General features: G+C 39.8%; 14 protein-coding genes across 31 annotated transcripts; 6 read left to right on the forward strand and 8 right to left on the reverse strand.

Annotated features, from left to right (window-relative positions):
* Positions 1–6,347: 6,347 nt before the first annotated feature.
* Positions 6,348–14,875, reverse strand: LOC117405627 (uncharacterized). The gene is made up of 19 exons (XM_059029501.1): positions 14,641–14,875; positions 14,433–14,554; positions 13,098–13,390; positions 11,719–12,836; positions 11,516–11,637; positions 10,533–10,743; positions 10,313–10,434; positions 10,024–10,219; positions 9,827–9,948; positions 9,635–9,734; positions 9,293–9,415; positions 8,904–9,076; positions 8,591–8,688; positions 8,264–8,391; positions 7,810–7,990; positions 7,275–7,419; positions 7,068–7,143; positions 6,668–6,832; positions 6,348–6,498 (listed from the first exon to the last, which is right to left on the reverse strand). Exons 1-19 carry the CDS (start codon positions 14,816–14,818, stop codon positions 6,413–6,415), a joined length of 3,759 nt encoding a protein of 1,252 aa, XP_058885484.1. The 5' UTR covers positions 14,819–14,875; the 3' UTR covers positions 6,348–6,412.
* A 44-nt stretch (positions 14,876–14,919) lies between these two features.
* On the reverse strand, positions 14,920–27,548 carry LOC117972726 (uncharacterized). Its single transcript, XM_059029628.1, has 17 exons — positions 26,417–27,548; positions 26,222–26,340; positions 25,805–25,958; positions 25,278–25,402; positions 24,801–24,990; positions 24,447–24,571; positions 24,100–24,346; positions 23,599–23,723; positions 23,185–23,389; positions 22,950–23,071; positions 21,925–22,123; positions 21,715–21,839; positions 20,400–20,634; positions 20,194–20,318; positions 15,530–15,788; positions 15,325–15,449; positions 14,920–14,946 (listed from the first exon to the last, which is right to left on the reverse strand). The coding sequence occupies exons 1-17, from the start codon at positions 27,546–27,548 to the stop codon at positions 14,920–14,922; spliced, it is 3,639 nt and encodes a 1,212-aa protein (XP_058885611.1).
* A 1,912-nt stretch (positions 27,549–29,460) lies between these two features.
* LOC131737814 (ragulator complex protein LAMTOR1-like) lies at positions 29,461–34,975 on the forward strand. Its single transcript, XM_059029511.1, has 5 exons — positions 29,461–29,719; positions 31,098–31,246; positions 32,206–32,283; positions 32,707–32,830; positions 33,237–34,975. Exons 1-5 carry the CDS (start codon positions 29,678–29,680, stop codon positions 33,327–33,329), a joined length of 486 nt encoding a protein of 161 aa, XP_058885494.1. The 5' UTR covers positions 29,461–29,677; the 3' UTR covers positions 33,330–34,975.
* On the reverse strand, positions 34,330–41,217 carry LOC117972792 (leucine-rich repeat-containing protein 51-like). Of its 2 annotated transcripts, none has more exons than XM_059029510.1 (5): positions 41,104–41,217; positions 38,534–38,622; positions 37,968–38,173; positions 37,470–37,618; positions 34,330–36,405 (listed from the first exon to the last, which is right to left on the reverse strand). In XM_059029510.1, the coding sequence occupies exons 2-5, from the start codon at positions 38,610–38,612 to the stop codon at positions 36,267–36,269; spliced, it is 573 nt and encodes a 190-aa protein (XP_058885493.1). In that variant the 5' UTR covers positions 38,613–38,622; positions 41,104–41,217; the 3' UTR covers positions 34,330–36,266. The 2 variants fall into 2 exon arrangements, with proteins under 2 accessions (XP_058885493.1, XP_034778911.2); XM_034923020.2 differs by lacking the exon at positions 41,104–41,217 and adding an exon at positions 40,015–40,095.
* A 77-nt stretch (positions 41,218–41,294) lies between these two features.
* LOC117406012 (nuclear mitotic apparatus protein 1) lies at positions 41,295–59,580 on the forward strand. Of its 3 annotated transcripts, XM_059029502.1 has the most exons (27): positions 41,295–41,451; positions 43,145–43,211; positions 43,395–43,480; positions 43,962–44,044; positions 44,436–44,524; positions 44,847–44,927; positions 45,106–45,196; positions 46,290–46,419; positions 46,764–46,900; positions 47,173–47,275; positions 47,383–47,500; positions 47,788–47,928; positions 48,104–48,226; positions 48,507–52,352; positions 52,504–52,545; positions 52,891–52,959; positions 53,154–53,264; positions 53,701–53,910; positions 54,150–54,319; positions 54,414–54,663; positions 54,775–55,018; positions 55,768–55,901; positions 56,291–56,581; positions 56,889–56,993; positions 57,191–57,427; positions 57,613–57,652; positions 58,326–59,580. In XM_059029502.1, the coding sequence occupies exons 2-27, from the start codon at positions 43,170–43,172 to the stop codon at positions 58,394–58,396; spliced, it is 7,044 nt and encodes a 2,347-aa protein (XP_058885485.1). In that variant the 5' UTR covers positions 41,295–41,451; positions 43,145–43,169; the 3' UTR covers positions 58,397–59,580. The 3 variants fall into 3 exon arrangements, with proteins under 3 accessions (XP_058885485.1, XP_033865539.2, XP_058885486.1); XM_034009648.3 differs by lacking the exon at positions 57,613–57,652; XM_059029503.1 differs by lacking the exon at positions 52,504–52,545 and having other exon boundaries at positions 41,296–41,451.
* LOC131737815 (interleukin-1 receptor type 2-like) lies at positions 59,574–70,679 on the reverse strand. Of its 2 annotated transcripts, none has more exons than XM_059029513.1 (6): positions 65,980–70,679; positions 64,496–64,561; positions 63,408–63,455; positions 63,051–63,183; positions 61,470–61,606; positions 59,574–60,410 (listed from the first exon to the last, which is right to left on the reverse strand). In XM_059029513.1, exons 1-6 carry the CDS (start codon positions 66,011–66,013, stop codon positions 60,373–60,375), a joined length of 456 nt encoding a protein of 151 aa, XP_058885496.1. In that variant the 5' UTR covers positions 66,014–70,679; the 3' UTR covers positions 59,574–60,372. The 2 variants fall into 2 exon arrangements, with proteins under 2 accessions (XP_058885496.1, XP_058885495.1); XM_059029512.1 differs by having other exon boundaries at positions 63,408–63,458.
* A 552-nt stretch (positions 70,680–71,231) lies between these two features.
* Positions 71,232–83,306, reverse strand: LOC117972765 (E3 ubiquitin ligase RNF121). Its single transcript, XM_059029509.1, has 10 exons — positions 83,284–83,306; positions 81,565–81,754; positions 79,933–79,970; positions 79,146–79,287; positions 78,205–78,359; positions 77,311–77,418; positions 76,186–76,306; positions 73,531–73,664; positions 72,913–73,014; positions 71,232–71,610 (listed from the first exon to the last, which is right to left on the reverse strand). Exons 1-10 carry the CDS (start codon positions 83,289–83,291, stop codon positions 71,490–71,492), a joined length of 1,119 nt encoding a protein of 372 aa, XP_058885492.1. The 5' UTR covers positions 83,292–83,306; the 3' UTR covers positions 71,232–71,489.
* LOC131737813 (short transient receptor potential channel 2-like) lies at positions 82,467–89,646 on the forward strand. 4 transcript variants are annotated; one of them, XM_059029506.1, is made up of 9 exons: positions 82,467–82,976; positions 83,808–83,946; positions 84,456–84,611; positions 85,082–85,245; positions 86,246–86,334; positions 86,966–87,189; positions 87,568–87,658; positions 88,287–88,447; positions 88,774–89,646. In XM_059029506.1, exons 1-9 carry the CDS (start codon positions 82,929–82,931, stop codon positions 89,004–89,006), a joined length of 1,305 nt encoding a protein of 434 aa, XP_058885489.1. In that variant the 5' UTR covers positions 82,467–82,928; the 3' UTR covers positions 89,007–89,646. The 4 variants fall into 4 exon arrangements, with proteins under 4 accessions (XP_058885489.1, XP_058885490.1, XP_058885488.1 ...); XM_059029507.1 differs by lacking the exon at positions 82,467–82,976 and adding an exon at positions 83,289–83,346; XM_059029505.1 differs by lacking the exon at positions 82,467–82,976 and having other exon boundaries at positions 83,355–83,946.
* A 2,804-nt stretch (positions 89,647–92,450) lies between these two features.
* LOC117405757 (short transient receptor potential channel 2) lies at positions 92,451–109,663 on the forward strand. Its single transcript, XM_059029504.1, has 13 exons — positions 92,451–92,719; positions 95,266–95,967; positions 96,310–96,510; positions 97,047–97,211; positions 98,675–98,849; positions 99,646–99,846; positions 101,709–101,871; positions 103,663–103,755; positions 104,063–104,255; positions 105,550–105,677; positions 106,253–106,325; positions 106,518–106,650; positions 107,152–109,663. Exons 1-13 carry the CDS (start codon positions 92,705–92,707, stop codon positions 107,550–107,552), a joined length of 2,643 nt encoding a protein of 880 aa, XP_058885487.1. The 5' UTR covers positions 92,451–92,704; the 3' UTR covers positions 107,553–109,663.
* A 1,792-nt stretch (positions 109,664–111,455) lies between these two features.
* Positions 111,456–125,109, reverse strand: LOC131737848 (protein sel-1 homolog 3-like). The gene is made up of 23 exons (XM_059029629.1): positions 124,622–125,109; positions 124,160–124,286; positions 123,778–123,899; positions 122,701–122,816; positions 122,288–122,346; positions 121,642–121,807; positions 121,315–121,453; positions 120,376–120,519; positions 120,003–120,205; positions 119,696–119,875; positions 119,200–119,319; positions 118,820–118,960; positions 118,616–118,678; positions 117,809–117,982; positions 117,451–117,578; positions 116,528–116,611; positions 115,641–115,731; positions 114,950–115,037; positions 114,379–114,488; positions 113,954–114,081; positions 113,702–113,804; positions 113,143–113,277; positions 111,456–112,639 (listed from the first exon to the last, which is right to left on the reverse strand). Exons 1-22 carry the CDS (start codon positions 125,079–125,081, stop codon positions 113,176–113,178), a joined length of 3,048 nt encoding a protein of 1,015 aa, XP_058885612.1. The 5' UTR covers positions 125,082–125,109; the 3' UTR covers positions 111,456–112,639; positions 113,143–113,175.
* A 4,674-nt stretch (positions 125,110–129,783) lies between these two features.
* Positions 129,784–144,601, reverse strand: LOC131737816 (ribonucleoside-diphosphate reductase large subunit). Its single transcript, XM_059029514.1, has 19 exons — positions 144,422–144,601; positions 143,518–143,606; positions 143,164–143,341; positions 142,971–143,071; positions 142,821–142,880; positions 142,579–142,618; positions 142,225–142,387; positions 141,538–141,679; positions 141,084–141,167; positions 138,722–138,883; positions 137,735–137,814; positions 137,396–137,597; positions 136,970–137,119; positions 135,510–135,731; positions 135,163–135,239; positions 134,433–134,568; positions 133,707–133,802; positions 133,155–133,343; positions 129,784–132,103 (listed from the first exon to the last, which is right to left on the reverse strand). Exons 1-19 carry the CDS (start codon positions 144,438–144,440, stop codon positions 131,921–131,923), a joined length of 2,373 nt encoding a protein of 790 aa, XP_058885497.1. The 5' UTR covers positions 144,441–144,601; the 3' UTR covers positions 129,784–131,920.
* A 153-nt stretch (positions 144,602–144,754) lies between these two features.
* Positions 144,755–167,455, forward strand: LOC117972645 (sodium-dependent proline transporter-like). 5 transcript variants are annotated; one of them, XM_059029520.1, is made up of 16 exons: positions 144,755–144,842; positions 148,195–148,482; positions 152,689–152,914; positions 156,214–156,345; positions 158,845–158,993; positions 159,841–159,893; positions 160,781–160,919; positions 161,586–161,720; positions 162,393–162,496; positions 162,681–162,805; positions 163,133–163,245; positions 163,748–163,885; positions 164,203–164,302; positions 164,458–164,576; positions 165,137–165,310; positions 166,183–167,455. In XM_059029520.1, exons 2-16 carry the CDS (start codon positions 148,342–148,344, stop codon positions 166,336–166,338), a joined length of 2,004 nt encoding a protein of 667 aa, XP_058885503.1. In that variant the 5' UTR covers positions 144,755–144,842; positions 148,195–148,341; the 3' UTR covers positions 166,339–167,455. The 5 variants fall into 5 exon arrangements, with proteins under 5 accessions (XP_058885503.1, XP_058885506.1, XP_058885504.1 ...); XM_059029523.1 differs by having other exon boundaries at positions 144,769–144,842; positions 148,302–148,482; XM_059029521.1 differs by lacking the exon at positions 144,755–144,842 and adding an exon at positions 146,248–146,399.
* Positions 167,456–169,340: 1,885 nt separating this feature from the next.
* LOC117405689 (stromal interaction molecule 1-like) lies at positions 169,341–227,385 on the reverse strand. Of its 5 annotated transcripts, none has more exons than XM_059029515.1 (13): positions 225,523–227,385; positions 212,349–212,479; positions 207,758–207,872; positions 202,888–202,999; positions 202,645–202,760; positions 192,344–192,521; positions 186,174–186,351; positions 183,815–183,982; positions 183,227–183,327; positions 182,534–182,766; positions 179,941–180,021; positions 175,927–176,305; positions 169,341–173,874 (listed from the first exon to the last, which is right to left on the reverse strand). In XM_059029515.1, exons 1-13 carry the CDS (start codon positions 225,647–225,649, stop codon positions 173,331–173,333), a joined length of 2,463 nt encoding a protein of 820 aa, XP_058885498.1. In that variant the 5' UTR covers positions 225,650–227,385; the 3' UTR covers positions 169,341–173,330. The 5 variants fall into 5 exon arrangements, with proteins under 5 accessions (XP_058885498.1, XP_058885501.1, XP_058885500.1 ...); XM_059029518.1 differs by having other exon boundaries at positions 176,242–176,305; positions 225,523–227,376; XM_059029517.1 differs by having other exon boundaries at positions 176,242–176,305; positions 179,935–180,021; positions 225,523–227,376.
* Positions 227,386–230,611: 3,226 nt separating this feature from the next.
* On the forward strand, positions 230,612–247,062 carry LOC117962431 (rho-related GTP-binding protein RhoG-like). 3 transcript variants are annotated; one of them, XM_059029526.1, is made up of 2 exons: positions 230,612–231,303; positions 242,914–247,062. In XM_059029526.1, exon 2 carries the CDS (start codon positions 242,940–242,942, stop codon positions 243,513–243,515), a length of 576 nt encoding a protein of 191 aa, XP_058885509.1. In that variant the 5' UTR covers positions 230,612–231,303; positions 242,914–242,939; the 3' UTR covers positions 243,516–247,062. The 3 variants fall into 3 exon arrangements, with proteins under 3 accessions (XP_058885509.1, XP_058885511.1, XP_058885510.1); XM_059029528.1 differs by lacking the exon at positions 230,612–231,303 and adding an exon at positions 242,123–242,259; XM_059029527.1 differs by lacking the exon at positions 230,612–231,303 and adding an exon at positions 242,404–242,692.
* Positions 247,063–251,238: the final 4,176 nt, after the last annotated feature.

Genomic DNA, 251,238 nt, shown 5'->3' on the forward strand with positions numbered 1-251,238 from the left:
TTGGTTTGTGAACTGTACACACACTGTACGGTAGTACAGTAAACAAAAAATATAATTATAACACACTTGGACAGATGTACAGTAGCACACCCTCTTGACCAAACACATGCCAGTTGCATCTCAAAAAGGAATCATAATGAAACATCATTTCAGAACGTTAATGCCACAGGAACCGAAGAAGGTATGAATATGCTAATACCTTTATCATTGCATGTATTGCCTGCATCTTGGCTCTAATAGTGTAGTTAGGCTATGTGAATGTACTGTACTTAATGCTTCATAACTATTTCAAAGAATCAGTGGATCCCCTAACTGAGCATCTTTACAGTATTTTGTGGTGAAGTAGATAAATACCATTAACTTTGCAACTGTTATCTAATAACTTTATATAGCACTTTTCATAGTGGACCACCATCACAAAGCACTTTACAGCGGTAGGCTGTGAACTGTACATTATATGCAGAGCCACTTACATTGATTTAACATCTCATCCGCAGGATGGAGCACAAGGTTAAGTGACTAGCTCAGGGTTACACAGTGAGGTAGTCAGTCAGTGGTGGGATTTGAACCAGTGACCTTCTGGTTACAAGCCCCTGGACTTTAACCACTGGACCACACTGCCTCCTTGTAAATCTATCAGGGGCGGAGCGTACACTGAAGCAGCCGAGGCAGCTAGGTACATTTTTTAAAAAATAAATGTACAAAAATATATCTATAGATTTTTTTTTAAATTATGTGCCCACTTTCATTTTTAAGAGCGTGTGGCAAAGTGGTTAAAAGTGTGCAGGTGCAGGAATGCAGCTAGTGATCAATGAACAGACAGACAACGGTAATCCAGGTGCAATGTTATTTATTTTTATACTCCAATGTCTGATGACAAAACGGCAGTAAACAATAACAATGAGAAGTAGGCAATACAACACCATTTATTGCACTGTTTTAATCCACGGGTTGGTCCCGAAATAATAGTCCCGATCTTATACACCCACACGTAACACAAAACACAAACACAAGTCCACAGTGAGTGCTAAAGTGCTCGTGGTGTAAATACAGTTATTCGTGAAACAAAGTGCAGTGTAGTCCGGATAAGTGCTGGCCTTTTGTGACAGCTCCGGATCGTGTTAGCCGTGTAAATAACAGTATATTTAATAACGACAAAACAAACAAAACACTCACGATAATAACACACGTCTTTCCTTCTGGTTCAGCTTAACCATAACAAGGAACAGATCACTTCGCTGCTCCCCCTTTTGTACCGTAAATCATGACCCCTTGGTTAACTAGAGCAACTGCTCCTCCAATCCACAGCTGCCATGTCGTTTCCCTTCTAGGTCGATGATTTAGTGTATCGTAGCTCCGTCCCCTTTTTAGATGACCGACTTCCTTCTAACCCTGGGAATAAATAGTCTGGCCACCCAGTCGGCACTCTGTTCCCTTTACACAGCGCTCTGTCAGGTCAGGAGAGAGATTTATCACCAAGAATCATTCTGTGGCAAAATCGACATGTTTTTATCAGACCTGTCAACTCTCCCTTATTTGCCGGGACTCTCCTGTTTTTTGGACACTTCTCCCGAACAACTCACGGGACATATGCTCAGAACTACTGTTTAACCCCTTTATGTCAGCAAACCTTTCATTTATTTTCTATTTCTTAGCAGACGCCCTTATCCAACTCAATGTTGACAGGAATGTTTTATGTTTTATTTTTTATTCGTAATATTGTTGTGATCTCAGGCTGTATACAAATTTGACTGCCAGGGTATTGAAACATCGTGCCACACAGACATCTTCGCTTCTCATTGGTCAGTTTCCCTAGTTACGCCACTTGTAGCTCCAGAATTGGATCAAGATTAGTGATCATTGGTGATCCGCATTAGTACAAGACCTTCTTATGATCCGACTCCAGTGAATTCGGTTCCGATCCTGTTTTTTGTTCTCTTAAGTACAACCGGCCCCCGGAGCAGCGGGTAGTCCAGTATATTATTTAGTGGACTGTTTGGTACTGTACATACCAGATGAAACGAAGAAACCAATCTATAACGCATTTCTTTCAGAAGAAGCCAGCTTTAGAGGCATGTTTACACAGAAGCAAACTGCCATGTCTGTGCCGGCACTGATGCACTATCACTGTCATTGTAAACGGGAAATGTCGGTAAAAACCAGTCACACTTTATGACGGCACTGAACCACCTCTCCAGGCGGTTCAGAGACCATTCTGTGCCGGCCCTAAAACAGCTTTTCTTCAGTGTAAACTGCAATGCCACCACTGACACTGCATTTTGCATTCAAGGTGGATTTTCTTCTCAAGTAAACGCAATTTCCTGTTCCGCCATGTGTTGATTGAAGAAATAAATCCATCAAAATGGCAAGTGACCCAGGCAGTAATTGGTCTGAAAAAGAAGTAAGGGAGCTTTTGACCATCAGAGCAGAATAAGAGATAAATGCACAACTTGATGGAACTGTGTGAGATGCTAATGTATATTCCACAAGAGTAGAAAAGTTAATGACACGCGGTGTTGTGCGTAATAAAAAGCAAGTGATGGCTAAATTCTCTCTGTATGTCTTCCAATCTTTTCATTAGTCTATTGTGATATTCAGAAAGTATAGTGAGAAATATCACGCCTACCACGGCAGGTACCAAAGGCATCATTGTTTTGATCACGGTACCGAACACTAGCAAAATTATGCTTACGTGAGAATATCCGCCTTCTGTGTAAATGGGGGTAAGCCGCCAAATTGCCGACACTGAACTGGCAATATTGTTGTGTGTGTAAAAGGTGAATTTAGAAAACGAAGTGCGGCATCATTGTAAGCACTGATCCTGCATTTTCTGTGGGAATACGGCTTGGGTAAGAATGTTTAGTGATTTTATTTCTTATATTAATGTTGTTTTTCTGCTGACAGTCCTGTGTGATATTTAGCTGCGATACGTTTTGATAAATCAATGTTTTTCTGGCGCAATGGCAACTCCTTCCCCCTCCCCCGTATTAAATGATTCATAGCTGTTAGTTTTTAGTACTTTTAATGTATTGTATATTTGTACGATGGCCCCCGATGCCATGGGCTAGAAGAATTTGAGGTAATTCTATCCATACATTCACTGTTTGGCAACAGCAGTTTTTAAAAATATATATTTTCCTAATGTTTTCTTTAGAAGAAAAAAAAATCCAAGGAAGTACTGTTTTTAATACTGATGTGTTGTAGAAAATGTGTAAATCGGGCAGCTGAGTTTGCTTTATTTAAATGGGTAGATTTATTTCTTGTCACTTTAACTGCACACTGGTGCTCTGTCCAGGTATTGCCCTACCTGGCGTATGTTTATAGTGTTATACAGTACTGTGTACTGGCGAATGGGCCTGGTGTATTTGGCACACAGGCCGACTCGCTACAGTCCCAGGAGTAGCAGCACCAGTCTTACCAGTTCCATCTGTAGCACCAGTCTCAGCATTAACTTCAGTAGCAGTGAACCAAATGCATGTCTCTCAATGAAGGTATAACCCCATCTACTTAGTCATATTTATAAGTTCTATTCTTCTTGTCCTTTTAATATCACCTATTTCTGACTATGTGAATAGGGTCATTTTAGGTTGGTGTTGTTTTGCCAGGGAGACAAAAAAAAAAAATTTCAAACATCATCCAAGGTGGGTCACTGGCTAAACAATTAGCGACGTATATTGCTTTGCAGTTTGCATTAATAGTCTCCAGGCTTTATACAATTGTAACTTTTACCTTCATAACATATGCAGGGTTTTTTTTAGACAAAAAAAAATCTATTTCTAGCTACATCCCTGTATGTGTGTATATATATATATATATATATATATATATATAGCCTGTGTTACAAATACATTCCTTTTAATATTTAAATGTATTCATTTACGCAGCATTACAAACAGGGTGGGACAACCAAGTTTGTCTTATGACCCAATTTTGTTTCACAAATTTCCTGCAAATGCTATAATTGTACTTAACAAAATGTATCCATTTTTGATCACTGGTTCCACTTCTATTATAGGAATATCAAGAACAGAGGAAGGGCCAGGAAATTCTGTGACCTTCCCCATCATATTGCTATACTGTGCTTCGCATTGCGTGGCTGTAGATACCATCACTTACTGTAGAATAGTGCCAATAGGCGCATGTGCATATATACTTGAGAACACGTCGTTTTCTGAGACAATGCACCCTCCACAGCTGAAGAGAAGTGTAAATGCAAAAGGTGGGGGCTAAGACATATATATACACCTGCATGGCAAGTTGCTACGGTAGCATAAATATAAAATACCACAAAAAAGCCTTGTAAGTGGATTTATAATCTATTTTATCCTGTATTGGAGCACTTCCATACATAAGCTCATGTGCCTATTTGTGCAGTTACAGTGTTAGAACTAACGGTAGCGCTGCAAAGAGAGGCCTTGCATTGTTGCTGCCCACGTCATCCTTCTGCTCTGTGTATCAATAGAAGACAGGTTTATTGTTTTCAAACTGTTTCTTATTACAAGTGCTACAGATAAGTAAATAAAATGTATCTTAAACTGTTTTCAATATGTAGTTGCAGATGTTGCATCATTCCCCCCCCAATACTTTGAGTAACTTATTTCTGTGAAAAGAAACATTTGTAATAAACCGTTAGTTAAAACAAAAAGGCGCTAGCTTTAATTCACCTATACCTTTTACAATAGAATACACAAACAGCTTTATAAGGACTATAATATTTACACAGTATGCAAATCATGTAATGGTCTGAAACTTGTACAGCTGTTGGGTTCAGTTAATGGTTTCCACTGGTTAGAGAGTTAAAACAAACTGTAAAGACCTTAAAGACTCTGTCAATGAGTCTGTGAACATGCAGCCTGGGTCTGGATTAACCTTTGCTACTTTTTCCAAAGAAGGAGGAATACATCCGAGCCATTCTTGTCCTTTAAAATTACCCAACAATAAATTAGTGTAATTGCATACATTATATATAGAAAATGCAAGTGATAATTACATTAAGACACAATCGAGTACATTACATTTACTATTACATAGAAATACATTCTATATCTCATGTAACTTGTTTACCTTTTTAGAGTGGTCACTTATACAATGCATACTTGATAATTTTAGACATTTTCTGTAAACTGATCCAAGAATCACAGATGAATACATAGTTAAGGTAATCGTGTCTTGGCTCTGATTGCATCATTATACAGTTTCCTACAAGAGACCATTAAGGATATATGTAATGAATTCTTTGCAACTGTTCAGAATCAAGTAATTCCACCTGGTGTAGGTGATTAACACTCAATGATGTCCCTCTCTTTAATTTGCTCATCTGCCTTCCCATGAGGGGCAAGGGAGCATATGCCATTGTAAACCCAGACAGCATAGCACGCTGCTTGCACCAAGCAGACAAACACAACCCATCTTCCTAAATACACTATACCTTCTCCAGCAACAGAAAAAATGCATGAAACATAAGCAGTGTATTATTTCAAGTAGAGACTTGCATATCATTTTTAGAACATTGGTCTTTTTATTGTTGAACATCATATTGAAAAGTGACAACGCACAAATACAGCCACTGTAAAACTAAAAATCCCTAAAACCATCTTGCAGATGTCTATTGACAAAACCTGTTTTAACAAATGTTTTGTTAAGGAGTGTTGAAGACCATTTTGATTACATGAATCACACATGCAGTTCCTAATCCTTTATGAACAGTTTATTTTTTTTACTGTTTTTCAAAGCATTAAATTTACAACAGTTTTGATTAGGCCCCATTGACGCCAAGTGTATTTATTTTGTCTCATTTGTAGAGACAAGGATTTCTATTAAATTTAAACAGTGCAAGTATAGAGCCACAGCCATTTCAAATATACCAGTAATGAAAGTCTGAGGGTGAAGTATTGAGACTACACATCTGATTAGGAATACAAAAAAAAAAAAGCAAGACAGGAGAACATTTGACAATTTTCAAAGGGAGGCCTGGCCAAGTGCTGACTTCAGTGCTGTAAATGTTGCAAACCCCCGAAGTGGCAAGAAAATGTCATCACTGTTCCATATGAATTTCAAAGACTGATGAAACACTAGTGCCACATGTATTCCAGCTGAATATGCCCACACAAGATCATATGTTCCAATTGTTATAGATCAGCAAGTCAATGTTTCTGGTGGCAATGTACCGACTCCTTTACTAGCCCCAGATGAAGCGCTCTAAAGATAATGCAGCAGTCATTTAAAAAAAAAAAAAGTCAGTTTCTCCAATCCTTCTTGACTTAATGTGACCCCCACCCCCCAATAGTGCAGGATTTTAAAAGTTAGTTGGCAGGGGAAATAAACCCACAAGGAGGAGACAATTTCAATACAAGATAAAGGTTTATTCAAGTTAGAGACTGCTTCTCTAGGACCTGGCCATTTGCAAGACAACCTATTTGAGGAAGAGCATTACAACAGATACCGAGACCAGCAGAGCAAGCAGCCCCAGGAGACCATGGAAGTGTGTCCAGTGCTTCTCTGCAAGAGGAAGAAATAAAACAGTTACTGGCAAAGCATTCTGGTGTTCAAGTGAGGAATAAGCTTCAGGTCTGGCTTTGGCCCAAAGAGGGCAACCTCCATCTTCAAGGACGGAATACATGAAAAAGGGTAGTACTGCTTTAATCCACATGATCTCAAAATCCCTTACCCATTTGTTCATGGGGCACAGGCTCATCCAAAAGGAAGGTTCCTTCACCGACAGCGATGAGGCCAGTATGACCATGAGCAGCTCGCTTGACTACATTGGATTTCACAGGACAGGGCTTTCCTGCACAGCGCCCTCCCACACCAAGATCTACTGGAACAGGCATATCTGTGGAAGGAGAAAGTTATCTGGAACATTTTAAATCAAGTGGTATAACGATCGCCCAAATGTTAGTCAGGGGAGCAGAACGTAAATACTTCAGGGGAAGTCAAAAATTACATTATATATAAATACATAATGCAAGATGCAATAAAATTTAAGGCTAGACCTAAAAATAGCCAAACTTCAAAAAGGACTAACATCCTCAGAAACTGTGGGTCTAGAGTGCTTTTCAGCAACATACCTCTCCCATCAAAGCATCCTTCATTACAAACACGGTGTTCTGGGGAACACACTTCAGTTGAACACAGAAAATAGATCTAAAAAGAAAGTAAATGGCATTAGAGCAGCTGTAGATCTGCATTTGTCTAAAATATACCATTTATGACTAGGCATTTGGAGACAAGCTTGGAGTACATGATTGGACCACTATTAAAACAAAAACACTCACTTCCTCATCCAAATGCTGCTTGGTCTTGTAGTCCAGGAACTGGAAGCTTTGTATTTCAAAGCGTCGAGTGTGCTTGGATACAGGCATGTTATTGTATTTCACATGGAGGCCAGCAGCACTGCTGTAATCCAGGATGTTGGGACAACTGTGGGGTAGAAATTCAGAAGGGAGTCCGACAGCTGCCAGCTAGGAGGCTTGACGTGCATGGCAGCCATATTACCACACTTCTAGCAGCTGCGACAGCCTAAATAGCGTGCAAAGATTTACTTCAGGTGTTTGCAGCCAATAGTATTGGATAATCTGAGCCACTCCCTTAACCTGTTGCCGAAATTACAAATCCTCTATAAAAACAGCTGTAATACAAGTAGGTGCTGATGCAGCCGTTGAGTGGGTAAGAGTATGAAGGGTTGACTTCAGAAGGAGAGAATAAAAAAGGTCAGCAATTTGGTCAGTAGTCTCATCTGGCATGTTGCTTTGTCCAGACAAATGGAGACATCAGGATACTTGAACACTGTCAATGATGCAGGATACTCACCCTTCATAGAGGATCACCCAGGCAGCTTGAGAGGACTGGGGATAGGCGATGCAGTAGTGGACCAGCAGAACTACATTGGGGTTAGGAGGGTTGACAAGCTGCACTTCCAGATACACCTTGCTTCCAAGCAAGAAGCTCAGGGGCAGATGGGACCGAGGGTAGAAGCTAGTGTAGCTGGTGTCTGCAAGAGACAAGTGCTTTAGAATAACTGGACACCAGGTACTCCATGTGCATCTCTTCATACACAAGCCATTGAAAGAGGGACTTCAGCCAGTCAAACCTAGCAGTCATTACGGGACATGATGCCCAACATACGGCTACAGCGCCACAAGACCAAATGGGAGGAGAAGTTCTACTGACATCCACGACCCTCTCATCAAGTACACTACAGTTCTTATTAATGGAATCAAAATAAAAAATAAAAGGTTAGACATCATGCATGATGTTCAATTACCTGTGGCAATCCTTAACCTAACCCCAAGCGAGCCAAAAGCCAAGGCTGCTGATGGAAGCGGTGGGTTCACCACCAAGTAACCAGTGCTGGCCAAATGCCTTTTAGAATAGCGACATTCCACCTGGAAACTGCAGTGCAGAGAGGAGACAGTGAAGAGAAAGAATCAATGTAGTTACCAGTTGGCAGAGATGGTCCATTCAGTGACAAAACCCATACTCCGATCATGGGGTCCCAACCCACCCATTACAACCAGCAAAGTATGCTGGAAAACAGGTGTCTTTCAGCAAGTGGGTTAACCGACACTTCCCAGCTCGTAAAAGAAATTACCGATAAGGGCCATCTCTGGTAATTTGTCCATACATCTGCTGGTTCCCCCGAACCAAGCCATGAACTTCAGCAAGATAAATTGTAGTCTCCGCCACCGTCTACAGAAACAAAAAAGCTTGTGGGTGAGAACTGAAGCAGATGGGAGGAGGATTGGAAAATCAACTGGGCCAGTGCAAAACCAGTGGTATTGCATTAGATTAGCACCCTACCACCACCCTTTAAAAAACATATGGCTACAAGGACTGTAGCCTAAAATCCTAACCTTTGTTGTAGGTGACAAAACTAGCAAACCCCAGAGGAGGAGGGAACTTACAAAGACATGTGTCCCACAGCCAGTCACAGGAAATTTGAAGATGGCAAAGTCTGGAGTGCAGATTACTGGGGCACATGATCGGTTTCCTGCAATTACTAGACTGCCAGGATCGATTTCTGGCTTAGTTGAGGTGCGGTCTACGGAGAATACAAAATGGCCATCTGCAGTGCATGCTGAAAAAGTAGAAGCAAAGAATTACATTAATACAAATGGTGAAGCTTGTGAAAGTGTTTACCTGAAGGACCAGGTCTCCTGTACAGCAAGATTGCAATTGAAGTCAATTACCTCCCCGCCCTCCCCAAATACTCCACAAGTTTTCCTATACCAGCTGTTCAGTTAATCTGGATTGCTCATTAGATGAGCAGTACTATATTAAAACCAAGCCATACCATTCAAAGGATAGTAACACCGGGAAGTTGTTGCATCCACACAACATCCATTGGCCACACACAGTTGTGGATCAGCATTAGGTGGACCACAAGCAACCTGCCGACTTCTTGGTATCTTGCACCCTGCAAAACAGTACACTTAAATGTTTCACATTGTATAGGGAAGACCCTGTAGTTTAGGTTAATATCTTGGGTAGGGAAATCCGAGACTGACGTCGTCAAGAGGCACACGGCATTCAAGTAAAACAAACATGATGCAGCAACCGCAGATTTGGTAGATGAGCAGCACCAGACTTGAGCATTCCTGCATTATGAAGAAGTGTCCAGTGAATAAACACTTACCCTCACGTGGTACTAGACCAGGAACAGGACACTTGGCCTGTATATCTCCTCGCTCCCCAGTAAGAGTGGTGTAAATGACTCTCAGGATGTAGAAGTTATTCTAGAAGTGGAAAGAGAGTTGCTCATTCCTGACAGTATTTTGATCACTCCCAATACAAATGGGGATTACAGCTGCAATTGCCCTCCGCTTACCAGTATCTTGACATTGCAGGCCTTGTAAGGAGCGGTCAAGATGTTCTTTCCGTTCCCCCTCACCAAACTGTAGCCACAAATCTTGGGAGCACTGGTAACAGCTACCAAGTTGTTGGATTCATCTACAACAGATGCCACATTTAGAGCATGCTTTCTGTTTTACAGCACCCAAATTACTGTGTACCAAGCCAACTCACCCATTAACTGGATATCTTGTAGCAGTCCCCCAGGAAGTTCCACTGTCATGCAAGTATCACTGCAGAGGACAGAAACCCCAAAGGGAGGGAGCGGCAACCCTGTTGGTAAAGCTGCACTGGTTGGACATTTCATCTGCACCAGTACCCTTTCCCCAGCAAGGGTTACATATGCTAGAGTCAGGACATAATTCCCATTCTGGAAGAGAATTAAGGGAAGGGAGAGAACAAGTGAGCATATGTACATGCTTTTAAAATTCATATGCAACAGTACAAAAAGCTAAATATTTACCAGCATCTTCACATCACAGGCTGTGTAAGGGGTTGTGAAGATGTTCTTTCCTCTCCCATGCACCAAGCTGTAGCCACACTTTCTGGTATCATCTTTGACAGTTACCAGAGTGTTGGATTTATCTGCAAAAGGCAAGGATGCCATGAAATTGGGTTTCCAGGGTTATCCTCATTGCCAAGCAATTTGGATGGAAAGTTACCTGGGCCAAGGCACAACTTACCTATCAGGGCTACTTGTTCAATTGGTCCTTCAGGCAGCTCTAGTGTCATGACGGAGGCTTTGCAGACAGTGGGTATTGGTGGTTTTCCAGTAGTGGATGGAGAGGAAGGCGTTTTTGTGGGTTCTCCAGCACTGGTTGGGCATTTCATCACCACATACCCTTTTATGCCACCAGTTGTCAGATACCATATCTTCAAAACATAGTTGTTATTCTAGAACAAATATATAATACCAATATTGATTTCCATGGTTAATCATACAAGATGGAAATATGAACTTAATTTAACAGAAGGACAAGAGGAAAGCAGAGCAAGTTGGGCCAATCATACCATTGCCTAAACTTTATATACCGAGCAACAAAAGAAACTGCACTATTACAACATTTAAAAAAAGTTTAAATTGGACGTTGACAAAATGTTTTTGATCACTTATTCTTGACCGACATGTTGGTGACTGAAACACACTTAATCCCCCAATTGGTGAGACAGTTGATTGGACACTAAATAGAGTCATTTCAGCCATTGAACTGCAAGCTTGAAAAAGGAAGAATTCCAGAAAAGCCATAACAGTCAAGCGCAGCACCTTCATGCAAATCTGCGTGTTGAGGGCTGGACTAGGCTCACCGTCTTGGGTGCTTACAGCCAGCAAATTCAAACCTGGCAAGGACAGCAGAACCACACACCAATGACAGGCCACAAAACTGGGGAGACCAAGAGTCACAACACCTGCCCAAGATCAGATCATTTTGCAGCATCTTCGTGATGTCAATTGTTAAATCAGCACAATAAAAAGTCACTGCACCTGCTCTAAAACAGAAGACATTTTTCGATCACATTTAGTGAATTTTATCCAAATACAAAAGACACGTTTCTTTTGATGCTCAGTATATGAAGCTTTAATGAAAGCACAGAAGTTTGGTTGGAGGGGAGAGAAGGCACACAGTACAGTGTTGAGTAGCTAGGTGAGCTTGGACACAAGGATTACCAATATCCTGACATCACAAGCCGTGTAGGGGGTTATGAAGAAGTTCCCTCCCCTTCCCTGCAACAAGGTGTAGTTGCAGTACTTGGGGGCATCAATGACAACTACCCACTGGTTGGATTTATCTACAAAAAAATATACATAACAATTAGTCTCCATTAGTGTCACTCAAAACCCCTCAAATACCCAACAAAAGCTTAACTCACCTAGAACCTTGACCAGTCTTAGAGGTTCATTGGGCAGCTCCACCACCATACTGGAGGCAGTGCAGACCACAATTGTAGGGGCCTTGGTAGTCTTCCTACTGGTGGACCTGGTAGTCCTCCCTGTGGTGGTCCTGGTAGTCCTGGTAGTCCTCCCTGTGGTGGTCTTCCTACTGGTGGTCCTGGTAGTCCTCCCCGTGGTGGTCTTCCTACTGGTGGTCCTGGTAGTCCTCCCCGTGGTGGTCTTCCTACTGGTAGTCCTGGTTGGCTCCCCAATGGTTGTTGTGGTCTTCCTACTGGTGGTCCTGGTCGTCCTCCCCGTGGTGGTCTTCCTACTGGTGGTCCTAGTTGGCTCCCCAATGGTTGTGGTAGTCTTCCTGCTGGTGGTCCTGGTAGTCCTCCCCGTGGTGGTCTTCCTGCTGGTGGTCCTGGTAGTCCTCCCCGTGGTGGTCTTCCTACTGGTGGTCCTGGTAGTCCTCCCTGTGGTGGTCTTCCTACTGGTGGTCCTAGTTGGCTCCCCAATGGTTGTTGTGGTGGTCTTCCTGCTGGTGGTCCTGGTAGTCCTCCCTGTGGTGGTCCTGGTAGTCCTCCCTGTGGTGGTCTTCCTACTGGTGGTCCTGGTAGTCCTCCCCGTGGTGGTCCTGGTAGTCCTCCCTGTGGTGGTCTTCCTACTGGTGGTCCTGGTAGTCCTCCCCGTGGTGGTCTTCCTACTGGTGGTCCTAGTTGGCTCCCCAATGGTTGTTGTGGTAGTCTTCCTGCTGGTGGTCCTGGTAGTCCTCCCCGTGGTGGTCTTCCTACTGGTGGTCCTGGTAGTCCTCCCCGTGGTGGTCTTCCTACTGGTGGTCCTGGTTGGCTCTCCAATGGTTGTGGTGGTCTTCCTACTGGTGGTCCTGGTAGGCCTCCCCGTGGTGGTCCTGGTAGGCCTCCCCGTGGTGGTCTTCCTGCTGGTGGTCCTGGTAGGCCTCCCCGTGGTGGTCTTCCTACTGGTGGTCCTGGTAGGCCTCCCCGTGGTGGTCTTCCTACTGGTGGTCCTAGTTGGCTCCCCAATGGTTGTGGTAGTCCTCCCCGTGGTGGTCTTCCTGCTGGTGATCCTCCCCGTGGTGGTCTTCCTGCTGGTGGTCCTGGTTGGCTCTCCAATGGTTGTGGTGGTCTTCCTACTGGTGGTCCTCCCCTTGGTGGTCTTCCTCGTGGTGGTCCTGGTAGGCCTCCCCGTGGTGGTCTTCCTACTGGTGGTCCTGGTAGGCCTCCCCGTGGTGGTCTTCCTACTGGTGGTCCTGGTTGGCTCTCCAATGGTTGTGGTGGTCTTCCTACTGGTGGTCCTCCCCGTGGTGGTCTTCCTCGTGGTGGTCCTGGTAGGCCTCCCCGTGGTGGTCCTGGTAGGCCTCCCCGTGGTGGTCTTCCTGCTGGTGGTCCTGGTAGGCCTCCCCGTGGTGGTCTTCCTACTGGTGGTCCTGGTAGGCCTCCCCGTGGTGGTCTTCCTACTGGTGGTCCTGGTTGGCTCTCCAATGGTGGTTCTGGTAGTCTTCCTGCTCGTGGTTCTGGTAATCTTGGTTGGCTCCCAAGTAGTTGTTGGTGCTTTTGTGGGTTCTCCAGCATCGATGGGGCATTTCATCACCATATACCCTTTTTTGCCACCAGTTGCCAGATACCAGATCTTCAAAACATAGTTTTTATCCTAGAACGAGAGGAAACATCTTTAATATACTATACCCAACTGATCAACGCTTTTAAATTGCATCACACAAGATGCGGATATCCAATCTGATATTAACACTAGAACCTGCACAGCAGCCATTTTGACAAGGCTTTCAAAAGTTAAGTAACTCTGCATGGCTGAATGTTATGCGGTTGTCCATTTAGGACTCACTATATGCATTAAATATCCAGACAGTATTGGAAAGGCAGGATCACAAAAGGGAAGATCCAATCCCTCCCACATAGAACCGCCGGCAGTTATTTTGACTGCCTTTTACAATACATGCTTTTTTTGTTGTTTAATACAAGCCGGTTATCTGTACTAGACCTGACAGCCACCAATTCCTTCATTTTGTACAAGGAATGCACTGGGGAAAATCTCTCCTACTGATCTTTCTTGAAGCTAGCCACAGCGCTCTGGCAAAAACATTGATCAGAGAAATGGAAAAGCAGCAGGCTGCTGCAGTTCATCCTGGATTCAGTGCTACACAGAGGAAACGCATGTTACTTGCGTTTTAAAAGTAAACACATTTGTTTTTAGTATGTACATATACCCGTTTACACACTAGTTTCATTTAAAAGTAGTGCTTTATGGCACGCTAGAAAGGTACCCCTTATGTTGAATTGTTCCTTTTAAATAGTGTTTGGTCATGCAGATGTTTGCTAGGACATGCTTGAATAAAAGTTGTTGTATCATAGTTGCCTTCCATTTTAATACGGATGTTTAAAATGAAAATCATAAATACTGCGTGCGGTGGTTTTAGGTAACTGCAGCGGTTCTAGTGTGAAGTCACAAGTGTTGGAGAGTCACGACAAAACCTGGACAAGAGGGAAGCAGAGAAAGTTGGGCCAGTCACACCACCACTAAACACTTCAGGAAGCTTGATTTAAAAGAATGCTCGACACGGAGAGAGCAAGTGTCTTAATTACATTGCCTTTAGGCAAAGGCAGAAGCCATATGGACTTGATAATGTGAAACAATTGGACAGGGTTCACCACCTCCAATTACACAAAAGGATTACCAATATCCTGACATCACAGGCCGTGTAGGGGGTTATGAAGAAGTTCCCTCCCCTTCCCTGCAACAAGGTGTAGTTGCAGTACTTGGGAGCATCAATGACAGCTACCCACCGGTTGGATTTATCTACAAAAGAAAAGAGAAATTTGCCATAAAGACTCCCCCTACAGTGTCAGACACGATGCCCCTCCAATATCCAAAGCCTAACTCACCTAGAACCTTCACAAGTCTTAGAGGTTCCTTGGGCAGCTCCACCACCATACTGGAGGCGGTGCAGACCACAGTTGCAGGGGCCTCGGTCACCCCTACAGTGGCGATACTGGTAGTCTTCCTAGTGGTGGTTCTAGAAGTCTTGGTTGGCTTGGTAGTGGTTTTTATTGGACATCTCATGTGCACGTAGCCTCCCTTAGCAATGGTTATGTAGAGTAAGGTTAAGATGTAGCTTCCATCCTGCAAGTGAAGGGACAGAACTAGTTGAATGCAGAAGGATGTTATGCCTTTGTTTTTCCACTGCAGAGCTACCAACGTCACACGCAGTGAAAGACAGTTACTGAGTTAGTCAAAAGCACAAACTGTTCAAAAAAAACCCAACAGTACAGCTGTATTGCTATAGTTTCTAAATATTTAGGAATGTCTAAATTGATTTAGTTAGTTTTGTTGAAGGGGGGGTTTAAATAGGATTTGACAATGATCTCATTTAAGGATAGTCATCTAGTTTGTTTGGGTGCTAAAAGAATTCTGTGCAGTTTGGTTCGGCTTGAGAAAGCCAGTTGAGAACTACCTGTACCCGTACCCTATCGAGCCCTCGCAGGTCGGATGTGCTAGTGGAGAAGGGTTATCAAGGTTGTAGTATTAGAGATTAATCTTCAGATTAGCATACAATGTACAATTCCTACCTGTACCCGGACATCACAAGCCCTGTAGGGGGTTGTAAAGAAGTTCCTGCCGCCTCCTCCCTGCACCAAACTGTAGTTGCAGTAACTGGGAGCATTACTGATATCTACCCATTCATTGGATGGACCTATACAAAAACAAAGTTACTGTACCTACCAAGATGGATCAGTTCCCTCCCAAAAGTGTTTGGGCCAAATTCAAACTCACTCAATAGTAGAACTTGAAGCAACTCAGAGGGCAATTCTACAGTCATGCTGGAGGCTCTGCAGAGAGCAGTGTCAGGGAGAGTAGGCATTGTAGGTTTCCAAGTAGTTGTCGTTTCTCCAGCAGTAGTTCCGGTCAGCTCCCCACCAGAGGGGCTCGTAGTCTCTGTTGGCTCCCCACCAGTGGTGGGACATCTAATGTCCAAGTACCCTCGTTTATCAGCAGCAGTTATGTAAAGCAAGGTCAACATGTAGTTTCCATTCTGAAAGTGAAGGGACACAACAAGTTGAAGACTGGAAGGACTATTCCACGACAGTGTACATCATCTCATCTGCTTCTCAACTCTGGGAGGCTTCCATAGCTGGCAACCATCTTGCCTCAAAAGTGGAGTTTAGTGTGTTACAGTAAAATTTAAAAATGTACTCCAGCTCTACATCCCACCCATATTCATGCTTAAAATGTGTCTAGCATCAGCAACATTAAATTGTGGTGCCAGATTAGATAGCCATGCACTACATTCTAGCGCCATCATAACAAATTTGCACCACTGGGATAGCTTAGGCTTGAACACACCAATGCTTTCAAGTGTAGTCCTGCTGTGAAAAAGGTACCAGAGACATTGAACATATCAAAATGCATTGCGAGACTAGTTAAACCTAAACTGTCCCAGTGAACACATTGTCATACGAGGACATGAATGCATGCCTGCCACAGGCATAACCTGGGTCCTAAAAAAAAGTGCGACAGGCAGCAATTGTGCTGCAGTAACAGATTTTTAGAACCCGAAACATTGGAGAGAAATTACTTTTGCAAAAATGCAAGTTTAAAATATGGGAGAAAAAAAAAGAAAAAAAAACAGCCAAGGAGAAGGGCCTAAAGTAAGGGAGACGCCCAGTAAAAAGGGGAGTCGACAGGTCCGAGTGCAGGTGAAATTGCTTTTAACTCTGGGAGGGATTAAAGAGCCGACTGTATTGCTTGGAGAGAAGGAGACAGGGGATAATACGGTTATGTTTATGAAGATTTGCTTTACAATAGTCAGTTGTCCAAGCTAATTGGGACAAATACTAGTTTGCATAATCTATTCGTATGGATAAGCAAACAGGTATTAATTACTGCAACTAATGTAACGTTTACACAAGTACAGATGAACCCGTTTCATATCACCTCGCTTATCACGACTTCAATCCACCACTTGCCATACACTGTAGGTTCTTTGAGAACTTTGAATATCTTCACAAAGCTGCTTCGGTCACATTTTGTACAGCCGGTCAAATGCTTCATGGCTGGGCTTTACCAAGTAACCACAAGGGGATGTCAGTTCTTACACACCCTACAACAAATCATCTCGTTGCCAAAATCCATCAAGTTATACAAATGCACACACAAGAAAGCGCAACACCTAACTGATGGTGCAGTCGAATTCATGCCTTGTATAAAAAGACTCATTCCAACCAATGACACAAATGTCCTGTAGTACACTATGCATTTGTTTAAATGAAAGAATGACAGGGTACAGTATTACACACCTAATTCTCTATCAAACTTTGAAAATCAAATTTCAGTACAACTGCCAAATTACACAACTTCAGGAATCATTAACTTCAAACATTTAGTAAAAGTGTTTCTATAAAATTGCTGTTAAGGCATTGGAAGAACATGCAATTAAACAAAAAGTTCTTAGCTGCTCAAATACAGGATCTCCAGCCCCTCCTGACAGGAAAGAATGACGGGACGGTTTAAGTTTGCTTAACTGCAACAGTTTAAAAACACACTATAACCCATCTAAGGTTTTGGCGGTCAGAATTCCTTAACTGGCATTTGCCTCCGTCTGATGCGCCTTTTTGGTAGATAAATCTCAGCCATGTCTAGCAGTAGAAGCTGTGTGCACCACACACCTATACAATTCACCACGAGACTACTGTACAGAGGAACCGTTTTGAATTGCATATTTTGGACTGGGTTTACAATTTCAGATTGCAATTTACATAGTTTCAAAACGAGGGACAAAAGGCTCAGCCCTTCCCCAAGAGAGTTAGGACAAAGTTTAGTTAGGGCTCAGAGGGAACTAGGTTTTGTTTCCCCATTTGTTATAAAAGAAAAGTGTGTGCTGGAACACACTTCACTGTGTTGGTATCATTGAACAAGTCCTGGCAAGAGGCTAGCAATCCTTCTGCGTTCCCAAATTACCTAAATTTTTAGGATTGAGAACACATAGTAGGCAGCAGTGTGGAGTAGTGGTGAGGGCTCTGGACCACAGGGTCGGGAGTGCAGTCTCAGATGGGGGACACTGCTGCTGTACCCTTGAGCAAGGTACTTGACCTAGATTGCTCCAGTAAAAACCCAACTGTATAAAAGGGGTAATTGTATGTAAAAAAATAACGTGATATTGCAAGTCACCCTGGATAAGGGCCTCTGCAAAGAAATAACTACATAGTAAAACTTCACATAACCGCCGGTCTCCACTAAGCACCAGGGCTGCTGTGAAATAAGGTAGATAGACGCCGGGTGTCTTAAATGGCAAGTTATGAATACTGAAAGACAAGAATTTCACAAGCAAGAAATGTTTGCTAATAAAGCGTTCGTTAAATCTGTAAAGTTAACGTGCCGGAAAATAAAAGCGCAAACATTTATTGCAGCAAAGATGGACCTTCAAGGCCATTAGCAAAGTGAAGCTGCCGCAAGAAAACAAACCTGTTCCAGTAATAGAATGCAAGCCATACATTATAACGTTATTCATTTTAAAACCAGTTGAAGCTTTGAGCGTGCTGAAAGCAATTCAGAACTTGTTTCCCAATATTAACACTGGTGCCGTGGTGTATTTGTAGAACAGTATTTTGTGCATTTGAGTCTTGCAACATATAGTATTACCCCTTTTCCAGCGGTTTATTTATGTACACGTTATAAAAACACAAATTAATCACTTTTGCTTGTGATGAAACTGGTACTTGAGTTTACTGTGAATCAACAGTTTGAAGCATAGGAGTGTTGAGCCAACAGTATGAACTTGTTTCATATTAAACACAGTATTTCATGTGGTTGTTTTGCAATGAAGATTCTTTGCTGGTTAATTTCTCAGAGAGTCCATGCCTACCAATGTACACGTTTTGTGGGTTAATAAATGGGTTAAAAAGATACCAATTAATTTTAGAACCATGTTTGTGCTGCAGGCCTACCTTAATACACAGTTGTGTTCCAATATTCACAGGGTTCTCTAGTGGATTTCTGTTTTTATTAATACTACAACACATTGTTATTACCCACTTACACGAATGCATCTGTGTCAGCATGAAAATCAAAGGACACAGAATTCTATTAGGTACAGAAATATACCACATTTGAAAAACACCAGAATTCACTTTGATTGAACTTGCCTTTTTTTTTTTTTAATTCAGCAAATCAAGAGCATTCGTTGTTGAGCTGTGGTACAGAATTTAACGTAGGCTTCAGTTTTATTCCTGAAATGTGTTTAGCACATCCTCTACAGTTTGTCATTCATTGTCAGTCAAATTGACTGAATCATCATTTAAAAAAAATAATAAAAAGGTACAGGGCTAGTTTTAAAAGGCTACAATGTATAGAGGTGTGCATATATGTGGCCATTTGTTCAGGAGTATGGGCCCACAAGCGTATGTGTGCCTAGGGCCCAGCAATAGGTTAATCTGGCACTGCATGCAAATCAAAAGAAACTACAATATATCAAAGTCCATAATACAGTATTTCATGTTACAAATTGAAATGTCACGTTTATGAAGTATATGGAAACACATATAGTGCCATGTAATTCCATAGCTTAAAAGTAACATTGAGCAGGTTTCATTCAACTTCATGAATGAACACTGGTTAATTCTATGGGGGGGGGGGGGGGGGGTGGAGATAGGTCACAGCTGTAAGTCTTGGAATTGGCACATCAAGATTATGTAGTTGGGTACAAAGCCACTTCCTCTGAATTTCAATTCCATTTTCTCCCTTCAAATTAGTGAAGATTAACAGCAGTCATGCCCCTGTAGTGGATTATTTTCTTATAAGGTATTGCCTAAATGGCATTAAATAACTCAATAAAGCCAGGACACAGCATTAACACTACAAAGAGCTTATAGATGGAACAATGAGGGTAAGAACTAGCCCTGCCCGGTATCTCTAGGACACTGGGAACTGAAGTGAGATAGAAAAAAACAGTTTGTGCATGTTTTCTCTTTATTTTATATACTTTTATAATAAGGATGTTACAAAGTGTCTTTTGGCACCACGCCACACTCACAGCCGGAGAAGGTTCCAGAAAGTCTGCCCGGTAACAACCAATCAGGCCTCAACTAAAAGTGGAGCAATTGCCCCAGCCAATCAAATGTGGGGTAAACAAACTTCTGTGGGTAACCACAGAAGAGCAGACGGAAGAAGAGGCGGATCTTCTCTCGGCTGGGTTGGGGGTGCTAAAACTATATAACCCGCACCAAATTAAGGGTGGGTGTGCGATTCTAACTGACTGCTAACAGACTGATGCATGGTTGAACGCTCCCGATTGCAATCAATAAAGGTAATCTATTTTGTTTTACTCATACTGCCTCCTGTCAGTTTCTAATAAGTCTATTCGAGGAAACGATTGAATTTCCATCACACCCCCCAACCCCACCACAGATCAAATGGAGGATTACCATACAATGCATTCCTACCTGTATCCGGACATCACAAGCCCTGTAAGGGGCTGTAAAGAAGTTCCTGCCGCCTCTTCCCTGCACCAAACTGTAGTTGCAGTAACTGGGAGCAGCATTGATATCTACCCATTCATTGGACAGATCTACAAAGAAACCAGATTGACATGAACTACCAAGGACTACTCAGTTCCCTCCAAAAATGCTGGAGCCAAACTCAAACTCACTCAATAACAAAACTTGTAGTGACCCAGAGGGCAGTGCTACAGTCATGCTGGAGGCTTTGCAGACAGGAGTGGGAGGGAGAGTTGGTTTTGTAGGTTTCCCAGTAGTCACTGGCTTCCTAATAGTTGTAGACCTAGTAGTAAGGGATGTTGTCTCTACAGCTGGACAAGTCATTTGCACCATCCCTCTTACCCCAGTTGCAGTTGTGTAGATTACAGTCAAGACATAGTTTTTATTCTGGAAAGAACAGGGTAGACACAAGAACATCGGCACCAAGAGATTACAGTGGGGAACACTTCTCAACTTTCATTTAGTTGAAATCAAATGTTCTACGTCAAACATTCAAAGCCTAACTTACAGATACATGCAAGAAATTACTAGTAGACTTAAAGGCCAGCCATATGGCTCTGCGATTCTTCTAGTTAAGCCTTTAAAAAGGACCTGGATAGTGTGAACACGATCATAATGAAGTGGGCTTTTAGGACCACGATCATGTAAAACACAATAAAAATAAAAAGGTTTCTTGTGAATTTATAGGAAGAGCGTCAACTACAGCCAAAAAGCACCTGGTCCTGGGGAGTGTCTCGCGTCCAGACTACGGGGCGCATCCTGCACTCTACTCAAGTGCTTTTACTGGATGCGCCACTCAGGAGCCCCTGTACAAGGTTGCTTGAGGTACCTCAAAGCTGTCATGTTTGAAGGAGTAAGTATTCCTTGTCCCTGTAGTTGTAGTTTTTTTTCTGGTTCACCAGCACCACTTGGGCATTCCATTTCCCAAACGCCCCAATATCCCAGTGGATGCAAGAATATCGTTAGGACAATTGTCCTGGCTATAGAAAAGTTGGGATTAGGGTCATTTCTATTTAGAACGTGCATCCGTTTCCACAAGTTATTCTTGGTCGCCATAGTCTATCCTCACAAGGTCCCCCCCCCCCCCCAAAAAAAAAAAAAAAAAAAAAAAAAAAAAAAAAAAAAAAAAAAAAGGTGCTGGCCCAAAGTTGAAGCCATCAAAGTGGAGACCTAAACAATAATCAATTCTCTTACCACAATGCAATACTAGAAGTTCCTTCTATTTTGGTTCTTTGATCTACATATTGCATATTAATGATCAAATACAACCGGTCCGAATGCAGGCGCTTACTCCTGAAGTATCATTACAGCACATGTATGCTTAAATAAAAGCCAGGAAAAAACCCAGCAAGAGGCTGCCATAATCTGAATGCCTTTCTTCATTACATATGCACAGTGCATGGAACCCAATACCATGGGCCCTGCTCATTTATATCATGTTGCCCAGATCAGAGGGTTAGTCATTACCAGTATCCAGACATGACAGGCCTTGTAGGAGGTTATGAAGAGGTTTCTTCCTCTTTCCTTCATCAGTGTGTAGTTGCAGTTCTTTGGGACATCCTTTACAGCTACCCATAGCCCATTGGAGATATCTACAAAAGTAAACCAGTTTCCATGAGGATCATCATAACCATTATATATACACAATGATCATAAATATAAATAAAATATTCTTACTCATTATCTTGACTTGTTCCAGAGGCCCCTCAGGCAGCTCCACGATCATGCTGGAAGCGCCACAGACAGGAGTTGGAGGAATGGGTTTTGTAGAGGGAGGGGGTTTTGTTGGTTCTCCAGTGGTAGGGCATTCCATCTGCACTGATGCAAAGTCTCCAGAATAACTTGTATACATAATGGCCAGGACATAGTTTCCATTCTACATGTACAAGGGGAGAAGGAGGGAGGACAGTGGCAAAGTATGAAAGCATTAATTGGACAAAATGCCACTCTAAGCTAAAGTTGATTTGATGCCATTAATATAATTCATGGAGGGGAGGCCATTTGGCCCATCCAAGCCAATTCAGTAGTCAACCACCCAAAAACTGTTGCCACTATAAAATTCAAAATAAAATGTTGTACCAATTTTGCTATGAAGTAGAAGTAAATTTAGGATTAAAATATATATTTATCAGTCTCATCACAAGTTGTGTAGGGGGATATAAACCTGCAACGTTCGCCATCAGTTATGGAAAAAGTTGATTACCAGAACAGTATGTACAGAACGGGGGGGGGGGGGGACGGACGACAGACCTCCAGAGTCAGATGCAAGGGACATGCACATGAACAGACACATGGGTCCCCAGAAACTGATACTCAAGCTAAAATGTTAATACCACCTTCCATGACAATTAGACAAGGGGTTCTCCAGACATGCAAAACAGTGATAGGTAGACAGCCACCACCATCCCCCAGTGTCTAGTCCCTGTCTGATGCTACTTCTGAAAAACGAACAAAAGACTTCATCCAAGAATCAAATTGAGATGATTTTGTCAGGACAGTGTTCAAACTCTAAAAATGCAAGTGCTGACTGAAGGTAAACATGCTTTCAAAATTAAAGTAAGCCAGCCCCACTTTACCAAGACATTTCATAGCGTTACAGGGTTCCAATATACCCCAAAACATTGGTGCTTTCAAGTTATTTTCAGCAAATACAGAGTATTTGCCTATATAGTGGAGAGTACACAAACACTGAAGACAATTACCAGGATCTTGACATCACAGGCACTGTAGGGAGCTGTGAAGAGGATCTGTCCTCTTCTCTCCACCATGCTGTAATTGCATGACTTGGGCGCATCAATGACTTTTACTGGCCTGTTGAGGTGATCTGCAACACAAATGTATCCATGAGTTCACATCCAGGATAGGACTAGTCCTTGATAGCGCAAGTACCCCACCGCAAAAAATGTTCTAGTATCCAAATCTATCTTGTAAACACACCTAGAACCAAGACTTTTTCCAGAGATCCTGCAGGCAGCACCACAGTCATGTCAGAGGACCTGCAGACAGGAATGGGTTTCCCCACAGTGGCTGGAAGAGGAGGCAATTCTGTAGGGCTTCCAGCACTGGTTGGGCATTCCATCCGCACAGACCCTCGATTCCAAGTAGCTGTTCTGTACATTACAGTCAGGACATACCGATCTCCCTAGTAGGAACATAAATGACCAAGGCATGTAAAAGCATATACAATTTTACACAAGTACCACTGCCATGCAAGGATGTACAAACAATGTCCAGTCCCATTCAACTTGATGGATGACAATGTTAGCTCAAGGTCAAACCAAAATATTACACATCAAGCTAGCCCCCAGGTAATCATGAAAACTGTTCTAGTGTCACGTGAAATGTACTTACCACTTGCTCAACAAAACAGCCAGTGTAGGTAGTTGTAAAGATTATTTTCTCCAGATGCAGAGAGAGATTGTAATGGCATCGTTCTGCAAAATCACTAGTCACAGTGATCTCTTTGCCAGAAAGATCTGCAATAAAGGAGACATCATTACAGCAAGTACAAGACTATGAAATGCCACTACAGCGTTAAGCCAAAAAAAAAAAAAAAAAAAAAAAAAGGGATCACAAGACACATTCACCATGCATTGGTTAATCAAATACACCAGCTAAAAAGCAGGCATCAGTACTCCGATAGTCACCAGTTGTTTAGATCGCTTTCCAAGAGCCAAGAATAGTGGACAACATTGTGATAATCAGTGCTGTGGAATGCCCACCCTAAAGGCACCAAGGAGAGTGAATGAATAAATGTGAATCTGTATGTATGTGCCTCCATTAGTCAATTCACAGGAGGTTTTGCAATGGGGGGGGGGGGGGGGGGGGGAGAAAGAAGAAAATAGGTCTCACCTTTCACTCTAATCCCCCACCAAGGACCATTGGGTAGAACTACTGTCATGCCATCCTTGTTGCAGATGGTAGCAGACACATCCACAGGAATTACTGTAGACAGTATACTGGAAGTTACATCTCGAGTTGTAGGAGTATCAGGTTGGGAAGTTGGTTTTGGCCCCCCACCTGCATGGCAAAGCGCAGAGAGCTCTCCCATTACACGATCAGCATGCTGGAACTTGATATTCAAGGCAAAGCAACCATCCTTAAAAACAAAGAAACTGCACACTCAGTATTGCTTGTACTAAAGCAGTTTACTGGAAGCATGCAGCAACATTTAATAATCATGGCCGCAATATTCTTACCACAAACGCAACTTGACAGCTTTGGAAGGAAGCAATCAAGATGATGTGTCCAGTCTTCATTTGAAAGAGTTGATAATTACATTTCTTGGCAATACTACCGACAGCTATTGCCTTGCCAAAACCATCTGCAGAAGACAAATTCCATGAGTTCCCTGCACAGCAAGTTTTTCTAAATGCTTATTATACAAGACAGTGTTTGAGGCTTCAGTTGTACTACTCCAGTAGTAGCCAGCAAGCCAAGAACCATCTGCAATTGAACATGTGAATGGTTCACAACTTCAATTTCTATGTCCATCAGAAAGGAGGGGGTGGGTTGACACAATCAGAATTCATAGGACCATAGATGCAGCTCACCTATCACTTTGACTGCATCAAGACGTCCCTTAGGCAATTTGATTATCATGCCAGACTTGGCACAAAATACAGACGGCAAAGACGCTTCAGGCGGGACTGTGACATTAATTCCGGTCCTACAAGACATGACTGCCTGTCCTAGCTTCCCTGGAGCCATTTGATAGTAGATGTTATAGAAGTAACGATCCATCTAGGAGGGTCAAAACAATAAATGGCATCACTGGGAGTTTTAATCTTCACATTACTCTGTTCCTATGGGTAGGAAGGCTCTCCTAGTTTTAATTAGGAAAGTGAACAGCCAAATTGAGTGCAACAATTCCAATATTTATATAGGAAAATAAACCCATTATATATGTCACACAATTTGTATGGGCACACAGGTGAAATACTGTATTGGTCCATTCTTCCTAGGTTACAATGCAGGCTGTATACAGAGCATAATGTTTTCTATACTGGTGGAAAGCAGGATACACATACCGATCTCCTCACGTGACATCCATTGTAGGAAGTAGTGAAAGTGATCCTTCCCTCTGAATCACGCAACAGTTGATATTTGCATTTAACAGCAACTTGGTGAATGGATACCCATTTGTTTAATTTATCTACAATTGGAAGAAATTTAGAGAGATCTATTAATAGGCAGCATTTCTCAATTGGCTACACAGCAGCGAGAGGAACTGGCTACAATACACATCTTATTTAGTTACAAGAAACCGCTACAAAAAACCCCACCATCACCTCCTCACAGATCCCAGTATCATCCATCACTGAAGTGCACCCAAGACTGACCACCACAGTACTTTAAAACTGAAATCTAAAATGCTTTTGAAAAGGGTGCTATAGTCCTTTTGTTCAAGGACATTTACTACTTTAAACATGTACTGCAGCATATTTGCAACAGTTTCAAATGCATGCAAGGAGTTGCAGCAAGGTATATGGTGAAGCAAATACATCCATACATTCCAAAGTAAGATGTCATTTAGTGACAGGCAGGAACAACTCACTTTTTACACGAAGTGCTTCTACTGGTCCTGCTGGGAGTGTGATGGTCATGCTACTCGTACCACAGATTGTAACAGGTTTATCAGGTGTAGAAATTGGACAGGACATATGCACATAGTGGTTTCTCCACATCAGGGTCAGGACATATTGCCCACCCTGCAAGAAAAGGTAAGAAGTCAGGTTGAATGGGAATGCTATAGCCAACATCTGTGATTGTAAAGTCTCCAAGTTGAAAGCAGATACACTGTAGTTCACAAAAAAAAAAACTTAATTTCTTAAATTTAATTTTAATTGTATACATGGAACAGCAGTCCCATGGCATTTGCTTTGTCAGTTTAACATTTATACTGTACAAGACAAGCAAGTGCGTATCTGATGGCATAGTAGCAGACTTTTGGAGTTATTAATCCAACTCTTACCTGTATCTTCACATTGCAACCTTTGAAGGCAGTTGTAAAGTGGACAACTCCATTTCTCTCAAACACCTTGTATCTGCACCTCTGCGGAATCTTGCTTACTTCAACAAATATGAAGGCAGCTGTGGGAGAAGTTAATGAGATTTGATAACCGTACCTCTTCCAGAATTAAACAGATACCAAGTTAAGAATCCTTACCTCGCACTTTGAGGTCTGTCAGCCTTCCACCAAACAATTTGATGGCCATATCTGCAACACTGCATGTAGTTGCTGAAGCCAGGGTGGTTGGCTCTCCTGTGCTATGAGGAAGGGGGTTTGGCGGGGCAATAGGTCGATTAAATGTACCATAGGGCCCTATAGAGGCATCATAGATGCTGCTGGGCACCCTGGGACCTCCGGAGAGATCAGGAGAGTTGAGTGCACTGGCAATCTTAAGAGCTGGAGAAAGAGCTTCATCCAACTCCAGATTTATATCAGTAAGTACAGAGCGGTCAAAAGAAGAAACATGCATTTCATTAAGGTCACCAGTAACTTGGTCCTTACGATGATAGGAATGCACACCAGGATGCAAAGCATCAGTGCCTTCCTTTTCAAGATCTGCAAAGGCAGCAGAATCATAGCCTAGGGTTTCAGAATAGGTACCAGACTTGTGGTCAGAAGAATCCAACTCTTTCCCAAGTTCACCGATACCCATTTCTGCTGCAAGATTAACCGAATCATTGAGATAAAGGGTAGCGGTATTAGACACATTTTCTTTATCTGAAGTAGCTAAATCAGCATATGCAGAGACTTCTGGGAAGTCATCAGGGTCATTACTCCGATCAGTAAAAAGTGCATGTTCCACATCGCCTTCAGAGTCTGAAGCCATAGGGTAGTCGTCAGCAGCAAAAGGAACAGAGTTCTTGGTCAAATCAGAATTGAAGTCATCACTATCTGGATTGGAAAAGCCAGGCTGTTCAAGAGCATCCTCATCATACTTATAATGCTGGCTGAAATCAAAAAGCCCATCGTTTGTAGAATCAGACTCAGAAAACACATGATCAAGAGACTGCTGGTTATTCTGCAGCTCAACAGAGGCAATCTCAGAAAGTTCACCTTTTCCATTTGGTGAAAAGTAATCCTGTTTAGAAAAAAGGTCCTCAGCATAAGGAATGGCTAAATCAGTAGCTAAGCTCAAGTTCCCTCCACGATCCAAGTTTCCTGTCCCTGACATGGAATTTGCAGCCGCTTCATCCTGCAGGCGATCATGAGCTAAAGCAAGAGCTTGTGTGAGCCTCAAGACCCAGGTCAATAAGAAGAAAGGCAGCATCGCCTGCCCTCTCCGTAACATCGTTATTGTAAATAAAATATAACCAAAAAACAACACAAAAAAGCAGTCAATATGTGTGGGTTCTACGGGCGCGGGTATTTAAGTTGTGAGGCTTAGTGTTTTAATTGAATTTGTAATTGGCAAGCCAATTGCTGCCGTTGAATTATCAGCATTCTTAGATCATTAGTAAAGCACTGCTAGACTAAATTCTGCACGAGAGAAAATCACCTGATTTAATTTTCAGAAAACGTCAGTATGTGTATGCTGAGAAACGTGTGTAGACGTGCCCTTTACTTAAAAGATGAAAATAGCATTGCATTAGATATAGAGATGAATGTAATGAAAGAAATACTAAAAATGAAGAAGCAATGGTTCTTGTAAGCGGTAATCATATAGATTGCTCCTGTTCCAGGCTAAGTCCCAAATTCTCGGCCGCTCTGGTTTTCAGATAACGTCCCAAATTCTGGGCCGCTCTGCTGTTCCGAATTCAACGCAGTTTTTGGGATGTTCTTCTCTTCCAGATTTCAGGTCATGTTCACTTTACCATAAACATGTACACCAGGACTGGATCGTGAATTAATTTAAGAGTAATCCTAAGTACATGAATCAAAGTTAATGTATTTTTTGAGACTCCTCAGAATTCTTAAAAGAAGAAACAGAAATCAAATTTAAATGTTTTTTTTAAAGCTTATTTCTTTATTACAATGAACAAACTACATTGCATTGAAATAGATACATCAAAATGCACGTGTTTATTTATCAAAGGTTAATATTGATACACATTTTTGAGAAGGAACACATTAAGTCAATCTCGCTATTAATTGATATGATTTTTTTTTTTTTTTTTTGATGGGAATATACGTCAAAACTACCAAGCATACTTATAATGTCAAGCTGTTTAGAATGACAGGCATTTCCATCTGTGGACTATTGAAGTAGGTACTGCAAGAAAGCATCAATCTAGACAGTGACACAGGTTAATACATTTAACCTGTGGCATTATATCACTATCAGGACTGCCTATGGGTTGTTAGAAGTATCAGCTACAACAAAGCATTAATCTGGCATGACGTAGAATACCGATCGGGTGCTTAATCAAGGAGATGCAGATATTACAGAATACACGTCAGTGATACCTTTAATTTCACAACCTACGAATCACTCACGAGGGACAGCACATTTCCACATTGTTTTCAACCTGTGTACCTAATACACTTCAAACCTAAATATTTTGTAAGTATGGTAAAAAAGAAACAAACAAACAAAAAAAAACCTCGTAATTAAGGCAGCTTGATACAGTCCCAATGTTCTCTTACTAGTGATGTAGGCATCTTAAATATTAAGGCCTGTGTACCTAACACACTTCAAACCTAAATATTTTGTAAGTATGGTAAATAATAATAATAATAATAATAATAATAATAATAATAATAATAATAATAATAAATAAATAAATAAATAAATAAATAAACTCGTAATTAAGGCAGCTTGATACAGTCCCAATGTTCTTTTACTAGTGACGGCATCATCTTAAATATTAAGGCCTGTATTCAGTATTAAGGGCACCATCAGCAGTCCCAAACATATCAATCCTGTTAAATCAGCACTACAATGAGACCAACATGCTGTAAAGTATTTTTTGTTTTACTTAGATGCATCATGATGTTACTCATTTACCCCTTTGACTTTGACTACAAAAATCCATACATTCATAAATAAAAAACCTAAAACAGAAAACTAAAATAAAGTTACATACATTAGCTACAATTGAAAATAATAAAAATCATATGGTATAATAGTGTTATTAAGTATGTATCTTTATATAACACCAACGACTATTTGCTTGATTAACAGTAAAAAAAAAAAAAAAAAAAAAAAAAAGGTCCCTATCACGTGATAAGGGTGGTTCACTCCCCCGAGAGAGCTTCATGTTCACCGGATATTATAAGTTGTTGCCCCAGAACAGCCGTCATGTGATTGGATTCTCGTATTTGCAGAAAAGAAGGGTGGAAGAACCCGAGGAAAAGGAGCAGTTATTTCTCCTTCAGAACCCGAATTAATTTTTTTTTTTTGTATTTGTTTACCGGGAAGAAAGCTGGATATTGAATTCGTTTCGCTTGGCAGATAGCCGAGATCCAACACCGGACACCATGGGTTGCTGTTACAGCAGCGAGACTGAGACCACGGAGCAGGTATTGGGACACACAGACAAACAGATAGATAGTTGTAAACATTAATTGGGTAATATAGACTAGGAGAGAGAGGAGCAAGCTGCAAGTGACGTGAGCTGAAGAAAAAATAGGTATAATAAGAACATAATGTCAAGGAGACGCATGTAAACAACGTCGGCGATATAGAACACAGACAGGGAAATATCATAACACGGCCTGGGTGAAGGGTGCACAGTAAACAGCTACTGGGGTGAAACTAGCAACTTTGCGATTATTGGACAGCAGAAACACAAACTAATTTTACAACATGGACTTGAGAGAGATAGAAGGAGATAGATTTGGGCAGTTAAGAGACACACCAAGGGTTGACAAGACGACAGTTGTTGAATGTGTCATTCACTGTTACGACCTACGTCGCACGTTACTGTATTGTGGTACACCCTGTGACATTCATTGGGTGGCGGGGGGGACATGAATCTGTCACAAGAGCCCAACATAATCACACAACAGATAAAACCACAGAAGTGATCAGTGCATCACAGTCCCATCCAGATTTGAAATGTACAATAAAAGAAGACAGTTATCAAATACATTTTAAGCACTTTCCACAATCCACGTTATGGTTGCTAGGCTACATTTTTTAACTGTGAGCCACAGAGCAGTCTAAAAACAGGAACTTACAAGTCAACTGCACCCACCACAGTGTGTCATGATATAGCCCATACAAAAAAAAGGAAATTGAACTATCACATGTTAGGACTGGCTGATTTTCATTGTATATATGATTTTGAAATAAATTGATCAAGGTTTAAAAATGCTTTTGCCAATATTGTCTAACTGTAATTGCTTTTGTAACATTGTCTGTGCATCCCTTATTCTCCTGTTCATCTAGTATATTTTCCAAAATGCTGATTTGTGTCGTTTTGTTTTTAGTTTTGTATATTTTGTCACAACAGCTCTGTACAAGCATAATTGCAAATATTTAACTCTGCCAGTTTTAAATTCTTATTTAAAAAAAAAAAAAAATACTTATACTTTAGCATTATATCCACTGGCCATTTAATGCTGAGACCGAGAATATATCAGCATGAACTACAAACCACACAGCTCCTGTAGCTGAAATTAATGGCACACATGTTCTGTCTTGTGCTCAGGATTATCTATGTCAAATAATACCTTGTGTAATGGCCAATTATAGTGCAGTCACCTGCACCATCAATAACAAAGATTCATAGAGAACCACAATGACTTTCATTCTCATCAAAGCAGTCATGAGAGTGTTGCTGGCTTTAGTGTTGCAGCTGAAAATGAGTTTGACCCAAACAAGAGAATCATGTAAATGTAAGTGCAGTAAATTATAACAATTAAGGTGTCTCTTCATTTATCTATATTTCTTTAGGATCGAGAAGAGCGAAAGCCACTACTGAACCCAACCTCTAACCCACCCAGTAAATCCACCAATGGGACAGAGCGGAATTCAGCAAGCCTTCCCTCTGCCCGGACAGATGAGCAGGCACTCCTCTCTTCTATCCTCACAAAGACAGCACTGTAAGTATTGATCTGGGCAAATTCACGAATACAATACCGCTCTTATTTTCACTGTTATGATGAGTAGATAGTGCTAGAAACGAGACCCTCTGTTCATCCATAATAAACAGATGTAGTGTCAACTCTTAAAGCACACCCACACATAGTGTTTTCATTGGTCAGTTGGAGCACTATCCGCCCAGTTGAGAGGAGCATAGAGAGTGTGTCTGGGAGTTTCAAAGTGTGCTGATAATTCTTTTGCTGTTGTAGATTTAAGTATGTAGGCATTGGACAATGTTTATGTGTGTCTTTTTGTAGCTAATTAAAAGGACTGAGGTTATTCAAAGCCCTTATATTGTCTTATGTAAGGAAGGAATCAATAAAGTTGAAATCAGTCCTCTTCAGTTGTGCAAGCATATTTGTGCCTAATTTTATTTCTAAATAGCATTTAACAAAAACAGTGAGCAACCTTAATGGTTTGTAAGTCAACTAAGCTTCAACCTAATTTAATGTGTTTTTTTTTTGTTTAGTTTTTTTTATAATTAGAATCACTTTTCCCCTTGTGCTTGCACTTCAGTTCTGCATGAGAAATCCCTTCTTTTTCCATTAGTAAAGCCAGAGCTACACTTTTCTCAAATTGAGGTGACCTAGAGCTGAATTTGGTTATCGGGTCAGGCTCACATGGCAATATATAGCTTTAAAAGTAGTAAAGAGTAGAAAAGTAGGTTATGTTAAGGCTGTCACAGCTTATCAGAAATCTAAATCAGGGACTGGGTGGAAGTTTAATTAGTTGATTTAAATACAAATGTAAAACAGGGATGGAGCAAAGACCAGGAGTGGAAAGCCCAAACTTTGGACACACGGACCTAAAGTATGGCTAGGTATTTCAAGATTAGTGCTAATCAGGGTGAATGAATCAAGTTGATAGAGAGGAATGGGCTGGTTCTAGTAAAACTGATTTTCTGTGTGTCCTTTTGCAGGAATATAATTGATGTGTCTGCAGCAGACTCCCAGGGAATGGAGCAGCACGAGTACATGGATAAAGCCAGACAGTACAGGTGAGCCTGGCTTCCAACATTGTGTTAGCATGTGGAAGAGCTTTTAGCTGATTTGAACATTTGCTCTGAAAACAGTGCAGAGTTATATTACATTCTATAGTTCTGTGATGCAGGTAACCACTTTTATCACTCCCACTCTTTAGCATTACAAATAATTTCAGCAAGTAGTCTATCAGTAAAATCCTGATTTAAAAAAAAAAAAAGGTTTAGAAAAAAAAAAACACCACAAAGAGCAAAATTCAATTTTTGTACGGAAAGTACAGACCATAAATTGGAGTTCAGTTCACTGGATTGTTAACCTTTTGCTCATCTGCAATTAATATTGGAGAATATATCTTTTTTTTTAAATTGTTTTGTCGCACAATCTTTATATATCTTTATTTCTAAATCGGTTTCAGTTCTGTATATTTCTCTTTAACACAGTACAAGACTGGCAGTGCTCAGTAACGGCCTGTCGCAGAAAAAGCCGGCTCCTATGCCCTCCTTAACCAGCCAACCTCATCAAGTGCTCGCCAGTGAACCTGTGCCATACTCAGACATACAACAGGTACAACCGCTTCCTTAGTTAAGAAAGTTTTGTATTAGTTGTCAGTTGCGCTGCTTACCAGTGATGTTCAGTCCCTCCTATAGGTGTGCTTGGAGAGGTTCCAAATGTGCAGTTTTGAAAGACGCATGTTAAAGCAAATGCATGCATTTTCATTTTGAAACATCAAAACTCTCAGTTCCATGCCTTATTTTCAAGTTGTGTTGAACTTCTTGGACAGTGAACTGTTTATTTCCTGACATTAACAAACCAGCTGCTTCTCCTATTGACCAACATGCTTTCTAGCCTGTAACATGCTTTGGTACCAATTATCATGTTTTTAAATCAAAATGCAATAACATTTGACACCTCTATAGCCAGTGGAAGTGCAAGATGGGAATTCATCTTTTTCTCTCTTTTTTTTGTGCAGGTTGCTAAGATCGCTGCATATGCGTGCAGTGCACTTTCACAGATAAAAGTGGACGCGAAGGAGGATTTGGTTGTGCAGTTTGCGATTCCCTGATCAGCTTGGGGAGACTCTTCTTACTCTCCCTCAATCCCTGTCCCTTTCTCTTCCCCCACATATCTACCCATCCCTCCATCTCTCTCTGAGATTCCAGCAACACCACCACAGTGCATCAACAGCTGAAGACTTGGAAACTATAATCTCTGCTAACTAGAGGTCAGCTCGTACCGATCATGACCCACAAACTCTTGAGCTTTTCAGGACTTGTGTCATAAAGGAAAAAAAACTGGGGACTGCTGCTGTTCAATAGCATTATTAACCAATTTAATCTTAAAAAATAAGGCTTGAATTTTATGTGATTATTCAACTGATTTTTCAGTGCCAGAACCTAAGAATAGATCGCCTCCAGTGAGTAGTTTATTAAAAAGTAAAAATAAATAAATAATTAGGAGTGACGGCTAGGGGGTCTAGTGATGCCTTTCATCTAATAAAGGATGAGCCTCAAATCTATCAAGGTGAAATTAGTTTGGTGCTCTCATCAAAGCTCTCAGTGGACAGCAGTCATCACAAAACCACCACACTGCTCAACACAATTTGTCACAACACAGAATGGAAGGCATGGTTTTTCAGGTCAGGATTATTGAGGAACCTGGGCAGTTCTTTGTGGAGGAGTTCCTATAGTGTTAGCCAGTGTCATTTTTCCCTTCACCTTGTGTAAGCACTAATCTTTCACACGCACTAACGGTTTTGCTGATTTCTGTCACTAATTCCTCTCTGCGCTCATCGTTCAGTATCGCCACCCTGTCCCAACACAAAATAGGAAATAAAGCTCAGATCATTTGACTCATGGAAGTAAATTGTAACGATATGAAAAAGGCCTTTGTTAGGTTGTCAGTTTTGTAACTTATGAGCTAGCCCTGTTTTGTTTAAGCTATATGTTTAAAGTGGTCTTCAAGTGTTATTCTCTTCTCCATTTCATTATTTTTCAGTAAACTGAATAAATAAGCCAGTAAGATTGACCCCCCTACGCTTATTTTGTTTAATCACAAATAAATGAGAGACCAAACATAAAAAGTGAACAATTCAAGCCCTAGTTTATTACATTTGTTTTATGTATGGTAAGATGATTTATAGCTTTTTATTCAGAAAAGACCACCTGGAACACTACCTATATATGAACACAGTGTATCAGTCTCTTTCATTTTAAAAATCCTACACGCAGAACTATAGAAGCGATGTTAATGGAACAAAAAACACATGATCCGAACTCAACTCCTAATCACCTATGGTAAAAATGAGCAAGTGGTGGATTTTGAAACAGTTTAGTTTCTAAATGAATATACTTGAAGAAATGTAGATGTATTTCTTCATTTTTTCTTTTAAAAGTATTTATGGACACTTGTATTATGTCTGTACTGGTGCGAGCAGATCTCTAGTGCAAAATGAAGCACTTTTTGGAGCTTTAAAGGGATGAACCTTAGGACTTCTGCAGACATTTTTATTCTGCTTCTTGCTGTGTGCTATTAGTTTTTTTGTTGGTTTCTTTTTTGTTTTGTACTTTAATGTAAAATACTACCTGAATTAAGTTGCCCATACTCTTAGGCTAACAACAACAAAAAAGCATTTATTAATAAAGGATTCAGTTACTATCATTTTGTTTTCTGTTTATTGTAATTATGCATTAAAGAAATATTTGTAAGATATGTTGCTATACGTCTTTATTACTAAATAGGTACATGGAAATGCATTCAGTTTTCCTGAATAACTGAACTCTTACATTTATTTGAAAGAACAAATAAATGGCTCTCTTTGGCCAGCCCAGTTAACTTAATTAGATGTTTCTTCAATACAGTGCAGCATTTACTTTGCACAAACCCCTTATGTGTGCAAATGCACTGTTGACACTAGATTGCGCCATCAATGCTTTTTTTTTCTCAGTTTTTCCAAATGCACCAGCACAACCTGTACAAAATACATTTATTTCTTTAATTAATAAAGGAAGAGCTGTACAGCAATGATGTATTGTAATGTATGTTGCAATGTGAAATGCTGTACATTAGATTTGTACATCCAAAAGGATCTACAATCACATTTCTCTAGGTTAAAAACTGCAACATTTCATGTTCAGTACTATATCATCTTATATGGATATGCACCTCCACTGTATTACACGGTCCAAGACTGGTATAATGTATGTGTTTTTGTCATCTGTTGCAAGTTTATCCAGGTAGACATTTTGGGCCAGGTTTATTAAGGTCTTCTAAACTGTTTTACACATCATTATATGAAAATAAAACCAGTGGATTAATCAGTGGGTGTTTGCTAGTAATTTTATTTTTAATTTTCCCTTTGGTGAAAGAACTAGATAAATGTGACCTTATCTGTTCATAGGTAGCCCTTTATGAACATGCAGGATTTCAAAGACCTCCTTTGTGGGCTGGTGTTAACACTGTATTGTGCTTCAATGGGGTTTAGCCTCCTTACAAAGGAATTCAAAGATATATTCAAATAAATAGTAACTCAGCTTGAGCTTTTTACTTTGATCTCCTAAGTCCACATGTTTTAATAAACCTTTTTTTTGTCCTCCAAGGTAACTCCATGTATCTTAGATTTTGCAGGGATATCTAACAATAGGGGTACCAGAAAACAAACCAAAATAGTTCACAAAATACAGCACCTCGCAAAACAACAACTGGGGTTAGGCATTATACTGTATGTCTAAAATGTCACACAGAGCCACTTGACAAAGAAATGAGTATGCAGAAATGTCTGGGAGAAGCTGACATTAAAAAAGAATATTTGTTTTGCCATTTGACACACTGATTCAAGTCTATTTAATTAGGTGTTAAAGTTTAAGAAACGTGAGTTTCTATTAAGTCATAAAGCCAGCATGTCCCCATGCTTTAACCCCCTTATTCAATCCATGTCCTCTCAGTGTAGTTTGAGGTGTTGCTTTCTGATTGGTTAAGTGGACGAGATGGTCTGTGATTGGAGCTACACATCAAAGTTCCTCTTGGGTCGTTTCTGTTGATTGAAGCCTCTCCTCCATATCGCTGCAGTGACCCGGTCCTGCTTGGTCACAGCACTGAAGTCTAATGTTTTTAACTGGGGCAGTGCCGACATCACATAGTTCCTCAGGTCACAAAAGAGACACAAAATCAATAAATATTTAGAGAACAGGAAGACAATATTACTAAGTACCAGCTTTCTAGTGATTTTATTTTATGGTTTTATGGTTTATTCTCCACGGCTACAAAAGAGTATCTTTACAAAATAACACCAACCAAATTTGGGATTAAAATATCCCATGAACAAATGCAATGATCAGGATTCTTTCACTTTTAAATGTTTCTTATAGTTATGAATGCATCCCACAATACATAGAAAACAGCCACTAAAACAGTTTTAAAAAAATCTTAGTTTAAACAATTTTTTCTTAATATGTTGAAATGTATCCTACCTCGGTTTATATGTTACATTGGTCTATTTGTTAAACCCTAGTGGAGAATTACTCTGAACTCAATTTTCTTCGACCTTTTTCATATTATATCAAATGAAAAACATAGAAATTGAATATTTTGAGGTATAATATTAACCAGAAGTTCTCAGAGGTTTTATATTGAGTACGCACTGTTGATCAGATTCCAAGTCCGTTTCTCATTTTATCACTTGTAGATGCAATCTAATACTGCAACCTTACTCTGAGGGCTTGGTCGATTTACAATGAACTAGTGTACGTTTTATAAAAGTGATTTCAAAGGTTTCATTTCTAAAATAGGTTACCTGAATTACAAATCACTGTTGTAACAGCAGTTGATTACTGTCATATATTAACAATACGTGTTTTCTGTAAATCTGTTCCTATATAATTGTAGAATACCAAGGGATTTCCTGTTTACAGTACAGTGATTTTTTTGGCAATGAACTAGGACACATTGTAAGACAGAAAACTACAGCAAATGTCTGCTTTAGGTGCACAGCACTGCCCCATTATGAGCCTACACAACCCAAATTATTATGTAAAAAATTAGTTAACTTACAATATGGTTAATCTATTGCCAGATAATCAACTGTACTGTTTTGATAAGTTTTCTTGTATGGGTGTTTGTTTGCTTCTTGGAAAGCCTATAAAAAAAACCCACTGTGCTAGATGACCTTCCACACTGAAAATAAAATGCCCCCTTTACTCTTCCCTACCTGTATCCTTTCTCATTCTCCATGGGGTTGCCGTGAAGCGTCAGGCTAAGCAGGTTGGGTAGAGCCACCAGTTTGTCCACTTCCCCCAGTGTGATAATACTGTTACCATGGAGATACAACACCCGCAAGTTCTTGTACTGAGTCAAGACCTGGGGGCAGACAGAGAGGATGTGTGACTGAGTTCGTTTTTGGGACTGGATATTCTATAAGGGCTCTGTACTCCTAAAAACACCTGATTGTATGACCAGGTGGTGATTTTACTGAGTGAGTCACTGCGGTACCATTTACATGTGTAAATGGATGACCGCTATATTAAATAGAATTAAAAAGAAACTATAACATGGTTTCACAAGATATCTTTGTGAAGGTCTTCTGTGTTATACGAGCTAATTAGTAGCAGCTAATTACTCATTATGCAGAGAAGTGTAAGAAGTACTAAGATGTGTAAGAATTGTACACATTGGTGTTGTTCACTGTAGCTGACTACGCTGCACTTACATTGTCGATGGTGGAGAGATCGTTGAAAGACAGGTCGATCCAGGACAGCTGGCTGGTGTCTTTTATAAAGTGATCAATAGCCTCATTAAACCCGCTCAGGTCTGGTAGAATGTTGTTATTGAGACGCAACACCCTGCTGCAGACTTTCCCTTCTGGGGTATGTTGTAAGCGCCGTAGGCCTGTGCGTGGCTCCTCTGCCATCGCACCTGCAAGGTGACCGTTGGCAAAACAGGTTAGAGGGACATGTTACTGTTGATTGCAAGTCTAACACACCGTCCTACTTATATGAATGACTTCACATGACAGACGTTAATGTTACCACAGTGTAATGCAGCTCACTGTGCTAACTGATACACATCCTAGGTTTTCTTTTGCTTTTAGTCATTCTGTGAAACAAGCTTTCTGAGTGATAACAGAGCTTAAAGATTAACAACAGTGTAGAAAAGTGTCATTCATACAAAACTTTATTTATTGATGTTTTATTTGATTTTAAGCTCTAAGAATAGCACCCTTCTGTGTCCCTGGCTTAATTACAGTCAGAACACCCCCAGAATGGTCTGTGTTACCTGTCATGGAGTTGATACACTTGAAAGACAAATCTAAAGGGGGGGCATACATGGTGTCTTTATTGACTTTTCCAGCCATGTAGTATTACCTGTAAAAAAAAAAAAAAAGCTAATTATATTAAATTAATACTAATGTCAAATACCATACTTACAAGTATGTTCAAACAATTTTTGGGGGGCTTATCAAGCACTATGATCTTTTAGTGTATATATACTTTATATAAAAGAATTCAGAACCACCTTTCGTTAATTAGAAATAAAAAAATGAATGAACCAATAGTACAGCACTTCACCAGTCAGGGACATGACATAAATGATGTAAAGTTTGTAGTATTAGAACAGCTGAAATTAGACAATGCGACATATAGAAGAATAAAAGAAAGTAAATGGATAAATAGACTGAACACGATTATGCCAGCGGGACTCAACAGAAAAGAATGAACTAATTAACTTCAATAAATATATAACATTTAAATAAATAAACAAAATTCATTCAAAAGTTGTGCATGCTGATGCGCTGGGGAGGCCAAATCTAGACTGATCCTCAGAGCCAGCATTGCATGACATAATAAAAATATAAGTTTATGTAAAGTAGTGTTAATTGGAATTAATACAGATTCAAAGATAGAAGTAAAAATGATGTCACAATATATAGAACACCATTACATCATGTAAGAATAAATCATGAATTTGAATGTAAACAATAACAAGTAGTTGTCATGCCGTCAAAAACCTATAAATACCTCCAATGTTTGGATTCAAACACAGGCTCCCTTGAGAAAGATATGTACAACATATCGAAACGTTGGGCAGCTGGCTCTTTGAGCTAATATATATATATATATATATATATATATATATATATATATATATATATATATAAGAGATTGATATAAAAAAAGCATTAAACATGTTTCCTGAGATTTTGTTTTAAAAATAATAATATGGTAAACTTCCTTTTGTAAAAGTTATAAAGTTCACGTTTGTTTTTTGTAACATTGTAATGTACATCTGTACAAGTAGGCTATGTAGTTATTCTACCCAGGAATGGCTCATTGAATCAAACCCATTGGGTGCGTTAACTGAGCGGCTCAGAGCGAGAATTTTTCAGATCACCGATGAAATCTGCTCTGCAGCGTTCTGCTCAGAGGAAGCGGAACTGAGCATACCGTTAAGAAGGTTATTTCACTGCGCTGCCCTCGGCGGCTCGCTGACTTAACGCGCCCACTGTGTTTACAACACACATACTGTGAGATCCCCAAAATATGCACAGAATGTTACACTTTTCTGTAGTTGTCTAGGTTTTTTTAAAAAAATAAAAAATTCAAACCTCATAACAACATGACGGGTTTTCACAGAAAACAGAAATACTTTTTTTCCGTTAGGTTTATCTTTTAGTTTAAACGCCAAATTCACTGCATATTATTTCACTTATATCATTTCTTAAAATATCACCTTAAAATATATCATTTTTTTCTTACCCCAATTGCACAATGTTCTCTCACGAGCCCCAGTTCTAGACTAACAACAAAGCTCGTCTCCTGGCAACCAGTGGTAAGATGGTTGTGGGAAATGTAGTTTTATTCTGCGCGTAAAGCCGCTTGGGAGATGTTTAATATTATTTGATTTTCATTTAAAAGAAAACATTGAACAAAAAACTAACAAACATACAACAAATAAAATAAAATAAACAATACAAAATGATTATAATAATAATAAAAAGAAGAGAGAGGGGGTCTGTACTTGGACTTTTTATATTGCAGAGGTAACATGATTTAGCAAGATTACTGTGATGATGTCACACTATTCTGACGCCATGGGTAGCAGCGATATTACGATAAGTGAAAATAAATGACACCATGCTTTACTTCTTCATATTTGTAATTATTCTGACACCTGGTTTTAGCTAGTAAAAGCTATATCTTAGAAAGCATTGTTCCAGTGTAGCGCCAGAAAGTGGTACCTCGTCAGAATGTGCACGCTGTGATTCATTGACTACTGCACAAATCAATACAAACAAGACCAACTGTAGCTGACCTACAACATCGTATATGTTTACAATTGTAGATAACCCAGTCTGTTGCTCATCAGTTAAAGTCGCTTTGTTGTATTATGAAAAAAAATGACATTAAAAATAACTTTAAGGGCCAAACTCAGTGCATCGTACCCCGTTCAGATGGGCTTTACTTGTTTTCTGAGCTAAAATCATTTGCACAGCCCGCATAAGTGCAGTTACCCGGTGTACCACCTTTTAATACGTACCACAAAATAACACAACACCTGCTTTAACGCCTGTAATGTTGCTGACACATGTTGTTTAGAAACTTGGCAGAGCATATGTTACATACCTTGTTCACCTTTTGCACGGTGGTAATACAGTAGCAGACACTCCTTACAGGGAACAATTATACATCTATCTAGGTTATGTATACACTATACCATAAAGGATGCTGCTTTTTAGTACTGCAATATATTCTGCCCATGACATTGCAAACATCTTCTATTTGTTGTTGTACTCTGGGATCTTGTAATATTGTTATGCTTCTGTATCACCTCATTTTCAAACTTACTTTTTTTGTTTTGTTTTGTTTTTTAATGTTCAAACATATGAATACAAAGCCGCGATTGACGATCACTACTTATAGAAAGCCTAGTGGTGTGTCACAAAACCCTAACTGCCAAAACTTGGTCTTGCTAACAGAACGGCATCTCTTTACAAACAGCTGTATCATTTTATCTACCGCCACACCAGACTTTGGGAGCGTACTCTACGCCTGTGTACGTAATGCCTCGTAGTTCGCTGTGCGTGGCCAATGAACGAGCTGGTTAAAGGCAAGCGCTGAATTTTGAAAATTATCACAACCAGTAGGGAAGGGTGAAGTAGATGGTGAAGAATAACTACCTAGGCGATTTCTAAGGTAAGACTTCATTGAATCCATTTTATTTACAAATACATTAGTTATGTGACTGCCAATTGAGTGTATACTGTAATTGTTTTTTTTTTTTTTTTTTTTTTTAAATCAAATCGCAAATGGGTGTAAACTGAACACTTCCTATAGTCACAGTCGAAGTTGCTGTCTCTCTTTTGCTGTTGTCGTATAACTTAACTACTGTATATCTGTGTCTGTTTTTATACAGTTCTTTCTGTAAGATCACGGCCAGATCTGACAATTGGCTGTAATAAACATTCCTAGTCGCGCTTATTTACGATACATTACCTACATTTTTCGTTGCATAATGTTTTAAATCTTCGGCGATTGGACAAATAAACCAACCTAACTATATAAGCATCGGCTACTTTTAGTCTAAAACAGTCTCCTACTTCAAAGAATAATATATGAATCTCTCTTTTATTGTGTAAATAAATACTGATGTAGAATATAGTTGTATTTGTGAAAAAATGTACGCTAACATACGGTAGCGTTTTTTTTTTTTTTTTTTTTTTTTTTTTTAATAACTTGCTGTGTATGTAAATGTAGCACTCATGTCATGTGTGATCCAGTCACAATCATTCTTCATGTACCTGACTGGGTAAGAGGGTAGGGATCACGCAAAGTTAAGGACACTGAAGTCGGTCAAAGGACCAGCATGGCGAGAGAAATTCTGAGAACCTGGCCAGGAACAAGTGTAGTGTCCAGTTTCATCAATTGCAGCACCGTGTACTGTAGAAATGTGATTTATTTCTTGTATGGACGTGCAATCAGAGTGCAGGGTGTGTCCTATCAGATGGATGCATGTTTCTCTGTACTGGCTGAAGTTTGAAAGCTAATTACACTGAGCCATTCGTCTAGTTAAGCTAATCTTTAACAAACCCTAAGGCTGTTTATATAAAAAAGGGGTGGGGCAGAATTTGAAGTTCAAACAATGATAACAATCGTTGCACAAAAAGCAGTTAAGTCCAAATGCGGACGCTGTTGCAGTTGTGTGTGTGTGTTAATATTTTTATTTACTCTTTTCTACTCTAGCTGTAAAACTGTAGAACCAGACAGTGTTAATAGTGATGCACACTCCTCTGCCTAGGCTATGTGTGACACAGAATTTCATTAAATCTGCTTTTTGTGTAATGTGTGTGTATAATCTCCTACAGAATGTTAGTCTTTTAATACTACATAATTTGCTTTGGAACGCTCCCAATGTTGCTGCCTTTAAAAAATCATGGTTAAAAACCAATTTTTATAATCTAGCTTATATACTTTAAAATGTGTTCTTACCCTTTCTTGCTTATTTTATTTTCTGTTTTGTTCATTTTTACTGCTTATTGTTACTTTATGTAATATTTATTAGTGTTTTTGATCCTTGTAAAGCACTTTGCAGTGATCTATCATGAAAGGCTCTATATAAAAAAAATTGATTGATGTTATGGTCCTGATGGGTTACTTTGTATGATTTAGTAATAGGATCAAATAATCATAAATTAAGGATTACTGGTATTTTAAGGCAACACTTAAATCAGTGAGATGGGGTAGCATGTATTCATGCTAACTATATGTTGCATACAGTATATTCATAATTCAAGAACCATATAGTGGACTAGTAGCTATGCATGTAGAGTGGACCAGTAGCTGTGCATGATCACTTAGCAATAATACTTTATCTTTATTTTATTTACAGGAAAATTGAGAGCAAGTTGGTATAAATGGCTCTCCACGAAACAAAAGAGTTGGCACTGTTAATGTGGGTAAGTGTCCTGGTTTAAAGCTTCGGTGCTTTTAAAATGTTAACGTTGGAGGAGGAAAAATGAAATTTCAAGTTTCAAAATCTTAATTATTTTAAGATCAACATGTCAAGATTCAAAATAAAATAGTCATTACACCATCCATGTGAATAATGTCTTTCTGGGTTTTTTGTTGTGCTAAAACAGATTAACAGCCTCAACATAGAAGAACCAATTGACAAGATCTCCAAACTGCAAGAAGGCAGTCTATTAGTCAAGCTGATCTTCAGATTGTGAGTACTGTTTCCTACTTCAAATGAATTTAAGCCTAACACAGAAATAGGAGTGTGTAGTTTCCTCCTGAGTCGATGCGACTGATGTGTAGCTGCAATGCCCTCTGTACTGGACAGAGCCCCTTCAGTGTAAATATTGAACTCCTGTCCTTCACATGTCCCACAGTTTGGGCATGGCATAGCATATATTGACTTCAGTGCTTTCTTTTCCTGAAAAACATTAGAGGCTGTATTGGGTGGTAACATGGAGGAGGAGATGACAAGTTTGACTGAACATTATGTGTAGCACAGATAGTACTTGCACTAATAATTTTCTTTAAACCGCTATCATCTGACCTTGATGGGGGATGGGACGGGACGGGACGGGGGATTGGACAAAGGTTGTCCCCAAACTGTGCTGAACAAGATGAGCTTGGTGACTTGGTGAATAAAGCAAACTGCACTCTTCCTTTATTAACTATGAATCTTCCCATTTGAACAGAAATGGGAAAGAAGACCAAGTCCAGAAAACATTAGACCAACCCCTCGAGGGAAGATGGAACTATATCGCTAACTTCTTACAAAGTAAGATATTATATTTTTTGGTAGTTCTTATTTTGCACAGTACCCATGAAGATATATAGTTAAAGGGTGACACATATTGTCATATACACTTGTCCAAATTAGCGGTACATTACAGTGCTCACTCATTTGCCTTGTAATGCCATTCCACTTGCATCTGCATTCTCCTTGAAGGCAGGACGCCAATAGCATTAACTGTGGCTCCTGGTTACAGTATAAAGTGAGAGCACTGTATTAACATCCAGACTACACGAGTTCTGTCAAAGGATTCTCAAAGTTGAACTAGAACTTCGAGTGGTCAAAATGGAACTATTGTTTGGAGATCAAATGCTTGACTTGATGATGATGATAATAAAGAGGTTCATTTCTTATTCTCTTGTCCTTTTTGTAACAGGTCAGTGCAAGTATAACCCTGATTTAGGAACCATTGTCTCGTGGCAGAATATACTAAATGGAAAGAGCCTGGATGTGGAGCTGTCAAAGGTAAAGTACCAAACCACCAAGATTGGATTCTCCTGTGTCCCAAATTATAACTAATACATGTAAATATAGTCACATATGTTTAAATGTGCTTCCTGTATATATATTGATGGTCCTTGTTTTCTACAGTTGGCAGTTCTTTCATCTGCTCAAGCTGTGTTGAAAATATCACATACCTGTAGATCACTCAATTATTTATATGTTTATAACTGAAGAGTCGCTTCTAAACTTGTACTCAAAACATTTATGAACTCTCTAAGTAATCAAGCCCAGTGTCATTTTTAAAGTGTGATATCTTATAAAATTCCCTTTTGTTTGTTTCCAGGTCACTGTCCTTCTCCTGTATTACTCCAATATGTGTGGGAGACATGTGCAAGAGTTCGAGAAGTTAAATTATAAGATCCAGGTACAGCACTGCACGAACGTGACCACACACTGGACAGTCGCGTGTCAGTAAAATGTACAAACGTCTGAGACTGCAGCCTTTTTAAAACAATCTCCATTCTATGATTTGTTTTTATTTCAGACAGTTTGAAGTATGAGCTTGTATTTAAATGCCAACTTGACTTCTGTTTTCTACCCAGGCTGAGTTGGCATCTGTCCTTCGGTTTGTTCTTGATAATGAGGATCACCTTTACCTGAATAACAATCTGGAGCGCTTCCTGAAGAGACAAGGTGTGCAGGCATAGTTTTGTGCAATTCATGTCTGGATGTTTGCTCAGGTGTTCCATTTTGTTTGGAAGGGTCTCTGCATGTTATTTTGTACTTCCTAAGATCAATGGTTTTATAGGTTTAAATATGTCATGATCCAAAATGCAAAACACTCTGGCCCAATAAGTGTTTTAACAAAACTCCTTTTGGGGTTCAATTTAGACAACCTCAAATTAGAATCTCTGTATAAAGCCATGGTTCAAACAACATGGAAATATGTTAATTCTAAATCGCATATCAGAAATCCACCTATCACAGTGAATTATCTTCCAAAATTCTAGTATTGTATCGTAGGTACAGATGTCATCCTGTACATAGAGCATAACGCCTAAATATTCAAAAATCTAAACGGAGCAAACAAACACGTATGCCTGTTACCTTCTTAAAAAAATATTACAGAAATTGCAGATATAGAAAAGCAAGAAATGAAATCGCTTCAATCTGAACAAGGTAAAAGACTTGTAATGCTACTGGCACAAGTTTCTCTGACTGTTTTTAATCAATATTCTCAGTACGACACGGCACCTGTAGGCCTACAGTTTATTATGGACTGAAGCATTTCATGACCGGGAGAGGAGGGGGATAAAAGTATTGTTTTACAAAAATAAAAATATTTTCCGTTTTAAAACTATTCCTGAGTAAGTACAATCTTCATCTGTGTGATTTTATAAAAAGTTAATACGTCCTGTGTCGGGTGTCTCTTATTGTATGAAAGACGGAATTTTGAGAGCCAGAACCGCTCAGCTTCGGTTTGTGGTAATCTCGCCCATATGCACTAGATGACATACAATAAGCGACACCCTACACACAACATATTAACTTATAAAAGAGAATAAGCGGCACAGCAGTATCAGATACATGCAATGACAATTCAGTTGGGAACACCCAGTCCTAGGGATGCCTTTCATTATGAATAATGTTGATTCACACATTTGTTGTAGCGAGCTAGGGTTCGTGTAAAGAATAGTACAAACATATTGACTTGGCTTTACTTCAGAGTAGTTTGATTGGTGCACAAGAGCACACTGATTCTCTTTCCATGTCTCTTTCTCCGCAGTGGTTTTCCCCTTATCCAGTGTTTCTAGCATGTCCAGTGTCAGTGATGACGAATCCCCTATATTCAAAAGGAAGAGGAGAACCGAAGTGCAATTTGTTGACTTGCACACAGTAGCGACTTCCTCAGTCAGGTAATAATATTTAATATTCAATGATGTCATCAAGTCTTTCCCACTGTCTGATTTTGAAAATACTGTTGAGGGGATACCATCTTAAAGGGGTAATAACCAAGGCTGAAAAAAATCTTACTCATTAGTATTGGACTTTATTTTCACTTGGACTCAATATAGTCCCGTTAATGTGGCTCCCTTTGCTGCACATACTGTAGGAGACTTTGGGTCGGAATACAAAATGTATTTTTATAAAAAAATAAAAAATGTAACTTGCTGGGTATTTCTGTATATCTATGCATTGAAAATTATCTGTCTGCTTCATTGTAGTCCTAACTAGCTTTTAAAATGCGTTGGCCCTCCAGCTCTCCAATACAGGATGTCCTGAAGACCCCACAGTTCCAGCTACGCAAGATGCGGAAACAGATGGCCCTTGAGAGAAACATGAGGGATGACCTGGAGCTAGAGTTGGCTGCCAGCTGCAAAATAATCACAGAGAAGGGTAAGTCTCTGGAACTCTGGTGCGTATTGCAGATCACTAACTAGGGGGGAAAAATAGCCATTCTTTAACTTGTGATTTGAGAAACATGTTTCTATACTGTTGGCCCATGTAGAATATACAGTGATGTGAAGGGATGAAACATTTTAAGTGCAGAGATGGCTTAACATGGCCTCTAACCTAATATAAAGAAATAGTGTTATTGTTAATGTATTTGAATTATAAGTAAGCAGTTTAGCTTGACTTGACAGCTTGCTCCACTTTTCTTAATGCAGAGACCCAGCTGTGTCTGTTGCAGCAGAGACTCCAGCGGCTGGTGAGGCAAAATGATGAGCAGGAGCCCAAGGAGCTGGAGGAACTGAGGGATAAAAATGAAAGGTAACTAAATTGTGGAAGAAGAAATACTGTTTTTAAAGCTTGACAAATTACTTGGATCTCTGGGCTCTCTGCCATAAACACTGTTTTATTTATTTTGTTCCCACCAGTTTGTTAAAACGTTTACAAGACACGCTAAAACAATGTCAAGATTTAAAAACGAACAAAAGCCAAATGGAGAGAAAGGTCGACCAACTAACTGAGGAAAATGGAGAGCTCTCATACCAGGTACTGTTTCCAACAATCCTTAAGTACCGACACATACTAGGGCCATTGTGCAACATTACATGCTCTTTCAGAAAACTGATATCTTACTAGCGTTTGTCCTTTTTATAGCAATAAACCATTTATAAGGCATTATGGCTGTGAATCCCATTTACCGCTAATATAGTACCATTCACAGAACACAATCACACAGCCTCTTAAGGAAGAGAAGCAGTATTGTAATCTACTCAACATAAGTACATTGCTGTATCAAACTTTTTTGTTTTTATTGACGTATCCTATCTTTTCAGATGCGTGACGTTGTGGTTCGTCTTACTCAAGCCCAACATGCTGTTGACATGCTGTCTGATGAGCAGGAGGCATCAAAGCGGGATTGGGAGTCCAAAAGGACCCAGCTGGGGAGTGAGCTCTCCCAGGCCATTGCAGACAAGGTTAGGGCTGACAGTAATGTAACTGGGGTGGGTTGGGGGACACTTCCACAACAGAACCACCATCTTCAATGGGTTTCTTGTTAACCCTCTGAAATATTAGTTTGGGATAATGTATAGCTGGGAAGTGGGTAAGGGCTTCAATTCATATTATTTTTATGTATTTTTATGGAACCAGGAATGTTTGGAAGAGAGAATTCTGATTCTTCAAGGCAAGATCTCGTTACTTGAGGAGCAGTTGAGGAAGGCGATGGAGGTTCAAGTACAAGAGACAGGCGAGGTCATGGGAGACATACTGCAGGTACTGAGCATTAGTCTTTTCATGGCTTTTACACAAATGGCTATCCAGTAGAAAAGCTATGGGACAAATTAGCTCTATTTTTTACTGAGACTCCAGCTGAAGCATTCTGGGAGCGAGTTTATTTGATTATATAGTGTTGGGTAGGTAATGGGACTATGCAGTTCTGCTCTTGGCTTGTGTGAGATGGAACATCACTCAAGATGACAACATTTGGTTAGCTTAAAACATGAATGTCTCGCTAGTATGGATACACGACTATTTCTTTTCTTTTTTTAAACAGCTGGAAGGTTTGAGGCAAGAAGTAGCTGAACTGAACACAAAGTTATCCCAACTGCAAGCTGTCATAGCTGGACTAGAGGATGAAAAATCACAAGTCCTAGCACAGCTGAGTACGGAAAGAGCCCAATTTGAGAGTGAGAAGTCCCAGCTCTCGGAGTTAATCTCCGGACTGCAGCAAACCCTGTCTGACCTCGGTTGCGAGAAAGAGGCCCTGGAGTGTGCTTCTTTGGAGCAACAGGAGACGTTTTCTGTCCAAATAGAGACTCTGAATGTGGAGATCTCCAAACTCAGTGAGCTGGTACAGCAGAGGGAACTGGAGCTGAGTGGCCTTCACAAGCAGATTGAAGAGGAGAGGAGGCAGAAAGGTCAGCTAGTGGAAGAAATGGAAAAGCAAGAGCAATCTGCCCAGGAAACCATTCATAATCTTAGCCTGCAGGTTGATGAACTTGGCAGTGCCTTAAAGGTCAAAGAGGAAGAAGTGATCTCCAGCACTCGACTGTGGGAGGTCGAGAGGGAGGAAGGAGCACGGGCAGTTGCTGCTTTGCAAGAGGTGTCCGCAAGCACTGCCAGTGAGCGGGATGCAGTTTTGATGGAATACCAGGAATTTCAAAAGGCGAAAGAGGAAGAGATTGGTGGGTTTAGCCAACAGATCCAGACCCTGGAAGAAGACCGGATGGTGAATCAGAGTCTTATTGCTGAGCTACGAAGGGAAAAGAAAGTGCTGGAGCAGAGGGTTGCAGAGTTGGAGGCTACTGTAGTTGAGCTGAGAGCCAAATGCCAGAGCCTGCAGTCTGAGAATGAAGCTCAGAGCTGTAGCCATTTGGAAGCCGTTGAGTCATTAACTGCATGCCTGCGGGAGGCAGAGGAGGCACTAAAGGAGTATGAAGGGAAGTTAGCCCATCACTCTGGGGTCCTTGAGGAGAACCAGAACCTCCGTGATCAACTGGCTACCATAGAGGAGACTGTAGCAGGCTTGCGTATAGAGCTGGAAGCTGAGAGGCAGAAGTTTGAAGAGGCTCGTTCCGCTGAGCTTGGGAAGGTCTCCCGGATGGGGCAGGAGGTTCAATCGCTTGAGTCCAAGACCATGGAAATCTCAGCTGAGCTGGAGCTTGTCCGCAGGGAGCTTCTGGAAGAGCGGGAAGGAAAGGTAGCAATTGAGTCCTCTTTGGAGTGCCTGAAGGAGGAGGGCAAAGAGAGAACAAATACCCTGAGGTTGGAGCTTGAAGAAGCCCTTTCCGCGATCAAGGAAAAAGAAGCAGAAATCGGGAAGTTAGACTTCGAGCTGGGAAAGCTCCGTGATCAGATGGCAGTTGCTCAGGAATTCAAGATTCGAGAGCTGGCTGAAAAGGAGGGGGAGATTGCAAAGTTGATCGGAGAGACAAAGCAAACTCTGGTAGAACTAGAGGAAACAAAGAAGGGAAAAGCGGACATGGAGGCTTGTCTCCAAATGAGCATTGGGGAGCATCAGGATCAGCTGTCTGCACTTTGTCTGGAGCAAGCCAATGCTTTATTAACCCTGAAGCAAAGAGAATCTGAACTGGAAAGCCTGCATGCTGAACTATCCTTGAAACAAGAAGAGCTTAGAAACCAACAAGAGAGTGTCCTCCAGCTGCAGAAGGAGGTCTCTCTGATGGAAACGCTAAGAAATCAGGTAGCTGTACAAGAGAAGGAAACCCAGCAGTATAAACAGGAGGCTGAAGTTCGCGATAATGAGGTCCAAAGGCTAAACACTCTGCTAGCCACAAAAGAGAATGAAATAAAGAGTTTCCTGCAGAGAATTGATGATGGAGAAGAAAAAGCTTCTGTAGTGCAGGCTCTCCATCAACAAAGGGAAGTAGAAATCCAGACCCTGAAATCAAGAATTTTGGAGCTGGAGCAGGATTGTTTGGAGCAAAAGCAAGCCATCTCTGTGCTGGAAAAGGAAGTAGCAGATGCCCGGATGCTGTTGCAGAATAAAACCACAGCCTTTGATACTCTTGTGAACAAACTGCAGGATCTTCAGTTAGAGCTTTCTCAGCAGCAAGAGAAGACTTTTTCATTGGAATGTCGACTGGAGGCATCGGAATCTGCCAAAAGTGAGCAAGAATCGCTAGTGCTAAATCTCCGCAAGGAAGTAGATGAGGCACGTTCTTCCAAAGATCTCCTTGAGAAGACATTGAAAGAACAAGCATCCAGTTTTGAGCAAGAAATTGAAAGGCAGAGTGCAGTTTTGGCTAAACTAAAAGAACAAGAGTCCACTAGGCAGGAAGAGCAAAAGGAAAGGGACATTCTGAGGAGCCAGGCAGTTGCTGCAGAGGAAATGCATTGCAAAGAGCTGGAGAAAAATGTAGAGAAGCTCCAGGCTGAAGTCAGTGCAGCGTCCACTCTAGCTTCTCAAAAACAACTGATGGCTGAACATTTACAGAAGGATCTAATAGAGAGACAAAAGGAGATGGATGCCCAGATAATCCAGGTATGTGCCGCAAAGGAATTGCAGTGCAGGGAGTTGGAGGAAACCATTGAAAAGCTCCAGGCAGAGGTGCGCTCTACATCCTCCATTGCCTCTGAAAGAGAAAAGGCCTCTGAGACATTCCAGAAGAAACTTGCGTTGCTACAACAGGAAATGGAGAAGGAAAAAGAAAGGTACATCCTGAGAACCCATGCATCTGCTACAGAGGAATCTCTGCGTAACGATCTAGAAGAAACCACTGAGAAGCTACGTGCAGAAGTCTCTTCGGCATCTGCCCTTGCTTCAGAAAGAGAACTGGCAGTTGAGATGCTTAGGCAGGAACTCTCCTCCTTGCACGAAGAAATAAATAAGCAAAAAGATCATTTGAGATCTGTAGCCACTATAGAAGAAGCCCAGCGAAAACAACTTGAGGAAACCATAACAGTTCTGCAGGCCGAAGTCCGTGCAGCAAATGACCTCGCAGCTGAAAGAGAACAGTTGGCAGAGACTTTGCAGAGGGAACTGTCTTCCCTTCAAGAAGAAATGAAGAAGCTAAAAGACGAGGATATTTTGAGAAACCAGGCAGCTGCCACAAAGGAAACCCAACACAGAGAGCTGGAGGAAAGTATAGAGAAGCTCCGAACAGAAGCCCTTGTTGTGTCCTCCCGTTCCTCTGAAAGAGAACGGACAGTGGAGATGTTACAGAAGGAACTCCCCTCCCTGCAGAAGGAATTGGAGAAGCGGGCAATTGAAGGGGAGGCCCTGAAGAAGGAAGACACAGAGAAACGCCTGAATGTAAAGCTGGAATCTGATCTTGCAAGCCAGAATGAAGGAGAGCTGACAACCCTGCGCCAGGAGCTGACAAATGCCCAAGCCCTTATCGGGGAGTTGATGCAGTCCAAGCGGCAATGCCAGCAGCAGCAGTCTGAGCTGTGTCTACTTCAAACCAGACACCAAGAGGAACTTGAGCAGAGGGAGAGGATAATGACCACCCTGGAAGATGAGCTCCAGCAGGCCAAGGATGAACTCCATATTCTCAGACCACTGAGGGAGAAGATCAATGAACAACAGAGCAGCCTCCTGAAGTTGCAAGCAGAGAACAGCACTTACAAGGAGCAGGTGTGCAAGCTCCAGCACGCAAACAGCCTGCTAACCAGCGAGAGCCTGGAGATCTGCTCCGACTCCACCCAAGGGGTCCGCAGGTTCGATGCTGAAATGGCAAAGGCAAGAGAGGGCCACTCCCTGGAGCTGGAAAAACTGAGGGCAGAGCATCAGAGGCAGTTAGCCATCCATAAAGTAGATGCCCAGGACTTCAAGAGTGGACTGGACACTATGTCTAGGAAGTACGAGAAAGCCAAGCTGAAGATACTAGATGATCGGCAGAAGTTCCAGGAGGAAAGGCAGAAGCTGGCGACGCAGGTAACTGGACTTTTAAAATGATCTAATTTTTTTGTTTTGGTGTGATTTGAAATTGTAAATATCCTGAACAGAGACATTAACACTGGAGTGTTACTGACTTTGGTTAGTCTTGGTGCAAACTTTTATTTAAACTGACCCCTCCATTGTGCAGGTGGAGGAAATGCAGAAGCTTCTGGATATAGAAACACAGAAGGTAAAACTTTAAACCAAACAGCAAGCACATTAACCGGCTTTAAATACTTCTCTGATCGTGGTTTTCTAACTGTTTTTTTTTTTTTGCTTGCTAATTTTCTTTTGAATTGCTACATATGTATCCCGCGGACGCGCAGCTTTCCGTTGGGGCTTAGCGAACGATTAAACAAAATGTTAATTGACATGCATGAGGGAAGAGGCAAATTAACCTGTTGCTTTGCAAATTGAAATTTACCAGTGAGACACTGCTATGCAGCCTCTTCAGTCTTGCTTTTCCCATGGTGTCGTGCAAATGGTACTGACCTAAGAAATGTGCTTCAAACTAAAATGTTTTTGTTTTCTACAGTTAGATGAGATGACTAAAAAACTTGCTGAACATAAAGCCACAGCCATTTCACAACATCAGAAAGTCAAGGTATGTTTGCTGAAATCATGTGCTTTTACAGTTTCAAGAGTTAACTCTATCGAGACCTATACTTTCATTTCAAACAAAAAGCAAGACACACTGTATCTCTCCCCCTCCCCCACTTTGGTCTGCTTGCCTTGTAGACGGTATCCAATATTTGTTTTGATTTTGTCCACTGTGGACTCTCATTTGTTTGCCCACAGGTGATAGAGACTGAATTCCAGGAGGATGTAAAAATACAAAGGAAGCAGATCTCTGACCTCCAAATTCAATTGACCCAGAAGGAGCAGACCCTCGATCACTACAAGGCACAGGTATTAATTGGCCATGCATGTTTAAGTTTGCTATAATACTCGATTTAGTTAACTGATTTCTTTTAAATGGTGCTAATGTGTTCAATAATGAAGGATATTTATTAACTTAAAAAAAAACACATTTCCAGGTGGTTTCACACACCCTGATTAGCAGTTATCTTGGATTACTAGGTCATCCACAGTTTGATAATTTGGGGTCTGTGAAACCAGCCACATGTTAAAATATGTTGTAAAACAAACTCTGTTGTACTTAGAAGTCCCATTGTTCAGAAAAACATTTAGACTTCTCGTTGAAACCTTTGTTAATTTGTATTTACTAAGGTTTTTTTTTCTTGTCTTGCATTATAATATTAATGTGTGTTAAAACCCTGTCCATCTAAGCTAGAAGAATGGAAATAGAAGCTTTTTTTTGTTTGTTTGTTTTCTCTGGCCCCAGGTTGAGAAGGCCAAGGCTCATTACAATTCCAAGAAGCAACTGCTGCAGGAGGCGCTCGAGCAGGTACAGTCCCTGGAGACGGCACTCGAAAGCAGCCAGCGAGAGAACAGCCATTTGAAAACTGAGTCCAAGCAGCTAGACATGGAGCTACAGCAGTCTCAACTGAATGCCAAGAACCTGGCCGCCAAGGTCAGCAGCCTGCATGCACAGGTCAGTGGACGCAGCTTTGAGCAGGAAAATGTATTTTTCCTCTAAACCAGCCCTTTCCGGTTGGTTCATTTTAGTCTTCTTTTATCTGTATGTAGTGTTGTTTTTCTGTTGTGTTGCTGTGAAGCAAATGGGAATTGGTGATCTTTTCACTGACATGAGAATTGTGTAGGGCCCATGTACAGTACAATCCAGTCCAGTCCAGTGTAGAATACAATGTACTAGACTTCTTTCTCTGGCAGGTTGACTATGCTGATAGACAGCTGCGTAGTCTTGGGAAGTTCCAAGTGGCCACAGATGTCTTTAAGAGCCGAGAATCACTTTGTCCGAATATCCCAGAGAAGGACGAGGATGTGAGTAAGGATAGCCTGGACCTGAGCCATGATGATGCAGATATCTTCAACTCCACCAGGTACAATCTCCCTGCTACACCTAGCTTGTTCAAATCTGTAAGTGTACTGTTCTTGAATTTGGTTTTTACACAATGTTTTTATTCTCGCTCCCAGGAAGCCAGTCCCTCCGGTGGTGGCAGTGACCCCTACGGCAGCGAGGAGCTCGGAACGCCTGGCTGCACAGCGTCGGACCAAAAAGGGAGAGTCTATGGAGTCCTTGTACTTCACCCCCCTGCCAGCCAAACGTGATGCCAATCTGGAGAGCAGCATTGACTCCCTGGGGGAGCTGACTCTCAACTCTTCCAAGAAGACGCGCTCCGCCCGCCGGCGGACCACCCAGGTCATCAACATCACTCTCACAAAGGTAAACCACACCACACTAGGGTAGGTTTTTCAGCTGGGTGCTATAGTTTGTCATCAATGTAGTGTACATTGAATTTTCTGGATGGCCCATTTGGTTTTTAATTACTTGCAGAAGACTCCAGGACCTGAGCCAGGTAGTGCCAACACCTCCTTCCACAGCCTCCAGTCAGCCCAGTCCCACCCGAACCTCTTCTCCCAGAGGGGACGGCCTGTCTCCACCAGCTCCTTCTCCTCCTGCCACTACAGCTTCTCACAGGAATCGCTTGAAGAGGGCTCTGTTACCGAGACACTGCGCAGCCTTCCTGGGTATCGTCAACCACCTGCCACTGTCATCACTGCTGCGCCAGACCGGAGGAGTGAGTATTGCAGCCAGGACACCCTTTTTAGACTGGTACTGGATGTGTACTGTACTAAAAGTCTGCTACAATTATTGCAAAACAAAGCACTGTCATACAGTATTTGGCAATTAACAAACGTGCATTCCAAAAACAGTTCTTGCTGTGTTTTTTCTCAGTCTATACCAAGGTAACCGGACAGGGGTATTTGATTTTTTTTTTGCCCTGTTAACCTGAGATAAACCACAACAAAAAAACATGCACACAAACTGGATTTTTGGAGGTTGGCAAAAACATATAATCATAATTATATTAATCTCTTGTTTTCTTCTGTTGAACCTGGGCTGACTTTTTTTTTAGACCCGTAATAACATGTGCATTGGTCAGTTTCCATCTGTACCGTTCAGTTGTTGGCAGCATGTGCAAATGACACATGCCAGAGGTCCATTGGTTATTCGAGGGTACTATATCTTACAGGATTGGATATGGTGGGCTCTGCTGTGTTTAATACAATATTTTGGACTCTTATTAATGTGTAAACCGATTGTTATAATGCAGCTTTGTGGTTCACTTTTTGGATCTTGCTACAACTAATGGTCCAAAGATTGGAATTGCAAGATCCAAAAAATGTATTTGTTTTTGAGGCAACGTTTGAATTCTCCATTGACACATTGTGAAACATGTTAAATGTGTAATTTACAGAGGCTTTACCACTTCATTTACTGGTAAAGATACATTTTGGCTCAAAGTTCTGGTCTAAAATCTTGCAGGTACCAACTCGTTCATCATTGGGTCTCAGAATGAACCAGAACATACTGATGACTGGATGCGGATTGCAGAATTACAGGCCCGGAACAAGGCGTGTCTGCCACATCTAAAAACCAGCTACCCACTGGAGTCCAGAGTAAGATTCGAATGCAAAATGGATTTCATTCAAATTGCTCATTTTATTTAAGCCTGTAAGCCCAAGCATTTTTTAAATGAGAAAAGCTACTTTATTTATGTAACTAGATTCCGTTTCTTTACAGTGCTAATTTATTTTACACACAGTCTATTTGAATATATTCTTTACATTTTCATATAATTAGCCAGTTTGTATGATTGTCCAACCCTAGCATTATATGTTTTGGTATGGTGTTTAGTTTGTTTCTGTTTCTGAGGGTATTTTCTGTCCATACTGTCCTCTGTTTGATTGTGATTCAGCTTCAATCAGGAACTTCACTGCAGGCAACCAACAGCTGCCCCTCTTAAGGATGATTGTTAAACTGTAAAATGAATTCTTTTTACCCACAGCCTACCGCCCACATCCCATTCAGCATCTCTGATGAGGATGTGAAACTGGGAGACCCCACTGAGACGATCCGGCGTGCCTCGATGCTGCCTGGTCAAATCCGCGATAGCGTCTCTTCTCACCGGTTCTCTATGCTGCCTGGGCAGATCCGTGAAGGGGTGTCCTCTCATCGTCAGTCCCTGCTGCCAGTGCCTGCCTTCGACCCCAGCTGGCAGAGCAACAGTGGAGTCGCCACCCGCCAGCAGACCAAACGTTCCTCTGGTGAACCACACAAGGGCGGAGACACACCTGAGGTACTGGGGAGGGGGTACAGATATACACAAACTCCATAGGCATAGGCAGTTGGTCCCCAAGGTAAAAGATGGCACACATTATATATTTCTATCTAGAAGAACCTAGAGGTATTTACAAAGCATGTCTTTCAGCTTCTGCTTGTTTTGTGGTACCTATAGTTTCACTAGAAGCAAAGCTGGAGGGAACACAGGCCTCAAGGTGACTGGGCTGTGTGCAAAACACACTGGCCACCTATCTACACACAGATCTAACCACCAGGGTGGTTTCAGATTTTATTTTTAATTTTTTCCCATCCTCTTTCCTTAGTCTAAGAAAATGGCCAGCTGCTTCCCGCGACCCATGACCCCAAAGGATAAGAATGACCGCCGCTACACCATGCAGAACTCCCAGAACAAGCCATCCAGCTCCCAGGTAAGTATCCACTGCTCTCCACTCATAACACACTGCCTCATTGCCAATTGGGTGGGTGCCATTCATCGCACTGCTTTCATTTCTGATTTACTGTAGAAGCTAAACCTTGAATTTATCCAGGTGCTACATAGATTTGTTTAGGCTAAATCATTAAGTGACCACATTTTAAATTGTGACAACTCTCTCTCTCTCTCAAGGCTGACCGGCGCCAGTCCATGTCCTTCAGTGTCCTCAACACACCTAAAGGCAAGCAGGGGAGCAACATTCTGCAGAGGGGACTTAACAAAATGAGAGCAAGCACAAGGAAATCTCCCAATTCCTCTACAAATAAAACTCCCCTCCGCTCCGGCACCAAATCGCCTCTCGCTACCAGCACTAAATCACCCCGGGCCACCAGCACCAAGTTCCCTAAAGTTACTGCAAGCACAAAAAAAGTAAGAAAGATGCAGGAAATTCTTCCCTTTCTGTCTGTCTTTTGTCCTCCTTGCTGTGTGTATTTCTAGTCCATGTTCTGTAGTCTATCTGTGTAACAGTAGGTTTGTAAGTGCATACTAGTAGCTTGTTTTATTTCATACACACTTTCTTGATTTCGTTGTCTTCTGATCTCTCCCTTGTCCAGAGAGTGGAAGGGGTCAGTCGGTTCCCAAACGGGAGAAAAGGTTTTACTTTTGGCTCATTTCCCTTCTCACTCCACACCTATCCCGGCAATATATTCCAACTCACCCCCCTTCACTCCTTACCTTTCCACTTGTAATAAAGGTGGTTTAACCTGGGGGGGCGAAGCGACCAAATCTCAGTATAGGCATGCACAGGGATCACGGTTGAGGAAATATTAAGTTTTAAACTGCTGCTTTTTGGGGCCTCACTCTGGCAGACTATGGGAGTAAAGCTGATCTGCAACATATCAGTATATTGTACAGGGTTAAAGGGTAAGCAGCTTCAAATAACATTTATTTATTTCATCCTTTCCCTTTTTATGGTGTTTTTGAAGTCCTTGGTCTGAATAATTTGTTTCAATATTCAAAATCCACCTAGCTGTGCCTGTAGAATCCTAGTTGCCAGCTCCTTTTTAAGTACATTGATTGTAAAGAAAGTACATGACACAATGACATTTAACTCTGCAAGCCCCATTGTGCTGGCTTTAGGGCCAGCAGTGTTGCAATGGGCATTACATCACGTGACTTATTTTTAATTAAGAAGTACTTGAAAGAGGCAAGAGACTACAGTTCTAGAAGCAACGATCATTCCAGTGGATTTTTTAAAATTATTATAGAAGCCTTGGTTATCGCTGCAGGTTGGATTTGTGATTTGTTTCTCTCTATTTATTTACAGAGCACCGGTCGCAAGCTAATGAAAAACATGAAGTTATAAAAATGACCACCATCAAGGAGACGAGAAACTGACTGGAATTGCACATGCTCTGGTGAATGGAAAGGGACGCTTTTACAGCTCCACTCTACCCTATTATATTTTATAAGAATGTATAAATAAATGTGTAATTATGCAGCACTATTTTACTGAAGAGCACTCAATGTGTACACTGGAATGTGCACATATACTCCATCTTTCTTGAACAAGGGGTTCCTGTAAAATGTACAATTACAAAGCTTCATTTAGAGAGCCCTCTGCTTAATCATACAATAGTAGTGTGTACAGGTTCTGCATTTCTACGCACACCTTTTTTATATATAGTGTATATGTGAACCAACTGTTTAGCTTAGTTTAAATAAACACTTTTGCATATTCATTTTTATTTTGAAAAATGTTGACATCCTGTAACTTGACTGGAATTGACTTATTTTAAAAAAAAGATATATATATATATATATATATATATATATATATATATATAAATATAATCAATCTCCAATATTTTTTAACAATTTTAAAATTGCGTCTGATATTTCAATACTCTTGACTATTTGATTTAAGGATCACAGCAAAATAAAAACTACCACCATATGACTTTTTTTAAAATTTTTTATTAATAATCTGTGTTTCTTATCTTTGTCTTTTTAAGCAGGGATGATCAATTTAACCATTTTCAATTGTGGACCAAAGACTGAAATGCCAACTTTACCGATCCCTGTAGTTAAGAATGCAAGTCCATATTTTGACCATTATGCAATATGCATTTGGGCTTCAGTTGGGGAGCCCCTAGATGTACTCGATTTGGATTCATGTTTGGGAAACTTTTGTTTCTTTCTGGCAGAATGACAAGGGAGGGGCTGTCTTCCGTTTTGATATTTCATTCATTGTAGAAAAGCAGTCCTTAAGAATCACAAGGTGAAATATGAGACACACAAAATTAAATTGGTTTTGGAGCGCAATTATGTGTTTTTGCAAAAATGTTATTGGTAGTGTTACCGAAAGGTAGTAATTGTACACTTCACATAGAAGGCTGCACTGTAATGCATGTGTTCTGAGCAGCACTGGAAGTCCTTGCCTGAGTATTGTGCAAGTCGACCCCTCCTTGACGTGTGTGGTTTGATATGTTGCACACTAATCTAAGTAGGTGTTTATTTGTATGTTTGTTGTGTTTCCTTGTATATTTTCTGTCCACTTCAATAAAAGACATATAACAGTATTTTTGTTGTTGTATTTAATGGTTGGTTTAACTTACTGATTTTACACTATTGCTGGACTACTTAATGTTACCTTGGGTAAGGTGGTCCAAGATTAGTGCTAATTTGGGATCCATGAAAACTGCTGATATTGAACAGAATTAGATTACTCCAAGTAAGTTCATTAAATATGGCAAACTGATTGTGTGAAGACATTTATTTGGAATTGTAGTGTACTGAACTTTCCTGTAGAGGGAGCTATTGCTGTCCAACTTTTGGATTGATAAAGCTGTAACAATAAGGTGTTCTTATAAATACTGACAGATAGATATTACTTACGCGAGAAAAGAGACTAACAAGTTTAGTTTACTAAAACCAAATAGCTGTCTAAATAGAAGCAAAGACATTTAATAAATAAACTGCACAAGATGGCTTCAGTATGTTTGGTCATGGTCATGTTTAATCAAAATAGATTTTAGTACCTTCAACTATTGTGTCTGGGCTCACTAAAAGATGGGGAAGAAATTTCAAGAACCAATTGGGATTACAGGCAGGTTGATTTGAGCTTGTATCCCCAAACTACTTGAAAATAATGAGCACATTTATTTAAACATGGTTATAGCATAAACACTTATTGTACAGTAACAGCATAAAATAAATATAATTCTTTGAAACATGTGGTTTTTTCAATTGTTTACACAAGGGTCCACTGCACAAGTTGGGTCTCCGTGTTTGAACTTCAAGGCAGATGCTGTGCAAGAAGTAATTCCTCTCTTGTCTGGCTTGGGGAAAGGGAACGTGGGGAGTACAGATTCTTAACTGCTTTTGTGTCTTCTCTGTGATCGAGAAGGGACTGTGGAAACAAAATAAGAGCCTGAAGAAAGGGGGTCATTCTTTGACAGATATACCTGCCTTTTTGCAGTCACTCATGTTGTAATTTCTAAAGGTGGTTTAAAATATGTTTCTGGATTTAACCAAAATGCTTTTAATGAGCACCCCTGGGGACTAATGAATACTCTTTAAATTTTTGACCAACAAATATTAAAAAAAAGGGTTACCACATTTTCTTGCCTCCAGGCACAATGACATTCAGCATTTGACTGAGGGCCCCACCCAAGGAATCCATAGAATTGTGAAAGCATTTGACTGAGGCCCCCCACCTGGAGTTTAGATTTTGATCCCTTCAGTGAGAAGTTGTGTGTTTGTACTGTGGCTTTCATGGTGGTCATTGTTATTTCTCGGACGTTTGAGAAACCCCTCTATAATTACTGTACTCTGTTGTAGACAAACTACAAATGCACCATAAACCTGGCTGTAGAGGTAAGCAGGAGCAGTATAGTTTATATTTATATAAGGAGTAGAAAATACAATAAGAACTTCTATTGAAACCCCCAAACACCTAACAGCAAAGCTTGGGTAAGCGAATTGATCCCCTGGTCTGGGGAACGTTACTTTGGTCATTTGGGAGAAAAAATGTTTGTATGTGCTACAGTACCCCTGAAACCAGCTCACGGACCCCAGTTTGGGAATCCCTGCTATAGAGGATCTATATGTCCCTGTGCTAGAAAGGGAGCAGGTAATGTGACTCAGATGTGATTGCTCGTAGTTCATGCCTTTTTTTGTATTTCCAATTTTCCCCTCTACAGTACCTCACTAACAAAAATGGAGGTTGGTTGGATCTGGGATACAAGGGAGTTCCACTAAAGTAATCAGTTTAACATATTGGGGGTATCCAGGATGAAAAGGGTTCCTGTTAAAACATACTCAGTGTTTTAGAATTTCTTGTGACGAGGTGCTGGTATGAGCGAATGAGTCATTTAAAAGGTATTCTCTCGAATTGAACACTCTTGGGCACCTAAAAGCAGCTTGAGGAGTAACTTCACCCTCGCTGGACCCGCACCGCTTCACTTACCTAAAGTAACCTGCATCTTATCCATACCAGCCGGGTTCATTACCACACAGGTGAAGTTGGATTTGAAATCTTTCTTTTTTGTCCAGTTAAATGTCAGATCTCTTTGAATGACAGTTTGTCCTCCCACTGTGTATATCCTAAAAACATATAACAGTCACAATTTCAATCCATTTTATTAAAAAAAGAAGCTTTTTTGTTGTTTAAAAATACAATTGAGTATAAGTAGGTATTTTACTGCAGTGTAAAGACCACCTTTAAAAGGACAAAGGTCTACTAAATGGGAATTTAGCCCACAAGTGATGGCCATGAATTAAATATTTACTTTGGAAATGATTCCCATGGAACTATGTTAGGGTGTATTTGTAGGCATTATGCTGTTTATTGACACTTTCTTATTTTTTATGTCAAATCCTACGTAGGCACAAAAAAAAAAAAGTGAACCTACAAGGGATTCAATACCCATGGAGAAAATAAGAATGTGGCAACAGACAAATTCAGTTTTACAAATTCACCCTGCTATGGTAGCTCCATTAAAAGGTGAAACAACTTCCATAGTACATTGTTCATTTTTGGCCATCACTTGTAGCCAAAGTTCCCATCCTGTGAGACCCTTTTCCTATTCAGAATAGGTCAGCACTTGTTTCAAACAACAGTAAATCAGAAACATTTTTATAAATCTCATTCCGGTAAACTATTTCAAAATGATTTAATCGATTTTATAGCAAGAAAATATATCCACCCCAAACTGAAGTAAATGACTCTTGCCTAGGATGTATTTTTCTCAAAACTTGTGTTTACATCACTTGACAGAATTCCTTACAGAAAAACTACCGGAAGTGTAACCACATTTTTGATGCATTATTCAAATTTAATTGTACAGCTGTGGCCAAAAGTTTTGCATCCCCTATTAGTTTAGGATTGAGACATAATTAAAAAAATAAAATAAAAATATTTAACATAATTTGGGTCTTTTATTTAACATAATGTAATCAAAGAAACTACAAAATTATATCACAAAAGTCTACCGGAATCCATAATAGTAGTACAGTATTTCATGTTAGATTTCGAAATATCACATTTTTCAATTTTTGTTAAATATGAGGAAACTACAAAGCGGTATGTAATTCAATATGTTAACGTAACATTATTCAGCAGGCTTCATTCGACTTTATAAAGCAAAATTGGTTAATTCTGGGTGATGCAAAACTTTTGCCATACCTGTACATGGGCCTATTAGAGTCATTCTTTTCTGTAATTTAATGTTTCTCTAGAAAGTCATGTAATAAGTAATTAATTGCTAACATTAGATGAATAATGCTATGGTAAAGCAGTGTTATTTATTATACGGATTACAATTTGCTGGTAAATCAGACAGTGTAGACGTTCAGCATTTTGACCAGCAACAACATTTGGTACACACAGGACTTATTCTTGCCTACCTAAGGAATGACAGGTCCAAATGCGAAAGAGTATCTTAATAAAGTATCCATCGAGGTTACATAGAATAGTGGATCTATAAAACAAAGAGTAACAGAATACATGTTTTCACCCAGTTATTATCGGACAGCACTAGAGTCTTACTTCTCTTGTTTTTCCTGGATCCTTTTTGATGGGTAGGTTGTCTCAATGAAGGTGCAGTTCACCAGCCAGTAGATGATGGTGAAGTCGTCTGGGAAACCTGGAAATGCCTGGCAAGGGATAACCAGCCTTTGTCCTGAGAAACCAACAAGGAGGGACAGGTGTAAAATCATTGATCTGTGCAAGATATTGAGGATGGACCAATACATGCAATACAACGGTTGTATTTTTGTTAGCTCCAAAGTCTTGCTCACAGTTATTTCCCAGTCTAAAGAAAAACAGATTATTATAAACTGCAGTACTGTAACAGGTAGAAAAAGTTTAAAAGATTTAAAAAAAAAGAATACAGTAAAATTTTACCCAGTGTTGCCTGTCTTTGTTTAATTGGGTTGCTGATCCTGGGGGAGCCTACTGGGGGAAAAAAAAGAGTTAACTTACAAAGTGATGTTTGTTAGAATGCTCACACAACTGTAACAGAAGAACATTAGAATGTGACACAACCTTTTTTTTGTAGTGAAGTGAAAAATAAATTAGTAACAGATGACCCCACTTACGGAAAAAACACATGTGATTCACATGGGAAACACATGTTATCACATGTGAAAATAATTATTCACATGTGTTCATATGTGACCACATTAAAATATAATTGATGATCACATGTGATTATAAAATTCTCAGCTGAAACATGTGAATATGAAATTCACATTTAAACACGTGAATATTTCCTGATCACATGTGATTATACCATTTTACATCTGATAATATGCGATAAGCTCATACAGCAAATTAAACTTGTTTGATCAAATAAAAACATGTTAAGTTAAAAAATTATAATAATGGATACAATAAAGAATAAACCTAAGAATACAAGTATAAATTAAAATAAGCCTAGTATTATTACAATGAGTTTACAGAACACCACGTATTTTCGCTCTAGCCTGATCAGACCTCGAGACCCAATTTGAATAGGATATGTTCTTTGTAGTTCAAACGGTTAAAACAGTTAAAATGTCTGCAATAGAAAATAAACACCACCGGTATGTTCTCATATTCTGGGTCAAATCAAAGGAAATTAGTATCAGTGAAGAGAGATTTGTACAGGACAAAAATCTCCTCTCTGATCCTGAGAGAATTGGACTTGTGATTCATGGGTCAAAAAAAAAAAAAGGAACCAAAAGATGGATGGAAATAGTACCCGGCCCGAGTCTTAGCCGGCAGAGGTAAGTACGTTTTAACTATAAATTGTATAGATTAATAAATTAGTCAGACGCATTAAGTTTGTGAATACAAGGGTTTTTTTTATAAACAAATATTATGAAAACAATTTGTGACAACAAACTCTTGTTACTTCGCACTGACTCGCTCTCTTCCTTGACTTTATCTTACTCCGCCCAACACCAAGATTAACCAACCCCATTTTCTGGACAATTACGCCTCCTACATACCTGCTTTCACAACCTGGACACAAAGTAAACTGCAGAGCGTTGCCATGGCGACCCATCGACAGGCTCCTGAGGAGAGTAGAGAGGGGAGTGAGGGTTGGCTATTTGTTACATCATCAGATGCAGACAGGAAGGGTGACATCAAAATATGTTAATAAATGCATTCAGGTTTGATATTCCTATAATTACTGCTATTTGTTATTATTTTGTTCTTTAGCATTTTAAATTTCAGCCAGAGAGAGGTTGTGCTGAGGTCTCAAGCAGTTTAACAGGGAATTGGCTTGAGCTTGACATTAACATTAGCCCACATGTAAGGATTGTAAACCAATTGCAAACAAGATCACCTGTATGTTATTCCACGATAAACTATAGCAAGCAAACAATACAATAATAAAAGGCAGCTGAAAGGTTCCTTCAAAACACATTTCACTGATTTTCTTGTTTAAGAAAACAATGTAGATGTCACTGAAAAATGAATTAAACAATCCAATCTGGCTTTAAGGTACGCAAAAAACTATGAATTCAAAATATACAACGAAACTCCCTGAAACCCAAACAAATAGCCATTTGACTACAAGCTGAACATTGTTGATGCCATAAGAAAAACAGACATTATTTTAAACAAAACACATACTTGCTATGCAAGTAACTGGATGCACTGAAAAGTGTTGTCTGCAAGTTACCACTTTATTACATTGCAAGAACCAATTACCACATTTGTTAAACAGTCAATATATTTCATTAATTATTCCAATAATGAACACATGCAACCACTCTGGTAAGGTTTATTATTGATATTTTTTAATAATAATGATTAGTGCGGTATGTTTCATTAGTAAGGCCTTTAGTAACGGAAAACAAAGTCAATAACATAAGATATTGCAAAGAGATTTTTCTTGTTGTTAAATAGAAATGCATTGTGAAATATTAGGGTTTTAAAATCTTCAAAAGAAACTAAAAACAAAGTTTCAAACCGTTCCAAATGTATTGACAATACTGGACCTGTTGTGTCTACAGAGATGGGGAGGTATCTTTTCAGATTTTTTGATTATGAAAATATATTTGATACACGCACAAGGTGTAATTATTCAATCAATCTCCTTCATTTCTGAAGTACTGCTTATTAATCTTTTTTTTTTTTTTTTTTTTTGCATCACAGCTCTCATATTGTTATTTCTGTTTATGGGGCTAAAATGTTTTGCCCAAAAGTACATTCAGTTAAATAGATTTTATTTATTTACTCAAACGCAAACAATCTGTAAATTAAACCAACATTTTGAATATATAATGATAAGCAGCTATAACATGCTTGTTTATTTCTTAATTAGTTCTTTCATCCATACTAACTATACAGAAATGCAGTAAAATAAAGTTATTATAAAAAAATAAACGAATGAATTGCAAATATTTTACACTTGTTAATTTAAGCAGCAATCTGAGATGACAAGACAGCACACTGTACAGTATGCCAGTAAGTTTTCTGTTACCTGATCGGGAGGCACTGATTTTTCCAGAGTGCATACTGCTCCTTGATGTGGGCACAGCAAATGTCTGCTGGTCACTGAATAAGTGAGGCCCTTTTATACTTCTTTTGAATTTAAAGAGGAAGTTAAAGGTGCACGCTGTATATGATGTTTCACTTCTAAGAATGACTTCCCAGAAAAGTCACTGTTTATAGTAAGCCTTTTGTTCTACAGTCAAATTCGGTTATGTTATTTCTATTGGAATTCTATTTGTGGTCTGCCCTGGTCATAGTTTTTTTTCTGTAAATGGTTCATATGACCGCATTTTAACATTTTCCAGCAATCCCCGCAGAAGGTCAAAAACACCACATGTGGTGACGCTTATAGGAGGCTGTGTGGTCCGGTGGTTAAAGCAAAAGCTTGTAACCAGGAGGTCACTCACTTAACCTCATTCTGCTCCGTCTTTTGGGTGAGACGTTGTTGTAAGTGAATCTGCAGCTGATGCATAGTTCAAACACCCTAGTCTCTGTAAATCGCCTTGGATTAACGGCATCTGCTAAATAAATAAATAAATAAATAAATAAATCTAGAAGTATCTCACACATACAAAACACTCCCTCCAATAAAAACAAAAAATCATTAGAATACATAAGCAGGACCAGACAAGCCTCAAAGTTTAATTTGTCAAAATGCCTCTCACCTTTTTCTAATTCACATCCTACTGCAATTACGCAGATATCAAGTTTTTTTTTTAAAACTCAGGTCAAAGCACCATACACGTCTAATGTTATGTACTAAAAAAATCATTTTAAAAAAAATGTTCATAATTCTATTAAACCTGTTGGAAATGTAATCAATGGCTGACACTTTTTTCAAAAGGACAAACTACATTGTAATATACAGTCGCAGACTAAAGTATTGACGCCCTACACTTAATATAAGACACTTCAAGAATGTTAAATACAAGTGTTTACTGAGCATTAGCCACTGATTAATATGAAAAAAACCAACATACACCATTTCGGATAGTTTTAGAAACAATCTATAAACAGTACTTAAGTAATTTCAAATATTTGTTCATGGCAAATGTATTGGCATCTTTAGATTAAAAGGCTGAAAAAATGGAATAAAACAAATTAAAAAAATATATGCATTGGAGTTGGATTCACATTTGAGAAAGGCACTCATAGCAATCTATAAAAAAATGGCTACGGAACAGTATCACAGAACTATGGAATACCAACACCCACAATCAGAGCAATAACCACAAAATTCCAAGATTAACAGCCAAGGAAAAATGTAGAAGAATTAGCTATAACAGAGCACAAAAGAACTGTGCAAGGGCACCTGAACACAGATGAGCTGTATGACTGTAGACCTCACTGCAAACAACGTTTAAAGAAAAGTTTAAAGAAAAAACATCTCAGATAAGCCAAGGAATATGAATCTGAAGCATTCTTCAACAAAATTCTCTGGTCCAATGAGACTAAAATATAACTTTCCCCCCAAAATGGACCACAGTATGTTTGGAGAAAAAAAGTCTTCATTGAAGAGAACCTTGTACTTACAGTTAAACGTGGAGGTGGTTCAATCATGATATGGGAGTGTTTCAGCAGTTCAGGGACTGGAGACATTTATGTGATTGATGATTGAATGAATGCAGCCATGTATCAATGTACAATGATACCATCTGCTCGTAGGCTGATTAGCAGACAGTTTATATTCCAACACGGCAATGACCCAAAGCATACGGCTAAGTCAACTGGAATTCTTAAAGAAAACAAAGATAATGTTCTGGAATGGCCTTTGCAATCACCAGATCTCAATCCAATGGAATGATTTGGGCTGATCTGAAAAAAGTTGTAGTCAAGCTTTGTGTATCGAATCTGGCTGAGCTGAAGGAAATATGCAACACAGAATGGGCCCCAATTTCACCAACAAGATATAACATACTGGTGAAGAATCATCATAAACATCTGATAGCCATAATAAAAGCAAAAGGAGGACACATGAAACACTAAAGCTGGGGTGTCAATACTTTTGTCATGAATCAATACTTTAAATGAAGTAAGTTTGTTTGTTTTTTGAGAAAGATACGAAAAATTGCGTATTTTGCTTTCTGTTATATTACAACTTGGTTAGTTTACTAAATGTTTGTCCTTAATCTTTTACCTAGAATTATAATAAAGGGTGCCAATACTTTTGTCTGTGGCTGTAGATGTTTTACTCTCTTACCTCTTTACGATGTCATTCCAGTCATTCTGAGTTCTTGTTGCAGTTACTCATTTTGTATATACTCTATATCAAGTAACTGGGCTGTCTACACCATGTATATCCAGTTACTTGATTGTTTACTGTCAGAATGACTTCGTTTTTTTCTTAAGACCCCATCCCTTTACAGGAAGCACACAATAAGTTTCACTTAATCATAGGGCTGCACAGAAATGATGAATTGTAATGCACATGATGTCAGTAGAATTGAACCTCTAACTTCCTCAGAATAGCCATCAGCTCTGAAGTAGTTTCTGAAGAATGGGTGGTGAGCATTGGCATTGATTTCTTGCTGGAAATCCCAGGAACTGATAGTAGTGAATTTTTTTTTTACAATACCATTACTACAATACTATGCTTACCCGTGGTTTACCATGCTTTTACCACAGCATACATGAGGAAACTTTTTGAGAATTTTGTTTTTTATCTTGTCACTTACGCTGTTGTAAAATCACATCATAATTATTAGCAGTTCAGGACTTTTTAAGCAGGATATTTCAATGTTGTATATAAAATGTTTGCTCTTAAATAATGATTTACCTCAGGGGTGTCCAACCTGTTTGGCAAGTAGAGCCATATTGACCATTAAAGTGCCAGGAAGCCACAAACATTTAAAACTTTTAAATTGCACAAAATCAAACCAAACTATTTACACTTACAGACTGTAAAATCAAATATCTTAGCACTTAAACAGTAGGAAAAAATAATGACCAGTGGAATGAACTCTTGAAATCAGGGTAAGCTGCATCCTTTCAGCATCAAATAAATAAGCCCTGCTTCCAAGCATTGCGCGGGCCTCATCAGTTGTCAATGCCACTAGTTTTCCTGTTCTGTCTGGTCCCAGTGTGCTTTTCTATCCACAGCAGTAGTTGTTTCATATGCAATAGCAGCAGGCCCAATAATTCTTCCTTGGAGCAAAAGTAATTTCCATACCAAACACAGGCATATAACTGGACTGTGTCTGAAACAGAACATGATTCATCAACAGCTGTAAAAACCCACCAGTTTCTTATTATGCAACATTTGCTCAAAAATGTTTTTGTCAATGTCCTATGTGTCAAGTTACTGTATCCCTGCCTAGTGTCACATCCGTGACCTTTTGCACAACTGCATATCTCTCACCTCTGCACACAGTCTTGACTAACAGTTGCAGCTTCCTTAATTAGCAAACCATCAGTAATTGGTTCACTCGATCTTATAGAAGCTTTGGTTAATAGTGCATTGCCCTGAAAGGACAGAAGCAACAAACTAAGTTGATTACATAGTTTTTTTTTTTGTTTGTTTTTTTAGCTCATGAACTGTTATTTTTTGTAACTTGGAACAGAAGGGGAAACCGAGAAGCATACATTGAATGTTTTGTCTCAAAATGTTGTGGCAAAGCTAACTTTCTAAATCCCTGCTCACAAATCAAACAAAACGCACATGAAGCAGTTTTGCTTTCTGTGAAAAAAATAAAAAGTTCCTCCCATTTGACATTAAACAATCGTAAGGATTTGCAATGTGTTTACTTACTAATAGAAGGGAAATGTGTACCTTTTATATATCAGTAACTTTACAGAAGTAACTTTTGTATTCCCTTCCTAAACCATAAACAAGAATAATAATAACTTGTATATGGCTACCTATCCTCTGACTTTTAAAAACACGGATATGGTTTCTACTGTATTAAGATGGAGATACCAGCTTTTGGTAATCTCACACACAGTTAACAAAACAGAAACATACGAACAACGGCAGGCTCCAGTCATTTGCAATGGACTTTTTTATTTTATTTTAACTAAAACTACATGAAATTGGATACCTAACATCTAACTAAAAAGAGCCATATATGGCTCGAAAGCCATCGGTTGGACATCCCTGATACCTTACTGCAGGAAAGAGGAACTCAGAACAGTCAGAGTTTCAGGGAAGCACAATAAAAACTAAAATAGGAACTATAAATGGTGAGCCTTGACCTATTTCTGACAGCACAAAATGACATATTTACTTATCAGGGCAGTGGCATCTTAATTCTCCCTGAAATATTGATGTACAGTGGCACATCTTAGAAACAGTTTGAGTTAGTACCTGTGTGACAAAGCCAAAACAGAATCCCCCCCATTTATAAAGATTTTAGGTTAAGGTATTTCTCAACTGAGATTTGAAAATGACAAAAATGTTTTTTTCCACAGTGTATTCATATTAATAGCATTGTCCAAGTTTGACAAAGATCAAGAAAAGGCATAGTTAAATAATTATATACAATGGAGAAAATAAAGCCAATATAAAATGTATAGACTTTTTGCAGAACTTCCATAGGTCAAAAACAGGCCCTTTCTATATGGCAGATGCAAATATTTCCTTTTTAAACTGTTCCCCCTCCTTTTTAAACTGTCTTTGGATAAATCATGGGCTTCCAGTGGTATAATACATGAGGGGGAAAGTGAATAGAACAAAAAGGCACAAATAAAGAAATAGCACTCAGGAACTCAAAACAACGAGTAGAACTCCACCACGGCTCTTTCCACCTAAAGAATATTTTGGAAAGGACATTGCCAGCATGTCCCCTCGGTTCTCTTTTGTACACCTGTTGTACTGCACAACACTTTGTACAGTAGATGTAGGAGCATTTGACAATGGATGACATTTTATTGGTGCTGATTGGTTCTTGACAGAAAGCTATGTTAAACAGTTTAGGAACACTCAGGAACTCAAACATCATTGCAGGTTAGTTTTACTAAATTAATACGTTTGCACTTCCAGCTGGTTTCGCAGACCCAGATAAGCAAAAGATTTGACTACCTGATCTTACCTTAGGTAACTGAAGTCTGTCAACCCAGCGGGTTCATTAAATACAATGAGGTGGATAGAGGAGGGCCGTGTGGTTTTTTTTTTCCCCCAGAAATGTAGGATGGATATCCACGTTTAAAAACTAATTGTGACAAATGTGCAGTTATTTCAAAGACTCTGTGGCAAACTTTTAATAAAAGTTTCCTATACGAATGAGTCCAGTAGCATTATCTGTAAAAAAAAAAAAAAAAAAAAACACACCAAAAAAAACAAATATGAAACCAAGTTGCTGGTAAAATCACTATCCAAGCATTCTTCTTTTAAATATATATTTATGTACATATATATTTATATTCTAGTTCATTATTATGTTTCCTATTTTCCACCAATGTCTGTTGCAGTTTCCTGGTAGATGAGCCTCCTGATTTCTTTTTCGCAGCCTATACCCTGAAGACACAGTAACCACCAGCTGTGTGTCCTCTTGGGATTGCCTACTACTCCAGTCCCAGGACGTAGTTAATTCCCTGAACAAGGCCGATGATCACTGGTTGCCAGGCGACCAGGTAGCGCAGCCAGTCCAGCAGCTGCCCATACATCACATGAGGTTTCTCCCAGCTAGGTAAAGAGCATCAAGGAAACAACAATGACTTGCCTCCCTTGCCACAGCTGTAAACACAAAATTAAACTTTTGGGATGATGAAAAAGTAGATTACTAGGACCTATCTCTCTACATACAGAAATATACAGATGGAAAGACAGAAGGACAGTTTCCTCCATACATTCATATATTGTAATACTCTCAATAACTTCGGGTAAAGAACAGCAAGCTTGGTCACAATTGCTGAAGCGGTTTCAAAATGCATGCGTTACACACAAAGTTGACCACCATGTGCTGGTGCTGTGGAGCATCTGGGGAACACAGGTTCTTAACATCTGAATTAAAATGTACACTTTAGATAGTGCAACTTTAGTACTTCATATTTTCAAAAACTAATTTAGACCAAAAAAGAAGAAAAAAAAAATCAGAACGTACAGGGTTGGGTGTGTGTGCGAGGTGAAACAAGCGTGTCAATGACCGAAACTGGACACACTCTGCCTCTCGGTTCCTTTCATATAGAGAGGAAATGGCAAGTAAGGGAAGTGCGGAGCTTCTACAACTGCTATTGTTATGGGAAAAGGTCAACAAAACAGCACAGTCACTATTCACTTGAACTAAACACGTGGCCAGTGAAAAAGATGGTAAAGCCAATTAACCAGGAATACAAAAATCAAAGTCTAGTAGTTTGCTCTAAAATGGTGTTCCGTTAAAATATTTCCTTTAAAGTGGCTTTCCGCTTGATAAAAATGGTTTTGTTTTATATAAAATAAATTTAAAAAAACTACTTAAGCTCAGTAAAGCCAGGGGAATTTTGATAAATATGCACCATGAGCTCAATATTCTAGAGTAATAGATAATACAGTACAACTCTATCGTGTGCTATTTGAGTCGGTTGAGTAAGACTGCCCACAGCTGGAGGGATGCTATGCAACAAACCACGTACCCAGCCCTCCTGGAACAATAAATGACTTTGAGTCATACGCTGACCAAATTCAAAACACCATCCGTCTGCAAACCAGGTTCATTAGCTTCTAATCACATATATTTCTTGTATACAGGAGAACCTCCAAAACACGCTGTCTCAATTGTTCTTTGTTGCTGTATGCCCTTTCATGAACTTTCAAATTAGGTATCACTTCCCGTTATTGCTTTTTAGGACTTATAAAACAGTGGAAACGTGCTAGCTTATTCAAAAATGACATTCAGCCCACTGCAAGTGTTGCTATTGCGACACATGTGAACGCATTTTGAAACCAACTGCCTCAGTTTCCCCAGCACACATCTAGGGTTTAGTAAATTCCAATGAAATACAAGGATACGGGTTGCTGAACATCCTCTGGAGGTCCACCTTCTCCTTGCAGTAGGGGCAGGTCTGCTTCTTTCCCACAATGCACCAGCCTCGTATACAGAACTCGTGGAATCTGGAGAGGGAAGGGTTAAGGATACAACCAGCACCTGGAGAGTCAAGAGGGACACTAGCACAGTGCTCAGGTATGGCTAGCTAGAATAAATACCAAACTCACCTTCTAAACACCCCCCAATGCCAGTAACAAGCAAAGCGTAATGCACTTACGCAAAATACATTTTTTTTTTTTTTTTTTTACCTAAGTAAAACCTCACACATGTGGGGTAGAGATAAGGTTGTTGACTTGCAGCTGTTTTGCAACCTTATCTCAAACACACAGACCATTGTATTTTCTATTTCTCTTCTATATGATTTCATGGTGGTCATTTATGATCATGAAACTATCAAATTGTCTTTAATCCCTGTAATATTGTCTTTTTAAATGGCCCAGGCTAACGTCAAGCATTGTGCTTACAGGTGCCACATTGTAGTCTTGTATATATTTATATATATATATATATATTTTATTAAATAAAAATATTAAGCCTTTTTTCTACAATACTAATAGATATAAAAGCCCAGTGAAGGATACACATGGTTACAGGACAGTCTGAATGTGTTCTCAATGATGCCCTCCTCACTCACGTCCACCAGGATCTGCTGCCCACATACGGCGCAGATGTCATCAGACAGGTGTTTGGTGGGCATGCCGGACGCACTGTAGTACTGAAACAGACAGCAGCAGAGATTAGGGCACTGCACTGGTATTGCTACAGATACTGGAGCATTATGTACATTCCTGTTCACAGGAACCTTCTCCTGCAGGTAGCACACCGCCTAAACACAGAACAATACCCGAAATTGTATGAACAACACAGATAAAACAGGTACACACAGCTGTAGCATTGTTAATAAAGCTTCCCTAAAATATATTTAGATACACTGGCGGGGTTTCCATGGACTAAAATAAAGAAGTCACCTTTTTCGTACGCTAGTTTTGATAGTACCTTGTTTAGTATTTTGGGTTCCCATGTAGTTTTCTTTTAGGGAGAGAAATGTCCCTTCCAAATGCAAATAACCTAATTAATATTAAAATATGGGAGGGTATATTTAAATGTTTCTGTCCGAGCTCGAATTTGGCCTTGCGTGACGACTAATATCGTGCAGCTTTCTAAAACTGTGTTTCCACTAAGATTTTAGTTTGTGTTGAAGGACCGCAAGTGCAGCCTGCTTCATTTGGCCACCAAACAAATAATAAAAAAGCACATGAAACAAAAAAACGTTAAACATTCCACTAGAAAGCTCTGTGTACTAACCTGTGTATTATTTGCTAAACATGTTTTGATGTATATATATTTATTATAAATCTCACACACTTACATATATCACATGTACAAGTTTTCCTACAGGACTGTAGCTTCAGCAATTCTGATGCTCTACGAACAGAGCTAAAAGCCAGCACTTCAGGTTAACGATATAAAAATGATCCAGTCAAAATGTTTAGAAGCCTACAATACATTTTTTAAATACTGGTAATAAATCTATTATAGGCTACCCTACTCGCCCACATTTCCCACTACATAATAATAATGCTAAATACCCGAATTCCACAGGGACAATACAAGACTCTCGCCAGTAGAATGTCGTTTTATATATATTTTATATATATTTTTTGGCTGTTTATTGGGCATCCAGTATACCGGTAGTCCAAACGAGTTCAACACATTTCTCAGTAGATGCTAATCAACCTGGGACTTTCTGGAACTTCGTTATGTCTTACAGCAAGCCCCGCAGTTGTGTTTTTGAACAAGTTTCTTTCATGTTTTTGTTGTTCTAAAACAAATCTTGCTCAATGAATTAAGAGATTTTACTCTCATTTTACTCTTAACTCTATAGGTGGTCGCACCAATTCCCAGCTATGCTAATTTAATACATTTTGGGGTACAAACGTGAATTTTTTATTCTTGGTAGGTACCAATGACTACTTAAGACTAGTGTACAGTGTATTAGACCTTACTGCTAAGGGACAGAAAAGTCTAAGTTTGAAGCAATCGGCTATTCGATTACCAAACACGAAGATAACAAAGGGACAAAAGAAACATCTGTGCTTTGCAAATGGCTTCATTATTTATTTATTGCAAATGGCTGTATTTTTGTTAAATGTTTAGTAGTTTCAGTATTTTTTTTATAACCTTGCTTATCAAACACTAAACGAAAGCACTATAATTTTGAGTTAAATGGCAATATATTGAAACGTTGAATAAATGGTGTCACATTAAAAAAAACAAAACTGAATGAAGAGGTCTCTAACCCCCTCGTGCCAAGGCTGCTTCCAGCAGATCTTAGTTGTTAATAAAGAAATTCTTGGGATGGCCTTTAGTTACAGTAGGAAGTAGTGATGTGATCTTCATGGCTGAAGTCTGGTAAGCATAAGGTATGGATGGCTTTCAGACATGTTTCCATGAGTTTTTGGTCAATTGTAAGGCTTTTTAGCATGAGAAGGCGATTTACCCACCCTTTAAAGTCGTACAATGTTTTGAAGTGGAGAGAGAATTTGGAGTTACTAAACTGCACGGAATCTGAATCGCTTTTCATGCGATCCTGGTGTCTGAAAGACGAACATGGGGGCAGCTTTTCAATGCATGTGTGTACAAAAATAGATTTAAAAGGTCTACTTTTTAGACTGTAAATTCATTTGAATGAAAGGAATTGTTAGAATACAAATCCTCAAAAACAGAATGTACAATGTGCATGCCAAAGTGTAATTATCATTGAGCAAATTAACCCCTTTCTACATGCATGATCAAGACTTTTTCAAATATGTCCAGTGGTGAGAACGTATTGATTTATAAGGCTACTGTGCTTCTGTTACCCTTTCAATACACACCAGAAAGCAGATTGAGGCTGCTTACACAGAGGAGGCAAGGCATATCTCCACTGTGGTCTTTGCAAAACAGAGACCCATTGTGGCCATAACAGTTAAGTTAGTTGGAATTCAAATACATTTAAAGAGCCAGTGTTTTAGATTCAGCTCTCACGTTTAAGGAGAGACACTTCGGCAGTCAAAGTATTCCATTATAGATACTCAACCTTATTAATTCAGCAACTTCATCAAGAAACATGTTTTAACTGCTAGAAATGTGTCACTCAATACAGGTAAAACTGTTACAATGTTCTTACAAATAGGGCTTGTAGCATACACCCAATGCCTCCTGCCATACAGTGTCTGTCCCTTTCAATTATTTACCCCTATAGTGGAAGCCATGAAGTCTGCACACATTTCAGCAAAGTCCCGCCCCAATACTCCATAATAGAGACCATAAAAGAGGAGTGAAACGCCAAAGTCCATCGCATCTTCTGGCTTTATTCTGAAACACAAAACAGCAGAACAGCTTGCACATTTGACAACACACTTTAGAAACACTTAATTCAGAGGCTGGGTCAGGATGCTGGGCTGTTTAGAAAGTAATGGAGTTCCAGGTTGAACCTCTAAGCAGTGTAAGCTAATGTAATTGTGTGCAGCAGAACCTGTCATATCCAACCTGGTAAGTTATAATACCTTCTATTAACCGATGGACCCCTGGCATTTACACAGGCTGCTACCAACGGAGCGGTACTGATGGAAACTGATCAATGCACGTTTATTATGAGTCTAAAACAGTGAATTCAGCTCTTAGCAGGACAGAATGGATTCAGTTGCGGATAAAACAATATCAAAAAAGATGTTGCGTTTGGGAATTCTGCTTCACTTTTTATATGCTGTCACTTCATGGAACCGCCCAGCTGAACCAGGTTAAATAAAACAAAACAAAAAAGCAAGGGTTCATATACTGTACCATTAAATTTGAAAAGCTGGTTTGGGTTTGAGTTCACGCTGCTTTCTTCTTGTTGTTTCTGTCTTGGGTTAACATGCACACCACAACAAACGGACTACTTTGGCATAGACTGATAAAGTACGAGAAGATCTGTTTTTGGAATGCTACTTTGTATATTGCCAAATACACGTACAGAGTACGTGCAGCACCGCACTTTGGTATCTTACCACTGATGTACCCGACATTACAAACTAACAATGCCCCGACGGTAATAAAGCAACTACAATGTAGTAGAACGACTCCCTCCGAGATACAATACTTTCACATATCCAATGGACCCCTGCAGCCAATTAAATCGGATATGACAGGTTCTACTGTATTAGCGTTTTTAGTCCACTCCATACATGCTATATTAAAAAAAACAAAAAAACCTGTTGGTTGTTTCAGTTAAACAAGACAGAGGAGTGATAACCCCTTTCATGTTACCAAAAAAAAACAAACTCAATCAATCCCAGTACATGCAAAAAACACACCGCGAAACAGAGCATGATACTAACCTGAATATTAAATTAACGCCAAACAAGGTAAACATGATAGCAGAATAGCCCACAATCCCAGTGGCATAGCTCATTTTGTAGAGCAATAAAAACCATTTGTATACCAGTCTGTAAAACAAAAAACAAAAAAAGATGAATTCAGGTATGGTCAGAGGTGGGTCTTTTAAAACAAATCAGGTCTATTTTAATGGTCTTAACAGAGTCAATTAAAACCAATGCCCGTTAAACCCATTAATCCCACTGGTATGTCGGATTAATAGGTTTATATATCAAATACAGTGGAAAATGGTCTGGTTGTCTGCTGTACAGATCACAACCCTTACTGTGTGCATCCAGACAGGTCCTGTGGATTCCCAGAGCCATTCTCCTTTTGGGGGAGGGGTTTTATGGTTAGTTCCTGTAGGTCTATTGCATCGTACTGTATATGTCTTGTGTTAAGTAATATACCCAAACATTTCACGATCTGGATAAACTGCGACCCTTACAGGAGGAATTATTTTTCCCCCGGGGAACGCTCCTGAGTAAATGTTGAGAAATGTATTGCCCAGTTGATTTATAACTCATGATCTCAAAGTCATTAAAAATAAATAACTACAATTTATTGATGCCTTAGTGGTATCTGAACTACCCTACCCCTGAGTGTTTGCAGCCCTAAGCTTTGCGCTCAGCAGTGGTATTCATTCAGCTGTAGATATTCATTGTGTTTCTAGTAGTCACAAGACTAATTTAACATTTAAAAAAAACGTGAAAAGCAATGCTACAGTATGAACAAATTGCAATTCACATCAATTTCTAGCAGGTGCAAATAGTGCTTTGCATTTGAAACAAGAGTGAGGCAGATTATAAAAACATAAAGCGGGCCAGGCAGATCGGAGGAGAGCGGCCGGGCTTTACCTCGGAGTGGTGCGCTCCAGCGGCTTGCGGGTCGCTCGGAAGGTCACGAAGGCTGTGATTGTGGAGAACAGCAGCCAGGTGATCAGGAACCTCCACCAGTGCAGCTTGGTTGTGAAATACAGCGGCACCACCCACATCTGGAAGAGGGTCACCAGCTAGAACGGGAGCACAACGAAAGCCTTGAGTATGAGGCGTGCACGGAGCTCATCACACACTGGTTCATCCATACAGCAGAAACCTCAACCTGCTGGACTGCTATCAGTATGTGCAGCTTCAAATCTCTCTTCAATGTCCTGAAGCACTAAAGCTTTCAGGGTGTAATAACTGCACATTATTCAAATCTATTTCATACAGCATGCTCACTACCTGGATTCAGAACATAGGTTATTGTGCTTATTGATGAAAGCCTCTCAAATTCAACAAACCTCTGCAGAAGTCTTCCCCGATAATAGTAGCGGGCCACCCAATTTCATGTTGCTTTTCAATTTTGATCAATCTGTAACACTAAAATAATGGGAGCATATCCATGGAAGAGCTGTTATTCCTTTGGTGCACCACTTGATTTTTCTGTATAAAGTATTCTGATGTTGTACTGGGATTTAAATGCATTTTTAAAGTGGTTTACAAAGGTAAAAGCCACTATGCCTGGGCTCCATTGTACAGACACACCGTGTAAAGGATGGTTCAAAGGTCACATGACTAGTTCACAGACACGCATGGCAAAATGTTTAGGAACAGCATGGCACCTGCATGATAAAGAAGAGTAGTCATAGCAACACTGGCTTGCAGATGGGCCTACATTAAAAAATATGCAAACCACTGGGCCCATAAGCACTAGCTCTTCAACTATAAACCTACCTGCAGCCCCATCTAGTGGTCACATGGTAAACTACAACTCCGAGACAATACACATGCTCTGCTATTTACAGCGGCGCTCTCACATTGTAGGACTTGGGGTGCCTCTGTTTCCACTGCACCAGCAGGAGCTGAGCAATCACCAGGGTGGCGATCAGAATGAGGACCATCTCAGCGTGCATCGCCTCGTGGCCGCGGTGTTTGGCGTGCATCCGTGCATGTTCCAGTCTGCAACACAAACACACAGCTCAGGCATGTTCAGCAAGCATGTTGACTCCTAGCCTTTGGGGTGAGCCACTGAAAACGCAGTGTACATATCACTGAGTAATGCTGCAGATTGGCTGAACCATTCCAATTCAAAATCATAGACTTGATCAAGCTATGGGAAAGGCTCTCTATATTCAACTGAGAACATGTAGTTCAGCCAGTATTTCAAGAGAAGGACAGTCTGCAGTGAGTGGTTCTGTATACAGTACAGTAGCTTAAGCAGCCACATGATAAACTATATAGAGTTTCCATGCTACCAGATTTTAAAATCTGAAATACATAAAATCCTATTCTACTGCAGGGCTTCCCTTTTGTCAGCTAGTTATGTGGGTTACAAGATATTTCTCAACTTTAACACATGCTATAATACACCCTTTTTAACTGCTAAATGTGTTTCACAAGAATATTCAGCTGCCAAATCCTTCAATGATGCCTGGAAGACAAGTGTATTTAGAAAAGCAGTCACCTTTCTTTTATCCTTTGGATTAGAACATTAGACCGATAGGACTTACAAACAATTTCCTGAACCTTTATTTTTTTTGACATGCAGACCCCATTATTTCTCCACATGTTCACAAGCAAGTGGATATATCTTTCCTAACTCACCTCCACCTCTCTTCTGGTGACAGCTGGGACATGTCAATCTGTAAAGCAATTAAAAGCAAAATCAGCAGAATCTGACGATAAGTGGAAAGCGTGTACAAGTGTTTATAACATTCATATCCCGGAATAGATCATATTCGACAAACAGTTTCCAAGACATATCCTTCATTAAAAGCAACGCAGGTCACCAGGAGCTAGCTGAAGCCGTGGTAATGACCCTCCATACACACTTCATCCAGCTGAAGGAGCTGTAATCTAGACATTCAGTATAGAGTATGATACAGAAATGACAGAACACGTTACATGTCAGAATTCATGAAAAAAAGCAGCCAGGTCAACCTCAATTCTGATTTTACACATTTAAACAAGGAATCTGCATCACACGCTTACAGAAGACCAAACATGCCTGAATTTGGACTGTTTTTTAAACACCTTTTCTTATAATGATCATACAAATTAGCTTATGATTCACACTTGACTTCTCGAACTCTCACTCTTTTAAAGTTAAAGCGTGGGGATATTTTACACAACTCTCAACTGACTGCTGGTGCACTGCTATGACCCAGGTTTTTGTGTTTAGGTCAAATTGTTTTTGTGTTTGTTGTATGTTTAGATTATTTAGTATTGTATTTGCCTGAAACGTGCTGTCTTTCACCCCAGGACCTTGCTGTAAACTAGGCCTTGGTCTCAGCGAATAACATCACAGTTTGAAAAATAAAGAAGGTACAGTTTTACACAGTCTGATGTGCCTTGACACAAACAAACAATCAGCACTCATTACATTTCATATCAGACACTGTATAGCCATTGATATACTACTAATGAGATGAATACACTTGAAAACAAACTCAACCTCATTTGACAATCAATCCCTCAATGTACACACTACTGCCCCCAAAGGACACAAAACCACTCCACCACCCCCCCTCCCCCCCATTCAAATCCTATCTGATTACACAGCTCTGCTTTACATAGACCTTTCCTGGGTTTCCCTAGAATAACCTTAAAGCTAGTCAGTGATGGAGAGTCGTTAGAATTGAAGCATGTTGCAGTAGACTTGTGACCCTTGTGCTATGTGCCACATCACAACTTCTGTCATGATCAGAAGTCTACTACAGCTGGAGCATTACATGAATGGCTTCTAAGATCAGGTATGGAGAAGATACACACAGAAAATCGCCATAACCACAATTTAGATCTAGTTTGTCTCGTTACAGATATTCACCTAGTGAAAAAACACATTGCATGTATTGTATGTGAATCCCATTGTTAGCGAGCTTATTTGTGATTATTTTTCGTCCCTCTTTAGGTACTGGGGTCGGTGTAGTGATATTAAGCCATGGCCTTAGAATCGGAAGCAAAACAAATATAATTTATGCAAACATTATACGCACCCCACATTTATTTTTCAGTGACTTGTCGGTGTTGTGCACTAGATATTTGTAACTTATTGCAAACGTGGCACTGTCTTCATACGTGCTCCTCTCAATATTATAAGCATAATGCTCATGAACTGAGAGCTACCAAATGCCCAATCTCGTCACGCTTATCACCAAAAAGACATGGAATTTAAAGTGTACTAATAAACTGCATCCAACACTGTCTCTCTGTAATTATAAATGATGACGCTCAAACCTGCTTGTCGTCTTCATGGCCCCCGTGATCGTGATGAACCCCATCAACCTCCACCTCAAACACACCCGCCATCTTCAGAGCACTAGCAGGCAGCAGCAGCAGCTCACTCGCAACTTCCGGGTTGGGGGAGGGGTGACCAATCAGACCACGCATATTGCATGTCAGTCGACTCTCTGATAGCCAATGAGATCTGTGGAATAGAAAGCGCAGCTCAGTTAAAATAACAGAAAAAATATTTCCGATTGTCCATTCAAAACACGACGATAGGGAAGAACAATTCTCAAAAACCAATAAGATCAACAGAGTAAAAATGATGCAGGGGGTGAAGCTGGTGGATGGAATGGCGAGGACGGGTCACCTGGGAGCGGGGCTGGGCTGGGTGGCACCAGGTCAATTACTGCATCTGCCAAGGGCAGCCAGGCTACCGTTTAGGCTTACAATGCTTAATTTTAATCAAATAAGAGGTATTGTACTGTTTTGTGGAAATACGACAAACTAAAACTGCTACTTACTAGAAATTATATATATATATATATATATATATATATATATATATATATATATATATATATATATATATATTATTTATTTCTTAGGATTAGAAAGTAAGTTCAGATATATATATATATATATATATATATATATATATATATATATATATATATATATATATATATATATATATATAATATGGAATTTACATTATTCAAACTGCAAAGTCTATGCTAGGGCTAGAAAGCAAATGTGAATCGCTGTAGCATTGAATAATCGTCGATTTAACAAAAGCCACACAACCCTTTGAAAAACAAGAACTACATTTCCCATAATTCCATGTCTCCAAAATGCCAATAAAAAATGTTAAATCCTTCCTCCCGCAAAACACTTTAAAAAAAAAAAAAAAAAAAAAAATCACTTTCTATTCCGTTGTATCGTAATCAGTGTAATGATACATGTCAGTAATAGTGGATTTTAAAATCCCATCGCTGTTCTGGGGTGAAAGGTTAGAGGTTGGCGGGAGAGAGGAACAGCTGGGGTTCTGTTATTGTAACAGGGAAGTTATTATTGGTTAACTGATTAAACTCGCAATTTGGGAGCTAAAAAATTAATCAAAATACAGTACGTTGTGTAAAAACATTTTGAATTGTAAGAGTGAATGTAGTTTTATTTTCTTGCAGTAACTGTACAAATGTGGAAATGTAAATACAAAATGTATTTATTTAATTTGTAAACGTGGATTTTTAAATAGGAATATTGTTGTAATTACTAGTGATGTATACAAATATTGTTGATTTAAAAAAAAAAAAAATCACAGACATTATGAGGAAGAGCGATGGTGTTTTTAGGTAACTTGTAGTTCATAAGAAATGATGGCTCCAGTGAAGATTAAACACGTGGTATCATTCAGTTCCCAGGTATGTAAGAACGGTACATTATTATTATTATTGTTGTTGTTGTTGTTGTTGTTGTTAATAATAATGATAAAAATAATAATAATAATGAAAATAATAATAATAATATACATGATAAAATCTTACAGTTATTATTATTTAACAGTTATTAGTATTTTTCCACATTGAAGTGTTATGAAGAAGAAAAGAAAAAAAAAACACTCCCGTTGTGAGAAGACCGATCCACTCCAGGTTTTCTCACTGAACTCGTTGCAGCTGTAGCGGAAATCCCGAGTGATGAATATAATTGCTATTCATTAATATTCCTTACCTGAACATTATTTAGTTACAGCAATGCATTGAACAGACAAGGTGTTCCTAATGTATCCTATTGGTAAGCAACTGGCTCATGCCAACGGAATCCAGTTTGTGCCAAATTAAAGATTATCAGAGATAATATTGCACGACTAGTGTTTACACCTGTGAGCCGGCATAAACCTGTTTTGAATCATGTGTTCGGCCTACTTGATAACAATTCTGATTGCATGGGATCTGATAACAGAGAAATCCCTGAAGGCATGTAAACACACCTGGAGCTTGTGAAGGTTATATACAAGATGATTAGAAAGTAAGTTTACCACATCAACGCACCATAGTATTGATGTGGCAAACTTACTTTCTGATCACCCTCTGACATACTAAAGCTCAGAGGACTAACAGGGTTTTTTTGTTAAATAAATGTACAAGACAATGTTGTAACTGCCACCTTAAATACATAAAAACGTTCAGATGTGTGAGGTAAAACACCCTGAAGAACAGTTGCTCTCTTGGGTCACTGTTTTCTATGTGTGTCAGGACCCCAAGCATAGTGTGGACACTCTGCTGGCCAAGGAGGCTGTGCGGCCCTGGCTTTGTGCCCCCAAAGATCACAGCGGTTTAATGAAGGTTGAGCTACAGCTGGAAAGGGCCAGTGCTATTGGATACATTGACATAGGTGAGAAGGGCTTATATATATATATGTGTGTGTGTGTGTGTATGTATATATGTATTGCTCAGCGCACTTTGCATAACTGGATGTCTGCAGCAGTTCCAGTCACACTGTCTGTGGGATGGAAACAAGACTTCCATTCTAAAGCAATTTGAGCCTAAGAGCCATTCATCAGCTTCTTAAAGTTGGCCATAAAATTATTATTATTAATGTCCATAGCTTTATACAATATAGTTATGTAAATATAAAAAGTTTGCTTGTGGCCGTCTGCAACAAGGTTTATTACTTATTGTCTTCTTGTTGCAGTGTACTATGTTATTATTATTGGCCATTTTACATTTACACTAATTGGTTAATAACTGCGTGGCCTTTCACGTGTGTTTAGGTATGCCACCTACACCAAACTGCAATAGAACTTTGGATATCAAAACATATGCATACGGTATGGAAGAATATTTTGTGCCACTAAGAAGTATGTTAGAAATGTCTCACTATCTTACCCTTTCCATGCACAGGAAACTGTGGGTCTGCGTTCATCCAGATTGATGTGGGGCGCTCCTCGTGGCCACAGGACCAGCCGTACATGACTCTGCTGCCCACTGCCACGCTGATGAGCCCTACAGAGTCCAGACAGGGCACCAACCGCACCGGTGTGCGCATGTTCAAGGAAGGTAAGCCTTTAATCAGGCCATTTAAGAGCTTGTTCATAAAATCTGAGAGAAATGTAAAGAAACTGAAGCCCATGAAACACAAGGCCACTTTAGTAAAGCTATTGTAGTTGTTAGTAACGTTTTTGTCGACTAGACCAAAAAAGTTGAATTACTTTTATTAATGTGAACCTTTCTCTGGGGCCATAAAGGTATACTGTATACAGTATATAACTGGGGTTTCTGAAATATACTGCTGAAACCTGGGTGTATCAAATTAACAATCACTTCTAGCAAGCTACAAATAGTATTGGGCCGAACATGGGTTTTTTGTGTTCGAATGTAACTTCAAAATGTAAACAGATATCCTGTGCATATTCCACCAGTACTGAGCAGTTTGAGATGCTGCATGTTTTACCATGAGTATCCGTGTTCTATGACCCCCACCTCCAATTCTGACTCCCACCCCTTATCGTACTGCTTACCCCTCCCAGGTGATTTCCTCTCTCAAGGGGATGGCGAGCTCTGGGACCGGGTTCGAGTGACCTGCAGCCAGCCTTTCAACAAGCGTGTTCAGTTCGGCCTGTCCTTCCTCCAAATCCGAACCCCGCTGGACCAGAACGAGAACGAGGTGCTGTCTGACGGCACAGAGACCCAGGTGTGGTGCAGTTTATCAATACAAGATCAAATTAGCAGTAAAAGGGGTGGGTGATCCACTAATGAAAGAGAGACATGCGGTTGCAAACACCCCTCCGGAGTGCAGATTCGTCACCACTGAGCTACCAGCAGTGGCATTACTCAGGGTGGTGGTATTACTTCAGAGAAGCTGGGTGAATATCAACAGTGGTAATCACCCAAGCAATTAGACAACAAAGTATAAGTACAAACAATACAGAGCAAAAAATGAAATACAAGCCCTGAAAAAACACAACTAGAAAAAGTTAGCCGTATCTGGTGGTAGCTTTTTGACTATCTATGCTGACGTACACCCTCATTATATAACACCTGTGTACGTCAGCCGCTCCGTTTTCAAGCAAGGCTCACCGCAGAGGCACTCCCACCAGCCTGTTGGAGACAAATACTCAAGAAGCTGGCAGGCTCGCCTCCTACAGACCGCCTCGCTGCTCCTGCAGGTACATCTGCCTCTAAAAGAACAGTGACAAGGCTAGTGACAGAACCGTGCCCCTGTCACACAGCAATGTTAAGATCTTAAAATAGACCCTGGTCTCATTTCCAGCTGGTTCCCACTTACGAGAGCTCTAGCCTTACATTTAACAACATGACAGGCCAGAGTTCTGACTGATCACAAGTTGTTTCCAGGTGTACTGCAGCATGTTGGCCAAATTTAGGAAGCTTTCAAGTGAAATAAGCACAAAAATAAATTTGAAAATAGCAGCTGTGTGTAGGACTGCTTGATTTAACATTCAAAGTTGTGTTTATGTATATATAAATATTTGTAGTTATTAAAATCTAAAAGTAGAGGAAAATTGCCACTTCATATGATTGTTATGCTCATGTGACATTATATATATATATATATATATATATATATATATATATATATATATATATATATATATATATATATATATATATATATATATTTACACACACACATAATATATTGTTTTTGTTTCTGTTATTTTTTGTTAATGCAGGTGTCTCCAGGCCAACTGGGAGCAAGCCAGGCAAGAGAGTGGCTTTCCAGCCCAACTATCCAGAGTACCTTCTTTGGACAAACACAGGGGTACGTTTCTCTTGCAGGGTGCTGTGTGCTGTTAAATGATAATCCATAACTGACTTGCACCTTTATGGTATGGGAGCCAGCTGTCTGTCCTTTTTACACATTAAAAAATCTGAAATACGCACTAAATTGAAATTTAATGCGTAACAATACAATTTTGCTAAAACTTCCAATAACAACTACATCTCCCAGAACACAATGTGTTCAGTTACTAGGAAACTGTACACAAGAAAAAACAACCCAACAAACATTATCCAATCTGTGGCTAGCCCTGTTGTCTTTGCAGCCAATCACAGTAAGAATAAGAAAAATTCGAAGCTACACAGATTGAAGCGTAACCACCCCAGTCTATCTACAAATCCAACTGGAACCATTGTCAGAGGCAACCGCTAAAGAAAAAGGTGCCTATAATATTAAACAAACTGTTTTATAAAATATTAATGCATTTCCTTATTTTATTTATCTGTGTGGCTTTATAATGAAGTTTGAACATGTTCACTAAGTAAGAATTTAATGTTAAAATATAAGTAATGTATGATACCCCAAATTACTTCCCCCGGGGTGGAAAAAACACTCCCAAAGATAAGACTGTGAAATGAGAATTGAAGCCCCACTCCTCCCTCCCCTGTTGCAGTGGATGTTCCGCAGAGACGGTCCAGGCTAGACTGCAGCGAGTGGACCCCAGTTCATGCGTGCGGTTTAGAGACAGAGTCTGTCTCAGCCGATCGGCCCGCATGGTGATTTCAGCGTCGCAGTCCAAGAGACGCCCACCTGCATGTCCCTCAACAGACACTGCCTCCTGCAGTGAGGGAGGACATCTTGAAGGGACCAAGCAAGCAACAAAACAAAGCCACACAGGTTTGTTTTGCAAGTTTGATCGTATGTAGTAGCACTACAAAGAAAAAAAAAAGAAAAAGTTTTTTGATAAATACTGCATCTGTTTAAGGTTACCAGAATGCTTTTTTTAAGATTAAATGCACCTTGCCTTTATTAAAAAAAAAAAAAAGTTAATAAATAAGAGAATGACCCAGGGCAGACATTTGAGTTAGACTGATGTACTGTTAAACTAAAATATCTGAATGGGATGATGCATGAATGCTTACAATGCTAAGCCTGATATTACTGCTGCCAGGCTGTGTGAAATATTCAAGTCAGCAACGCTATCACTTAGGGCTCCTGCTTGAGGGTTTTCAGTGGTATCCAGGCAACAGTTTCATTAAGCTCAATGACTTCCAGATCCAGAAAGTAAGGTTGCTGATGTCACTCCTGCTGTGGCAACCAGAAAGAGACCAATCAAGCGGAGGTGTCCCCGGGGCTCTGCAGGAAGGTACTCGCTTATTAGGTTCCTTGAAGGACTTTTGAAATCCGGCCTTCTTGCATGTCTGATTGTTTGTGCTTTTTGTTCTTGCAGGGTTCTAGAACAAGGCACAGTATATAATGGGCTCAGTAATATTTTAAAATTTCCACCAAAGCTTACAGTTGTAATACAAGACACACCGTTTGAGGTCTGCTCGATCACAGAGACCCATTGTATGTATACCCTTTTTAAACCAGATCACGCTGTTATTTTGATGGATTATGTTTGAAAGGGCAGAATTGTGATGAAATGCTCGATGGCAATTGAAATGCAATTTCTAATTGAAGGTTCTGAAACCTTTGTAAATCATGCCGACATCATTAACCATTCGGAGCATTGTATTTCTTTCACAAGAGGGTCTTTTTTGTGTATAGGTGCTTTTGACACTGTACAGCTTATAGTAAAGCAGATCCAGGACCCTTGAGTGGCTTGTGATGTCATACTATAGAACTTCAGCCATACTGTGAAAATGTATTTCTGTCCACAATGATATAGCTTCAGAAGGTGACCCAAGTTTCAACTCACAATGACAACAGGCTTGTTTTTGACTCTTTACTATGAGTTTAAATACTATACAGTACAATATTTCCGTCATTAGCAGGTCTACTCAGTCCAGGACCTCTGGTGTCGCCAAGAGGCAGAGGACTGTGTCTGACAAGGGAACAGCTTCACCCCCTATTATCAGTGGGACCCCAGAACTCCCAATTGAGAGTGATGTGGAGACCGGAGTTCCTGAAAGCTGTTGTCCCATTTGTGGAGGTGAGATAATATGGTGTTGCTTCTTTTAATAATTCTCTCAGTTGACAAGCCCAACTAATATTCAACTCTGCAGATTCTGTTTTAAAACTGGGGTGGGATTTAATTAACCCTCCAGTCATCCTATTGTGTTGATTAATCTACATGTAATGTTTTTGTACACAATTACTACAAGGAAATGCAGCACAGAATCAAGAATCTGGTTCTAGCATGACTGGAAAATATATACGGATTACAAATGTTTACAGTTACATACGGTGAGATTTACTGTGACTATTACAGACAGGCTTATGTGTACTAAATTGCTTTGTACCTCTCTCCCTCTGCAGATCGCTTCAGCCTGGATTACCTACCTGTCCATGCCTCATCCTGTCAGGGTGATGAGTTTCCAGTCCCCCTTGATGTAGAAAGCAGCTACGGGCCCACGCAAAGTCCACTGCGTAGCTCCCCTGAGAAGTTGCCCTGCCCACTGTGTGGCTTCCAATACCCCCTTTCTGAGATTGAGCTCCACGCCAGCAACTGCGGAGAACTAACCTACCCCAGTGGGATCTGGATAGACTGAAACAAGGCCTGAGAGAACTGTGCGCAAAAACGCAAGAAGTCCTTCCGCAGTCAAACACAACTCGGACGCGTCTTTTCTGGGACTGCAATGGTGTAAACACTGGCTACAGCAGCAATACAAGAAATTGAGAGAGACTCGTGGAATATGTTCCAGAATAATAAAAAAAACACATTAGCTGTGTTTATTATTATTATTCATATGATTTCAATAGGAAAAGCATACACTGTAATTGATCATTCATGCTTTTAAAAAAGATAATCCAGCGATTTTATTTATAAATCATGTTATGCCCTGAAGAATATAGGGGAGGCCAATTTAACTATTTTGAGTATCTCAGTATCTAGGTCATATCTTCATATCGGTCAAAAAAAAAAAATAATAATAATTTGATACTGCTGATTTCTTGAACAGCACTTGTCTCCAGTAACTTGGAAGGGGATTTATGTTCTTGTTAATTTGCAACACTTCACATTGAGTTCAGTGCAGTAAACTCATATATGAAGGGTGATCCTGCTGAATATTCTGCAAATTGTTCTTGTGTTTCCAGAAGATTAAATGTGGCAGTTACTGCAATAGTTGGCTTGAAGAAAGAGTAGCATGTTCTGCTGTTAGAATTAAACTTGGATCGTGTAAAAACTTACCCTCTCAGTGATCTTAAATCCTGGATGTTGGGGGTTGGGGGTTGGGGGTTGGGGGTTGGGGGTTGGGCTGGGTTTAATTGAAAGAGTTTGTATACCAGAATTTGGCAAAGTGTGGTCCACATACAGTTCAAGATGGATAAATAAGTTTTTTTTTGCGATTTAAATAGGAACAGCTTAAATATGTATTAAAACATATATACACTTGATTTCGAGATCACCGAAGTGAAAATGAAGTCAGAAAATGCTTCTCGCATTGTAGTGCTGACCTACAGTCAACACTCAGCTATCCGTTACCCAGATACACGTCAGTTGCGTTTTACCGCCCTTGTATTAAGAATAAATTCAATCTCCATTTTTTATACAAAGCCCATCTCTTCAATGTTGCAATGCACTGTTTATCTGTCACAGCCTGTGGTTTTTTTCTCGCATGCCAAGTCTTTTATTGTGCAGTTACACAGCGCTTCCTCCAATTTCACATGAAGAAAACAAAGCAAATGAAACAAGCTACGGTAATGTAAAAGTGAATCATTAAACCGTTTTAGATATTGTGATGCATTTTTTTTAAAATCTGATCTTGAGTTGCTTTTGTGCAAGTGAACTGTGACGGGCCTTATCGAGCACTATATTCTGCAATTTTGAATACAGACTAGATCCTGTTTGAATTCTGGAAACTGGTGGTGGTGTTTTTTTAATCTTTCGTTAAATTGCATTCACAAAAAACTGCTCAAACACGAAACTGACACCCAAACAGATACCGTTCTGGTCTGCCCAGCACGAGTAGCTATTGCTTACTTTTCTTTTAGGGATGGGGCGGAAGCCTCAGCTGATTCAACCCCACATGAACCAATTGAAACAAACAGTGTTACGAAGCAAAGCTTCATGTGGTTCATTTGAACCACTTTTTGTCAACAGTGCAGTCAAGTTGAAAGGATTTTTTTTTTTAAATGAAGATGCAGTTTTTTGTTTTATATTTCATAAACATTTACATATATTTTTTTAATTTAACAAACAAAAAAAAGCATTATGTACAAATAGCGCTCTTTATGAACATTATTGGTAATTATTGTGTATAAAGGATACAGAATTTCTTTAAAAATGGAAACGACACTGATTCGAACCTACTATTTTCCACCTTTCTAATTTATAACTGGAGATATACTACATGCGCCACCGAAGAATCTGCTTGTAAGCAAATCAAAATATCCTACTTATCACTCCATCTTACACACTACGGGTGCTGAAGTCTCATGAAATTACGCTGTCTCATTTCAAGCAACAAGAGCTTGTTTTTTATTGTGTTATTTCTAGTGTGATTATTTAAGAAGGATTTATTGGTTAATCGCGTGTGTGGTTGATATGTAAAATAAATATTCCAGGCAATTTCGAAAAAAGCAGCAGCCGAGCTCTGAGGTGTCCCTTTACACTGCAATGACTGTTTAAATTATAGATGCCCAATTAACCGAGAAAATGAAATTGCTTGATATTTGTATGTCAAATTATGAAATGTCACTATATAACACATTGCCTTCTCTGAGCATAATTGTCCACTTTACTAAATGCCTTCTCTGGAGATAGGGGGCTGTCTTTACTCTCAATGTAGTTGTGCAGATCTACCGAGAGATGGCACGGAAGAGTGTGAAGCGCTTCATGTGCTTCTGATCAGTGAAATTTTTTGCCAACCAAGTGATTCAGAGGGTTCAGTGGTTCAGGAGGCTTCACTTTTCCCATCACTACTTTTTACTTTCGTTTCGCCGGCCATGCATCCCCACGAGCTCTGGCAGAGACAAGCTGCTAACACCGCCTCTGCCAGACCACATTCAAACCAATGATAAACACTTTTTTTTATAATAAACAATGCATTCAAATCATACTTATTATTATTATTTGTTTATTTAGCAGACGCCTTTATCCAAGGCGACTTACAGAGACTAGGGTGTGTGAACTATGTATCAGCTGCAGAGTCACTTACAATTACGTCTCACCCGAAAGACAGAGCACAAGGAGGTTAAGTGACTTGCTCAGGGTCACACAATGAGTCAGTGGCTGAGGTTGGATTTGAACCGGGGACCTTGTGGTTACAAGCCCTTTTCTTTAACCACTGGACCACACAGCCTAAAACAACACACAAGCCATTCTTTTAAATACACACACAAATTCGCCTGTTCTAAAATAAACAAACAATACATTTTAAATCACAATACAATAAACGCATCACATTTAATTTACATGCAGGGCTTAGGCCTGCTCCCTCTCATTATGTGAAGGGCTTTTCTTCTGCCCTGCCACAGTCGGATATGTGAGTGCTGACTGGAATTAAAAATTATCAGAAAAATAAATAAACGTGTTTGTACGTCAGGGTTTGAAAACTATGCTCCACTGGCTTACAAAACACATTATCACACTTTGCCAGGGGGGTATGTTTAAAGTATTAGTCTATTAAATAAATACAAAATAAATAAAAAAAATACAGTACAAAAGTTCCAGGTTACAAGAAGCACAGCAAACCTCTTTCATAACATCTCAGGGTGCTACTATATGAAGTATGCAGACATCTTTAAACACAGTTCTTACAGGTAGAGCTATCGTGCATTGAAAATGGACCAGCAATAAGATGCAATAACAAGCACCTAAATCTTCACTAACACATTTTGCACCTTAATTGGAATGGTTACTTCTTAAGCAGCCGGCTCCCTCTGGGCCGTTCTCTCGTTAGTGTTCCTTTGTTATTAATTCCAGGCTCTGGAGAGATGAGCTGGCAGCAGGTGTGCTCCTCTGTTCAGTTACTCCAGAGCAGAGAGAGGAGCACAAGACTTCCCTGTTATCGGACCAGGGAACATACCGATCTACGCTTGGGGAAACCTTTCTAAACAATTTAGTATTTTATTTAAATTTGTATTATTATTATTACAGTTTTGGTGCTATCTGGTAGATAGACATTTTATTGAGATGTGACCATGAGATGGTGGTTTTTTGGAGTTCCTGAGGATCCCTGTGTTGGTCTAAACACTTTTTCACATCATCTGATTTATTTGCCTCTACTGCAGGCAACCAAAGAGCATGGAGAACCTCACGGTGAGAAGTGTGTTATATTTGACCTGTCTGACTTTTAACTGTAGGGAGCTACGTCCGTGCCTTTAAAGTTAAAATGAAGAATTAATATTCTGTACTTCTTTTACAGTAACCAACAAAGGGTACATGGTTTGTAAACTACAGCCCAAAACTACTGTATATCCGCAATCCTGATTTACAAACAGCTTTTGTTCTGCGTGACTGGTAACAGGTAGTCAGTACCCATGTGCAAATAGGTGAATTTTATACATGCTGCTCTGGGGAGAAAAATGGATTTAAAGGATGTCCTCTCTGAGGTGTTCTGTAATGTATCTTTGTGAAAAGACTGCATTCTACTGCTTTTACCGATGGTTTCCATTGCACTTGTATGATACAGTGCCTGCGAAGGTAGTATTCATGATGCCCATCCATTTTTTACTACTAGTTTATAGCTTAGGTTATTATGCAGTGCTCTCTGTCTGTCTGAAACAGTGAGCTGGGCTAAAAGGTTCTCGATTCTTATTTTAAAATCGTGCAGTGGTATTCAAAATGCATTGAAGGGAATCAAGCAACGGCCTATTTTCTCGATAGACTTACACTTGCGCTCCATTTATCTCTCAGTATTATTATTTATTTCTTATCAGACACCCTTATCCAGGGCGACTTACAGTTGTTACAAAATATCACAGTACAAAGTGTCGCATTATAAAATATCACATTACAAGTTATCACATTATAAAATATCACATTACAGAATATAATAATGCAGTTATGAAAGTACAATAAGAACAAATGTAAGTAAGAGCAAAATAAAGAATACAGTAAATTATAAGTAAGAGCGAGTTTGATTAAGAGCAGTTCAAACTTCTAGTAAATATTTGCTTATATGAGTAAAGTCCAGTAAGAACACGTAATAAGTATGATAAATGGATGAGAATGATTTCAAATAAGAGCAAATACAAAAAACATGAGTACAGTTACCTATTAGAGTAAAATCAGATATAAGATACAGTTATAGTTAGGAGCAGTAGTTGAATGCAGCACGGTATGGAGCAGTTCAGTGCAGGTACAAGCTGATGCAAGAACTGGTACAGTTGGTTGCCACATAGTCCAGTATGGTTGAGACTTGAGGTTTACAGATGCTGTCTGAACAGGCGTGTCTTGAGGAGGCGCTGGAAGGTGGTCAGGGACTGAGCAGTCCTGATATCCGTGGGTAGGTCGTTGACAGTAAAGAAAAGGGTGTTGCCTAGTTGTAGCTTGTGATGTGATCTAATCATTAAAGAAAGACTGCCCTGATGACTGGGAACTAACACTTTCAATGACAGGATTGATATTTCTATTTACATTATAGGGTCTCCATCTTAGGTTAAGGCAAAGGCTGATTCAATTGGAATGCCTGTAGCTTTTTTAACACTCAGTGTGAGGAACGGTTTCAAAGCACAATTATAAATCAAAATATTCATATGAACCATATGAAGACTATGCAACCAGCACCATGGACATTGTCTTAGATTCATGGAAAGATGGTGTGACTGCTGATTCAATACAGTACATTACCTCTGTTTCTATTTTTAGTTCAACCTTTAAGATGTATCAACTGGATCAATACAAAATAACTACCGTACCATGGTAAAAATCTGGATTATTCAGTTCCCTCTGCCAGGCGTTTTTTCTTTATAAGTTTCATAAATAGGTTTTTATTGAGTTAGTTCAGGTTTGCCACAAGGTTCTAGAAGGTGTTAATCCACTGAGTTATTAATATTTCACAGAACTAGTGCAGAGGTAGGCCTTGAATTGTGATGAAGAAAAATGACACAATGGTGCTGCAGCGATCATTTGATGAGGTTTGGCGGGCCAGTGGTTAAAGAAAAGGTCTTCATACCAGGAGGTCCCTGCTTCAAATCCTGGCTCAGCCTCTGACTTACTGTGTGTGACCTTGGGCAAGTCACTTAACGTCCTTGTGCTCTGTCTTTTGGGTGAGACGTTGTTGTAAGCGACTCTGCAGCTGATGCATGGTTCACACACCCTAGTCTCTGTAATCTCGACAGCAAAGCACTGTATTGAAAGAAATGTCTCGAAACCCCTCTGCTGTTTGGGATTTTTTTTGTTAAATGTATCATGGAGGCACAACCAATCTCTGGGGTCACTTTTGTAAGTTTGTAGTATTATTATTATTATTATTATTATTATTATTATTATTTTTATTTTTTAGTAGTAGTAAAACTGTGACTGATAATTTGTCTGGAACGGTTAGTAACCTTATAACCTTCAAAGACCAAAGAGTGAGAGTTTCAGAAAAGCTTTATCTGACAAAAAATATCACATTTACAAAACCATCCAAGTTTAAATAATCAGCTGTATAAAGATGTAAAATATACTATAAAAACATGGGGCTAACTTATCCAATTCATATTTAATAAATCACCTCTCTGATTGTTTATTAGATTTCTTGCTAGTGACATCTCTTCATTCAAGTTTATTAATAACTAAAATGACAAGTCAATATCTTTATATTGTTAGGATCTCTAACTTCTAAACTTTCTTAACCCTCCACCTCACCCTCTTTCCAGCAAGCGCAATGGCGGGAAATTATGAACAAGAAGATGCGTTTCCCGCCGACTCTGATTGCGGCAATCCAGGCAGCGAACGTGCTGCAGGTGTCCAGGCTGCTGGCAGTCAGTGACGGGATCCTGCGGCAGCTGGATGAATCAGAGGACCGCTTGTGGAGGGAGGCCCTGAATCTGGCCATCCGGCTGGGCAACGAGGACATAATAAATGTCCTCCTGGAGTGTGTCAAGTTCGACTTCCGTCAAATCCATGAGGCCTTGCTGGTGGCCGTGGACACCAACCAGCCCACTGTGGTCAAGCGCCTCCTGGACAGGCTGGACCATGAGAAAGGGGTTGGCAACAACAAGGTGGACATCCGTTCCTTCTCGCTGGCTATCTTTGACCACTCCATCGACAATTCACATTTTGCCCCCGGGGTCACCCCGCTCACACTGGCCTGCCAGAAAGACCTGTATGAGATTGTGGAAATGCTGACCAAGAAGGGTCACGTCATCCCCCGGCCCCACAAGGTCTCCTGCACCTGCCTGGAGTGCCGCAACGGGCGCCAGTATGACCTGCTGAAGTTCTCACTCTCCCGCATCAACACCTTCCGGGGCATCGCCAGTCGTGCCTACCTTTCCATCGGCAGCGAGGACGCCATGCTCAGCGCCTTCCGCCTCAGCCGCGAGCTCAAGAGGCTCTCCAAGAAGGAGCCCGAGTTCAAGGTTAGAGCACCCTTGTGGCACCAGCCTTGTCTGTGTTACTGACCTTTCATGTTCGGCCTGCATGTATTGGTGTTTGTGTGTGTGTGTGGGTCATCCTTTATATAACATCATAACCTAAACATTCATGCATTTTCTCAATGTAAAGTGATCAACTAGTGTAGAATGAGTAAAATAAATATCAACAAATCATAAAAATAAACAATTAAGCATTAATGGCTGGCGCAATGGCCATTTATTATAGATTACTTACAGTGGTGGTAGTTAGGCGCCTCAAGCCAAAGGCTGTCTAACTATCTGTGTCTGTCGGTCTCCCTGCCTCCCTGGTGTGGATGTGCACCTCAGCCTCAGTACTTGAGCTTGGAGGACCTGTGCCAGGAGTTTGCAGTGGAGCTGCTGGGAATGTGCAGGAACCAGAGTGAAGTGACGACGATTCTGAACGACTGCGGAGACGACAGCGAGGAGGAACTGGACCAGCAGACCTTCGAAGAGGGCATCCCCAACTTGGCTCGGCTGAGACTCGCTGTCAATCACAACCAGAAACGGGTATTCCCTTAGAGATTTCTACGTTCCAACACATGCCACACTATATGCCCCAGAAACAGGGAACCCTCTCCCTTGAGATCCCTGCTCCTGCTGTATCTCATAGATGCCAGGATCACAGGTTTTACTCCAGAAACATCAATCTCTTATCAGGAGTACCCTTTTACATTAATACTGGTAATGTAATTGTGTATATTTAATGAACTGTAATATATTATGAAAGCAATGACACTACAGGGTGTTCAAATATGGTCCAATGTCTGCATGCCTAGGGCCATAAAACAGCCTGTCATGTGTAATTGTGCTTCTAAAATAGCACTACCCACCCCACCAAAGTGAATTGGATGACAAGTGAATCAGGCAGAAAGGATCTAAAAGTTCCAATCTGTGTTGATATGATGACATATTTGCACAGGTTGAAATGAGATTGCTCCCTCTATTCTTACCATTTCATAATGGGTAGTGCTGTCATGTCTTGAAATGGAGTATGAAAGCTTGGGTCCACAGTCTCACCCCTCTCTTTCTGTCTTGTTCTTCAGTTTGTGGCCCATCCCATCTGTCAGCAGGTGCTCTCGTCGATTTGGTGCGGCAGTCTGTCTGGCTGGCGCGGCAGCAAGACCGCGTGGAAGATCTTCGTCTCGCTTGGGATCTTCATCACCATGCCTGTGCTCTGTCTCATCTACTGGCTGGCTCCCAAATCCAAGGTAGGCTGTGCTGCTTCTAACAGGAGAACAGCTGTTCCTTATACCTTCCCGCCCATCCTTAAGAAACTTAGCTCCACCATGTCTCCCCCAAGGAAGCGGTCTTACAAGTCTACGCATTCCCACGGCAGCAGAGAGATGCACCTACGAAACCAACTGAAGCCACAGCGTAGATTCCAGCCTGCGCTGCTTAGCTGCCTCTTTCCCAGATCACAATCCAGTGCCGAGGGGAATCTGAAGACCTAAAACAGGCTTGGCCTCCACAGCCTGTAGCCCCTGCGGCGGTCCCTGGTACCTAGGCCCGTTGAGACAAAATGGAAGAAATCTGCCTCCTCTGTGCCATATCTACCTACAATAGATACATTTTACAGGGTGTCAGTAGGCCGCAAAGATTACTTTTTTAAATGCCCTAAACTGAATACAATCCTGGCTACACCCGCTGTGGGTGCATCATTCAGGTCCTCCACACCACATCATGCCTACAGACATATGGAGAGAAACTGTCCTCCTGTTTCTAATTTATTATCGTACCTCAGCCACCTGCTTCACAAGGGTCTTTCCCTATCTTCCATCAAGGTTCATGTCACCTGCAATTGCTAACTTGCTACCTGGCTGGGAAGGTCACCCTGTAGGTTTCCACCCTATGGTGAATAGTTTCACTAGTGGGTTTAACCATCTAACATAAGAACAAAAAAGATTCAAGAACGACGAAAGGCCATTCGGCCCACCTATGCTCGCACGCTTTGGTGCCAGCGTGATCCGTTAGCACTAAGGCCCCTAATGAAGCACATCGTCCCTCAATGAAACCTTAGCCTGGTATTCAACAATCTATGGGACCACTGTCCTAACCCATGGCTACACGTGAAGAGAAATATTTCACTTGGAAAACAGTATTTTAGAGGCAATGACCTCAGCAAGAGGGCTTACAAACCCGAGGTAAACCTGTCTCCAAACAGACAATTTCAAATTGCACATCCTGCTTTGAGTTCTGTTACAGCCTGGAAAAGAAACCACCTCCAGGATCCATCAAAGCCAACTCGGTAAGGGGAATGGCTACTACAGGACCAAAACTAAAATCTGTCCCAATACAGGACATCTGCAACATGGGCCTCCTTCGAGACCTTTATTAAGCATTATAACTTGAATGTGTCTTGCTCTCAGCCTACTTTTGCACACTGTGTTGTATCTGTGACTTTCTCTACTAATGTCTAACCTACCACCCTCTTGTCTACATCCTTTGGTATAGCTCACTTTGTGTGTGGAGTTCATCAAACAAGGTAAGAGTACGAAAATTACCTGTAAAATGGTTTCTTCGTAGGATGATGAACTCCACACACCTATATTCCATCCACTTTTTTCTTTACTGTCTTCTTTGAAATTTGAACAAATGATAGAAACCATATTACAGATAATCTTCATATTATGCTGTCCTAACCCAACCATTTCACCTCTGTTTTTTCCATAAGATCGGAAAGATCCTGAAGATCCCGGTGATAAAGTTCCTGCTACACTCTGCCTCCTATCTGTGGTTCCTGATCTTCTTGCTTGCGGAGTCCATCATCATGGAGAGTGACCGGGAACACTTCTCCACGCGCAACCAGAGCATTCTTCAGAACTCCTTCCACATGGTGTGGGTGGTGGGTACGTATGATCTGCAGCACTACCTCTCTAGGGTCACAAGCTAGTGCGAGGTCATGCTGAGGCTCCGAGTGTGTGCGCATGTCTTGGGTGTTATGTGGCCTGTCAACTATTTAGAGCTGGCTAGGGGGGTAAACCCATTATGAAGCTTACAGCTAAACAGCTAGGGCGATTTGGTTGTGCTAGTCCCATACTTGGATTTGCATGGACTGCTTGGGTGTGCATTGGTTTGTGATGAATCAGTTCTGGGAGGGCCCAATACTAAAGTAAGACCCTATGCTAGGTTTTGTATGGGGGTTGCTTGTCCGATCCGATGGAAGAACAGGGGGAAAATGGTTGGGTTAGGACTGCAGAAATGTCCCTTTAATATACAGATACTGCTAGGAAAACACACATGGGTTGGTTAGGATTGGTTGCTGAGTGTGCTTGCAACTCTGATGCCAATGAAAGTGACAGGACTTTTGGACCGATATATAATTGGTATGGGCAGAGCTGGAAGATGATGGAGATAGGCAGCAGAGAAGAATGTGTGTGCAGGACAGTAAGATCTTCTTGCGCCACATGGTCCACCATAGTGACATGCTCAGGGATGTGTGAAATCTTTTTTTTTTTTTTTAAATAGAAATATCTGTTTGTATAACTTTTTTTAGCCAAGATATCCTGGTTAAAGTCTTCAACATGGGTTCAATTGAATAATAATATTTTTTTTAAACAAAGACCCATTCAACAGGGTAGAACCTGCATCAGCCTCCCCCTCCCTTATCTTTTATATGCAGTAAGCCAGTTTTTTGTGCCCCAGGCTTCTTCTGGCATGAGTGTAAGGAGGTGTGGATTGAGGGTATGCGCAACTACCTGCTGGACTGGTGGAACTTCCTGGACATCATGACCCTCAGCATGTACTTGGCCGCCTTCAGCCTGCGCGTGCTCGTCGCCCTCAAGGGCTACTTCTACTGCCTGGAGTCCGAAACCACACTGGAGTGCGTCTACTTCACACAAACCGGTAAGGAGGCCCCTTGGGTACTTATTATACAAGCTGCATGGTCACAGAATTGGGAACAAATGATCTGTAAAATTGTGAATTCAGAAAGACAGAAAGGTTCACATTCGGAGACAAAAGTATTGGCACCCTACACTTAATATAAGATCATTCAAGAAAACATGTTAAAACAAGCATTTAGTGAACATTAGGCACAAATTAATATGACAAAGACCAGAATACACAATTTCTGATAGTTTAACAAACAATCTTTATATATATATTAAAAAAAAGCACTGAAGCAATTTAAAATATTTATTCATGACAAAAGTATTGGCACCTTTACATTAAGTCTGTAAAAACTTTATAGAACTAATTAAAAATATATATGCATTGATTGAAAACCATAACAAAGTAACTAAGCAGCATTATAAAGCCAATAGCCAGAAAAAGAGGTCATTATTTCCAACATCTGTTAAAGATGAAGTCTTTAGCAACACAGCAGATGATGGTCAAGACAAAGGAGTTGGATTCACGTTTGAGAAAAGCATTCTTAGCAAACTACAACAAAGGAAATGGCTACAGAACAGTATCAAAGAAACATGGAATACATGGAAAATCCACAATCAGAGCAATAATCAAGAAGTAAAACAGAACAAATTCAACTGAAACACTTGAAAGAAGTGGACGTCCAAAGAAAATTATGGGTACAGCCGGTAGAAGAATCGTCTAAACAGCTAAAAAAAAAAAATCCAAGATTAACAGCTAAGGACGAAGAATGATTTAGAAGCATCAGGCATAATAGTGCACGAAAGAACTGTAGAAAGGCACCAGAACACAGAAGAGCTGTATGAATGTAGTCCTCACTACAGACTGACTCATATTTGCAAAGAAATATAAACAGGACTCTGAAGCATTCTTCAACAAAGTTATCTGGTTCAATGAGACTAAATAGACCTTTTCCCCAAAAATGGACCGCATATTGGATCATGATATGGGGTGTTTAGCAGTTCAGTGACTGGATACGTTCATGTGATTGAAGATCAAATGAATGCAGCCATGTATCAAAACGTTCTACAACATACAATGATACCCTTTGCTCGTAGACTAATTGGCAGACAGTTTTACTTCCAACATGTCAACTGCTAAGTCAACTCTGCAATTCTTGAAGAAAACTAACATAAACGTTCTGGAATGGCCTTCACGATCACCAGACCTCAATTCAATAGAAATGCTTTAGACTGATCTGAAAAAAGCTGTTGCCAAGCATTGTGTATTCAATCTGTCTGAGCTGAAGGAAATATGCATGACAAAATGGGCCCAGATTTCACCAACAAGATGGAACATACTGGTAAATAATTATCCTAAACGTCTGCAAGCCGTAATAAAAGCAAAATAGGACACATGAAATACTAAAGCAGGGGTGCCAATACTTTTGTCATGAACTAATACTTTAAATGAAATAAGTTTGTTTGTTTTTTTGCTAAAAAGTATTTGTTAAATTACTAGAAATTGTGTATTTTGCTTTGTGTTTTATTAAAAAGGTTAAAGTTTACTAAATGCTTATCATTAATCTGTTACTTTTGTCTGCGACCTAAAAGAGTAAGTTGTGGGGTTCTTAAAAACTCTACAGCGTTACACGTCCCCACATGTTGCTACAACTCAATAACGTACCTGTAATTTTTATTTTCATTGTTAACATCCTGACAACGTTTTACACTTATAACTTTAAAGTCTGTTTTAAAGCTTTTTTCAAAATGGCCGCTTATATACCTTGGCCGTTACTTACTCCTTAACTATGGTGAAATTTGGGGTGGATATGCAGTTGGAAGTCGGTTATCCCAGCCTGAGTAATAACTGAACATCGGCTCCCCTCCCCCACTCAGGACGAGAGGGGTGGCGTCAGGAGGACCCCCAGATCATTGCTGAGGTACTCTTTGCTGTGACGAGCATGCTCAGTTTCACACGGATGGCGTACATCCTACCTGCCCACGAGTCTCTGGGAACAATGCAGATCTGCATCGGGAAGATGATTGACGACATGATGAGGTAACCTGTGGGGGAGGGAGTGTAAGATGATTGACGACATGATGAGGTAACCTGTGGGTTGAGGGAGTGTAAGATGATTGACGACATGATGAGGTAACCTGTGGGTTGAGGGAGTGTAAGATGATTGACGACATGATGAGGTAACCTCTGGGTTGAGGGAGTGTAAGATGATTGATGGCATGATGAGGTAACCTCTGGGTTGAGGGAATGTAAGATGATTGACAGCATGATGAGGTAACCTCTGGGTTGAGGGAATGTAAGATGATTGACAGCATGATGAGGTAACCTCTGGGTTGAGGGAGTGTAAGATGATTGATGGCATGATGAGGTAACCTCTGGGTTGAGGGAATGTAAGATGATTGACAGCATGATGAGGTAACCTCTGGGTTGAGGGAGTGTAAGATGATTGACAGCATGATGAGGTAACCTCTGGGTTGAGGGAGTATGGTGGCGATATGGGTCGCAGTAATCTCGGAAACCCCTTCTTTTGTTTTTTTTTGTTTTTTTTAGTAAATTGACTGCTGGTTTTCCTTTCAGACATTTGTGTCCTACTAGTCAGAATTAAAATTTGTGAAGGTAAGGTATATTTGCATTAGGGATGTGACAGCCCTCTGTGATAAAAGCATGCAGATTAGATCTGTCTTGCTCTTTTGGTATGATTAGTTACTTAACAACCATAAAAGTACTTGGTTAAAATATTCACTAATGGTTAAGGATGCCTGTCCAACTACATAGTGGCTGTATCGCAAACTTTGCAGACATTTATTCTGTTGCTTGTGTTTACATTATATATATATATATATAGTATACAGAAGTCAAATGCATATTCATGAGTATAAATCAGAACACAGCCAAACAGCCTATCAAATCGACTGGTCAGGCGAAAAGCTCGAGCTGCAGCCCTCGTTGGTTATGATGCACTTACGCAGCTAAACTCTCTCCGTCTTGTCAACCCGTTTAAGCTAATTTTATTGCTGAATGTGATTTTATAATTAATGTCACACACAACTTCATGTACACAAGCACTCTTGTCTTCTCGGTATTTGGATAATGACAGCGCTGTTAAAATTCAAATTTGATAGACTAGGATTTAAAACTAAGTATACTATCTACAACAAATATTCTGCCATTGCTACATTTCTTATTTTCTTTTAGACAGAATTTGAATGTTGCAAAGATAAAGCTACCTATTTGCACTGTACAAAACCACACAGGTCCTGCAAATTTAGAACCTCAGGTACTCAAAATTCTATAACAGTATCTTATTTAGAAAAAAAAAACAACTGTTAACTAAAATTTTGTATTTAAATAAAAAACGTATAATCACGTCTTCACGTATTTTTTCTTCGTGAGTGGGGGAGGGGGTGTGTGGCACGGGCAAGTGCCTCTGTCATTTTTCAAGGCTGGCTACGGCCCTGTACAATGTCTTTTTTGTCTCTTTCATGCGATGCAATGATCTGCTATTTCAGACACTGAATGGGACATTTCCAAGATTATTAACCCTGGCCTGTACCACATGCTGTTGCATGAAGGCAACAAAATCAGGTTGCAGAGGCACTCAAAGCTGAATCGGTATCTCTGTTTCACACCTGCAAGCAATTGCTCTCTGGAGTTCCACACCAATTAAAATAACAAGTAGAGGGATGGCTCAAGCTAATTTCCTGCCCAAGGGTAACAATCTTTGCTGTACAGAAACAATTGCATTCAAACTTTTAGTCATGCAGTAGAGGGTTAAGGGAATGTCTGCTGTACAGAGGCTGACGCTGTTTGTCTCTTTATATCTCTTTCTAGGTTCATGTTTATCCTGATGATCATTGGAACAGCCTTCCTCTGTGGAATCAACAATATATATGTGAACTACGTTGTATCCCCACGCCTAGGACAGTATGGCACACCTCTCTTACTCCATCTCACAGACCTTAAGATACATTATCCCTTAACTAGGGCATTGACTGAATGTATTAAGCTGCTTTCTGAAACACGTTTAAAAGGACAACTTAGGGGAAATGTGTTATGCACATGACCACTGATCAGCACCTGTTTGTATTTACTGCCTTGCCTGAAACGTTTGTCAATTATTTATTTTTATTTTTTTTGCAGTATATTACAAGCTACATAGAGAATAGGGCAATGCTAGTGTGATGAAAATGACACTACAAAGTGCCTCCCTAATTGCCTCCCCCTTTCCCAGGTTCAATGAGACATTCCCGTTCCTGTTCTGGACCATGTTTGGGTCAGCGGACCAAAGCGCGGTGGACATGCCTGAGTATGTGGTGGCTGAGTTTGTGGGGCGGGTGATGTACGGGATATTCACCCTGGTGATCGTCATAGTACTGCTCAACATGCTCATCGCCATGATCACCAACTCCTTCCAGAAGATAGAGGTGAGGGTTGGGGGCTAGGGCTTACTGTATTAGTTGGCGCTGCTTTATTGGGACGCCTCAGGAGGAGTAAAAACATCCCGAATAAGCAGCTGTCCCAGTTAAACGAGAGACATTTGAGATGGCCTTAGTCACACTTTTTTGTTTCTAAATGAAGAGAAAAAGAATGAAATCACACCACATTATGATTAAATGTTAAATACATAATTTAAAATACCAGTCAATTGTTTTTTATTCCTAAACAAAATGAATTGTTTTTTATTTCTACATGAAATAAAAAATGAAATCGCATCTTATCGATTAGGCGAGGCACCTGTGATGTTGACACACCAACTTTCTTTGCAATAGCAGCCTGAGAAACCACAGGAGACTCCACCTTCTTCAAGAATTCAACGTGGTTTACGCACTTTACTCAAGTCTCAGCGTAATCACGTACTCACTGCTCTGTGCTACGTGACCTGTCTTGCTCTGAAAAGCGATCTCCATTCATCCTTTGAAAATACTGTATATCAATTAAACGAAGCGATGTCCCAATTAAACGACATAAATAGCATTGGGAAGGACCATCTCCCAGAGTTGTATCCATTTTAGGCAGAAATCCCGGTTATCAGTATCCCGATTAGGCAGCGCCAACTGTACGTTCAGTTTGAAGTATACGTGTTCCTCGTTTGGTCCATACTCCTCTGTCGGAGTACAACCCAATTGTTATGATCATAGGGATATCCTGGTTTTACAGGACAACCACGATATATTGCTTTGGTCATCCACAGACAGTTAAATCTTGAACATTTCAAATCAAGCCTGTATTATTTGTGTTTCACTGTCGTGTCTATGAACCATGAATAAAGCTTGAACACAGCTCACAGATCTAACAAGGATGACCACGGGTATCCATGTGAAACACTGTGTAGTCATGAAACGGTGGAGAACCTTTAAGAAGGGAAGCGCATCACGCTGACATAAGAGGTTGGTTTCAAAGGTTTTTAAATCTCATTTTGAGTTTGAAAAGGGCCCTCTCCTGTGTCTAGGAGAGTAACTACAGGATACCAGGTTTATACAGTGAAGGGCACCTGGCTCCTCTCGCCAACAGGAGACCCACAAGACAGTGCCTTGCCTGTTCCAAGTGTGGTAGCTTGCAGGTCACCTGTTCCACAGTAATTACTTAACAATATTGTGGCAACTGCAATGCCATGAATAGAACTGTAATAGTGAATTATGTTAGCATTACTTCGCAGCAACTTCGCAATATTAGCTTAAACTTGCCTTCCCTGTGTGAGTCACTGATTGTTTCCCGAAGGACGACGCGGATGTGGAGTGGAAGTTTGCACGCTCGAAGCTCTATCTCTGCTACTTCAGGGAGGGTCTCACCCTGCCGGTCCCCTTCAACGTCATCCCCACCCCAAAGTCCTTGTTCTACTTGCTAAGGTGAGACACCTGAAAAAAAATAGCACTGCCCTGGCTGGACTACATAATGTTCCACAAACTTATAGAGCTGAAGTACTCAAAGACAGTGTAGTGCAGGGCTGTCAAACTCCAGTCCTCGAGGGCCGCAGGGTCTTCTGGTTTTCATTCCAACTTAAACTCTCAATTAACATAATTGATCTAATTATTTGTTGAATTTGACATATTTAATATTTTTCAAGGTCTTTTACAGTTGATGGTTTTAAAAATGCACTTGATTCAAGGTACACTACCTATGAAACATTTTGAGGCCTGAAGAGAAGTGTTAAATGTGTCCAGTTAATCAAATAATTAGGCTAATTAAGTAATTGAGAGCTCGGGTGGAACGAAAGCCAGAAGCCAGAAAGACAGTGAGTCTTAGTGGTTAGGCCCGAGGTATTAGAAAGTCAGTGTGGTCTTAGTGGTTAGACGTGAGGTATTAGAAAGACAGTGTGGCCTAGTGGTTAGACTGGGTATAGCTGAGGACAGGTGTGGTGTGCTCTTAATGGTTACTGGAATTGAAAGGTCATGCTCATAAGGATCTATTTTTTCTTCCACAGGGGCATTTTCCGGAAGATCTGCTGCTGTTGTAAAACCAAGCGATTGCCGGACTACCCACCTATTCCCTCAATTGTGAGTTCCCCCAAAGTTCCTCGTCTTCCATGACGCATTTGGTCAACCTTCTTCCATGCAGTGGATTATATCAATTGTAAGGAATAGGCTACTTCATGACTAAAGACGGCTCCTTTGCACATTAAGGGCAAAGGAGACGTTGTCATACTTCCCATCAACAACCTCTCCGTTTCTCCTCCCCCTCTCCCACAGTCAAACGCAGTACTGCAGGATAAGGATTTCCCCATGGAGAGTCGTGTGTCATACAGGCTGCAGGTCATCAAGGCGCTAGTGCAGCGATACATTAAGACAGCCTGCAGGGAGTTCGAGGAGAGCAAGAGGAAAGGTAAAGGAAGGGGCAGAAGGGGGTCGACTACCAGTTTCTTCACATTTGAAATGTCTCTGAAGGAACAAAACTATAGAGCTGTCCTGTACTCCATGTAAGTCTGTACCCATGAATGTATCTATGCTGGACTGAGATGGTCCCTTCAGAACACAACATTATTTTTAATACCTGAAATCAACATGGCGGAGACTGCTTTCAGAGATTATTTATTAAAGAAAAAGGACTAGAAATTACACTTTGAATTAAACCAGGAACATGCCTTTTTAAACTCTAAAAAGGGGTGGTTTCACAGATCCCGTTTCACAGATCCTTTCTTAAAGTGGCATTAGGTATTCCACGATCAGTGCTAATCAGGGCCTGTGAAACCTTAGGCAAAACTTTTATTGTAATCTGATGATAATCACAATACACAATCTAGCATTTGCAGCAAAGTGCTGTGTTTTAAAAAAGAAAAACAAAAAAATCCACAGTATGTATCTTCACTGCTGACTCTCTCCTCAGATGTTGGCAATCGGATTACAGAGCTGAACAAAGTGGTGGGGCGACTCCACTCTGAAATGAAGCAAATTCGCAAGAAACTCACCCAGGGCACTTCCATTTCCGGAGAGGAAGAGGGCGCTAGCATACTGGGCAAGTACATCCTTGGGGCCAAGACCAACTTCCGGACCTTCGACCAGGACTCCCTGGGATCCGAAGGGTCTGTAAAAGTCACTGTGCACCAGAGAGAGAGAGCGGGGGTGGGTGAGGGTGAGGGTGAGGGTGAAGGCCAGTGTGTGGAAGAGGAAGGGTGTGAGAAGCAGGCAACCTCCCCCACTGACAGCAAGTCCTCTGAAGACACGGATACGGGGTTTGGATCGCAGACGGGAGAAGAGTTGATTGAGGGAGGCGAGGAAGTGAATTAGAAAATCTCACGGGGGGGGGATACGCCATAATTGAAAAATCAACAATGTAGTACTTTATAGTTTTTGACCACAAAAATACCAATAGAATGTAATATAGGGTTCTGTAGGATACATCAGCATGTTTCTTGCACATCACCCGACAATATATAAATATATATATTACTATATATTTTATATAGTATAGTTACTTTCAGATAATCCTTTTGAACTTCCATCCAATACAAACTATCTTATTCAAGCCATCTGAGGCAAACAGTCTGATACAATGAAATTACAGATGGCTGTATCACATCAATATCAGGGTCTACAATATATTAAGTGCATAGAGTTCAAGATCCTGTATCTAATTTTCAATAGTTCCCATTATCGATTGCCTGAATGTGTATTAGTAACATTTTAGCATTTGTGTTAGAATTGCACATACCTGCACCGCACGTTGTTTGAGTTAACTCAGAGAGCCTGTTAAAACTATGTATTGGAGAGATTATATATTTTCTTGTAAAGAAACCTATTCTGCTGCTTTCTATTACAAAGCTGCTGCTACAGACAAGGCATAAACTCTAGAAACATAAAGAAATGTTTTAATTAATTGTTACTGTCTATTGCAACAAAAAACAGGCCCACAGCTAAGTAACCTGGCACTACATTAGTAAAATAGTATCTCAGTTCTTCAAATCTGGAGTTGTTAATTTCTCGTTTTGTAATTTGGTGCAGGCTTCACTGCTAAAAAGGTTTGAACAAAATGTGGGCGACTCACCATTCATCTCTTTTGTACTATTTTATGTTAATGTAGCCTATAATTCAGCTCAATAAAAAAATAAGAATACGTAAGTTTAAAAATAAATACATTAAATGTGGACCACAGAAAAAAAACAAACAAAAAAAAACGTTGTTTGGGTTATATTTAGTGCGTCTGATTTACCGGTGAAATATTTTTTCCAAATTCGGGTGAAAGCTTTTTTAAAAATCAGGTAGAATTATTTAATGAAAAAATCAGGGTGCATTTTTTTTATATATAAAGAATAAATATTCGGGTTGAAAATCGGGTTTTATTTAGAAACAAAGTTGTCGTCAACAGTTTAAATCAAACGTATGTATATTTCCACACATTGGGTGTGGTATGCAAACTTTTGACGACACCTCTCTACCTCTCTCTCTCTCTCTCTCTCTCTCTCTCTCTCTCTCTCTCTCTCTCTCTCTCTCTCTCTCTCTCTCTCTCTCGAGGAGTTTTTGGGTTTAACACGAACGCAGAAAAAAGCATTCGGGGGCGGGGAGAAATCGGGTTAAATCGGGTAAAACCCGAAAATCAGACGCCCTAGTTATGTTACATACAGCTGTGCTTCATCTTCAATGTTTGTTTTTCAAGGGCTCCCACAATATCGTAATACATCACTCACCTTTAAGAGTAACATCATGAAATCTGTTAATTGTGCAATGGGTAGCAGACATTTTGATAACTAATGCAATAATTTACAATGTATTCTTTGCTTCTTATCAGCAGCTGGCCAAATGTGGCCATGATGGAGATACTTAAAGAGTAAGTAGTGGGATTCTGAAAAATATAGGGTTATACATCCCCACATGTTCCTATAACTGTTTAAATACCGTACCAGTAATTTTTCTTTTCATTATTAATATCCAGACAACTTTTTACACAATTTTAAAATGTGTTTCAAATCTCTTTTCAAAATGGCCGCTCTAGTACACTGGGGTTTGAGATCTGTCCTCTAAATCACTGCAGAAAGAGCGATTAAAAAAAAAAAAAAACCATAAGTGCTATGGCTTTTCTTTTCCTACCACATCGTTTATCGTTATTGCTGTTACCTTACACTAGTGCACTAGAGCGGACATTTTGAAAAGATCTTTGAAACAGACTTCACAGTGTAAAAAGCTGTTAACAATGAAAAGAACTATGACAGATACGTCATTTAGCAACACGTGGGGATGTGTTCGGATCCCCGCTGCTTACTCTTTAAGTAGGGTGTTTGGGTTGGGTTTTCTTTCTTTGGGAAGCCTGTACTTGTTTAATCATTGATGCAAACTGAATGTAACACTTCTGCATCTTTGTACTGTTCAGCTACTAACCTCTTGCAATAAAATGGTTAAGCCAATGTTGTTCTCTTTCTTTGGATCCATAAAGTAACTATTACATTTTATAAGCTGTAGGTATGCTTTGTTAACTTTGTTTTATTACCACATACCTAGTTAACAGCCTGCAGGAACATGAATAGCACATCGCTAAATCAGTAATTTCTTCTAGCCTCACCCCCTTTCATTGTGTCCATCCGATTTAGTAATACTTTCCATGAGGAAGTAGCTCCAGAAAGCTACCCAATGGTGTCTTCCAATTCAACTTGTCAACATCTCATTATCTTTGAACAGTTGTTTTTTTAATTAATATTGTGGCTTTGTGCTCCCATTCCCCTGCGCTCGTGTATTCAGGTTCCAGCATGCCCAGTGCAAGCTGTTTGTGGCAGGTTACACTTGCCTAAAGGGTTCCCTAAGGCCCTTATTAACAACCATTATCTGGCACAGAGCTGTACGCTTCACAGGTCACAAAGGGAAATAAGCACCCTGGGGAGACCAGTTCATTAGATTAAATCACAGTTGATATGTAGGCGTTGGCATTACCTCTTATGTTTTAAGAATTTTCTTCTCAACTATACATACAAATGTATTTGATAAATTAATTAACAAAAAATGACATTGTAATATATTCCTTTCTCGCTTCCTCAGCATCCCAACATGTTGCTTTCACACGTCAAGGCTCGTTAGTTTACACTTGTGATTTATTTCCAATCCTGAATGGCTGTGTAGCAACTGTCAAGACTGGTAACCATGTCCAGTTGTTCTGAATTTATTTACAATGAAATGGCGAGGAACCATTATGAAATGATATTAAGCGAGGTAAATCACAGGACATGCATGGTAAAGCAAAGGATACACAAGTAAACTGCAATATTACTGTATTAGTTGTCACAAGGGGTAGTATGTAAACTCTTTCAACAGTTATTTCCTACTAAACTGCAGTGAAAAGTAGTCAGACATTTCAAGAACAGGATATATTTACAGTATATCTTTTTTTTTTAATCGGTTGATTTTAATACTGAATTTAAAAAGTGGCTCTGTGGGTTAACAGTATGTGCAGCTAGACTGCTTAGTGACACAGAACAACATTCATTCACAAAACAATGAAGGCATTAGTCTACCAAAACATTTGCCATTAAAATGGTTTTAGTTATTGAATAAATGAATTTGTGATTTTACATTTTGTACTACTGTAGCATTTCAAGTTTTATATAAACAGGCAGTAACAATTAACAACCAGAGTTGGTAACTATTTTTTTTTTTTTTTTTAAGTACTTGTGGCACTTATACTGCAGACTTTTTGATTATGTAGCAGCGGTATTGAAAACACCTATAATGATACTGCATTCAAAAGTTACAATCTCCAAAATACTGCAGTGTATTTAGTATAGTGCAGTGTGTGTTTAATAAACAGTAACACAATAAGGTTAGGACAACAACCCTGTATTTTTTGTCTTCACATTAAAATTTCTGCAAACAAAGTCTTCTATAATCGTACACTTTCTGATTTCTGATGGTCTAAATTCTTCTTTACTACATGCCAGCAGATAGGCTTGTATTGTATTTGCTTACAATTGTAAGTCGCCCTGGATAAGGGCATCTGCTAAGAAATAAATAATAATAATAATAATAATAATAATAATAATAATAATAATAATAATAATAATAATAATAATAATAATATTGTATTTCTAATTACATGGGTTTTTTGTCTTTTTTTTAATGTGTTCAGGATCAAAGCCTAAAATGTGTAACAACTTTTGACAAGTGAGTGAAAAAAAGGTTATGAATATAAATAGACTTAATGAGTCTTAATAAATTAACATCATTTATTTTGCCTTTGCAGTACTGCTTTTTAAACACTGAGTTTGATTGTCTACTACTAGAGAAGTAGAGGAAAAAAATAACTGGAATACAGCAGCACACAACCTGGCTTGTGAAAGGAATAAAGGCACCACATCATAGTTTTTGAAATGACAGACTTTAACATGTACACTGAATTCTGGAATCTCACATTTACAAAACACCCTGAAGTTTACAACAAACACATTATGGTACTTACAAACGCATTATCCTGTGTTGTACATATTGTGCTGATATACTTTCAACACGATCACATTTGTTTTGTATTCAAACATGCTGGGATGTAACCCAGCTGGGGAATGAAACCAAACACGATGTACACAGTCCTCACTGGTGACATTTCCACCATTGAAAACCAGAAGCTGGCTTACTGGCCACTGTCAATATTACTTGCTATTTAGTTCTTAATTGCACAAGTCCTGCAAAGCCATATTTAGGATGTTTATACACCAGTCTGCCAAGTTCTTTTCTGTCTCATTTTTCACCATGATGTTTAAAGGGGAAGGATCTTCAATCTGTGGTGGGACAGAGGCACAAAGTGTTAATGTGTTTGTCTTACACTAGTGAGTCAGCAACTGAGCTGGGACTGGACCTACAAGAAGCCCAGTTGATGTTGATGGTTTGGACACAGTGGCCCAGTATTGGTATTGGTTTGTGTTTCCATTGATCAGCGTTACTGGCATCAGATACAAATCCATTATTTTGAGCCCCTAATTCAAAGGAATGGTGTCAATTTCCCCAAGTAGAATATACCTGCCTCAATGTAAAAACTGTGCTCAGGACAACAGGCTGATAATAAAGAGATATCATGTGCTGCTTCCCTTTAGGGTGCACATTAAAAATGCACTGATAATGTCCGTCATTCTGACACACCCATAGCTGGTAAACATGATGTAGACTGAGATCATGAGGACCCCTCTATATGTGTGTTCACTAGTTTGAGCCTGCATTTGTGACTCTTCGTTAGCCGCTGTCTTTGAGACCTGAATAAACCCATTTGCAGAGAGCGCGCTCATCAAGAACGACTTCCTGAATCAAACTTGAAGAGTGTGTCTTGTTTCTTGAGTCAGGGTTTTTAATGGGAAAACAAAAGTCTTCTGTGGCAGCCATTCCATAATGGATCCTCTTTTGTAAACCTGTGAATGTACATAAAAACATTGCAGATCCAACATGTACTTTTGAATGAATATTTCAATAAGGCTGTTTGTATGAATAACTGTGCAATTCATCCACAATTTTTGAATGCTTCATTCAAATTTACTACATAATAATACATCATTAATGAAACAAATTTATATGTCAATCAATTAATGTAGCTGTTTCTTTATTCAATCAGAATACAGGAAACCTACTGACAAGACACCACCTAACAGTCATTAACAAACCTTAAATTGATGAGAAGCAGGCTTTTTAAACCAAGCTCTGGAAAGCACAGCTCCTTCAGTTTTAATACATGTAAAACTTATGATTAGCAGGAATTAGTGTTACATCATTTTCCAGACAGTACAATTACATTGAAGTTCACTGCTGTAAACCATATTGCTGTTCTTGAATGAAAAAAATAAATAACACAAGTTTAAATGTACAGATCCTGCACTTTCAGTTGTGCTGTCTGTACCGGATAATCCTGATACCCTACCTCCTGCGCCCCAGCTCCACTCGGGGGTGGGGGTCACACTCTCAGCCCATTGTGTGATGTCAGGCCCCTCAGCCTTCCCAGGGTCGTGAGGACAGTCACAATGGAGACGATTGCCATGCCAATGGCACTGGTGAACTGAAACATAAGAGGATGCGATACATGGTTAGACAAGGGTTCAAATCCTAGCCCAGCCACTGACCTACTGTGTGTCTCCCCCAGACACATACGCACGTTTGATGCAGCCCATATAAAAATAAATCCAGTGACAGTGTATTCATTATTTACTGCAAATAACTTCACTGTATTGACACAATTTAGAACCTGGGGAAATACAGTAAACAAGGTAGGCCTCCTGTCTGTGATCTTTTTAAAAATGTTGGTTTTTACTAATACAGTACAGGGAAGGGTTAGTTAAATACATCGAACAACACAAGTATGTACACATAATGTCCCTGTGGTGAGCAACTCTAAAACCACATTTTAGCCTTTTGTCAAAAGTACTAGGGAGACCATAGAAACATACTGTCCAGAAATCCTTATCTGCTATATTGTTAACTACCTTTAGGGCGGCGCTGTGGTGCCTCAAAACAAGCTGCAGCTGAGCATTCAGTAGAGCCAGACTGCAGGGCAGGTAGGACTCTGCATTTTCATGGTCTCTGCACCTGAGGGCAAAGAGAACATGAGTGCTAAAGAGAGAAAAGCTTCTCAAAACGTATAAACAGACTCCAGTCACCAGTTTTGTCAACTTTCACAAGCAATATAAAAAAACAAACAAACAGACTCAAGTCTATTTCTCCTAGGGAGCGTTTACCTGCGGAAGAGCTCAATGAGGACGCTGTGGTTGTCAGCTCTGAGGGGCTCCTCCAAGCCCAGCTCTGTCAGCAGGGCTCTGGGGAGCTCCACCCCCTCCTGGACCAGCAGCCCCAAACTGTACCAGCCCTATAAAAGGAAGACAGACAATGGGTCAGACAAGAAGAGGCTCCACAATGAAGTCAACACAAAAGACAGTGGCCCTGCTATTGTAGCACACTGGTACTGATCAAACAGGCCCATCAAAACGATACACTTTTTAATGATGACAGTGATAAAGGCACCCTGTATTTCACCTGCTATACTTTAACATACAATCACAGAGTTTCAATAATGAAGCCAACAAGAAATGATTCAGGAGTCCAGGAGTCCAGGGATAAAGGCATGTAGTGCCGACTGCAACAGCCAGCCCCTCGGAGATCTTACCTGGGCCTCATCCCTCAGTGCAGCCAGTTTGTACATCTCTGCAGCCGCCTTCACATCTCTCTTCCTCTGCTCGTGTCCAGCATATAACAGATCCCCCATTTTTATCAACGCTGAAATGAGAGAGATACAAGACTAAAGCTAAAATACAAAAGAATGTTGGCTGTGTTAGCCCTGTTGTGGGGAAGCAAAAAGCCATACTCGTCTACATTATAAAATGGGGTGGGTTTTTTTGTGATAAATGTTGGTAATTGTAGAGGACAGTGCCATTATCTGGAATGAAACCCAAAACTGAATGAACCGCTGTTACTGTTTGGTCTTGTTTTACACGCCTATTTACTTTTTTGGATTGTGAAGCACTTTGAGATTGCTTTGTTATGAATGCTACTATATACAAAAATGTGACTGACTGATTGATACTGCACCACCTAACCCTTCTGTTTTTTTTCCTTCACCTCTGTTTAGTACAAAAATGCGAGTGACTCTAATTTGAAACAATTGTGCACAGTTTGTAAACTTGCTGTTTTCATAAACCCAGCGTATCTTTGAACAATGCAGCTAGGAATGCACTTACCATAGGGAGCTGGGTCCTGACTGTATGTAGACAGGTTGTAGTATCTCCAGACACACTCAGAACGGAAGGCTGGACTTAGGAGGCTGCCCTGTTCAACAACACAATAAACACTCTATATGGCTTCTGTTAAACTGCTGTAACAATAAGCTTCAGCTCAAAGCGTTTTTTACGTACAAGCAAGCTGCAGGTTTAAGCACTGCTGCGCACTTATTTACAAATAAACACGAAACAAAACACAAAAAACACATTAGCAAATAAAACGGCATAAGGGCCAAAACAAAAGGTCTCTACCAATCTTACGGACATACAACAAACACACAGCACAGAACAGCAACAAAACCCTGACCAACACCAACATTACTTCTGTATTAACTCCAAACTAACACCCCAGAGCACCTACTTTATACACCTGTGGCTTATTCAATTGGTTCCAGCGTAATTTCCCACATGTTTTGACAGGGAGAAATGTAACCCCCTCCCTGCCAACCCAATATTCCACACAGACACACCCACACCCACATATGACACCGGCAGGGCTAATGCCCTGCCAGTTTGCATTATCCATTAGATATACAAAGCATTTCCTGCGTCGAAAGGTCCAAAGAGTATCAAACACTTCACGTACATCATGTATTGAAAAATAAGCGTGCAATATAATAATGAGGGAAATGATCATGAATGCCCTACTCACCGCGTGCTGCTCACACAAGTACCCCAGATTGAACTGTGCCACAGCAAAGCCAGACTCGGAGGCCATCAGGTAATGAATCAGGGCTGAAGACCTGGAACAATCACAGAAAGCACAGAAACCCCTCACCGAGCTGCAAGCTTTCATTTACACAAAGCCTGTACTAATTTACTCCGGGTTCTATTATCCTAACCTGCTGTCTCTGGTGCATCCTTCTGCACCCAGGACTGCGTATTTCACAACTGGCTATTTTTAACATGTACACGCAAGAGGCTTTGCACATTAATGACAGGTTGAGGTAAGTCACTTCCCAGGCAAATCTAGTAGTTCATCTGTTTGCTTATTAAGTTGTATTATAATACAAGTCTACATAAAAAAAACATGATACGTAATACACACTTTTTTGTAACTGGGCTTTCCCCCACAGTACTGATTCCTGTATTATGCAACTGGAGTCCCTGACATTATATAGCTTTGTCATGAATAAAAGCTGCATCTCCCTGATTCAAGCCAGTTCCAGTCACCATGGGCAAGACGACGGGTTCTCACAATTTACAGAGAAGTATCAAAAGTGAGAACTATATGGACCACTCTAGGAAACAGACTTTGCTGCAGATTTCCAACCCCAACATCGCAGAAGGAATTCAAGGTGGTAATAATTAAGAAATGGCCCCTCCAGAACAATCCGAACACTTTCAGGACTAGTCTTGTTGAACCAGTACTGCCCTGACTGTCTATAGTGGCCCTCCAACCACTCATTTTTGAGGCATATCAAAACAATATAAACAATATGCAGCACACCAGTGCCAGAAACATAGTGAGTACTGAGAACATTATAAAAGTGAACTCTCGGAATTATTATTATTTAAAAGTGAATGGGATTTAATTACCAGTCCTGGTGAAGGTAGGCTTCGAGGGACTTCCTCAGCAGAGCTCCCAGGTAACCATTCTGCTCTGACGCCCACTTGGTCCACCTGGAAATCCAGTAAGCAAACAGAGCGTGAAACAGCACAGCTCTGACCTGGCAAAGCTGTCTCACGCAAGGCATCTCCCTCCGAGGTGTGTTGATTCAATATGTTTCTATATTTGTGTCTATCTAGCTTTCAGTGAAGATCACTGCTGGAGGTGGACTTCTACATGTCTGCGAAGCCTTTGATTTTCTTAATTTCAGAAAGTGATGTGATGCTTGGACATTTCTATTGTATAGTATAGTGTGGCATAGAGCAAGTGGAGCCAACAGAGTTGAAATGTCACACAATTGCAGACTGACATTCTAGAATGAGGAAATCACAGGCTGGATTGCCAGATTTTCAGCAATTCACCCCCAGCACTGAATCCATCTGAAAGCTAATTACAGACACTAACAGAGCACAGAACCTCTCAGAATGACTGTAAACCTCATAAAACATGAAGAAAAACTGCCACAAAAAAAAATAGGATTTGAATGTATTGTCTGTGTAACATGGAGTGCTTCATACTCCATAGAAACCAATGCTTTCAAATCCCAGCTATCAGCAACTAGCAACATTCTCATGGGTGTCCCTTTTCTTGCTTGCTTGTCTTACAGATTAAAGAACTAAACTACTTCTTCCTGGTACCAACTGTGACCTACAGCACAGGAAGCGATAAACCTTTAAATCTATTGTTTGGTACTAAAATCTGCATATTAACCAAAGTAAAAAAAACACAGAACTCCAGTGTGATAAGACGTTGATGTTCCAGATGTTAATAAGAAGATAGACATGACTTTTAAAGCCTTAACACTCCTTTAACAAATATCCCGCTTTTGACCGGTCAAATGTTTAACCCTTACAGCACAGCGTCCAGAGGCAGCCGGGGTACCAGGCCAGGAATCCCTCGGATCCACACGTCAGCCAGTCGGATCGCCCCGTCTGTGTGTGCTCTCCTGGCAGACTTCAGGTAATATTTGTAAGCCATAAACTGTGGGAATGATAATAAAAAATATTATATTGGCACCAAATTTCTTTAAAGTACTATATCAAGTAACAGATGACTTGGGAGACGATTGGTTGAGTAAAAGTTCAAACCCAAACCCCAAGAAACAACAGTGTTTCATTTTTAATGCTTAAACAAAATGGGCAGTAAGTGCTCTTCAAACATTCACGTCTAGGTGTCAGACATTCCTGTAGGCCTGATCGCGTGGTGCTGACCTGGTCAGCACGTTTCCCTGGATACAGCCCCAGGGAGTACATGACCCCTAGGTTGAAGGGTGCCTCTGGGTTCCCCATCTCGTCAGCCTGCTCCCAAAACTGCACCGCCCTCTCGTAATCCTGCTCGAAGCGCTCGTAGTACCAGCCCAGGGCGTTGATCGCAGGGACGAAATCCTGTATCGAGAAAGAGGGAGAGATCACAGGTCAGGAATGTGATGTACTGAGGTATACTAAGCTAAAATGTGTATATTTTGAGAGTAAAGCCAAACGCAATGTGAAACATCCATAGGAGTCTATGAAAACCTGTAAACACAGTGTCAGACACTCTAGCACTCCAGCATATCAGTGTGCAGAACCGATAAGTCTGGTAAAGCACGGTACTGTAAGACAAACCATGGTGAACTAGGGCAAATGCAGCACCAGCACAAGCAGGGCAATCCTGGAAGGCTTTGCTTTTAGCAAAAACTCTGCTTTCTACAACTTGTTTTTTATTGTTGTTTTGTTTAGCTGCTATATAAAAATGTCCTGGATAAGAAGAACTACACTTTGTTCATTACAGTGTCACAGCCTCCCAAATACTGTTAGCCTATCGATTGGATTTCCCTGTCACCCCATGTGTTTGTACGAGACTGATTGAACTATGTTTAACAATCCAAGGTTATTTTTCATTAGCAGATGCTAGAGTCTAGTCAATTGATCTAAATACCACTGTCATTTTTATCATTAAATATAAGCCTTCCTGAGCTTTACATATTGTACAGGCAGAACGAATACCCACACAGACATGCATGCGGTGAAGAACAGTACCTGCTTTGCTGCTTTGTTAAGGAATTTCAGAGCCTTTGGGATATCCTGCTCCACTCCATGTCCCTGAGAAAACACACATCATTGAAATCTGTGGCGACTTCACATTCAGATGGATGGCTCTATGTACAGTACATCTAAATGGAAAAGATGCATACTCCCGTCCCCTATAGCTACTATGACTAATAATAATAACAGGATCCTGACCTTGAGAAGGACGATGGCATAGTCATACATGGACACAGGGTTCTCTTCCTTTCTCGCACCTGCCTTGTAGTATTTCACAGCTGCCTGTAGATTGGGGGACACCCCCTGTTGACCCCAAAACAGCATCCGCCCCAGATTTTGCTAATTTAAAAACAAATACAAATTGGCTTAGGTGCTTTCTTTACATATGCATTTTGACCGCGATAACAAAAGTATTTTTGAATGATTCAAGTACGCTGGTAACGTGGTCGTCTTCATATGCAGACATGCTGTATACTGGATTAAGGAGGGGTATCGCCTTTCCGGTGGCAATAATAGACATATAAAAAGAACTGGTTGCATGAATGGTTCAAATGAAAGTGCCCTAGGGCAGAACGTACCTGGGCATCTGCCACGCCTCTCCGTGCTTGAAACCGGAGCCACAGGAAGAGGTCGTCATTCTCGCTGGTCTGTTGCTTCAAGACCTCCTCGTCGATCAGACGAATCGACTCCACATATGCCTGCAGAGAGAGAGACGGAGAGGTGGAGTCTAGCAAGACGACCCCACACATGTTCTACATCTAGGCTCAGGGATGTTCTGGGCAGTAGGTGTGGAATATTTGCTGTGTGGCAGGTCACACTGTCCACCTGCACGAGATGCTGCCCAAACAAAGGCAACAGCCTGGTGTCTAGGACAGAGCCGTATTCAGACCTCCTTTGTTAAACACAAGCTTGGTGCTCCCTTCAAAACAAGCGGCCAGCGCATGAAATGCAAAAAAGGCTTCCATATGTCCTGTACACTGGAGACGACACCAGGATATAAAGCTAACGGTAATGCATAAGAGTTAAGATCAGCTGGGATTATTTCAGCTCCTTTAGGGGTTATCTGGCCCCTACCTGTCCTGGGCTGGGGTGCTGCTTGTCTATCAAGGTTTGTGCCGCCATGTTGGAGTAGTAGGCATAGGCAAGGGCATGGTCAACCGGAAGACCGGACTCCCCCAAGTGATGCAGGTTCCCAAGACGCAGCAGAGCCAGACGGGAGTCCTGCTGGGCTGCCAGGAGAGACAGCAGCACAGCCTGGGGACACACAGACGCAGAGTGGCACAGACAATTCACAATAAACAAGTTGTTAACAAAATAGGGTTGGGTGTTAGTGAGAGCGTGTGCACGCACACACACACACACACATACACACATTTATTACCTTGCCAGGTATTTTGTTGACTCCAAAACCAGTGTGATAGAGGACTGCTGAGAGGTAGAGGGCACTGTGGTCCCCGAGACACCCAGCCTGTAACAGAAGTGGCATCAGGGGCCTAACTTTGGCTATCCCTCCATCCTGCGTCACTCTCCTCAGGAACAGAGTGTACAGTTTCTTTCCCACCAGGTCCAGACGACCTGTTCCCCCTGGATGAGACACAGAGAGAGAGAGGCAGTGCATATGGCTGTCAGACTGACATCGCCCCTTATTGCAATTATTATTCCACACTTTATTATATTATTGCATTCCATCTAGAATGAGTCAGACACTTTATTTAATGTTGTTCAATCTTTTTGTACGATCTCCTTAAACTTACCATTTCTGGCTGCCATTTGCTGGATGAGCCTGGTGACAGGGCGTCGTCGAGGGTGAACTGGCGCCTCCCACTGGAGACACTGTGGTAGTGGAGGGGCTGGATCACTCCTGGAAAACCATTCTGTGTACACATTACTACAGCTGGCTAAAAAAAAATGAAAAATACAATGTTGTCAGCTTAGCTAATTCACAGACTTACTAAACTATATTTCTAAGATGTTAAAGCATTTGTCAAATAACACATTACAAAACAAAAATCATGCTCACGGTTCCTTATACCAATCTAACATATGTGACTGTTCTGTACAACAAAAAATACCTTCACAGTCAATAATGGACATTTATCCTGTAAATCCTGTAAACCCCTGGGACAGGTTGAATGAGGAATACTTGACAAAGCAGACTGTCACTGACTTCATGATGAAGTGCAGATCTGGCACCACCCAGTGGACACACGCTGGTATTGCTTCCTTGCTGGTTCACGATAACACAGACTTTTGATAGTATATTTATTATACATTACTGTGTGGGGCATTTGCACGTCTTTGATCATGTTATCATTTAGGGAAAATTAGCAATATATGACCCAATCCCAGCTTTTATGCATTTTCTTCTGTTACAAAACATGTTGGACGTTATGGTTTGTGATTTGACATGCATTCACGTAAAATGAAAACCTTTAACAAAACAATTTGCATTACTGATAAGTGCATTACTGATAAGTTTATTTTGGATAATCATGCAGAACTAACTGAGAGGAAGAGCATGGTTCCTACAAAATACCAAGCAAATAGATCAGATTGCTGGTTCTGGGTAAGGCTCATGAATATGAAATGTCTAAACCTATTATTTTGTTAGTATACTGGACACTGCCCCTTGTGGACCCAAGGTCAGTGACTGGCAGCTAGTAGACATGTGAACCCAGTAGATACCGTCTTACCAGCCTCTCCCTCCAGCTGGGCTCTCATCGCATATCCCCTCCTCTTCTGTAAGAGCTCATCTTTAAACGCCCAGCACGAGTTAAACCAGCCAGCGAAATCCAGAGATCTGATAGGCTCATGGAGGCTGAGCTCAGACAGCTAGACAAAAAGACAAAGTCTAAATCAGAGACACTCCCTGCAAATGGAAAAGCTTCCAGCTACTGAGGGTAATGCAGTCCTGTGTTCCAGGTGAAAGTTTAAAATGAATGGAAGGACACCCACTGCCGTGTTATAATATCATTTTTATTAAATCTACATTAATAAATATTGCAGAGACGTCTTTATAGACTTGTGATACGGGGAGGGTCAGGGGAGCACACCTGATGGGCAGAAGAGAATCCATTGCGATGGTAGACAGACGGGCCGTAAAACCCCTCTATACCCCGGACAAACCGCCCTCCTCCCAGCACAAAATAGCCTTCTGTGTCGTCCAGCTGGATAACCCCACCAAACCTGTCGAGAAAGACCAGACTGTAAATACAGGGCTTTTGCTTCCATTGTAATTAAGGCTTTATCAATTATTATTAACAAAACAGGTTGCTAACAGCTGCCTATTAAACCAATTCAAATTACATTTAAAAAAGTGCTTTAGAACATATCCAAATGAAATAAATGTGTCTGGAATGCCTTCGAAAACTCCTTTAAACACAACTTCCATGTACTTCGATGATCAACAAACACATTCACTGCGCAATGCACAACCATTGCACTGTTTTTTTGCCTGCTGTTTCAGTGCAATACAATTTCAATGCAATTACAATACAAAGGATGTTCGGGTTGAGCAGGTAAAACCAGGGAGTCTTTAATCAAAAAGGTTGTAATTGTATATTGTATAGAGCCCATGTTTATGTAATCAGTAGTTTAGAAATTGAGCTCCAACTTTCCTGAGCCATCTACTGTACGGCCAGGTTCAAGAGAATGCTGTGGACTTACGTGTGAACCGTGCTGTGAAGTGTTTTTTGATCTCCTACACACACCATAGTGACGTTGACCTGGAGGGGATAAAAAAAAAAAAAAAACAGCTGTGTCATTTCACCGGTGGATGGGGCTGCTCTCTGATCAGCAGTCCTCAAAACCACCACAAAATTTATCGTAATTGTTCCCAACAAGGAAATAGACCCTTGACTTTGGATACACTGGAAGCTCTCAAATGCCTGTCTTGCACTGCTCCTGACTGCTAGTGCTTGTCCCTCATAAATACTAAAATTAAATTTAAAAAAATATTCGTAAAACGTCAAAGTCTGAACCGATTACACGCTGTGTAACGGCACAGAGACTACCAAACGGCCGTGCCTCTCTGCTCGGGTGAGGCCCATGGCTAAACAGCAAAGTGTGTACCCACTCACCTGCTTGGCTTGGAGCTCCGTGTCAATGCGACACCACTGGAACAGGGGCACCTTGAACTCACTAAGAAGCGCAGCAGATTTCCCAGAGACTTGCTGCATCTGAATGTGGAGCGACCCTGCCAAACACATCCAGACACACACACACATTTTACAAACCCTTACAAAAGCTTGGTAAAACATGGTAAACACATAGCATAGTGTAGCAAAGCACAGTGGGAACTACTGTATGGCAAAGTGCAAAATGAACGTGCAAATACTTAGTGTACAGTTCATAGTTTTACCACAAAGTTATAGGGCACAGTATTGTGCCTCAAGCTCCAATATAATCTAACTCTACAGTTCTATACTTAACAATAGAGAGGTCCTTCAGACACAATCAATTGACAAATTATCACAACTTACACAATTTAGTAAAATGTGTTTTATGCATTATCTTCATACACAGTACTACATATTTTGTCATGTATAATGGTTGTATGTCACAAACACATTGTTAAATGTATGTGACAAATATTTAACATATTTCTAAGTTGTAGGCTTAACATAGTTTTGACCTACTTAAGCAACAATGACTGACAAACTGTTGATTACCTGCGAGATGATTGGCCACAGTGCCAGTGAAGGATCAAAAGCTGAACATCAGTGCACTTTAAAAGGACAGGGTAAATATCTAGCAGGTCATGTTAGCTGTGGAGTGTATCAGTGCGATCATAAACTCAGCTACCCTGAAACAGACTGGCGACCCGTGAGGTTTAGATAGAATAACCTTTCAAATCCCAATGACGGTCTCAGCCAATCAGGTTCCCAGCAAACAGTCATTCTGAAGGCGTGTAAGATAGCCAGACCATAAGATAAACTAAAAAAAACATTAAAAAAAAGATCTTCATACAAAGAAAATGAATATCCTCTGCATCGGTCATAGTTAACTGTGTTTTGTTAAGTGCTCATGGCTTCCGCTGAAGGCGCCTAGCTGGCACCATGGTCAATTATCTAGCAGGTAATGACCGCGCTGCATCTGACAAAAATGTTTAAAAAGTCAATAAAATCTAAACTGAGGTAAATGAAGAGTGTATGAACCTGTGTGAGTGATGAAGATGGCCGGACTGGCATAGTTATTGTTCCAGTCCAGGTGATGCAGAACCCCACAGAAGCGCCACCTACAGGACTGGGTCAGGTATATCCACGTGGAGAAGGTACACCTGCAGAGAGAAGAGAACGAGTGTTGTCGCACTATTCCTTCACTTGTGTAGTTCTGCTATGCAGAAGTGAGCAGCTTGGCTTCTTTTACCTCTTGAATCTGACCCCAGGTTGTTGTGAAAGGGGGCGGGGTTAGCAAGATTTGCAATGTAAACCACGTTACGCAACTGTAAAGGAATTCAAAGCTACGGCTAGAGATCTAGTCTGCATTCAGATCTCGAAGACACAGTGAGGCCAGATTTATTTTGCTTTGTTAAATTACCTTGGAAATGTGGTAGATCTTTGCCTCATTTGCTCCAGAGCCTTGTTTCCATAGGGATTTAGTGTCCTCACAATCCCAAAGTTCTCTCCGGATGAGGCGTAAACAAACTTCAGGAAATGGGCAACCTCTGGTTGAAGGGAAATTGAAATGGTCAAGATCTGTGGGGTTTTAGCGTATTGTAACTGCCTTAGTTTAGAAATCGCAAACACTGCATAGTTCTGAGAAACAAATGACCATTGGCGTGAAATGATATATTCAGCTGTTATAGTCCAGCTCCCATATTTACAGAGCCACTGTCTTCCACCCCACAACTCAGTGCTCAATTCAAACCCACTATCTCCTATACTGCAGTACAGGAGTCTAACCACTGTGGTACCCTGTACCTGTTACCTTCCACATTCCAGCCTATTAGGCTGAAAACTGAGCGATATCAACCACCAAACATGCCACGCTGCTTCCCACCTGGCTCTGCATTGCATTTTGGGATGGTATCCTTGTTGAGCCTCCAGAGCAGCTCAACATCCCAGCGCGGGCAAAGGCTGTGCTCTTTCAATGGGCGGCTGAACGGGGGCAAGGGCTGGAGAAGGACAATCGCCCTGGCTGAGGCGCTGGCGTATGACTCATCACCATCACTGGAGACCCAGGCTCGGAGCATGGCGCTCAGCAGCCACACCGAATTCCTGATCTTCCAGTCATCCCGGTAGATAATCCGGTCTGGCAGATCCAGCTGGATGACCTTGATCCTGGGATGATCCACCACACAGCGCCATCGCCGTCTGAAGATGTTGACGCCAATCCTGGTTTCTGAAGAAGCCAGCACATCCAGGTAGACGACAGCAGATCTGGAACAGGAATACTGGACTCGGAGGGAGTGTGCAGGCACAAGCTCTTTTGGAGGATTCAGAAGCATGACGTGGTCCATTGGTGTGCTGGATATACATCTGCACAGGGTTATCTACGTGACAAAAAAATAAAAAAGAATTCTTAATGTGGGTCATTTTATGACTAATCATAAGGTGGATTGACTTATTTTTTAAAACTATAAATCATTTCGAAAGCTAAGGAAACTTAAACTAAACAAAAAATTATATATATCTCTGTTATCACAGCAACAGATTTAATTAGTAAGTAAGTTAGGTGAGGGCCAGCTAATGCATGAAATATAATACTGCCCCACCTTGATCTAGGCGTTATCTCCCTTTAGAGCACCAAACCCTCCATGACATGGAAGCATTACATTCAATCACCTTGTGTGCCAAAAAAATGTTAAAACAGAATTCTTTTTTTTTTATTATTATTCTACCTCAGTTTCAGATTAGTGTCAGACAGATTTGTTAAGGGAGCAGTACCTCTACTCACAACCATGATTATCAATCTCATTACCCCTGCATTCAGAACTCAATCTCTCAGCAACCATGCTTGTCTATAACTTGAAATATAATAGTAGATAAAGAAAATGACAGTGTTATGAAGAAGTTGTTAGCCAACACATTTGTCTACTCAGTTTCTTATAGTTTTTCCTCACACACATTATATATATTGTAATGGAGTGGGCTTTCTTATTAAAGTTATAGAGGCTTTAGGACCCTGGGGATTAGGAGAGGACACTCCATCTTGGTAACACTGAAGTAACAGGAGGCCATTTTGCTAAAGGCCTCCTAATTGGGTTAAATTATTTGTTAATTGTTTTGGCAGTGGGTGTGATTGGGGTAAATTAGAGCCAGCTGCCCACACTTATGACTGTGGGGCATGAAAAAAAAAAAAAAAAAAATTCTTTTTTTCATCATCAGCTCTATACATACATAAACACACACAGTTGTAATCAAAAGTTTACATAGCCCAATGAAAATGCATTATTTCTAGAAATCTCTCAAAAACAAACAAATAAGAAAAATCTTTTGTAGCAAAAGTTTTGCTTTTGTGGATGAGGGAAAAATACTTAAAAATAGAACACAATTACTTATTTCAACAATTTATTGAAAAACTCTGAAAAAGCTAATTCAAAAGTATTCAAACCCTGACAAGGAAAATTAAATTAATATCTAGTTGAGGCACCTTTAGTAATAATAATCTCTTTTAAACTATTAAGATATTTGTCAATGAGCTTTTGGCATGATTCTTTAGTGATGTTTGGCCATTCTTCAACACAGAATTGTTCCAGTTCATTCAAATTCTGAGGACTTCTCTCGTGCACAGCCTTCTTCACCTCATACCAAAGATTCTGAACCTTGATTTTATTCTTCTTTAACCATTCTGAAGTATATTTTGATGTGTGCTTTGGATCGTTGTCGTGTTGGAATGTCCAGTTGCACTTTAAATCAAGTTTTGTAGCGGAGGGTTTCAGATGATTAGCCAATACCTTTTGGTATGCTATGGAATCCATTTTACCATGTACTGGAATTAAATTTCCTGTGCCATTAGTTGAAAAACAGCCCCATATAAGGATATTACCACCTCCATGCTTGACAGTAGATATGGTGTTCTTTTCTTTGTATGCCTCACCAGACTTTCTCCAACCGTAAAGATTATCAGCATGACCAAATAGCTTGATTTTTGTTTCATCACTCCACAAAACCTTTGACCAGAACGCCAATAAATCAGTCAAATGACGTTTTGCAAACTTTAAGCGATTGTCCTTGTGACATTTTCCTAAGAGTGGCTTTTTCCTTCCATGCAATACTTGACCTATGGTTGAATCCCAGTCCCACTTGCAGCCAATTCACTTTGAATATCTTTGGCAGTCAATCTCGGATTGTTATTAACCTTCCTCACAATTCTTCTACTTGTTCTTGGTGAAAGAGGGAGTGTTGTGACAGTACCATGAGTCTTGTACTTCTTGATAATTGCAACAATAGTTGAAATTGGGATGCTCAAATGCTTGGAAATCTTGTACCCTTCTCCAGCTTTATGACAACAAATAATTGTCTGCCTAAGGTCTTCAGATAGCTCTTTACTTTTTCTCATATTGACTTATTGGTAATGACAGCAATCATCCTACGCCTAACCCTTTCATACTCTCTAAGAATGTTCTCCTACAATCCAGCATTTTCTAGAATTAGGTTATGCATTATCATATTGAAATTTCTAGCACCTTGTAGCATCATATTATCATAGCATCAAAGGGTATGAGTTTTGCAAAAAAAATTGCTGAAATAAATAATTGTAGACATATATTTCTTGTGACTTCTTTTCCTCATCAAAAAGGTTTTTCCTAAAATTACACATTTCCCATTGGGGTATGTAAACTTTCAACTACAACTGTATATAGGTTTTTGCTCAAAATAAACAACTTCCCATATCCATATATATCCACATTATATATCAGTCTCTGGAGTTATAGATTCCAAGATGCTACTACCATTAAATTAACAATATAAAACTATGACTAAAAACATGTAATGATATAATGGTCATGAAATGAATAATTGTTGGCTATATCTTGGGAAACACTTCTACATGATGTGGAAATGTCACGGAGACATGCTTTTGCATGTTACTTTGGTACATGTACGGTCATGAATTGCATGTGGCCTGTTAATGTTTCCACAATAATGCGATGAAAATGATTGGACACACCAGAGAGACGAACCAGAACTTCATCAGCAAGTCACAGTTATCCAGGTAGAACGCCTTCATTTTCATACTAAATCCATGAAAAAAAACAGAATATAAGTATTTGTTAACACTTTTTGCATTTGCAGGCTCTAGGTACGCCTTTAAAGGTTTACAGCGCTAAACCGTGGTGAAAAATAAATAGATACCAGTACATACATTTAAAATAGTCAGTGTAAGCATTACAAAACGCTGGGAACGATGGTAAAGCTCGTTTAAAAAAATTAACAACACAATACAGTTACTGTGCAAATTGTAAACTTTTATATAGGCATTGACTGTCGCTGATACATGGATTTATACCAAACACCGAATAGCTAAATAAACACTTTTTTTTGTGAAAGTGTATATTATATATATAATGTACAAAAGAAATACAAACTTGTTACGAGTTCAGTGTTCTTATCAGTCACCCCAAAATATGCATTTAAATATTATAATAATCGACAGAGGAGCGTTTGCTTTAAAACACACGTCCTTATTCAAACTTTTTTTTTTTTTTTTTTTTTTTTTTTAACGGTGTCTGGAATTAGAACATCCTCTGACCACTGGGTTTTACGGAAACTCTCAGGTGACATGGTGTGAAATAAATGTTAATATCTCATGCGCAAGCCGAGATATTAACATAGACTACTTCAAGTAAATTAACTGGGCTAAAGAGATGCTTGTAGTTGACGGTCCTTATGAAATGGTCACCTTCGTTGTACTGTATTAAAAATGCAAAGTCAGCTTCCTTATCAGTAAAACAATAATAATCATACTTTTTAGTAACATCGCACGACCACACTAATTTATTTTTCAAAAAAATATATTAAACATAAGAGTGAGCCATAATTTTAAATCTTACCTGCTCAAGACGTATCTGATCTGACTTCAAATGAATGAAAAAGAAATCCACTTTAGTGTTGCATGATTGTTTTTTTTAATGTCAACTTTAAGACAGAATTCTATTTTTTTTTATGAAAAGCATTACAAGCGGACTGTTCTACCACTTCTTGTATCAGTTTTGTGTCTTCTTTCACACGTCACTCTCTTGGATGTACAGTAACCACATTTTTGAAGCAAGAGGAATAGCGGTTCAAAAACCCGGAACCTAAGATCCGGCTGAAAACGCCATCCACACTCTTTTGCAAACACTGTAACACTGGCACGCCTGTTGTACACAATCTTAACAGATAAGGGAAAGCCTTTAAAAATGACAAACTGAGAATATTTACACACAGAACCTTCTACTTAATTTGTCTTACCTCGGTTTCTACTGTATTTAAGAATAATAGGCTAATGATTCCAGAGCTATCAGCTGTGTAGGCATTAACCTGGGTATTAAAATAATTGATAAACAGAAAGACGCTAGCACATAAAAAGGAGAGCTATGTAAAAAACAAACAGCTAAGTTGTGGGTCCTTGGTGAATTTTATAAATATAAAACAGTATTCATTTGTTAGACCACATAAACACAGTGATTTTAGTTAAGATGTGCCTAAATACTGTATAGAAGATTCTGGACTGAGAAACGCTATGTATTCATTTGAATACAACCCAGACAGTCAACTTAGGGTGTGGGGATTAAAATGTATTTCAATAATTACTGTTCTCTGCTGATTTGAAGCCACTTTCACAAAAAATTATAACCCTTTAGACCAGGAGTCTCCAATGCTGGTCCTGGAGGGCCAGTGTCCCTCCTGGTTTTTGTTCTAACTGTACACTACATTAATGAATTGAACCAACTAAGCTTCTAATAAGCACTTAATTGGTCCAATTAAATAACTTGGGGTACAGTTGGAACAAAAACCAGTAAGGACACAGCCCACCAGGACCAGGATTGGAGACTCCTGCTTTAGAACAAAAGCCCATATAGTTCCATCAACACAGGGCAAGTATTCCTAAAGATACATCTTTAAATAGCTCATCCAAATCAGCTGTTGAAGGAAGACATTGTACATGGAAAATACATTGTGTGTGGAATAACTAGCATGTTTCATTACAATAGTTAATGCAGATGAGCCAACACATGGAATACAAAAACATTTATTCCATCCCTCCCTCAGTTATTACAATACAGCAAACAGACAGGAAATATATATTTTCATTTATTACAGACGAGGGAATTTCACAATACATTGAAGTTTAAAAAATGACCTTGTGCCCATACCTTGTTTTAACTAGAGTGCAACCTACAGATATGTGCATTTATGCTCTTATACCAGTGGTTTCCAACCCTGGTCCTGTGGACCCCTGCATCTTCTGGTTTTCACTCCAACTGAACTCTCATTTACTTAACTAGCCCCTTAATTGAACTAATAATTAGCTTAATTAGACCTTTTGAATTGTTTTCAGCTCTTAAAACAGTTGCAGCTTTCAAGTTAGCTAACATTTTATAAGTAACTAGAACTATAAAATAAACGAACAAACAAACCGTAGGTACTGTACCCTTGTACCCACACCGCTTTATAACAACACTAGTCTAGAACCAGTTAGGAGACCTTGTTATTTGCGTTAACCTGTATTACATAAAAATGCAGATGTAATTTGTAGTCCGCTTTCTAGGAAACTACAAGTTTGTATCAGGATCAGATGGTAACTGACCTTAAAACAGTAAGGATATAGTTTTGTTGTTAATCACAATGTATACCATCCAATTCAGATTCTTGGAAAAAGAGAAAAAAAAAAGTTTAAGAAATGTACAAATCGGATGATTTAACACTAATATTGGACCACCTTTTCTAAAGTACCTTTAGGTAGTCCAAGATTAGTAATAATCTGTGAAGATAGAGATATATACACTGCTGTGCAAAAATCTTAGACATGCTGCATTTTTCTACTCTGATGCATGCATTATAAAGAAGGAAACACATTGACTGAAATAGCTTGCAGGACTCAATTTTCAAGGTGTGGTATCCGAAGCATAATCAACAAGTACAGCGAAACATCATCTGTAATTGACAAACCCAGGACTGGTAAGACTCAAAAAGCTGTCTAACAAGGATGAGCAATACTTGAAGTCGTTGTCCACCCATGAACAGTACGAAGGTCACTCTTGAAATCAGGACTTAAAGGATGTGTTGCAGTAAGAATACCTCCGTTAAGAAAGGGAAACAAGACTAAAGATATGCACAATAACACAGAAATTGAACTATGGAACAATGGTCAAAGGTTGATGGATGGACAACGACACCTGTGCCTTCTGCCAGTTCTGTTGTCAATTCAACGCTTGTCTTCTTTATATTCCTTAAGGTATTATCTTCAAGTATTGCTCATCCTTGTCAGACAGCTTTTTGGGTCTTCCAGTCCTGGGTTTCTCAATTACAGATGATGTTTCTCTGTACTTGTTGATTATGCTTCGGATACTACACCTTGAAAATCAAATGATACAAGCTATTTCAGTCAATGTGTTTCCTTCTTTATGCAAGTCAAGGTTGCTATAATAGTAGAAAACACTAGTGGAGGCTTTAACTAAATTGTTCATGCTCATAATGCATCAGAGTAGAAAAATGCTACATGTCTAAAGACTTTTGCACAGCAGTCTAATACCTGCAATCAAACCAACTCATTATTTATTACCTCGAAACATTTAGGTAACTTTAGAGAAGTACAAGTAACGTTGTGAAAAAGATCAAAGTGTGTGTACGTATGTATGTATATATAAAAAAATGTACAAAAGAAATACAAACGAGTTCAGTGTTCTTATCAGTCACCCCAAAATATGCTCAAATTTTGAAATTACTGTTTAATTATTTAACTGTGACAATACTGTAACAGACAAGTGCTTTATGTGGACAGCCATATGCCTACCCCTTTAAGTAAAATTGTACAGTAAGCAAGCAAGCATACATACATACATCTTAAGCAAAGACCGCAGGAGGCAGTCATCTTTGCAAAATGTATTTACTGTGTTTGTGATTAACACTGCAAACCAATAGATCCATCTTAAATCAAGCAAGAGCTGCATTTACTCTTGCAAAACAAAAACCTGTCCCTGTCACCAAATCACCTTACTGGGTATACAATAGTCACAATTCTGTTGATGGTGGATATAGAGCATGTGCAGCAAGTATTGTAGGATTGTGCCCCTCTCCCACATCCAAGGTTTAGGTCACTGAAAATGATTTACATCCGAGCAGTCTGGTAAGGACAAGCCAACGGGGAGATTTAAGAACCGCACATCAGGCAGTCGTCTCGGTTCTCCAGAGAGCACACCATGGCTGCCTTGTTCATCTCCATGGTATCAATCGTCACAGACTCGCTCTCCTTTAGCTTCTCCTTGTTTAACGTGAACTGGATTGGGTTAGCAGCTGGCTTTGTCCTCAGGTAGTACATGCCAGTCTTTAACCCCTAAGGAAGAAAGAGAAAAGATACGAGTGACATGAGCCTCTTTCTGCTGCTGTTCCTGACCAAGTGTGTAGGTATTCCACTCACAACATGGTTGCTTATGACCATAAATACAAGAAAACACTACTTAAGGTAGAGCTACGGAAAGGCTTTAAAATAATTAAATTGATGATATCTTCTCACCAAATCATTATTTAAAATGTCTAAAGTAAAATTACCAATAATTCATTAAGACTGGGTCATTTTATATGCATTCTGGAACAAAATAAATAATAATAATTAAAAAAAATCAAAAAAGGTCCAAATTTAGTCTTGTATGGCATACAAAGAAATATGGTGACCTTTCCATTTTCTAGCTTTAAACATTTCTATACATCTGTTCTTTGAAACAAAAATAGCATATTCTCTGGAAAAAAAAGATACAACAAATTATATGCAGTAAAAAAAGCACTCTGGAGTAAGGCCAGTCAGCACAGAGAGTTCTTACAAGAAATCAGTTTAAGAATTCAAAAATGTTCCGTCAGTGTGCCTTATAGTTACTCTGTTTTAGAAGCAATGTTAGCCCATGTTGTATCACTTTACACTTGCATGCAGCACATCTCATGTTGACATCGTAGCAGGATTTCTGAGCACTGCCTGCTTTAAGGGGTGTCCCCGTTATTCCACAAAACAAAAATAAGCTACATAATTAAATCTATTAAGTAAATTGTTAAATCATGCATGGCATAGACAGAAGACAATGGTCCTCTGCAGGAAACTCAAACTGCATGCAAGTAAAAAGCAAAAGCAAAGAACAGATTATTACTCTTGTTTAGGTATTAGGTTCAATTTGTTAGCCAAGACCTAAACCCTGCCCAAACGTGGCCAAAGAAACGTGATGGAAGTTGTTTTTCTGAGACCTATTTAGGAGGTCTGCAGTGTTGAGCGTTAAAACTCAGAACCCAAATTAGTGTTTTAAAAAGCCATGGAGATGAATGCAACTGGAATACAATTTTAGCTAGCGAGGCAGAGTTTCCGAATTTGCACATTTCAAGCCTGATTTATGTTGCCTTACCTGTTTCCAGCCATAGAAGTGCATGCTGGTGAGCTTGCCATAGTTTGGCTCTGCAATGTGGATGTTCAGCGACTGGCTCTGATCAATATATGCCCCCCTGTCAGCCGCCATCTTGAGGATGGTTTTCTGAGAGATCTCCCACACGGTCTTGTAGAGCTCCTTGATGTCATTTGGGATTTCAGAGACGGCCTACATTGGAGAAATGGTACACTGCCTTTGAAAATCTCCTCCTTGGTAACCACCATGTCCTAGCTGCCTGTGTTTCTTGCATGCATGGCACTTCACTGCAAATCTACACATGCATATAATCCTTTTCTGTTGGCTCTCAAGTCACCAGTAGTATATATTTAATTGATCACAATACACTTCTTTTACATCATCTTTATTGCTACAGACTGACATTGAAGTTTGCTTACATGGACTTGACAAAGTAAATTTACATAGACCCAAATTTGCTTTGAATTTATGCCATGTAACAAACAAAATTAAGTTAATTGGATTATGCAATTCAATAAAATAAAAATCAACACATTCTGTCCACTGGGCACCAACCTGAATGGATCCGTTCTGAGAAATGATTTGATTCTTCATCTCTTCATTCCAAAGCCCTTGTTCTGTCAGGTCCTTCAGTAAGTGTGGATTTACAATCTGAATACAGGAGAGAGAAACTTTTCTGATGCATCCCGTTCAAATATTTGCAGTGCTCACCAAAAGCACTTTTGTAGTTGATCCTAGCCTCCAAAATAGTTATATATATTACAATTGGCTATGAGCTATGGACACCAAGCCCCCTTCAATAAATAATAAAAAAAAAATAACCAAAACACCTATGCACGTAATGAAACCACCCAGAATAGCTGTAATTGATCAAAACTGTTATAGAACAAGTGTTATGCCTTGTTCACATTAGATTTTTTATACCGGTATTGTTACGGAACCATGCTGCATTACATAACAACGGAACCATTGCTAACAGATGTGACAGCGGTTATCATGGAAACTAGTTCAGAACCCGAACACTGTTGATTTAAAACATACATGAATGTGGACAAGTATATCGCAACTGTATCGGCATTAAAAAGAGTTGGGACAGAAAGTGGTTTTGTACCGGTATATTCTATACCGAAACAAACTGTATTAGTATCGTACCGATACAAGTGTAAGCAGGGCTTTAATTGGCATCACTACAACAAATAGACTTTTGGAAAGAATAACTGAATTTGATAGTGCTTTGGAAGAACAAAATAGCAGGTCTGTAGAGGGGTGGTATTACAGTACCTGGAACTCCCCAGAGAGGACTCTGCGGGTGTAGATGTTGCTGGTGTAGGGCTCGATAGACTCATTGTTACCCAGGATCTGGGCTGTGGAGGCTGTGGGCATGGGAGCCAGCAGCAGACTGTTGCGTACACCATGTCTGCAAAAGAAGCTTAGGTTAGAGGAACTTTCAAGAAATCCAGGAGAATTTTCCATTTCCTTCTCCCTCAAGAGCCAACAATAAAACAGATCTCAGGTGAATTTAGAAATACTTGTTTTTTTCTTCGTGTCTCTCATTAAGAGGCAGCAACCTATTCACCGCCTGATTCTCCTTTTCACCCCATGATGCTGTGAAATACCAGTCTTATATGAATATAAAAAAAGGTTTCAATTGTGTACACGCTCAAGTATAGTTTACAAAAACATTTGGCCACTCACTATTGTTTAACTCAAGCCAAGATTTATCACAAGATGCTTTCAGCCCTGTATTCATTCTCATTTGTTTAGTACATTCTGTATTGCTTAATTTAAACTGGGCGCACTGTCAGTAATGCAGACAATTACCTGATTGCATGAAATGGCCCCTAGATTGTGTTTCTTTGTGAATTTGGCAAAAATGAACAAGTGTCTAAGTGTAAACAAGTTTAGTTTGCTGCTGATGGTGTACAGCCCTGTATTTCCATCCATAGATTTTAAAAGTGATACACTTCCAGATATGGGCAACATGCAGTAAAAACAATGTACAGTTGCTTACTTTGCAATCTTCTCCTTCAGTGCTTTCCAGTCATAGAGGTCAGTAGGGGTTTTCTCCCACATGTCATACTGTAGAATCTAAGGCAAGCATACATACACACTTAAAACACAGGGCTCTCCATAGAACAGAATAGCTAATTTTTCAGCTTCCATGGATAATCCCATTTTAGAAAAGCAAGGACTCACATTTGAAAAAATGGATTTCACAGGAACTACTCAAATTGGTCAGAGCACTACTGATACAAAATATATCAATGTAATTTTTATATACAGAATCTTGCTCTTCTACAGCAAGTCCCTAAAACAAAGATTCTCTCTCCTATATAACCTGTTGCAAGGCAAACTTACCCCTTTGCTGACTGGGGAGCCCTCATAGGTGTCATAGGGCCCAAGCTCTTTGGCTAGGTCACAGCTCGCCTCCAGCGCGGCGTAGTAAATGGTCTCAAAGATCTGAATGTTGAGGAGCTGAGCCTCCGCACTCTCGAAGGGGAAGCGCATCAAAATGAAGGCGTCAGCCAGACCCTGAACTCCAATCCCAATAGGCCGATGACGCTTGTTTGAGTATTCAGCCTGGGAAACAGTAACATTTAAAAAATTGTGAACACACCAAATACAGTTCACTTAACCTTTAGTATTTTCAGCAATGCAACGGACAGTCTCGTCCTACTTGTGTACATATGAGCTGTTAACATTCAGTGAGTTTACATGAGCAGAAGAATTCCGATATTTTTCGTAAAAACTAATTCTGATATCAAAGTCAGGTAAACACAGTTATCGAAAAACGTATTGGAATATTCCAAAAGTCAGTTTTTGGAAAACTGCACCTAGAAAATTTCCGATTAAATTCTGAAAACTAACTCCGATAGCATACTGCAAATGTGCAAACTTTGACCTTCATTCCTGCACATGGTTTTAGAAAACAGAAAATAATAATAATAATAATAATAATAATAATCTGTAGTCAGCCTGCATGCATCCATTTGTCTAGTTAGGGATAAAGTAATACATTTGTCCGTATGTATATTAATAGCCCATACTGAAGCAGCAAATGTTTTCCAGCTTTAAAATGACGTGATCATTTAAAATGTCGTCTACAGAATAAAACTGGTAATATAGAACAGGATAAGCTGTTGGAAAGGCTGATTGCACATTTTGGGGAATCTGAATAGTTATAGGATAGTGATCTTTGAATTTAAGACCCGACACTTTGATAAAGCACTTGAGTTACTGGATTAGTCTCCGTTCTATTGCAGAAATGTCTGGTGTGGTCAAATCGTACATAGGCTACTACAGTACTTTGCATGCGAAAATATCCTGCGTTTTCCGAAAAAACTTCAATCCATGTATACAGTTGAAGTCTAATTAGATTTTCTATCCTTAGTCATGTAAACACAGAAAAGTGACGTTTTAAGAAAATCAGTTTTCTGATTCAGGTTTCCAAAAACATTAATTTCTGGAAAACGCGTTGTCATGTAAACGTACCGATTAAGAGTACAAATGCTATATCAATTATTGGGAAATTAAGTCATGAAGTTATAAAGCGAACAAATCAGCTCCCTCCAATGTGCAGGGTCTGTACAAGCCATTTCATTGAGAGATCAAACTGAATTTCAGTTAGTCCCATATCCCCTCTGTATACTTCAGCTGAAGAACCTTGCTATTTTAGTAGGAATTTACTACTTTAAGGAAAAACAAAACAAACAAAAACAAACATTTCAGCTTCATGAAACTGCTTTAAAATAACTATAAAATGTTCACTAAAGCAAAAGCTCACTACTTGTATGGGCGAGTAACAAAAAGCTACATACCTCAGGGATAGGGTAGAAGTTGATTTCGATAATTTTGTTCAAGTTCCTCACAATGACCTTTGTGACAGAGGCCAGTTTTTTGAAGTCGAAAGTGCGTTCAGGCGTGACGTACATGTTGAGAGCTATGGAGGCCAGGTTACACACAGCCACCTGCAAGAACCGATGAGAGAGAGAGAGAGAGAGGAGATCAGATACAACCTTTGTTCCTAAAGGTTAACCAGAATCATCCAGTAACATTAAATCTTTGCGTCCATAACCTTGCAGGATCCTTGGTAAGGAGTTGTTAAACTCTACCCCCAGCCCCACCCCGACCACCAGCCCCAGCCCCACCCCTTTTCCTACATCAAGTAAGCTTCCACTGCAAGATCACATTGGTCTCCGGTGGGGCTGGACTACTTTTATTCCATTTACCATCATCCTACTCACCTCATCCTGGCTGGTGTATTCTACAATCTCAGTGCACAGGTTGCTGCACTTGATGGTTCCCAGATTCTGCTGGTTGCTCTTTCTGTTGCAGGCGTCTTTATAAAGCATGTAGGGCGTGCCGGTCTCCGTTTGCGACTCAATGATTGCATACCACACCTGCTGAGCCTTCACCTTCTTGCGGATACGACCCTCCTTCTCATACCTACATAGTGAACACAAGAAACATAAGAATGCAATCCACATTCTGTGACTACAGCTCAGATATTACATTATATGTCGAGTAATGCTTTTCTTGTTCAAGGAATTTATGAAACCTGAAAACAGAACAGATGACATTACCTGGTGTAGAGTTTCTCAAACTCCTCTCCCCAGCACTCATCCAGTCCTGGGCAATCACTGGGACACATCAGGGACCAGTCCTGTAAATGTGGGACAGGGTTTAGAGTTAACATTACAGAAAGGGTCAACCGTATACCATTTAGGTAAAAAACATTTGGAAAATAATCACACAGGTCACAAGGCCTCTTTACAGACACTGCACAAATATTAAAAAGATATTCCCTAAACATATATACCAGACAATCACATGATATGGCAACATGCACTTTAAAAACTGCTATAACAGTGAAATCTATCTTAATGGAATAACTGGTTAATTAAATCAACTGCATATTGTCACCTATCACTGTCTTGACCTTTTTGCTCCCTCCTATCCCCAGACTTATTTCTCCCTACACCCCCCTCCGCAACCGGAAGATTAGCTGTACCCCTCCTCCGCTCTCAGATATCCATATTCATGTTTTTGGTAACTGCTCTTATTTGAAATTGTTCTTATCCATTTATTGTATTCACAATGTGCTCTTAAATGGACTTTACTCGTATAAGCAAATACTTTTACTATAAGTTAAGTGCTCTTAGTCAAACTCGCGCTTCAATGTAATTTACTGTATTCTTTACTTTCCTCATTTTAATTTGATCTTATTTTCTACTGATTTTATTGTGCTTTATAACTGCTCTTAACTGTACTGTGATATTTTGTAAGGTAATACTTTGTATTGGTGATATTTTGTAATAATCGTAAGTCGCCCTGGATAGGGCGTCTGCTAAGAAATAAATAGTAATAATTGTAATCAAAAATTGCATTCCCTCTTCTATTCAACCAAAACATACTGGCATTAAGTTTTTTTTTTTTTTTTTTTTTTTACTGTAATGTTCTGGATCTGCTGACCTTGGGCAGTATGTGTTCATTTAACAATAGTTCAGGGACCTAGACTAATGATCAGCAACTAATTGATTTGAATATGAATAAAATCAACAATGTCCCACCTCATTGTCCTCGACTCTCTTCATGAAGAGATCAGGGATCCAGAGACCGTAGAAGAGGTCTCTGGCTCTCTGCTCATCTTTTCCTGTGTTCTTCTTCAGCTCCAAGAAATCAAAGATGTCAAAATGCCAGGGCTCCAGGTATATGGCAAATGCACCGGGTCTCTGTAACAAAAGGGCATATATTTCTATACACAGTCCAAAACAGTGTTTAAACTAGTGTTGGGATGAACACAGGATTTTCATGTTCGGATATTCGCTCAATTTAAATATTAGTTTGTTTTCAAAAAGTAATAAAAGCCATTATTGCTCAGAACGCAGGCAGAGACCACATAGCAGCAGGGGCAGGGGGCGTGGCCCCCTTGTTTTACAGCAAGATGTTATAGTAACTCGTCAAAGTAGAAAAATATCATAGGAGTAAAGAATATGTGGTGTAGACCTTACTTTCCCCAGTGAATTAACTACAAAACAAAGGATGCCAAAATAGCAGTTCAAGTTAAATGCTGTTTTGTTTATTCCTGAAAAATAGTACAAAGTTGACACTGCATTTCAGAGGGAATGTTTACGCAGAATTCTGTGTTATATACGCAGGGCATTTTAATAAAACAGCAGTGTGTTTCTAAAACAGATGTAAAAGACCACAGATCCCCTTATCATCCCAATCCAATAATTTTGTTTATATTACAAAATAGTTTTATGCAAGGCAGTGTGTAAAAATAGTTCCACTGCTCCCTGAATCCTCAAAAAAAAAAAAAGCTGAGGTCTCAGTATCCCACGTAGCACTGCGCACGTCCCTGGTATTAGAGTGACTCAATAATCTGTATCAGAGCATCTTACCTGTTGACACCGTCAGCCAAGAATTTGAACAAGTAAAACCATGACATCTTTCCTGCTTTCGCAAAACTTGCAGCAATTGCGATACGTGTATCTTGTGTACCAGCAGAACAATGTGCTGACCAGCAAACACTCATTTACGTTGGATCATCTAAAACATGACAATTTCAAATGGAAGCTCCTGAGAATTAAGACTTTGATTTGGAAAAGGCAAGAGTCATTTTTTGTGCTAAAAGGTTCTGATGTTGACAGCTACCCGGAGAGACACTGGTACATGTTCTACAACACTGATTTTTACACTGTGAATGGGATTTTCAAAAGAAAACGTTTCATGGTAAGCTTGTCTTTTTGACTATTTCTACTACCATTATTTATATTGTGTTTTGCATGTTAACTTTGTTCATCTGAAATAGTTACACTGTAAAATAATATAACTATGTTGATGCAATATGTAAAAACACAGATGTTATGGTTGAAAACGCAGATTGAGATGGCATGCATTTTACAAATGCACATTTAAAGGCTAGTGTGACCTCTGCCGCATTTGATTTATTTTACTACTTTTTTTTTTTTTTTATTCCCTGCCATTGCTGTTTCTTCACAGTAAACAGTGGACATACACGTTTTCATAAAGTAATAACAGGTTTACTTGTGCCTTTTTGTAGCTGAACGAAACCAAACGAAAACGAAAATTTAACTTTAAGCACTTCAAATAAAGCAAAATGTGGAAATGGTGTTGTAAAATGAAGAGGAAAAAGACGCACCATTTTGGTTCCAGTTTTACATTTAAAAAGACATAACAAAAAATATATAATACACAATCTATATAATGATCACTACACAACATTTCCAGCAAGTTGGGCACTGTTTTAAGCGAGGCATTTGAGAATGACATGCTTCCCTTTTTTCTGTCATGAGATTCTCATGCGTGCTAAAGCTGCACAACGCTATTTTGACCCAGATAGCTTTCCATAGAAATCACTATGGTTGCACGCACATAATCTGGTTTGTTTCCTTTTTGCCGTCTATAACTTTTAAATAGAGGCTCAAGAGCTGCTGTGTTGATCCTCTGTTTATATATTTGTTTATTATACAGTATAAAACTAATATATATTAATCAATCTTGCATATCACACAGACCTCTCATTTGCCATGTTTGAAACTGTACCGCAAACTTGGCGAGGTGGTAAATAAGTGCAAGGTAATTTAGTAATTTCTAGCAAATACGAATCTGAATTTTGTATCCGAAATATTTTTTTGTATCAAAAAATATTTGTTTAAATATTTGAATATTTGTTCCAGCACTAGTTTAAACCAACATATACCGCTTTTTCAGCAACCTCTATATAGCCCACCATTACCATCTACAGCAAGACAGCTCAATTATGAAAAACAGGCAGGCAGTAAAAATCCCTCTCATGTGCCCACTCCAACGTATTGGCAAACAGAACTGGTGTGTTTAAATCCAGATAACCACACAGCATTTAACCAGGGTTTTAATTTACAATTCAGTAATCCTGAATATGGTTACCTTGTTGCCTCCCTGATCCACGTAACGAGCAGTATTGTTATAAACCCTCAGCATGGGAACCAGACCATTAGAGTTTCCATTTGTCTGCAATGAAAATAAAAAATGTTGGTCAAAGATCTTCTGTATTAAGATACATGGGCCTGTGTTTTCCACAACAGACAACTTTTATGCAAATTGCCCACTCCATAAAAAATATGATGTGGGCATAGGAAAACCAGGCCCATAGACAGCTGGTTTCACAGAACACTTACAGCACAAACCTTCAACTACCTAATGTTATGGTTGTGAAGCCAGTCATAACTGTATAACAGTTGTACACTCGATGAGGATTAAAAGAGACTGAGGCAAAAGGAACTTACTTTTCGGTGGCTCCCCTCTCTCCCCACCACAAAGAAATACCCAATAGACCGTTTACAATTGCACTACCTATCAATTAATTTCCTGCAGTCCTCACCCCAGCAATGTAGCTTCCAGTGGCTCGGATGCAGCCGACAGCCACCCCTATACCCCCGGCAGATTTGGAGATCAAGGCACATTGCTTCAGCGTGTCATAGATCCCTTCGATGCTGTCATCCTTCATACTCAACAGAAAACAGCTAGGGGAAGGGCAAGGAAGTCAACAACCAGACATGTCACTGCAGACACAGTATTCAGCTCCAGTATAGAAATCAGATAAACTACATGGCTGACCATCACCTCAAGTGTTCACAGATCTAGGCTTTCAGTTTGTTAAGGTATTTCATTAAGAAGTTAAGGTACTCAAGTTCCAAGCATCTCTCTGGGCTGATCTGAATGACTCTTCAGGGGGTCTTAAAGGTGAAATGCCCCATACAGGCTATAGTTTTTATATCCTAGAAATTTGACAAGACCTACAAATAATCAGCCCGGTCTAAACACATTCATAATAAAATTACCTTTTATTACTGCTTGGATGCTTTAGCTTATTCCAAGTGCTGTTACTTTTGGTAACCATGATTCAGTCATCTTGTGGTAACCACAGTAAGTAGCAGTGCACATGGCTAGAGAACTGAAGTTATGTTTTTGCTTAAGCTAAATGTGTACTAACAATTTGGAAACTGGATTGATTTATTCTGCCCCCACAGTTCTCTGTACTGACTCCGCTTACTGAGTGTGAACATACCTGGAAAGCTGTGGTCTGTTAGTTCCGGCATTGAAGAGGGTGGGGGAGGCATGGGTGAACCACTTTTCAGAGAGGAGGTTGTAGGTTTCAATAGCAGCATCAATGTCATTCTTGTGGATCCCAACAGACACCCTCATCAACATGTGCTGGGGTCTCTCAGCCACTAGTGACAGTAATCAAATTATCCTTGAATTAACTTTGTTAGTATGACTGATTCATCTTCAGTAGGTCCACTAAGAAAAGATGTTAGATCGAACTTATGTCATGAATATAACACTAACTACAACCACTGGGGCACCACAAAACAACAACAACGTCACTTCAAAGACTAACAGATTAAAAAAAAAATACTACCTTTGCCATCAATCTTTAAGAGGTAGGAACGCTCCAGTGTCTGAAAGAGACAAATACAGATTTAACTAAACAATGATGGATTTCCTTACTGAAACAGTGGTTTATTTGACTTTGTTCCATCTCAACAGCACTGTAAAACCACATAGTTGTCAGATTTAGGACAGCCTGCAACGCAACCAACATTTATAGTGTTCTGTGAATATCAGTCTTGCAACTCAGGGAAAAAAAAAGTTTCTTCTTACCTTAAACCCAAAGAAGTTGTAGGAGAAGTCTCTATCAAAAATGATGGCAGAGTTAAGGCGCTGCAAGAGGATAAGTTTTACATACAATGTAAATGTGTGATAAAACGCCATCAAATCTACTGTAACGTCAAAGAAATGACAGACACTTACATCCTTGTTTGCCAGGACAATGTCATACGTCTCCTTGGCAATCATGGGAGAGTGGCGTTCATTCAAGGGGTTGACGTAGTTATACAGATCCTCCATCACCTCTGCATGTAGTGGAAGAATAAAATACATATACATAAAGATCTGTTTGTGGCACACATTAATTACTTCAATTCTCAGGTTGTGGCACACTCACCGCTAAAAACCTTCTTGGTTTCCTTGTGAAGGTTGGAGACAGCAATCCTAGCTGCCAGGATGGCATAGTCTGGGTGCTTGGTTGTCAGAGTGGCTGAAGTCTCAGCTGCTAGAGTATCCAGCTCCACTGTGGTGACTCCATTGTACAACCCCTGGATTACCTTCATGGTGATCTGGGTCTAGGGAAGAGACAATATTTGGGTTAATATGGAATGGAAGACAAGTAATTGCAAGACCACCATGACCTATATGTCTAAACCTTCTAGCCTGTATCCAGAACGCCAAGCAGTTTACAAAAAAATTGACTTTTGACCAAGTGGTTTGACCACAGAACAAATATACATTCCTTACTTACAGGATCAACAAAGTCTGCATTGAGCCCATAACAGAGCTTCTGGATGCGGGAAGTAATTTTATCAAACATGACTCGTTCCTGCCGTCCATCTAGAAATAATAAATACAAAAATAAAATTAAAAAAACTGACCTTAATAATCTTCTAGCCATGCAACGCAAGCGTTTGTTGATTTGCATCTATACATAACCGTCATGTTTAGCGTGGCCAAAAAATATCAAGCGACCTAGTTTATACAGTCAGTTAATTACACGAGGTCATGCAATGTAAATCATAATTGCTATTTGGTAAAATGACAATGCTTTCTCTGTCAAAGCGTGTCACAGTTCTAAGATTGAAATGCGTAATTTATTCAACGGAAGTTTGTACATGCTCGGCTCAAATCCACCTTTCATTTTCAGTAACATTAGACAAAAAAATAATAATACCACAGAATTTAATTTTTAGAGGCGTTACCACAGAGTTGCTCCAAAAAACAAAATACACTCAATTCAGAAAATACTTGTGCAAGTTTTGTTCATATCCCGCCATGACACCCTTATTAAAACTTGTGCAACATATATTGGCGCCAAGACTTGAAACAAAGGGATGGGAATATTCACAACCGTAAAAAACACAATAATTTACACAAGTGAGAATTTACATAGAAATCACAATTATGTGTATCTGACATTTTAATGACAACAGATGTCACATAATTTAACAGAAATACGTTTGGTCTTTTTGACTTGTTTTCGGTCAGTACAATTAAAACAAAAATGGCCCCTACAATTTAAACCTTAATGTAATTATTAATAAAATACAAACATTTGTTAATGACGCTAACAGTTATATAATTAGTAAAGCAAAGTATCTTGTTATCAGTACATTCTTTCAAGAAGGAACACACAAAAAAAAACAACCCACCTCTCTTAATCACGTGCATCTTGACAAGTTATTGTTTATATTAAAATTGAAATAAACTGTACGTTAAATAGAATAAATACAACTTATTCACTGCTGTCTCCCTCACAAAGAACTATAACCTTCTCCCAGAAACACCAGAGTAACCCGCGCGCACCTTTGTGCGCCAGCAAGTATAGGACTGTCAACCAATGGGAAAGCGAGATGGGAGTAAAAAAAACACAAGGAAGACGAAAAAGCCTCCAATCACAGTACTTCACGATGTGTGCAAAGAATCTCATTGGTGTGTGGTGGGCTCAGGAAATGGGTCATTAAAAGCCCTCTCTCCTTGCAGCTCTTAAAACATTCCTCCTTGTGAGAGGCAGGATCCAATCACAGAGGTCTGTTGTGCAACAGTGAAACAAGGCCGCCCAATCAGATGCAGGTAAGAATACTTTGTAGCATCAGGCGCGGAATTTGAAATTACGGCTGCTTTTTTTTGTATTGTTTGTGAACCAGAGCAGTGTACGAAAAAAAGACCCTTCGGTTTGACTTGGTAGCAACTATGGTAGATATGTTACAAATGTACTTTGTTTGGTACAGTATATTGGTACACCCGACCTTATGATGGAGCGTTTAATATAAAGTTATTGAAGCACTTCACTTTAGAGATGATGTGTATTCTGTTAAATATGGAAGATTAACCAGTTCATCCTGACTGTACATGCTTGCTTCACATCCTATTATGTTATGACAGGTGTCTTTTATTTTTGTGCAACCTAGCTGAGGTTTTCCATAGTGTTTAGAGGAAGAACATTTTTTGAAACGCTCTATACTGATGTATAAACTCCACATGTATTATTTATCTTTTTAACTGAACTGTTAACAGATGCAACCTGGGCTATAACAGGTCTTGAAGATGCAGCAGAAGCACAGCTACGCGATTCAATTTGTGGCAATATTGAACAAATTACTTTCCCACATGGATTAATAGCGACACCTTGTGGCAAACAGGTTGTCTGCAAGGAACGCCTGCTGTATACCAGTTTATAACCCCTAGCTGTCATTGTTCCACTATCGAAAGACAGACTAGTTTTTGTGTAAGAATTTGCATCTTAATTTGACAGTGTAATTGGACTATAGATTTAAAAATTAAACACATTTCTGGTACTGTACCTTGAAACCAACGCTTAGGCGATCACCAGCTGCAGGCGCTTCTTTCCCGTCAGTCCATACACACTATGTGCACAAGGGATTCCTGTAACGATGCGTTTTGAAGGATACTTTCCATTGCAAATCTTTAACAAACTCACAGTTTCATCTCTAGTCTGCCCCAAAGAGGTGATTTTTACACTGATGCCATTACTTGCTCAGGCTTGCTCAGACTGCCCCAAAGGTAAAATATCTAATGACTTTATAAACCATAATAAACATATTATTTATTTCTTAGCAGACGCCCTTATCCAGGGCGACTTACAATTATTACAAGATATCACGTTATTTTTTACATACAGTTGGGTTTTTACTGGAGCAATCTAGGTAAAGTACCTTGCTCAATGGTATAGCAGCAGTGTCCCCCACCTGAGATTGAACCAACAACCCTCCAGTTAAGAGTCCAGAGCCCTAACCACTACTCCACACTGAGTGCAGTAATCCGAGATGATTAAGAACACATATGGATGATTACACAGACCCTGATCATCACTACTGTTATACTGAGTAAGGTCATCCATGATTAGTGCTAATCAGTGTCTGTGAAACTTGCCCATATATTAAATATCATCCAAATGTACAGGGTATAAAAAGTTAAAATAGACCCTGGTGTGTTTAAATACAGCTCCAGTCGCAACATGAAGCGCGTTCTGTAGAGTGTTCATTCCCACTAGCTAAGCTAGACCAGTTGCTCAAAGGTCATTTGCGTTAAGAAAGAATATAAGAAAGTTTACAAACGAGAGGAGGCCATTCAGCCCATCTTGCTATCAATGTCATCCGTTCAGTTCAGGTATTTAAAAAGACGATTCTGTTCACACAGTATGCCAAGGCAATCAACAGCTCTTTAAAAAAAATAAAATAAATGGCTCCCGAGTGTCGCATCGGGTAAAGGCGCTCTGTGTGGAGTGCAGGATGCGCGCTATAGCCTGGACGTCGCCGGTTTGAGTCCAGGCTATTCCACAGCCTACCGTGGACGGGAGCTCCCAGGAGGCGGCGCACAATTGGCCGAGCGTCGCCCGGTAAGTAGGGGTGTTAGGTCGGCCGCGGTGTCCTCGGCTCACCGCGCACCAGTCCCCTGTAGTCTGGCCAGGCGCTTGCGGGCTTGCCTGTAAGCTGCCTGTAAGCTGCCTGAGAGCTGCGTTGTCCTCCGACGCTGTAGCCCTTGGGTGGCTGCATGGTGAGTCCGCAGTGTGAAAAAAAGCGGTCGGCTGACGGCACACGCTTTGGAGGACAGCATGTGTCCGTCTTCACCCTCCCGAGTCAGTGGAGGAGTGGTAGCGGTGAGCTCAGCCTAAAAATAATTGACCATACCAAATTGTGAGAAAATAATAAAAATAATTGGTAACGACTAAATAAAAAACTGTCATGAAGCGGGGGATACCTGATACGAAACATACTGTTAAAGTAAACAATATTTTGACATTTTTAAAGAAGGGGGTCGGCGGTCCAAACTCCAGTATACTTAGTTTGTAAAACACACCCTCAAGCTCTGAAGCTCTGCTATAGTTCAAAATAATGAACTAACATTTTAGTTGTTGCAATGATAATATTTGACAGGAAACACCTATATGTTATATTTTAATAATATTTTCTAGGGGGCACATATTTAATTTGTTTATAATTTTTAGCAAAGAATAATTATTACATATAATCATTTTTTATATAACAAAGATATATTAAAACTGTAATAAATACAATTCTTATACAAAAGCTTCACTGAGTAGGGCAGAGGTACAGCACTGGACAAACGCTGCAAAGAAGCCTGTTGGGAGTGGACAGAAATTTAGAGGGGGACACCTGTGCAACCAAGAAATGCTTGTTAATGTTACCTGACTCTCAACCTTTCCAAGACCATAACAAATTCCATGACATGGGATCTGAATACATTCTGTGTAGGGCAGGACAAACTGGTTTCTACATCTGACTAACACTGAAAACAGCCTGGGAAGCAAAAATGTCAGTAGCAACAGGGAAGTGAGAATGTTGTTATTCTTATTGTGTGTTCCAAATCCAAACTCCTGCTGGTCATTGGTAGCTGGCATTTTAAACAGTGAGCTGTGAAAGGGCAGAGGGGTTTGGAGAGAGGGAGGGAAGGTGGTGTTATTTCAGTCAGTTTTTTATTAATTAAATAACATATAACCAGCATGTGTTCCTTAAAAACAGCCTAGACAACTTTAAATACCCTTTTATCTAAACAAACTGTTAATGCATTTAAAAAAAAAGCCTTGGCCTACAGTAACCACACAAATAACCTAATTGAAAGTAAACGCTTCAGATTACTGTAAGCACCTTGAGGTACACTGAGGAGTGTCCTGAAAGTATGGCTGTAGTATTAGCTTTTAAATTTAACAAATGCAAAACATTGTTCTATTTTTTTTAAAAAAAACAAACTGAAAAAAAGACAGCATGAGTGAAATGGGGGAGCATGCAGCTATTGGGGGAGGGGTGTGGGTGTGGGTGTGGGTGTGGGTGTGGTTTATCTGCATTCAGGTGAGCTTGTTGTTTCAGTTCCCGGCAGCTGGAGCTCTGTGTTTAACTTCTCTATCTCTCTCTCTCTCTCTCTCTTGCTGCGGCTCTGTGTGTAGTTCCTGTTTGCTGGCAGACGTGATTGCAGCTTCTCTCTAGACACTTGCCCACCCGGTTGCTTTTATTTGGATTTGTCTGGTCCATAACAGTCTCTGTTGAAACACAGCCCTTGGATTCCCTTCCTCCCCTACCTCATCCTGCTCTTCATGAAACCCTTACCCGAACAATGGCACGACCAACAGAAGAAGACTGAGCCCTCCCAGGAGGAGATGACGGGTGATGAGGCGAAAACAAAGACACCTGGAATCACCGCAGCAGGAACAAAAACACCAACACTAGGCACTCAGGTAAACCTGCCTTCTTAACCCAGCGAATCAGTCTGCGACCTGCACCCTAAGACTTATATATCTGTGTGGTGTAGGTACTGGGAAATCTGCATTTTTTTAAAAACACCTTGAATATTTTGGTTATTTTAGTTTCAGAATAGAACAAAAAAGTTATGGTTTCAAAACTAGAAATACCCTTATGTGTTTGTTATCTGATTTGTTAAATCAGTCTGTGGTTCCATACTGTTTGTCTTGTTTAAATATTCTAATATCTAGTCCAGCATGCTGACATTTCTTACAAACCAGTGAAGTCCATTTCAGGAAACATTGCATTTACATGTTAGAAAGAGTTCCCCTGAGCAACTGCTTTATATATAGGCCTGACATCAGCAGAAGAAACGTATAGCTTGACAGCAGATCTTTTTGGTTGAATGGAAAGAATGTTTTGAAGGAAAAAAAAACAACGGTATTATCATATTTTTAAGTTTGACCTAGAGAAAAGGTAAAAACAATTGTGAAAGAGTCCAATTATAAATCAACAAACTTTTCCACACCCTTCTGCACAGAGCAGAGGAATCAGCGTCACAAATACTTTCCTAAAGGGCATTGATTGTTTGTGCAGCGCCCATGGTGTCTGTCATGAGTGTATCATCTGTGTTATTTTTAAGCCTGAACTATTTTGAATGTTGTATAAATCCCTAAAAAGTTTAAAGATCAGGGATACAAGCTATGTTCTGGTCATTTTTTATTTTCTCCCCAATTTGGAATTTTGGAATTCACAGTCCATGTGTAATAGGGCGGAGGCTGGGGCATGAACCAGCGACCCTGTATACCACAAGTGAGCATCTTAACCACAATGCAAAAGACCACAATGCTTGCTGTGCGCAGGGTGGCTGGTTCCTGCTCAGCCTCTGCCCTGTTACACGAGTGCCAGCTCACAGCTGTTCCACACGTGCCTACCTAAGCACTGTAGATAGATGGAAGTTGTTGCGCAGTGAGGCAAACTAACCACAGCCGATTTTCAGCTGAATTACTTTCCTAATCCAACTCAGAACTTCAAACCCAGCAAACTCTAGAACATGACAAACCCTGTCTGTGCCTTTACTAAGTGAGACACTGGGGAGCCTGTGCTGACCGATCATGAGAAGTCTGTATTGTATTGTGACTTTACTTTAATGTATGTGTATATAGAGAAGAGTTGCACTTTACACAATGATTAATAGTATGGAAATGAATATGGAAATAATGTGCTACTGTACTTGTACTAACATTTTTCTTGCTGTATGCCTGACCTGGGATCTGTTTCTAGTGGGATACAAGAATTGATGTCTTTGCGAAAAGACGTAGGTTCTTTCTTATTGTGGCTTCAAAACCTGCTTTCCAGCTTCTGACATGAAACATATCTGGCATGTTTCCAAGGTTAACGCCTTCATGAATTTGTAAGCAGATTGGTAATTCTTATTATTTTAATTCTGTGCACAAACCTTTTCAGGCAGTTATCATAAACTTGAACTTGGAGAATCAGCGGTATTGTTTTGGGGCCTCCATTTTAGAACAGTTTAAATGGGGGGGGGGCAGACAGGTATGTTTAGTTTAATAGAATCACAATAAATTAATGATTAAGAATACAAGCCTGCTATTAAAGAACGGTAATACACAATCCTAACTGAAATCGCATCAAAATGTTCTGTATGTTGTGAGTTTATTTAGACACTGAGTGAATCCTGACACAGAGGCTTAAAAGTTTAACAATTGTATTATTGCCAGTTCACTTAGTCAGTATTGCCAGGCAACCACAGAATTGCGTTCATGCGATTAGTCTATCATAGACTTATTTTTATATCGCTGAATGTCACAGGCAATTCTTGGGCTTACCACATCCTAATACAACAATAAGCTAGCACAGCGACACAAAGGAACAGTCAGTGTTTTATATCATCGCAGTATAATGTGAACCCTTTTACAATTTCTAGGTGTTGACCTGTAACAGGACATTTATTTCCACTTTTAATCTGAACAAGAGACCTCCGTGGTCTTGAAAGCTTGTGTGTTTTACATATTCATCTGATCCTAATAAAATATATCACTAAAAATATATATTTGGAGAATTCCTGCATGCTACTTACCGGTTGTCTTTTGTAGCCTTCTTTGTATTCACTTTTTTATACAGCGTAGTTCTGTCTTGTGTTTTTTGCCTGGGTTGTATAAACCAGTTTGTACAGAGGTGAGTGATGATGACCATATTATACAGTACATGAGATACGCGTTTTACAAGGGCTGTAATGTGACGTTGTACCTGTTATCTGCTTATAGTACAGTTTGAAAAATATTTCCTGGACAATGCATGCAGATGAAAAAATAATACATAACACAAGAATACATTTTAAGTAAACTAAAGCCATGTGCTATAAATACTTTGCTGTCTAGAATTTCGTGTTGTGTAACTCAATGCCGCAGGTTTCTGGTAGTTATTTGGTCTTCCCTCGTCATTTGGGACGTAAAGCTGGCAGAACTCAATATTCCAGACAGCAAGCTTTATTTCAAACGTCTCAAACGCTTTCACGTCACCGAATGCTCCACCGAATGCTCCACAGTGTCCCTCGTCGGGGTCATGATGACCTGGTCTCAAAGGCATTTGCTAAACAAATTCAAACGCACTCATTTCGGAATGACTCTACCTACTGTATGTCATTACTGGCAACCAAACTGACTGCTGTGATCTCTGTCAGACGTTCTCTATTAGGAAGCAACCTGGTCCCATCAAATAATATAATGATATTAATAGTCATAAACACATTTTTCTTTTTACTTCAAATAATATAGTTTGGACTCCTGAAATACATGACAAAAAAAGTTTTTGGACTTAAATCAAAATGGTCTATGGCATTAAGACTATTCCCAGTGCTGTATTATATAAATATTCACTGGAGGTAAGGCTTACTGTATATTGGAAAACTGTTGCTTGAGAGTTGAAAAAGGGAAGGACTGTGGGCAATAATGGTTAATTGCTCACTAGAGTAACCCTCTCAACCCAAGGGTCAATATCTGTTTAATAACTTTTAATTACTGTTATTCTGTGAGGCTGTGGTTGGTCCGCCGTTTTGTTAGTTTCAGAGGGCACTATTGACCTATCACCATAGACCATTTTTTGGGCAACAGCACAAACTATGTTTGGTCATGTGTATCAGCATTAAGCCAACTGGGATGCAAGTTTCAAGCAAAGGGTTTAATAAGATATGTTTCTGGTTTATTAAAGTGAAAAGTGCACATGCAAATGAGGACAAAATCAAACAGAGAGATCCTCATTTGATCCTTGAACCTGTGATAATACTTAATTTGGGTCAACAACCAGTACTGTATACCAATGAGAGACAGTGTAGTCTAATAGTTAGTAATGCAAAAGGGAATGGACAGGAACTTATCCCTCTTAAAGCAAATGAGAAAACATGTAAAAAGGAATGTATGTACTACAGGAAGTTTACAGACCTCAATAATTGGATTTTGCTTTATTTTTGAGGAATAACCTGACAAGCGTACATGTTAAAGAATGTTGTACGAGCTACAAATACGTGACTTCACTACTCCCAAAATAAGAAATATGTCGCTGCTGATCTTTTTGCCCACAGAGATATAGTGGAGGTGCCCACATGTCCCACTTCAATTTTAGATATATCGAGGGAACCAGCCATCCCATTGAGATAAACCCTGGTTTGGACATTCATTGACTTTATTTCTTATGAGCATCAGAGTTTTGGACATGGGACCCTGTCTCTTGATTTGAAACAAGCTTTGCATGTTCATACAATAACACAGAGGATATAGGCCTTAGGTCCTACATGGCATTCCTGCATTTTATACCACATTTCTGAGAACACAGTAACTTCAAGGATTAATAACGAAGGCTTTAAAATTGTATTAGGGTGCACCAGCAACATTATCAGTGGTTCATATTGGTGATTTTTTTTAAATTTTTTTATTTTTTTTTAACTTGCTAATAAGGGATAAGGGGACCAGAGATAACCTTGATGATACTAATGAGTGCTATGAAAAAATTGATTAGCCATTATCTTTAAGCCCAAATTCTAGAGGTTACAAGAAGTTAACCATAGTTAAATATAGCATTATATTTTCTATTAAGCCTACTAATGCTTCGATGATAAATACTTATCAGTGATACGAATTGATGATTAATGATCCTTAACTCTTTTTTGTATTATTGTGGAACAGAGTCCGGTGCAGTTGAATGGCGTGACTCTGCAGTATGATGTCGGGGATTCCACCGCACAGCCTCAGTTTGAGTCCCGACCTTCGTCTCCGTCCCCGAACCCTGACCTCCCCCCTCCACGAGAGCAGTGGGGCGGGAAGTATGAGTTTCTGCTGTCCTGCATCGGCTACTGCGTGGGGCTTGGGAACGTCTGGAGGTTCCCCTATCTCTGTTACCGCAATGGAGGGGGTGAGCATTTCAATATGTAACTCTCAGAAACCAAAGTAAAATGAACTGAAATATTCTTATTTTAATATTATTGGAGACTGGCTGTTTAGAGATATATGGGTTAGAAAATAAATAGGAAACGCCTATCATACTATTTTGTCTAAATGGACTAGCATTTTACAAATGCTAGTCCATTTCCATATGTAAAGTTATGCATATAGTATCCATGACTGACTTTCACAGAGGGTTGAGGGTAGCAGTGTGGAGTAGTGGTTAGGGCTCTGGACTCTTGATCGGAGGGTTGTGGGTTCAATCCCAGGTGAGGGACCTTCGTGCTGTACCCTTGAGCAAGGTACTTTACCTAGATTGATCCAGTAAAAACCCAACTGTATAAATGGGTAATTGTATGTAAAAATAATGTGATATCTTGTAACAATTGTAAGTCGCCTGGATAAGGACGTCTGCTAAGAAATAAATAATAATAATAATAGTATAAGCATCCAAAACACAATAATCACGTTAAAATAGCTTTCAATTTTGTGCAAAATCTGAAGGATATAAGTAAAATAGTTCATTAAAAAAAATAGTAATTGAAGTGATCTTAAAAGCCTTAAACTGATCCGAGCTGTAGCATGCCTTGTGAAGATTAAAGTGTTCTGTGAGTGTGGGCTTGTGACTCACTCCTACAGCTCGTACATAATGGTTCTTTTGTAACTGCTCCGCACTTCAGTGCAGTGGAGTCCAGTGCCTTGTAGATGTTGGAATAATTGGAATTGGAAAATGTGGCTATGAGAGTAGCAGAGATTCTGATTCTTCTGCTACAGTTTTGTAGCATGAGACAGGCTTTTTCTTTTTTTCTTTCACAAAATTGTCTGGTAAAATATTCTATAAACAGCAATGTGGTATGTTTATTTCTCTTTTGTTACCCAACAACTCTATATCTTTCTCTTCTGGGTTTGTTTTAAAAGGCTTTGTGTCTCCACTCTGCTCTTTATTTGTTTTGACAGAGGTGATTGTTAGAATGGTTAGAAATGCAAATTTTGAGGATGAATTTGAAATACATACAAACTAAACTGCTTCCTAACTTGTGTCTGCCCTTTCTGTCATTGGTACATGGGGATGAGAGCCGGGGGCATGGCTTGCTTCATGTTTATGCCTTCCTTGTGTGACAAAAACACAGTAAAACAGCTCCATGACACGCCCTAAGGTCCCGTGCAGATTCTTCAAACATGTATCTCTGAAGTTGCCACGGTGATACAGATTTGTTTTTTAGGCTAGTCTTTCAAGACACACCCTCACTAAATTATAAAACTGGTCCAGCCACAGGAGTTCCACAGGAGTTCCAGCAAGTTGGAAGAGTTATGTAATGGCTGGTAAAGGAAATTGACAGGAATTCATTCCCAAACCAAACACTGGTCTGTAGTTTGTAATGTGTTCATATAGTAAAGGCATGAAAGCCTCTGTTTCACAGTGCATTGAGATACACTGTTGGTGTAAGGTGTTAGAAGCATTATAGAGCACACTGTGACACTCTTTACTGTTGCTTCCTCATTTGGTACATCTTTTTATTGCTCAATGTATGCATTGTAACTGAAACAGCTGCGTGCAAATCGGGAACTTTTGTTCACCTCAACCAAGTGGCTGCTTTTCTGTAAAATGCAGTAAAAGTTCAAACAGCTTCAGTTGTAGTACAGTTAAAGTTGAAAACGAGTATACACTGCAGTTGTTTAAATCCATTCCCTGCCTTTTTACCACAGATGTGGCTGTCAGCTTGCTGCATTGTGTCGAACACCACAGTATTTTACAGATTGAACGATGATGTAATTGTGCACTACTGTATGCATTGATTTTTTTGATGGTGCTACCATATTGAAGTTTCAAACAATATGACGACAAACACCAAAACATAATTAAAACCTTTCCACATGAACCGTGCCGGTAGACAAGCAGTAGCTAACACTGACAAAGATATGATTTTGTTAAATTCCATGACCTGTCTGGTCCTGCCTCGCATGCTTGCCATAATCTCTGAATGAGAACACGTCCCAGGTGATGCAGTCTGAAAGTCAGGCGTTGCTTTACAGCACAGAACTGTAGGAATACCGGAATGTTAAGGAGAATAAACTCAACAGTTATTACTGTAGCTGGTCACAGGGAAATGGCTGGGACGTGCGTTTGTACCGTATGTCACTCTTTAGAGGTTTACATTTAATAATAGGATAAACTGTGCAGCTGAGACGTTTGTGATCTCAGAAAGCTAGTGTATTTTAAATCAGTTGATCAGATTATGCTTCACTTATATCTATAGAACAGCTTAGCCAAATATATTCAAAGTGTAAGGCAGTATATGGAGACGCCCTGTTTGACTGTACAATGCTCCACAAACCCTAAAGAATCTGCAATCACTAAGCCCTACCTACTTCAGGGCATGCTTTCCTGAAAATTTACAAACATTTACGAACTAGAGGAGGCCATTCAGCCTATCAATGCTCATCCAGTTCCTGGTAGCTGGTAGATCTTAAAACATTTGTCAAGCCGTGTCTTAAAAGATCCTGATTTAGCATAAACAATGTGGCAGGCAACATATTCCATACCCTGTGTCCAGCGTCGGAACCACAGCTGACCACAGCTTCTACCAAGGTCAAACTAGGTTTCAAGCTATAGCTGCAGTATTTATAAGATTGCTTGGTATTTACTATTCAACCTCCAAATTTATGTTACACGGCAAACCAACAGAGAAAATTAAGGAGTCTTTTGTACTTTAACAGAATCTGTACATGAGCATCAGCATTGATTATGCAAAAAAAAAACAACCGAGGACACAACCTAGCGAGACATAGCTAGTTACGGCCTGTGTCCTCTGGTCCTGGTTTCTGTGCTGCACTGAAATTATTAGCTAATGTTATCCCCTTTCTAATATTTTTAAAGACTTCAATCCAGTTCTCTTTCTTTTAGTTCCCTCTACCTCAGCTCATAATAGTAGGGTAATATTAGTCAAACAATGACTCCACAATGAATAGATTTACCTATTAACCTTTTGTATGCAGCATGGCCACAGTTGCAAAGGAAATTATTTTCATTGTCCAGAAAGTTCAAAACAAAGAAGAAATCTCTGCACGGTAGTTTCACGAGTTTCAGCAGATGATTATGAAATGATCACAGCCTGTGTTCACATCACTTCTCAAATTACATCATTAGCTTGTTACTCCAGGATCCAGCACCATGACTTATACTGTATACTGCCTCCAAATTAAGAGGCTGTTTCCAGAGCTGACTCCCGGCCCCTGTAGTAGCAGTACAAACTCTGTGTGTTGTTCCAGGTGTGTTCCTGATCCCCTACTTCATCATGATGCTGGTCACCGGCCTGCCCTTGTTCCTCATGGAGCTGAGCCTGGGCCAGTATGGAGCCGCAGGGCCCATCACTGTGTGGAAGTGTTGCCCCCTCCTCAAAGGTGAGTGCCCCCAATCAGGAATCTCAAACTGGGGGAGCCCTTGTGATCAAGCAAGGTGATTCTTCACTCCAGTCCCCTGAGACACTAGGCTTTTGTGATTTGAACGCGTTTTTACACAAGGCCTTTTAAAAACATTGTTAGAGAACAGTTAGGAATACAGTACTATCGCTCATCCGACCCATTTGAGAATGGACCCTGATAATGATTGTAATGTGTACCGAACTAAAAGCAGTAACACGCCTTTGAAATTACAAATTGTCATTGCTTTACACATTTTTCACAGAATAATAACATTTCATTATGGCAGCATGGCTCAGATGATTTGGTCTTCCAGGGATTGTGTTAGTGAGAGTCTACTTTATAAGGAATCACCCAGATAAGTTGTTCAAGGCTCCTGTGGGTCAATACCAATATTCTCAATACAATTTGAGAGGGAGCCAGTGTGAACTTGCTTTGACAGGAGAGCTTCTGTATAATTTCAGTAAGAACATTACTATCGTGTTAAAATCTGTCTGCAAAATTGGCTGATGTGGTTTACAAAAAATCCTACCTGAAGATTTTGCTTTGCAAAGTAAGCAAATTGCAGACCAGTGAATTAAGGCCAGTAGGCTGATGAGCCAAGGGACCCTGAGCAGCATTCAGTTATGAAACAATGGTGCATGTTCCAGTGCCATCTATGTACGATGAAGGTCAATATCAGTTCAGGGTCGGACTGATAGTACTGTTACTCCATTACTCAGCATTTCTCAGTGTCTGAACCCATTCCAGGGAGCTCTTCCAACCACTAATGTTGCCTCCCTCCATACAGTTCACAACTAGCATGGTTTTGTAGCACAACATTCTTTGTGTGGGTTAAATGAGCCTACAGGGCTAAAACATACTTTGGGCTGCCACATTAAATTTCTCCTTTTGAGCATTTGATAAATTCAAGTCTGTTCTTTGTGAGCAGATTTAAATGTAGTTCTCTTGAAAGGGAAAACACAATGGCTACAGTCTGGCATCCCTGCAAACAATTACTTTAAATTGTAGAATCAAAAAGCCTGTCCCTCATAAATAATAAATATGAGCACTGTGGAAACCAGGGGTGTAATGATATATTATTGTCACGATACAGTACGTATTGCGATATGCAGGTTGCGATCCGATGTGTATCGCGATACATGTGGCGGTCCTGATTGGCTACTTGGATGATGCATAATAAGATCAAATGATTATTTCATGATATATTGTAAAAAAAACAAAAATGTAATAGATGTAGGGAGTGTGTCCATTCATACCTACTGTTTAGTGAACTATAATGAGCGTTGTTCTGCTGATTCGTTGATACACGATGAATTGTTACACCCCTAGTATAAACTTTGCTTTTGCCCCTGGCCCTTTTCACTGCAGTGAAAATACTCTTTGCTGTGAGATTTCCACTGTGCCACCCAAGCCAGAAAGAGGTATTTTGCCTTACCGGTCCATGAAGACCGCAGACAAGTTCATCTTGATAAACATGATGGATGTTTCAGGAAAGAAGCTTTTTTTTCAAAATGAAACAGACCAAACAATAACAACAAAATGTATATGGCCTCTTTCATTCCATATTTTGTACTTGACAGTATAAAATTGCGCTTCATTTAAAAGGGCACTTTTTGATTTTCTTTACTGTTGACAACTAGCTTACTGACACGGTTACTAACATTGTCTCTGAACTCCCTCCCTGCCTCTGAACTCCCTCCCTGCCTCTGAACTTCCTCCCTGTCTCTGAACTCCCTCCCTGTCTCTGAACTCCCTCCCTGTCTCTGAACTCCCTCCCTGCCTCTGAACTCCCTCCCTGCCTCTGAACTCCCTCCCTGTCTCTGAACTCCCTGTCTCTGAACTCCCTGTCTCTGAACTCCCTCCCTGCCTCTGAACTCCCTCCCTGTCTCTGAACTCCCTCCCTGTCTCTGAACTCCCTCCCTGTCTCTGAACTCCCTGTCTCTGAACTCCCTGTCTCTGAACTCCCTCCCTGCCTCTGAACTCCCTCCCTGCCTCTGAACTCCCTGTCTCTGAACTCCCTCCCTGCCTCTGAACTCCCTGTCTCTGATCTCCCTGTCTCTGATCTCCATGTCTCTGAACTCCCTGTCTCTGAATTCCCTGTCTCTGAACTCCCTCCCTGCCTCTGAACTCCCTCACTGCCTCTGAACTCCCTCACTGTCTCTGATCTCCCTGTCTCTGAACTCCCTGTCTCTGATCTCCCTGCCTCTGAACTCCCTGTCTCTGAACTCCCTCACTGCCTCTGAACTCCCTCACTGTCTCTGATCTCCCTGCCTCTGAACTCCCTGCCTCTGAACTCCCTCACTGCCTCTGAACTCCCTCCCTGCCTCTGAACTCCCTCACTGTCTCTGATCTCCCTGCCTCTGAACTCCCTCCCTTCCTCTGAACTCCCTCCCTGTCTCTGAACTCCCTCACTGTCTCTGAACTCCCTCACTGCCTCTGAACTCCCTGCCTCTGAACTCCCTCACTGTCTCCTCTCAGGTATTGGCATCGGGATGCTGCTGGTGTCCTCTCTGGTCTGCCTCTATTACAACGTCATCATCGCCTGGACCTTCTACTACCTGGGCATGTCTTTCCAGAGCCCCCTGCCCTGGTCCTGTGATGCTATTGCTAATGCCAGGCTCTGCCAGGTAAGACAACCCCACACTGGCCAGAAGCTAGCCAGCCAGGTCTCTGCTTGAATGAGAGGGGCATAACCCTCTGGACCAGAACACAGGTCAGCCTGGTTACAGGGGGGCACCTGTTGTGTTTTTAAGTTAAAAAAGGACCTGTCCTATCTGCCTATTCAGTAACAGAAAGGAGTATGGCCCTATTCTAAATGCAATACACCACATTCCAGTATTGGGATAGTACTACACGAATATATTAGACTATTTAAATTATCTCTGCACAACACAAGGCAGGGGACTCGCAAGCTGTAGATCAGGATGATTAAGTGCAGTGCCCTTTTTATTGAATGCCACGCTACACAGACTGCTTGGAAATAGTCATTATGGCTAATGCTTGCATTCAATAGTTATACTGTAATATAATGATTATTTATCCAACTGTATTATTATTAATCAGATGTACAGCTATGGTCAAAAGTTTTGCATCACCCTAATTAGAATGAACTAATTTTGCTTCATAAAGTCGAATGAAAATATGTGACATTTCAAAATCTAACATGGAATACTGTACTACTGTTATGGCTTCTGGTAGACTTGTGCGATAGTAAAAGTAGTTTTATAGTAGTTTCTTTGATTACATGATGTTAAATAAAAGATCTAAATTATGTTCATATGTTTATTTCTAGATGATGCAAAGCTTTTGGCCATAGCTGTTCTAATTGTACATGGACATGTCAATCACTGCTCTCAGTGAACCAGCATGTAACCAGTGGTAAACCAGCTGTGTGATCTGTTGAACCAGCTTGACCGGAAAAAAAAACTGGATCGTCTTTAATTAATGACTCGTTGATTTATCATTTTCCTGCAGATGAATGTAACAAATGGGAGCCATCATTTGAGTGCCAGTGAGGTGTTTTGGAAGTAAGCTGTTCATGATTTTTTCATTCACAAACAGAAGAGATTTGTATTTTATTTAAACTGTTTATACTTCCCAGGCAGCACATCATTCATTTATTTTTTAGTTCTGCTCCAGTAGTACCTGCACATAAATCTTATCGGCGAGTTTCACAGACCCTGAATAGCTCTAAACTTGGATTAATTGAGCTAAATCAACACTGAGTAGTTCAAAATTAGAGATGAGTGCTCATAGGGGTCTGTGAAGCTAGCTATATATCACTATTGCAGTAAGCCTTTGAATGCAGGGGGTTGTGTCCTGGGAACACGCTTAGTGTTTAATTTACCAGATTATTAACACCAGACTGAAGAAATTGAAATTGTATAACATTTATTTATTAGCCTTCAGTTCAGAGAAACACGGAATGGGTACTTGTTCTTACATTAATAATTGATAGGAGGATTATGAATTATGAATTTAGTATTAGTGTAGATACTTCCGGATATGCAGATGTTCCTGGAGCATTTTTCACTGGACAAATTGACAACCTGCGTTTTTAGATAGTTTTTTTTTTTTTATACAGGGATAGGTAGGTGTCATCATTGATAACGTATGATTATACATACATAAATAGTTTAAAAAACACATGAAAAGATACTTACTTTAAATTGCTTACCAACTGAATAGTACCTGACCACAATTTGGTATGACATGCTCCTTTTTTGTCAGGAAAAAAAGGGTATTATCATAATTGTATAAATTTTTTTCAGGGAATGACTTCTAGGAATTGTATATTACAGCATTTGGGTAGTTTGGAATAGATGTCAAAGTTGTGCCCTGGTAGAATGAGTATATAATCTTTGAAGGAAAGGAATGCCTTGCCATTCTAATGCTGTGTGGTATCTCCTCACAGTGAACAAGTGCTGGGAGTGGTCCACAGCGAGGGACTCCAAGACCCTGGGCCAGTCAGGTGGCAACTAGCCATCTGTCTGATGGTGGCCTGGCTCATCATCTTCCTGTGTATGTTGAAAGGGATCCGCAGCTCAGGCAAGGTGAGTCCAGCACAGATCATCCAAAACTTTAAACTCTGAATAAAACCAAAAGGTACTTTCTTTTTTAAGCTTTCTGTCTTTACTTTTTTCGTTTCACATCAGAATGCATCAGGGTCTTCCCATCAAAATGCCTTCTGAATTCACAACATTGGCGGCTTCAATCCAACATGTTCAATCAGAAACATTTCATTGGTCCCCGACTCTCACAAAGTGCAGCATTTTGATTGGATAATTTGTCCATCACCTTTGCCAGGATCCTGCCTGAGGGGCGTGAATTCAGAAGACATTTTGATGCGAAGACCCAATGCATTCCAACATGAAACCCAAATGGCTTGTCAAAACTGATTTATGACCAGATATGTTAATACAAAAAAAACAATCACAATTCTGTTGAAAAAGATGTTGTAGAAATTACATACCAAAAGCTAAGTAATGAGTTGCGTTTCTAAACCCTACAGCTCGATCAGTAACACTTTAAGATGTTTAAAACAGACCCTCCCTACACTTGAACAGACAGCACCTGCAATCTGGATTTTTGAGTAATAATGAACTATAGTGGTCCTGTCTAAATACTGAGCGTTTGCATGTGGTTCCATGGAGATTCTTCCCTCCTCGGTGCTACTATACCCTAACCTTGTGATCCCCTCACCCCCGCTAACCCCCCAGATTGTGTATGTGACAGCCACCTTTCCCTACCTGGTCCTCATTGTGCTGATTATCCGGGGTGCTACGCTAGAGGGGTCCCTGCAAGGGATTCAATTCTACCTCACCCCTGACTGGCAACGCCTACAGAATGCTCAGGTAAGCCACCTCTTGGGACCCACCAACTTTTTGTAGAACATTAGGGCACTTCAGTGTGTGTTGTGTGATGTGGTTATTTGGTGTGGGAGTTTAACTGAACTATATCAAAATGTCATGTATAATCTAACCTTTTTTTCCTCTAAAAAGACATTTGTTGCAGGGGATGATCAGTATCAGACTACTGGCAAATCCAAGGTTTTTTTAATGATCAAACTTCTTTGTGCTGGGATGAACCATTAGTCGTATATTCATGGCCATTTCAGAGAATGGCCATGCTTAATTCTGCCATTGTTCCTTCTGCTGTAATACTGTAATTATCTCATGTAAAACTTTTTTTTTCACCCCAAATACTATTTTTCATGATACATTTTGTTTTTATATATTTTTTTTCTGCTGATCAAGTGCTATTGTCCCGATGGAGAATACACCCAACAATTTTCAGCTTTTTAGAACCTCTGATAACTTGTGATTTTTCTTTTGGAAACTCATACAGTAAGTCTTCTTCATCGACATTAAAAATGGGCTGGATCTTTTTTTAATCTACTGCTGTTGGATCTGAAATTCCAATTACCTAAATACAAGAGCTTCAACTCTGTCCTCTGGCTATATCTTTAGAAGCCGGGATTACTATTCATTCTGCGTTCTTTTTTTCATGACCTTTCTCCCTGGCAGGTGTGGAACGATGCTGCGTCTCAGATTTTCTACTCTCTGGGTATTGGCTTTGGGGGTCTGCTCTCCATGGCTTCCTACAACAAGTTTGATAACAACGTCATCAGGTAAAGTGCCTGCTGATTATGCAGCAGATATACGGGTGTTTTATGAAAATGTAATTTAGCTTATGAAAGGTTTTTCAATGTTGCTGTTTTTAGTGAATGAAGTAAGTATATTCATAATATAATGATATACCAGTAAGGAGCACACCTACTGAGTTCCATTATCCAACTCTCTCTTGTATTCCAGGGATACTATTGTTATTGCTGTTGGGAACTGCTGCACCAGTTTCTTTGCTGGTTTTGCTATCTTCTCCATTCTGGGGCACATGGCCTGGAGGAAGAACGTGCCAGTAGGAAAGGTGGCAGACTCAGGTAACTATTGCTGTCCACCCGGAAGAAACAGCATCTATATAATTGTTGTCATGTATCGGGTGAAGCTGGAGACTCATACTGCTAGAGTACACAAGAATAGTCATTAGAAAAATGACCTATGACAAGTCAAGTAGACACATTTTTTCCAACCATTTTTAAATATAAAATATAATTCTTTTTTTTTTTTACAGTAAATTTATATCATATTACAAATTTTTATCATATTAAAACAAACCCTTGTTTTAAAGAGTCTTCTATAAGTACATAATGGAAATGCTGCTCCAGATCTGCTAAACTGTAACTGATTGTGCTTGCTCTTGTTTCTAGGTCCTGGGTTGGCATTTGTGGCCTACCCAGAAGCCCTTGCTCTTCTGCCTGGTTCTCCCTTTTGGGCCATTCTGTTTTTCCTGATGTTGTTCACACTGGGAGTTGACACTCTGGTAAATAAACTATGTTTAAATGTAATTACAGTTATTGCTGTCGCCTCCATCTCATGTGGGTTATCTGTTTTATCCAATTGCAAGCTATTTCCCTATATGGTATAAGACATGGGCATCTACAGTATGTTTTCTATTTATCCTACTTAAATCAATATTTTTTTTTAAAAAAAACAACAAAGCTTTTTTTGCTTAGATGTCAGCAGTTTAATATAGTACCTGAAGAATTTATATTTTGAATACATTTGCCACTTAAACAACTTCTCTTGGCTTGTGTTTGTCTTCTCACAAGCTCACATGGAACAAATATTAATACAATTTTATAGAAAAAAGTTGCCTTGATTCCAAATGAATCCCAGTTTTACAGTTTAAGGACAATTGACGTGTATAATCTCCATATATTCGGGTGTCTATAAAATAACGATAGAAATTACTTTTGTTTTGGGGTGGTGGTTGATTATTTAACCAGCAGTCTGCTGGACTGTTTCTCCCTCTCTCTCTTCAGTTTGGTAACATGGAGGGCATCACCACGGCGGTCATGGATGAGTTTCCTGTTTTGCGGGGTGACATGAAGAAGAAGACTCTTTTTCTGGCTGTGCTCTGCTTTGGATTCTTTCTTCTGGGCCTACTCCTCATCACAGAGGTATGAGTGCCTGTCTGCAATGATGGTTTGCATCCTGGCTGTGCCAACCTGCTGATCTTAGCCTCCCCACGTTACAGCTCCCCCTAGAAGCTTGCAGGGCCGGCTTTTTTCGCTGATGACCAGTGTCAAACTCCTAAAGAGCCAATTGATTTGAAAACGGTCACCGACCCTCGGTTCTCCTGAGCTGTTGTTGAGAGATAGTAAATTAGCGAGAAACGTTTTTAATGTATTTAAAAATAAATAAATCGGAACATTTTGGGGAGTGTGGCCTGGGTTCTCCGGGTTCTGAATCGGACTGCTCTCTGTCTTCTCCCCAGGGAGGGATCTACTGGTTCACTCTGATAGATTCCTACGCCACCAGCTTCGGCCTCATCATCATCACCCTCTTCATGTGCCTTGGCATATCCTTCTTCTACGGTGAGGCAACAGCTGAAACTCCACAATCTGAGGAGAACAACGGAGTCTCAACATATCATCCCCGCTGGAGTATGGGCCACTGCGGAGAAAGCTGGAAAATGTAACGCATGACGCAACGTATGTCTGTTTATGATGATGTGTTTTTTTGCTGACAGGGGTGAACCAATTCTGCCAGGACATCATTGATATGATCTGCACATGCCCACCCTGGTGCACCAAGGTGCTCTGGTACTTCAAAGCATGCTGGGTGTTCTGCACTCCTTTGCTGTTGCTGGTAGGTGTCCTTACCAAACGCTCATTAGTGGTAATCCATGGCAGTGCCATGGTACCGTGTCCCATGTGTTTTACATTGTGGTTCCTGTTCTGGTAACTCTGCTGTCTGCTACTGCTAATAGACTGCTAGCATAATGGTACCCAAGTGGGATTATTCTAAGTTTTCTGTAGGGTGGGTGGGTTGGCCTAAGAATAACAAGAAAAAAATACTGTGATTTGGGAGCTAGTTTGTTCCATGGTTCCTACGTGGTAATAAAAAGAATCAAATACTTTAACTGACTTAATATGGTGTGGAGTATTATTGTATGTAGCATATATCTAGCTTGTTGTGTTAGTATTCCGTCAAGTGATCAAATTAAGGCATTTGCAGGCTATGGACATTTCATCATTTCAATCAGTGTACCAGCAATACATACATATTTCTGTGAGTGTAATTGTAATTTCACTCGAGTTCAAGATGTGGACTCCTCTTGACATTGACTCTGTTAGTGAGTGAACATATGCACAAGATCCAGAGCACACAGCTGTTTAGTAATATGGCTCTCCCTGCTTTGCTTTCAGTTCATCCTCATTTACGTTTTCATCGAGATGTACAACACCCCTCTACACTATGGCTCCTATGAATACCCCCGCTGGGGGAAGGCACTGGGGGTGTGTATGGGGACCCTGTGCTGCATCCAAATCCCAATCTGGGCTATTGTGGCCATCTGCAAGGAGTCTGGCACACTCAAGGATGTGAGTATAACACAGAAGGCAACTGGCTGTCAGTCTTTGTATTGCCAACATATTGTCTCAAACTCTCTTTCTCCAGCAAAGTTCTGTGTAATAATGTAAGGCGGGGATCTAGCTCTGTTACATCATCATGCTTTGGTATTACTGAAGTACAGAGAGCAGCAGGGGATATTGTAGGGAATTCCAGCTGCTCCAGCTGTTTCTCTCAGGTGCAGTAGGGGGCGCTGTGGAGAAAGCTGGAAAATATAATGCACAGCAGAACAAGCAGGCCATTTTTGTAATAGTATTGTTTTTTGTATGGGGTGGATAAGTGTCCATCAGAACTTATTTCACATAGTTCCCAGGCCAGATAGAAACTTGAAGGCCATTGTCTAAAGAAAATTCAACTGACAAAGCACATCTTGGTTTTAATATGTGATTTAAAGTTGTCAAGATCAGATGATCATAATCACACCGCATCTGAAAGGTTACAAATATTTATTTACAATGATGGGTTATATCCAACTGCAATCCCAAACATCTAGATGGGGGGAGTGCATGATACAGGTTTGGTGACGATTGGTGTAAAATCAAGGCAGTTTTCTAGTTTACCATGTTCTGTAGAGTGTGGCAGATACAATTTTGGAATGGGGACCCTAAATAAAGAAAAAATGCACAGATTTAAATAGCTAGATAACTTTACCCTGTAAACCATTTTAAAAAATGTATGAGAAAATGTGTTTTGGATATTAACCATTCCTTGTAGGGAAATTCTCCAAACTTGGTTGCTGTTTTAAAGACCGCATTTTTATAAGTGAAAAAGTCTTAATATGTACAGTACCAAAAGAAGTTGTGGAGTCCACTGTTGCTAACAGTTTCTCTCTGTATTTCTCCAGAGGTTCAGGAAATCAATCCGGCCGTTGAAGACGTGGCGTGTGACCAGTGGCGACCAGTTTGTGACTCCACAGATGGTAGAAGTGCCATATACTGTGAATCTCACTGACGCTGACTTCACCACCCAGCAATGGGAGAATGGGACAAGTGATGCATGAGTCTTGCACTGCTGCTGCTAAGTGACTGGAAGCTGGAAGGACTTGACTTGATGATTGGTGATGTCACAATGCCTCGGAGTGTAACAGTAACGCCAGCATTCTAAGCAGACAATGGTGCACTGTTTTGATGCTCCATTTAGTCGCCAAAGTTAACGGGAAGTAACAGATTTTTTTCAACTTCTGTAAAACGAGATGTTACAACACATAACTTTTTGTACCTTTGTACTTACTATATACTCTCCTCCCCATGTTCAAACACTCACTCCAAACCTGCTCTAAAGTAGAATTTATCAAGTGCCATGAGCAACAATGTTATTTTGAAATGTTGAAATCTATGTAATCTGGTCAACTGGCTTCATCGTTAATAGATGAACAGAGACTGGTGACTCTGAATGGAACCCTTCTGCATTGCAAGAGACTGCACTTACATACGTAATGAGGGTTTTAGCATTCCTTCTTTATGTAGCTCGAACATTTCCGTCCTGTCCTTTGAATATAAGTCTTGAGAAAAGTGCCCTTTTAGTTTCATTTCTCACAATGTAATAATTGCCTCCTCATTGCTAAAATGTCACACAGTACCTGTAGCCTCCTGATTAAATATTCAAGAGATTGTGTATCCTGTGTTGATGTATTATTAGGTGTTGTTTTTGCATACAAATGTTGTACTATATAAGAGAATGTCTACCGTTTATAAATGTGGTTTTTGTGTTACTACAATCAGACCTAGACACACCAGGCTTGATTTTTCCACTGTCACTTAAGTTGTGTTGAAAATGCTCCTTTCTTTTAATTAAAAAAAGCCCAGTGTAAGTGACATGCAATATGACATTGTTATTTAGGAGTAAAAGGACACTATGAAACGGGTGATGATAGCGTCATATTTTCAGTGGAAATAGGGCCCGCTGTGCCTCCCCTGCAAATTAACATTTTTATTTTAAAACGTCACAAGTGCTACAAGGAGCAGGGAAAACAAAACACAACACTTTACATTCAAGTGTTCTTTATGCTGACTTCTGTGTACATAAAAGCATTTCTTAATTTAATACACCATGATTCGATGCATGTGTGATCTGACATGAGTTGCATGCTGTTATTAAAGAACAGCCTTTAAATTGTTCCCCTGCAGTCTTCTCCATTTTACATTTTAGTTAATATTGTACTGGAAGTATTTTTTGTCTTATCGGTGCTCCCTCGTTATTTCGCCAAGTGAATTTCACTTGAATATTCTAAGATATTAAAGACAGCGAATTAGTGAAGGACCTCACACAGTATAGTATGTATGCAATGTAGTGTCAACGCAGTCCAATGAAATACATTGTACATTCTGAAATGGTACGGTTACATTGGACTGTCAAAGCACGTGTGTGGTCAGTCATTGTTTTATTAATTAAATATTTGTACTGAAAGAGTAATTTAAATTTTACGTCAGTTGTGTGGTTTGTATGTGTGTTAAGTAATCTCTCTCTGTGTTGGTGTATTTATGGGGATAACCGGTACAGCTGTGGTTTACACATGTTTGTACTACTTTTCTAAATGTTTACATTAACAGTAATCGACACTGTTCAGTTAAAACATACACTGTACATATTGGCTGTGACCAAATAATAAAGACACGTTATCAAGGAACATCTCAACTCAGGAATTGTGTGATTTAGATCATTTGCTCCACATTTAGTTATCAATAGACAGTGTATTTGTCCAGCAATGACAAGACAAATACATTACTTGCTGTAATGATCATAGAGGCTGATGATATATTTGAGTTTAGTTAATGTTTAGTACTAGCAGTGTGATGTTGCACCTTCTTATCTATTATTATCATCCTCTGCACATACAGTACTTCAGTATGCAACAATACAGCATGTCTGAACACTGCTGCTGTAGTCTTCGTTTTCTGACACTAGATGGTGCTATTAGGTCACCCCTCGCATACAGAGCATGTGCAACACCATGCAGGCACTTTCAATTTGTTTCTTATCCCAGCAGGGGCTTGTAACCACCAGTATCCTTGTGGTGCAGGGGGCTGTTCACTAGAAGCTACTTTTGGGACTGAGATACAACCATTCCCATGTTTGGCTGCGTGCAGCTGTTCATTTTCTCTATGAAACTGACACTGGCTTGCCTGCCTGAAGTAGGACTCAGAACCAAGGTTTTTAATAGGAGTGCTTACCAAGCAACATAATCACTGCACCCCTCCCTTGCTTGGGATATCTACATACTGTGTGTGATGTAGATCAAACTCATACAATCTTCTAGCTAAATGCAGACCGTGTGACCTGCAGTAAATGTACCCAGATGCAAAAGACTTTCTTTAGTGTTGTGCACATGTTTCAAAATGCAAGTGAAGAACCAAAAGATTCTTAGCACAACACAAATGGGACCAGTAATAATGTTAACAAGAGGAGTGAAAATGGGCTTTTAAGGACTGGTTGGCATCACAAACGAGCTTAAATAGATACATATTTGTAGAGCTGTTCATCGAATCACAGAAAACACTATGAACTTAACTGTGAATCCACTCATTGGCACACACACAGGAGTGGCACATTTTAGCTGCTTTTAAAATTGTGAATCCACGCACTGAAACAGCAGGCTTTGCCATGGCATTTTAGCTTCTTTTAACATTGTTTGGGGGGTAAATAATTACAACTATTCCATATTAGGTACTTGTGGGGCTAGATAATGAAGCAATATATACAGCACATACAGTCTAATTGTGCTGTGTCACTCCTGAGTGTGACAAACAAACAAACAAACAGATCAGACCCCAACCTTAGCACCTGAATACACACATTGCGTTTTATTGGTTAGATCAATTCTGGTCTGGATGCTGTTTCATCATGGCTCAGAGGGAGGACAACATGAACCTACTTCTACATTTGAGCCCACTAATTGGTTCTGAATCATAGCTGGAATTATAATTACTGTTTACCAGGACTGTCCAGGATCCACCTGGGAATGAAACGGTTGAAACAAACTGCTACAAAATAAAAAGAAAAAGATTTCATTCAAAATAGTTTATTGCTTCATGCAGGAGTGCCAAAAAGTTCTGGAGACTAGTGTCCAGAAGGTTACAGCAGATGCAGAACTTGGTACAAAGTTTTACTTATTTCATAAACATAAGCAGAAGGGACAACAGAAAACAAAAAAATAAAAAAATAAAACACCTGAAAACGTCTTTCCCTTCACCCTGATTAAGCCAAGACAGCAGGTAGCATGCGCTGACAAAAAGCTTCACACCACTACCAAGAGAGCAGCCTGGTGATGGTGACAGACAGGAGAATAGACAAGACAGACAGCGTCAAACATACAACTGGGTCTTTACACACACAGTTAATTGAGGTGCTCCGTGTAACAGTGGTTCAACCCATATTCTATTCATTTCCATGTAAAAGTGAACTTTCAGACAACCCAGACTTACTATTACTAGTATTCACTGGCAAACAATGGCTCTTTACAAAAATGTGACTTGCAGAAAAAAAAAAATATATATAATTTTGATTCAGGGGAGAAAGGGGTTGGTGAGACACAACTCAGTACATGAACACATTCTTAGAAACATCAGTATGTACAGTACAAACAATAAAAAACAGCTCTTTTCCAATGTCAAATGCAGTACGCAGCATTATTTTGGTTTCAATGTGGTCTCCAGAGTTACAAACTTTGAAAGCAAAGTTTTGGGAACCAAATTACACTCTCAGAAGGCACAGAGAAACTCCTATTCAACACAGGATGTGGGTACACAGGAGTATATATAGGGACACGTGTGTAATTAACTGTGAGGGTATTTCTGTGAAGGAATCTCCATTTCAGTAAGTAGCCCCAGAGACACTGAAGCCTCCTGTTTGAAGCTCCAATTACAGCAGCTCTGTGCGCGTGGAGACACGTGTGTGAATATGAGTGCGCGAGAATGTCTGGGTAAGAGATCTGTGCAAGGTTATGCACCTATGTGAGTGTAGCATGTCAGCTCACCTTAAGTAGCTCCAAAACCTGATGAGCAGATTCAGATTGAAATGTTGATAACCTGTTGGCAGCCGCTCTTTACAAGTGTCTGTGCAAGAGCAGTGACACTATTTTCTGTGTCCACTTATTTTCAGTGGTGACTTTAGTATTTATGGCCAATTTTCCATGGCTGCTATTCACTGTCCACTTTCTCAAGTGACACTTTGCTGGGGGAGGCAGGACTGAAGCAGCTGCAGACATTTACCTCTATCCCAGTCTCTACTGCCTGTCAGTGAAGCCTGTTCCTGGCTCAGCCAGTCTGGGGCTTCTAAAGCTCTGGTACAAATGTGCACACCAATAACAGCTTGTTGTCCTTCCAAAAGGGTAGACTTTCAGACTGATCAAGGGGAGAAATGGGTCTTTAATTCAACTCAGTACATTAAAACCTTTCTGACCAATGAAATTACCAGTAAAACGGTTTTTTTTTTTACATTTAAAGCTGTTACAAGTGTACAATGAAACTGAGCACTAGAGAGACGTCACCTGGCATTACAAGAACCATGCACTAAAAGGAAATAAAACCAGTAAAGACCCCCTGTGCTGGTACAGTATGTGGATGCTTGTTTCAGTTCAAAGATAGCAGCTCAATGCTCTGCGGGAGCAAATACAGTAGTGCTATCAGCAGCCAATAATCCTTCGATTCCCAAGGGTGCACGGATTTACTGTTCAGGAAGGCCGTTGGAAATCAAAGGGTTAAACAGCGACAGGGCATGCAAACAAACGTGTGGACCGTCGTGTTTTTTGCAGGTTTTCCTTGATCCATTTCTACTCCATTCTGACCACACTATCTTACAAAGTTAGCTAGGAAGTGGTGGGCCTGGGCAACAGCTGCTGAGCTGCTAAGGTGTTCCTGAGCAAATTAAGTGTGCCGGGTGAAATGACACTATTCTATACCGTCACACAGGAAGCTGACATGCACCAGCGTCTGGAGTTTCTAACACTTTGTGGATCTCTTAAACCAAGATATTTCAGAGGACACCAGAGACAACTCTGCCTAACATTCTTAAAGAAGGGTTGTGTGAAAACAGCATAAAATGATACCTTTTTGTGTATTTTAGGTTCAGCTCTTTCACGTAGCCCTTATTTTGACAACTCTGTTCAAACAAAGCTTTCAAACTGTCTATTTTTACTGTACGGGGTTATATTAGTCACCTGCTATGGGGGAAAAAAATACACCTTACCACACTGAATGGTGACAATAAAAAATAAGTTAATGCCAGAACACATTATTATTGTGGTAATTTGTCCTCATAATTTGATTATTACAACTTGAAGAAACATTTTTTTTCTGACAAACACATTAAAATATATTTAACCATTTTCATACATTTCTGATTTTACAGTGTGCATATACACAAACACACAAAGATATAATGTATACTGGATTCAGATCAGGCAAACAGCTGAGTCAAGAATGGAATTTAAATTCCTGTGCTGTACTTTTCAAATCAGTCCCAGAACCGTATTTCAAAGTACTGTAAGATGCATTGCACAAAGAGCTGCCACGATTCTCAGGTAACCATGGAAACTTGGCACTGTCTGACCCCGACTGACAAAACAAACGGACGCATCAGACGTGTGAAGATCAAACAAAATAAAATAAAAATGTTTTCCTAAGATCACCTAAACATTTCACTCCTCCACTGAGCTCTGGATTGTGGGAAGACACTTTGATTTCAATCCATTAGATCATGGGCGTACTATGGTAAGCTTTAGCAGGCAGAAAGTTGGTTGCTGTCCAATGACCCAGCACATTCTGGGTCATTTGACAGCTGTGCTACAGTTGGTGGAAGGAAGCAACAGTCTGGTAACCCTTAGGAATGATTTTGTAAATCTCAAATGACCGGATTATTTGACTAATGCAGACAAAGTTCAGCAAAATGAGTTTTTGTTGTTGTTGCTAACTCATCCCTCCACCTGAACTAATAGCACAGCATTCACCATCCTCAGGAAGTTTGTTTTCACGAGATGTCAGTCGAGTTCACTCCATTTCAGCTCTCCCTGACAGCCGTGGTACACGAGAGCACCGTTGAAAAAGGTCCCTGGTTTTTATTGAGTCATGCATAAAAGAAACAACACAGCAAACACTGGAGCAATTTCAGCAGTTCAACAGTTTCCGTTTCAGCTCTGTGTCCTTAGCAGTGCCACTCTGTCAACTGCAGGCAGTATTTGAAAAGGCAGAGAGACAGGAAATCTCCCAATACAATACACAAATACTGGCCGTTGAGCATTCATATGGGCACTGTTCCCTGTTTTGAGACCAAATTTAGGTTTAATGAATTATCAGCGAGAGAAAAAAAAAAATAACCTAGCCCTCCCCCACCCCACCCCCCCCCCGCTTTTTTTTTAATCTAATTTGGAGCTGGAGATTTTCCTCCGACAAAATGTAAATTGATTTGTTTGAATTTTAATGACATTCTAGGTTAGACCCCTTTCTAATCAGCTACAGTACACCACAAGATACTGCGTTAAACATTGTCTGATTACTCTTAAAAGAGAGATTCAGTAATAGTCTGTTTTTTTTTGGTCTCACTAATATTGAACGCCCCTCACTAACAAATTGTATTTTTCTGTGCTGGTTGTTAAGCGAAACACAACAAGAAGCAAGCAAACACCCACTGCGTCAATCACAATAAAAAATTAAATAAAGGCATGCAAACAAAAAAATGTACTCAAATGAATTTAGAACCGAACCAGGGCATTAATTTTCCCTTAAACTTGTAAAAGACTGGCACCAATTCCTGCAGAATAAATAGCGCTTTACACTTTGCACCCCTCCCAAAAATAATTTCCTAGTTTCTTTCAGCTCCTCAGTACAAGGACCCTCAAATCTCATCAAGACAGTGTTCCAGCCGCTACAAACCGGCCATTTATATCTCGCAATAAAGTTTGTTTTTTCATCAACCCTTCTTTCTCTACATAAAAAAAACAACAAACAACCAATAAAAATAAAAACATAACCCCTTTGCCATGTGAAATTCTGAAACACGTTACTTCTTCTGTTTCTTAAATATCTTGAACGTGTGTTTCTTCCGGCTGACGTTGGTGTCGGTGTCTTCTCCTGTGGAAGCGCTGTCCTCCTCCAGGGGGCTCTTCTTAGTGGAGAGCTGTGGGATGCGGCTTGTTTTTCCAGAAGCCTCCTGCTTGGTTTCCCCAGTCGGGGAGGGAGTGTCGGGCTCAGTGGAAGTGGGGCTGAGTGACCGGGAGGACTCGGATTGGGACATGCCTGCCAGAGCGTTGTTGATCTCTCCCAAGCTGGCCGATTTCTCCATCCCATGACCGTACACCTTCTTTGTTAATAGCGGGCTGTCGGCAAGGCTCTTAGAACAGGTCCCTGCCTCGTGGATGCGGTTCCCGCCGTTGGGGGTGTGACCATGTGCGCTGGCTGATTCCTCTGCCCTGGCAGGGGCACCGTGGAACAGAGAGGCGGGCTTGATGGGAAGGGATTTGAAGCCAGAGCCAAAGGAACTGGAGAGCCGCTGCTGCTCGCTAAGCTGGGAGAGGGAGGAGTCTGAGTCGGAACGGTTCAGATCCCTAAGGGAAAGGGATAGAGAAAAGAAAGCAATGAGGGCAAGTGTGCAGGGAGAAAGAGGAAACTGTTTAAACTGTTTCATACACACACACACACACACAAAGTTACAAATATTTAGAGGCATTTCACAGTGCCTCTTTGGAAAACGTCCATTCACAAGTCAAACTGAAGGTTAAAGGCGCTGCAGGCATCTGTGGTAAAACTACTTTCAATCTCATCCCTTAGGTCAGACGTGGGTTACTCTGTTTGTTGGAACAGTTAAACTGGTTAAGTGAGCCTGTACAATCATAGTTGCTGGCTGCTTTTAAGGGTAATAGATAGGGGGTAGAGGAGATACATGCAATTAATGCAAAAATTAATTAAGAGCAATCGCTGGTTTGTGTAATTACTTGAATAAAGATTTATACAAAAAATGTTTGGTTTTGTTTAAAATAAAAAGTGAACATTTAGAATAACACTTATCTTAAGGGTACTCTCCTTGTTAAATAATGAAGGAATGCTCATTTCATCAATGTATTTAATTTGCTGATGGCAATAACCCTTAATTATCACATGGCACAATCTTCTACCAGCTAGGCATAAAAATAGGGAATCAAATAGAAAGCATTTTAACATCTGTAAGAAACTACTGAACAACTTTGCCTTTGCAGGCTTCTTATTTCGCTATCTGAAATGCTATGATTGTGTCTTTAAAGTTATGGACGAGGCATTTGCTTTGGACAACTTGCGCAAGAATAAACTGAAGCCAAAATTCTTATCTTAAGGTTTTCTTGCACCACCAGATCATTCCCCTTTGAACACCACACTAGTTAGCAATGCAGACTCGAGGGAGGGGGCTTGCAGGGAGAAGCAGCTGAGCAGAGGCAGGAAGGACAGGACGGAGAAACACAACATTTTGGGAACAAAATGGGACAGGTGGGGGGGGGAAAGGAGAGTGGAAACAAATCCATACCGTATGAGGAATTTTCACTTGGTTCTCTGGACCTCAGATAAAACGTTGCTATATCCATCTCACTCATTATTAGACCAACACTCTTACAAAAATTCTATTCATCCTGTTCTCACTGAAAGGTTCTGAACCCTAGCTATTTATAACATAGGGGTGATTTATTTGAAAGTTTTAAAGCTCACTGTTCTAATATGCTATCCTGTGCCTCACACAGGTACTGCGATCAGCAGCACAGTTTGTAATAAAGACTCTGAAAAGTTTGCTGGTGTATCTCAAAACAAGTTTGCTGCAACGGAGAGCTGCACATCAACTTGGAAAACAACCAATCAGGAACAGGAATGTCCTTACCAAGTGCCATCACAACTGGATAAGCGGTTCTATAGATATGTCTATAATATATAGTAGACCCCGATATTGCTGAAATGTCTTTATCAGATAGTTTCTACCTGATGGCTATACCACTTAATTATTCATGTTTAATTATTGTAAAAGATAGTGACAAAGCAACTCCTTGGGCATCAGCTTGTATCGTACAGCACCCTATACACTATTCTATATATTTATGGAAGTGTGACATATGAGCACCTTCACTGTACAAGATATGTCTGGATATTTACAAAAGCAGGTTCTATCTTTAATTAAATAACTATAATATGTTTACAGCAACACATGACTCCAATACATCAATTCCAGTCTTGTAAATGAACCGCACATTTTCACTGCAATCTTACACTTCCTGTGCTGAACTTCTTCCATCACTTCTGCAAGAGTTCAACCCTATCTTACTTCCAATTAATAATAAATCACCAGCTAATACAATTGAACTTCTTTAAGTGGATAAAAGGGGGAAACTAAAAATGTCTCCAACTTAAGTCATGATGATTGATAATTGTTACAACCCTACTTAATGCCATAGGGCTGTACCTATACTCGCTCTGAACTGTTTTAAGTGCAGAACTAATAATGCAAGGGAGGACTGTAAAATATTCATTTCATAGAAAAGACTAGTAAAACGAAACACTGCAACTCAAAGAACAAACAATTAAAACCAAACCAAAGACACCCATATGCCATGCATGCAGGTTAAAAATACAAACAAGAATACCCCAAGCTGTCGGATCGCTGGTACACCCCAGAGGTGATGTCCGGAGGGGCGAGGTCCGGAATGGTGTCCAGGGGCTGGAAATGGAGGGAGGGATGGAGGAAGACAGAATGAGCAGGGGAGGAGCCACATGAGGAAGAAGAGGAGGCAGAGGAGACGGAGGGGTGCGAGGGAGCAGAAGAAGTGGGAGGGGGGGGCCCGAAAGCCTCGAATTGTCCGAACGAGTGACTGCGAGCTTGCCGCAGGGAAACCCTAGTCCTGGTCTGGTAAAGGCTGCCCTCGCCCTGCTGACCCTGGACATAACAACCCTCTACCAACCTCTGAGAGCCCATTGCCAGCTGAGGGTCGATGTGCCGCTGCCGCAGGGACATCATACTGGGAGCTGCAGAGACAGAGAGAGAGAGACAGATGAGTGAGGGAGCATGGGAACAAAACATACCATTCTTATGTAATCCAGGTCTAACTTCTACCACTGATGTCAACAGCTAGAATGAAAGTGTTAAAAGGTGTGATCGTAATGTGAACAATCAAAGAAAATATTGTTATTGCTAAGTCCAGCTAATATTAAATTTAGCTTGCGCACCATCACTATCGCTGTTTTTTTTCACACTACTTCCTCATTCGTTAATCACTTCAAGAAGATGTCTGCACAGGATCCTTGCCCTGGTGAAACAACAAATACACTATTTATTAATCTTTATTTGGTTCTTCACTGACCACTGTGCTCAGATGCACCCTGAATATTATTTTCTGATTTGGAAAAGGTATATAAACTTAGTAGCTTAGCTGTTTTCTAGCTTTATCTCAAATAATTCAGACTCCTAGCTATGACATATGTTTCATCCTTCTCTCCAGTGATGTTCTTTGTAACGCACATTGCGAACCCTCTACATACTTCAACTTGAGAAAAACAAACAAAAACAGTACATGCAAACCCCATAATCTGTCCCGACATACCCCGACTGTCCTGTTGGGTGACTTCAACATCCATCTCTCCAACCCCAGCCACTCTGCTGGATTCCTCCCTCTCCTGCACTCCTTCGACTTCTGTCTCTCTCCGTCCCCTCCTACCCACAAAGCTGGCCGTCAACTGGACCTCACCTTCTCCAGGGCCTGCTGCCCCTCCACCCTCTCTGTCACCCCCCTGGACCTCTCTGATCACTATTTCATCTCTTTTTCTCTGTCTCTCCCCCCTCTCCCTGCTCCTCCCACCCCCACTGTCACCTCTCGCCGTAACCTCCGCTCTCTCTCCCCCTCTGTCCTTGCCTCCACTGCTCTCTCTCACCTCCCTCCTATCGACTCCTTTTCACAACTCTCCGTAGACTCTGCTACCTCCACCCTCTTCTCCTCACTCACCTCCTCCCTCGACTCCCTCTGTCCCCTCACCTCCCGTCCTGCTCGCCCCTCCCCTCCCCATCCCTGGCTCTCCTCTGCGCTCCGCTCGGCAAGAATCGCACTGCGATCTGCTGAAAAGAAATGGAAGAGAACCAAACTCCCTGCTGCCCTAGACCTTTACCGCACTCTCCTCTCCTCCTTCTCCTCTACTCTCTCCTCTGCTAAATGTGCTTATTTCCAATCTGTAATCCAAGCCTCCACTAACAACCCACGTAAACTATTCTCTACCTTCTCCTCCCTCCTTAACCCTCCCCCCCCTCCTCCTCCCTCCTCTATCTCCCCTGATGACTTTGCCTCCTTCTTCTCTTCTAAAATTTCAGATATCCGCAAACTCTTTAACACCTCTCCCTCCCCCGCACCCCCTCCCGCTCCAACTCCTACACCCACTGCAACCCCTACTAACTCACCCTCCTTCTCCACCTTCTTGCCCCTCTCAGACTCTGACCTCTCCTCCCTGCTCCAGGGTCACAAACCCACCACGTGTGCCTTGGACCCCCTACCCACTCACCTCTTTCAAGCTGCTGCTCCTGCTCTACTCCCCTTCATCTCCTCCCTCCTCAACACCTCTCTACTTTCTGGTATCTTCCCCTCTGCCTTCAAAAAAGCCTCGATCACTCCCCTCCTCAAAAAACCTACCCTCGACCCCACCTCCCTCCAGAGCTACCGTCCTGTCTCCCTCCTACCCTTCCTCTCCAAAACCCTCGAGCGGACTGTACACCGCCAGCTCTCTGCTTTCCTGTCCAACCACTCTCTGCTTGACCCTCTCCAATCTGGCTTCCGCTCTGCTCACTCTACTGAAACCGCCCTCCTGTCTGTCACCAACTCACTTAAATGTGCCCGAGCTGCCTCTCTCTCCTCTGTCCTAATTCTCCTCGACCTCTCTGCTGCCTTTGACACTGTTGATCACTCTATTCTACTATCATCTCTTGCTGACCTGGGGATCTCTGGCACTGCTCTGGCCTGGTTCTCCTCCTACCTCTCCAACCGCACTTACCAGGTAACCTGGCGTGGAGCAACCTCCACACCTCACCCTCTCTTAACTGGAGTCCCCCAAGGGTCAGTCTTGGGTCCTCTCCTGTTCTCTCTCTACACCCGCTCCCTGGGCCCCCTCATCGCATCCTATGGTTTCTCATACCATTTCTATGCTGATGATGCTCAGATTTTCCTCTCCTTCCCCACCTCTGACTCCACCATCTCCTCCCGTATCTCTACCTGTCTGTCTGCTATTTCCTCCTGGATGCACTCGCATCACCTCAAACTCAACCTCTCTAAATCTGACCTCCTTTTCTTTCCCTCCTCCTCCCCCTCCTCTGATCTCTCCATCTCTGTTCCTCTGGAATCTACCACACTCTCTCCCTCTTCCTCAGCTAAGAACCTTGGAGTCACCCTGGACCCCTGCCTCTCTTATTCCCAGCACATCTCCACTCTGGCACGCACTTGCCGATTCTTCCTGAGCAACATCCGAAGAATCCGACCCTTCCTCACCAACTATGCTACCCAGCTCCTGGTCCAGGCCCTGGTACTCTCCCGCCTAGACTACTGCAACTCCCTCCTGGCTGGCCTCCCTGCGTCCGCCACCCGTCCGCTCCAGCTCATCCAGAACTCTGCTGCCCGCCTAGTGTTCTCTCTGCCTCGCTTCGCCCACGCTACTCCACTACTCCGCTCGCTCCACTGGCTCCCGATCACCGCTCGCATCCAGTTCAAGACTCTTGTACTAGCCTACAGATGCCTTGACCAGTCTGCACCCAGCTACCTCCAGACCCTCATCTCTCCCTACACCCCCACTCGACCTCTCCGCTCCGCCTGCACTAGAAGACTAGCTCTACCACCGCTACGCTCCCCTGCCTCCAAAGCCCGCTCCTTCTCCACCCTTGCTCCGCAGTGGTGGAATGACCTTCCTACAGATGTCAGGACTGCCCAGTCCCTGACCACATTCCGGCGCCTCCTTAAGACTCACCTCTTCAAAGAGCACCTGTAGAACTCCTCTGTTTGTATCCTGGGACACTATCACCCTTCATGTAAATGTGCTTTATTTTGCTCTTATCAGCCCCTATTTTACTGCATTTAATCCTGTACTTCAGAATACTGTAATCTGCCAAGTTTTTAACCTGTAGTACTTTGTATTTAATCACATCCTGATGTAACTATCACTATTTAATCATATCCTGATGTAACTATCACTATTACCTGCTGTATTATTGAATTGTGGTTTGTCAAACTTGTACTTTACTTGTTTTATTGTATTTCTTGCTCTTATTGTATTACTTGTATTGTAACGCTTGAAATGTTTTTGCTTACGATTGTAAGTCGCCCTGGATAAGGGCGTCTGCTAAGAAATAAATAATAATAATAATAATAATAATAATAATCTAACAGAAAGAAGGACAGTTGTGATCGTTAGTGACTCAGCTGTGAAGGGGGTTCTGCTTAGAAGAAAGGAAAAAGGTGGCGAAAAGTCTTTATAATGGTTAATAACTTCATAAATGCAGTTGAACCCACTTCCTCCCACTCCACAACACAGCTGTCGCTAAAAATAGACCCGTTAATGTTAGGTGCTCTTTGTGGCAACAGGCGTGACTGTTAAAATGTGTGGGAGGGAACTGAACAAATGAATACCCGAACCCGGATATTTCCACAGGGAGTTATTCTCTGAGCTGATTGGCCAGTGATCACTGGATTGCCGGTCCATCAACCAGGCTGCATCTTGTGTCAGCCAATCACACGACAGGAACAACAGGAGGCGGAGGAAAAAGGGGTTAACGATTGTAACAAGTTCAAGCAATCTAGGCGCACACACACACACACACACGTTACTGTGTTTAACCACTTGACTGCCACTGTACCATGTACGTCCAGCTGGAGTAATGCAAAAAGATTGGAGTTTCTGCTCTCCTTTAAAATGTAATGATTTCCTTTGAATTAACCTTGAATGTTTTCATTCATTGACTTGTAAAGGAACGGGCACTCAGTTAAACTGTGGTTGTTCTCTCCTATCAGTTCAACTCTCTAGAATTGCATCCATTGCTTCAAAAGTGGTTTTAAACCTTATATGAATGCCACCATGTAGCATAGTGACTACTATATATTCTATCTATAATATATTGTTTATTTTACAAGAAAATGAATTCCTATTCAACCACTGGTTACCACTCAGTTTTCATTGGTTGAACTAGCTGCCAGTTCATGGTGCCGTGTATCAAATTTGATTGACACATGACTTTACCAATAAACAATTGAGAGATGTGTAGCAATATGAATGAAAAAATATATAGATAAAATACATTTGCTTTAATTTAAATGCATGGTGGTGGCATTCTGAAATTATTTGTCTCCACAGCTACTTTTGCAGAGCGGTTTTGCTTTGTTTACATGGGAAAGCCCTGTCTCATCGGGATGCACAGCACTTGAACTGACAGGAGACAACGAAGGTGATAAACTTTGTGTGACCGTGTACACAGGTGATCCACTTTCACCTTTATAGTCATTTTACATGTTAATCAAAACTAAAAGAAATCAGTGTAGACTTTAAAAGGAAAACAAAAGGATGTAACAGGTGGCAGTCAAGGGTTAAACTTGTACACCCACAAACATCAGTTGTTGGGTGAACAATTCATTTTATAAATGAAATGCACAATTGACAGCACTTGTTACTAAACCCTTCTGCAGATGCAGTTCTGAACTTTCCCATGCATGCACAATGTGCTGCAGCTCTGGCCTGGAGATCCACTCCTACTCTTAATGGGGTGACGTTCACTCTGAAGATCCCATGTAGCTCTTGACATCTCCAGCTGGCAGATGGGATTGCCTTTTGATCAAGAACTCGTCTGCTATAAAATTGAACTCAGGACCTTGCGGTGAACAGCTCAATGTCCTATTTTCCAAATGGAGTCATTCAACTCTTCAAAGCTAATCTAGAGATCAGGCCAGGCCAGTGGATAAATGCACGTTACAAATCTGTCCTTAAAAGCACCCTGACCCAATGTGCTGTAATGACATGACTGGATGTCTGACAGAACTTTGAAGTCACATGAACGCTTGGCTTGGAGATTATACTTAATTCATGAATTTCCCTGGATGAGGCCTTTTAACATTTTTATTATCTATGTGTTTGTGTGCTCCTTGTTTCTGTATCTAGTTTATATGTGTAAAATCTTTTGTATTCTGATTTGTAAAACAATTTAAAAAATACAATAAACCAAAAAATGAATACGAAACCAAAAGGAACCCAGACATCACTTATAAATAGTCTTAAATACATGATTTTCTTTTAAATCTTAAATAAATATATATTTTCATAAACCCTAAAAAATCACATCATTATAGATACATGTTTGTCAGTGTTATCACTTCAGAATCAGTCTTACTGATTCCAGTAGTGTGAAATATGTGCTTAGCCAGGAAATAGGACACCCAAACACCAATGAAAAAAAAAGGCTGATTCCCAGTTTGTATTCATTCAAAGCAGGAGCAGTAAAGGGCCGTGCTTGATGCAATGCAGTGCTACGCAGGCAACATGTAATTCAGAGCTTTCATTTGTTTAGCTTGCTTTAAATTAGAGCTATCTAACGGCTACACCACACCGCCATATATATATATATATAGATATAGATCTATATATATATATGGTTCTATAGTATAGTTTCTTTAGTGTTTTTTAGAAGATATTGCTCCTTAATATTTCATTTTAGAATACCAATATTTATCAGTTGAAGATGTTATGTTAAACATATTGGGTTTTTCACAGACACACAAAACTAGGAATGGCAAAAAACAATGTCAAATGCTGTAGTAGTACTACTGATTAGGACACCTGAAATGTATTTTTTATAATTATCTTTTAAAGTGTGTTTTTTCTATTGCTAATAAAAAATAATTAAGGTGGCATTGATATATATATATTTATATTTTAGCTCAAAGAAGCAGCTGCCCTATAATGATTCATAATATATTGGTCGAATATATTTTATAGAAGAAAAAAAGAAATATATTAAAAACTTTGTTTTGTTACTTAAATACTTTTTGGAGTCACATTCAGCACACATGTCAGGAAATTGAAAACCTCAAAGCAATTTTACAGCTACATTTTCTCAAAAATGCTTTGATTGGCTGTAACCTGCTGGTTCTCACTGGAACATTAACAGTACATCACTGTTCATCGACTTGTATGGCATAATGCCGGGCATACCTAATCCCATTGTATTGTGTAATCTCTTACATTGGAGGGTGCCAGGAGACATCATTTCCTCATCCATATCATCAACGTCGTCGGTCATGATAAAGTGCTGGGGCGCGGGGCGGCCCCCCAGGAAGCTGGGGTCCAAGTTCAGGGCGCAGGCCAGTGTGGGGAGGCCGGGGTTGTTGACAATGGCGAAGCCGGTCAGCATCTCAATCTGCTGCCAGCGGTGGAGTCGCTCTCTTAGGGTGGCCGTCACCTCACTCAGTGCCTGCCTGGGGGAGGGAGAGAAGATATTGAGAGAGAGAGCGCGAGCGAGAGAGAGAAGAGAGAGAGAGGCAGGCTTTCTATTCTCCTGCATGTGAGCCACTTGGATCAAGAGCTCTCCTACTTGGTCATTTGGTTTTACTTACTGTGCCACAAGAATTGCAGCAGCTGCTCCCAGCTGAGAGCCTAAATATATCCAACACCACTTCATTCACCTGTTTGGGAACTGAAGCACATAACTGACTATGGGCACCATTGCAGACAGCCTCAAAAGTAGAGACCAAGTATTGGATGGGCATGGAGAACTACTCTTCCTTTAAGAGGGTCTCCACCAAGAAAGGCTTGAGGCTCATGGGGCACTGTGGGCAGTCTCTCATCGCCACTGCTTGGGCTATTCCCTGCTTAAGCTATTCAGTCCACTACTGTTCACAAAGAAAACTAGGGTGGACTATTTCAAGACACACTTACTTTGCAGTTAAGATTTTATGGTCGACATCATCCAGCGAGGAGCTGTGTGCAACGTGGAACGTGCCAAAGAACGTGTTCCTCTTCTTCTTAATCTTCTCAGCCTAGTAAAGAACAAAATATGTGAACCCCACTGCTGTTTGACAAATGCAACACGAGCCAGTCATTTCTTACCACAATCACAGCCATGCTCCCCATAATTGAAATACTGGTACACACAAAGGACCTCTGTGCAGTATTATCAATGTGTACAATATGTTATCCATTTAGCAGTCGGCATGACTATTCGACACAGACTCTGAATAAAAAGATTTCCTAAAAAGAGGATTTTTTTCTTCTTGTCCCTGAATTAAAGAGAGACACCTCCAGTAGAACTGAAAACTAAATGTCAAGCAATGCTGGGTTTTACTAAAATCTTAAACAGAATGCTCTACAGATCTTGGGACACAATTTCTAAAAAACAAGCACAGAATGGCATTCCTGGGTTGGAAGAAGATTTTTCTGAAGCGATGGCAAAAGACTCCAACGCATGTCCATTAATGAAGGGTGGAAACGAGTGCTGGATCCCTTGATCCAATGGCCTCCACTCACCCCCTCTTTGGCGATCAGCAGTTGGCGCTCCGCGTTCTGCTTCTTGATGTTGTAGTACATGACCTCCACCTCATGGGTGAGCTGCAGCCACTTCTGCAGGGACTCTGGAGGAGACCAGCTGGAGCGAGACTCCAGCTCCTTCTCTGCCTTCCTCAGGGCCATCCGCACCTACAAAAAAAACACAAATGTGTTTTACTTGAACCCCTTTAGTAGGGTCGGATTGATTACTGTGACATCATTTATTTGTTCCGTTTTGGTTATTTATTGTACTCAATACTTTGTTTTTGTCAAATGGACTGAATTGGCAACAGCCATGTTTACAACAGTCATCTAAAGATAAAAAGGACAAGCGCCGCCGCTCCCGAGATGTTTTGCTCTTCTCTCTTCCTGTAGACAACAGATTGGTCCATAAAGAGTTACGGGGTTGGGGGTGCGTGTTAAGTGCTGTGTATTTAGTCTGGGAATCTGAAAATTACTTTAAATGCAGTTAAATGCAAATCAAGCAGCTGTTTCTTCACTCTGAATGGTAGCCCTCTCAACACCAATGATCCTCACCCGACGTCAGCACCTGTGGAAAACTCAATCCAGATAATCACATAATCTGTTCTTGCAGCTCTAGTAACAAGGCCAGATGGGTTCCCATGAAGTGTCCCGACCTTGATAACATGTGTAAAGTGTGGCGGAGTGCTCACTGTGGTTTACTTCCTATGTGCTGCTGAGTCATGAACACTCTGCCATTGCTTACCCCAGCCACAGCTCCACTCAGGGAACACATCTCTGGAAGGATAATGTCACAACCGCTACCAACTGTTCTTAAAATCTAAATATTATTGCTGATGTAACTTTGTTTTCGAAATAACGTCCCTGTGACTGCAATTTGAGATTATAAAAGTGTGTTTAGGGGTTCTGGTAGAATTTGTCCTTGATAAACTTACAAGAAAAGTAAATAGTAGGAGACCTACAAATTAAATGTAATGGGCATTTGGACTGGAAGCCCTTCTTTCAGCAAGTGATACATTGGACACAATTTCTGTATGGACCGCAAAGTGTTTTACATCATTTGTTATATGGGTCCAATTAAATGTATCCCTTGGCTGGTAAATAACCTTCTAATTGAAGTTACAAGCGCACTTACACTGTCATTTATCTATGTCTGTTTCTACAGTGCTTTCATAGTACCAAACTATGTACCCAAATAAAATCAGGAAAACCTATATTAAAAAAAAAAAAAAAAAATCAAAACAAAACACGCCACACTTCCAAGACCAAATACGAAAATCAGTTCCATGAGCTTGGACTGAAAACACTTTGGCCTTCATTAACCTCTGAAACAAGTAACATTTTCATCACTGAAAATAAATATTGTCCAACATACCAAAAACAAATTGAAAATGTAAAAGTCTTTTTTACAGTTTTCTTTGGAAAAATCCTTTTTTGGCATGACTAACATCTTGTGATGATCCTGCTGTTTAATGAGCCATTAAAAAGCATACCATGTGAACATAAATTGTACTAACACTTGAAATGTATTTGCTTACGATTGTAAGTCGCCCTGGATAAGGGCGTCTGCCAAGAAATAAATAATAATACTGAACATAAGTGCTCCAGTATGTCCAACCAGAGACAGGATTCTAGCAAGTTAACCACAATCTTCAAATTTTACTCTCAAACTCAAACATAGTGATGTTAGCAGCCTAGGAACATACTTCAGGCAAATTCTCAAAACATTTCTGAAATACTCAAAAGAAAGTTTGTTTTAAGAAAGCATTAACCCCAAAAGACAATGTTAAATCAGACTTGATCTACCCGAGGCCAACTGTAATCCTGCCAGACCGACAGTCTCCCGAAGCAGAAACTGCTTACAGGAAAACACATGATCATACAAATCCACATTAAAATTCTATTGCTTGATAGAACTTGCACAGCTTCAGATATCTGCATACAACATTATGCAAATCCCAAACAACCCACCTTATACAGCACTGAGAAATATTGTAAAATCAAATTGAAATGTAAATTAAACAAATACGTCTGTTTTAACCTTTGTAAAAATCTATGTGTGTTCCTGCTAGCCATACAAGATAATTATGCCAACCCTGTGAGGCAATGGAGATTGTTTAGAAGCAACAGTTGACCATGGGGGAAAAAAGGACTATAGCTTGCATCAGATGGCGACCATTGGAGACAAAACTCTTGACTACTGGGAGTGCTTTAGGACTCGGGTTAAGAATCACTGTCCTATTGCAGAACTAGGGTTAGAAACATTGCCTCTGCCGTACGTCGTCTTCTCCCGAGTGTAATGCCGTACCATTCCCTCGCCCTGTGCGGTGCTAGAACCACAGCAGAGCTTGTGCTGTACCTGATCAAGCTCCTCCTCTGCATATTTCTGCCGGCTCAGCTCGTTCTCAGTCCCCTCCCTCAGCTTCTTCAGTCTCTGGGCTTCCTGCTTGGCACAGTTGATCTCGTTTCTCAGCTTCTGTTCCAGAGTTACCTTCTCCACCTCCACAGTACGGTGCTCCTCCTGGGCGATCTGCAACCTGGGGAAACAGAGAGAGAGAGACAAAGGGTCTGAGTCCACAAAGACGAGAGAACAGGCCCACTGTACAAAGGAAAGAGACATTTATTATTTTATGTGTGCTGGGTCACAAAACCAGAATTCTGAACAGATTTTAAACTCCAAACAGACCGCAAACATAAAAATAGTCGCATCCTCCTTTGCTACACATATACATCTCTTTCAGAGTTACATCTTGTGCAAAAAAATGTAATAAAATTGTGATTCTGTTACTTGATAGAACTTGCGCTAGTTCAGATATCTGCATACATTACACAAATCCAAAATAGTCCACATTACACAGTACAGCAACATCTTGTAAAATGAAATTGAAATGTAAATTAAACACGTACAAATCTTATTATATGCTACTCTGAATACTATTGTCAACAGAACTAAATAACACTGTTTACCACAGTTATAAAGTCAAGCTACACTGAAGTGCAAACTAGTTTTCTTCTTTTGATCATTTTAAAAACAGCTACAGTTCCGAATGGACTGTCATTTCTATTTATACTGGCACTGTAAGACACCCACTGATAGTTTAGCAGATACCCGACTGCACTCTGCACCAGATGCTTTGTATGTAATGAGGGATAAAGACCTGATAAACGTCCAAACCCCCTCTAGATACAATGGATTACATACGAGTCTCACATGCTGCTGGCTTGCTGCCGGAGAGCTCTATATAATAAGGAATATAAGAATGAACGCATATGGGACACACAGGCTTGCATGAAGGGCACATGAGCCAGATCTACTATATAAAATCAGGGGATTGGGGACCAACAGGCTGGACCTCCTCCAGTGCATGACACAGAGGACATCCGATCCTCACCGCCGCTTGAAACATTTCTAAATAAAGAGGAGTGAAGTCCTGTAAACTGGAACTGCAGCAGGCTCCAAATAGGCTGTCCATGAACCACCTCAGACACCCTGTCCCTCCTCACCCTCCTTCAACTCCACTGAATGTGATCCAAACCTTGAACATGAACACCAAACCCACCATACATTTCCTGGGACTGATTGCAGCACAACAGTAAGCTACATTATTTCCTTCCGAATCAGAAGTACAAAGAATAACTTTTACCCTGTTATTTATTATTAACTGGTCTAGTATTATAGGAAAGATCAGTCTACACAAAACAGCAGACTGGTAAACTAATCGAATGTATTGTCCATTTTGAATTATTTTTTAGTGTATGACTCAAACTACTTCATTTGTTATTTTATGCAAGTCTTTCTTTAAGTTAATTTGTGCTGGATTAGGAATTGGAACTATATAAAACCAGTAATGAAAGAAGCTACAGCCTTTTTGGTTTAAGATAAATGGTCAATGTAATTCAATGTAAATCCCATCAAAGTGGATCAAAGAACAAGCTAAATTCAATATAGAAAAGTACTGCAGATCTTGGTGCAAACAAACTATTTGACAAGGAATGAAGTAAATGAGGGTGCAAAATTTGCTAAAAGTTTAATGGGAGAAAGTAAGAATATTTGGTGCAATACCTGATTCTCACCTCAAGGGCACCCCTTTGTCCATTCTGTGCTGTACAGAGAGAGAAACCCAATGCTGGCAATGCAGAGGGCAGGCTGTAAGGTGATCTGGGTGTTTGTGGTGGAAAATGTTGTCCGACTCAAAATCCTGCTTAGGCCCCCAGCCCTGACCCCTGCCGTTCAGATCCCTCAAGTGGATTTACTTTTCATTCATACACACATACATAATATATCTGCCAGGGAAGAGACTGAACCAGCACTGCAAAGCTGGAAGTCACAATGGAAAAGTTATTGCTATGAGTAAATATGATCGTACGGTACTTTAGAATAGGCCAACAATCAAATGAGGCACACTTTCAAATCTACTTTGGAAACTATCAATTCTCATACAGGTTACTATAGAACATGTTATGAGTATCCTGCCAAATGATGTAAACACAAAATCGATGTACCACCAGATTATACGTGTTGGTACTATGTCAAATAAAGTTACATGACTTACACCTCCAGCATGTGGACTACAATCTCATGAGATTCTAGATCCGTGGTTTGACATCATGAGTTTACTGACAAAATCTACAATACTCCCCTTTATAACCTTCTAGCCAGGATTTTCATCTCCAGCGAGAGATTACTAAAATGGTTGCAATCACTTTCCCTTAACTTTCAAACCTTACAGTAACTTGCAATCAAATCTCATATCCAATAGAATTGACAGCATTTAAGTTAATGTGTAGGCGTGTCGTTAGCTCATGCGCTCACACGGTGTGAAATTGCTTGTAAAGTATCTCTTACAACAAGAGACACTTTAGAAACGTTGCTCTCAAAAACTGCTATTCAAACATAAAAAGTGGTGGGTTTACTTAACCTTTTAATTGTGCCTGATGTTCTATGCATGGGATAGCATCTGTAAATTGTGGATAGCATGTACTGGAATTTTGACAAACTCGTAAATGCCATTGATCTAATGTACATATGACTAAAGTAAAATCAATCCATGCACGACACAATAAAGGATGGCTAAACAAGGCAGTCGTTGGTTTTGAATGCAATCCACAGTCCATTTTTCAGCCTTTTTATCCTGGATCCCCCTAGGATACAACTTAATTAGCAGTTTGCACATTAGTGGGACTGCAGATGATTGAGCATACAGCAGAAGCAAGGTTAGAAAGGTTATTAAAACACATATTCTGCTTGCTATGAAACTGTAGCACAAACTACATCTGTAGGAGTGTTCAGGATAAAAAAGTGTTAACCTCCAGGCTCGTGGTTTCCTCAGCTTCCTTCCTGGCTTGTAGAGATTTCCACCTTTGCAGCCACTGTTTTATTACTTTGATGACTTTCATCACAGGTTTTCATGCCTTGGGTGGCTGAAAATGAAAACCAGACTACACTGCTAACTACCCTTTGTAAGAAGACACTCTTAAGAATTAAGAGACCTGTAAAAGAAATGTAATATGCGTTTAGTTTCAGAATTTCACAACCAAAGTATTAGGTCACACTTCATAACCAAATGTAATTGAGTCAGCTGTTCACTACTTATTTACGAGGTCCAGGAGAGGGTTTAATGACCTTCTGTACTTCAGTCCCACACCACCAGGTAAGGACAAATGTTAACTGCAAGTTTATTTTTAGCTATCCTGAAAACATAACTAGGGCTTGATTTTTTTTCTTTCTTCTTTATTGTTCCTATTGTAAAAGTGGTTTGTGATGGTGGTCCACTATGAAAGGCGCTATATAAAATAAATATTGATTATTAAAAAATCTGTTACCAAACCAAATGCAGGCAATTTTAAGCTTTCTTTATAGGACTTTTCACCAAATTCACTTTTTTCCTTTAAATACTATAGCAGCTAATTTGTTTTAATTTCCTCAACAATACAGCTTACAACCCTGCTGGATAAGCAGCTATTAAACAGTGTGGCAAGCTTGGGTCATGCCCCAATGGCTGCTGTCAGCTGTGTTCCCCCATGAGCCCTGTAATACGGTACATGGCCAGTGTTTTGGTCTAAACACATTGAGGGAATGCCATAACTTCAGTACATTCTTTCCACTCTTAGTGCTGTAAAACCCAGCCTGACAAACACTGTGAAAGTCCAAGGTTCCAGGTAACAGTCACTCATGGCAGTAGGGAAGGGAGATCAGCTGCTCAATGGAATGTCAGAAGAAGGTGTTGGGTTCAAGTAGCTCAGTTTAAGGTTTCATGCGAGCATGACTAATATGCTAAAGAGGCACCAGTGTTGTATCAAACACACAAAGCTGGAACTGAAGACATTTAAAACCACTACAAAAAGATAATTGACTTATTTTGGTAACTCTTTAGTTGAATTGGACACTATGTAGCATTCATAACACCTTCATAAAGTCTTCATGACACCATATACACACGTGACACACGAGAATGACATCATATAACATTTTTGTCAAATGTGGTGTCATAACATTTGCTGCAATACCAAATAAATAAATTGCGTAACAGTAAAAGTTATAAATGACTACACATCCCATAATGCATTGGATTTTTTTCTTTCAATTACAGTATATTTGCTTTGTATTGCTTTCAAAGAGATTTTGAATGATTATGCATGTAGTTAGTGTCATGTAGTGCTGTGTTATGAATGTTACATACTGTACAATTCAAATAAAGCCTTATTTTCGAGAGATTGTTTAAGGTTTCTAACAGACATCCCAGTTTCACCCTTTTGCCTCGATTACAAGAAACTACAGTAGCATCCATTTGCTATTCAGTTTTATAATGTTACAATGTAGAAACAGGTTTTATATAAATACTATTTTTATATTATGAAATATTACGAGTCATTTAAGTATGGGTATAATTTTTTTTAATGTGACAGAGCTAAGTGTTCAGCGCGGTGGGTTTCAGTGTTATGCAGTTGAATGGAAAGCGGAATTAAAAACATTCATTTCAATTCTCTGTAGGACGATTGTGGTGTATTAACTGAGACAGAGACAACCCATTCACAAACACACTGCTTTATTTGCAGCCTTGCAAAGCCAGTACGCACAGCCCTTCTATTACATAAAACAACAAAACATGAACTACGGCAAGCCGTGAGTTCCAAGAACCTTCCAAGCACACAGGAGGGGGGCACATCATAGATGAATATCTCAACATACTACACTGATAACCACAAACTATCAATTTATAAATATTTCCTCATTTCTTTTGGTTGAGAGTACTGCTGTATAGAGATGACGTACAGTAAGGGATTAGAAATTGCGCAAACAAAAAGTGAGGCCTTTACTTGGATATAATACCAGTTACCATATCAGTAGTATCCAGGGAAAAAACGTGTTAATCTCAAAACAAATCGGCAGGAAACTCGCACGGCATGAAATTGAAACTGTTATAACCTAGTAAACGCCTCCAGCTTGATGGCACTAACCCATTCATGTGGGTTGCAAATCTGTACTTAACACAGCCATCTCTGCCTCCAGCAGTACACGTCTCTCCATGGAAAATGCTGGGGGTAAAGGTGCAAATGAGCAAGGCTAAGACAGGGCCTAAGAATGGAATCAGAAGACAACTTAAAACATCAGTCTCAGTGCTGCGGTATTTCAGTCTTCAACTTGGGCAATCAAACAAGTATGAAAAAATGACAAATAAGATACAGAATACATTTTTGCTATGGGTGGCTATTGTAAGAATGTTGCCAAACATCTAAGAAATAACTGGCAGACTGGGACTCAAATAACATTTGTTCTACAAAAAGTACTGCAAACTTAACCTCGTAGCAAAAGCTTTGTAAATCAGACCTATTACCTCTGATTGGATCAAGACTGTTGTACTGTACAAGACTGAATGCCATAGCCCTTACTCACAGGCTATCTGATCTACTGCTGTCTCTCATAGGATGCAGCTGTACACTTAGTCACTTATGGGCTATCTGCTTCTATAAAGCTACAACCCACTCCACACACTTGAGCTCTCTTCTCTATCCTGCTACCAATATAAAGTAAGGCTGCCCTTCATTTACCATCTCTCTGTAGCTGTTTCCACTAACACATTCTCCGATAAAGGGCACTACACTCTCACTTTAAGGCCCTTTGTTGCTGTCCTCACCACCCTCCCTCAAAAGACTGTTCTCTAACACAGCAGTTTGTGAAGGCTTGTCTATACATTCATATGGTCCATATGCACGCTCTGCCCCCCACCTTTTCTGGAAGCGTACAGACTCCATATACTAAACACCCCTGCTGTTGCTCACTTGGAGTTTCTGTAACCTTGCCTTTTTGGAAAATGTGAACCCTTGGAACCGATTGTTTCAGTCTATCACACTGGACATGGTAAACTGTACAGAATCTTCTCCAAACATTTACTATAGACTCATACAGACCATTATTTTGGTGTAATCTGATTTTACTGTTTTATATAGATATTCCCAAGAACTGGAGGCCCTTTCATGTGCAGCGGTCACACAGGATCTGCCCCTATATATATCCCCACATTGACTCACTTCTGCTGCAGGTCGTCCAGACTCTGCTCTGCCCTCTGGAGCCCCTCCAGGTCCTTCATCATTTTCTTCATGTGCTCCTTGGAGTAGCGGTTCTGGATGTAGGCAAACCAGCAGCCGCCTATCCCGATCACAATGGACACCACCAGCATGAAGTCCTTCAGGTGGTTGTGACGGTTCACTGGAGAGCAAGAAACAAAGAGGCCAATAAATAAATCGGTCCGAGAAAGCGTTACCTGGCCATACGGTTTGGGTTTGGATTTCAGGACCCAAATCTGCAATTCTAGTACTGCTTTAATGAGACTCATTGCCCTATAAAAACAATGCAGGGGTTCCCGAAGTCAGACATGAGAGGCATTATTGTTAATATGGCTGTTAAATGTCTAAGCAGTGGGAAATGCAATCATAGTTTCGATGTGTGGTGCAAACTGTCAGCAGTGTATGGCAGCCCGGTTTAACAGAGAACTCACTTAAGGCCTTATTTAGCACGTTATTGAGTGTATTATAATCTGGGGATATACAGATGCCGTCTGTCTGTATAGTACCGGTATGTCACACAGTACTAAATACAGAAGGAACCTCTTATCCTGCTACTGCATGTTGCTGAATCATTTTTAAATGAGCATTTTGTAATTCAAATGTAAAATCATGTACATTGTTTTTTTTTTTTTTATTATTTATTTATTTTTAATTGAAAAAGTCAAAATTGTCCTGCAGAATCTGATGCTTAATAGAACAAAGATAGTGACAGTAAACAGGAGGTAGATTTTGAGAGAATGGTTTGGTCGTCAGGTGTTGTAACAGTCCGGAAATCTAAAAGATAAAAAATGCCTCACCCCTGACCTTTGAATTTGTTTTATGTATGCAAATGTATGGATATTTATATGCAGCAGTTGGTGAGTTCAAACAAGCAGACTAGTCAACTAACAAGGAAGTCAGCCAGTGGAATTGAAATGTCAGACCTAACAGCCTGCTGATGTAACACTGATTCCGATACAAGCTTTGGTTACATTTTCACTCTAAACCTAGCTGGAGTTTGGTGAAACTAAAACTCATCTTGTAAAAAGGTAAATATTTGCAGGTTTGTATACTTTTGAAACATAAGACGTTTTTTCTCCCAATCTAACATAAATGTGTTTTAATTTAAAATCTCTTTTTGATCGAAAGTACACAACAACCTTAATCCTTTCTCTTTTCAGTTTCTCAAAGTAAGGAATTACAGGAGGTATTTATCTTTATCTACAAATGCATGTCTATCTTTTGCTCTGTTAGAATGGTAATGTTTTCAGTGGATCCTTTGAGGTTCTCTCTTATTGACAGGAACATGTGAATAGCTGTGCTGGTCCACATACAAGACAGAAAGAGAAGACTGGTGATGAAAGGGAATGCAAAGTAGAAGAAATCGATGAGAAAATAAATTGAAGTAAAAATATAGATACATAAAGACATAAGATAACTAAGTGTAGGGGAAGTACCTCACTGCAATGGACACATCCAATTCAGCATTTCCATGGAATTCATAAAATCTGTTTGTAAACTTTGCTGTGTTACAAGATGAGATAAATCAAACCTGACCTAAATAATCATACACCACAGCTGTCATATACCGCCAATCTCCTTTTCTCTTCCAGCTGCCATTGAGGTCTTTCCGATGGATCCACAAACAGCTGGGCTGAGTGCCCAAGATAGAGATAAACCAAGATTAGCACTTTCTATTTCAATCCAATACCCAGCTAGTACTGGCCAGCAATCACTGAATGTTCGCTTGGGCAACGTGACATTTACATGAGACACAAGGAATCCCACACAGACGCCCTTTCAGCCTAGCGTGCGCTTGGAGGTACAGAGAGCTTTGAGACGCACAGTCTCTGCCAGGCAGGGACGTCACTGCACTGCAGTATTGAGATGCACTGCAGCCAGGGCCAAGTATACAGATATTGCTGCAATGGTCAGGAGACTGGTGATGGATATGGGTTAGGCATAGAGTACAGCTCCATATTGTTGTAGCCAAGGAAACTGTGATGAATACAAAGACTGTGGAAAACCTACACATAGGGCAGCAGTGTGGAGTAGTGGTTAGGGCTCTGGCCTCTTGACCAAAAGGTTGTGGGTTCAATCCCCAGTGGGGGACACTGCTGTTGTACCCTTGAGCAAGGTACTTTACCTAGAGTGCTCCAGTAAAAACCCAACTGTATAAATGGGTAATTGTATGTAAAAATAATGTGATATCTGTATAATGTGAAATAATGTATAATGTGATAACTTGTAACAATTGTAAGTCGCCCTGGATAAGGGCGTCTGCTAAGAAATAAATAATAATAATAATAATAATATCACAGTACTTCTGTATTTCAAACAGCATCCTGTGCCTTTTGCCTTACCAAGCAAGATTGTTTCTCTAAATCTGCAGCCATTGCTTGAACAACTGTTCTATTCACAGACAATGGTCAAGGTTCCAACTCTGTGAGTGTATGTATGCATGCATGCATGCAAGTGTTTTTTTTTTAAAAAGACCAAAAAAAATTAAAAAATGCCCAAAACATATTGTGCAGGTTGCTATTAAGTTATTCATGTACTGTTCCCTTCTCTGCTGCAAAGAGGCTTTAGAAACCAATGCAAGAGTCTGCCAAGTAATTGTTTTAAACTGTCACTGCTGCAAAAAGGAACGAGTGCTGCTGCACTGAAGAGGCTTTGAAGTAGAAGAGAGGAGTGCTGCAACGATCAGGAATGAAAACAAAACTAAAATCAGCCCCACTAAACTGCAACACTGCTTTTTGGGATATCAGCAAGTTAATGTAGTGTCTGTCTTATTGTACAAATCAGCTGCAGTTTGGAGTCCTGGCTGCTCAAACGTAGTGCAATGTCCTCTCATATAACAGGACACCATACCTTCATGTATTAACTTATCATAAATCATATAAACACAGATTTCTATGCTTACTGTGTTGCACAGCAACACTGGTGTATCCTTTCACCTACAATACATCATCTCCCAGACAGAAAATTCAACAACTTAAGTAGCACTTAAAGAAACCTGATTGTCTGCCATTAATTGCTTTCATTTGACCTACAATTGGATTAACAGTGCATTTGAACAAAACTGACTAAACACAGGCCTCTCTCACAATGAGATAGAAACCCTTACCAGCACATATAGCTATGAAATGCAATCTGCAGCAGCAGTACCTTCTTGGTTCAAGATAATTCCGGTATCAACCGCTTTTGATCCCTACTATGCAACAGAAATCTTCTAGTCATTTTTTGATCCATAATACATCATAGTGCTGGACAACCATGTATTTCTGCTTTCAAGGTAGGCTCTCAGACACAGCTACTATCTGAATGGCTGAGGTTTTTCAAAAAATTAAAAAAGAAAAATCCCCCCAAAAACGTAAGAAAACGGTTTACAAATCGGTTTGTATTATATAATCTACTTAAAGTTAAACTTAAAAGTTGGAGGCATGTTTGGTCCCATTCTAAAAATGCAGCCAGCCTCTACTGTATTTAATCATACATCATCATAATTAATATACATTTTCAGAAGTCAAGTGAGTTCAAGCTCCCACACATTTTATTTTGCAGCTTTCCTGGTTTGTACCGCCACTGCAAGATCATTTTGCCAGCAACGTGACGACAAAAAAAAAAAAAAAGTATTATATATATATAAATATATATATATATATATATATATATATATATATATATATATATATATAAATAATAATTTGATGGCATATCCACCATTGCACTTTTTTTTTCCACAAAACCTATGAAAAGTGAGGAATTTTACAAGCTATGAATTTTTTTAGGAGTAAAATACTTTATAAGCGGTCTTCTTTACTTGCTATTTATTTTTAAAAGTACTGTGTAACTACATTTGTCACATATGCTCATCAGTTATCCTGTTCTTGAAAGGGTTATGGCCGTGTTGTATAAATTGTTATCATTTGACTGCAATTAGAAGGAGGCCAGTACAATACTTGAAACTAAAGAGTCTGCCGTCTCCTGAAGGTGCTACCTTACAAATGAGATCTACAAACACACCTTCTAAATAATAAAATCGGTATCTTGGAAACCATTGATCACGAAAGTCCCCGCTCAGTAAAATCTGGCAGCAAATCTTCTCCCCTTTCACTAGTCTCAATTCACTTATCCCAGTTCCTCGCCCCCCCAAATGCTGTCACCACCAGCCTGTGCCCCCACCCCCCCCAACCCACCAACAATACCACCACGAAGGTCACTGTACGGTTATGCTTTCTGTACAAGCTGGCAGAACGAACAGCTGTGACTCTTAACTTCCTAGGACACACAAAAGAACGTGTCAGACTTGACGTCTGCCATTCTTATTTTACCTTCCCTTTTGTGTTTCTAATAGCAACGCATTCTCTTTGATCTGTTCTAAGAGGCACCCCAAGCAGCTGTCCAGCTGAGTGCCTGGAGACTGTCTCCTGTTTCCCAGTTTCTTGTTTTGGTTGCTCAGTTCAGTTTTTGATCTTGTTAAAGGTTCAGTGAAGTCCCTGGTTTCCTACAATCTCCACGTCATCCCCTAAACTCCTGGCACTTAACAGGAGGGTCCAAATGTGGCCCACGTCATCATTTTGAGTGGGCCCCCACAATGGATACACATTTATTAATTAAGATGTGAACAACATACAGTTCATTTATAAAAGGCTTGCAGGAAAATGACAGCTGTTAAACTTTATCAGTCATTTAGTTAGTGGGTTAAACAGTGAAAATATACAGCATATTGAAGTTTCTATTAAAACCAGATATTCATAACAATCAATCCATAAGGTACTTAAATAATTGTGACCTGTGTCAGAACATTCCCATCAAGAATTGAATACTCACTGCAGTACTGGCAGATTGTAAAGTTTGCACATTTATCCCTAAACGGAACTACTGAACCATTGGTGTTATGTGTAATTCCTCCTTGTGAGGATGGGTTTCTAATTTAATACAAGTGGGTATGGCAACTAGGGCTGCAACGAAGGGTACATTTTGACCTTCGAAGGTTCGGAACACATTACCGAAGGAAGGTTCGAACCTTGGTTGGCACCAATTTGCATAATTTACTGGTGATGTCACCATAGCTACTTGTTTATATTTGATTGAAAATCCTATTATTTTACAGATAATGCATATAAAAATGGAATAAAACATTCACATGTAGTTCAAAAATACATTAGAACAGTAATCATGTTTTTATAATTTAAAAACATAAAAATGTACATTTATTTACACGTAATTAATGCTGCTTGTGATATAAACAGTAAGCTTGCATTGCAGCAGCACCAACTGCAGCGGATTCAGGCAAAACAAAGCTTTATCAACAGTTACCCTTCCAAACAGGTTATCAGTCACTTTTACTACTCCTAATAATAATAATAATAATAATAATAATAATAATAATAATAATAATAATAATAATAATAATACAAACTTATGAAAGTGACCCAGGAGGTTGGTTGTGCCTCCGTGATACATTTAACAAAAAAATGCCAAACAGCAGAGGGGTTTCGAGACATTTGCTATCGAGATGAAGAATGAAGAAATTAAAGGTTTGCCTCTGGATAACACGAGCTGAAGGGTGGAGGGGCGGACGGTGCTCAGTTTTTGAAATTATTGGTGTTAGCGTATATTTTGTATGTTTCAAACATTCTAACAAGCACTGTTTTATTTATTTGTTTATTTAGCAGACACCTTTATCCAAGGCGACTTACAGAGACTAGTGTGTGTGTGAACTATGCATCAGCTGCATAGTCACTTACAATAATGTCTCACTCGAAAGACGGAGCACAAGGAGGTTAAGTGACTTACTCAGGGTACCCCTAAACAGCACAAACCTCAACCAGCATGCCAAGCTTAATTCTGACTGGTTTACAAGGACAACCAATGACCTCATTAAACAGGAAAACTAACTTTAAAACTAGAAGACTCAACCTCTCTAAATCTGACCTCCTTTTCTTTCCCTCCTCCTCCCCCTCCTCTGATCTCTCCATCTCTGTTCCTCTGGAATCTACCACACTCTCTCCCTCTTCCTCAGCTAAGAACCTTGGAGTCACCCTGGACCCCTGCCTCTCTTATTCCCAGCACATCTCCACTCTGGCACGCACTTGCCGATTCTTCCTGAGCAACATCCAAAGAATCCGACCCTTCCTCACCAACTATGCTACCCAGCTCCTGGTCCAGGCCCTGGTACTCTCCCGCCTAGACTACTGCAACTCCCTCCTGGCTGGCCTCCCTGCGTCCACCACCCGTCCGCTCCAGCTCATCCAGAACTCTGCTGCCCGCCTAGTGTTCTCTCTGCCTTGCTTCGCCCACGCTACTCCACTACTCCGCTCGCTCCACTGGCTCCCGATCACCGCTCGCATCCAGTTCAAGACTCTTGTACTAGCCTACAGATGCCTTGACCAGTCTGCACCCAGCTACCTCCAGACCCTCATCTCTCCCTACACCCCCACTCGACCTCTCCGCTCCGCCTGCACTAGAAGACTAGCTCTACCACCGCTACGCTCCCCTGCCTCCAAAGCCCGCTCCTTCTCCACCCTTGCTCCGCAGTGGTGGAATGACCTTCCTACAGATGTCAGGACTGCCCAGTCCCTGACCACATTCCGGCGCCTCCTTAAGACTCACCTCTTCAAAGAGCACCTGTAGAACTCCTCTGTTTGTATCCTGGGACACTATCACCCTTCATGCAAATGTGCTTTATTTTGCTCTTATCAGCCCCTATTTTACTGCATTTAATCCTGTACTTCAGAATACTGTAATCTGCCAAGTTTTTAACCTGTAGTACTTTGTATTTAATCACATCCTGATGTAACTATCACTATTTAATCATATCCTGATGTAACTATCACTATTACCTGCTGTATTATTGAATTGTGGTTTGTCAAACTTGTACTTTACTTGAACAAAAGTTATTGTATTTCTTGCTCTTATTGTATTACTTGTATTGTAACGCTTGAAATGTTTTTGCTTACGATTGTAAGTCGCCCTGGATAAGGGCGTCTGCTAAGAAATAAATAATAATAATAATAATAATAGAAGAAAAGGAAAGCATAATCAAATGAGTACGTCATATGAGATTGTCTGTTTCATTTCTACTGGACACAAACTGTAATGGAACCTTATTGAGAGACTCATAGAATATAAACTATAAAGAACCTACATCATGTGGTCTGGTCAGAGGTTAAAGTGCTGGTGATGGAACTTAAGACAATCAAAGAACGCATCTGTGTACAAACATATAGGCAGTAACATTAAGTGTACTGCCTCTATGCAGCTGTAACACAAAGTGACCTAAAGTGAAGAGTGCCATTACATTTTCACTCAGGAGTTTCCACAATACTGAAATCAACTGCAGCAGAAGGTTTGAAAACTCATAAAAGGAAAAATAAATATTCAAGCCAGCACAAGTGGTACAGAAAGCTGTGCCTACTCACCTTGTGGTTTAACTCATGCATTTCCTTTGTGTTGCTTAGTGACACACCCTGCTAAATAAATGTATCAGTAACTGCCATAAGGAGTTATTAATGTTTTAAAGTATGGATTCCAGGAGAAACAGGGCACAGCATGGTTGCATGGAGCTGCTGGCTAATGTCAGAGGAGGTTAAATATTTGAATAGAAAGGAGGCCTGCACGAGAGCTAAACGGGAGGGAAGGCTTAGTTCTACAACGGGGGCTGCATGTGTGTTTGAAAAACAGCAGAGTTGTGCGCCAGTACGGTGTGCCTGGAATACAAAGCAGGTACTTAAATTCCATCACCAGACAGGGATGAAAACAGGACTCCTACTTCACAGCAGTTTCACCCATTGCTTGATTAGCCCCAGTGTATCAGTAACAAGCTCAGGTGTGTCTTATTAAACTAGTAAAAACAGGAATGGATCAAACCGAAAAGAATGAGTTTTATTTCCATCCCTGCATGACCAGTTACCGTACTTTGGCCCCCTTATAGAAATGGAACCATGTTTTGACAAAAGCTGGTCCAATGTCATACTGCTACAAAAGCACTGTTCAATCCATCATCAAGAGATTAGTCAGCCTTTTAACAGCCTGGTATGTGGTTGCTTTTTTGTTTTGTTTTAACATGCTTGCTGAATGCTGTAGGTTGTTTGTCATCTTATTTAAATGTCAAACATTGCCAACGAAGCGTCTCTGTGACTGAACAAGTTGCACCGGGTTGGCCTTGCATCTACTGTAGGCCTGGACACACCTTTTGACAAAAATACTTACAATGCTAGCTCCCAAAGGTTTTGCTATGTTTGACACATATTTCTCTCAAGAGACCTCCTGTTTGAATACAAACAGTGAAGGTATTTAAAAGACCTATGACGGCATGGTAACTTTTTGGCTTATTCTCAGTTATTAATCTGGGTTCATACGTACATTAAGTCATTTTGTTCACCAGAGCTCACAGCATAGTCTTTCATAATAAACAAACATGAATAAACGGACGGATAGAGTCATATTCCAAGAAAAGCAAATTGTCAAAAAGGATTAATTTGCTTTTCCTGGCTAGCTGTTTCTGTTTTCATAACACGACTACTTGACAACAGAGCAAGAACCTCCCTCTCTTTTTTACTTGCTGCAGGATTTATTTCAACTGCCGCTTGTAGAAGTCCAGACAAATTTTGAGGGATGACCCATTTTATTAGAAAACCCAGTTATCACCCAATAAATCTATTGGTTTCAGCTGTACAGCACATTTTCCTCAGTGGTGTGCAAAGAAACTTGCTTATGTGCCAGGAATTACCGTAAATAACAATGTGTGCCAGAAGCAGTGTGTTATACAAGCCAGACAAAATAAATAATTACGATCCAATTAAATCTTTAAAACTCTTACAAGCACTTACACTCAGGCTCGTATGATTGAGCCAGTGGAAGAGATGTGATCTCAATCATCTGCTCTCTTGCCATCATGAAGCATTCTTGCAAATCATTTAATTTAATTGAGTATATTCCTTTTTAAAAATACATATTTCACTTGAATGTTAGTCGACCATTCATAGAAGGGCCCTAGGAAGAAGAATTGTAATGACACATTATACAGAGAGGTCAGGTGAAAGCTCTTTCCATGGAAATGAAATTAATGAATTACAGAATGGACCAAAAAAAAATAAATCAACAACATGAACCATGACTTTATGCTTAATCCCTAACAGTCAGCAACATGTAAAAAGAACAATACCAATACCAAATGCTAGAATATGTATATGTAAAAAACGTGTACTGTAAAAAAATCAAAAAGTGTGCTTGAATAAGCGGTGCTCTAGATTTAGGAGAAAATGTAACAGTGGCAAGTGTATGTACACTTTGTTAAACAATTTAACAGAAAAGAATGGAGAGAAATAGCTGCCCAGTAATTACACTTCATTGTGTTTGCTGAAAGGTTTCGTTTACTCAGCTGTTCTTTCCCATTAAACTGGCACAGTGGCTGATATTAACATGTAACACTTAGACATGCCTCCAATGAAACCCCTAAATCAGCAAAAACCAATCAGCCAATTAAAAAAGAAAATAGCAATACAGAAAAAAAGACTGTTGCAAAACAATATTAAATAAATGTTTTAAATTGGTCTGTCTAATTATTAGGGGATTTTCCATGGAGCTGCCTGGACAGTAGTGGAGTTTTTCTATACATGTATTATACAGGTTGAAACTCCAAAACCAAACACTGCTCAATATACACAACCTTATTGCAACCCTACCACAAGTATTTGGACAGATGAGATATGTTGCTCGCCTTTCAAGACAAGCCCTCCCAAAAAGCCTTGCTTGTATTATATTTGTATTCTAACTGGAATTATTCTGCAATAAATTAACAGTGTGTTCTCTTAATTTTTTGCAAGCCACACAATGAATTTTCATTTGTCTTTTTGAAGGAGCTGTTGGGTCTTTGACTAACGTTCTTGCTTAAACAGGAAAACCACCAGAATTATCACAGCAACGCTTACAAATACTTCTTCTGAAACACACTCCCACACTTGCCACAACTTTAATCTCCCCTCCTCCTCTTGTGAATTAAAAAAAAGAATAGAAGTATTTTAAACATGCACAAAAAGATAAATGAAAAACGTTACAGAATATTTCCGTTAATAGTTACATCCAGCTATTTGTAAATTGCATTTATCTTGGCAGACCGTGTAACCCCATTTAAAATGGGATGGGGAAAAGACCTTCTGAAGTAGTACAGTTCACAACAAGAACAAGCATGTCAGTGACACGTCTCCTCCATCACAGCTATAAACCAACCCATCCTCCCACCCAGTCAAAGAGTAGCCAGGAACCAGCAGGACACTCACTCAGTGGGGGTCCAAACAGCACAGTGTCCAGTGCCTTCAGCTGGAGCTTCTGCATGTGGCTGCGATCCCCTATCTTGAGAACAATGCCAGTCAGTGTTGCATTCTTTATAGCCAGCCTGCAAGATATGTGAATCAGACATCATAGTTAAATGCTGCCTTGGACCTGCAGGGCTTGAAAACATCACATACATGCTGTAAATCTTTACAACCCAAAAAGATCATGAAAGAGGCGTTTGTACTCACCTCGGCATGTTGCTTCCGTTGAGCATTAACTTCCTGAATGTCTCTACATACTGGGGTAACTCCACATAAGTGACGAGCCATTCCACCACTTCATCCACTGTCCAGTTGTACACTAAAATCACAATGTATAAACAGACAGACAGACAGTCAGAGTCCTTTCTAATCCTGGTACTGCTTTCTTGGCTTAGACAGCTTGAATAGGTATATAACCTCCTACTGCTGTAGTGGTACACTGGGCTCCTGCCCAAAGCTAAAACTACCGCTGGAGAGTGTAAACAAACTGTATTATCAAGATGATAATAGACTCCAAAGAGTGGAATAAACTGCCCTTCAAACATTTGTTCTGAAGAGCAAGACGCTTCTTTATTGTCTCTCAAGTTCTCTTTCTCTGCTGCTTTTATTTCTGAGATCAACTGCAAGGCTTGATGATTGTGTACAAGCCCATCCAGTCTGATGACAGTGTTGACGTTATTATTATTATTATTATTATTATTATTATTTATTTAACTTCTACAAAAATGCAGACAATCTTATAAACAGTGATTAAAGTGGGGTGGTATGAGCTGGTATGCATACCAGTAAAAAAAACCAAAAAAACACAAAGACGGTATGTTGGCAAAAACAACAAAACAAAAAAAAAAAGATACTTGAAAAGTATACTACTACGGCAAGACTTCCTACTTGCGCCTTATTTTCCACAAAAAAAGCCTTTGTGTTTCTGCGCGAGTATGCTTACCTTTTTAAAATGCATTTTACATTGATCTTTTAAATTAAATATTTTTATTGTAATATAATTTAACATTTAATTTCTATGGACCTTTTTCGGACGCATAATCTAATACGTTTTCACAATAACACTTTCTGTACTTTATATATTTTTATTATTTTATTTCTTAGCAGACGCCCTTATCTAGTCAATTGATAAAGTTAAATAATAAAATATCATGATGATATCAGTGACCCCCCCCCCTCCCCCCCAAAAAAAAAAGCAGCTGAGGAGAGGAAAGGACCTTTTCTAATTTGTAGAGCAGCTTCCGAGTCTCAATTGGATGAATGATTACCCCAATTAAAATGTAAAATAAACCGTATCATTGCACTTTGTTTCTTTCTTTTTTCTTTAGTTTGTAAATACCTGGAGTTAGCCATACTATGTCATGGCTTTGCACATCGATGGGCGTGGGTGCTGCAGGTTGTGAAATATTTCCTGTGGCCAGTATGTGCATTTTGTGGCACTTTTTTTTTTTTTTTTTAAAGTAACTTAGCAAATGAGATTAGGAAACAATGTATTTCCTTTCGGAATTAGGTCTTTGAGAATGACCAAAAAATACAAATATTGCATTTTTTCATCCTTCATATTTGGTTATTCATTTGCATTTCCTGACACAACACATGCACAATCATATAGCTTACACATTAATCCAGCTTTTGATATGATTGCCAGTTAGTTTATCTGCAGGGATCACTTTGATGTGACTGCGTCTGGATATTATCATAGTGAAACTCATGTGCTCCGCCGAAGGTCTGTAATAAATGCAGTGTTCCAAACAACAATGTGTGGGCATGTATGTATTACTGTAACGACACAATTAATAATACATGATATGGCAGACAAGTGGCGAGGTATTATAAATCATGTACAAAATGCACATACTGGCCTTGGGAAATATTTCACAACCTGCAGCACACCCGCCCATTGATGTGCAAAGCCATGATGAAGTAAGGCTAACTCCAGGTATTTACAAAGTAAAGAAAAAAGAAATAAAAAGTGCAGTGATACTGTTTAATTTACATTTTAATTGGGGTAATCATTCATCCAATTGAGACTCAGAAGCTGCTCTACTATTAGAAAAGGTCCTTTCCAGTCATCAGCTTTTTTTTTTTTGTGCGAGGGGGGGGGGGGGGGGGGGGGTCACTGATATCATCATGATATTTTATTATTTAACTTTATCAATTGACTTTTTATCTATATATAAAGCATACAAAGTGTTATTGTGAAAACCATTTAGATTATGCATCATAAAAAGGTTCATAGAAATTAAATGTTAAATTATATTACAATCAAATATTTAATGTAAAAGATCAATGTAAAATGCATTTTAAAAAGGTAAGCATACTTGCGCAGAAACACGAAGGTTTTTTGGGGAAAAAGAGATGTGAACAGGAAGTCCTGCCGCAGTAGTATAATTTTCAATTATTTTTATTACCTTTTTTTTTTTTTACTGGTATGCATACCAGCTCATACCGCCTCACTTTAATCACCGTTTATTATGTATTGGTAATACATACCACAACCACTAACACAGCACATACACCATGTTTGGCACACAGAGAAGAGTGATTCTACACGGAGGTCATATAGCTTAAACAACGCTTCATTGGGCATGGGCCGGTACATCTGACAGTACATGCAGAAGTCAACTTTTCAGGCTCAGAAGAGGTGCTCGGGAAGAGTGATTTTGGACATTAGCAGTGTGGCATATGCAGCTGTTTGGTCGCATATAGATTATTATACAGTGACCAAATACATTGGGAACAACAAGGTGGGATAGTTTATGTTTTATTTGTCATGTACTGCTGATGTACCCTTTAAGCTTCATGTGCCGGTGGAAACGTATTTAACTTCATGTTTTGTGAAGCAGCGAGCACGTCCCTGTAAGTAAACAGGATAAGGCATTTGTGCTCTTGTGTACATTTGGTCTTCCTCATTGTAACAAAAATAGATCTTCAATTTTGGGTTTAGTGTGTGTCTCTTTCTTATGACTGATTATTCAAAGTTATAGGGGATACATACAACTTGACTGTCGTGTGAATTAAGGAAGGTTCAATGAAATATCATATAGGTCACCACCAGAGTAAGGAATAAAATGAATGTAGTTATGACCATGTCTAGATAGTTTCAAAACCGTATACTAGGAATTAAAACTAACTCTGGTGACATTTGCTTGGGTAAATAGGTGATAATATCAGCCTGCACATAATCAGGTTTGTTGGAATGGTGGCTAGTACCACTTGTGTTTATTATTTTTATTATTTGTGACCAGTTATTTTCTCCCCAATTTAGAATGTTCAAGCTTCTTTCCCCCCTCACCACAGAAATTCCCCACACAGCTCAGGTGAACTGAAGGTTCAGTGAGAGTCCCGATCCCATGACAGAGCCGGCTTCCTTTTTTACACCCAGGAACTCGAGAGCGGACGTCCACAAGTTACCAACCTCTATGACTCACCCTGCGCAACACACACAATTTTTGTATATGTAACAATGCACTACTTCATTTATTAAAAAAAAAAAAAGTGGAATGGCCTATTTTATGCCCGTTTAAGTTCTTCCAGGCACAGATTAATCAAGATGACTATGTGGTTGAATTGTTAGAGCCGAGGTACTGAGGAGTAGTGTGTGTTTTTTTTAATGCTAAAGTTGACGAGATAATGTAGAAAGAAGTTCTTGGGAGACAGGGGCTGGGCTAATATAGCTGACTGTGTTTATCTGAAACACTACACCAACAATATAATTGAAAACCTTGCTTTCCTATTTAATCCTTGCTTCAAAAACAGACAAATATCCCAATGACAGCTACTGCATTCAATAAAAATCAAAAGAGCCCTGCCCAAGTTCATGGTAGCCTCTCAAAGTGCTTTGTGCTCAGTTAGTTTAATGCAATGCTTGGTCATTCTGGCACACTGCCTAGCTTTTGTGGTGTGCAATTTAATGGTGGCAGAGTTACAGCTTGGATTGGAACTGCATTGCAGTCAGCAGAATAATTTTACTGCAAGGCAAGTTCTAGAGAGGTGATCTTAGCAGACTTCCGGGCCTCTTGGGCAGAACACTCCTGCCCAAACCAGCCAGGTCTGCTGTTTCTTTCCAGCTGTAAAGCAATATGGAGGCATGTTTAAGGGCAATGCTTCATGGCAGCTCCAAAAAAGCTGTCCTTGGGAGGCCCAAGGTTAGCCCCCCCCCCCGCCCCGCCCCGCCCCCCAAACAAGACTGGGCTGCAGAATCTTGGAACAGCCAGCAATCTTGGGACCAGACACAAGACAGTGACTGGCAGGGTACACGATAGAAAAGCAATCTCATCAGAGGCAGCCTGTGAGAGGAGCGCCTTACAGTGAGTGTGGTGGGATTAGAGTGCATAGCGAGCTTATTCCAGTTGACAGTTTTAAAGCACTAAAACAGAGAGGTCTGCTGGGGAAGCGTGAACAAATGGATATTAACCTTGTATTAGTGACAAAAATCAGCAAAGAAATCCCTTGGCCAGTCTGTGCTTCACTCTGTGGTAACATTTATATAATTTCTACTCCAATATCAGCAAGCTGGAATACCAAAAATTAGATCTAGCCTGGGCTGGTTAAAGGTTTACTGCCACATATGATTTTATATCGTTTATACATTGTTACATTATGCACGACTCGAGCGGTGGAAGTATGATGTATTTCCTAAAAAGTGTTATCCATGGGGGAGAAATATAGTAGATGACACTCATAACTTTGTACTGCTACAGAGGTTGCAGAAGTGTAACCAGCATTCTAAAATGAAGAAGGTAAGGCGATTGAACAAGTGCACTACTCATTCTGGAAACCATTTAGAGTCAATCAGATTGTGCCAGAGAAACGATGGAACTAACTTGATGTGCAATGCCTTTACAAGGAAGCTTGTGTCCCAGCTGCTACAGTATAACTACCTTTAACATACAGGAATGTAAAGCCTTTCGATTAAACTACTGTAGAACACACATCAGGCTAATAAAACAAAAGGAAAACAAGAATACAATAAAAATGTATTGTGAGACAGTACAGCTTTAAGCCCCCCTAACCAATGAATTGGTTGGCCGGCAAGTAGAGGTACTAAGAAGCAGCCTCCACAGTAATTTTGTACCTTCGGATGCCTTCCAGGAGTTCCACAGGTCCTCGACGCTGATGAGCTGGTCCTCTCTGTGGAAGGTGTTGTGCTTGGCTTTGGGGTCGTGGTAGTTCAGGTCTTCCCTCAGGAACTGTGGAGGACAGAGAGAAGAGATTAAGCTTAAGCATAGATCCTGCAGAAATCAATATTAAACACTTTAATAAGGCCTTCGGTTACACTCTAGCCTTTGTTTTATTTTTATCTTATTGAGTAACCCTGACAGTGACAATAAATGACTCCTAGATTCTTTGATTATTTGTGGTACAATAGCAAGCACTATGTAACACAATTTTTGTTCCTGGGTAGTAAGTGTTATTTCCTAATTGCTTATGCCTCAAAAGTATAGAAAATGGCTATTATTCCCTACAAACTTTGTTTTTGTGACCAGGAGTGATATTTTGAAATTGACCTAATTCCAATGAGAAAACGGGCGAATTTGTGTCTTTTCATTCACATAAAGTCAGAAAAAAACAACATATGAATCCAAATTAACATGTATTTATACTAAAGCAATACAAAAATGACTACAAAAGATTTAGAAGCGAGTAGTTTTTCGAGATTTACGATTATACTGTAAATCACTTTCACGAATCAGCCCCCAAATGTAGTCTCCCATCATGTTCTCATTATACTGTCCTTCATTGACAGCTCATCCAGGAGCCTCAAAGCCGTGCTGCTCCATAATGGAAACAAGTAACCGCCTCTTCCCCTGGCTCACTCGGTGCACCTCAAAGAGGATTACAACAGCATCAAGACCTTGCTGGATGCCTTGAAGTATGATGAGTATGGCTGGGACCCCCGGAAGGTGCTGCACATCAAATTGGGCCTTATGAAACAATTTGTCAGAGCTCTAGATAAGGAGTCGGCAGCCTTCAGGTACCTTCAAGACTTCTTCCCTAAGCTGTCTGAGGCAAAGGTCAAAGACGGTGTCTTCGTCAGACCACAGATAAAGAAGATCCTGGAGTGCAATGAATTCCCCAAGAAGCTCACTAGTAAGGAGAAAGCGGCTTGGAACAGCTTTGTTGCAGTGGTTCGGGGCTTCCTGGGCAATCACCAGGCCGAAAACTATGTGGAGCTGGTTGAGACTCTGGTGAAGAACTACGGCACAATGTGCTGTAGGATGTCCCTCAAAGTCCATATCCTTGATGCTCATCTTGCTAAATTCAAGGAAAACATGGGAGCGTACTCGGAGGAGCAAGGCGAGCGCTTCCACCAGGATATACTGGACTTTGAACGCCGCTACCAAGGACAGTATAACGAGAACATGATGGGAGACTACATTTGGGGGCTGATTCGTGAAAGTGATTTACAGTATAATCGTAAATCTCGAAAAACTACTCACTTCTAAATCTTTTGTAGTCATTTTTGTATTACTTTAGTATAAATACATGTTAATTTGGATTCATTTTTTCTGACTTGTGAACGAAAAGACACAAATTCGCCTGTTTTCTCATTGGAAATAGGTAAATTTCAAAATATCACTGTCCTGGTCACAAAAGCAAAGTTTGTGGGGAATAATAGCCATTTTCTATACTTTTGAGGCATAAGCAATTAGGAAATAACACTTACTACCCAGGAACCAAAAAAAAATAAAATAATTGTTACACGGTGTAGTTTGTAAATTTTTTGTTTTGTTTTAATGAAAGCAATGCTACTCTGAGCACCTGCCATGCAGAGGAGTGTCGTCAATGCTGGATGACATCTGACCTCTGAGAGTCTCCCATTGTTCAGAACTGAAATAGCCCTGTAAACTTTCACCCCTGCAAACTCTAGCCCACTTCAAGTGGAACAGCTAATGTAACAAGCACACTACAATGACATAAAAATGAGCAGTGTAGAATACCCAACTGTGATGGCAGCAGCTGCCTGTCTGCGTTTGTGTGCTCTTACTTTTTTATGCAACTGAATTGTTGTATGACTGTACAGCTTGTTAAACCTAACTTGTACAGAACTTTGAGCCAGTCCAACTTTCATAGTTGGGGCTCGAATAACGGTTTGAAATATAAACCATCCCTCTCTCATTTGATTGTAACGTCTTTCTTTTTCCAACTTTTGATTTAATTTGCTTTTATCTGTAAAAATATAAAGCTCATGCAGACTGTGTACCTTTATAGGTTTGTTAAGTTATTTTTAAACAGACAATGTTGCCCGGCAACCCTTAAACATTGACAAAGATATCTTAATGGGTTCCTATCCTAGTTAAATAAACACACTGAATTGCTGTTTAGAAGCATGGCTTATTCTTAGACCAATACCAATATAAACATACAAGCTTAAGTTCAGCCAGGCAATTTGTGAAGAAGATGTAAAATTGAGACCCTGTTGTCTCCACATACCTGCCTAAAACCATTTGGGTATCAAATGATCCAGAGGCCAAGGATCTAGGTTTTAGGTTCGGGAATGTGCAAACAACAATTTGTTTGAGACTAAACAAACTTTTCTTGGTTTAAAAAGTTGGGAAACAAGGTATTAGCCTCAGGACAGACCCCAGAACCGGATCCAGTTACATAGCAGGGTAAGAGAAGTCTGTTCTTAATTATCTTGCTTCCAGGGGTGAGAGAGAATGTGAGAAGAAACAGAGAAACGAGAAGCAAAGCAAGTATAATGGAGTCAAGCTTCTAGGAATAGTAAATAGTGACATTCAAGACCACAGAAAGATTTTCTGATGTACTGTACCAAAAACGCTCATCACAGAATTGTAAAAGTAAGCAAGTGTCATTTAAATCGGGACAGTATGGTACACATTGATGGCACAGCACCGTTGGAGAAACCAGTCAGTTCTGTATGCTAGTGGTTCTAATGAAATTTCAGGAGGTCTCGGTTCAGCCACTGACTCGCTTTGTGTGACCCTGAGCAAGTTACTTAACCTCCTTGTGCTCTGTCCTTCATATGCAACGTAAAAGCAGAGGTCTTATTGTAAGTGACTCTGCACCAGCAGTTGTTGATGCATAGTTGATCCCCTAGTCTCTGTGTCTCTTTGGATGAAAGCTGCTAAATGACTAATTGTTGCTGGAGGATATTTCTATATTAGTTGATTTAAGCCTACCCTAGGATAACTAATTTAATAGTTTTGATGTCTTATACTGAAAACAATAATACAAAATGGACACAGATACACATTAGTATATTACATTAGCATACTAGTGGTCTTGAGTCATCTTCTCTATACTGTAGACCCACGTTAATCCATGCAGATTGGGACCGATTTAAACCTGAATTAAGTGAAAAATGCAGATAAGCCGAAATTGAGTTTACTGTTTGGAATCCCTGCGCTATTAATTGAAAACTCAAAAAATGAAATAATACAAATAAAATATAATGTCCCAACAACGGTCAAAATATATACTGTCCATAAGCCGCATTGTTCAGAGGCAGAGAGAGCTGGTTTAAAAAAGCCACTGATCTTGCTCCGAGTCTTTAATTGTCATAACTGCTCTTCATATTCAGACTGCCAGGCTAAGAGAGTCTTACATCTGCTTTCTGTTCGCTTGTCGCTGGTTTCAGTAACTACAATGCAGCACTGTCCGTTGGCTTGCACTATACTGTACTCCATTTAATTTAATTAAATGATGAGCTTCCTCTTCCTCGTAGATCAAATGATTTCTGTACGAATACATTTTGATAAGGTACTGTATTAACCCTTTAAGGACCGGGATCGTGTTAGCACGATCATACTGAAGTGGACTTCTAGGACCACGACTGTGTAAACACGATAAAAAAAGCACTTTGTTTTGATGACTTACAGGGCCACCGTACTTTGCAGTACAGGCTTGAAACACATATCAGTGGATAGGGGAGGGACTGAAGTTCACTCCCTGGTATTTTTTTTTTTTTTGTGTGCCGTCACTGAGAGGGGCATTTGGTGTCTAAAGGGCAGAGACAGATTACAGCAGCCAGGCAGAGACAAAAGCAGAAACAAATCACAGGAACTTGTTTAGAACTAATAAAAAAGTATTTGACTTAATTATATTAGAACATTTGACTAGTATTTAGTATTTGACTTAATTATATTAGAACATTTATTCTGTCTCATGTGTTTTAATATATATGTTTTAATATCAAGAAATGAGTGGATATAAGCATATACTATTTCATGAACTAAATGTATCAGTTAAGTTTGTTTCCTTATTACTGATAATAATGGAATGAATAACTATTATCTTATTTCTAAATATTTATTTTGAGAAAATAAATTGAGAGTAGTGTCCATTATTGCTTATGAAGACCCTGAGAATAAACGTGTACTATGTCATTGCAATCACTCAGGTGAAACAATGTCTTGTAATCTGCCCAAACATCAATATTTTTCAAAACAACTTTCAGGAAGTATTGCAAGGTCCCTCAGGTCATAAATAACGTGTTTTTACACATGTATCTCTAAGCAGAATACATAAAAAAATACTAAAAAAAACAGCACAAAATTAGTTTAATTTGTGACCAGACTCAATTTCAGGTTACCAGGAGCAGAAAAGCTGCCAGACTGACCCAATGCAAATTTAGTTTCCATGATTTGAATGGGACGCCTTCGTTAATACAGCGTGGATGCCTCCTCGCTGAGCACACTCACCCCATCGGTCTCCACCGCGTCCACATTCCCATTGGCATCGTCGTCCATCTGCTTGTGGATGTTGCGGATAGCTTCGAAGCTCAGGGTGGCGGCCTCATCCTGGCACAGAACTTCATCAATGCGGCACAGCTCTGCAAAAGAGAGAGGAGGCACTTAGAAAGGCCTCTGCTGCCAGGGACATGGTCAAGGCACTGTTGGTCCTTTATTCCATTTAGATGTATAAAAAGGCCCGTTTAGATAATACTTTCTTGCTCATTGCATGCATTCTCTAGAAATACACTGTACAGTTAAAACACGATTATTAAAGTAAATCAAACGTGTGTTTTACTGTATAGTAATGCTTTTCATTACGGTCATGCTGAAAGAGGTTGGTATTGAAAAAAGGGGGAGGCAGCCATGTTTAAAGGTGGACATTTTTCATACCGTACAGAGATCCCAAAACTAATTCAGTACCCTACCATCCACAAATTGTGGGTCAGAGGAAAAAATACAGAAGTGAAATGGAACATCTGACCCTCTCTGACCACCTGCACAGTTGCATTTACTCTCTGCCCCAATACCTACCAGCGTGTAGTTTGTGAGGAGTGTTACTCCAAGAACTGTTAATGATTGAACCAAACATTCATTAAACATACTGTAAAGACTACAGAGCAGGCCTAACACATTTTGAATGGCTCATATAATGCACTCGTATTCAAATGTGTCCATATGCAGGGCTCTACACTGCAGGGCACCCAGAAGAAAATTGCTATTTTCTTAAAATGTATTATTTATTTACCAAGCAGACACCCTTATCATGGCCAACAAACATTGAACATTTCTTTGTGATATACAGCATCAGTTCAGACTTTCATATAATCTGGCCAACGAGCCCTTTCCCCAGCTCTCTACCATCTGCTAACTGCACCTGCAGTGTCATATTTATTGTGGCTTGGTCCACTCATGAATATGAACATTAATTTTGAAAGCATGTCGACTGAAAGTGAAGACCTCCAGTCACTTTCCACTCGCTTCATACAACTGAATCCTCTCTCACATGCCGCTGTGGAGAGAGGGATCACCTATAAGTGATCTATAGGTGGAGCAGGTTGGGAAATCGATTCTGCAGAACAGGGTCAGCAAACATGTCCTTCCACACACTGCACCACTTGAGGAGCGAGAGAGGAGCAGTAGAAGTCAGTTTAAGTTCTGTTTTTAGATTTAGACAGGTTCTGATCTGATAATGAACAAAATTGTGGTTGCCCAGCTCGGGCAACTAATTCTCTCTGGCTCCGTTTTCAAGTTTCCTGATGCTGAATTTTGGTTGCCCCAGGCAACAGTATGTGTCGAACCCTGCCACATGGCACCAAAACTGCATAACCTGCTGTACATATTGTTGAACTTGTGTACTCTTAGTCACAGTCAATATTACATGCAACATTGTTTGTACTTCTTATTTGCATGGCTTTGATGAAATGGGTCTGGCTTAAATTCTATTCAAACGTGTACAGTAATCTACAATGCAAACAAAAAATATCACAACATCAAAGGAGAGCTTTAACAGGTTCAATTTGACATTTCCTGGAATCAGTTTGAAAAGTGATAATTCAGCTTAACTATCAGGATTTCTGCCAAATTAAGTCAAACATACTGTATTTCTACTGGCATAGTATTAGCAAATAACTTTTCATATTTAATGCTGCCTGAATATTTTTTTAACCAAATATAATGACAGAATGAACGAATCGCATTGCTTCTAATTAATCAGCTGTTAAGTAGAAATGTAGACATACTTTATTTTTTGTACATTATACACTCGGGGTGGGGGGGGGGGGGGGGGGGCTTGAGGATTTTCTGAATATGTTCATTGGTTGAATAACTACAGTACTCTATGAACATGCATCCTCTATAAACCTGTGTATGACTGTACATTACTTACATATATATTTATATAATATAAATACAAATATTAAATTGTATACTTATAGCTTAAACCAAACCAAGACATTTCTATGTTATAAACTATACTACTAAAAGTAGTTGCTCAGGTTTCTTTTCAACCTTCAAAAAGCTCTGCAGTTTGAGCTTTCTCCAACAATGTAAAAAAATAACAGCATGAACAGCAACGTTGCAGTCTTCCTCCAGCCCAGCACCTGAGGGGTTAACACAGCACTGAGAGGCGAGGGGAAGCAAACAGCTGTGATTGGAGGTGTGAGTGCTCTGCTGTTAGCAGCCCTGATCAATCACTCCAGAACCCTGCTGGAAAAGCATACGATCAATACCAGCCAGGGAAAAAACATGAGCCTTCTCATAGCTTTCAGCAAGGGGATCACTGCATAGCAGACTGCATGATAAGAGGAGAAAACCTGAGCCTTCTCACAACTTCCACCAAGGGGATCACTGCATAGCAGACTGCATGATAAGAGGAGAAAACCTGAGCCTTCTCACAACTTCCAGCAAGGGGATCACTGCATAGCAGACTGCATGATAAGAGGAGAAAACCTGAGCCTTCTCACAGCTTCCACCAAGGGGATCACTGCACTGCCAGTCACTCAAACAAGTACTGTATTATACATTGCTTAGGGGTTTACTAGTGATCAGAATACAAGGTTACTATGCTGTACTGTTCGTTATCTAAGGCACATCCCAGATAATCAGCAGTGAAAAACCTCAACTGTTCAGCATACTTTATTTACTTTAGTGTTCAGATTTCTCAATCAAGACAAACACAATAATCACTACGCACACAAGCATGTGGCTGAATTTAAAAGAACTACCTTTAAAAACACCAACTGAAATCAAGTGAAATTGTAAATGATTGCACTAAAAAGCAGTGCAGTATACCATTAGATGGGGACTGCGTTTGTGTTGATTATATTAAAACACTCACAGAGCATGCACTGTTCCGCTTATGGGTGTGCCAATATTACTAACACACAGATGCTTACTGTCCAATAACTAAAAACCATTTACAAAATCCATCCATCCGTGCTGACTAGCCCAGTTGACAGATGACTACTGTCTTCCACGCCACATGCCCCTTACTGTATATTCACATGTAACAGTCTAAATTCATCCAAGTGAAAAATGAGCAGACTCATTTTGCAGCTATTTAAAAATGTAACTTACAAGCCATGTACATCAACCCATTTTTCAACTATGGAGTACATGTACTTCTATTAGAGTTCCATGGTTTCCCAAATATTCAAACCACTTACTCCAGAGGTGTAGCAGTTTATGCAGCTATCTTGATAATCAGGAAACAAACTTGATTAGAGAATATTGATGAGAAATCTATACAGGTTTGTATCAGAGAAACATTTACAACAACTACTCTTTTTTCAAAAGGGAAGGATATTAAATACAGTTAACTACAGCAAATGTATAACCAGGGCTTGAATTTAATTTTTGTGTCCTGGGGGGATTTGTGTGCTGGTGGTTAAAGAAAAGGCACTTTTGCATATAAAAAAAAAAACTATATATATATATATATTACTGCATCATCATTCACACTGGTATTGCTTTAAAATAAGCTGCTTTCAGGAGACCTAACAGCTGTTCATCACCATGAGACAGAACACTCTCCATTGTTTTTGCCATTGTCTGACGTGAAGTTTTTGCATGCAGCAGAAGAAAAAGGTGCTTTTTAGGGATGGGAATTTTAAACATATAAACTCTAAAGTGGTGGTAAAATGTTTAATAATATGCTAGATGTATAACCGGTTAAAGCGAAAGTCACCGCTTGCAAAACACCTAGATAGACTTAATGTCATCTTTTTTTTTCAAAACTGTTTACTTACTGTAGTGTACTGAGTTTCTATAATCCTTAAAGATAGCGGCTGAGAATCACGTACGAGAGAATAAAGTCTCGCGGCACTTAAAATATCCAGCACCACTTATTTATTTATTTATTTTAACCACAACTACTCAGAATGCGGCTCATAGTGCTTTCATCACTGACACCCACTTCCTTAGAGATTGTTGTAGCATTTCAGGTATTCTAAACTGGGTGAAAAATACAGTAGCTTGGTGTCTTAAAATATCTCAGTGGTATTTTCCCGCACTGAAAGTTAGAGATATGAGGGAACTTGGAAGATGCGCGATTCCCTCAATCCCGCGCTGAAATTCAAGCCCTGATAACATTAGTTTCTAGACCATGCTCTACAATTTGCAAACAATGTTATGTCTCCTATGCAAAAAGTCAAAAATGCATAATGTTCTGTCACTTACAGTATTATCTGTCATTTGTAGCTACCTGTTGATGGTGATGCAACAGAGCCACAAAAGCAGACAAACTACCCGAAAGGCTAACCTTAAACGTTAACCTGAAGTAGCTACGTTGAACTGCGGTTTGTGAGACGTGATCAAGAAGCTCTCAGTGATCTTCATGGGAAAGTACTGGAACAGTTGTGCAATGTAATCGTTAAAACTGTCCTAATGCTGAAATGATTGAATACTTTAGACAGTTCAATTCAGCCAAAACATATTGTGGTTATTTAGGAGCAATTAGGCATGAAAGGACCAAGTGTTTTGTTTAAACTGCATCTGGATATGATTAAAGCTTTTTCATTGTTTCTTGACAATAAATTGGCAGGCTGAACTTCTGTACAGTAGGCCTACATGATGGTGGTTTCATCCACAGCCAATCTGAAAGTGAATGGAACTACAAATAGGAGTTTTCATGAACAAAAACAAAGCACCACCGGCAGAATAATCAAAGGTGAATTTTATATCGGATTGGAGTGCTTTGGACCAGAGGTTGATTTCTACTGGACACCATCTGCAATGGAACTGACAGAATCGAACAATACAGCTGTGTACCAAACATGTGACAATAACAAAGTGTCTATCGAAAACTTACTCACAAGACCTCACTCAATATGGCAGCCACATTAGGTCAGAGGTCAATCAAATGTCAACCGTGGGCTCCCGAGTGGCGCATCCAGTAAAGGCTCTCCGCGCGGAGTGCAGGATGTGCCCTATAGCCTGGAGATCCAGGCTATGTCACAGCCGACCGTGACCGGGAGTTCCTAGGGGGCGGCGCACATTTGGCTGAGCGCTGCCCGGGTAGGGAGGGTTTAGGTCAGCAGGGGAATCCACGGCACACCGCTTCAGCGACCCCTGTGGCCGATAGGGCGCCTGTGGTTCTGCAGTGGAGCCGCGAGATCTGTGTTGTCCTCCGGCACTATAGGTCTGGTGGCATCGCAGTGGATCTGCAGTGCGAAAAATGACGGCTTGGCAGGAGCACGTTACGGAGGATGTGTTCCAGACGCCGTTTCCCGAGTCGGCGGGGGGGGTTGCGAGCGGTGAGCCGAGGATACAGATAAATAATAATTGGGCATACTAAATTGGGGAGAAAACCGGGGTAAAAAATTGGAGACGACGAAATTTATATATATAAAAAAAAAAAAAAAAAAAAAGTCATATAAGTTAACCCCTCAAAAAAGAAGTGACTACCTTAAATGGTTTCTACAGGAGGCTTTGATACTGGGGTAACAGCAGCTTTATAAAAGTTATAAAAGAAGTAGCATGAAAGGGATTTCTTGTACAATTGTATCCACATTTAAAGGTTTGCTTTTTTTGCATAACATACAAACGCCACAAGTGAAAAACAAATTAAGAGAGGGAAGGGAGGGATAAAGCTTGATTACGTACGCCAGCGGTCGGCAATTCAATTTGACGGCGGGCCAAATGACCCGCAGGCAGCCGCACTCGCTTTGACAACTTCAGCATTCCCAGGTACGTAATCGTTTTTATCCGTGATCCGTTTTCAATCAACCCCGATGGCGATTTCTCATCCCATGCAAAGCAAATGCTTCCTGCAATCAACGAAGCAGCAACTAGAACTAGTAGTATATTTGCAGGCATAGTCGTTGCTGAAAACTGAATTCATTAACAAAGCAAATCTGGAATCATCCTATATATATGTCCAGACAACTTTCACTGGCTCCGTTTGTGCTCTCAACGTTTGGATCTACTTACACATGCGAAGCGGCTTATTCCAGAATGAATGCAATAAAAACAGATGCACGAAACAGGCGGACACAAGAATCTTTGGAGGACTGCCTATGTATCGCCGTCACCTCCATCACACCTGGGGGTCTAAAGCTGATCGCAGAACGCAAGTGTCATTTCTCATAAAATTTGTCATAAAGCAACGATGCATTTAAAATAAAAACGTATGCTACTTTTGAATTGTGTTTTATGTCATTCTGCATTCCTGTCTATCATATGCGGATTCCAGTACCATAGCGAGGCATAAATGTACAATCACAATCAGCAAGTACTGTACTTTGGAATCGATATTGCAAAACTCAATTTTCTGCTTACTCGCAAGAAATATATGGAGGTCATACGGAGAATCCCCAATGATAGCCCCCTTGCGGTAATATTAAAATGAAGTTCTGCTCTCGCTCAGCCCTTGATACAGCCCTGCCAGGAGGCCTCTGCCATTTGCCGACCACTGATGTCTGCTATAGAGAGCCCAAAAAGCATTTGAAATGCCGCTGCAAAGCAGGTCAAGTGCGCTGAAGATCTACGAAAATGAGAGCAAACTGTACTACTTTAATTATTACCTTGAGTGACACACTGTCAATAAAATGTGTTCAATTTGTGTCCTCGTTAATCTTTAAGGATTTAAACGATAGTTAGCTGCCGAAAACAGATGGCTACCGAGTGTTCCGTTGACAGAAATTAACATCTTTTGAATAGGGCTGTAGACCTTGCTTGTATGTGACTTTCTACCAAGTTTCAGGTTGTTATGTGAAAAATCACAAGTTGCAGTCATTTTGTTGACAGCCTGGCATTGGTCCACTTAATCTACTGTAGCAATCACTGACGGAAACCAAATGCTCCTTCGCTATAATGGCAAGAGCATTTTTGTAATCTTGTCTTATCTAACAAGTGCAAGATTTTAGCAGCCTTGCTGATGAGGACAGGCAGGCCACAGTTCTGACAGTTAAAACAGACTTCTACTTTGTGGTTTTCCTTCTGCAATACATAGCACCACTTTCAACAATACAGACTATTCTGCAGTGCAAATCAGAGACAGTGAAGTGACTTCAATAGTGATGGCTGCTTTTATTAGTCTGTCATCCAGGACGCTTGGTGAATACAAATCTTGTTTTCATCTGAGAGATCACCAAAGACAAGTACAGTGAAACCTGCTCATGCGACCACCTGTCTAACGCGACCAATGACCACAATTCTCTTACCCAACAATGAACTCAAAACCTGTATTCAGAAACCATTTTAGCAGGCTTTTATCTGTAATTAATAAACATACTCCAACATTTTAGATAGGAGGCAGAAAACAGAGAACGCTTGGTTCCAGTAATCGTTTATTTCTGACTCTCTCACACCCGCCAGAGTCCACCGCTCTGCCAGCTTCACAGCTTACACACACACAGGATGCAGCAATACAGGAACACAAGAACCATGGCAACAACACTGAACGGCATGCAGCGCCTTCTTACAGCTTAGCTCCCCCCGTAGACACACAAAGCACGTAAACACACATACACAGCAGAATTATAGTACAAAGGAAACATAGCAGAACAGCGGGAATACAAGAATTACAGCACAACACAAACACACAGATCGTTACAATAAAACAACAGCGCTCTCTTGTAAAGGAAAAGAGAAAAAATGGAGAAACGAGAGGTCCTCACCCCAGATGACAGAATTAAAGTTATTGAACTTGGAAAGACAGAAAGTGCCTGAAAAATTTAGCGTTAGAAAGACGCAGATACAGAACATTTTGAAACGGAAAGGAGAACTGTTAAGAGAGTATGAAAACAAGGTGCACAGCGATTGAAAAAGACTTAAGAGCCACCAGCAATGAAGAAATCAATGCCCTATGCTGGTACTGGGTTCAGGGTGCAACGAAATGACACATACCTGTATCACGGCCTTTGATTCAGTCACAGGCATTGAAATTTGCAAAGGATTGAAGTACAGGGTATAAAAGATAGCCCTCTTAAGAGACCACCTGTGTTAAGAGGCCACTGTTTGACTGTCCCTTGAGGGGTCTCTTAATACAGGTTTGACTGTATAAGGATCAACTACAGGTGTGAGTACAACAAGCACTTTGCTGCAAATTCCATACAGAAGATCGCTTAGGGAGACTTAGCCCTCAGGCTCACCCAGCAGAAGATGTGGTGGACACATTGCCAATCTCTTGCAGTCAGCTACACAGAACAAAAAAATAAGAGTATATATTTGCCAAGTCTGCAATGTATTAGGGCTGTGTTCGAATGTTTGTTCTCTAGCCAGGAATTCGAAGGTAGTTTTAAACCTTCGAAGGTTCGTCAGGCTCATTCACGCACTGTGTTTGTTTGATTTTTTCCTCTCTGTTAACAGAAACCGTTTGACAATGTGTGAGTACTGTACATTAAATGTCACTCGCATGCATTCTACATAGCAACTCTATATGGCGCCGCTGCTGTGTACGGAGCACGGTATAGTATACCAAAGCACTGGGGGGGGGGGGGGGGGGGGCTATAGCGGTTGTAGTGCAAATCAAGTTCAGTTGAAACTCAACAGGAAAATCAATGTCACAGGAAGGTTTAAAAATAGACTTGAAAATCCCCAACTGTATGTATTTTTATTTATTAATGATTTTTTTTACTACACTGCTATAGGATTCAAGAGACTCAAGCCTCATTTGGGGTAGGGAGGGATATGAAATGTAGAGGCTGCACATATTCTCAAATGTTTAGACATCTTTAATCATTAAAGCAAGAACATACTGCATTTGGAATACAGTATCAGAAAACGAATCATGAGTAGACCTTCAGTAGAGTGCTGTTAGATTTTTCTACAGGAAAAGACTTGTCTAAATACAAAGTTTACTGTTTATTTTACATGCATATTTCTGACTATAGTTAAACCATTTCTGCCACTTGAGGTACATGAAGCTACAGCTGACTTTTTAGACAAAAAGGGGACTATCTGAACACTGCTATTTATAGGGGTAAAAAACACAGCAACTTGGGTTTTGCAGCTTCAGAAATAGGTGCTATTTAAAACCCCACGAGAATCTGCAAACATACCGCAAGCACGCACCTGACAAAAGCATCCGAGTCTGAGAATGGGTTTCTCAGCAGGCCTGCAACTGTCTTTCGAAATTAAACATCAGGCATCATGTACCCCACTGTGTTTCTTTCTATAACACAATAACAATTTAAATGTGAACTGTTAGCGGAAAAATCTAAAGTGTTAAGGGGGCTCACTTTAAGCTCAGGCCATTATCAACCGGGTTGGTCTCACAGTAGATTTCCCAATAAGCAGGTTGGTACTGCAGACAGGTTCCCTCTGAATCCTGGAGACATGCTGCTACTGCACTGCACCAAAACCAGGAAGCCGCTCATCTGGTATGAACCACAGTCAGGGAACCTGCAGCGTCTCCTCCTACAAACACTCAGCTGACTGATTAGGAGGCAGTGAAGCCCAATAATAGAGTGAAGGACAGGTAGGTGCTGAGGCCAACTGGTTTAAAAAGAAGAACAAGGAGGTTGTGAGGCTTAGTGATTCGAGTAGAGGACCAAGGGGCCGAAGGATGAAAACAGAATGGTTTTTACAGCAAGGGGACTGTAAGGAAACATGGACTAGTTGTCAAGGGTTCGAAGTGGAGAAACTGGGGGATTTAAGAGACTATAAAAGAAAAAGGTGCTGTACTGTAAATAAACATATGTGTCATTTCCTTTTTCCATTCAGGTTAATGGTCTGCCTCCTGTCTAAAACAGATATTTGCATACTACATAGAATACGTCTGAATCACACAATGATTTGCATGCACGGGTGTTTTCACTTTAGAACATTCACACCCTCAACAAAGCTTCCTTTCAATGTCTCTCTTATAATCCTCAATTTAAATTCTCACCAGTACTATTCTCACACATGAACAGGGGTGTAACGATTCATTGAGTATCAATGTTCACCAAATGTTTCTTGAATAAAGAAGAAATGTGCTTTTATAGTTGGTATGAATACTTACTCCCAATACAATGAAACCGAAATATATTAATATTGAACAAGCTGTTCTTTGAACTTGTAAATCTACATTATTTTCATACTTATACTTTGTAAAACGTCCTTCTATCTGCCATTAGCTACCTCGCATATCAAATTTAAACCAGGGAAATTAAACCTGCAACATGATACTTGAATATGGAAACCACTCCAAGTTTAAAGAACTAATGGCATTGGGCCCCAAGTCATTAGCCCAGTTCAATTTGAACACGTTTACAGACAACTGTTTGTGTTCTTCAATCCTTAGGAAGCAGAACACAGCTCAGTGTACTCCTTCAGCACAGTGACCAAACACATCATTCATGCTGGTAGACGGAGCCACTCCAGGTTAAACCTACAGGTAGGAGCAGTGTCTCTCCACACAGTGTTAGGGAGCTAGGCTTCAATTATGTATCGAATCCAGATCTTAGGCTCCACCAGCAGGAAAAAAAGGTCGTCCTTCCATCTTAAGTCCTCCTGACTGGTAAGTGGGTGGAAACATTATAACTTCAATAGTGCTGAGAGTTTGAATTAAATAGGAATAATAATAATAATAATAATAATAATAATAATAATAATAATAATAATAAGCCTCTCTTATTCATACTAATTAAGCGACAATGACATTTTATAAGATGATCATTTACTGCAGATACAGTGTGAGTTTATTTTTCAAAGTTCAAAATCAATGACCGTTTCCAAATTAAAGGAGACAATTGTTATTTGCATACAATTTTGAGAAACAAATGAGTGACAATATTATTTTAAAGTAGGTCATGGTGACCTACAGCAATAGAGCCAACTGTGGTTACATCATCTGTGTAGTGCGATTCCCAGCTTCACTTTCCAACATGCTACTGACCAATCATCAATTTCGTCAACATAAGTAATACGCTAGGAAAGTCAATGCGTCATTTGCTTAGCAACGGGCTTAACGACCACAAACCTGGTTGTAAACAAACCAGCAAGATGGCGTTGCGTTGAGGTTTTATTCAGCAATAAACCTAAAGTTATTGTAAATAAGATACATTTTAATGTACCAATGCAGGCCATTGTTTAATCAGGAGCAGTCATAGTTACATCTGATATCAGCGAAACGGACAGTAAACCAGAAACATCAGGACAGGCCAAAACGGTTTGGTCTGTGATATTTAGCATATTTCCACATTTCTGTGGTGTATAGGCCTATACATTTCAGTTAAATACGAGTTTATTTATATAAAAAAAAGGTGTTTGTTTGACATGGAATGACTCCCCTAGAGAACCATAATTCTCTCCAATCCTAAAGCACATAAACTCAAAATAACCTAAAGACACCAGTTGTAATCACATGGCACCACACTCAGGGTCAATTAAGGATAATCCAGGGTTAGAAATCCACGCTCGCCCGAGGCGAATTAAATCAGACGAGGACTAGTTGTCCTCAGGGGGAGTAAATCTAAATTTATAACTGTTTATTTTTTTAGCAAAATAAAATCTAAGCCTATTTTTTGGGACCCCAACTGTTGTTGACTCCAACTTAGGCACTTCACATAAAGGACTAGCAAGTTTGAATCAAGTTTACATCAGGACTACCTGGTTTCAAAAGGTACTAGTCCTAGTAGCACAATATTGTTAGTTTCTAAACTAGTTTTAAACTAACTCCTATTGATTTGTGATTCCTAAATGATAATTTATAAAAGAAAAATATATCATTTATGGAAATTAAATCAAATCACGCTACCAAAGTCAATACAATAGAGTAAAAAAAAAAAAAAAAAAGTTCAACACTTGTCCACAGTACGCTGCCCACTAAGATTAACCTTAAGAAAAAGGCTGAGCACTGGCCAAGAGTTGTGAGAGCGCTCCCTGACTAAGCCATTAACACAACTTTTTGAAGCTGGTGTTTCTGTGAGGTCTCCAATGGATTAAAAGTCCTGTTCATGTACAGAGTCTATTGGCTACAGGAAACATATTTCACTTCATGCATAGACACCTAGTACCAATGGCATAATGAGCATTGATTTATCAGGGCATGTCTGAATTCAGGGGTGTGTGAGGCTTTGCCATATCAAACGGCTTATTCATGGCAAATTGACTGGAGCATTTCACTGGGAAAAAAGCTTTTGTTCAGTTAAATGACCTTCGAAATTCAATACTAGATTGATGACGTACTTGCCTCCGGAATGTTCTGGATTACAAGTGCAGTATTTATCTAGGATTAACGTTAGTAATCAAATGGCTGGATTGTAAACTCCATACAAATAGGTTTTATTTTTATAAACAGTGTTTACATTCTAAACGTCTTGTTATGTGAAACATGGGCTACATTTAAAAAATATCAGCGTGTGCCAATTTCAAAACGGCCTGCCAGGCAGTAAATGTGTGAATGCACCACACGATTCAAAAGTTCATATTTAATAGTACCATAAAATGTTCCAATTCTACAGCAGTCATACTAAAACCGTGTTAATAAATGCTAGTTTAAATAAAGAGATTTTACACTTCACTCACTGAAATGCTTAATTTCAAAACTATGTGTTTACTGAGTAACGTCTACTACAACTGTTGATCATTATTTCAGAGTCTTATTCTCAGGTTAAACGTGTAGATTATTCAGATCGCCCTATCGCGCTGATTATTCAGTGCAATGCCTCGCAGGACCAAAACGCCTTATTTAGCATTCTTCACAGGTAAGGGCTCCAAATATGAGCACTTACTGTCCTAAACTGCATAACTGGACCTTACTACACTGGAACCAACTAAATCGCGTTACCCCGCTGTTCTGAAACAAAATAGCCAAATCATCCAACCCTGCACAGGCACGCACAACACACTTAATCTTTGCCAAGATAGCTGCCCCACAAACCTAGCTCAATTTAGACTAAATACACTCGTTTTTAAAACCATTTCGATTTAGTTTCTACCCTATTGCAACAAAACACGCACACTGGGCTCTGTATTATTACTCATTATAGGCGGAAGATACAACAAGTAGTTTTACCTAAACATGTATATTCTATTTGTAGTATAACTACTGTATAAGCAAAACAATCTCATTGAAAATTTGACAACGGAATTGTGAGTTGGGTTTATATATCCCCCATATCAGTGTTCACAGTGCTGTGTGTGTCTGTGTATATCATGCAAGCTGATGAACTCCACCCTCACTCACGCAAATAAAGATTCGCCTGTGCTTGCTTACCTGAGACCCAGGAATCTGCTTCTTGCTCTGCTTGGTGCTGGCCTCCTTGCTGTGGCTTTTCTGCCCAGTTCTCACTCAAGAGACACAAACACACGATCCAAACGGTGACCATCTTGCTGAAATCCATGATGTTGCGTTCAGTGTATTATATATCGAGTTCCCTATATAAATATGTCGGTTGCGGGGTTAAAAAGTATAAGATGGCGAGGCTTTAGTTGCAACACAATGCTTCCTGGGGGTTTCTCGTCGTATGGATCAAATAAATTAGATCGCACTGATTCCGTGCAATACAAAGGGAGGGAGGGGATCTTTCGATCCGTTCAGTTCCAGAAAAACAACTTTTATTTTGCAGTCTAGTCAAAAATACTCAACAGCTGTAATTAAAATCGGATCCCCATCCTGCACAGTTAACATTTGGTTAATTAAATATCCGTTTCCTCAAAAAATAATATAAACACGTTTAACTTATTCATAACAAATATACTGTTGCCGTAAAACTATTTTTGCTATGTCATCTTTTACAAATGTTCAACGAATTATAATGTAACTCATATATACGGTATGTACTGTGTTATAAGTGAATATCTGGTTGACAAACATACAATTTGCTTTGTCAACGCTTTTATTTAAAAACGAAAAACTGTAAAGCAAATTTCGAGTTTGGCATTCTGGTGCTGGACCTTAATTCCAGAAGATGACAATTCTAATTTTTAATTAACTTTACACATATGCTTTAAACCAATATATATATAAAACAGTACACTGGTAGAATGTATTCAAATCATAGAATATATTGAATGGTGCTTTTGGCAAGGCCACGTAGCCTATTTTTCCTTCAACAAGCCTGCTTTAGGTTCCTTTTCAGCCCTCAAATTATACCGATGCCCGTGCTTCAGTGTTATCACTACCAGCCCAGAGGAGAGAATATATTATTAATGCTGCTGCTGCTTCTTTTTGTTATTGTTAATGTTATTCCGCACATGTTTAACTAAAAACTCATCAGCCTACCGCTGCAAAACGAATGCGCTTTCGACTGTAGCAATGTATTGCGTGGTCCGGGACAACTGGAAAATGCAGGCGTATTTTGTTGAAGATCTCACGCATACGTTGTGGTGTATCGTCTGGATCTCTTGTCCACTGTCAGCTCTCAATTTTGGGATATATCCTGGTTATGACGCTTAACTGTACCCTTGATCCTTGGTTTATAATGATTTGTTTTATAATCAAGTGACTGTGCTTGTGCTCGTATTAATACATCTGTCCCTTGTCTTCTGTAGGTCCCAACACACCGGAGGATTCCTTTTCAATCCCGCTGCGAAATCCAAGCGAGACGACGATTCCCTGTATCTGCTGCTGTTTGATCAGCGTCTGTCCGGTCTCCCAGCTGGGGTTATTTTGTGCAGTCGGCTCTGGAGATGCAGATCTGACAGGCCCCTTGCCTTGCTAAACTCTGTTTCCCCCCAACCGCGGAAAACAAACGGCCAATATTAAACCATTCCCAGTCCTGCTGAATTCTGTAGGCCCCTTGGCTTACAACAATCCGAGATAAAGCGTATGTCTCCAGTAACAACAAATTTATCTATAGCTATTTATTTCTAATAAAAACGCTCTCCAAACCCTAATTGAATTGCTGTAACTCCTGCAGGGCTCTACTGCAGTTTCGACTCAGTAAGGACCTCCTCCGTCTCAGTCTGTGTCGGGAAAACCGCAGAAGCCTTGGTGTGGTGTCTGCTCCCACAGCGCCACCTGCTGTATAGGAGTAACGTCTTTCCGCTTCTCTCTTTGAAAATCGACTGGGCTCAAATGCACCACATGCAGGACTCAACACACAGAGAACAAATATCCTGCTGTGCTAATTTTCACATCCTCCAACACAGGATGCAGGACTAATAAAATAATCACTAACACATCAGGATTCACTGCCATGTCGGCTAGAATTTGCGAGTTAACCACCCTATGGAGATGCCAAAATCTCTATCCTCTTGGGTCACAACGCCAATTGAAATAACAATCCTTATAATATAACTCATTAAAGTTAATTATCAAGCTCCTGTTACAAGGAGCATTAATAATTGGTGCCCAGAAAGTGCACTTAACATTGCTAGCTCGCTTTCTTTGGCAGAACAGTCACTGCCAGTTGTTTCTGATGTATAGGTTGCAACCCTACAGAAAATTCCCGCAGCTGCTGGTGACTAATAGTCACCTCTTACTGGGCACCCAGCAGATATATTATGTTCTTACATGGAACACCAGTGCAGGACATTGCTAGAATTTACCTCAGTGAAACCAGCTGTTTGGGAAAGCTCAGGCAAGCACATTGATTGTCAGACCAGTATGGTAGAGCATGGTAAATGTGTGGTATAATAAGCACAGTGAAAGCATAGCAAACTACAAAGTTACTGTGTTGTGGAGTCTCTTTTTGATGACCAACAAAGAAACTGAGAAAACTGATCACAATAAAGAGCTGGTCCTAAAAGAGTGATATATTTAGCTTGTCACCAAATTAAGGATCTGAATACAGAGTTATATTGCTGTACGGTATAATTAGATCATTACATTTTTAGCTGCTTTGAACACAACAAATGTACACAACCCTAAAAGCTTGCCTTCAACACCTTCCACAAGAGGCAGCAATGGGCTGTTATCAAGGGTAACTGCACCAGCAAGAACAGCATCATAAGAAAATGAGAAAATGAGAAAACAGCACAGCTTTTGGTGATGGTTTAAAATGAAAAGCACAACTTTTGCTGATATCACAATTCCACCCTCTACTGTTGAATCCATAGTCCTGAAATTTGACTGGAGCTCTTTATTCTAGTAAAGTATCAAACTGTCTTATTTTCTTTGTGCACTTTATTTGGATGAAAAAAAAACAACCAGTTGGCCTTTGTTAAATTGCATAGAGTTGATCACTGTAAATCTTACAATCCCCCGCCTATTGTACCCATTATATAGTGTATCAAACAGATTCACTCACAGTTTGTGCTAAAGAATGTCCATCCTATTGTGACAAAACCTAAGATGTCTTTCCTTTCTGAGCATTGGCACTGTTATACGATGCTGTTAATGGGCTGTGAAAAAGCCACCTGTACAGTTATATCTCTCCATATATATTATTGGACCTTGCTTCTCGATTAAGTGTAGAGAGCAAAAGATTTTGATTGTAAACATCTCAGCATGTCAAAGTAAAAGGTACTGAAATATATTAAAGGTAAAAGCTATTACAGAAACTCCTTGTACCCACACTCGTTATACTGTATCAAAAAATGCTGTCACTGCATGGTGTTGCAGGGAGTGGGTTAAAACGGCAGTGGCATAATTGCATGAACACCACCTCATGACATCATATATACTTTAGTCAAACTAAATACATAATTGTTCGTGAGTTTTGGGTTATTCTTCTGTGATGTTCTACAAAAAGACAACCTTTTTGCTAGAAACTAACCTGAACAACGCGAAAAGAAACGCTTGGCCGTGAGTAGAAGCGAGGTAGTAGATGATGTACCATGTCAATCATAAAAATCGTCACCTCTGAATGGTGGAGCTGTGGGGAAAGGCGGACTGGGGGAATCTATTGCATCTGCTGCCAAAGCGACAGTCCTTAGAGCCTATACGAATGGCAGGGACGCTCGAGTGTCTCTGCAGATGTGAGGAGGACCTTCTTCTATGTTAAACAATAACATTTGCGAATGTTCACAACACAAAGCAAGTGATCAGCCTTATCATATGATCGGGCTGTAGCGTAGAACGATGACGTAATTTAGGAGCTGCACACGCACGACTACAGGGCTGGAGATCACCCTTCTCTTCTCCAGTTGGTCTGAACAACATCGTGTGCTGCTGTTGATTTCCGTCTCAAATGTCACGCCCTTCGAGAGCCACAACCCCATGCGCTCATAGACAACCACCGCTAAGCCACCACAGGCCAACCACGAGCACGGTCTCCGAGCCTGCAGTTATACCCACCCTGGAGCCTCCGGTCTGCAGAGACACCCTTCTCCGCGGTTTGGGAGTAGCCAAAATAAGCAAATCCTAGTACCGGGGTCGGGGTTTAAATGTAAAGTATTATTTACTGTTTTTTAAAAATGTGTTTAGAATAGAAAGTCGCTAGAATGTCACCAGATTTTATTCAGAGTAGCTGAATTAGCTTCATGTCGCATTCTCATTTCTAAAATCTCCATCGGGATAACAAGTCGACAAATCTGTCGACAAATTCGCTAAATTGGCAGCACTGCCATGGAGAATTTTATTGATGTTCCTAGTTACAAATTGTGACACCATACTTTTTTCTTTGATTATGTCTTTTCATCACCATCACTCAACTCCAACACCCGCACAACCATTTAGTACAAAAAAAGACTGTAAAATGGTGTTTTACTGTAATGCGTAATTACTGTGTAGACCTGTTTTAGCTGGTACAGGGGAAAAAAAATCGTTTAGTGCCTTGACTGTAAAATGTTTTTTTTACATATTGTATTTCAATAAAACAGTGGACGTGTTTTCCATTTTACAGGAACACTATATGTTAAAATCTTCAGCAGGGGTGAGTAAACCTAGAGGTTTGCTATTTAAAAAAAAAAACTACAACATAAAACACAAAACTGTTTTTCTTTGAAATTACACAGAACTCAAGCTTTAACACATTCGTTAAAATGTTATTTTAGTAGAACAACACCTATTAATGCTGAATACAGGGCTGGTGTCTTTAATATTGAAAGTGACTTTACATTGCCGTCAATTGTAGCTAACCAGGACTGTAAAATTAGGTAGCCTACTTAAAACAGCAACATGTTATTTCTATTATTTCTGGACACTAGTCTCTCTTCCATTTTAATTTACAGCAGGTGGCGCCAATGACACCGTTTGCTCACATCTGCGGGAGAACATATTTATATTATTCAACTTGGTGAACTTTTTTTCAATACTCTTAAAGTTAACTTACTGATGGTCACTCAAATATATATGATATTGAATAATATAACATATATAACTATAGTAAGTTATTTAAATCAGAAAGCCAGGTGTACACATTCAATCTGGAATGTGAATACCGTTTATTTGAAAGCCAATGCTAAAAGATGCCGCTACTTCCTGGTACAAATTCTACCCTGTAGTTCAGTTTCACTCCAGTGGTTAAGCAGCATCCAGATCATGTGACCTACAGTACAAGAGGAAACACTTTTTAATGATCTATGCGTCGTACTTAACTCAACATATTTAAAATTAAAGTATGAACAATAAGCACAGAACAACCATATCTTCAGTATGAGAAAAGGGGAGCAATGATAATGGATTTAAAAACCTCGTAGTAGTCCTGCAATGGGATAAATGGCACAAGAATATACGACAATGTACTTAAAATAAAGAAAGAAAAAAAGTTACCGGCATGAGCTGTGATACCAGAGTAACATAAGTCGTAATATAACGGTTCACACTCTTTTAACTTTTCCACAACGTTAATATTTCGTATTACTTTACTTCCAAAGCGGTTTTTTAAACGTTAACCTGCCGCGCCGTCTCAGGCTAAACCCGGAGATGAAAGTGTTAATTTTGAATGTGCATACTAAGTATGTTTTCCCCCTAAACATTTATAAATATTATAATACTTCCTCATAACCACTGCATTTTTTTTGTATCTAACTTCCTCTCTGCAAGTACACTCACTTCCTTAACGTGCAACTGAGAAAAAGAGAGAGAGAACGAGATAGACGCACTGATCGAGGCTGGCTGTCAGAGTCCAACTATTTGGGAGAAGTGTTTGCAGAGTCAAGATTATGTTAGGTGAGTTTCTATTTTAACTGTTCTTTAAAATATATATATATATATATTTAAAATTAACTACATTAGTAGTAACTCAACCAAAAAGTAATACGAATGTTTTGTTTTTTTCGTTAGTGAAGTAAGACTTTTCTGGCATAACGGTTTCGCAGGCACCCGCCTCATAATTTACTGTGCAAGCAAGAATACAGGACAAGAATGTGTATACTGGCAAGGAAGTACCTTCAAAGTCCATATTGTTGCTATGGTTTTACATACGCAGGGCCTGTGCCACTGAAAGCTAAAAGTCAGATATGTATTGTTTATTTAACAATAGTTTCTGCAAACCGTTTTTAATTATATGTCAGCTGAATTCGGTTCCTCTATTTTGAGACGAGAAACTCGCGTAGGGCCACTCCCAAGACTGACCTATATTTTCGTTTTTTGAAGCTCGAGTATGAATTCTGTGTGGGATTTTTTCCACTTAATTCTAGAAAACATTCATGTTTTCTTTAGTTTTAAAAGAAGATTTATTTTAAGACGTTCACTTATTTTCTTTGGGTAAACTTGCTGTTGTTCCATGGTGTCAGTTTCTTCCATTGTCAGTGATGGAAATTATTATAGCTAAAATAACAGCAGAAATACTATGATATAGCGTATAATAGTGTATATGGAAACTTTTACAACTTGACATTGCCAGAACTGAAAGAGCTGCAGCCAGCTTGCACAGTATCTTAATTTTTACGCTTTGATTTTTTTAACATCCTGGTGCTTGTGAAACAGACAGAAGTTGGGCTCATCCTTATAAAAGCTTACTGTGATATAACATGGTACAGACATAGCAAAGTGACACCTTGGTAAGGTTAAGCACAGGGAGGCAGTGCCACTTATATCTATGATAAAGCATTGTTTAAAAATGGTACGGGCATGGTCTGGACCTTTTCCAGATCTCCCCACCCTTACCCAAGTCTAACATGGCGCAGAATCATTTCATATTGAGTTGTTATCAAGGGGCTCAATGGGGAAGTTGAGGCTCTGTCCTGTTTTGGGGTAACCTGGGTATGTTCCACACAAGTTTCCCAACAACCATCAGCACTCAAGTGAGCAGGGGAATCATAGGTTAGGATAGGTTCTCTACAGGACCGACTCTAACAAAGTTATCCTGTACGTTGTGAGGCTGTGCTGCTCTACAGCATATCAATTCATCTGGACCTGTACTTTCAGCAGGACCCCAGCGTGTTGTTTTTGAAGTGTAGGCCCTTTGGGTTGTCTCTGAAAATGTCTATTGCGTTTGCACTTCACAGTAATGAGGAACTGACACCCGATTGGCAGAGATAGTGAAGGCTACATCTTGGGAACGTCTTTGTTAGGAGATGGTATCTGTTTAAAGGAACTTGACCTGCAAGCTTGAACAGAGGACATGTCCTTTTCAAAGTACTTATTTTGTGCTATAAGTCTTCTTGTGAGCATTATGGGAAATGGAATCACAGAAAGTGCTACAGAACAGCTTAGGCACCACGAACAAGAAGAGTGTCTCTTAAGTCAGCAGCCCATTCGCTTTGGGAGATTACCACTCTTAACTTCCCTTCAGAAATCAGTAATCGCTGAGGAATGGACACATACCCCTCCATAGCAATTTAAACATCAATTACTTTTTTTTGTCCAACCCCTTTACAATGCAGATAAACTCAATGCAGATAAGCAAGAAGCCGAAAGATATTCAAGATAAGAAAGGGGGAGCTAGGCTGTGATAATGTTGCAAGTGCAAGATATGTTAAATGGATTTTAAAATCTGGGTTAGCAGTCATTTAACACTATAGTAGATATTTAAAAATATTTCCCCACTGTAGCATACATTTTTGTCTATGGTGCCAGCAGGCTCAATGAGAGTCCTTCTCATAGCTCTGTGCACCTCAATCCTGACCTGAACGCCGCCTGCTTTTCAGTCATTGGCCTCAAACAGGGGCTGACAACAATCAGCTTGTGGTGGTTTAGTGTTAGAGACAAACATTTCAGTATTGTGGTTAGCCTTATGTCAGAGACAGCGTTAGAGGGAAGTGTCTTAAATTGAGGATGCTGCAAATCCTGCAAGAAGCAGACAGAGGCAATATCAGTGTAGGGTCTGGGTTTATTGCACACTGAAAGGATAATAATCAAGGTGAATTTGCATAACAACTGTTTTGCAAGCCCAAGTCAAAGTCTGTAAATATAACCAAATATATGATTTTGTTATTTAATTTACTACAAAACTGTATAATGTACATTTTACTACAATATTGACTGTAACCTTTACTACAGTATTTACTGCATTATTTAACTTTTTATGAATGAACATAGCTTTAGAATGCTACATATGAATAGGGTCAAATAAAATCAACACTGTATTGGTGACATTAACCTCTGGCCTAATATGGCTTCCATAATGAGGTCATGATGGTTTTAAGTTTCTTTGGGTATAGGGACAGGGTGGAGTATGTCACTTGATGCCAAAAATTCATTTAGAAACCATGGTTACGAAGTATATTGTGAATAAAGAAAATGTCAAAATAAACACTCAGTGTAAAATGAAACTGGTTCCCACCCAAAATGGCTCAGACATCATTATTAAAGTTTTATAACTAAATAGTTTTACTTCCATCTTGTTAGCTCTATTTATTAAGAATTGTGTATCAACATACTTTTGGCCTTGAATAACCTGTATGTAGATTAGGCCTTAGATTATTAAAAACCAATGCCAAACAGTTTTTTTTAGTGCCTCTTATATAGTTGGACATTTGATTTATACTGCTTTTTATTTTCATTATAAAAACGTTTTTTCACTTCCTTATTCCACTTAACACAATCTGCTTTAGTCGCTGTAGTTCTGATTCACCATGGGAAGTCAAATGAGTGTATTTGTATAACTTTTTATATTGTTGTTATTTCTACATTTCTACATTTACTTTGTTTTTGTGTGTAATTTTGTGTAATTTCTGATTTTGTAAGTTGCTGCTTAACCTGAAAATTGGACTGTTGACTCAGTGAGCAAAATGGTTTCACTTTCTTATTTGAAGATATTTTAGTACGACACAAATTCATTAAATATTTACCACACGCTAAGTTAACACCTGTTTTTTCTTCCAAACAGAAAACATCAATGTTTAAAAGGAGCCTAATTTAAGAACTCCTACATTCACCTTTCTAGTTTCTAGCTAGTACTGCAACATTAGCAGTTAGATTTTTGCTTCACAAAAGAAATCAAACTTAACACTGAGGTAAATGCTTTATGAATATGGCCATGGGAGATTTAGATCAAGCTATAGTATTTTTGCCATAATTCAGTACAGGCCACAGGCTACAACAGTGCATGCCAATGACAAAATATTGACTTAAGACAAAACCTGTCATTCTTTCTGGACCATAAATAGCTACATTCATCTTTGCTTTGTCTGATAAAAAAGGAATTATTCAATAAATAAATAAAACCAAACCTATCCAAAATAGGTCAATCAATCAATCAATCTTTATTTTATATAGCGCCTTTCATAGTGGACCACCATCACAAGGCGCTTTACAAGATGCAGTAACAACAAGAAAATGCATAATACATTAAATACAGTGGAAAGTGCATAATACATGATAGTAGGATAAAACATGAAATAGTAGCAGCAACACAATAGCAGATATCAGGCTTAAAGAGCATGGAAAGCAAGAGAGAACAGGTGGGTCTTGAGAGTTGATTTAAAGCGAGCGACGGCAGCATCACGCACCAAAGCTGGAAGAGAGTTCCAAAGAGTCGGAGCAATGAAGCTAAACGAGCGTGTCGGCATAAATACAGTAGCAATTTAGGTTTTGCAATTTGGATGGTAAGATTTGCATCCTTGAATGCATTTTTGTAATTAAAAACAAAACAAATTGGGGGAAAAAAAGGAAAAATGTCAATGGTGTTAGAAAAATGAGTCTCTCCTGTCGCTAATGGCAGATTGAAAACACAGGTAAAACAGAAATAAACCCAAAGCATGGTGGCTTTTATGAGCAATGCCTGATTAATAAATTACAACTGCATTTTGTCAGATACACTTTGACAGCAAACTGTTTCAACACGTTACCTTGTTTGTATATTATGGAAATGCAGGGCAGAGTTTGTTTCCTTGAGCTATTTCACACAGGCAAAGCTTGTTCAGGAACACGGAGTCTCTGTTCCTTTATTGCAGGTGGAAGTGGGTTAGTAATGGTGATGCTCTATGTGACCGTCAGTTACAGCCGTTAGAGAGAGACTGTGCCCCCTGTGCATTTCACAATGCAGAACTCATAACTGCAGCTGATCTCTCTTTCTGGCTACAGAGGGGGGTATTGGGTACTCAATGAGTGTGGAATATTTTCAAATTACGCTTTGATCACTTGTCATTTGTACACAACCACAGGATTCATTAATTTGCAAGAAGTTTTAAAGTATGCTGTTAATGGCTTAAAATCATAAATGCTTAATGTAATCATTTATTGGAACTCCGGTGTGTTAAATAAATATGTTTCAACACAACCAGAACACCTTTGCGTAGGACAATGGCTACAGTTGTTGTATCCAGGATACGACATAGTTAAGTTGACATCATCTTTAGACTTGGCAATTTTTTGAATTCCTGTGGTTGTCAAAGAGCTTGAGGAGTAACTTGGCACATGTGTGAAATAGCACAGTTATGTTTACTAACGTGTTCTTCTGCTTGTTTAGAATCACTTTGTATATAACTTTTTGTTTCATTCATCACATCCTGGGGACGTTTTGAATCTCAGATGTTAAAAGTGCCTGTCCTTAGAGCTCTCAAATTTCTTCTAAGTACAGCAGGTTGATGAAGACAGAAAATTATACAAAGTGAATCTAAAAAAGGAGAAGAATGCATTAGTTCAGATAACTGGGATTTTTCAGTCATACCAAGCCATCTTAAGAAGGACTTGCATAATTCCAGAATACCATCAATGGAGTTCTGGACTTACTTACCAGAGAAAGGTTGAAACAAGGTTATACATCATTATCACATTTGCCACAATTAGCTTCCTAGAAACACTAGACCCTCCATTCACAAAACGTTAATTTGTGTTTTAAATAGTATTTTGTTAATGGTTGGGGAAACACATTTTGATTACTTACGCCTTATGAACCACGCATCTAATTGCTATCTGTTTTAGAGAGGGTTTATTGGTTTATTGGTTGAATGAAGAGAATGTTCATAACTACCCAAAAAACAGTCCTTAAAAAACATTCCATAAACGTCAAAGTGTTGTGAATAGGGCCAGTTATTACAGTTAAGAATATTCAGATGGTAAAGCTCATTAGGAATGAACATCCATGTCTGCTGGTACAATTTCACGTTTTCCTGCCTGTGGTGATTTCACTTGTCGTCGATCTGTGCTTGGTGGTTTCTGCACATTTGCAGTTCTCTCAAATGAAACATTGCTTTCTGCTTGTATCTCTATATCAAGTAAAACATCGTAGCACACAAGGAGTCTACGGTGCAGGGTTGAGACTCTACTGTGTGTGCGATTTTCTTTTCCAATCTTTAATATTCTGTTGATCTCCTTTGGTTGACCCACCCATCTATTCTTGTTTGTTTTTCTTTTCACAACCAGCCAGTACTCCACAAATCTACAAAATCTAGTTTTCCAAGAAGCCTGAAAGAAACCATGACTTTACAGAGAATGGGCTATTGCAAGTCTCAGGCAAGCGCTCTGATTGATGCAGCTGAGGTTGGGTGTGGGTTTTGCACACATTTGTGGAGATTTATGAAACAGATTGAGCAGGTTCATAGACTGTGATAGAGAGCTGGATTGTTACAAAGTGTATCTACTTTTTTTTAAACACATTTAATTTCTGATTGAACCCAAAACCTGGACGTTTGATATAGCCAAGGGCAAGGGTTGACAACTACTGTTTTAAATGATAAAATAAGAATTAAAGGGTATTTATTTATAGTGCTGGGACGAACACGGAATTTTCATGATCAGATGTTCGCTCGTAATTTAAATATTCGTTCGAATATTCGTTCGTTTTTCAAAAAGTAATAAAAACCATTATATTGCTAGGTATGCAGTCAGAGACAGCTTAACAGCAGGGGCAGGGGGCATGGCTGTGGCCCTGTGTGTGTGCCTTTATTTAAGACCTTACAATATGTAACACATTAAAATATACAAATATCCCAGGAGTAAAGAATAAGTTGTGTAGGACTTATTTTACCCCAGTGAATTAACTACAAAACAAAGGATGCCAAACAGCAGTTCAAGTTAAACGTTGTTCTGTTTATTCCCAAAATAAATAGTACATAAAGTTGACAACGCATTTTATTTATTTTCCCCTTTTTTTCATTCTTTGCCATTGCCTTTTCTTCACAGTAAACAGAGGCCATCGACACGTTTTCATAAAGTAATAACATGAGGTTTACTTGTGCCTTTTTGTAGCTGAACAAGCAAACAAAAACTGAAATTTAAAAATAAAACAAACGTGGAAATGACCTTTAAAGTGAAGGGGGAAAAAACTCACCATTTTGGTTCTTGTTTATTATATTGCACGTAACAGAAGTCGCTACCGTATATAAAAATAATTTAAATAATAAAACACCTATACTGTTTTAAATTATTATTATTATTTATTTCTTAGCAGACACCCTTATCCAGGGCGACTTACAATTGTTACAAGATATCACACTATTTTTACATACAATTACATTATTTTTTACATACAATTACCTATTTATACAGTTGTGTTTTTACTGGAGCAATCTAGGTAAAGTACCTTGCTCAAGGGTACAGCAGTAGTGTCCCCCACCTGGGATTGAACCAACAACCCGGTCAAGAGTCCAGAGCCCTAACCACTACTCCACACTGCTGCCCCAGAAATAGACTGAATAACCCAAACTAACTATATTTAAATCAGAAAGTATTTATTTAAACCACCTTGTGCTCAACTAAGTAATGGAACTAATGCAATTCCTTGTCGAAATGCATTTTGTTTTATCCTGAAGTTCTACAAGAATGCAACCATATCTGTCATTTAAACATTTGATATGCCATCAGTACGGTTAACCAGGTTATGTTTCATCTGTGCAGATTAAGTGGTATGAAATGATCCTCTTACGTCTTCAGTTGTTGACTTTGATTTCGGTAACTAACAAATCATACACACCTATAAAGAGCGATTTTAATAAAAGTAACGTGTGTCACATTATCATTGAATCCTGCATTGTTGACCTTATAAATTATAAGGTTACAACCACAACCGAGCTGTTTTGAAAATGAAAGCTAACTCCAGCACGGCACTGCTACATTTAAAAGATTCATTCAACGTGTTATTATGGTTTGTTCATAAATATGTATGCTTGCACCCTCCCTTTTCACAGCATTTTTTAATTTCTACGATTTTAAATACACACACCCTGGGTTCGTTTAGGCCTAATTAAACAGTGGCATTAGATAGCCATGTGTATTATATATAACATTTTGTGTTAAAGCACACATTTCACTAGTTAAACAGAAGTACGCAAGGTAGTGATAATCTATTAAGAAAACAGAAAGTTAAATGAATGCCCCTCAAGATTGTATTTCTCTATTATTCGTACTGATAAAATAAGCAAGCCGTTACTGGATCATGGTAAAGGTATAGCTCGCTATTTGCTCCTTTTTTTCATAGTCAGAATTGATCAATTAATAATACCTATTATGTGTGCATTTTTAGTGTGGGTGAAATCGGGGTTAACATTATCAAATCGTAATGTTTTTAAGAGTTATTTAATTGTACTTTTTGTGGTCTATAAAAGAGCTCTTTCTAATTTGCTATTTTTTGAAAACTGTCGCGCAAATTCTGGTGAGGCGGTAAATAGGTGCTAGGTATTTTTGCCATTTGTAGCCACTGGTGTAGTGCTATATTTATAAGTGAGGGGTCGCTATTATCCGTTTGCAAAATAAGATGTGTAAGGCCACAGGTACCCTTTATTTGTTTGTTGCGATTGAGTTTTATCTTTTTAATAAATGTTTAGCTCATTTTATCTACATTATTTCTTATATATGGGTCTAAAATAAGAACTGTCCCAATTATTACATCTAATTGTAAAGCATTAATACAGGTTCCCTTCTTATTCACACCTGTGGTTCCAGACCAGGCACGCTATTTCACTTTTTTCATTGTTTACCTCTCAGGGTTTCTTACGGTTATTGTATTCTTTGCTTATTTGTATGGGTTATGTGCATGTATATCTCCATATATTAATAGGACCCCCCAGCACTACACCCCTGTTTGTAGCAAATATTATTTTTGTATCGGAATACATGTAAAAAATTATATATATATATGTTTGAATATTTGGATATTTGTCCCAGCATTATTTATTTATAATAAGATGTAGAAATAATGTGCTACTGCTTGAAGGTGGCTCGAGAGCAAACATTTTTTGCACATTACCCTCTAGGGGTGTATGTCCGTGGACATTTTTGAGCATGCATTATTAAGAGTATTATAATCTGAGGGTCTAACCAGGTGCCTGTGCTTTTGTTTTTACCTGCATATGTACAGTATGTCACACAGTATGTGTTTTAACCAGAGAACTGCTCATCCAATTGTGATAAAACATAAATGGGTTTCACTTTTGCCCTATCTTGTTCCATTGCATTATGTGTCACCAGACTGCAAGCTTTTGAACTTGTGTTTATACTAGACGTGTAAATGCATGCTATAAAATTCCCATGCCATGCCCATGGCACATCAGAACACGCTCTTCAATCAATATTGATCTAAGCAATATTTAAAAATGCACACTGAAACATTTTGTTCTTAACAGTCCTTATTTATATTACACTATATCAAGCATGGCCGTTGTTAAGGTAAAGGTCCAGTATTTAATTGGTCCATCCTGAACCCATGATTTCTCTATTATGATTACAACATATGTTCACTATTTCATTTTAAACAAGACCATCGAACCCCTTTCACTGAGTGACCTAATCAGGATGTGACACCAGACCTCTAGAGGTGAAAAGCCAGTAGTGCATTAACCCAGTTTTTATCCAGAAAAGAGGTCCAAAAAGAAAAAGCAAGATTTCGAGTCAGATTTCAGTTTTGCTGAACTCTTCTCTGGTCACGTTCAGGTTGCACTGTCATGAAACTTCCTCCACCTGTCTCTCTCCCCGGCACAGGGTCTGTGTTCCATGCTTTGCAAATGAATAAAGTTCACCGTCTTATGAAAGTCAGTGAAAAAGCTGATCTTATCAGACCGTGGTTTTGAATTTGCTTAGCTGACGTTAGAGAGTGCGAGGGAGGGAGGCAATGAAGGGCGTTCTTGCTATTGTTTGCTAACTTCCCCGAACTAACAGAGTTGAGATAAGGGTAGACAGGCAGCCACACACATACTGACTGCAAGCAGCCATTTTTAATCATAATAATTGCTTAGCTCCGGTTTACAGAAAGCTCTAGAACTTTTCTGCGTTTATTTTTTCTTGGGTTAATTGCGTTTGAAGTGATCTCCCAGTGAAAGCTCAGTCTTGACTGTTTACTACAGGGTTAATCTCTCTAGCATACAGCAAAGCTGAAAGGGCTAGGACTGAGGCACAGAGAGTTCAAGTGACTTCACCCTTCACTTGCTTACACAGAAGTGTGTGGTAATGCTTCATTTTTAGAACCTAATTACACATTTGCTTAGTTGGAACCTTGCTAGAAATAGGTTCAATAAAGAAAATCCTCTGCGGCTTTATGACCCACGTTATCTACATTTTTAATGGTGGAATTCAGTTGAACTTCCAGTTATAGCAGGACACGCCCCAGGCACTATGTCGTTAGAAAAAGTTTAATTTCTACAAGCCCTTAATATATATATAAAAGCACATGCAGTCTATAAGGTTTGACTGAATTCTGCCATTGAACAGGTACATAATGCAGGTGCTGTTTTTTTTATTGAATCTCTTTTATTGAAATGTAGCAGGGGCAGTCTCTGGGGCAACCTTTTTCATCAGAAATGGGGATAGGACTGTAGATGGAGACTGTTGGCATTCATACCATATTGTCTGGTCATTTTTGTACCCTGCTTGTGTTGTTTCAGTGATTTAAGCACAAATATGATTGGCTATTGCTGGCTGCATGTGAGGGAAGCAGTGTTATTGATGCACCTTTAGGTTACTTTTTTTTCAGTTTCTAAAGATATTTTTTGCTTGCAAGACCACAAAAAGTGGAATACACATTTGAGTATTTATATCTGAGAATAAAGTATTTATACGTTAATTATGAAAGTTTTTTTTTTATGTGATACGTACCTTAGTTAACTGGCCAATCAAAGGGAACAACCATTTGTCACTATTTAGTTAAAGTGACAATATAAATATAGGTTGTAATTTGAATGTGTATGTGTGAACTTTGGGTGTCACCCTAACCGTGTTGCTGTATTACATTAAGCCCTGGCAGGATATATAGATCTATTAATGAACTGGTCCCTGGGGGCCACATTTGTAATATATAGCAGCGACGGGACTTCATACTTATCCCTGGGGTTCATAATGATACCAATTAGAAATGAAACACATAGGTCTCCAGGGGGCACTCTAAGAGAATACAGCAGTGAGTCAATTAAATAACTGTTTCCTGAGAGACAGACCCTGACAGAACACTGCAAGTGCAGCTTGCGTTGTCAGTGAACCCTCGAGTGACTCCGGCTAATGAATCTAGAAACTGAGCACATTACTGTGTTTTCACAGTTATTTCCAGTTTACTGCTTGTATTTTCTGTGCTTTACCATGGTTTACTATAGTTTGATTTTTCTTGCTTGCCTGATTTTTTAATTATGCTTTCACTATATTTTATTTCAGAACTGTGGTAGCACTTTACACATTGTGTGCAGAGCATATAACACATCCAGGCCAGGCTGTCATTCTCAATTCTCTGCTTGTAAACCACAAATGGGCTGCTTGCGGAAGAACTGTTAAGCCCTTTATTTCAAGAAACTCAGAATTAGATGCCATTACATTTTAGAGGTAAATGATGAAAACAATTGTAGCATACTGTACAAGAATGGGCAGTGCAGCCCATTTATACACTACAATGCAAAGTAAAATCCCCTTGCCTTTCATCAGACCCATTTTATGACTTGCTGGTGCCCTTTTATGGTTGCCTTTTCTTTTTCCGCAGGCAATTCAATTGAATGAACGCCAGCTAGTTAATTATTTCTGGTGTACATGGTTACACATACAGCATACAGCATTGGGAGCTCTGCATTGGCCTTTGCGATCCGGCAGGCTTGGAAGGAAAATCTTCTGGGGTCTCTTTACCACTTCACAGCAACCCCAACTGGTCCGCCACCAGACTAGGCCAGACGGTGACCTGTCACCCTCCTCTTGTTGCCAGTATTCAGTAGTTTGCCAATATCTGCTGCGGCTTTAAAGAGGCGATTGGCTATACAGCCGGAAAGTGAGTTGCAGCGTTTAGATGGCATTCAAATTGGAAGTTTCACAAATTGGTCATGTCTTATGACGGCCACGGCAGCAACCACAAAATGGTTTGCTTTAACATTGTTGGTATAACAGTGCAGCCTTGGGGAATTTGTTGATATAAATTTTATGTGCGGTTTAAAAAATACATGTCTTTTTTTTAATAAAAATCATCTGAATGTATTTGTTTTTCTGTGGCAGGTTGTTGAAGAGCTGATCCTGTAAGAATGCAGAGTATAAAGTGTGTGGTGGTGGGCGATGGCGCAGTGGGAAAGACCTGCCTGCTGATCTCCTACACAACCAACGCCTTCCCCAAAGAGTACATCCCCACCGTCTTCGACAACTACAGCGCCCAGGTGACTGTGGATGGCAGGACTATTAGCCTAAACCTGTGGGACACGGCAGGCCAGGAAGAGTACGACAGGCTGCGCACGCTGTCCTACCCGCAGACCAACGTCTTCGTCATCTGCTTCTCCATTGCCAGCCCGCCCTCCTACGAGAACGTCAAGCACAAGTGGCATCCAGAGGTCACCCATCACTGCCCCAACACGCCCATCCTGCTGGTGGGCACGAAGAAGGATCTACGGAACGATGCTGAGCTCTTGAAGAAGCTCAAGGAGCAGAACCAGACCACCATCAGCCAGCAGCAGGGCACCGCACTGGCCCGACAGATCCACGCAATCAAGTACCTGGAGTGCTCAGCCCTCAACCAGGACGGCATCAAGGAGGTCTTTGCTGAGGCAGTTCGGGCCTTCCTCAACCCGCTGCCTGTCACCACCAAGAAACCCTGTGTGCTGTTGTAAACCAAACAAAAGAAAAATGATAAGAAATGTAATAATATTGAAAATAATAATAATGAGACGGTGAGAGAGTGATGGGGCTAGTAGTAGATGTATATTGTAACTCTTTTTATCCAATACGACAGCCCTCCTAAGTTGTTTTTGAATTTGGGCTGTACAATGTTCTGATATTTTATTCTTGCTGGAAAGGCAATTTGTGGACAGACATTTTCAGACAGCCTCAAGCGGCAGTCTCATGTTTGGAAGATTAAGTGGAATGCTTAGTGAGTCATAACTACAATCAGAGTTATAGCTGGATATAGTGCCAACTAATATTGCTGTTGTATCGGATAAAAATAATTCATTCCAGCCCTGTTTTAGGAATTATAGCCACACATCCTCCAAGAAGTCTTTTTGCTTTGCTTTTTTAATGCATTGTTTTCTGCTGGGCTTACAATCTGTAATTCTGTCCACTATTTAATGTGTCATTGTGTGTGAGGGAGGGCAGTCAAGGCAGGAAAACATACTTTTGGCACTGAAAACATATTTTTCAAACTTGAAAGGTGTGTGTGTGTGCATGGAATAAAAAAAAAAACCAGTGTGCTGCTTGCACTCATTGTAAAACTGAACCACCTACAGTATCTCATGTGACCTTATTTTGAAGAGTTCCAGTACACACTTACAGAGGTTGCTGGGTTTTTTTCCAGACGACTAATATATAGAATCACATTCAGAGCAGGATGAAAAAAATAGAGCAATACAATCTGACAATCATTGTGAATGGAGGAGAGGAGGCTGTGGAAATACTTTCTATATCATTAAACTGATCAACTGTCACATTTAATAATAATAGAGATTTTCTATCAGCTTAAAAAAAACATTCCTGTGCATTGCAGTTTATACACAATATTTGTAGAAGTATATTAATGTTTTAAATGTAAATACGTTGCAATTAAAGGATCTAATATTTCAGACGCTTACATTCTTACAATCTGGATACTTCCCCCCAAGAAAGCTCAACATATATTTTTTTTATTTTTTTAACAAAAATGCTTGCTTTTCAAAGCATGCTTATGGGAAAATGTGGGTATAGTGAAACTGCCAGTTTGTACTATCCCTACTCTGTGAAATCCGCTCACAAATTAAACTGGGGTTTTCCTGAGAGGCATTTTGCACAATTACATGTAGATAAGAACATATCAGTACATATCGTATAGGGTGTTTCAGTGTACCATACCGAGGTTGCAGACACAAATAGTAAGATATCTTAAGTGCTCTGGGTTGGACTGTAAATAAGTCAAGCACATATTAACCTGTTGTTGAGAGCCCTTAGTGTGCCCTACGAATGACGACTTTCAGTGGTGTGATCAACTATTGCCCATTGTTGAACTCTGATTGGTGGGGAACATTGGTAGTGGAGTCTTCTCTGAGATACTGCTGGATGCCTAGGACTTCCTTTCAATCCTGAGTTTCTACAGAAGCAGTATATATTCTTTGAAATAGAGAAAACAGCTCTCCTTTTTTTTACCACGGTTTTGTGTCAGTTTGAAAACCCCTTTTCTGTGTTGCATCTGTTTTTGGAAACATCCTCTTTTGTATTCACAATTGCTCAATTTCTGCTCAGAAATGCATAAAGGTACCATATTGTTACCCCTTGTGTCTCAAATATCAATATCAACCCCAAAGGCTGCAATAATTCCTTTCGACAGGTTTGTTAATGAAAAGCTTGCTGTAGTTTCTTTATAAATTGATAGAATATTTAACTGTGAAAGTTAGACATGCACTGCACCTGTCTGCAGTGTAATACATATGTTAAAAATATAGATATGCCAAAGAATAACCACAAAAAAACCCCAGACAGGTACGCTGCAATTTAATCTCAGGTGGTTAAAAGGTTTTCTGTTTCTTGCCCTGCGTGAAACCAGTGTATTGCTGTGTAGCGCAGTAGAGCTGGAGCTGTATTCATTCCTAATTCATTTCAGAAGGAATTTGTCAGCACATAGTTAAGAATGTACAAACACACACATGGGGGGCTGTTGTAATAATAGAAACAGTGCCAGATCTAAGTACCATCACCCTTTAACTCTATATTAATCCTGCGGTGATGTACAGAATCCCTTATTATGCCATGCTTAACCAACTGTGATGAGTTTTGAGTGTCTGTGATTACAGTATATAAGGCACATTTAAAACGGATGTAGGGCGTGGTATCCACCTTTTCATGACACTGACATCTCTAATTTTGTGGCAGGGGATGTATGTTATTAAAATGGTAACTAAATACAATAAAAAAATAGAGCAGGTTAACAAGTTTAAAGGCAGAGTTACTAAGATCGGCTGCTGTTTTTTATCATTTAAACAGACGTAGCAGAAACACTTTGGAGCACTGAATGTACATTAAGAAACATTAAAGTACTTGTTACCTGTAAAGGATAAACTGTCGTCATAAGCAAAATTGTTATTTGTTTTTTTCTTTTTATAACTGCTCAGTGATATCTTAATTAGTTTACAGGTCCTATATTCCAAAGAAATAAAAACAGAACATTGTACACACTAGGCAAGGCATTCTTTGCATATGGCACTCTACAGTGTTGTGTGTTCTGTTTATATACATACATATACAGCATAGAGACACACCTCTGAACTGTACTGTATATTGTGAATATTGATTTTATAAGAAGAAGTAATTACTTGCAGCACTAAAGCTGTACATTTATTTAATTCATCTCTACTAGATATGGACTACAATATATATATTTTTTTAACAAAGAATGTCTTAAGCGGTTCTAGACAGAAATGGCCTGGCCTAAGCTGTGTGTAAATGTAACCCTTTCAGTATGACAGTAAGCACAGGGACCTGGTAGCCTTGGAGTTTAACAAGCCAAACACTTTTTCTGTATCTCTTTGTACAGGGGGCTGGTTGTCTTTGTTGTGTTCATTTTTATGCAATCTTTGCTTGAAAGTCTTTCATGAAATATTGTTTTGCTTATCCTTAATTTATGATTTAACAATTTGTAATTAAGTAACACTTTTTTAAGTAATTCATTTTACGATGAAACTGTAAACTTTTAAAAAGTATGTCCAATTGCTTTATTTCAACTAAAATTAAACCAAAGTATATATTCAAGCTGTTTCCCTTTCTGTTAATATATATTTTGCTGAAATAATACAGGATGGGGAATTTATTGCCCATTTTGCCCCAATAAAACCCTAGTTATTCTGTATTGCCAGTAAATGGTTAGCATTTGGGCTGTAGCTGCAGTATTATTAAAATATGTTTCCCACAATGTTATCCATATATACCAATACAGAATGATTGGATGGGATATATTACTGCAGAAATTGGTTTCTGCAGTAACAACAGCCAAGACTGATATGACATTCAATGTGGCGCCAAGATATTTAGCAATCAAGCCATCGGAGTGGGGTAAAACAGCACCACAAGCTTTCAAAGTTTTTACACTTTCAGTTGGCCTGGGTACATTTAGGGATAATAGTTTCTTTCATTATACAGTCGTTACTAAATTTGTCCTGTTCTTTGTCATAATAAAGGCAGAATTGAATTATCTGATGCATTTGCTGGTTCGTACATATTGACTTATGTTCATATTAATTAGTCAGCTTGCCAAGCTCCACAAAAAAAAGAGAACTAACATCAGCTTCCTTTTCAAAATACAGAACCTCAATACATTGTATTTTTGCATTTTTAAATGTGCTGGTTTGTGAAAACATTGTCAAAGTATAGAACTGGGAGGAAACTTCCCCACTTCCTCCCAATCCTGCTGCTCTAACCACTAATCAAATTTGGTTCCCAGCCATTCAGCCCTACCCACTAGGCCACACTGGTTGCACACTGCCTCCTAGTCCCTTAACAGTAACAACTTGGCCATATTCCCTCCCAGTCCCTCAGCTGCAACCTCCAGGAAATGCTACAGCAGTAACGTTGCTCTCTTTTCCTCCGTGTGCATGTAAATAAATACCCCAATCTCCCATGTGCTATTTCATCAGCTCAGTGCCTCAGCCCTTAGTGTAAAAGGGGCCTTTTCCTGCCAAGGGGGCTTGCAAGGGGCTTTGATGTTACAATATTCTTTTATTCATTTCATTACATGTGTTTTTAATCATAATTTATTACTGGGCAGTTTGGCATGTTTAATAAAGTCCCCTGATTATTTTACCATTGGGGTAATCTCTGGGTAAACCCAAGTAAGGTGGAATTTCTGTGATGAAGCCAGAATAAAAAGAACGTTTGCACTTTTTCTTCCCCCTGAATGAGTTTGCTAGATATTTTCCATTGCAAACCTTTAACAAACTTACTGTCTCAAGAGAAGAAATTACTGATGTGCACCCCTAGTGGTCATTTTTTATTTTTTAAAATGTGTTGGTGACTTCATTAAAGGGATAATGAATAAGTAACAAAAAAATAAAACAATGGTTAAAAGACACCTCTTGGATGATTCAGCAAGCAATAAAAAAGCAGTATTTGTGCCTCGAGAAATACGTTTCTTAGATTATATTACTTGACAAAAATGATTCAATTCCTGTGTGTAGTAACATGTATTTGTGATACATATATTGTCATTTTAATCTTTACAACTGAAGAGGGAATATATTGTATAATTAACAGACACTCGTGTACAAAAAGAATTAAGAACATGTGAAGAAAAGTTCAAAGCTCAAAAACCAAAGCCATTTGTCTGACTAGTTTGCCTATAGATCATTTAACAGTAAAATGAGGGTTGTGGACGGGAGCCTGGGGTTGTACAGATAATACCTCTTTCAGTGCTGGCCCCACATTCTCTCCCCTCCCCAACCCACACACAAACAGATATAATTTGATAGTAAAATAAGCTACCAGCTTCACTGGGAGTTGGCACGTGTATTGGAAATAACAGTGTACCCTTTGTTTGGATCAAGCGATCCTCTGTATTGCCACTGTCATTGTCAGAAGGAACTGGTTGAAAATGGAAACACTTTGGTTTGAGGATCTTCTATGCCAGAGGTTCTAAAACTTTCTGGTTTGGGGGGGGACCCATTTTTATAAACAATATTGAACAGGGACCTCCCACTTGAGAACTGAGAAAAAGGGAAACCACAAACAAGTAAGAAAAAACTGTACTGCAGCGAAAGCAGATGTTTTAGGTATGTTTTGTCTGCAAGCATCACCAGGCCGGTCTCTTATTATTCTTTAGCACTGTGGATACACAGAACTCGGTGCTCTTTTGTTAAAACCATCCGATAACCTAAACAAGTTTAAAATATACTATAAGGGTGGTGCGTGTATTTGTGCGTGTTTGAAGAGGGAGGGGGTGTTGCAAGAGGATATAGCGCTCTACTCCACCTTAATTTAAAAATGCTTTGCTCTAAATATGCCAATAGGCTACAATATACTGTACCAAAACCCTGAGGTTATCACCATTAAGACTGTAATAAAAAAAATGTCTCAGCTTTAACTGCCTCCCGTATAGAAGTTAACTGTGGTATACCAAGGTAAACGCATTACAACATTTGGCCTGCCAATAAAATTATTGTAAATTAACTGTACAGTATGAGGATGGGAAAACAATGACCGAGAGTCTCCCCTGGGTAGCCGACTTCTTCAACTACTTAGGTATATGCAAATACAATTGCACAAGGATTTGGGATAAAGGATATTTAAGAAATTAACTAAACTGGGTTGTTCATGAGACTTTCTCAGTTGGCTATATTAGCATTACACACTCCATCCTGAGCTTCGTTATAAATACAGCCCCTTTTATGTTCCCAGGGACAGTGCTGTGACATGTATGGCAGTCTGCAGTAAGCCTGTGGAATTTGTCCCAGCTAGAGAAGAGAGAAGGGGAAGAATGCTTTGAATGGAGCTGGAATCCCAGCCATTCTATTCTCTGGGGAACACTAAGACTGCATTGTGCCCGGGGAATGGACCCTGTCATTTTGAATGTATCTGCTTGGGCCACAGCCAGGGGTACTACTACATTTCTAATGACTCTTATTAGAAATAAATAAGTCATGAGGTAATCCATTCCCACTGTTAAAAAAGATTCAAGAAAGGCTTTTTTTTCTCATTTTACCATTTATTGAAAGAAATATATTTAAAAAATGTTAATATGGCAAATAAAATTCCACTGCCAAAAACAACTTTCCTCATTAAGAATTGTTAAGATTGTACTGTTTTCCCAATAAGAACATGTAAAATAATTTAGTATAAATAGTCTAAAATAGTGGAATCAGTCCTCTTCGTGCTGTGGAGACAGCACTCTTTCACCTTACATGGTGCCGGTTGCAAATACTTGCCTTGGTATCTTGACAGACAATGGCTACATTTGTAATGACTTTTGGCACGCAGAATGGAATGTTCTTTTTCTAGATTCGTGCTGTCATCATACCGTTATCGTACTATAGTTTTCTAGATTTTGAAAATGCGCGTTCCAAGCATGGAATGTCTGAAGGGGGTAAGCCAGCATGAGTTTGGTACAATTAACATTGTTCCATGGGTCAAAATGCATCAAATTCAAGGGACAAATCGAAGAATCGTCACCTTACCGATACAGAAATACACTTCCTTATCTCTGGATAAAAACAGAACACAACCAGGTACAGGGCACAGAGCTACAGCAGGAATTTCAAATTATACATCTCTGCATAAAGTCAAAACATCTTCATGGGTTTATACTGCACATTTTGTATACGTATCGTAAATGCAATATATGCGTACATCGATCCAGATTGTCTATAAATCAATGAAATCTCAGCAATAAGTTGAGCTGACTATTTACATCAAGCAATAAACTCTTAGCTAAAGATCACAGCATCAAATCTTTACTGCTGAAACATATTTGAACACAAAATAGTTCTCTTACAATAAATACAGTAGTTATAGTCTTTCTTTGAAAATGTAGTTCAACAAAATCATACATCTTATTACTAGACACATTTTTTTTTATTAAGTACATTTTACAGTGTAGTGATTCTGATCGTCACAATGCTGAGTAACCAAAAAACACAGCATATATTAACTTGCATAGTTAAAAAAAAAAAAAATGTGTTGCTTTAGTAGCACGGATAACATATTGCCACAATTTTTAACCCACCACTTTAAGTAGTCCCTTTTGTGCTGTGAGGGAATCTTAATCGAAACATTTAACAAATAATTACATTTAACCATCCTTGAAGATATTGAATAAAAATAAATACAAAAAAACAAACAAACAGATGATGACCAGCTACATCTGCTGTAAACCCAGATGGCCACTGTCAAGGGATTTTTTTTTCTTCTTCTGAGTAATAGTGTGACAACCATAGCATGCTACCTCTATTGTCATTGTAAATGTAACCAATGATGGATTTAATGCACAGCATGAATATTAGAGACAGAAGTATCCACACTATGTAGAGCAGATCTGTTCTGTGTATATATATATATATATATATATATATATATATATATATATATATATATATATATATATATATATATATATATAGGGGTTTCAGGGAGTTACAGGAAAATAATTTCATCCAGGGTTTCTGACGTCATAAATTACGAGACCAAAGGTCGGGTAATTTATAAAAACTGTCTCAGAAACCCAAGATGGAATTGTTTTCCTGTAACTCACTGAAGAGGCCCATCTATTATTTTTTTTATAATACATGGATACCCTTGTGATGCTAATATTAAAGAAGACAAGGTTCAGCAGTACAGTTCGTGTTTTTTTTAAATGGTGTTTTTCAGTGCTGTACAGATGTTCTA

This window comes from Acipenser ruthenus, chromosome 8 (assembly GCF_902713425.1).
Source record: "Acipenser ruthenus chromosome 8, fAciRut3.2 maternal haplotype, whole genome shotgun sequence".
NCBI classification, from domain to species: domain Eukaryota; kingdom Metazoa; phylum Chordata; class Actinopteri; order Acipenseriformes; family Acipenseridae; genus Acipenser; species Acipenser ruthenus.

Excerpts from the sequence above, each read along its gene's own strand:
- LOC117405627 (XM_059029501.1), bottom strand. The coding sequence starts at position 14,818 with ATGAGATGTCCAATAAAAACCACTACCAAGCCAACCAAGACTTCTAGA. Across the intron at positions 10,435-10,532 it reads TGAACAAGTAGCCCTGATAG|ATAAATCCAACACTCTGGTA; the intron begins GTAAGTTGTGCC and ends TGCCTTTTGCAG. Across the intron at positions 7,144-7,274 it reads AGCAGCATTTGGATGAGGAA|ATCTATTTTCTGTGTTCAAC; the intron begins GTGAGTGTTTTT and ends CTTTCTTTTTAG.
- LOC117972726 (XM_059029628.1), bottom strand. The coding sequence starts at position 27,548 with ATGTTACGGAGAGGGCAGGCGATGCTGCCTTTCTTCTTATTGACCTGG. Across the intron at positions 25,403-25,804 it reads AGAAGCACTTCGTGTAAAAA|ATAAATTAAACAAATGGGTA; the intron begins GTGAGTTGTTCC and ends TTCCAATTGTAG. Across the intron at positions 23,724-24,099 it reads GTGGGGGATTAGAGTGAAAG|ATCTTTCTGGCAAAGAGATC; the intron begins GTGAGACCTATT and ends CCTTTATTGCAG.
- LOC131737814 (XM_059029511.1), top strand. The coding sequence starts at position 29,678 with ATGGGTTGCTGTTACAGCAGCGAGACTGAGACCACGGAGCAG. Across the intron at positions 29,720-31,097 it reads AGACTGAGACCACGGAGCAG|GATCGAGAAGAGCGAAAGCC; the intron begins GTATTGGGACAC and ends ATATTTCTTTAG. Across the intron at positions 32,831-33,236 it reads CATACTCAGACATACAACAG|GTTGCTAAGATCGCTGCATA; the intron begins GTACAACCGCTT and ends TTTTTTGTGCAG.
- LOC117972792 (XM_059029510.1), bottom strand. The coding sequence starts at position 38,612 with ATGGCTGGAAAAGTCAATAAAGACACCATGTATGCCCCCCCTTTAGAT. Across the intron at positions 38,174-38,533 it reads GTGTATCAACTCCATGACAG|GTGCGATGGCAGAGGAGCCA; the intron begins GTAACACAGACC and ends GTCACCTTGCAG. Across the intron at positions 37,619-37,967 it reads ATCTCTCCACCATCGACAAT|GTCTTGACTCAGTACAAGAA; the intron begins GTAAGTGCAGCG and ends GTCTGCCCCCAG.
- LOC117406012 (XM_059029502.1), top strand. The coding sequence starts at position 43,170 with ATGGCTCTCCACGAAACAAAAGAGTTGGCACTGTTAATGTGG. Across the intron at positions 43,212-43,394 it reads AGTTGGCACTGTTAATGTGG|ATTAACAGCCTCAACATAGA; the intron begins GTAAGTGTCCTG and ends GTGCTAAAACAG. Across the intron at positions 54,664-54,774 it reads TCAACATCACTCTCACAAAG|AAGACTCCAGGACCTGAGCC; the intron begins GTAAACCACACC and ends AATTACTTGCAG.
- LOC131737815 (XM_059029512.1), bottom strand. The coding sequence starts at position 66,013 with ATGCACTCTGGAAAAATCAGTGCCTCCCGATCAG. Across the intron at positions 63,459-64,495 it reads TGTCCAGGTTGTGAAAGCAG|TAGGCTCCCCCAGGATCAGC; the intron begins GTATGTAGGAGG and ends TTTTTCCCCCAG. Across the intron at positions 60,411-61,469 it reads TAAGATGCAGGTTACTTTAG|TCCCTTCTCGATCACAGAGA; the intron begins GTAAGTGAAGCG and ends TTGTTTCCACAG.
- LOC117972765 (XM_059029509.1), bottom strand. Across the intron at positions 79,288-79,932 it reads TCACCAGAAGAGAGGTGGAG|ACTGGAACATGCACGGATGC; the intron begins GTGAGTTAGGAA and ends TTTGTGTTGCAG. Across the intron at positions 76,307-77,310 it reads GGCGTTAATTTAATATTCAG|AATAAAGCCAGAAGATGCGA; the intron begins GTTAGTATCATG and ends TTTGTGTTTCAG.
- LOC131737813 (XM_059029505.1), top strand. The coding sequence starts at position 83,742 with ATGTGTGAGGTAAAACACCCTGAAGAACAGTTGCTCTCTTGGGTCACT. Across the intron at positions 86,335-86,965 it reads TTCTTTGGACAAACACAGGG|TGGATGTTCCGCAGAGACGG; the intron begins GTACGTTTCTCT and ends CCCCTGTTGCAG. Across the intron at positions 87,659-88,286 it reads CCCCGGGGCTCTGCAGGAAG|CAGGTCTACTCAGTCCAGGA; the intron begins GTACTCGCTTAT and ends TTCCGTCATTAG.
- LOC117405757 (XM_059029504.1), top strand. Across the intron at positions 105,678-106,252 it reads TCCTTGTTCTACTTGCTAAG|GGGCATTTTCCGGAAGATCT; the intron begins GTGAGACACCTG and ends TTTCTTCCACAG. Across the intron at positions 106,651-107,151 it reads CGAGGAGAGCAAGAGGAAAG|ATGTTGGCAATCGGATTACA; the intron begins GTAAAGGAAGGG and ends CTCTCTCCTCAG.
- LOC131737848 (XM_059029629.1), bottom strand. The coding sequence starts at position 125,081 with ATGGACCACGTCATGCTTCTGAATCCTCCAAAAGAGCTTGTGCCTGCA. Across the intron at positions 122,817-123,777 it reads CATCTTCATCACTCACACAG|GGTCGCTCCACATTCAGATG; the intron begins GTTCATACACTC and ends TGTGTTTGGCAG. Across the intron at positions 113,278-113,701 it reads ACCACAGCGCCGCCCTAAAG|TTCACCAGTGCCATTGGCAT; the intron begins GTAGTTAACAAT and ends CTTATGTTTCAG.
- LOC131737816 (XM_059029514.1), bottom strand. Across the intron at positions 141,680-142,224 it reads AACAGACCACAGCTTTCCAG|CTGTTTTCTGTTGAGTATGA; the intron begins GTATGTTCACAC and ends CCCTTCCCCTAG. Across the intron at positions 141,168-141,537 it reads CTGGAAGCTACATTGCTGGG|ACAAATGGAAACTCTAATGG; the intron begins GTGAGGACTGCA and ends TTTTCATTGCAG.
- LOC117972645 (XM_059029520.1), top strand. The coding sequence starts at position 148,342 with ATGAAACCCTTACCCGAACAATGGCACGACCAACAGAAGAAGACTGAG. Across the intron at positions 161,721-162,392 it reads AACGCCTACAGAATGCTCAG|GTGTGGAACGATGCTGCGTC; the intron begins GTAAGCCACCTC and ends TCTCCCTGGCAG. Across the intron at positions 165,311-166,182 it reads AGTCTGGCACACTCAAGGAT|AGGTTCAGGAAATCAATCCG; the intron begins GTGAGTATAACA and ends GTATTTCTCCAG.
- LOC117405689 (XM_059029515.1), bottom strand. The coding sequence starts at position 225,649 with ATGGATTTCAGCAAGATGGTCACCGTTTGGATCGTGTGTTTGTGTCTC. Across the intron at positions 183,983-186,173 it reads CAGAGGAGGAGCTTGATCAG|GTGCGGATGGCCCTGAGGAA; the intron begins GTACAGCACAAG and ends TTTTTTTTGTAG. Across the intron at positions 180,022-182,533 it reads GTCTCCTGGCACCCTCCAAT|ATGCAGCCTGGTTGATGGAC; the intron begins GTAAGAGATTAC and ends GGCTGACACAAG.
- LOC117962431 (XM_059029526.1), top strand. The coding sequence starts at position 242,940 with ATGCAGAGTATAAAGTGTGTGGTGGTGGGCGATGGCGCAGTGGGAAAG.